The sequence below is a fragment of the Rhinopithecus roxellana genome, chromosome 20 (assembly GCF_007565055.1).
Source record: "Rhinopithecus roxellana isolate Shanxi Qingling chromosome 20, ASM756505v1, whole genome shotgun sequence".
Classification (NCBI taxonomy): domain Eukaryota; kingdom Metazoa; phylum Chordata; class Mammalia; order Primates; family Cercopithecidae; genus Rhinopithecus; species Rhinopithecus roxellana.
The window spans coordinates 23,856,451-24,124,935 of NC_044568.1; the positions used below are offsets into that span (position 1 = coordinate 23,856,451).

Here is a 268,485-nt window from a genome sequence, read left to right on the forward strand (position 1 = left end):
TGTCCTTATCTGATTGGATGCAGTCTTTATTTGTTTATTTATTTATTGAGATGGAGTCTTGTTCTGTCGCCCAGGCTGGAGTGCAGTGGTGTGATTTCGGCTCACTGCAACCTATGCCTCCTGGGTTCAAGCGATTCTTGTGCCTCAGCCTCCCGCGTAGCTGAGATTACAGGCATGTGCCACCACGCCCAGCTAATTTTTGTATTTATAGTAGAGATGAGGTTTCACTGTATTGGCCAGGCTGGTCTCGAACTCCTGACCTCGTGATCCACCCACCTCAGCCTCCCAACGTGCTGGGATTACAGGCATGAGCCACAGCACCTGACCTTCTATTTTTTATTAAACAAAACATCTTGTCCTTGTTGGCAAAGCACCCTATGAAATATAAAATGAAGTCTTTTTCTAAGATGGAGTTAGTTATATCAAGGGTGCGCAGTAATGTGCTATAAGCTCTCTCCCGACTGCTGAGAGAGAAAACCTAAAGGCCTCTTAAAGACACCATCACAGCAGTTCAGCAGGTAGCGGGCAGGAATGGTTTCCAATCTAGTGTTGGTGAGAAGTGGACAGAGATCAGAGAAAGCTATAGGAGGTGAAAGTGGGAGGACCTTGGTTACCGACTGCCAGTGAGGAGGGACAAGGACAACCAGCAGGTCTCCGCTAGTCGGGTGGAAGGAAAGGAGGGGGCAGTGCCCTTCACAGAGGCACAGGAAGCTGGGTCTTGATCACGCTGAACTCCAGACACTCTCCAGACGTGCACGCATGAGTGTGGAGCGCGCGCGCGCGTGTGTGTGTGTGTATGTGAGAGAGAGAGAGAGAGAGATGTGTTGGGGTTGGGGGACTGCAGGTCAGGAAGTCCTGCAGATGTGCGTGCCTGTGTGTGTGTGCGTGTGTGTGTCTGTGTGTGTGCCTGGAGCTGCGCTTGCAGGTCTGAGAGTCCTCCAAGAATGGGTTGGGGGAGGCGGGTGCAGGACCGAGGCCTGGAACAGCCAACAAAGAGGCCCTGGAGGAGGGTGGGGCTGGCCGAGGACTGGAGGGGTGGTCAAGGAAGTCGCAAGAAAACTCCGGCCCCCAAGAAAGAGAGAGGACATGGGGTGCGGAGCTGACATCACGGCCGGGGTCTTTGCTGTTTAGACGCCTGGGTTCCCGGATTCCAGACACGCGCGCACGGGCAGGAAGTTAGACCAGAGACAGCGAGTATAGACAGCCCTTGTGGATAGGGGCAGACGGGTGGGAGCTACGAATGGGTGCTGCGGCGGTGATCGTGAGGCCTCCAGCGGCCCGAACCAGGATGAGGGAGAAGGCGGAGTCTGCGGAGGCCCCAGACCCAGGCGCGGGGGGGTCGGACCCAGCATCCCCCGCCGCTGGGGTCCGAGGGGGAGGGGCGGGCCGGAGGAGCGGGTGGGGGCGGGGCGGGGCGGGGCGGCGGGGGATGCGCCCCTGCGCTAGGCAGTGTCGCCTACCCTCCTTCCGCACAGCCCGGGTTTCCGCTTCCCTCCGGGCGTGAGAAGAGGGGTGCCAGGCCGAGCCCCGGCCGTGCCGCCGCCGCTGCCATGTGGCCCCCAGACCCCGACCCCGACCCGGACCCCGAGCCCGCCGGCGGCTCCCGTCCCGGCCCCGCTGTCCCCGGGCTCCGCGCCCTGCTGCCGGCGCGCGCTTTCCTCTGCTCTCTCAAAGGCCGCCTCCTGCTGGCGGAGTCGGTGAGTGCGGCGGGACCCTCGGCCGCCCGGCTTAGACTGCGGGGCTCCTTTCGGAGGAGGACGTCGGGGCGCGGGTGGGGTCCGGGGGCGGCCGCTGTGCTCCGATACACCCCTCCCCGCGCCGCCTCGGCCGACTTCTCTCGGGCGCCCGGCGAAGTTGGGCCGAGGTCCCCAAACTTTGGACGGCGGGGCGGGCCCAGAGCCCAGGCCATCTGCGGTGCCGTCCCCGCGAATCCAGAGCTGGGGGCCGTGGGAAGCGGGCGGGGCCCGGGTAGGTGGGTCCCGCTGTGTGACCCGGGCGCCCCCGCCCTCTCTGGGCCCCGGGGACTCGGGCCGCTCGGACCTCCTGGACTCCCGGGCCGCGGCGGGGTCCGCTTTCCTGCGCGCGGGGAGGGCGGGCCGGGGCCTGGACATGCGGGGCGGAGGCGGGGCCGAGTGGGCGGGGGCCGTGCGGAGCGGGAGGGACCCCCCCACCCCTGGGACTGGGTGAGGTGGCCCCGCGGTGACTTCATCGCCCTCCTCCCCTCTGCGGCCGGGCTCCTTCCTACTCCGCGCTCGTCCCTACCCTGGCCGGTGGGGATTCTTTGTCCTCTGGACACCGTAGGCGCCCGCACTGTTCTCCGTGGGGTGGTGGTGGCGCTGGGCCGCCGGGGTAGGTGAGGGAGAGGCCGGACCAGAGGCAGGGGGATGCGCACGGCGGCGGCCACTTGTTGCTTAGATCCCAGCGACTTGGCCCTTCCTCCCCTCGTCCCCACTTTACAGATGAGAGCGCTCAGGTGCCTAATTTGACAGGTAGCTCAACTGAGGGGCCCAGTGAGAGCGGCTGGGAGAGTGGGGGCAGGAAGAAGGGGGATTCTGCTCCGGAACCTCTCTCTGGTCGCTCAGGGCAGAGGGCAGAAGGTGGTCCTGAGCCTCTCCCGCGGTCAGCCCAGAGGCCACCTGCCCAGCGCCCGAGACACCAAGTCCACACTCCGAGCCCACACTCCCAGCCCCACCCAGGAGACCACTGGGAGCCACTTGAGGGGAGAAGCCTCGAATCCACCGTCCCCTGAGGGACTTGAACCGCCCCCCATCCCCACCCAGGACCACCTCATGGGGGGAGGCATATGCCCAGCAGGAGCATAGAGGCCACCCTGGGCCCAGCAGATGTCAGGAATCCAGGTCAGGGAGGATAAGGAAGGGTGAATGGTCGGCACTCAGGGTTCACAGGAGCTGCTGAGGGCACTCCTGCCTCCCTAGTCCTCTCACTTCCACCCCCAGGCCAAGCAAGTGCAGAGGCTGACATGGACAGAAACAGAGAGAGGAAGTGGCCCCAGAAATCGTGGGATGAGAAAACAGGAATTGAGAGGGGAATCCCCAGAATTAGGCTTTGGGGCCTGGGCATAGGAGACAGGAAGGGGAGGGCCAGGGCTGGGTCGGTCCCACGGAAGGCCTTTCTGGGAGGCCCCAGCAGCCTCCCAGCCCTTGTCTATGCCTTAGTCTATCTGTCCAAAGGGGGCTCAGCTGCATCCGAGGCCATCTGCAGAGCGAATGGGGGTGCCCTGGGAACCCCCTGGGATCCCTGCAGTTTGTCTGAAGCAGCCACAGTGCTTCCTGTGAGGCATCTGGGTGTCCCCATGGGGCCTCCTGCACCCACTAGAAGCTACTCAGCCATGGACGTGTTCAAACGCAGCCACAGTGACAGAAACCAGGACAGATGGCCTCCCCAACACCCACAGGGCCAAGTTGCTTAAGAACTCTGTCTGGGACGGGTGCGGTGGCTCACGCCTGTAATCCCGACACTTTAGGAGGCCGAGGTGGGTGGATCACCTGAGGTCAGGAATTCGAGACCAGCCTGGCTAGCATGGTGAAACCCTGTCTCTACTAAAAATACAAAAATTAGCTGGGTATGGTGGCGGTCGCCTGTAATCCCAGCTACTCCGGAAGGCTGAGGCAGAAGAATCGCTTAAACCCAGGAGGTGGAGGTTGCAGTGAACTGAGATTATGCCACTGCACTCCAGCCTGGGAGACAGAGGAAGACTCCATCTTGAGGGCAGTGGGAGGTGGGTAAGAGAACTCTATCTGGGGGGTCAGCCAGCCCTGGGTTCAAATTCTAGTAGCCTCTGATTAGCCATGTAACAGAGTCTTCTCATCTGTAAAGTGGGGCTGTGCTCATGGGTGGATGTGAGGGTCAGAGGAGACGCCCGTGAGCCTCAGGGCACCAGGCAGTGTGGAGCCCCAGGCTGGCCAAGAGGTCACCTTGGCCTGCTCTGCAGTGCACCTAAGCTGCAGGACTTACCAGGGCTTGACATCCTCCTGCATCAGCTCTTCGCACCTACAGAGTTGTGGGCAAGACCGCAGTGAACATTTATTGATTCTTATAGTTCAAGTACAGCCGGCCCTGTGTGAATAAGGCAGCAGGGCCTGAGGTCAGTGCCAACGCACCCTCTCTTGGATGTTCCTTTCTTATTATTATGAAAATCTGCAAATACATTAAAATGCTAAAAGATTTTTTTGCTTTATCTGTCCATCAATCCATTTTATCTTTTAACACAAAATAAATTGCAGACATCAGGACATTTCAACTCTGAACACTTCAGCATGCATATCATTAACTAAGGTTCAAGATTTGTTTTTTGTTTTCAAGGTGAAATTTACATTCAGTGACAAGCCCACGTCTTCGGTGTTGGGTGTTACTTTTTGGAAACTGGTTCCTAACTTTGATTTCCCTCCACAGGGCAGAGTGGAGTGGATGTGCTTGGGAGGCTGGAGCTTTCTGACTCGGTCCTGGCAGGGAGCTGGGGTGGGGTGAGGTGAGGACTTAGGGCCATGCCCAGGACTGGGAGGCAGCATAGGTGTGGGCCTGGGCCATGCTGGGGTTCTTTTTTTTCAGCAGGGGTGGCGGACAGGGTCTCTCACTCTCTCACCCAGGATGGAGTGCAGTGGCCTGATCACAGTTCACTGCAGCCTTGACCTCCCTGGGCTCAGGTGATGCTCCCACCTCAACCTCCCCAGTAGCTGGTATTACAGGCACACACCACCACGCCCAGCTAATTTTTGTATATTTTGCAGAGATGAGGTTTTGCCATGTTACCCAAGTGGGGGTCAAATTTCTGGGCTCAAGCAATCCACCTGCCTTGGCCTCCCAAAGTGCTGAGATTACAGGCGTGAGCCACTGCGCTTGGCCTGGGATTCTAATCTGGCTCTGCCACTTCCCAGCTGTGGGACTGTGAGCAGTTGGCTTCCCCTGCTGGAGCCTCCTCTATCCTGACCACAGGGCCTGGCTCAGAGGAGCACTGGACAAGGAGCATGAAAAGGCTCTGACTTCACCTCAAACTCCTTCCCTGCAGGGTCTCTCGTTCATCACTTTTATCTGCTATGTGGCATCCTCAGCATCTGCCTTCCTCACAGCACCTCTACTGGAGTTCCTGCTGGCCTTGTTCTTCCTCTTTGCTGATGCCATGCAGCTGAATGACAAGTGGCAGGGCTTGTGCTGGCCCATGATGGTGAGGACAGGGGCCCCAGGAGGGAGGGGTACCCTGCACAGAGCGGCCAAATGAGGAGTCTGGAGTCGTGCACTTGGGCCCTTATCCTTTCTCCAGTGTGCTGAAGTTTGCAATTGGTTAGAACTGGATGGAGAGACCAAGCTTCAGATCATCCCAGCTCCACTCCTCAGCAGCCCTGTGATCTGAAGTGGGCTGTGGTGCTTCTAGAGCAGGTCTTTGAGACAGGGAACCCGGAGAGGGGTCTCTGGCCACCAGGTGGCGCTAGTGCTCCCCATGGGTCTTGCAGGAATGAGCTGCCACCACAGGAATTCAAGCCATTTCCACGCGGGCAGGACAGGTTAACTGAGGACTTGCAGGGCTTACCCAGACCTCAGCCATTGGCAACCCTCACCTCGTTTTAGCACCTGTGAGGGCCCAGACCCCAGTGGACTTCGCTGAAGAGAAAGGGCAGCAAAGGCTGGACTTTAACCCTTGTCTCTTGACTTCATATCCAGCATCTGCTGCCTCAGGAGGGCTGCACCTCCCAAGTGTCCCCATCTTAGGGACAGGTCAGCAGAAACTGTGATCCATAAATGGATCGGCCACAAGAGTGTGGCAAAGCCGAGGCGCAGAAACAGATCTCCCCATTGGAGAACAGGAAGGGAGCAGGTGGGGGTGTTTCCAACTTCTGCTTCTACCACGTCACAGGGCAGGCTGCAGCCTGATCCACAGTTTTTTGTCCACAGCTTAGGACAGCAGCCCCGCTGGACCTGGGATAGGGCAGTGTCAGCTGCTGGCAGGGCAGCAGAGGCACCTGGGGGGTGGGACAAGGGCCTAGGCACGTGGGTAGGGCCAGGATGGGGTAGGAGCCCTCAGGTGCTAGGCCTGGGGCTGGGAACAAGAACAGGCTGCCAGGCCTCCTCCCCATGCTGTGCTCAGCTCCAGGGGCTCAAGGCAGCATGATGGTGTCCCTCTCTCCCCAGGACTTCCTGCGCTGTGTCACCGCAGCCCTCATCTACTTTGCCATCTCCATCACGGCCGTCGCCAAGTACTCGGATGGGGCTTCCAAAGCCGCTGGGGTGAGCAGCCGCCCTACCCCTCCGGAAACTGCAGATGACACTCTAGCTGCTCACTTAGGGTGGGACCTGGGGCAGAGGCTTTCCCTGCTGGGGCCCCCCTGGGGTCTCATGTGGGTCCCGATGATGATTCCAAAGTCCTCTCATTAGAGATTGACTCTACCCAGAGTTTTGAAAGGCTGTTTGTCAAACCAAGTTCACAGCTCATTTTCCCACTTCTGTTACTCAGAGGGGTCTGTGCCTGTCACTTGGGCTGTCTGTCCAAGCAGGTCTGAAATGGGCCACAAGGCTGGGGCAGCCCTCCCGGAGCAGGGAGTCAGCCCTGTGATACGTCCCATCCACCCTGTCCACAGGTGTTTGGCTTCTTTGCTACCATCGTGTTTGCAATTGATTTCTACCTGATCTTTAACGACGTGGCCAAATTCCTCAAACAAGGGGACTCTGCAGATGAGACCACAGCCCACAAGACAGAAGGTGAGCGGCCGGCCTGAACACCCCAGCAGTGCTGCAACAGGGGCCTGTCCTCCCTTGGGGATGGCCGGCTAGTTTGAGGCTGGGGTGGGATCATTTCCTCTCTCCCCATGGCAGTGTTTTTACAGCCCATTCTCACCTACTCTCATGCAGCACTGATCCAAAGCCAGTTTCATTCCCCTTGTGCCCCCTCACCCCAGCCTTTTTAGGAAGGGCAAGCAGTGGGCATGGCTGAGCCAAGTCTCCCTGGACGACCCCCCTGGGCAGCCAGTCATTCTCAGGGCAGCCAGTCATTCTCAGGGCACCTGTCCACCTGGGATCCAGAGTGGCCACCCCCCCAACCCAGCCCCTCTGCTGTCTTACCCATCCAAGCCTGTCCTGGGGAGCTCCGAGGCCAGAGAGCAGTCAGACCCAGAAACCATGGCAAGGGACACATGATGTGTCCCATACCAGGGGAGGGGCCAGATGCGACAGCAATGACAACAGTAAAAGAAGGGCCGATAGAGGTAGGGATACAGTAGCTGAAAGCAGGCCCACACTGAGTGCCAGCCAGCCCGAGGCTCCAGAGGGGCCGCTAGAGCTGGGCCTTGATGGATGGTGGTAGAGGAGTACGCAGGCAGAAGAGAGCAGGCTGGTGCGGGAAGAAGACTGAGGGCAGGGACAGCAGGCGCTTCTGCCCGGGAGATGCTTCTCTGGACCAGGCAGATGTGCCCCTGGGCTGGCAGTGCCTGTGGCTGGGCAGGTAGACAAGGGCAGCTCTGGAAGGGCCTGCAGGCCCCACCCTGTGGTTGGGATCTTCCCCAGGCAGAACCAGGCTTAAGAGACACTAGTTTCCTAATAGCCAGGTGCTGGGGCCATGGGGATTTGTGAATCCCAGAAACTGTCCTTTTGCTCAAAATGAATGCCACTCATCCCATTCCGTCCCTTGGCAAATACTAGGTTAGAGCTCCCAGGCGGTTTCCTCAGGCTCTGCAGCCTGCTCCCAGCACAGCAAGTGATCCCAGCCAGCCAGCCCAGGGAACAATTAGTAAACGTCAGTGGAAACTTGGGAGGTTTTCGTTTTTTTTTTTCTTTTTTTACTATTTGAAGAGTTTCACATATGTAACAATTATTTTGCTGTAAAATTATTCCTGACTTATATGTTAGAATTGAATGTAGCGGCCAAGCACAGTGGCTCACGCCTGTAATCTCAACACTTTGGGAGGCCGAGGGGGGTGGATCACTTGAGGTCAGGAGTTTGAGACCAGCCTGGCCAACATGGTGAAACCCCATCTCTACTAAAAATACAAAAATTAGCCGGGCATGGTGGCGCCCACCTGTAATCCCAGCTACTTGGGAGGTTGAGGCAGGATAATTGCCTGATTTTGGGAGGCGGAGGTTGCAGTGACTTGAGATCACAACATTGCACTCCAGCCTGGGCAACACAGCGAGACTCCGTCTCGGGGGGAAAACAAAAAATTGAATATAGCAAAACCCACAAAATCTGAGGAGTGCAGCCCAGGAAGAGGAGTAAGGGGCAGAGCTGGGGTTTAGGGACTAGGCTGCCCACACCCAAGCCCTGGGCCCGGCCATGAGCCAGCGACAGTGCGGGGACTGACTGGGGTTCTGAGAGACAGAGGCTGGCCAGGGAGGGGATGAGCATCAGGAAGAAGCAACCAGCACTGGGGCAGAGTAGGGGGTTAGTGACTCTGGTGCTTTTCCTTCTGGGGTGGAGGTTCCAGAAGGTTCTACAGAGCTCCCTTCAGTATTGGGATTTCAGGAACCCTCGAGGCACACCTCATAGGCCGGCCCTTACCATTATAAAATTGTTTCTGATTACAATATTAAACAAGGATTGGGAAAGGGGATTGAAGATATAAAATGGCTAAAAAGAGGCTTGCTGATTTTCCAGTATATTTTAGTTTGGGGGACAAGAAAATGGTCATCCTTACCTTGTCCTGCTGAACCTGGGGGTGGGGATAGAGCTGGGATGCAGAGGTACAGCCCTGACCCGCCCAGCTGAGAACAGCCCAGGGAGACTTGGGAGGGGCTGCGCCTGAGGAAGGGGCACCTGGGCTTCAGTCTTGGGCTGGAAACACCCCCACCTGCACCCGTACCCACACCCTGGAGGTGCAAGTGGCTGCTGTGGCTAGGCGCGGTGGCTCACGCCTGTTACCCCAGCACTTTGGGAGGCCAAGGCAGATAGATCACCTGAGTTCAGGAGGTCAAGACCAGCCTGACCAATATGGTGAAACCCCATCTCTACTAAAAATACAAAAATTAGCCGGGCATGGTGGCACACGCTTATAATCCCAGCTACCAGAGGCTGAAGCAGGAGAATCGCTTGAACCCGGGACGGTAGAAGTTGCAGTGAGCCGAGATCGCGCCATTGCACTCCAGCCTGGGTGCTGAGTGAGACTCCATCTCAAAAAAAAAAAAAAAAAAAAAAAAAAAAAAAAAAAAAAAAAAAAAAAAAAAACAAGAGAAAGTGGCTGCTGCCTCAGGAAAGCCTCAGGCCTGGGGCCTACCCTGATGCCAGCGATCACTGCGAAGGGTAGCGTCAGCTGTGAGTGCCCTGCACCCAGGCTCCTGCCAGCAACCCAGCTGTGCTTCCCCAGAGACCATTCCCGGGCACCACTGCCCTGAGCCTCCTGCCAAGCATCCTCTCTGCTTTCCTTTCAGAAGAGAATTCCGACTCGGACTCTGACTGAAGGCCTGGCGGGTGCCCTGGCAACCTGAGCCACACAGGCCTCCACTCCTGCGCCTCACAGGGGACGCTGGTGTTGGAGGGGAAGCCTGGACTTCTGAGTTGCAGAGGGGGCTGCGGACACAGCAGGCCCCCCACAGCTTCAGGTTCTGCCTGAGCCCAGCCTACCAGGCTTGCCCCTCAGCTCAGCACTGTTGACCATGCTGCGTGTGAGGGCATCTTGGGTGTCCCACCCCTTCTCCCCATTTCTGTCCCACAGGCCTTCAGCCCTTTAACCTCTCTGCCAAAAACCAGCACAAGGAGACAAAGCAGAGCCTTGTCTCCACCTGGGCAGCAGGCGTTCCATGCTGCTAGGTGGTGGGGGTTGGGGGTCTTCTGTTTCACTAACAGGAACAAAGACAGAAACCGTGACAGGGCTGCCCCGCCAGGCCCCGCTGGGTTTGTCTGCACTTGGTGCTCCTGCCCACGCCAGGCACTTTGGTGACAATGACCCTTCCAAGAATCTTTGGTTCAAGGAGCACTAGTTCCCTCTTCATTCCTGAAGCAGGGAGAAACTGACCTTTGCCTTGTCGCTCAGGAGAGTGGGGCTCGGCACCCATAACCGACACCTCCCACCCTTGGAAACCATGTTTTCTGAGGGTGAGATGACCATTCTGGGTCTAAGACTGTTTCAAAGAAGAGCTCATAGACTGAACTGGTCCAGAAGACAGAGGTTACAACAGTGACGTCACAGTGACAGTGTCACGGGGAGCTGGGCGGGCCCAGCCAAACCCTTCTTATTCCTAGAGCCCAGGCAGCAGGCAGGAGTTCCTGGACCCTCAGGACAGTGAACTTCCAGACCCCAGGGCAGGTCTATGGGCCACTGCGGGAGATGAGACTAGCCTTCTGTGTTCACCTAACGACTTATACTGTGTATCTGTCTTTGATGGAATTTTGTAACTTTTTATATATTTTTTTTATACAAAAGCAGCTTCTTAACAGATGGCATTTTCTGTGACTCTAGGCCTCACAAAAGAGCCAGAGTTCTGGACCCATGTTTGGAGCATCTGTAGCCTTATTCTCTTGCATGTGAATCTCTTACCCTGAAAAAAAGCCATAATGAATTAAGCCAGACTGACCACTTGCTTGGAGTGTGTGTTTGAAAAAACTGGAGCAATACTGTTGGGTATCATGTCAGGCTTCAGTACAAGCTGGTAACGCCAGTGTGGATCCTGTCAGCTTTCAGTTTTAGCAAAAATATACATGAAATCTGACTACCATTTAATCCTTTATTTCAGTGGTCCCTAACCTTTTTGGCACCAGGGACCAGTTTTGTGGAAGACAGTTTTTCCACGGACTGGGGATTGGCGGGGGTAGGTTGGGGTGAGGGTGGGAGGGGATGGTTTCAGGATCAAACGGTTCCATCTCACATCATCAGGCATTAGATGCTCATAAGGAGCACACAACCCTAGATCCACAGCATGCAGAGTTTACAATAGGATTCGTGTTCCTATGAGAACCTAATCCCACTGCCGAGCTGACAGGAGGTGGAACTCAGTTGCTTGCCACTCACCTCCTGCTGTGCGGCCTGGCTCCTAACAGGCCCCATGGTACCAGTCCACTGCCCAGGGGTTGGGGACCCTGGCTCTAGTTCTCACACTATCCTGTTTTACAAACAAAAAAACTAAGACAAAGGTCGGGTAAGTGGCCCAGGGCCCTCTCACTTACACCTCAGGATAGTGTCTCACAGCAGCCTCAGGCAGTGGGAACCCTGGGGCTCTCTAACAGCCCAGAGAACTGCAGCCCTGGAGGACCCAGGTCCCTGTTCTCGTCCAGGCTGATGGGAAAAGACAAGACGTTCCACCCAAACTGTCACACACCACATGTGCTGAAAACACATATGAAAGCTGGGTGTGCAGGAGCGGAGAGGCCCCTGGTGGAATTTAGTTCCACCTTGTCAGCCCTGGCAAAGCGGCAAAGCTGGTGTCACAGAGGCCTTGTTCCACTGAGGATCATGGCTCTGTTCAACTTCCACACAGCAGCCCTGTTTCAGGAACTGGATCCGTAACCTTTAAGGGGCAGAGGAGGCCAGTCAGAGTGAGGAGAGACAACGACATCCTTACACGTCCATTTATTAAACAAGAGTTCCTTCATGACGATTTAATACAATAGTTATTAACGATTAGTGTTGAGAAAATTATTTTCCTCTACATACAAAAATACAGATTTGAACACTATGAAAAAGATCAAGACAAGTACCGTGAAAAATTGGTCCTTCAAATGAAAGGGGGAAAATTGAGGGCAATGTGAGGCTTTGCCTGCTGTCAGGGACAAATCAATAGCAGCAAAGCTTTGGGGCCCCAACCCACTCCAGACATACAGACTTGAACCCGAGAGCCAGGCCAGCCAGGGGGCACCCACCCAGGGCTTCCGTGTCAGCTGAAAAACCAAACACATAAACCTAAGTTTGCCCAATAGGCATTGCCTCAGAAAGCCCACAGTTGTGTCTTTAAACTGCCTAAATGAAAGAGACTTAACAAGTAAAATGTGATAGTTGTTAATATTGCCCCCCAAAAGTGCCACCAGGTGAAGTACCACGGATAAATCATATTGGAAAGTTACTACTTAGCCATCTGGCTTGACTTCCTTGGTTATCAAATAATTACATATTCTTACCCTTCAGAAGGACATCAAAAGCTACGATTTTATGTTTCAATCCATCTGTACCTTCATTTGCAATGGCTCAGCTAGTTTATTCAAGGGTTTTGGGACCAGCCATAACTCACGCCCTGCAGGAAGGAGAGGCGAAAGGAGCTGCTGAAGAGTATGTGTCTGTGTCTTGGTGTCATCTAGCTCCTCACAGCAAACAGCCTGGTTTGTTCAGGCCTGAAGCCTGGAATATGCCGCCGAGCCTAGCCAGAGCATCCACAACGAACCAATACGAGATCCGAGTGGAAGGTGAGAGCTCCGGAGCTGGCTGAGTTCCCCCGGGAAGCTTCCCACTCTGCAGTGGCAGGAAGGCCGCACCTCTGCAGGACGCCCGCACTGATCCTGGAAGGGGCCCAGGCCAGAGAATACACTTGGGCTCAGTTCACCAGCCCAAACCACAGGGGAAGGAGCCAGACACTGGCCTCTCACCATTTTACACCCAAAGACAGGAGGTCAGGGCTCTGATGCTACTCTCGTTTGTAAAATATGGAACCACTTTCTTTGTACTGTTTGAGGTGAGCAGTGGCTCCAAACTGAGCAAGTGGTTAAAAAATGCCAAATGCAATTATACTGACATAATTATTTCACAGAAATATACTCTTACTCTCAGACTATTTAAATAAGCAGGAACAAGATGTGGGAGAAGCAGCAGCAGAGAGGAAAGAGGAATAGCCAGGGAATTTTTTTGTTTTTTTCTTCTTTAAAATACATACGAAGTGTAAAGAGAAAATGGCCAAAACCTCAAAACTACCATTGTTGAAAACAATATTAAAAGGACACAATCTAAAATCATGCTACAAAAATAGTGTTATCTGGCTTAACTAAATGTACATCTTTTTTTCCAATTCCATGATTGACAAGAGTGCTTATGCGACGCATGGAAGGCACCAGAGGTGAAGTGATTATTTGCCTTAAAATATAGAAAGACAGAATTGCCTACTTTGAAAAAAAGAATAGTCATACTTGTAAATAAATAGTTTAGTGTTTCTGCCATGGGATCCTGAACCCCTACAAATTTCAACATATACAAATAGTTTCAATTCCTAGCATTCTCTTAGAGGGAACCATGTCAAACAAAATCAAGTTAGGAAAAGCACTGATTTTATCCAAGTAGGTCAATTTGAGGCAAGATACAAAAACTCATTTTAAAATGGGTTACAGAGTGAAAGAGTTGGGAGCAGGCAGCCCCCTTTGGGCCTGGGCCAGCCTACAAGTCCATCATAGGTGTCCTGCCCTCGCATCTGCCAGCCCTCGGGCCAGCCAGGTCTCCCTTCAAACCCTGAGTATTTGCCTTCCTCACTTCTGCAAAGAGGGGAACAGAGTCTTGAAACCTGCAAAATTGATTCTGGAAAAAGCAGGCAAGCAAAGCAGGGCCTGTGGGGGGAAGCAGCGTGAGTCAGGCCTCACCCTGGTGCAAGGGCACCAAGTCTCCCTTCTCTCCCCTCGTCTCCTCACCATCCCTTCGCATGACTGACTTTCCTGATAAAAATGGGGTACTTCCTACTGGGTGTCTGCACTGTCATCCTAAGGCAACTCAAGACATGATAGTTTTAGACTATGATCAAATCTCACACGAACCATTATCAGAATCTTGTTTCACACCATCTCTCTTTTCAGGAACAGTTAGGAAAAGAAACTCTGGCCTGGCCCTAAATCCCATTAGCAAAGCTGACTAAGGTGGTTTGAGATATGTTCTTACTCCTAAACTCAAACTTTAAAAGTTTCGATAGCTCCCTGGGGTCCAAGCCAAAGGCTCCCTGGCCTTTCTGTATTATGCATCCCAAAGAAAACACGCCACCCCAGGTGTCTAGATAGCAAGTCACCTGAATTAAAGCCTCAGCATAAAAAAACATAGACAACAAACTTACCCTATGAAATAGGTACACCATTCAAGGACCCGTCATCTAAACTTTTCTAGGCAAGTTGCCAGTGATTCAAACTCAGCGGGCTCGTGGGTGATTTTTTCCCTTACTGTTACGTTTGTGGATAGGAAAAACGAGAAAGGAAAAAAAAATCCCAAAGGTTGAAAAACTGTATCCAAATGGAAAAAGAATATATCCCAGACAAAAGAAGAGAAAATATAATAGGACCTATTCCGCTTCAAGCTGAAGAGTGTACAAATGCTACTCACTCACATGAAGAAGAATTAAACAGAACATTCACTTTCAGAAGAACATTCTTCTAGACGTAATAGATATTGAAGGTATTTTCTCTCACGGTTTCTAAATAAAAGAAACATAAAAGGTCAAATATTTTAAATTACTTTCTCAACCAGACAGTTCTTGTGATTTGAATGACATCTGCTGAGAAGAGAAGAAACACAAGATTCTGTAAAGCGCCAGGGAAGTTTACAAAGCTGAAAGCTGAGGGTGTCAGGCCTGCATCCTGTCTGAGATGGCAGCCAAGCCAGCTTCAGAGTCACCTGCTGGACCCACATGTTCCTGAGCCAGATGCCAGGAGCTCACCCATAGCACGGGGAAGACCTGTCCCCAGCATCCCACTCTTGACCTCAAGCTGACTGTGGAACATGAGACAGCTTTCAAAGACAAGAGGACAGGAAGGCAGTTAACCAAGTACACATTTCCAAGATAGCCTGAGCTGTCTAGTGCTGATGGAAGACAGGCGGGGTGTTCCAGGCCACCGCTTCCTCCTTCATCTCCCAGACCTGACTGTGTGTGGACCTCACCAGCCTACCAAGCTGTTGGGCCTGGACATGGGTGCTGATAAAATAAGACAAACCTGGAAAAACCCTGGATTCTGCAACTTCACTGGGAACTAACAAGGCACCTAGAGACCTCACAAGCTAATGGCAGTCCCTGGAGTAGGAAGCAACTTGTTATTCTGCTCAAGAGAATCCACAGTAGCTCTTGGCCTAGAAACTTTTTCCCCCTTTCTGATACCTGTTTAACGTCATTATTTCTCTGTAAACAAGATCTGGAGAAGATGACAGTCAGGCAGTGGCACAAAGACTTCATGATTGCTTTGTTTTGAACACAGATGAGACAATGGGAACCCTTAAATCATCACTGCCTTGCAGAATCACTAAATTGGTCAGGTGTCTCCACACTCTATTCATCTCCTAGGTGCTAAGACCAACCCACAGAAAATCTGGCGATTTACCTCGTCAGAGAGGGATTAGACCTCAGTCCACCTCTTAGAGCACATGGATAGGTGAGGTTTTCTCATGTGAATCTACAAGAAAATGTACGCCTGGGCCACACGCAGGACATGACAGACACTAGGGTTGTTCAGGGCTCATTCACTGCAAGCAAGAATTCACATACATGAGTGCGCAAAGGTGTTGGAGCTTGGTCTCCTCAGGCTTAACCCAACGCTGACTCACTAGGACAGCTTCCCAGAACCACAGATGAAACTGCAAACTTGAAGAGCGTCAAAATGTTTTCAACTGAGTCACGAAGCTCTCCCAGAAGCACCCGACATAGGGTGGAGGTCAGACACATTCCGTGGCTGCCCACAGGCGTGAGCCTTCCCGCCAGGGGACAGTAACAGGACCCAAAGGGCTGCGGGTGCTGCCGGCTTCCCAGGGCCAAGCCCTCAGAGCTGGGCTGGCCTTGCCCATGCTGGCTTTAGCTCACGTTGCCAAGGAAGATGTGTATCGGGGCTGTGCAGGCTGCCACATTCTTGCTTTTTCTGTAGACAAAAGTCACCTCCCTCGGATGGCTGTTCACTTCAAATCGAACTTACCTGACACGATTTTAATCTGTAACTGCATCTGCTCTTCCCAGCTTTATGTGGGGCCAACAAGTATCTTCAACCTTTCATGACTGTAATCCCTCTTTAAGGCAGGGAAAACGTATTTCCCTCCCATGCCTTCAGCAGTGTGAAGGAAGGATATCAAAGAGAAATCAGAGGGAAAAAATACCAAATCCACCCAATCAGTGCCAAAATAAACTTTCTCTGAGGACGTCAGTGTTTGCATCCATCTAAAACCACCAGAGGTTCCACCAAATGCTTGAGGGTTTCAGCTGTACAGTGTCCAGGAACAAATCCAAATGCACATAGCAACTGCAGTTTCTTCAAGTTTTGCTTGAAATGTGAAAACCTATATCATCCCACCAGAACAGTGAGAAAAACTAAGGTCACTCAGCCTTTAAATGCCCCAAACCAAACTGATATTGGTCCCTATTCAAACTATTAAATGCAAAACACTTCCTTCAATTTGCCAAGAGGTCATTTTAAGGCTCCCAGATATAGATTGTCTTCTGTTTGCACAGAGGCAATATAAGAAAAATATAGGCGTCTTCACATTCACCGTGGACAACCCTATTCCCTCCATAACTTTCGTCACCACATGGTCTATACATGATGACATGTGCAACCACACATTACATCAAACAGGAAGTGTCCATGGCACCACTTCCGGTCCTAGTGAGAGTTAAATACAAGGAGAACATTTACAAAACCATGGGGGAGCCTCATGGCACAAAGGATATTAAATAGTTACAGGGACATAAATAATTCTGAAGACTCTATCACGAAGATGCAAATTGACTCCTAAGTCGCTCTGTGGCGTGTCATCCTTTTTGGTCATTCACCTGCATTTAGTTTCAGTGACTTCAGAACTATTTCTTGCAGCTGACAACATATCCTCGGGAGGCCGACCACCTGCTCCCACTTTCACCAGATGATCAAGTGGTTTTACTGAAGTGACCTGGGAAAACTTGGGCAACAAGCCCACCTGAATGGTGTTTTTCTTTTTAATCTCACTTCAAAGGTGGTCTTTTTTGGGGGCCAAGTAACATGATTCCCAGCAGAAGATTTCTGATAAAGCTCAGGGTGGTCCTTCCAAGTGGGCCCCATTTAATGCAAGGCTAAGCCTTTGTGGCCTTATTTTAAAAGGGACTCTCAAAGGGAGATAAGCCCAGTTTTGACTTTGCAAACACACTCAACAGACCTGCCAGGCAGCACACCCAGCTGTGAGCCGGCCTGGCTGCCCTCTCTGTGGGAGCAGAGGGGAGACAGTTGTTAACAGGCTAGCAGGGTCAGCCCGAGGCAGACATGGTGCTCAGCCACATAGCCTGGGCCACTGCTCCGAACTCAGATCGTACTCAAGGTGTTGGTGCAGGGAGCTAACCCCAGCTCCGACCCCCAGCCCAGCAGTGTTGCCTGATCAACACTGTGAGATCAGATGCTATCCTTTCCCGGGGAATGAGACGCCACATGTGCATAAGGGGACGCTTTCTCACAAAGAACCCCGCCACCCCCTCGGAGTTATTTATTACACAGTACACTGCTAAAGCTGTCAACATTTGTCAGCACTTGATCTTGGGGATTTCTCCACATTACTGCAAAATCTTCCTACCACAGTAAGTGCTTTTTGGTAAGGGCTAAACACAAAATGTTAGAGCTAGAGTGAGGTTTGTAAACATTAAAAACAGTTCAAAGAGTGAAAACCTGACAAACTAAACCAACTTTTTTCCATAAAAGATATAATTAATCTCTAATTAAAAAACAAAACAAAACTACTGCATCATGGGGACTCACTGAACTCATTCACCACACACAATAATCTTCACTTTATCAATAATCAATCAGAAACCTTAAGCAGCTAGGATTTTTTACCCCAACAACTCCCAAGAATGATGTCTGTAGTTATGATACTGAGGAGCCCAAAGCAACAGTTAGTGCCTTTTGAAACATGGGTGGAAGGGTGTGTTCTGGTGCAAATTCAAGTATTTTCAAATCCTAGACGAATCTGCTCAGAATCACGTTAGAACTCTTTGCAGGCATTTAGAAAATTAGCACACACCCCTAAAATAGAGGGGCGTGTGTGTGTGTGCGCATGCGCATGTGCATGCTGTTTTTTAACACAACCACATACCTCCCACCTGTGGTCCATGAAGCCAGCAAATGGGCAAGTGCTTTGGCTGGTGGAATAGGCTTGTTTCTTTCATGGCTTTTACCTGAGAAGGTAAAATGACTAAAAATCTGCAGTTCAGCCTCAAAGTACTTAGGGTAGGCAGGAAACTGGAAAACAAGATGGTCCCCATATTCCTGGAGAAGAATCTGGGGTTCAGGAAGCTGATTCATTTAAGGAAGAATCAAGTGATTTCTCATCAGAGTAGGAAACAAAAGGTAACCCTCCCATGAGTCACAGGTCCCTAGGAGCCATCCTAATAGGACATCAGCTTTCCCCAACCCTGTGGCCTTTGGGCTGGTGCTGGCTGCCTGGGGGCCCTGGCATGGAAGACGAGGAGTGGGTTGGATCCTGGCAGCCAGACTCAACACTGACTTGGAGCAGGTGGTGCCTAAAGCTGCCTGAGAACCACTGCCGACTGACCGTTCCAATGCTGTCCCTTCACTCATATTTCCCCCACTTTTAGCAGCCCCATTTAATCCAAAGTCGTCTTGTTACAAATACACATGACAGGGTGGCTCAGAGTCAAAGGAAGCCTGTGCTTCAGGGCAGGTAAGACCTCAAGTGGACCTGGGCAGTGACATGGCTGCTCCACAGCCCCAAACACCAAGGAACATGGGCCTCCTGACTCCACCGCGGACCCGCCCACTGGGCCACTCGGGAAACCCTTTCCCAAAATGAACTTTTACCAAAGAGGACAAAATTCAACTGAATCACATGGAAATCTGACACAACAAGGGAAAGAAAACTTGACTGAGAGACGGGCACAAGGACGGGAGGGAGGAGGATCCAGGCAGGTCCTCACGTGTCCAGGCGCTGGATCTCAGGGCGACTGTCCACATCCCTGGACTCTGTGCGGGCTCGGATGTAGTCATTGGTGCTCTGCTGGCGGACGCTGACTCTCCATTTCTGCACTGCCAGGAATGTGTTCACTGCATATGCCGCAGTCGCCAAGAAGCCAAATATCTAAAACACACCAGCACAGTTAGTCCTCGGGCACGTGGCCTAGCCCCCCCAAGGCTTCCGTGGTGACCCAAGCCACGTGCAGCCCCTTCCTCCTCTGCCAACTGACCACTACAACCCTGTGCCTTCATTCTTTGATCTCTTTCCCCTCTCAGCATCCCCATTTAATCTAAAGTCTTGTTTCAAATACATATGACAGGGTGGCTCAGAGTCAAAGGAAAGCCTGTGCCCAGCCCTGCTGGATGTGTGGCTGTCACACCACGGCTGAGTCTCTAGTCATGTGACACACAGAAAATCTTGCCTGACCTAAAGACAGCCTAAGGTTTCCTTTGAAGTATTGTGGACCTATAACAAAAAAAATCACAAAAGGACCTCTTTTACTGCACCTTCAGGGCCTCTGGTCCCAGATAAGAAAATACAGTGGCCGGGCGCGGTGGCTCACGCCTGTAATCCCAGCACTTTGGGAGGCCGAGGCGGGCGGATCACAAGGTCAGGAAATCGAGACCACAGTGAAACCCTGTCTCTACTAAAAATACAAAAAATTAGCCGGGCGCGGTGGCAGGCGCCTGTAGTCCCAGCTACTCGGGAGGCTGAGGCAGGAGAATGGCGTGAACCCGGGAGGCGGAGCTTGCAGTGAGTCGAGATCGCGCCACTGCACTCCAGCCTGGGCAACAGAGCGAGACTCCGTCTCAAAAAAAAAAAAAAAAGAAAATACAGTGCAGACAAAATGTAACGTAGACAGAAAATCAGGGTTTTGCATGTGGGTCCCAAATCAAGCCACAGGGCCAAATGTTCCACATCACAGCCCCCATCCCACACCTGCCTCTCACTGGGCAGCTCCAAGTAAGCAGCTCCAGAGTGAGAAGCACAGAGTTTTAATTATTAAGACTGACAAATCTCCTGAGTGGCACCTGAGAAAACAGCTAGTTTAATCATTTATAAACCTTTTAATCCCCCCATTACAAAAAGGATATGTTCCTCATAAACTGAGAGCAATACAGAAATGCAGGGCATGCAGACGGAAAGTCCTACATTATCTGGTCCCTACCCGCCATGGCATTTCCACCTTGAAATGTCATGTGACTGCTAAATGGTGTCATGACTGCATTCAAGAACCCTCCCTTCCCCAGGCAGGTAAGGCTCTTTATTTATTTATTTATTTATTTTTTTTTTTAGACAGAGTCTCGCTGTGTCGCCCAGGCTGAAGTTCAGTGGTGCGATCTCAGCTCACTGCAAGCTCCGCCTGCCGGGTTCACGCCATTCCCCTGCCTCAGCCTCCTGAGTAGCTGGGACTACAGGCACCTGCCACCACACCCAGCTAATTTTTTTGTATTTTTAGTAGAGACGGGGTTTCATCGTGGTCTCGATCTCCTGACCTCGTGATCCGCCCGCCTCAGCCTTCCAAAGTGCTGGGATTATAGGCGTGAGCCACCACGCCCGGCCAGGTAAGGCTCTTAAACAACATCACTGACAATCATCAAGGACTATGTTGGAAATGAACCAAAGCAGGGGTTCTTGAACTTGAGTATGCATCTGTATCATCCAGAGGGTTCATTCAAATACATTTCTGACTCAGTAGCTCTGGAGTGGAGCCTAAGGATGTCTAACAGACGCTGAGATTGCTGTTCTGGGGCCCATACTTTGAGAACCACAGCACTGAAGGGACTGGGACCCCCGCTGGCCCAGTAACATCATCTTTAGCAAAGGAAAAGCCACAGGAGGGGGAGCAGGACAAATGCCAGGGACAGGCGAGCAGGTCACAGGAGGTCCCCAGATCAGCCTGCTTTAACCATTTGAGTTTGCTTACCACGGCAGCAATTTCTGCTCCGGCTCTGTGGTTTAAAGTAGCCAGTACGATTGAAGCAATAAAGAAAAGGAAAGTGCTGAGTCCAGTGTTGACCAAATCCTAGAGAGAGAGAAACAAAATAAAACAAGTGAGAAGAACCATTCCATCTTTGCTCTAAAAGCAACTGAAGAACTTTCAAAATAAGACCTACAATACCCAGCCTCCCTGGTGGTCCATATTTCAGTCTCAGTGTCACAGGGTTACTGGTCACACAAAAGAAGGCAAAGTTTATGAGACTACATGATAAATCATCACCACAAAATCTGCATTTTCACCAACCCCACTACCCTTTCTGAAGAAATACTAACCAAAATTGGTAACAGTAATTGCCATTTAGAGGTCTGGTGCCATCTTTTAAAAACCACACTCAAATCATCTTGCTATGGACAAAGCTCTCCAGGGGTCCAAATGTACTAAAACTGGTGAAAATCCCTCCAGCATTCCCCGCACTCACATGGGACATTCAAAACAAACTTTCACACATAGAAAGCACACAGCCAGACCTCACGCTCTTTCTCAAGCAGTCTTTCAAGCCTCTATGTCACTAAAGCCTGGAGAATTTTCTCCTAAGTTTCTTGCACAGCACACATCCACCATTTCATAGATTTAACTCCTGTCTTATTTGTAGAAGGGAACATAGCACGGTAATGAAAGGTCACAGCCTGAGCAGGGTCCAAACCACCCATATGACTTTGGACAAGCTACTTTGTTTCTGTGCTTTATGTGAGAATGTACCCCATTCCTCCCAGAGTTGTTGAAGGAATTAAATGGAACCATACAGGTGAAGAGCCCAGCATGGTGCCTGGCCCATAGCTATGGTTGCTTACACATTTACTGTCCCTTCTATTATCACCACTTTGGCATGAGGCCCCCAGTAGCCTGGGTCATAACAGAGTACCTCTAAAACCTCTATAGGAAAAAAAAATTCAGGAAAAAGCCCAAACTGCCTGAGTGCCAGGCTGATTACACTATAAACACCTGATGGGTCCTCTGGTCTGGCCTGGCTCCAAGGTCGATTTCTCTTTTCGAAGATGTAAAGATGGCTGGTGCGGTGGCTCATGCCTGTAATCCCAGCACTTTGGGAGGCTGAGGCGGATGGATCACTAGAGGTCAGGTGTTCGAGACCGGCCTGGTGAACATGGTGAAACCCCATCTCTACAAAAAATACAAAAATTAGCTGGGCATGGTGGTGCACACCTGTAATCCCAGCTACTTGGGCAGCTGAAGCATGAGAATCACTTGAACCAGGGAGGTAGAGGTTTCAGTGAGCTAAGATTGCGCCACTGCACTCCAGCCCGGGTGACAGAGCGAGACTCTGTCTCAAAATAATAAAATAAAATCTAAAGAGACAATGCTGGCATCGTAACAGTGCTGAGCCTTGCAGCAGACACCCAACCTGCTCCTGGCTCACGGAAAGCTCTGCTCAGATACATCTGCCAGCAGGATGGGTTTCAGCTATGACCTGCATAAGCCAGGGCAAATTTTTCACAAATTCAAACCAGAAAGCATTTAGTTACACTCAGCTCTGGTAAGATGCTATAGGGGTAAAAAGAGAATATAAAATATACTTCCCAAAGCAAAGACTATTCAGAAACAAGGGGAAAATATAATACACTGTGAGGTCAAACATCAAATAAAACAGTATCGACATTAACAGTGACTATATAAAAATAGAGATGCAGCAAAGGGCTAGAAAACAAACAGGCCAGGCACGGTGGCTCATGCCTGTAATCCCAGCACTTTGGGAGGCCGAGGCGGGCGGATCAGCTGAGGTTGGGAGTTCGAGACCAGCCTGACCGACATGGAAAAACCCCGTCTCTAATAAAAATACAAAATTAGCTGGGTGTGGTGGCGCATGCCTGTAATCCCAGCTACTCAGGAGGCTGAGGCAGGAGAATCACTGGAACCCAGGAGGTGGAGGTTGCCATGAGCTGAGACTGCGCCGTTGCACTCCAGCCTAGGCAACAAGAGCGAAACTCCATCTCACAAAAAAAAGAAAGAAAAAGAAAAGAGAAAACAGTCAAAAATGTTAAAGTTGTAGGAGTATCCATAGTTTTAAATTTGTGTTAGCAATGATCATTAACAATAGTGAATGGAGAATGAGATGATGAATGGGATCAGTGAATACAGGGAAAAAAATTTCAAAAAGCCTATTTTAAAAAGATACAAAATAATCTTCCAATATGATCTGAGGCTAAGGGACCAGATTAAACCAGGGGAAAAAAATGCCAGCAACTGCCAATAAGAGCATAACATATCTGCCTCCTCAAATCCCACTGAATTATATTTAAATACTGAAGCACTTGCTTAAAAGATGAATCTAAATATAATTGAGCTTCTAGGGCTGTGCTGTCCAACAGGGCAAACACTAGCCATGTGTGACTAAAGTTAAACTAATTCATATAAGATTAAAAAATTCCACTCTTCAATCACACTAGCCACAATTCAAGTGCTCAGTAGCCACACGTGACAAGTGGCTGCCTCAAGGGCAGAGCAGATCAGAAAACATTTCCATTATCAGAGCAGCTGCTATGGCACCACATTGCCCTCAGACCAATGACTAGGTCACAGAGATGGGGAAAGAAGGACATGTGAAACACTACCATGAGGGTGCACGCAGCCAACTCAACTGCAGGACCTTCTACAGGATAAATGACTCAGTTTTTCTAACAAGTCAACAGAATAAAAAGAAAAAGAGGGGCCAGGTATGGTGGCTCACGCCTATAATCCCAGCACTTTGGGAGGCCGAGGTGGGTGGATCACCTGAGGTCAGGAGATCGAGACCAGCCTGGCAAACATGGTAAAACCCTGTCTCTACTAAAAATACAAAAATTAGCTGGACCCCATCTCTACTAAAAATACAAAATTAGCCATGGCCAGGTGTGGTGGCTCACACCTGTAATCCCAGCACTTTGGGAGGCTGAGGTGGGTGGACTGCCTGAGCTCAGGAGCTCGAGACCACCCTAGGCAACATGGCAAAACCCCATTTCTACTAAAACACAAAAAATTAGCCAGGCACAGTGGCATGCACCTGTAGTCCCAGTTACTCGGCAGGCTGAGGCAAGAGAATCGCTAGAGGCCAGGAGGCGGAGGTTGCAATGAGCCAAGATCTCACCACTGCACTCCAGCCTGGGCGACAGAGTGAGACTCCCTCTCAAAAAAAAAAAAAAAAAAAAAAATTAGCTGGGCATAGTAGCATGCGCCTGTAGTCCCAGCTACTCGGGAGGCTGAGGCAGGAGACCTGCTTGAACCCGGGAGGCAGAGGTTGCAGTGAGCCCAGAATGCGGCACTGCACTCCTCTGAGCAACAGAGAGAGACTCTGTCTCAACAACAACAACAAAAGCGCAGGGCTGGGGGAATGGAGCTGTTTGCGGGGACCTTGTGTGCATCAAGATTTGAACAAAACAAATGTTGGCCAGGCGCGGTGGCTCACGCCTATAATCCCAGCATTTTGGGAGGCCGAGGTGGGCGTATCACGACATCAGGAGATCGAGACCATCCTGGCTAACATGGTGAAACCCTTTCTCTACCAAAAAATACAACAAAAATTAGCCACGCCTGGTAGTGTGCACCTGTAGTCCCAGCTACTGGGGAAGCTGAGGCAGGAGAATGATGTGAACCCGGGAGACACAGCTTGTAGTTTGCCGAGATCGCGCCACTGCACTCCAGCCTGGGCGACAGAGCGAGGCTCCGTCTCAAAAACAAATAAAAAAAAAGTAAAAAGACATTGTGGGCCGGGCGCGGTGGCTCAAGCCTGTAATCCCAACACTTTGGGAGGCTGAGATGGGCGGATCACGAGGTCAGGAGATCGAGACCATCCTGGCTAACACGGTGAAACCCTGTCTCTACTAAAAAATACAAAAAACTAGCTGGGCGAGGTGGCGGGCGCCTGTAGTCCCACCTACTCGGGAGGCTGAGGCAGGAGAATGGTGTAAACCTGGGAGGCAGAGCTTGCAGTGAGCTGAGATCCGGCCACTGCACTCCAGCCTGGGTGACAGAGCGAGACTCCATCTCAAAAAAAAAAAAAAAAAAAGACATTGTGAGACAAAGGGGAAATCTGAATATGAACTGGATATTAAATAAAATTAAATATTGCTAATTCTGTTGGGTATGACAATGGAATAGTGCCATTTAAAACACAGCGCTGTATTTTAAAAAGAAAGGTAGTGAGGAAACAAATGACAATGTTAAGCAACTATTGAACAAATACTTTTAAAAATGTGTATTCCTACCTAACACCTTAAAACAAAATAAATCAAACAGAATAAAAATTACGTTTAAAAAGCAAAACCACAAAAGTATGTGTGTGTGTTTAAATAACCCTGGTCAAGAAGAACTTTCTAAGCATTATACCAAATGCAGAAACCTTCAAGTATAATCTTGACAAATATTAAACCTTAAATAACCATTTGACAAAATGGTCAACATTGGCCAGGCACAGTGGCTCACGTCTGTAATCCCAGCACTTTGGGTGGCCGAGGTAGGTGGATCACTTGAGGTCAGGAGTTCAAGACAAAACTGGCCAACATGGTGAAATCCCATCTCTACTAAAATACAAAAATTAGCCACGCGTGATGGCAGGTGCCTGTAATCCCAGCTACTTGAGAGGCTGAGGCAGGAGAATTGCTTGAACCCGGGAGACGGTGGTTGCAGTGAGCCAAGATCACGCCACTGCACTCCAGCCTGGGTGGCTGAGTGACACTCCGTCTCAAAAACCAAAAAACAAAAACAAAAAAAGCTCAATATCTTTAATTTATAAATAGCTCTTGCAAATTAATGAGAAAAAGTAACAAAGTGAGAAAAGGACATATATAAGCAATTTGAAAAAGAATACTACTGGGTAATAAGCAGGAACAAATATTCAAATTTACTTATAGCCAAAGAAATGAAAATTAAATTGGCAGTCATATACTACTATTCACCTGTGGGACTAACAGACTATACACCTGGGGTAAGCGTGTGTGTTGGAGAGAGTGAGAAGACCAACAAGAAGGGCTTCAATGACACAACTTCCTGGAAAACCACTGCCAATAGGTATCAAGGGTTTTAAAGAGGTTCATGTCATTTTCCTATGAATCCTACAGTTGGAAATCCATCTTAAATATCATAGTGGAGGCTGGGAGTGGTGGCTCATGCCTGTAATCCCAGCACTTTGGGAGGCCGAGGCAGGCGAATCACCTGAGATCAGGAATTCTAGACCTGCCTGGCCAACATGGCGAGACCATGTCTCTACTAAACAAATACAAAAATTAGCTGGGTGTGGTGGCACATGCCTGTAACCCAGTTACTCGGGAGGCTGAGGTAGAGGAAACACTTGAACCTGGGAAGCAAAGGTCGCAGTGAGCTGAGATCGCGCCACTGCACTCCAGCCTGAGACACAGAGCGAGACTCCAACTCGGAAAAAAAAAAAAAAATCATATTAGGGGCCAGGCACGGTGGCTCCTGTCTGTAATCCCAATATTTGGGAGGCTGAAGTGGGTGGATTGTTCGAGACCAGCCTGGGCAACACGGCAAAACCCTGTCTCTACAAAAAATTCAAAATAATTAGCCAGGCATGGTAGTGCATTCCTGTAGTCCCAGCTACTTGGGAGGCTGAGGTGGGAGGATTGCTTGAGCCCAGGAGGTCGAGGCTGCAGTGAACGGAGACTGCGCCTCTGCACTGCAGCCTGGGGGACAGGATGAGACTCTGTCTCCAAAAAAGTAAATAAATAAATGATTTAAGGCAAAAAGGTCTAAGTATAAGGAAGCAAGCAAAGTGCTCAACAGGGGAGTTGTTCAATAAAATGGGATTTCCATAATGGAACACTATGCAGTCATTAAAAATAATGATGTTGTATATTTAACATGGAAGGTACAATAATTTAAATGAAAATTTAAATGGTTCTATTTTTCTGCACTCACATATCACAACACAATGCATAGGCGAAAAACAGTCTAGAGAGAACAGTTTAGGATTCATACTCAAGTGTTTTAAGTGGTTACCCTTCAGTGGGTCATATCACGTATTTTTAAACAGCTTTATTGAGATATAATTCACATACCATAACATACACCCAATTAAAGTATACAATTCAATCACAATGTAATTTTAGAACGTTTTTAGCACTCCAAAAACAGCCTTGTACGCATTAGCAGTTATTCCTCATTCCTCCCCCAACCCTAGGCAACCACCAATCTGCTTTCTGTCTCTATGGATTTGCCTATTCTGGACACTGTGTGTGTGTGTGTGTGTGTGTGTGTGTGTGTGTGTGTGTGTGTGCGTGTGTGTGTGTGTGCGTGTGCGTGTGCATGTGTGTGCGTGTGTGTGAACTCTGCCACAAATATACAAATATTCTGGACATTTCATACAAATAGAATGATATAACATGTCTTTCGTGCCTGGCCTCTTCCATTTAGTATAATGGTTCTAAGGTTTATTCATGTAGCATGTATCAGTACTCATTCCTTTTTATTACTGAATAATAGTCCATTGTATAGATACACCACATGTTATTTATCCTTCATCAGTTGATGGACATTTATTTCTACTTTTTGGTTATTACAGATAATGTAGCTGTGAACCTACAAGCTTCTGTGTGGACAAGTTTTCATTTCAGTCATCAGATGATTTTTTTTAAATTACCTATTCTCTTCTAGTTTTGGGGGGTTTTTTGGTTTATTTTTTGTTTTGTTTTGTTTTGTTTACAATAAGCACTTATTATTCACACAATTTGAAAGGCTCAATACTGGAATACTGCAAATCTTAGTCAGCATCAAGCACTTGAGTTCCTGGGCCATGAAACAAATCAAGGCTGAACTGATAACAGATGAAATATTTGTACACAGAATCAGCCTGGGGCTGTCACTGCAGTCCTGGTTGGCCCTCAAACCAATATGCTGTGTGGCTGGCTCTAGCCTCTGTCCTACACATCCAGGAGACAAGAACGTTTGCAAGCACTCGGCCCACGCTTTGCACTCACTTGTGCTTGAACGGCCCCAGGATCAAAGGGACAATTATAATGTTGATGACAGTAGCAGCTACTATCTATGGAGTCACTGTACCAATCACATCACTCCCAGTGAATTCTAACTTAATTATGATCCAAAATGAACAAATTTTGTTCTACTTTCATAGATGAGGAAACTGAGTCCCAGAAAGAATGAGTGCGCTATAATGAAAAATATTTAATCAAATCCTTGAATCTCGTGAGTGATATGAGCGTCTTTTGTTATTCATAATGAGTCCCTTTCAATCATACCCAAGTTTACGCTAATGAAGTGACTTTTGTGGGAACAGGGTGGTAGACAACTTCAGGATAAGGACAGGTCACCAGAAAAGCCAGCCAGGTGATTAGAGAGTGGGAATTTTCAGCCCCATCCCCTGGACCTCCAGGGAAGTTAGAGGAGCTGGATATTGAGTTCAATCACCAAATGGCCAATGAGTCATGCCTACCTAGTGAAATCTCCAGAAAAAATACCTAAACGATGGGGTCTGGGGAGCTTCTGAGTGGAGCTCATTCTGACTCCATAAGGACGGAGGCTCCTGCATCTGACAGCCTCACTCTATGGATCTCTCCCATGTGGCTGTTCCTGAGTTGTATCCTTTAAAACGTATCAAGTGATTGTTTAAGTAAAGCACCTTCCTGAGTCCTGTGAGTCACTGCAGAAAATGACTGAACCTGAGGAGGGGCGGTGGAAACCATTGAATCTGTACTCAGCCAGACAGAAGTGCCTGGGTGCCCCTTTTGCAGCTGGTGTCTAAAGGGGGGCCATCTTGTGGGACTGGGCACTCATCTGTGGGATCTGTGCTAACTCTGAGAGTTAGTGTCAGAATTGAATGGAACTTCTGAAAACCCAGTCAGTGTCAAAGAATTACAGGACAGCTTGGTGTGGAAAATGTATTTGTTATCAGAAAAAAAAAACAAAACACAAGGGCTCAGGGCTCAGCCAGTGGACCCTATGGGTGATTGCCAACTGTTCTCAACCCACCACAGCACCCGGCCTAGGTTCTGAGATAGAGGCCTAAGAGGTCTCCGGGGCCACAGACCCCACTAAGAAAAGGCGACCAAAGCGGAAGAAGAAAAACAGGACAGTGTGGGGGGTGCGAGATGAGAGAGTATGGCAGGAGGGACAGAGTGCCCCATAGCAGACACTGCCAGGATGCTGGGTAGGGTGAGAACCTAAGAGCAACCAGAGGATCCAGGAACACGGAGGCCCCATCCCAGGCTCTTGACCAGGGGACTTTCAATGCTGCCAGACTGGAGTGGGCTGAAGATGAATTGGGCAAGACCACCACATAGTCAGGATGGTGGACTGGGGGAAGGGGCAGGAGGTGTGTTTGGCTGGAAAGTACACATGAGAAGCTTCTGGGGTGTTGACAATCTCCTATTTGTTGACCCAGGTGGTGACTGTATATTAAACTCCATATTTACTTTCATAATTATTTCAGAATTTGACAATAAGAGATTAGAAAAGAGAGATTAGGAGAGGGGGAAGTAGAGAAGGCAGGTGCAGAGCTCCTCTTCAGGGAAGTCTGGCTGAGCTGGCCCTGGGCTCTAGGGCCAGTTGAGTAGGAGCCACTGGCAGGCTTTTGGGATGGGGGAGGATCAGACATGACTTTTAGATAGCACCACATCCCAGAAGGGAAGGGGAGGAAAGGAGGAGCCCTGTGGCACTAATCAAAGTAAACAGGGGTGGAATATGTGAGTGTGTGAGCTCCTAGGACACAGAGCAAAACAAATATCACCAGGTGTGGTGGCTCACGCCTGTAATCCCAGCACTTTGGGAGGCTGAGGCGGGCAGATCACCTGAGGTTGGGAGTCCAAGGCCAGTCTGATCAACATGGAGGAAACCCCCACTCTACTAAAAATACAAAAAAATTAGCCGGTCATGGTGGTGCATGCCTGTAATCCCAGCTACTCGGGAGGCTGAGGCAAGAGAATCATTTGAACCCAGAAGGTGGAGGTTGTGGTAAGCCAAGATTGCACCATTGCACTCCAGCCTGGGCAAGAAGAGTGAAACTCCGTCTCAAAAAATAAAAAAGTATATATATATACATATATATATATATACACACACACACACACTTTTTTGATATATATATATATATATCAAAGAACAAGTCCCACAATCCATCCAAAAAAGAAAAAATAACCCAAACCAAAAACTTGACATTAAGAGAATCTTTCAAATTCCATCAAATTATGCTTGCAGAAAATTATGCATTGTCCTCCTTATTTATCATTTCTCATCCATATTTATGTCAACCTGGGCTCCTGGAATGACCTGTGTTTTTAAATCCATACCAATCATACCCTATTTTAACCATCAGGCTGGCTCTGCTGGAGACGAAAATACTCCCAATACTCCCACCACCTTGTTATAGAAACACAACACAGCCAAGGCTAACCCTTCTGTAAGCGAGTTGATGAGCTAAGATGGGCCCTGAGGAGCTCACTTTTTCACCCCTCTCAGAGAACACTGGACACGAGCTGCCTTTAATAGGTACCATCTTGGCTGGACGCAGTGGCTCACACCTGTAACTTCAGAACTTTGGGAGGCCGAGGTGGGCAGATCACCTAAGGTCAGGAGTTGGAGACCAGCCTGGCCAATGTAGCGAAACCTCGTCTCTACTAAAAATACAAAAATTAGCTGGGCATGGTGGCGCACGCCTGTAATACCAGCTACTCACTGAGACATGAGAATCACTTGAACCCAGGAGGCCAAGGTTGCAGTGAGCCGAGATCACACCATTGCACTCCAGCCTAGGCGACAGAGCAAGACTCCATCTCAAAAAAAAAAAAAAAGGTACCATCTCCTCAAGTTCATGTAATATATATGGCCTTTTGTTGGGCAAACACACAGCTTTTATCTGCTCCAAAAGAGTAGAAAGCCTGGAATGGATCCCAACGAACAGCATGGTGTTCTCAAGTGATCACATCACCACCCAGCCCCAGACCCAGGCCACCACCACTCAGAGAAAAGAAGGAGTATCAACTTCCCAAGGGAAGAGATGCACCTCAACATGACCGGTGACATAGTAGTGTGGTAGTTAACAAGTAGAAAATCTTTCATGATTAAAACAGAAAAAGCAGAACTCCAGAAAGCTCACTAAATAGGTATTTCTGGGCCGGGCATGGTGGCTCACGCCTGTAATCCCAGCACTTTGGGAGGCCAAGGTGGGTGGATGACCTAAGGTCAGGTGTTTGAAACCAGCCTGGCCAACATGGTGAAACCCCATCTCTACTAAAAATACAAAAATTAGCTGGGCGTGGTGGTGCATGCCCATAATCTCAGCTATTAGGGAGGCTGAGGCAGGAGAGTCACTTGAACCCAGGAGGTGTGGGTTGCAGTGAGCCGAGATCATGCCACTGCACTCCAGCCTGGGCAACAGAGCAAGACTCTGTCTCAAAAAAACAAAACACAAACAACAACAACAAAAAGTAGGTATTTCTGAGGATAAATGCTGGCATAAATTAGTAAGAACTCTGAAGTGTGAAGTCTTTTAACAGATTAATGGCTGTCAGATAAACTGACAAAACAGAATTAAGGGGATCAAGTCAAACCTGGTGGAAGTAAACAGGGGAACAGTGTGGATAACATAATAGCAGCGTGCCAGGACACCTCTTACTCAGGTGAGATTAACATCGTGGCACTGGCTGCAGCACCCACTGGTTTGAGGCCTTACCAGGTGCCTTTACACACATTACCTCATCTTATACTTAAAAAAAAAACCCTGTAAAAAAAAATTATCTCCACTTTACCAGTGCTGACACTTCACCAATGTAGGGCTCTCAGTGACTAGCCGAGGGTCATGCACAGCCCGTTTTAGCAGCCACCTTGGACTTGAACCCAGCCCGGTCTGTTTGATTCAATGCCTACAGTCTTAACCTTTCCAGCAGCTGCCTCTTTGTCAAATAGGTCCTCCCGCAGGGTTTCACAGCCCAGCCTCTTACTCAACAAATATTTATTGACAGGCTTCAGGAACACCAGGCAAGTACGATAACAATGAACAAGATGCTGACCTTGACCTTGACCCTGCATCCATGGTATGAGCATTTTAACTGCGGGAGGTTTGCAAAGTTCCCTTAAACTGTCTACTACATGCTCTGTAAGCATTTTCTTATGGATAACATAAACCTCATTTTAAAAATAGTTGAGACATTACAACCTGTCACAAAAACTCAGACAAAATGCTTCTAGTTATCTTGAGGTTTTAGAGCTTAAATTTAAAATACCACCACACGTTTTTCTCAGCTTTCAGTGCTAAGACAAAAAACAGCTAAGTTTTTAACTGACATCTACTTTTCTAGATCAGCAGCTCTCCTTTTATTTTTCCTCCTTTAGGAGTCTGTGCTGGGTAGGACAACCCAGAGAGCACCTGTAAGGAGGACCTTCCCCACCTAGGGCACACCGGGAGAGCAGCCCTGCCAAGGAGGTGGCAGCTCCAGCCTCCTCCTTGGGGCCCACACTTTCTCACGGGCCCAGCAGCAGCCAAACACAGAGCCATGTGTGGCTTCTGTGTGGCTCCTGATCTCAGGCAAGGGTAGCTGGTCTGAGGCACTCTCCTCCTGCTTCCCCCTCAGCAGCTGAGGTTTCCACGGCATTTTCATCCCACAGGCACAGCAGGGTGAGGCAGCCAACTGTGCTTACGTGGATTTCCCTGACTGACTCCCTTTAAGCTCTTGCACATGCTAATTTGCAAATAAATATCAAGAAAACCAAATGATATTAAAATCCCTTTCTCATTTAGCACAGTAAGGACACAGTCTAGGAAAGGGAGTCTAGGACTGACCAGCTCTGTGCTTCCCGTCTGATTAACAAGGGTGGCCAAACAGGGCTAAGAACCCAAACCATGGGGAGAAAAGGGCACGTTTCCACTCAAGATTTTCTGATCAAACCACCAAACCCCCCAGGTCCTCCTAGTTGGTTTGAATTTAATAATATTCCTAGGCTCAGGTTGGGCGCGTGGCTCACGCCTGTAATCCCAGCACTTTGGGAGACTGAGGCAAGTCTCCTGACCTCAATCACGAGGTCAGGAGACTGAGACCATCCTGGCTAACACGGTGAAACCCTGTCTCTACTAAAAAAATACAAAAAAATTAGCCGGGCATGGTGGCAGGCACCTGTAGTCCCAGCTACTCAGGAGGCTGAGGTAGGAGAATGGCGTGAACCTGGGAGGCGGACCTTGCAGTGAGCCGAGATCGTGCCACTGCACTCCAGCCTGGGTGACAGAGCAAGATTCCACCTCGAAAAAAAAAAAAAAATTCCTAGGCTCTGTAAGTTATTGGCATTTTCATTCACATTTTCAATTCTTCCAGAATCAATATTTTTATAAATGGCTTTTAGGTCTAGTCTGAAAAATATGTAAATGTCTACACCATATTATTTTATTTCCCATATTCTCCAAATATCAACATGACCAGTCTTCTCAGACGATCGCAAAACTGAAATGACATATTTAAAGTGGCCAAAATAATTGTTACGATGTTTCTCCCATTAGTTAAGATTCAGCTTATTTTGTATTTTTACTCAACCCAGTAAAGAAATTTAAAATTTCACAGTTGAATTAAAATGGAATATTTAAGGATCAAAATGAACTAGAACCAAACACGACCTGGAGAGATTCCAACTTTTCCTTGGAGCCAACCGGCGCGTGATCCTTTCGTGGCCAGAGTGGCCACTTGTACTCACTGTCAGGTTCCAGTTGATCTGGGGGATCCTCATGTGCAGGTTGAGACTGAACATAATCAGCAAGACGCCAGTCACCACAAACGCACTGCAGCTCACAAACTCAAAAAAGTAGAGGCCTTCACACGGGGAGCACGCCATGATGGTCTCTATGCAGATGAATGCAATCAGGGCCAAGATCTAGGAAGAAAATTGGAAACATATATGTATGTATATATTTAGTATACATCTGTGGACATACATACCTGCCATGCTTAAATAACACTGAACAACAACAATATATTGCCCCAATATACTGGGGATAGCATTGTAACTGTTGGAAATCAGACCTGCTTCAATTCTTACATAAAGAATAGGTATAGGGGTCTTAATGAAAGGATCAAATTACTAATGTAAACAGTGAAGGCCCACCACATACACTAAAATCAATCTGGTGTGATATGGCCCGCGGGTGTAAACTGCTGGCCCTTGGGAGGAAGCAGAAACATCTCTACGATGTTTCTAGGTCTTCCCCTGCCACCAATAAGTAAGTGGGTATTGCCTATGTGTGTTTCTCATTCATGGTCTCCACCACAATTATCCCAAACACTGCAAGAGCAGAATTCTGATGGTGTCCAACTTAGGCCATCTGCAGTTATCTTGGTGGCTCCTGCTAAAGTCACACAGGTTAACTGAGACTCCTGACAGCTTTAAAATGATGATTGGTATAATCTCCTCTTCCCCCAATTAGGCGGGAACAAGAGGCCCACCTCATTAATTCATATGGTTTTAAAAAATATATTTTTTGAACTTGATCACAAGAAGATGGCAGCTTATTAAAAAACATTAAGAAATCTACCAATAATAGAATAAATTTCTAGGCTGGGCACTGTGGCTCAAGCCTGTAATCCCAGTACTTTGGGAGGCCAAGGTGGATGGATCACCAGAGGTCGGGAGTTGGAGACCAGCCTGAATAACATGGAGAAACCCCATCTCTACTAAAAATACAAAATTCGCTGGGCATGGTGGCGGATGTCTGTAATCCCAGCTACTCAGGAGGCTGAGGCAGGAGAATCGCATGAACCTGGGAGGTGGAGGTTGCAGTGAGCTGAGATCACGCCATTGCACTCCAGCCTGGGCAACAAGAACGAAATTCCGTCTCAAAAAAAGAAAAAAGAATAAATATTTTTTTCTTTTCTTTTCTTTTTTTTTTTTTTTTTTGAGACGGAGTCTCGCTCTGTCGCCCAGGCTGGAGTGCAGTGGCGCGATCTCGGCTCACTGCAAGCTCCGCCTCCCCGGTTCACGCCATTCTCCTGCCTCAGCCTCCGGAGTAGCTGGGACTACAGGCGCCCGCCACCGCGCCCGGCTAATTTTTTGTATTTTTAGTAGAGACGGGGTTTCACCATGGTCTCGATCTCCTGACCTTGTGATCCGCCCGTCTCGGCCTCCCAAAGTGCTGGGATTACAGGCGTGAGCCACCGCGCCCGGCCAAATATTTTTTTCTGAAGGAAGTAACATTCTGGCAATATGTCCTAAGAGTTCACAGATCATAAAATCAAATAGATATCGATGGAAATTACCAAGTGAACTTTTAAAAGGGGATTTCAGGAGAAGAAGGAGGCCCAAAGGCAGAGTTAATGGCCCTGTGATCAAAGAAAGGTTTCGAGCACCTAAAGCCAGATCAGTCTTGGGCTCCCGCTCCGCTCAGTTCAGTGGCATCTGAAGCCTGTGCCGCTGCTTCCAGGCTGGCCTCCACTTCACAGGACAAGGAAGCAAAGGCAGGCAGCTCTGTGGTCCTCTAGAGACTTGTCCTTTAGAGCTTGTGAGAAATGTAGAATCTCTGCTTCCTCCCCTTGAACTATAGAATCAGAACCTGCTTTCTGATGAGACCTTCAGATGATTAAAGTGCCAGCAGCACCCAAGGCACAGGCTGTTCTGGGGCCTTTCTCCACCTGCTGAAGTCCTACTGGTGCTTTCCAGTGCTCCACTTGATGCTGCCACCACCTCTTCCCCATGTCTTCCCTGACTGCTTCTCCCTGCCAGACATCAGCTTATCCTACTCTCTACCAGGAAAGCTGGTTCGCCTGTGATTGCATTCTATCTTTACCATCTTGCAGCCTCTGCCTCCTGAGCTTTTAGGGGGTAGGGCAGTCCATCCCCATCTACTCCCAAGACACCAAGCACAATAACTTGCACATAGCCAGCAGATGGGGGCTGAATGAGCCATTAGAAAACCCACATCTACAATTCCTGGCTGCCTGGTCAGTGTCTCCAGGTGAATGGAGGAGTGGTTATGCCTTTCCCATTGTCAATTGTCTTCTACATAGAACCTCTTTCCTAACAATATGTGGTCTTTTCTAAGTCAACACATTAAAGATGCCAGTCTTCTTAGTCAAAGGATACAAAATTTCAGTTAGACAGGAAGCATAAGTTCAAGAGATCTATTGGACAATATGGTGACTTAGTCAACAACAATGTATTGCATTGTATTGTTAAGAGTGGATTTTAGATATGGTAAGAGTAAAGGCAAAAATTTCTGAACATAAAAGTTGTAGTATAGTTACTAAAAGTGTTTCTCCACCATGCGTGGTGGCTCACACCGGTAATCCCAGCAGTTTCGGAGGCAGAGGCAGGTGGATCACCTGAGGTCAGGAGTTCGAGACCAGCCTGATAAACATGGTGAAACCCCATCTCTACTAAAAATACAAAAATTAAGGCCAGGCGTGGTGGCTCAAGCCTGTAATCCCAGTACTTTGGGAGGCCGAGACGGGCGGATCACGAGGTCAGGAGGTCGAGACCATCCTGGCTAACACGGTGAAACCCCGTCTCTACTAAAAAATACAAAAAACTAGCCGGGCGAGGTGGCGGGCGCCTGTAGTTCCAGCTACTCCGGAGGCTGAGGCAGGAGAATGGTGTGAACCCGGGAGGCGGAGCTTGCAGTGAGCTGAGATGTGGCCACTGCACTCCAGCCTGGGCGACAGAGCGAGACTCCGTCTCAAAAAAAAAAAAAAATACAAAAATTAGATGGACATGGTGGTGGGCGCCTGTAATCCTAGCTACTTGGGAGGCTGAGGCAGGAAAATGGCTTGAAACCCGGGAGGTGGAGGTTGTGGTGAGCCAAGATCGCGCCACTGCACTCTAGCCTGGGCGACAGAGTGAGACTCCATCTCAAAAAAACAAAAACAAAACAAAGAGAAAGAGTAGATTTTAAGTGTTCTCAACCCCCACCAAAAAAAAAAAAAAAAAAAAAGGTAAGTATGTGAGATAATGCACGTTACCTCGCTGGATTAAGCCATTCCACATTGCATACACATTTAGAAACATCATGCTGTACACAGTAAATATAGAAATTTTTACTTGTCGATAACACAAAAGATATGGGTCATTAAATATACATACTGTGCTCCTCCTAATGGCTCTCCTTATAATTCTCTATGGCACCATAGACTTTAATTTTCCATCTGAATTACATGCCTAACTTGCAATCAATTCGCAAAAGAAATAGTTCACATAAGGGAAACTCCTAAACTTTCTCCTTTTTTCACCCCAGTAATCAGATCTAGTAATCCTGGGCAAGAAATAACACACTGTACTGATGAGTTACAAATGCTTCTGGTATGCTAACTTCAACCATATTTGTGTGGGGAGGTAACACCTACATTCTTAAATATTAACATAAAAATGGCTTCATGGATATGCAAATCTAATAGACCATTCGTTGTGGCAGTGAACAAAATGGACAAAAATTCCTGCTCTTAGCTAACAGTCTAATAAAGGAGGTTTTTGGTTTTTTTTTTAATTACATTTAAAAACAGAGTGAGTGAGACAGTGATAAGAACGAAGGAGAAAAATGGAAGCAGGAAAGCTGAATAAAGCATAGCTGGGGCAAAGGTGTTTGAAAGTTTAGACGCAGAGACCAGGAAGAGTGGCTCACGCCTGTAATCCCTTTGGGATTACAGCACTTCAGGAGGTTGAGGCGGGTGGATTGCTTGAGGCCAGGAGTTCCATACCAGCTTGGCCAACATAGCGAAATCCTGTCTCTACTAAAAATACAAAAATTAGCTGGGCATGGTAGCACATGCCTGTAATCCCAGCACTTCAAAAGGCTGAGGTGGATGGACAGCTTGAGGCCAGGAGTTCCAGACCAGCATGGCCAACATGACAAAACTTTGTCTCTACTAAAAATACAAAAATTAGCCGGACGTGGTACTGCACACCTGTAATCCCAGCTACTAGGGAGGCTAATGCATGAGAATCTCTTGAACCTGGAAAGCAGAGGTTGCAGTGAGTGGAGACTGTGCCACTGCACTCCAGCTTGGGTGACAGAGTGAGACTCTGTCTAAAAGAAATTTAATATAAAACAAAATAAAGTTTAAGGCGGGCGCAGTGGCTCACGCCTGTAATCCCAGCAATATGGGAGGCAGAGGCGGGTGGATCACATGAGGTCAGGAGTTCGAGATCAGCCTGGCCAACATGGTGAAACCACATCTCTACTAAAAATACGAAAATTAGCTGGGCATGGTGGCACATGCCTGTAATCCCAGCTACTCAGGAGGCTGAAACAAGAGAACTGCTTGAGCCTGGGGGCAGAGGTTGCAGTGAGCTGAGATCGCACCACTGCACTGCACTCCAGCCTAGGCAATAGAGTGAGACCCTGCCTCAAAAAATAATAATAAAAATAAATAAAGTTTAGACAGAGTGTCCCTGGAGGGTGCTATTTGAGACAGAGTTGCCAAATGTAAGGGACAGCTGTCTGGAGAAAGAGCACTGGAGGCAGAAGGAGGAGTGAGGTGAGATCCCTGGGAAGGGGGTCAGGTGGCCCCTGGGGAGAATCACAGGAGGGAGGTCAGACCTAAAGAGCCCTTGGATGCAGTGAGATCTGCGGCTCCCACTGTGAGTGTGGTGGAAGCACCAGAGAGTGGCAGCATCTCCTTTGGGTCTTAAAAGGCCACCAGCTACTTCGTGGAGAACAGACTACAGTGAGGACGAGGGCAGAAACTGGGAGGAGAGTGAGAAGACCCTTGTGACAATGAACAGGGCTGACTTATTACCTTGCAGAAATGACTTCACAGGTGTGGGACTGCACAGGCTGAGTCAGAAAAGTTAGCATGGTTCCTGCCTTGCTCTCTCTTGGATCACTCATGATGGGGAAAAACCAGTTGCCATGTCTTGAGGGCACTCAAGCAGCCCTATGGAGAGGTGTAAGTGCCAAGACCTAAAGCCTCCTGCCAACAGCCATGTTGAACAAGCCATCTTAGACATGGGTCCTCCAGCCCCAGGCAAGCCTTCAGATGACACAGCCCTAGACGAAAGCTTGACTGCAACCTCCTGAGAGAACCAGAGCAAAGCCACCCCCCAAATTCCTGACACACAGAAATGAAAAGAAAATAAAGATCTGATTTTTGTTTGTTTGCTTTTTTAAGACAGGGTCTTCCTCTGTCACCTAGGCTGCAGTGCAGTGATGCAATCATAGCTCACTGCAACCTTGAACTCCTAGACTCAAGTGACCCTCCCACCTCAAACTCTTGAGTAGCTAGAACTACAGGTGCACACCACCATGCCCAGATATTTCTTTATTTTGTGGAGACAGGGTGGTCTCAAACTCCTGGCCTCAAGCGATCCTCCCGCCTCAGCCTCCCAAAGCACTGGGATTACTGGTCTGAACCACTGTGAACCACCTAAGATGTCTTGTTTTAAGTCACAAAGTTTTACGGTAATTAGTTATGCAGCAACAAATAATATATCAGGGAGGGAAAACTCTTGTTATAAAACATTAATATTCTACTCATTACTCACTGATTACAAGTACCTACAAATCCAACACCTGATAGGCACTTCTTGTTTTTTTATCATTTGGTTCCCCAGCACAACCTTATGAGGTAGATATTAGCCCCATTTTACAGATAAGGAAATTAAGGTTCTGTGACACATAGATAGCAAAGAAGCAGTGCCAGGATGTAATAGCCAAGATTTGATTCTCAGTCTCTCCAGTTCTTACTGCCTCACTATGTTACTTCCCTATTAGCTTCTCACCCATAAAATGATACCTGCCTCCTCTCCAAATCTCAATAGTCACTGTGTTCAAAACCCAAGCAAAAATATATGCAAAAGGATCTACGAATGATAAAATGCTATATACCAAATAAGGAAATAACATGTTATAACACCTATTTAAACCATAAAATACATATTATACATCTTGTTTTCTAGCCCACTTTTTCTGCTAAATAGTGTATCCACAGGTATTTCCACATATAGATGTTATTTTTAATAATTACATAGTATTCACATGTAGTTACATAAATACACACATATACACCTCTATACACATACCACAATTTAATTGATCCCCTCTTGATAGGCATTTAGATGGTTTCTAATACTCCGCTGTTACAAGCAAAACATTTTTTTGTCTGACATTAGACAAAGCAAAATGTTAACATTTTCTCTAGCACAGTGAAATCTACTCACTGCTGAAATAAAAACTACCTGCTGGGCCGGGCGCGGTGGCTCAAGCCTGTAATCCCAGCAGTTTGGGAGGCCGAGACGGGCGGATCACGAGGTCAGGAGATCGAGACCATCCTGGCTAACCCGGTGAAACCCCGTCTCTACTAAAAAAATACAAAAAACTAGCCAGGCGAGGTGGTGGGCACCTGTAGTCCCAGCTACTCGGGAGGCTGAGGCAGGAGAATGGCGTAAACCCAGGAGGCGGAGCTTGCAGTGAGCTGAGATCCAGCCACTGCACTCCAGGCTGGGCGACAGAGCGACACTCCGTCTCAAAAAAAAAAAAAAAAAAAAAAAAACAACTACCTGTTGACCAACAAGAAGGGCTCAGATAAAGTGATACTAGAAGCCATCAACTTCAAGGGAACCAGAGTCAAAAATAGTTTAACTTATAACAACCTTGAAGTGAGCAAATGTCACGTGTACAAATTATACGGAGATGTCCAAGAAGATGTATATAAGAAAAAACTTTTTTGTTTGCTAATCATGAGATTATGGATGCCCTTGGAGAGTACTTTCCAGGTGGCACCAGCAAACTGACCAGAGTAAATATTTTCATATTTGGTAAGCAAACCGGGCCGGGCACAGTGGCTCACACCTGTAATCCCAGCACTTTGGGAGGCCAAGGCAGTCGGATCACTAGAGGCCAGGAATTCCAGACCAGCCTGACCAACAGAGTGAAACCCTGTCTCTACTAAAAATACAAAAATTAGCTGGGTGTGGTGGCACATGCCTGTAATCTCAGCTAGGCAGGAGGCTGAGGCATGAAAATTGCTTGAACCCTGGAGGTAGTTTGCAGTGAGCCGAGATCGCGCCACTGCACTCCAGCCTGGGTGACGAAGGGAGACTTCATCACCAAAACAAACAAACAAAACCAGAATTGATATTAACAGGTTGTCAGATTTCCACAATTGAGGCAAATTATGATTGGCAGCATCAAAAAGCAGGAAGAGAAGCAGAGAGGACTGGTTGATGAAGTTACCAAAATAGTCGCCCTTATACTCCAACTTTCGGTCACGACTTCTTGTGCCAGGCGATAATGAAACAGCAATGGCCATTTCTGGTTTTGTTTTGTTTTGTTTGTTGCCACAGTTTCTGTCACCCAGGCTGGAGTACAGCGGTAAGATATTGGCTCACTGCAATCTCCGCCTCCCATGTTTAAGTGATTCTCCTGCTTCAGCCTCCCGAGTAGTTGGGATTACAGGCGCCCGCCACCACAGCTGGCTAATTTTTGTACTTTTAGTAGAGACAGGGTTTCGTCATGTTGGCCAGGCTGGTCTTGAACTCCTGACCTCAAATGATCCACCCACCTCGGCCCTGCAAAGTACTAGGATTACAGGCATGAGCCACTGCACCCGGCCACAATGGGCATTTTTGGCATTCAGCTAACTGGAAGTCGAGTGAAGGATACATTAAATTTGGGTTTAGCTGCTGGTTGTACATGTGGTTAAGCTACCATAGCACTCCCAGTGGAGGAATGGCTTTCATATATGTTCTGACACCAATACACAGGCTCATCTGACATTATGACAACGGAACAGATCCCAAACTTCATGAGATAAACTGTCCTACGATGACCAACTAGAAATAAGTGGGTAGTGGAGGAGAAACAGGGTTTGAAACATATGGAGCCAGAAGCTTGTCTGTGGGAAATTCTTCAGATCATCAAATGCATAAAATTGTAAGTAGAGAATTCTATTGTCACCAGTGCCGAAATGGGAGTTGTGTCTTATCAGGAAAATACTCAATAACGTAGTGTATGCAACTATAAATGCACTACACATTTTCTCCCTTTTTTTGATGGGAACACATGAAATAGAATTTATCAGAATTCCAGGTGTGTAGGGCACAAAACTATGGCAGTACTATAAACAGCAAGTACTTCTTATTTTTATTATTATTTTTTTTGAGATGGAGTTTCACTCTTATAGCCCAGGCTGGAGTCCAATGGCATGATCTTGGCTCACTGCAACCTCTGCCTTCCGGGTTCAAGCGATTCTCCTGTCTTAGCCTCCCGAGTAGCTGGGATTACAGGCACCCACCACCACGCCCAGCTAGCTTTTGTATTTTTAGTAGAGACAGGGTTTCATCATGTTGGCCAGGCTGGTCTCAAACTCCTGACCTCAGGTGATCCACCCGCCTCAGCCTCCCAAAGTGCTGGGATTACAGGTGTGGGCCACCACCCCCAGCCAACAGTCAAGTACTTCTGTGCAGGAGTTTGGAGTTTTATGTATCCCAGTGTACCAGATCGCATCTTGATACTGCTGACAAATTTTAAATTGACAAAGTCTGACAATCCCAAATAAAATGGCACACAAAATTGCTTCCAACTCACTGAAACAGCATGAAGAAATAAGTGTTCAGTGACAAACTCCTAAACATGTTCATCAATAAATCAGTGAATGGAGCCTCAGAACATACTGATTATATAATGACGTGATGTTGGTCGAAACAATGCAGTGGCAACCTAAAATCTGAACTGTACTTGTGTACACCGAAATGTCAGGAAGACTTGGTATACTTTTTCAGAATTACTGATCATACTGAAGTTCAAATCTATGAAGGATCTATTGCAACAGAGGCCAAAACAAAAACAGAAAGAAAATGCTTTTTAAATTTGTAATTTATTGTTTCCTGTTGGGTGTCAAATGAAGGCCTCCCCCCAAAAATTTGTCATTTAGTATGTTTCTTATTTTAAAACAATATTCACCTGTTTTGTGTTTTTAATTGTCTTTCTTTTTCCAAAATCATGAGTCTTGAGCTCCTCAAAACCTGGACCAACTGCTAGGTTTGGGCAATGAAGTGTGAGTTGGGGAGACACCTGTGGTGACCCTTGGCAGCAGCCTTTTGGAACTACGGACAGTTCCACCATGTTCCTTCCCTGCCACAGCAGCCTGCAATGTTCCAGACCCAGACCAGGGGAGGGGAATGACCAATAAACATATAAACAGATGCTCAGCAACAAGAGCAATGCAGATTGAGGCACCCTTTTCATCTACCCGATTCATAAAAATTATAAAGTGATATCCCATGCTGGTGAGAGAATGCCAAATCAGGCCATTTTCCATACTGATGGTGAGGGTACAGACTGGCCTGGTATGCAGACAGTGATCTCCCAATCCTTGTCAAAATTGGCCAGGCACAGTGGCTCACACCTGTAATCCCAGCACTTTGGGAGGCCAAGGTGGGCTGATCACCTGAGGTGAGGAGTTCGAGACCAGACTACCAACATGATGAAACCCTGTCTCTACTAAAAATACAAAAATTAGCCGGGCATGGTGGCAGGCACCTGTAATCCCAACTACTCGGGAGGCTGAGGCAAGAGAATCACTTGAACCTGGGAGGCGGAGGTTGCAGTGAGCTGAGATTGCATCACTGCACTCCAGCCTAGGCAACAAGAGCAAAACTCCGTCTCAAAGAAAAAACAAGGCCAGGCGCAGTGGCTCACGCTTGTAATCCCAACACTTTGGGAGGCCAAGGCGGCAGATCATGAGGTCAGGAGTTTAAGATCAGCCTGGCCAAGACGGTGAAACCCCATCTCTACTAAAAATACAAAAATTAGCCAGGCATGGTGGCGGGCGCCTATAATCCCAGCTACTCGGGAGGCTGAGGCAGTGAACTGCTTAAACCCGGGAGGCAGAGGTTGCAGTGAGCCAAGATCGTGCCACTGCCACTTCAGCCTGGGCGACAGAGACTCCGTCTCAAAAACAAAAAACAAAAAATCTGTAACCGTGCACACCTTTAGACCCAGAAATTCTAGGACTATGTCCCCTGTGAATAAATGTACATGTACAATGCCACACTGTGTGTCATATTAAAAGGCATCCAGGCCGGCCGTGGTGACTCATGCCTGTAATCCCAGCACTTTGGGAGGCTGAGGCGGGTGGATCACCTGAGGTCAGGAGTTCAGGACCATCCTGGCCAACATAGTGAAACTCTGTCTCTACTAAAAATACAAAAATTAGCCGAGTATGGTGGTGCGTACCTGTAATCCCAGCTACTCAGGAGGCTGAGGCAGGAGAATCACTTGAACCCGGGAAGTGGAGGTTGCAGTGAGCTGAGATTGCACCACTGCACTCCAGCCTAGGCGACAGAGCGAGACTCTGTCTCGAAAACAAACAAACAAACAAACAAAAAGTGTCCAGCAGGAAAGCCATGGTGAATAAATGACGACACATCTACATACAGTAAGAAACACAAGGCAGAGAGATGGGGGATTCCATGGACTGGAGGGGAAAGGGTCCAAGGGATACTTAGAGAAAGAACAGAGTACAGAACACAAGGCATAAAGTGACCCCATTTTTGGTGAAGAACAAAAAACAAGTATATTTGTGTTTACAAACACATTTATGTGCACTGAAGGATCTAACCTAACCAGTAAAAAATCACTATCTCTCTACGGATTAGGATTGGGTGGGGAACAGGGGAATCACGGAGATTTTTCCTTTTTTAATTAACACTTCTGTAGTGTTTGAATATGTAAGAAATATGCATGCTTATATGTATATGTATTTATAATCCATGCATATAGTATATACACATATATGTACACATTGCATATAACTATGCATGTATGTAAATATACCACATGTACATATTAATAGATTCAGGAACAATCTATAGTAAAATATTGATAGTGAACCCATCTATATGGCAGAAATGTGGATAGGTTTATTTTCATTGAGCCTGCTTTCATTTTCCAAAATTTCTACAAAGAGTATATGTGTTCTCAATTAGAAAAAAAAATTAAATGCCCTATGTGTGGACACTTTTTTGAAACACCCAAGTTATGAGTTAAATTTTAGTGACCTCTAAGAACCAATCCTTACTTGTTTTGAAATCATTCATAAATTTTTTTTTTTTTTTTGAGACAAGAGTCTCGCTGTGTTACCCAGGCTGGAGTGCAATGGCGCGATCTCAGCTCACTGCAACCTCCGCCTCCTGGGTTCAAATGATTCTCCTACCTCAGCCTCCTGAGTAGCTGGGATTACAGGCGTGTGCCACCACACCTGGCTAATTTTTGTATTTTTAGTAGAGACGGGGCTTCACCATGTTGGCCAGAATGGTCTCGGACTCCTGACCTCAGGTGATCTACCCGCTTTGGCCTCCCAAAGTGCTGGGATTCCAGGCGTGATCCACCACACCCAGCCCGGTCAGGACTTTTTAAAAGTCCTTTTGGCTGGGTGCGGTGGCTCACACCTGTAAACCCAACACTTTGGGAGGCCAAGGCGGGCAGATTAAGAGTTCAGGAGATCGAGACCATCCTGGCTAACATGGTGAAACCCCATCTCTACTTAAAAAAAAAAAAAAAAGGCCGGGCGCGGTGGCTCAAGCCTGTAATCCCAGCACTTTGGGAGGCCAAGACGGGCGGATCACAAGGTCAGGAGATCGAGACCACCCTGGCTAACACAGTGAAACCCCCTCTCTACTAAAAAAAAAAAAAATACAAAAAACTAGCCGGGCGAGGTGGCGGGCGCCTGTAGCCCCAGCTACTCAGGAGGCTGAGGCAGGAGAATGGCGTAAACCCGGGAGGCGGAGCTTGCAGTGAGCTGAGATTCGGTCACTGCATTCCAGCCTGGGCGACAAAGCGAGACTCTGTCTCAAAAAAAAAAAAAAAAAAAAAGATTAGTCAGGTGTGGTGGCAGGTGCCTGTAGTCCCAGCTACTCAGGAGGCTGAGGCAGGAGAATTGCTTGAAACGGGGAGGCGGAGGTTACAGTGAGCCGAGATCGTGCCACTGTACTCCAGCCTGGATGACAGTGCGAGACTCTGTCTCCAAAAAAAAAAAAAAGTCCTTTTAAAAAGTACACAGGCACCACAATTATAGCCTGTTTTCATAAAAGAAAGTTCTCTTTTTAGTCCAGATTTAATCTTGTCAGTCGTCTGAGAAGTCAAAAACGTATCCTGTTTTTCCATCTAAAAAAGCAATCTATGACATCACTTAGAAATACGTGAGCATCGCTTCTGATACACTGTGGGGGGTAAGGAAGGTGTGCGCAGGGCCAACTGTAAGGAGACTGGGAAAGAAGTTGGACAAAAGGGCAAGTGAGGAATGTGAACATACGTCTCTCTGAGTGCTACTCAGAGAAGTTCAGGATCCAGCCTTAATCACCCACACAAAACACCAGAGAACCTAACTTCAAACTATTGTTCTTTCTTTTTTTTTAAGAGATGAGTCTCACTATGTTGCCCAGGCTGGACTCAAACTCCTGGCTCAAGAGATCCTCCCACCTCAGCCTCCTGAGTAGCTGGGATTACAGGTGCAGGCCACCACACCCAGCTTTACTGTTCTTTGATTACTCATTAGACATCTGTGTGAGAGAAACTGTGAAATCATTTGATAAAAGTGGTATTTTTATTTACAGTGATGGTGACCCACTGCTTTAAATGCACTTTCTATTCACTTGAATAAAAGCAACTCTCATCCTATAAAAGACAGTCTGTCATTAGGGTTGTAGGAGTCACTAATGCCGGCTGCCAAATATTTGTGGTTCTCCACCATCCAGCACCTTCCCTACATCCTTTGAATTTGTGTGGGGCCACAAGACTACTTCTGGCTAATGAGGTGCCACGTGCATCACTTTCAGGTGGAAGACTTTGTTGCCAGTGTGAGATGTTCCAGAGACCTCCCTTCACCATGATGCCCAGCAAGTTCTGAAATGTAGCCAGTCTACCAGCAGTGAGGACACACCGGCTAGACAGAGTAAGCACGAAAACGAACCTTGGTTGTTACTACTTAGTATTCTTGCTTATCCCAACTGCTACGAGGATGGTGCCTTCATCTCTTTGGGAATGAAAATATTTTTCCTGGATCTGGGTTTTTCCTCATCATTAATATCTTAAGAAAATCTTAGCACTTTGGGAGGCCGAGGCTGGTGAATCACGTGAGGTCAGGAGTTCAAGACCAGCCTGACCAACATGTTAAAACCCTGCTAAATATACAAAAATAAAATACAAAAATGTATTTTTAGTCTCTGCTAAAAATACAAAATTAGCTGGGCCTGGTGGCACATGCCTATAATAGCTACTCGGGAGGCTGAGGCAGAAGAATCACCTGAACCCAGGAGGCAGAAGTTGCAGTGAGCCGAGATCACGCCATTGTACTCTGGCCTGGGCAACAAGAGTGAAACTCCATCTCAAGAAGAAAAAAAAAAAAGAAAGAAAAGAAATTTTAGCCCCCAGGCTGGGCACAGTAGCTCACGCCTGTAATCCCAACATTTTGGGAGGCTGAAGCAGGCTAATCACCTGAGGTCAGGAGTCCAAAACCAGCCTGGCCAACATGGTGAAGCCCCATCTCTACTAAAAATACAAAAATTAGCCGGGTGTGGTAGCACAGGCCTGTAATCCCAGCTACTGAGGAGGCTGAGGCAGGAGAATCGCTTGAACCCAAAAGGCAGAGGTTACAGTGAGCCAAGATCGTTCCACTGCACTCCAGCCTGGCTGACATGGCAAGACTCTGTCTCGAGAAGAAAAGAAGAGAAGAGAAGAGGAGAAGAGACCTTAGCCCCCAGACACTATGTCCTAAAGAGTGACTGAGGTTGCTGGGCACAGTGGTGCACACCTGTATTCCTAGCTACCCAGGAGGCCTAGGCGGGAGGATTACCTGTGCCCAGGAGTTTGAGGCTGCCTGCCGTGAGCTATGCTCATGTCTGTGTAATAGCCACTGCACTCCAGCCTGGGCAACAGTGCGAGACCCTGTCTCTTAAAAAAAGAAAAAGTTGGCCGGGCGCGGTGGCTCAAGCCTGTAATCCCAGCACTTTGGGAGGCCGAGACGGGCGGATCACGAGGTCAGGAGATCGAGACCATCCTGGCTAACATGGTGAAACCCCGTCTCTACTAAAAATACAAAAAACTAGCCGGGCGAGGTGGCGGGCGCCTGTAGTCCCAGCTACTCGGGAGGCTGAGGCAGGAGAATGGCGTGAACCCGGGAGGCGGAGCTTGCAGTGAGCCGAGATCCGGCCACTGCACTCCAGCCTGGGCGACAGAGCGAGACTCCGCCTCAAAAAAAAAAAAAAAAAAAAAAAAAAAAAAAAGAAAAAGTTACTGAGGTGGGTGTGGATATTTGCCTTTAGGTTTTAAAAGTCCATTTTTAAAAAAACTAATATTTAGGCAAGTACCATCCCTTCATTCAGCTAAAATTAACTGAGGATCTACTATGTGCCAGGCACAATCCTAACTCTAGGGATGCAATGGTGAACAAGCTCCTTAGGGAGCAAATGCTCCTGATTTTTTTCTTCCTGATATATGCATTATTTCCATGACAAGTCATTTCAAATCTATTGAAGAGTATATCCCAATTTAATCACGACGTATATTACCTGGTGTCCTGCAAACTCCACAGTGGGAAGGGGTACGGTCCGTCCTCAGCAGCCCTACCTCCCACTCCTCAAGCCTGGGCTCAACCTCAGCCTTGCACTGGGTTCACACCCTCCTATGAACACCAGTCAGGTCCGGAGCCTGACTCCCTCCTCATGGGGGGGCAGGGGCAGTGCTCTCACTGGCACTCGTCTGCTGCCCTCCTCTCCCGAGTATGGCTTCTTTCAGGGCCCCAATCCCTGTACATGTCAGGATCACAGATATGTACGAGAAGGGTCATGCCCCAGGCAAACAGGGTGAGGCCAAACAACTTCTCCCTCAACCCTGATCATTCTGTGGCACTTGGAGACTCTCTGTGCTTAAGGTCTCAGTTCCTAGCTAACACACGCCATTATACACAAAAAAGAACTAATCAGGTGCCTGGCTCAGTGCTCAGGTATCGAGAGGTATCGAAACAAAAAGTGCAGCTGGGGTTTGGAAGAGGGAGGGTCAACGAGGGCTTGGGGAGCAGCAGAGGCTTTAGGAGGCTTCACAGTCAACACCTAACTCAGGTGGTCTTAGAGGAAAAGCGGTAGAGAACATTTGTGTGAGATAGTGCCTAGCTTTCAAGATGTGTTCCTTGGTTGGCTGGAGGTGGGTGGAAGGTTGGGACAGAACCTAGTTCTTCACCAAAGTGCCTCTGTTTTATGTTTATATTCCCATTAGCAGTGGTTCGTAAAGTTTTCTGGCCAAAGAACAGAACACCTGTTAATAGCCTTCTCCTAAACTAATGTTCCAAGGAGACTAGTTTGCAAACCATTGTTCGGGTTTATACATTGGGAAAGTATTTCTGTCGCGCTTTTTAAAAAATTTTTTTAAGGCTGAAACTACAGATGCAGTCTGGCCCTTTCCCTCACGGAGGAGCAGCCCCAAATTGACACAAGTGTGCACAGTGGTGGGCCCGGCAGACATACAGCTTTGGGTCTTCTCATACTAAGCCCCATGCTGTTCCCACCTTAACTATATCCCTGGTCTTAGGGTATCAGGCACACCAGCATCTTAACAGTTCTGAAAAGCCTCACGGTAAAACCTGTTTACCTTTACTTGATATATGGATGTTACATGAGCACAGATTTCTTCCCCCAGCACACCTCTTAACACTTTGCACAGCCATGTCTGGAGGGAAACTAGTTTGGGAAACACAAAAGGCATGTGCTGGTCAACACTCAGCTTTGTCATGTCATGCACAATTTACAGAGTAAAAACATGGAAGCTCAATTACCCAGCAGAGGAGCAACTATTAAGGACCCTGTTAACTTAGTGAAGACCTACGAAGCTGAGTGGTGACCACACGCGCACACACGGCAGGGTTCAAAGTGTCTTCAGAATCAGACAGAACTCTAATCAACTCCAGCACATTCGAAATCAAAATGTCTCTATTCCTGCCAATACTGCAAAAATATCTGAAAGACGAGACAGGGCTTGTATTTAGCCACAGTCGAAAAAGTCTACTTGTTAAGGCTGCTGAAGACCTCAGGATGTGCACAACGGAGAATCCAGAGGGGGCAGTAGAGGGTAAGGCAGAGACTCCAATTCCGAAGCCAGCTCCACTGTTAGCAACCAACAGGGGATATTATGATGGGCTCCTGGAGCCAGAACTACAGAATAGGCACCAGGCCTCTCCCCACCATCTTTCACAGTGTTGAGATCGGGGGTTTTAAGCCACTCTTCATACACACGCTAAACAACAGATCACCTTAAAATATAAGTTCCCAGGCCAGAAGCCATTTATATGGTCTGCAAAGGGGGACAAATTGCTATGCACCTCATCTCTCCCTTTCATAGCACCTCGGGATAACAATGGTTTCCACTGAAGGAGCATCAATAATGTAAGGAAGCTACAGGGCTCTGCACCAGGCACAGTCCAAACATCTCTGATCCTCACATCCCGACTCAGGAAGCAGGCAGCACCTCCATCGTGTGGCCAGGTTTGTCCAAGGTCCCAAAGCTAGTTCCTCCCCTACCTCATTCTCCTAGATAAGATGCCTAACATATGACTTATCCAGAGTCTTCCCACCCCTTTTACCATGGAAAAATCACCATGTATGATTTCTCTTCAAGGAAAGCAATACAAGACCTGGGGTAGCCAGTAGTGAGAGTGTGACAAAGCCCACAACGTGACTGCTCATTCTCAAAAGAATCTAGCTGTAGTAGCATCTTAATTTTTCTAAGAAAAATAATCCATGAGGTTTTTTTCCCCTCCCAAGGGAGGCCATCCCATGAGGAAGATAAATTTAAAATATCACCCTCCTCTCCCTTGAGACAATCAGGCAATGAGCAAATAATGTTTGGTTCTGAAACAAAGGAGCTAATTGCAGGTATAAATTATTTAATCTGCAACCAAGGTGTTTGCATGTGATCTCTGGTTTCATTGCTTTTCTCTAGCAGTGCCCAAGCTAGGACCTGAGGGTAGCAAAGAAGTAATAGAAAACTACCTGCTCTGGAAGGGCAGAGACGGCCCTCGGGAGCTAAAGCCACCTAGGCTGACCAGAAGGACTAATTAGTCAACCGTGATTAGTTGAGCAAAGGAGCCAAGGGGTGGAGGCAAGTAAGTTCCTCATTGTTGACAAGAAAGGGAAAGATGAGGTCAAAGGCAGAGGCTTCCAAGGACTCAGGATGGTCAAAAGAAAACAGAGTGCAGGCAAGGCCGGGATGCAGCAGAGGGCAGCAAGGTGTGTACCCCCAAAGGAAGCCCGCCGGCCTCAGCAGCCACACTCCACTCTAAGTCGTGCTTACCGCAGACCCCTGAAGGCACCGTTTTCCACCGAGGACAGAAGCATTGGGTTGTTGATGCCCCAGAAAGCTTGGTTGGGTCTGGGTGTGGCCTGTGTCACTAAGGCCTATTCAATCAGTGTCCCTGACAGATGTTTCAAGTGGGTTCTCTGTGTAAACAATTTTGCTATTTTGGAATTCTAAAGCCATAAATAAGAGTTGAACTTTGGACATTGCATTCAATTTCCATTTTCCGCAAGATTCTCACCTTCAACGTAAATTTTCATACTTACAAGCATGCTCTAACACATACATTAAACCCGCAGGTTACCCATCAACAACGGCTGGACACAGTGTATCACAGTGTGATACAGCTCCAATTAAAATAGGTTTCTTTTTTGATATCTAACTACTTAAAGCACACAAACAGGGTTATCCAATAAAGTGCAAAACATTTTCTTATTTTTAAAAGAAAATCCAGAAATCCTTATTATGTGGTTTGATGATATAACTGCACATGATTTCAGAAAACCACAGGACGGTCAGCATCTTTCTTGCCAAGAGAATGCCCACGGAATTCTACTGCGAATGCTACCCTGCTCAAAAAGCCAAATTTTCAGACCATTTAAATTAGTAATGGGGCAAAAACAAAGCACATGTAGAGGACAGAGGAAACAAACTGCCTTTAAACCATAAACATCTGAAGCTGTTTAACTACACTGCTGCCATTAGGATCTTGTCCCCTTCCTTTCTCATGGTCCTAGCTTCATGGATGAGGCTGAAATCCCAGAAAGCAATGCTGCATCCCCACAATTCAAAAGCAAAATCTCCCCCTTTCCTTCCTCTTCCTGCTTTACTTCCTGGGTACTTCCCCAACCTAACAACTCTGGCCAACCACCTTAACTGAGAGCAAGGGCACAGTATTTCTCATTGAACGAGAAACGAGCAGGCTGGGAGAAGCTTTTTGCTCAAGATTGATTTCAGCCAAAATAGTGAACCGCGTATCATAGGAGGCCAGGTGGAAGTCCGATGGGAAAACCCAGCTCAGTCGTGAGACCCACTACCCTGGCAACCCCCAGGACCTCTGCACCATCCAGAGAGAGAGGTCTTGGGACCAGTCTCTGGGATAGGGAGATGCAGCGAGCTAAGGGTTAGCAGTACAAGCCCAAACCTATGACTCCCAGGGCCGCCATCCTTACCCCACAGGTCAGGGACTACTGCTCAGCATGGTGTTTATAATGATGTCCCCAGCTCCAGACACAGTGAGAACAGTGGAACCTAGAATGTGTGACACTGTGGCCTTCTTAAAAAGTCTACGTTTGCTAAGCCCTTCTACTATGAGTCAAATACAATGCTGGGCACTTCTATAAGCATTCTACCCTTTAATTTAAAATTCATTCCATCCTGATAGAAACATGGTTGGTTGGTTTTCGTCTATTTAAGACAGAGTCTTGCTCTGTTGCCCAGGCTGGAGTGCAGTGGCGTGATCTCGGCTCACTGTAACCTCCGCCTCCCGCGTTCAAGCAATTCTCCCTGCCTCAGCCTCTCAAGTAGCTGGGATTAGAGGCATGTGCCACCATGCCTGGCTAATTTTTATGTATTTTTTAGTAGAGACAGGGTTTGCCATGTTGGCCAGGCTGGTCTCAAACTCCTGGCCTCAAGCGATCCACCTGCCTCAGCCTCCGAAAGTGCTGGGATTAAAGGCGTGAGCCACAGCACCCAACCAGTTTTTAATTAAGATATAATTCACACACCATAAAATTCACTCTCTAAAATATACAATTCAGTGGCTTTTAGTATATTCAAAGTTGTGCAACCATCACTATTATGCAGTTACAAAACATTTTCATCACCTCAGGAAGAACATGATTTTTAATCACCATCCTATTGATAAGTGAAGCAAAGTTGTTAAGCAACCCAGCCAAGATAAGTCTTGTTAACAGCAGAGTTGGGGTTCAAATCAGGACCCCAGAACTCTCTACAGCACTAGACACTGGTGACCACCCTCCACCTGCACTGGACTTCCACTGCTCCCCCTTCCCATCCTGCCTCCCGTCACATGAAGCGTGATCTCCAGGGCCTGGCCCCTGCTGCCTTCTCATGAAACACACACTTACCAACAAATTCCCTCCTCTGGACTCACACTTCCAAATCCATCCTTCCAGTCTGAATGTCTATCTAAGCCCCAGACCCAGGCCATAACTGTTCCCCCACAAACTGGGCACCTCTATGTAATATCACCAGGCACCCACAAATGTGAGTGCAAAAATTCCCTTGCCGTTAGCACAGCCTGTTGCACAGTAGTTAAGGTGTGGGGCTCTGGAGGCTCACGGCCCTGCGCCCTGATCCCAGTTCTGCCACTCATTAGCTCTGTGACCCTGGGCATATTTACTTCTCTTCTCCGAGCCTCTCTTTATAAATCATAAAATGGGTTTTCTTTTATTTATTCAACTGTAAAATTCTGATGCTACAGGATTGCTGTGAGGATTAAATGTAAAATACTTTGCTCCATGCCCAACAGTGAGTATTCAGCTAAATGGCAGCCACTGTCCTTACTATGTGAAAGGGCCAACAGAGCCCTCAGACATATTTCCTGTCTTCACCAAGCTCCAGTCCAGTAAAGAAATGTGAACATGTAGCATGTATCAGAATTTCCTTTTTTTGGGGGGGGTTTGGGGGTTTTTTTTTGAGACAGTCTCACCCTGTCACCCAGGCTAGAGTGTTGTGCTCACTGAAACCTCCACCACCCAGGCTCAAGCCAACCTCCCACCTCAGCCTCCTGAGCAGCTGGTACCACACAGGCACAAACCACCACACCCGGCTAATTTTTCTAATTTTTGTAGAGACAGGGTTTCGCCATGTTGCCAAGGCTGGGACTCAAGCAATCCACCTGCCTCCCAAAGTGCTGAGATTACAAGTGTGAGGTACTGCGCCCAGCTGAACTTACTTCTTTTTAAAAAATAGCTATTATCGGCCAAAAAGACCTAGAAGTAATAACTCAGTGACAATGAGCACCCCAAGTACCCAGATTGAGGTCTCTAAATAATATTTCCTACTAAAAGTAACAAAGGTTTCTTAGAGAAATGGCTAATTCAGGTCTGGGACAGGACATCCACAGGATAAATATTAATTCCCACTAAAGGAACAGGGATTCCTTGGTAAAATGCCTAACTGAGGTCTAGGGCAGAAACGTGTGTGTGTGTGTGTGTGTGTGTGTGTGTTTATATATGTGTATATATGTATTACATACATATACACGAGATATTAAGATCCAAATCTTAGTTTCTAAATACTACCATTTCTCACTTAAAGGAAGTAGGGCTCCCTGGAAAATCCAGGGCTGGGGTAGAGAGTCAAAGATGAGCATGAAACATCTTGTGCTCAGAGAATGAAGGGAATATGTCTAAAGGACACTGGAACCAGTGTAGAGGGGCTCCCACTGGCCAAATCGGAGACATCTTGAGCATCAAAATAAATAATTATAGTTTGGCCAGGTGCAGTGGTTCATGCCTGTAATCTCAGTGCTTTAGGAGGCTAAGGCATGAGGATCACTTGAGCCTAGAAGTTGGAGACCAGCCTGGGCAACATAGTGAGACACCATCTCTACAAAAATAAAAAAAATTAGTCGGGAATGGTGGCCCACACCTGTGGTCCCAGCTGCTCAGGAGGCTGAGTTGGGAGGATCTCTTGAGCCCAGGAGGTCAAGACTCCAGTGAGCTATGATCATGCCAATGCATTCTAGCCTGGGCAACAGAGCATAGTCTCTGGGAGACAGAGTATTTGTCTCCAAAAACAAACAAAAATAATAATTATTAAGTATTAAAATCAATGAAAAAAATCCAAACTCATGAGTTCACACAAATATAAATGAAGAATGGAGAAGGAAAAACTCTTTCCTACAGTTGAAAATCCAACCAACAAATATAGAAGGAATAGTGGATTTAAAAAACTGCCATTTGGCAGCTATCATAATAATTCTTGATTCAGGCAAGAGTCATCAACGGACATTAAAACTAATGAATGAGGCCGGGCGCGGTGGCTCAAGCCTGTAATCCCAGCACTTTGGGAGGCCGAGACGGGCGGATCACGAGGTCAGGAGATCGAGACCATCCTGGCTAACACGGTGAAACCCCGTCTCTACTAAAAAATACAAAAAAAAAACTAGCCGGGCGAGGTGGCGGGCGCCTGTAGTCCCAGCTACTCTGGAGGCTGAGGCAGGAGAATAGCGTGAACCCGGGCGGCGGAGCTTGCAGTGAGCTGAGATCCGGCCACTGCACTCCAGCCAGGGTGCCAGAGCGAGACTCCGTCTCAAAAAAAAAAAAAAAAAAAAAAAAAAAAAACTAATGAATGAAAGGGTTTTTTGTTGTTGTCATTGTTGTTTCTTTTGAGACAGAGTCTTACTCTGTTGTCCAACCTGGAGTATAGCGGCGCGATCTTGGCTCACTGCAACCTCTGCCTCCCAGTCTTCCCACCTCAGCCTCCCGAGTAGCTGGGACTATAGGCATGCCCCACAGAGCCCAGCTAGCTTTTGTATTTTCTGTAGTTTCACCATGTTGCCCAGGCTGTGAAAGGTTGAGAAGTTATAGGATATTTACATTGTCTGAAAGTATCTTCCCACACACACAAAAAATACTTATTAACTACACAGGAAAAAAAAAAAAAAAGTAACTCAACAGTGGAGAATCTGGGCAGACATCCCCTTAACCAGGTTAAGATCTTCAATAATGGGTCAAATCTGCATCATCTGCCTCTGATATGGCGTACTGAAAGGACACATTGTCACTTCTGTGGTGTTGCCGACACTACCACAAAATAACCAGAATCCAAACAAGAGACAGCATCAGACAAACCCAAATTAAGGGATGGTCTACAAAATAACTCGCCTGTATTCTTCAAATGTCAATGACATGAAACAAAGCTAAAGAACTATCCCAGACTCAAGGAAATTAAAGAGACATGACAACTAAATGACAACATGATCTAGGATTTTCATTTATTAAACAGATTTTTGAGACAAAGAGGGAAGCATGAATACTATAGATTAGCTAAGCGTACTGAATCAGTATTAATTTCCTGAAAAAATTTTTTTTTTTTCAGATGGAGTCTCACTCTGTCACCCCAGCTGGAGTGCAATGGTGTGATCTCGGCTCACTGCAACCTCCACCTCCCAGATTCATGCTGTTCTCCTGCCTCAGCCTCCTGAGTAGCTTGGGCTACAGGTGCCCGCCACCACGTCTGGCTAATTTTTGTATTTTTAGTACAGACAGGGTTTCACCATGTTGGCCAGGCTGGTCTCAAACTCCTGACCTCAGGTGATCTGCCTGCCTCGGTCTCCCAAAATGCTGGGATTATAGGCATGAGCCACCGCAGCCAGCCCTAATTTCCTGATTTTGATAACTATAGTGTGGTTATGTAAGAAAGTAATCTTGTTTTTAGGACACTGAAGTTTTTAGAGATAAAAGAGACATCAAGTCTGTACTCTCAAAAGACTTAAAATATTCTGTAAATATACATATACAGATATATAAACACAGAGAGAGAATAAAGGAAACATAAAGCTAATATGGTAAAAGTTAACATTTGGAGAATCTAGGTGAAAGTATATATTGTTTTATACTACTCTTGCAACCTTTTAGTCTGTAATTATTTCAAAATAAAGGCTTTTTAAATGACATATATCAAATCTGTAAAAATCCACGAGTTTGGAGAAAAAAATCCATTGTTCACCTTTAGAGGTTGCTAAAGCATTAACTTGTTACTAGGAAAATTAATGAAGGAAAAGAATCAAAAGAATCAAGCATTTACCTTGCCTTTCCTGTACAAACCGTATTTCAGGACAACGAAATGGATGGTGAGGAAAAGATCTTTACAAAATTCCAGTTAATAAATGCAAAAGGAATGATCGAATTAGAAAATCATCAGCCAGGCGCCATAACCCATGCCTATAATCCCCGCACTTTGGGAGGCCAAGGTGGAAAGACCACTTGAGGCCTAGAGTTCGAGACCAACCTAGGCAACATACTAAGACTCCATCTCTACAAAAAATATTGAAAAACTAGCTGGACGTTGTGATGCATGCCTGTAGTCCCAGCTGCTCAAAGGGGTGAGGTGGGAGGATCACTTGAGCTCAGGAGGTCTAGGCTGCAGTGAGTTATGATTCCAAGAAAGCAAAGAAAGAGAAAGAAGAAAGGAAGGGAGGGAGGGAAGGAGGAGGGAGGGAAGGAGGGAGAGAGGGAGGGAAGGAGGGAGGGAAGGAGGGAGAGAGGGAGGGAAGGAGGGAGGGAGGAAGGGAGTAAACCATCATTCTGAAATGATCTGGACCCGGATTCTCAATCCATCTGAAAACCAGGAGTTAGAGGGCATTAATTGCTGAACTCAACCAAAAACTATTCTTTTTCTGCCTGTTCATTTATCAAAGTCATATTCCTAACTCCCATTCGAGTCGCACTTCCTCCACCAAAGCTTTCTGTAGCTCTTTCTTCAGCCCAAACCAGTTTTATCGCTCTGTGATTTCCTGTGGCCCTTGATCTATGCCAGTGGTTCATATACTTGGTTCATCCGGGGGTCCTTTCAAAATCCCAATACCCACATTGGGCTCTAAAATAAGGTTTCTCAAACTCAGCACTATTGGCATCTAGGACCAGATCACTAATCGTTGTGAGGAGCTGTCCTGTGCATTGTAGGATGTTTAGCAGCATCCCTGGCCTCCACGCCACTAGGTGCCAGTACTCCTCCCACCCCCAAGTGGAGAAAACCGAAAATGTCTCCAGATACTGTCAAATATTCCCTGGGGGGCAAACTCTCCTCCCACAGGGAGGAAGAATGGCTGATCTAGCTTGTGAGCATCAGTAGCTATTAAAGCCACAGATGAGGAATTTCAAACAGATGGATCAAGCACCCACCAATCAATCTTGGCTTCACTAAAAGCAAGACAATCAGCTGCTCCGCCTGCTAGTGTGGATGCAATAGGATGAAGCCAGCAGACCTGAGACAGCTTTTCATCCCACCCCCAACCCCATCCCACAGTCAAGCTATATAGAGTAACCAGGTTACAGGAAATAGAGAAGTTGAAGGAGCACGATAAAATCACACTAGAGGCTGGGCGTGGTGACTCACACCTGTAATCCCAGCATTTTGGGAGGCCGAGGCAGGCAGATCACTCGAGGTCAGGAGTTTGAGACCAGCCTGGCCAACACTGCGCCATCTCTACTAAAAATACAAAAATTAGCTGGGCATGGCGGTGTGCACCTGTAGTCCCAGCTACTTGGGAGGCTGATGCACAAGAATCACTTGAACCTGAGAGGCAGAGGTTACAGTGAGCTGAGATAGTGCCACTGTACTGCAGCCTGGGCGACAGAGTGAGACTCTGCCTCAAAAAAAAAAAAAAAAATCACGCTAGAGAAAGCCACCAGTCGAGGCCAAAATGTGGGAAATCTATATAACACATTACCCCATTTCATCAGCAAACACATGACATAAAGGGAGATGAGGGCTGTTGTAAGATTAAGACAGACTGGCCGGGCGCGGTGGCTCAAGCCTGTAATCCCAGCACTCTGGGAGGCCGAGACGGGCGGATCACAAGGTCAGGAGATCGAGACCATCCTGGCTAACCCGGTGAAACCCCATCTCTACTAAAAAAATATAAAAAACTAGCTGGGCGAGGTGGCGGGCGCTTGTAGTCCCAGCTACTCGGGAGGCTGAGGCAGGAGAATGGCGTAAACCCGGGAGGCGGAGCTTGCAGTGAGCTGAGATCCGGCCACTGCACTCCAGCCTGGGCGACAGAGCGAGACTCCGTCTCAAAAAAAAAAAAAAAAAAAAGATTAAGCCAGACTTCAGACACAGCAAGCAAATGCAATCATGTATGGATCTTGTTTAGACCCTAATTGAAACAAACCAAAAGGGCATTTTGGAGATCACTGGGGAAAAGTGAATATAGGATAGTCAATGACATTAAGCAATAATTACATGTTATTTTGAAGTAATACTGATATTGTGGATGTATCATTTAACATAAAGTTCGTAACTGATAGAGATGCATACTTCATATTTATAGTTGAAATGCCATGATATTGAAGACTTGTTTTAAAATATTACAACAAAAAAGGAGGGGAGTGTTGACTACACAAAAATGCAAAATAGTGGCTGGGCGCAGGGGCTCATGCCTGTAATCCCAGCACTTTGGGACGCCGAGGCGGGCGGATCACAAGGTCGGGAGATCGAGACCATCCTGGCTAACATGGTGAAACCCTGTCTCTACTAAAAAAAAAAAAAAAAATACAAAATATTAGCTGGGCATGGTGGCGGGTACCTGTAGTCCCAGCTACTCGGGAGGTTGAGGCAGAAGAATGGTGTGAAGCTGGGAGGCGGAGCTTGCAGTGAGCCGAGATCGTGCCACTGCACTCCAGCCTGGGCGACAGAGTGAGACCCCATCTCAAAAAAAAAAAAAAAATGGTAACTGTAAAAGCTGGATAAAAAGTATGTGGGGACTTGTTGTACTATATATATATATATATATATATATATATATATATATATATATATCTTTACTAGTATATGTTTCAAAGTTTCCATAATAAAAATTTAAACTTTTTTAAAATGTTGAAGAACTTATATCCAGAACATACAAAAAACTCAAATCTCCACAATAAGAAACAACCCAATTAAAAAGTGGGTAAAGGCCGGGCGCGGTGGCTCAAGCCTGTAATCCCAGCACTTTGGGAGGCCGAGACGGGCGAATCACGAGGTCAGGAGTTCGAGACCATCCTGGCTAACACGGTGAAACCCCGTCTCTACTAAAAAATACAAAAAGCTAGCCGGGCGAGGTGGCTGGCACCTGTAGTCCCAGCTACTTGGGAGGCTAAGGCAGGAGAATGGCGTAAACCCGGGAGGCGAACCTTGCAGTGAGCTGAGATCCGGCCACTGCACTCCAGGCCGGGCGACAGAGCGAGACTCCGTCTCAAAAAAAAAAAAAAAAAAAAAAAAAAAAAAAAAAAAAAAAAAAAAATGGGTAAAAGATATGAGCACATTACGAAAGAAGATACATAGATGGCAAACGAGCACACGGAAAGATCCTTAACATCACTAGCTATTAGGAAAATGCAAATTAAAACTACAAGGCAGAGCATGGTGGCTCATGCCTGTAATCCCAGCACTTTGGGAGGCTAAGGCAGGAGGAGCACTTGAGCCTAGGAGTTGGAGACCAGACTGGGCAATCTAGTGAGACTCCATCTCTACAAAAAAAGAAAAAATTAGCCAAGCGTGGTGGTACATCTGTGGTCCCAGTTACTTGGAAGGCAGAGGTAGGAGGATTGCTTGAGCCTGGGAGGCAGATGCTGTAGCGAGCCCTGATTATGCCACTGCACTCCAGCCTGGACAACAGGGCGAGATCCTGTCTCAAAAAAAAAACACACACACACACACACACACACACAAACTCCACCATAAAAAGTGAAATTTATTGCATGTAAATTAAAAAGAAAAATTTTAAATGTTGTGAAGTCTATTGATAAGGAGAAACATGCATAAAACAGTCACGTTACAAAGCAATCTGTACTTGTAAATATATACAGACATATATGTGAACAAATATATATGGAGACAAAAGTATTACACACAATGTGACTAGTGTTCATCTCTGATGAGTAAGACACCAGGACATGTGGTTTTTTTTCTTTTAACTTACAGGTATTTTCTAATTTTTCTTAAATTGGTATTACTTGTGTGATTTCTTTAAGAAGTAATTTCAAAACAAGCAGATAAAAAAATAACCGCAAGCTGCTCTGGGAAGCCTTTCCTTATCCCTCCACAATAAGCCTCTCCCTCTGCAGGCTTCCTGCTGTCTCCTGGAATCTCCTAACACTTGGCTGCCCTGTCCCCACAGTCAGCTCTTCCCTCTCCTGCTCGCTGTGCTGAGTGAGGAAGTGCAGTTTACCGCATGGTGGGGCCTGTCTCCGGAATAGTGTCTAGCTGGCTCCCCGCTCTATCCCTCCCGAACAGACACTCAGGAAAATAGCTGAAAACAAAAAAAAAAAAAAAAAAAGAAAATAGCTGAGCAATGACTTACCAACAGGGCATGAACAGGCATCTAAGAAACAGTCATTAAACCATGTCCACAGGCAACTGGACACTATCCAAAGGTTGATAATTAATGTTCCATGTCAGCCTAAAACATGGGCTCAGGTGAAGGGCCCCTTAAGTTTCTAGAAATTATTTGGGAGAAAACATACAAAGCTGATTTATCACTTGCCACATCTGTGAATAACAGACTTCAGATTGCTAATATGTAAGATGATAAGCTTCAAAATTATCCCAACATCAGCCAGACTGGTGCTGCAGATGGACTCTAACCCGTATAAATTTCAGGTTCAAAGATCCAGCTACAGGAATATAGAGTAGGAAAAAAAGACTTGATAAATGCAGCCAAGTGAAAACAGATCTGGTGATTTTAGCTGACATCAATCACACTGAGACTAAATGCTTGTCAGTTAAGGATGAAGTAAAAAACCGTCATTTTTGGTGGGAAGTAGAGCTGAGCAGTCCCAAATCTTTTCTATAACGCTCTGTTTTCATATTCACAGGCAGAAAAGCCTGTTCATTAATATGAAAACATAGTAACATTAAGTCCAAATTTTATTAAAATGGATCCTTTCATATGATTCCTCACACATGCCAGGAATATCCCAGTGTAATATTTAAAACATTTCCTTACTACAGGCCGGGCGTGGTGGCTCACATTTGTAATCCCAGCACTTTGGGAGGCCAAGGTGGGTGGATCACCTGAGATCAGAAGTTCAAGACCAGCCTGGCCAACATGGTGAAACCCCGTCTCTACTAAAACAACAAAAAAATTAGCCGGGCATGGTGGTGCATGCCTGTAATTCCAGCTACTCAGGAGGCTGAAACAGGAGAATTGCGTGAACCCAGGAGGCAGAGACTGCAGTGAGCCGAGATCGCACCACTGCACTCCAGCCTGGGCAACAGAGCAAGACTCTGTCTCAAAAAATAAATAAAATAAAAATAAAACATTTCCTTACTACAAAAACAAACAAAAAACCAAAACACTATGCCACCCCGATTCATCTCTACGCAAGCCAGGGCCCCAGCAGCCTGCAAGCCAGGAGCCTCTTTGGCTATCAGACAATAAAAACAGACAACAAAAACAAATTAGAAGGCTTCCAAGTATCACAAATTTGGAATTCCAGTTCAGTTAATGAAGTAGGTACACTCCTGCCTGTCTGTCCCACTGAATACTGCTATCAAACTGAAAACAATGCACGGAGCAGCTATTTCGGGATGCTGGAAAACAAATCCAAGTAGGCAGATGGGGAAGATGACCAGAGTTCAACGCATCACAGAACCAACAGTCAGGTTCCTATTTTTCCTCCAGTGTTCCCCAGCTTAGACTCAAAGGAGCCTCAAACCCAGAAAAGGGAGTCTGGTATAGATAGGGAGACCAGGACAATCCTCTAGTTCTGGCCAGAAAAGTGGACGGGGGGGTTTCCTAACACTCATAGACACTGAGGACAATCCTGGGTTTTATTTTCCTTTTAACTTTTTTTCCTCCATTCTCACTTAGATTTCAGACCCCAGACAATCCTGAAGTGGCAGAGGCAATGCAGCAGCAGGAGGCTACAGATGCCCACATCAGAGGAGCTGACTCAGAGGAACTCGAGTTTTTACGGCATGAGCAAACCCCATGGCTTTCCCCTTCCCCTGTCCCCCCACCATATGGCCTAGGACATGGACACAGTTGTGGAAACTGTTCAACAGAATAGGGTAACTAAAGGACCAGCTTTTGGGACACAGACCCTAAAGAGGAGTTGTAGGGGCTAGAAAAGGCCAAGGAATTAGCAGAAAGAGGAAGCAAACCCATAAAGTTCCATAAACTCCTGTTTATAAATCAAAAAACCAAGCCCATAAAGCTTATAAACTCCTGGGCTCACCCCAAGTTCTATACATGTGAATCCGACCCTAAACAGTGCAGTAAAGACGCTGAGAATGAACTATGGGATAGGTCACCACCTAGGTCCCAGACTGGCCACTGGGTGGCATATACCAAGCAAAGGTTCAAATAGCATCACAAAGGCTTTGAAACGGAATTGATATTGGACCTTCAACACACAGAAGGCTGACCCGAACTTCTCACTGGAACCCAGCCAGGTTGATTGCTTTCTAAAATAAAACAAAAACCAACCCTCTTCATAGGGTTTAAACAAGACCAGAGTCCCATAACACAATAAACAAATGTCCATGATATAATTCTAAATTACTTGGCGTAGGAAGAACCAGGAAAATCTCCATTTATACGGAAAAAGGCAATCAACAGATGCCAATGTCAAGATGACACAGTTGTTGGAATTATCAGATTGTAAAGCAGCTATAATAAAATAACCCAAGATTAGCCAGGCATGGTGGTATACCCCTGCAGTCCCAGCTAATCAGGAGGCTGAAGGGGGAGGATTGCTTAAGCCCAGGAGTTCAAGGTTACAGTGAGTGATGAGCTACATTCTGCTATTCAGCCCATCCATTTTTATTTTGGATACTATGTTCTTTTTTTTTTTTTTTTTTTTTTTTTTGAGATAGAGTCTAGCTCTGTTGTCAGGCGGCTGGAGTGCAGTGGTGCGATCTCAGCTCACTATAACTTTCGCCTCCCAAATTCAAGCGATTCTCCTGCCTCAGCCTCCCAAGTAGCTAGGATTATAGGCATATGCCGCCACACCCAGCTAAGTTTTGTATTTTTAGTAGAGACAGGGATTCACCATGTTGGCCAGGATGGTCTCAATCTCCTGACCTTGTGATCCATCCACCTCAGCCTCCCAAAATGCTGGGATTACAGGTGTGAACCACTGCACCTGGCCCATTTGCTTCTTTATATCTTCTATTTCTTAGCTGAGACTTTCTGTCTTTTCATTTGTTTAAAGAGTATGCATCCCTACTTCTTGGATTGTTTTATACAAAGCTTAGAACAGGCCAGGTGCAGTGGCAAACGCCTGTAATCCCATTACTTTGGGAGGCTAAGGTGGGCAGATCACCTGAGCTCAGGAGTTTGAGACCAGCCTGGCCAACATGGTGAAACCCTGTCTCTACTAAAAATACAAAAATTAGCTGGGCATGGTGGCACGCACCTGTAGTCCCAGCTACTCTGGAGGCTAAGGCAGGAGAACTGCTTGAACCTGGGAGGCAGAGGTTGCAGTGAGCCAGTATGGCACCACTGCACTCCAGCCTGGGTGACAGAGCGAGTCTCCATTTCAAAAAAAAATTCAGATAAAGGAAAATGAAAAGAACTCATAGCCAACAAACCTGCTCTAAATGAAACGCTATGAGTTTCTTCATGGAGAACAGAAATGATACCAGAGGGAAACTTGGAACATCAGTAGTGAAAGAAAAGCAACAGAAACGGTAAAAACCTCAGTAAACAGAACAACAATTCTTCTCAAGTTATTTAAAGTATGCACGATGGTTAAGAGCAAAACCTATAACAATGTTGGGATTTCAACGTATTTGACAACGAAAACAAAGTAGGAGGGTAAAGGGACCTATGTACTTGCAAGGTTTCTGTATTTCATTCTAAGTAATGAAATATTAATTATAAGTAAGTTGCAAAATATTAATGTTATAATTATGGGTATGTATAATGTAATTCCTAGACCAAGCACTTAAAAAAAAACTATATAAAGAGATACTAGTCAAAACTCAATAAATCAATTATAATGAAATACTAACAAATATTCAAAGACTCCAAAAGAAAAGAGGAAAGGGAAAACTGGAACAAAACAGAGGGAACAAACAGAAAATAAATAACAAAATGGTAGGTTTAAATTTAAGCATACTAGTAATTACATTAAATATAGCCAGGACATGGTGGCTCACACCTGTAATCCCAGCACTTTGGGAGGCCAAAGCGGGAGGACTGCCTTGATGCCAGGAGTTCCAGACCAGCCTGGGTAACAGAGCAAAACCCTGTTTCTCTGAAAGAGAGTCTTGCGCTGTAGCCCTGGAGTGCAGTAGTGCAATCACGGCTCAGTAGTGCAATCACGGCTCAGTGCAGCCTTGACTTACCAGCTCAAGTATCCTTCCACCGCAGCCTCCCTAGCAGCTAGGATTACAGGCACATGCCACCATGCCCAGCTAATTGTTTTGGTCAGGCATGGTGGCTCATGCCTGTAATCCTAGCACTTTGGGAGTCTGAGGTGGATGGATTGCTTGAGGTCAGGAGTTTGAGACCAGCCTGGACATCGTGGCAAAACCCTGTCTCTACTAAACACACACAAAAAAATAGCAGGGCATTGTGGCACACAGCTGTAATCTCAGCTACTTGGGAGGCTGAGGCAGGAGAATGGCTTCAACCCAGGAAGCGGAGGTTGCAGTGAGCGGAGATTGCGCCACTGAACTCCAGCCTGGGCAACAGAGTGAGAGGAAAGGAGGGAGGGAGGGGGAGAGGGAGGAAAGGAGGGAGGAAGGGGGGGAGGGAGGGAGGAAAGGAGGGAGGGGGGGAGGGAGGGAGGAAAGGAGGGAGGGAGGGGGGGAGGGAGGGAGGAAGGAAAGAAGGAAAAGAAACTTGTTCTGCAAAGGAAATTGTTAAGAAAATAAGAAGACAAGCCACACACAGAGTTAAAACATTTGCAAGTCACGTATCTGACAAAAGTCTCATATCCAAAGTATATAAAGAATTCTCAAAATTCAATAGTAAGAAAACAAACTGCCCAATAAAAGTTACTCGAATAGGTTCTTGACCTAAGAGATGGCAAATAAGCACAAGATGCTTGACATCATTAGCATTAGCCATTTTAGGGAAATGCAAAATAAAGCTACTATGAGATGCCACTACACACCAATTAGAATGTTACAATGGCAGTCATAAAAAAGAATGAGATCATGCCTTTTGCAGCAAAATGGATGGAGCTGGAGGCCATAATCCTAAGTAAATTAACACAGGAACAGAAAAGCAAATACCACATGTTTTCACTTAAAATAGGACCTAAACATTAAGCTCCTGTGGACATAAACATGAGAACAATAGACACCTCAGATTACTTGGAGGAAGGGAGGGAGTGAGGAATGGGTGGAAAAACTACCTAGCAGGTACTATGTTCACTACCTGGGTGCAATATACCCATGTAACAAACCTGCACATGTACCCCCGTATCTAAAATAAAAGTTGGGGCCGGGAGCAGTGGCTCATGCCTGTAATCCTAACACTTTGGGAGGCCGAGGCGGGCGGATCACCTGAGGTCGGGAGGTCAAGACCAGCCTGGCCAACATGGCAAAATCCGATCTCTGCTAAAAATACAAAAATTAGCCAGGTGTGCTGACACATGCCTGTAATCCCAGCTACCCGGGAGGCTAAGGAAGGAGAATCGCTGGAACCTGGGAGGTGGAGGCTACAGTGAGCTGGGATGGTGCCACAACACTCCAGCCTGGGCACCGGAGCGAGACTCCATCTCAAAAAAAAAAAAAAATTAAATTAAAAATAAAGAAATAAAACTTGTAAAATAAAATAACAACAAATGTGAAGGTTCTATAAAGCAATGAACTGGGGACCTGTTATGTACCACGTTTCAGGTTGTGATATTAAATAACTACATTTTCTTTGTAGAAATGTGTCTTGTCATATGTAGCATCACACCTACATATGTAAGATGCATTTACACACAGTTCAAAAGGCGTATCAGCTTCCCTTACATTCCCTTTTGATATTAACATACAAACTTTACAAAGTTTAAAAAAGAAAAAAGGGCCGAGCGCGGTGGCTCATGCCTGTAACTCCAGCCCTTTGGGAGGCCGAGGCAGGCGGATCACGAGGTCAGAAGTTCAAGACCAGCCTGGCTAACATGGTGAAACCCCGTCTCTATTAAAGATACAAAACATTAGCCAGGTGTGGTGGTGGGTGCCTGTAATCCCAGCTATTCAGGAGGCTGAGGCAGGAAAATCGCTTGCACCAGGAGGCGGAGGTTGCAGTGAGCCGTGATCGTGTCACTGCACTCCAACCTGGCCAACAGGGCGAGACTCCGTCTCAATAAAAAAAAAAAAAAAAAAAAAACGTAGTTACCATCTTTGGAAATAGTATTTCTTCTGTTTTCTTTGCTTTATATGAACCAAAACTTTTCCCTGTTTTTTTTTTTTTTGTTGTTCTTTTTTTTTTTTGCTTTTGGTTTTTGAGAGACAGGGTCTCACTGTTGCCCAAGTTGGAGTACAGTGGCAGAATTATTGCTCACTGAACCTCCAACTGCTCATCTCAAGGGTCCTCCCACCTCAGTCTCCTGAGTAGCTAGGACTACAGGTCATGCCACCAACACAGCTTTTTTTTTTTTTTTAATTTTGTGTAAAGACAGAGTTTCACTATGTTGCCCAGGCTGGTCTCAAATTCCTGGACTCAAGTGATCCTCCCATCTCAGCCCCGCTAAGTGCTGGGATTACAGGCATGAGCCACCACGCCCAGCCCCCTTTTTCTAGTTGGTTTATATGCTTGATTCTATACAAACTAAGCTCTGCTTACGGCCATTCTGATGCCTTGCTGGTATTCTGTAGAGCTGCTATGACCACAGAACTTACGGATTGTTTTCGGAAATATCTGCCCATGTTTTTGCTTTTTCTTTACTATTCTTAGAATATACTAAAATTTTTTGTTGATCCTAAAGTAAATATACATAATTTGATTTAACTCCTCATTTTTGGCATTTGAAATGTAATAAACTCTGGATAACTTTAAAGTGTCATAATATTATGAGTTAGATTTGAATTGTTGAACTTGGAAATCTAGAATGTCATATATTTTAGGATCTCTGAGAAAAACAGATGATAACACTTCATTGTCCCTAAATAAGCTTTTGACTATTACCTTAAAATCACCAAGTTTTGAAGAGTTGAGAAACTTGCCAGTATTTATTTCTTTACATTATTCCTAATAAAATTAATTTCTCATCTGCTTCAACAAAAAGAATATTACAACAGCTTTAAAAAAAAAAAAAAGACCACGAAGTGCTAGCCAAGAGGCAGAGCGACTGGAACTCCCATGAACTGCTGGGAAGAATACAAAATGGTATAGCCATGCTGGAAAACTGTTTAACTGTTTCCTGTACAGTGAAACACCTACTCTATTACCCAGCAATTTCACTCCTGGGTATTAACCCCAGTGAGATAAAAGCCTACGTTCGCACAAAAAACGGTATGAATATTTATAGCAACTCCATTCATAATCACCAAAAGTTGCAAATAACTCAAATGTCCTTCAACGGGTGAATATAGAAACTGTGGGACATGCCTACAATGGAAAACTACTCAGCAATAAAAAGGAATGACTATTCATAAAATACAACATGAATAAATATCAAATGCATTACACTGAATGAAAGACAGTCTTGAAAGTACATACTTATGATTCCATCTCTGTGACATTCTGGAAATGACAAAACTATACTGATGAGAAACAGATGAGGTTGCCAAGAATTGGATGTGACTACAAAGAAAGGGAACGAGGAAGTTTTGTGGCTTGAGGAAACTGTTCTGTATCCTCATTATGGTAGTGGCTACACGAATATATGCATATGCTAAAACTCATAGTACTGTACACCAAAAAAAGTAAATTTACTACATATTAAAAAAAAAAAAAAAACAGAGCACGTGAAGACCACCAACATCCTTGGCATGTACCCAAACCTCTACAGCTCAAACATTTGTTGGACTTTTTTTTTTTTTGAGACAGAGTCTCACTCTGTTACCCAGGCTAGAGTGCAGTGGCGTGATCTCAGCTCACTGCAAGCTCCACCTCCCGGGTTCACACCATTCTCCTGGCTTAGCCTCCCAAGTAGCTGAGACTACAGGCGCCTGCTACCATGCCAGGCTAACTTTTTTTTTGTATGTTTAGTACAGACCAGGTTTCACCGTGTTAGCCAGGATGGTCTCGATCTCCTAATCTTGTGATCCATCCACCTCGGCCTCCCAAAGTGCTGGGATTACAGGCATGAGCCACCACACCGAGCCATTTGCTGGATTTTTTAATGCTCTCAGAAAGAAGATGGTGCACGCTTCTTTATTAGGTTTAATTGAAACCCATATGACAAATTCTAAATTAGCTTTAATTATTTGTTTTAGATTCAAAAGAGAGAATAAAGCCTTCAATTTTGCCACTTAATCATGAAACAAAAATAATGTAAAGAAGGAAACAAAGCAATTTTCAAAATGGCAACCAAAATAAAAGCAAGAGAGAATCTACTAGATGGAGTCAACCAGAGAGAGGCTAAAGCATAACAAAGCATCCTATTCTGACCTTAGCTGTGTATTTAAAATTCAAGCACTTCGGCCTGGCGCAGTGACTCACGCCTGTAATCCCAGCACTTTGGGATGCCAAGGCAGGCAGCCCACCTGAGGTCAGGAGTTCGAGACCAGCCTGGTCAACATGGTGAAACTCTGTCTCTATCAAAAAAAACTACAAAATTAGCCAGGCGTGGTGGTGTGCGCCTGTAATCCCAGCTACTCAGGAGGCTGAGGCAGGAGAATCACTGGAACCCGGGAGGCAGAGGCTGCAGTGAGCTGAGATCCAGTCTGGGCGACAGAGCAAGACTCTCTAAAAAAAAAAAAAAAAATCGTGCACTTCTCTATATGTATATTGCACTTCCATAAAAAGTTCTTAAAAGTAATAATGTAGCCGGGTGTGGTGGCTCATGTCTGTAATCCCAGCACTTTGGGAGGCCAAGGTGAGCAGATCACGAGGTCAAGAGATCGAGACCATCCTGGCCAACATGGTGAAACCCTGCCTCTACTAAAAATACAAAAATTAGCTGGGCGTAGTGGTGCGCGCCTGTAGTCCCAGCTACTCGGGAGGCTGAGGCAGGAAAATCGCCTGAACCCAGGAGGTGGAGGTTGCAGTGAGCCGAGATCAGGTCACTGCACTCCAGCCTGGAGACAGAGCAAGACTCTGTCTAAAAAAAAAAAAAAAAAAAAGTAATAATGTAAATCTGTAATTCCAAAAACTACTCTGTACCCCAAAGCAAACTGTGGTATGTGTAATAACCCATTTTTACATGTGCATGGGAACAAAGTCTAGAACAATGTAGACCTAACTGTTAATGGGAGTCCTCTCTAGCTGAGGAGAACACCAGTATTTTTACTTTTTTCTCTACTTTTCTACATCAGTCTTTTTTTTTTTTTTTTTTTTTTTTGAGAGGGAGTCTCGCTCTGTCGCCCAGGCTGGAGTGCAGTGGCCGGATCTCGGCTCACTGCAAGCTCCGCCTCCTGGGTTTAGGCCATTCTCCTGCCTCAGCCTCCCGAGTAGCTGGGAGTATAGGCGCCCGCCACCTCGCCCGGCTATTTTTTTTTTTTTTTTTTGTATTTTTTAGTAGAGACGGGGTTTCACCATGTTAGCCAGGATGGTCTCGAGCTCCTGACCTCGTGATCCGCCCGTCTCGGCCTCCCAAAGTGCTGGGATTACAGGCTTGAGCCACCGTGCCCGGCCTCCAGTCTGACTTTTTAAAACAAGGGACACAAACTCTTTTGTAAACAGAAAATAATTTTTTGCCATTTTGGAAAATAGTATTCAAGATTAAAAAACTGATATTTATATTACAGACAATTTATGTATGACTTGACTGTAAGCTCCTCGACATAAAGCAGCTTTGTAAGCCTCATATAGTACCAGATTCTCAAGACACTTCACCAGATGACCGGCTAAAGAATGAAGAATAGAAACAGGGAAGCCTTCTCAAAGAAAAGGGCTAACTTCAGCATTCTTCAAATAGAGGGGAAGGAATCAGGCAAGCAGCACAGGTGGCTGGATGGAAGGAGACCTGTGAGTGACGGTGAAGAGGCCAAAGGCCTCCTGAGATGGAACAAAGACAGGGAAGTGGGCCCAGGGTAGACAGAAAATTTGGAAGAGGTGTGAAGGAAAGGGTAGCACCCAGCAAAGAGTTGTGATGAAGAGGCCAACAATGGTTTCATAGGAAAACATCAGCGGGCTCACTGATCCCTTCTAGAACTAACCATTCCGTTCTCCTCCCTTATCTTTTCCTCCTCTCCCCTGAACCTCCAAGGAAAGTGACTCTAGCCTGTTGCTTACACAGCTTGTCATGCTCAGGATCCTTTAGCGGCCAAGAGGAGTGGGCACCCGACCCAGGGGCACCAACCCACAGGCTCGCCAGGCACCTACAACTTGGCCTAACTAGGAAAACTCTCTACCCAAATAGACCATCAGATGCTCTCTGGCATTCAACTGAAGTTAGCATCATGATGAAAGAACAGACAGACTAGTAATGAATATTTCAAATATATAATCTCCAGCCTGGGCAACACAGGGAAACCTGGTCTTTATAAAAAATATTAAAAAAAAAAAAAAATTAGCCAGGAGTGGTGTGGTGACACACACCTGTGGTCCCAGCTACTCGGGAGACTTACAGAGGATCACTTGGGCCTGGCAGGTCAAGGCTGCGGTGAACCATGATCATGACTGCACTCCAGCCTGGGCAACACAGTGAGACCCTGCCTCAAAATACACACACACATGTATATATAATCTATCAGGATATATTTATAACATATTATAACATATATGTTGGTGCAAAAGTAATCGTAGTTTTTGTCATTAAAAGTAATGACCAGGCCGGGCACAGTGCCTCATGCCTGTAATCTCAGCACTTTGGGAGGCTGAGGCGGGTGGGTAACTTGAAACCAGCCTGGCCAAAATGGTGAAACACTGTCTCTACTAAAAACATACACACAAAAAATTAGCTGGGTGTGGCAACGCACGCCTGAAATCCCAGCTTCTCAGGAGGCTGAAACAGGAGAATCACTTAAACCCAGGAGGCAGAGGCTGTAATAAGCCGAGATTGAGCCATTGCACTGCAGCCTGGGAGACAGATGGGAGACAGAGCAAGACTACCTCTCAAAAGAAAAAACCTAATGACCAGAACCATAATTACTTTTGCAACAACTTATATATATAATATGAATATATTATATATATAGGTTGATAATATAAGCTATGTAATATATAAGTTAGTAACATATCTCAGAAAATATAATAACTGCAACTCCACTAAACAATCTTTTATTATTCCTCCGATTCTTAAGGGTTACTTTTGAGTTATACTTTTTTTTTTTTTGAGACGGAGTCTCGCTCTGGCTCACTACAACCTCAGCCTCCCGGGTTCAAGCGATTCTCCTGCCTCAGCCTCCCAAGAAGCTGGGATTACAAGCACGTGCCACCACACCCAGCTACTTTTTTTTTTTTTTTTTTGTATTTTTAGTAGAGACAGTTTCGCATGTCAGCCAGGCTAGTCTTGAACTCCTGACCTCAAGTGATCCTCCCACCTCAGCCTCCCAAAGTGCTGGGATCACAGGTGTGAGCCACTGCACCCAGTCTTTTTTTTTTTTTTTTTTTTTTTTGAGACAGAGTCTCACTCTGCCATCCAGGCTGGAGTGCAGTGGCACAATCAGAGCTCACTGCAGCCTCAACCTCCCAAACTCAAGCAATCCTCCCATCTCAGCCTCCCAAGTAGCTCGGACTACAGGCTCACACCACCATACTCGGCTAATTTTTTTATTTTTTGTAGAGACAGGGTCTCCCTGTGATGCCCAGGCTGGTCTCGAACTCCTGGACGCAAGGGATCCACCCACCTCAGCCTCCCAAAGGGCTGGGATTAGGCATAAGCCACTGCACTAGGCTCAGGTTATACTATTATTAACAGAAAATGCCTAAGTGTGCACACTGCAGATTCTCAATGTTGTACTGTACTTTTGTGCAGCTACTTAACAGTGAAATGTGGTTTGTTACACAGGGCCTCTTAATATGGCATTCCTTAAAGCAAGAGATTGTGTTTCCCACCGCAAACAAGCCAGGCAGCAATGTATTTTACATACTTCTTGCAGTTTACTTACTTTAAAACACAGTATTTTCCTCAGCCAGTGTTCTCGTCTTGGCAGTAACCAAACAGGGAATTGATATTTTATTGAGAACACCACCTTCCTTTGCATGTTTGCACCTTCCGCTCAGGTCCTGAAATAGTTTTGGGTCGTGGGATTCTTTCAGGTCAATGGTGGCCAGTCCTTGGTTATCTGAAACAAAGTGCCATGTGCTGCCTTCCACAATGTGGCCATGGCCTCTGCACTCCACCAGCCAGTTTTTGCCCTCAAGTTCTCGGAGCAAGGCAGTCAGTGCTCATCAGCCCCTGCCAGACAAGCCTGGTGGACAGATCCCTCTCCATTCCCAGTTGGCAGAAGAGGAAGCTGTGGCTGGCTTTAGGCTAGTAAGGCTAGCAAGGAGCTAGGCAGAGCCAAGTTCTCTTTCAGATGCAGCTGGGTCACAATCTGGTCTGTGAAGGGAGGACATAGGCCTTTGCGACTCAGGGGCCACAGGCTGCTCTTGACCAGACAGATGGAAAAGCTGAGTCCCTTTGGGTTCATGAGTCCCCAAGATTCACGAGGCCCAGCTGCCTGCCCCTTCCAAGGCTCCTCAAAGGCCTGGCTTACTAGTGGGTCCTCCAGGAAACCCAAAGGAATCCAGGTATCTGCTCCTGGCAACTCAGGCCAACACTACAGAGACAGGGACGGACATGGCCCAGGAGCAGCCCAGATGGTCACAAAGGCCCCTCAGCGCACACACCCAGATAGGGACAACTACAGTGGAAATTCTAACAGGTTATCTGCATCAGTCTCTATTGCCCATCACACATCAACTGCTTGACAGATATCTTGATGGTAACTTAGGTTCTCAGTGGAAACTAATTTCCACTAGAATTAGGTTCAAGTGGAATTTCAACAAATGGATGCTCTCATCGAAATGAGTCAGCAAACTACCTTTGTATCTGTATTCATTCAGTCATTCGGTGTTGAATACGTCATCATCGACAGACCTCACAGAGGACCAAGTGCTGAAAAGTGTTACATATTCTTTTTTTTTTTTGAGATGAAGTTTTGCTCTTGTTGCCCAGGCTGGGGTGCACTGGCACAATCTCAGCTCACTGCAACCTCCACCTCCTGGGTTCAAGCAATTCTCCTGCCTCAACCTCCTGAGTAGCTGGGATTACAGGTGCCTCCCACCACACCCAGCTAATTTTTTGTATTTTTAGTAGAGACGGGGTTTCACCATGTTAGCCAGGCTGGTCTCAAACTTCTGACTGGTGATCCACCCGCCTAGGCCTCCCAAAGTGCTGGGATTACAGGTGCGAGACACCACGCCCGACCAACAGCCAGAATTTTAACAAAATTTTTTTCCTTTATTTTGATCTGAGACACAATGGTAGACTTTATTATTCATTAAAAAAAAAAAAAAAAAAAAAAAACTAACAGGCCACCTACAGAACTCTATAGAGGCAGAGACACAAAGGAGAAGTTCTGCAGACCCCTGGCCCTGTTGGGCTCCCTGAGACCTAGCAGTTAGTCATTTCTTGGGGGCTTCACTCATTTAACCAGCCTGGCAGTCCCTGGGCCCCCAACCCAAACCAACAGCTGAAGCTTTTCCAAAGCATCTAGTGAAGGTGAGACATGGGCATGCACAGTGACTCCTCAGCCACCTTTCAGCAAGACACTGCCAGTAACCACTCACTACCACCTCCACCAGTGCCACACACTGCAGGACCAAACAGCGTGCAAATTATTTACACATGACAATTGGGGGCCTATTTCCCCAGTTTCAGCTATAAAACCACACTATTTTTTTTAAATACTTATTTTATTTTTTTTAGATAGGACCTCACTCTGTCACCCAGGCTGGAATGCAGTGGTGCGATCATAGCTCATTGTAACCTCGTATTCCCAGTCTCCTCATACTCCTCCTGCCTCTGCCACCCAAGCAACTGGGACTATAAGAGCATGCCACCATGCCCAGCTAAAAAAAGTAAAAATAAATCACACTCTAACGGGAATTAAATAAATTTGCTTTCAAATTATCCTGTTCTCACTTTACTATCATAGAGAGTAAGGCAAAGTTATAACCAACACTAGGGTTTTGTTGGAATCCAAACTTTGGGGCTCTCAGTTAATTAATTGCCTGCCCCAGTATATTCACTTGGACAATTGCCTGAGTTGGTTAAATACTTGCTGTTTACACAGAACATCACTAAGAGTTGATGTGTCATATATAGTCTTTCCTAAACTATTCTAAAAAACGCCTAAATTTCTTCATAATTCATCTGTCTCTCCCCATAATCATATAATGGACAAGAAAGATGATGACAAATCACAGAACCGTCCCACATCTGGCCTCACAGAAAGGATCAAATCTCCACCCCTGTGGCAGCAACAGTAAAGCATGGGGAAAGAACGGGACCCTGAGGCTCAGGTCCTAGGGCCACCAACCAACGGGGTAGCTACAGGAAAGTCCCAACTTCTCTAGGGGTCAGATTCCTCAACTATAAAACAAGGGAGGCGCACAATAGCTTCACGATCCCTCAGAGTCTAAAACTCTTGAGTTTCTGACTGTTTGGAGCCAGCCACCTTGACCCTTCGTTATTGATTTATACCATGCATTCACCTTCAACATGAATTAGTGTTTCTTTTCTTCCTTGATTTGGGACTTGTTCCAAACTTCCCAACACCATCAAACTGAACTTGGATGAGCCGGCAAATGCTTGCCAAGTGATCACCACTGTGAGCACTGTACTGAAAAAAACTGGGCCTCTGCCATGCGGATGTTTATGAACTTACTACAGTAGAACATAGTACTCCTTATTATCCAAATCTGTTCAGAAAGCCAGTGCCCAGAGAGTCAGGGACATATGTAATGTAAGATAGTGCTTCATCATAGGACACCAATCAGAGCAGAGAAAAATCAGTGACAGCCAGGCGTGGTGGGTCATGCCTGTAATCCCAGCACTTTGGGGGCCAGGGCAGCTTAAGCCCAGGAGTTCAAGAGCAGCTGAGGCAACATGTTAAGACCCCGTCTCTACAAAACACAAAATTAGCCAGGAGTGGTAGCACACCCGTAGTCCCAGCTACTCTAGAGGCTGAGGGTGTAGGACCACTTGGGACCAGGAAGCTGAGGCTGCAGTGAGCCCTGATTGTGCCATTGTACTCCAGCCTGGGAAACAGAACAAGACCCTGTCTCAAAAAAATATATAAAAAAGAAAAGAAAAACCAGTGAGGCCAGGCATGGCAGGACCAGAGGAAGACAGGTGGGGGCAGGGAAGTAGGGAAGGGGACACGAGGCCCTGCCTCGCCCTGGCCCACTGACTTCTGGGGCATCTGTAGGCTGGGCAAAGGGCAGCAGCGGCCTTGCAGCAACAGTGTGTTATTGTGGGGAACAAGAGCTTCCAGCCAGGCTGAGGCTGGCAGATTTACGTGGAGAGAATCTGAATGGGAAAGTGACTAGACCAAAACCTGGCTAAATGAAGTGCCCATGGACATTTTAACAATAAAAACACTCATCAAATGTTTCCCACGGCCACCTCATACCAACCCTATGGTGACAGGTAGTGTTATCTGTACTCCTACTCCTAATTATTCTAGCCTGACTCAGGCCCTTAAAGACCAAGCTGAGGCGTAAAGGACATGGTCCTAAGTGTAGGTGGTCAAGATAGATAGATAGATAGATAGATAGATAGATAGATAGATAGATAGATAGATAGATAGATAGATAGATAGATAGATAATATTTTTTTAGACAGAATCTCACTCTGTTGCCCAGGCTAGAGTGCAATGGCATGATCTCAGCTCACTGTAACCTCCACCTCTCAGGTTCAAGCAATTCTCCTATCTCAGCCTCCTGAGTAGCTGGGATTAAAGGCATGTGCCATGATTCTATGCTAAGTTTTATATTAGGAGTCTGGATTTCACCACGTTGGCCAGGCTGGTCTCAAACTGCTGACCTCAGGTGATTTGCCCACCTCAGCCTCCCAAAGTGCTGGAATTACAGGTATCAGCCACTGCGCCCAGCCTCAAGATCTATTTTTGTGAAGAAAAGTGACCAGGGTCAGGTGTGGTGGTATGTGCCTATAGTCCCAGCTACTCAGGAAACTGAAGCAGGAGGATCACTTGAGCCCAGGAATTCAAGTCTGCAGTGAGCCATGATCACACCACTGTACTCTAGCTTGGGAGACACAGTGAGGCCCCATCTCTAAAAACAAAAGAAATGAAAAGCAAAGCCATCAGGGGAAAAAGAGAAAAATGAAAATCCAGAGAGGGGAGCAGAAAGCCATAAAGAACGCTCCTCCAGCAACCCGTAGGTACAGGGCTCCCCTCTCAGGCTAGAGGAACAGAGGAAAGGGAGAGAAACAAACAAATGAAATCTGGAGGTTCTAACATGATGAGTTGGATAAAAAATCCAGTCCACCCAGCCCCCTCTCACCACACAGTCCCCATTTCAAGATAAATTGTGAATGCTTTTGAAATGAACCAAAAATATCAAGTATCTTCGATGGAAAACTAGGCCTTATTAGAACATAACTTTCCAAGTCATCTGATCCTATGGAATTTGCACCTTTCATTGTCCTTGAGCTATTTGTAACTCTGTTAAACTGTACATAACTGACAGCAATGCAAATGATCCTCATCTATAAATAGGCAAATTAATTCTGTCTGGTGGAGAGACAATTGATTCACCTCCAAGCCAGAGTTGCATGTATTTGAAATTGACTTCATGGAACGTGTGTGTGCATGTGTCTGCTCTTTGAATTTTCCTTTGAGCTGGTTGTAACGTCCTACTGGTTCCCTCATTCATTAATAAAATACTTTACATTTGTATGAGTCATGATTTTATCTTTAAAAAATTATTATTTGGCCAGGAACAGTGGGTCATACCTGTAATCCCAGCACTTTGGGAGGCTGAGGTGGATGGATCGCTTGAGTCCAGGAATTCAAGACCAGCCTGGGCAACATGGCGAAACTCCATCTCTACAAAATGTACAAAAATTAGTCAGGCATAGTGGTGCATGCCTGTGGTCCCAGCTACTTGGGGGGCTGAGGTGGGAGGATCGCTTAAGCCCAGGAGACACAGGTTGCAGTATGTCAAGATCATGCCACTGCACTCTAGCCTGGGTGACAGAGCAAGACTCTGTCTAAAAAAAAAAAAAAAAAATTATCCTTTAATATCTACAAACAAGTCAAAAGTCCAAAAACGGTGCCAATACTCTGTATTAGCTGTTCTCAGAAGTAAAGAAAAAGATTCCAGGTCAATAATTCATCCAACCCCAAACACTTTGAAGTCTGCTGGCAAGAAGGACAATCAAGTCTCAATTTTCACCTCTTTACCCTGCTCCATGGGAAAAGATGGCCTCCAGCTTCCTCATCACTTTTACTGGTTCTGATTTTAGCAATTCTTAAATTTTGTCAATAATCCAAGGAGAAAGAAGAACTGAGGGCCCCCCTTCTCCCCTGACTCTGACAGATGTGACCCCTGAATTATGCAAAAAGGGTTCTCTTGAGGCTGGAGACACCCCAGGAGCACAGCCAGCAGAGGGGAAAACAGAAATGGACCAAGTCACTGTAAGATGGGATCAATGAGGCCGGGCATGATGGCTCATGCCTGTAATCCCAGCAGTTTGGGAGGCCAAGGTGGGCAGATCACTTGAGGTCAGGAGTTCGAGACCAGCCTGGCCAACATGGTGAAACCCTGTCTCTATTAAAAATATAAAAATTAGCCGGAAGTGGTGGTAGGTGCCTGTAATTCCAGCTACTCGGGAGGCTGAGGCAGGAGAAACGCTTGAACCTGGGAGGCAGACGTTGTAGTGACCTGAGATCATGCCACTGCACTCCAGCCTGGGTGACAGAGTGAGACTCCATGTCAAGAAAAAAAAAAAAAAAAAAAATGAGACCGATGAGTGATGCTGGAGCAATGCTCACAATCCACCTAATGGTTACAGAAATAAACACACAGGGGCTCTGGCCTTGGAAGGTAGATTGCACAGCTCCCCACCAGCTAGCCAGTTATCAACCCCAACAGGCTTCTGTTTCTACATCTGTAAAATGGCAACATTAACAGTGTCTGCCTGATAGGCTTGCCATGAACATTAAATGAGGTAACACACATAAAACACTTAGCAATCTGGCACATAGCAATGCGCACTTCAGTGCTACCTTTAGTATCATTTATTGATTGAGAAATGAATTTAATGTACTGTAAACTAAAAGCAAGAAATACAATAAATCATAACTGCCGGCCAAGCATGGTGGCTCATGCCTATAATCTCAGCACTTTGGGAGGCCAAGGTGTATGGATCACTTGAGGCCAGGAGTTCCAGACCAGCCTCGCCAACATGGTGAAACTCTGTCTCTACTAAAAATACAAAACTTGGCCAGGCGTGGCGGTGGGTGCCTGTAATCTCAGCTACTCGGGAGGCTGAGGCCCGAGAATTGCTTGAACCCAGGAGGCAAAGGTTGCAGTGAGCTGAGATCATACCACTGCACTCCAGCCTGGGTGACAGAGTGAGATTCCATCTCAAAAAAAAAAAAAGATTTAATAGGGAAAAAAGTATGTCATCTATCATCAATAATTTTATACTGATTACACACTGAAGTAATATTTTTCGTTTGTTTTTCCTTTATAGAGACAGGATCTCACTATGTTGCCCAGGCTGGCCTCGAACTCCTGGCTTCAAGTGATCCTTCTGCCTCAGCCTCCCAAAGTACTAGGACTGCAGGCGTGAGCCACTTTGCCTGGTCAATATTTTGGATATATTGGATTAAATAAAATATACTATCCAAATTCTACTTTTTTACTTTTTAAAACATGGCTATTAGAAAATTTTCAGTTGCATGTGTGGCTTACGTATTTCTGTTGGATATCTCCAGGTTAGACGGTGTGTGCAATGGCTTTGAGAAGGGTAAGATTATTGCAGCAGAGCCTGGTCAGAGACTTTGAGTAGATCCAGTGAGAAAAGAAGGCTTAACTAACTGGTCTTTTGGCAGTGGAGATGGAAAGGACATAGCTAAATGAGAGAGAGTTAAGAGGTGGCCACTACGTGTTTTTTTTTTTTTTTTTTTTTTTTTTTTTTTGAGATGGAATCTTGCTCTGTTGCCCACGCTGGAGTGCACTGGCACGATCTTGGCTCACTGCAAGCTCTGCCTCCCTGGTTCACGCCATTCTCCTGCCTCAGCCTCCCAAGTAGCTGGGACTACAGGTGCCTGCCACCACGCCTGGCTAATTTTTGTATTTTTAGTAGAGACGGGGTTTCTCCATGTTGGTCAGGCTGGTCTCAAACTCCTGATCTCAAGTGATACACCCACCTTGGCCTCCCAAAGTGCTGCGATTACAGATGTGAGCCACCATGCCCGGCCTTCCCTGTTAAATCTTCAAAATCCAGGGTGTATTTTGTATTTATGCATATCTCAATTTGTACCAGCCACATTTCAAGCGCTCAATGGCCACAGTTATAACTGTTCCCCATGTCGTTTACAAAAATCCAAATTCATCAGTCTAACAAACCAGCCCCTCCCCAGCCTGGGTCCCCCTCACCCTGCCCCATTTGTCGAATCACTTGCTCTTCCCTTCCATACCTTTGCCTGGTGAACCACACTTGACTCACTTCCTACCACCCCTTTCTGGGCTGGACCCCAGCACCTGGGATATTCCTCTGCCACAGGCACACCCTCCTTATTCCAGGCATTGGCCATTCAGCATCTTACAGCAATGTGCCCCTTTCCCAAATGGCCACAAGTGCTTCCTGCCAAGCCCACTATTCCCAGATCTTTATCACAGCCTCTGGCTCAGATGGTCCAATGGTTTGGGTACTTCTGTCTGCCCCATTCCAAACCCTTACTCCCAAGAGCTCTGGGAGCTCTTCAGAGGCAGAGATTTTTGTCTTATTTATGTCTGTCTAATAGTACCTGGCCCACCCTAGGCACTCAAGTGTATATAAAGTATGGATTTTTTTAAAAGGGGTGAATGATAGCATTTTTACCAACATCTAGTTACTGATCTTGATCTAACTTTCAAGTTATTTAGCCAACTCTTAATCTCAAGTTATACGCATTTCTAGGGCTTGGCCTGAAAATGGGTGAAAGAAAGTAGACAAGCTGAGGAAGCAACTACCACTGGAAGACTCATTGTTTCTGGGTTGTTTTTTTTTTTTACTGGCACAAAAATCTTTTAGCCTTAAACTGTTTTTCACAGTGGTGCTGGAATAAACGGGAAACCACAAAAATGAAGGCTTCCACTGCACCAGTCATCAAATCGCAGTGGCAGCAAAGAAAACATCCAGAACTATCCACATCTGATTAAACTCTGAACATTTTAAGTATTTACTAACTCATTTAATTCTCAGACTTAACCATTCATTTGAAATTGTCAGCAACAAAATTCTGGCTTAACAGTATTTCCTATAGCCTTCTTTAGCCTTCACTGAAGATTGCCAGTCTCCCTTTGCAGGCCTCATGGAACGGCTGTTCTTTTATTTTAATCAGAAAGCTTTATAAAAATAATCACTATGACCCTCAGCTTCAATCCCAGTTGGGACTTTTTCTTTGCCTGAAAAGTGTCTCTTGAAAGATACTGGCTTGACAGATACAAGCCTCTCTCTTTCTGAACGTGTTAATCAGAAAGCAGACAACTTCAATAATAATTACAGAATCCTGGTTTTCATTTTACACTGTTCTAGGCAAAAAGATTGGCAAAGCCTCTTATGGTTTCCCCAAGTTTTACAAAAATCTGTCTCCTAAGCAAAAGCTTCTGTTTCCTAGTAGCAATAGATAGTCTACTTAAAGTTAAAAAAAGAAAAAGTAATTACAATGGCATTTTATTTCCATACTTTCTCTCCAATAGTTTCCACCTCAAATAGTCTAGTTGTGTGTGTGTGTGTGTGTATAAATTTTCCCCATGGATTCCATGTTTTCAAAAACTTGACCTTACAAACTACATTAATAACCCATTTTTTTTTTTTTTTTTTTTGAGACGGAGTCTTGCTCTGTCGCCCAGGCTGGAGTGCAGTGGCGCGATCTCGGCTCACTGCAAGCTCCGCCTCTCAGGTTCACACCATTCTCCTGCCTCAGCCTCCCGAGTAGCTGGGACTACAGGCGCCCGCCACCACGCCCAGCTAATTTTTTGTATTTTCAATAGAGATGGGGTTTCACCGTGTTAGCCAGGATGGTCTTGATCTCCTGACCTCGTGATCCGCCCGCCTCAGCCTCCCAAAGTGCTGGGATTACAGGCATGAGCCAACACGGCCGGCCCATTTTTTTCTTTTATTAAACAAATACGTACATTCAAATGTGTGCCAGACCCTGGTTTAGACATGGGACACGGCAGAGAACTTGAAAGCCAAGTCTTTGCTCCTGTGGAGCTGACCCTCCAGCTGGATGGTCAATGCTCTGGAGAAGAATCAAGCAGGGTGAGAGGGGTCAACAGTGTCAATTGTAAGGCAGAGTGGGGTGGGGGAGTGTTCTATTCCAGATGCAGGGGATAGGGAAGGTCTCTTTTGAGCAGGAACCAGAAGAACAGAGCCAAGTGGAAATCTCTTTGAGCCTATTCTGGTGCAGGAGGCTGCCTAATTTAAAAAATAAAAATAGCTAAGTGGGCATTTTCAGGAAGGGGGTGAGGGATGAGAGAATAAACCCTGAGTGCAAAGATGAAGACAGGTGCATATTAATCAAAGGCTTACTGAAAGCTCCTGATCAATCTGAAGTAATCAGTATTATAAAATTCCAGTCAGAGGTAAGAAATTTTACCTCATTCTGCTTAATGTAAGCAGAAATCTGCCTTATTCTGCTTACTATCCTTTAGAGTATAGACTTTTTGAAATATAATTAGTACCCAGGCCCTCTTTTTTGTTTGTTTTTGAGATAAGAGTCTCCCTCTGTCGCCCAGGCTGGAGAGCAGTGGCACGATCTCGGCTTACTGAAACCTCCACCTCCCGGGGTTCAAGCGATTCTCCTTCCTCATCCTCCCGAGTAGCTCACAAGCACCCACCACCAAGCCCAGCTAATTTTTTTTTTTTTTTTTTTTTGCATTTGTAGTAGATACTGGATTTTACCATGTTGGTCAGGCTGGTCTCGAACTCCTGACCTCAAGTGATCTGCCTGTCTTGGCCTCCCAAAGTGCTGGGATTACAGGCATGAGCCACTGCACCCCCCCAGCCCTCATTCTAACTCTCAATCCCCCATTACTACCTTAATAAACTCTAGTGATCCCAGGACCCCACTCTGAAAACCAGTGATAGCCAGCATCAGGAGAAAAGGCCACACACAAGAGGCATTGCAATGAAGCCTGAACACCTCCACCCACCCACTGCTTTAAGTTGAGAATTTTTCACAAAAATCCTCCCCCATCAAGAAGTTAAACTGTTTAAAAATAGGATAGTTTCCAAATACTTAAACAAGCAGTATCTTCTCCCCCCGGGAGGTGTCACTTTCTGAGCTTGAGCCCTTCTACTTATCAGCCTCTTCTCCAGCCTGCTGCAGCCCTGCTCTAGAGCCACGCTCTTGAGGTCAAAGCTTAAGTCAGCTGACAGGCCGAAGTCATCCCCCTGAGTAGGGATTCCTGCTCTCTTCCTCTCCACCTCTCCCAGTCTATATCCTTCCTCCTTCCTGGAGCCCTGAGGCCCCACCTTGCTAATGAGCCCAAATCCCATCTCATCTCCCCTTGCTTGTTACTTCTCTTGTACACACGCCTGTTCTCCAGGAATCACCTTATTTTCCAAATAAAAATATCAGGGTATATTGTGAGCACATGGGTACTGTTACATGAATTGCTATAATTTCAACACTTAGAATACTTTGCAATTTATAGTAAAATAAGTATTTAAAATTTAGGATTATACTTATATATGGTCTGATGAGGCAGCACAGGAAATTGAGACTGTCTGGGAAAATTTATTATCTGTGATCACTTCTGCTCTATTCTCTAATAAGTTATTTTCCAAAGGAAACCCATGTCATCCTGCAAAAGCGTTTGGGGTTACTTCCAGAAATAAGGATGTGGGAGTCAGTGATAGCAGCTATAGGTTGAAGACCCCATGCTGGTATTTCCAGGCTATTTCAATGGCTCAGGGAAGACCGTTGTGGGGGAAGAAAAAAAAAAAAATCAACCCCAGCTTCCATACATATCTCAGTCCTTAATGGGGTAGGCCACACGTGTGGTGCTGCTCAAGTCTGTATAGCATTACTTTAGGCTGGAAAGAGCTCTCTCCCAGGCACCCAGGTATGCATTCATTCTACCGAGAGAGAAGCATCCTGACACACAGCCCTATCCTTACCTCTAAGCATCCTTTGGAGTGCCATAACCTGGGAAAGATTCTTACTGATTTCCTTTTTGTTTGTTTTTTGAGGCAGGGTCTCACTCTATCGCCCAGGCTGGAGTGCAGTGGTGCAATTTTGGCTCACTGCAACCTCCGCCTCCCAGGTTCAAGCGATTCTTGTGCCTCAGCCTCCTGAGTAGCTGGGACTACAGGCATGCACCGGACAATTTTTTGTATTTTTAGTAGAGATGGTGTTTCACCATGTTACCCAGGCTGGTCTCAAACTCCTGAGCTCAGGCTATCTGTCCACCTTGGCCTCCCAAAGTGCTAGGATTACAGGGACGAGCCACCGTGCCTGGCGTAATTTCTAATTAAGAACAAAGTTCCAGAGCCGGGCACGATGGCTCATGCCTGTAATCCCAGCATTTTGGGAGGCAGAGGCGGGCGGATCACGAGGTCAAGCGATCGAGACCATCCTGGCCAACATGGTGAAACCCCATCTGTACTAAAAATATAAAAGTTAGCTGGACGTGGTGGCACATGCCTGTAGTCCCAGCTACTCGGGGAGTCTGAGGCAGAAGAAACACTTGAATCCAGGAGGTGGAGGTTGCAGTGAGCCGAGATTGTGCCACTGCACTCCAGCCTGGGTGAGAGTGAGACTCTGTCTCAAAAAAAAAAGAACAAAGTTCCTCCAAAGTTGTGCAGAAAGAATTAATTTAGCCCTGTAGTCCAGAGGAGCCATTAAGACTTACAGAGGTCACCATTTCCCAGTTGTCTGTACTTGTGGGTAAGCACACTGGGAAACCTGGAATAAACTGAGACCTTCAGATATGTTGTGGGGGAAAATGTCAACCAAGTCTGTATGTTTTTTTTTTTTTTTTGGAATGTTCAGAAATGTGGTGGTCTTGTCCTCTGATGTAGTAAAAGCAATTTACTGAAATTTAACCAAAAATAATAATTCGAAAGAAGAATCCAGGCTACACTCATGAGGACATTTATTGACGCATCTTCCTAATAGCAAAAAACTAGAAACCGTAATCACCAGACTTTGCCACAGGGGATCATATGTAGCCTTTAGAAAGGAACAAAATCCCAAGTTCTTTTCATCTGAGTCTGTCCTAATACGATGATTATTTTTCTAATTTCTAATTTTCTTTAATGTTACAACATTTTCACTAACAAAATGAGGATAAATTTCTTTCAAATGGAAGAAGTTTTCTATTAGCATCAACAAATTTATTAAGCACCCACTACTGTGTAGAATGCTTGTTTTTTTACAGAAAAGTGCATTTTAAAACAATTTAAGCTTCAAGTTTGTCCAAGTGGTCTGTATTATTTAAATCATTCTTCCCAAGGGCCTCCAAATTACAAAGAAAGTCATGAAAAGTTAAAGATTACAGTCAGTATATGAGCTTTAAGGCTATACTAAGGTAGAGCTAGTAACATCTACTATTTTAGTAATTTTTGAATAGAAGGTACTTGCATGTGGTATAAAATTCAAGGGCTGGGAGCAGTGGCTCACGCCTATAAACCTAGGAATTTGCGAGCTGAAGGCAAGAGGATCGCTTGAGCCCAGGAGTTTGTGACCAGCCTAGGCAACATAGCGAGACCCTGTCTCAAAAATAAAATAAAATAAAATACAAAAGGTACAAATAGTTATACAGCAGAAAATGTCTCCCTGCTACCCTGGCCCTCAGCCACCCAGTTCCCCATCTTGTATCATTCCAGAGATATTCTGTATCACCATCAGTCTGTTCAGGTTGCTATAACCAAATACCGTAAAATAGGTAATTTATAAACAGAAATTTATTGCTCATAGTTCTGGAGACTAGAAAGTACAAGATCCAGGTGCCAGCAGATTCAGTATCTGAGTGAGGGCCCATTCTTCACAGATGGCACTTTCTATGTGTCCTCACATGGCAGAATGAGCAAGGATCCTCCCTTCAACCTCTTTTAAAAGGGCACTAACCCCATTGACAAGGGCTAAGCCCTCATGACTTAATTACTTCCCAAAAAGCTCCACCTCTTAATACTATCACACTGGGTGTTAGGTTACAACATCTGAATTTTGGGGAAATACCAACATTCAGACCATAGCAACCTCCAACAGGCTTTGATGATGTGGTGTCTTGAGACGCTGAGCTAGGGAGCATGGTGGGTTCACCAGCACCGTAGTACTACCATTATCCCCAACTTAAAATCCCCAAGTGAGAGACCTGCAGGAGATCTGCTTGTTGCCTGAGTGAACAAGTAACTTGCCAAAAGTCTCAAGGCCAATAAGAGATACAAAGTCCATCATCCTCTCAGAAACACTCCCCTCAACACACACACACACACACACACACATTCTACCCTAAACAAGGGTGACTTCATGTCCTGTTGTTCTCTCTCCCTGGAACATACCTCCATCAACCACCACTAGCCCTTTGCCTGGCTAACTTGACTTTCCATATAAAGTTTAGAATCAGCATTCTTCTATCTACAAAAAAACCTTGCTAGGATTTTGGGATTGTATTAAACCTATAGATCATTTGTGGAGAACTAATATTTTAACTATATTGAGTTTTCCAATCCCAATGAACACAGAATGCCTGTCCACTTATTTTGGTCATCTTTGATTTCTTTCTTCAGTGTTTTGTAGTTTTCACTGAGCAGATCCTATACGTGTTTTGTGAGATTTATATCTAAGAATTTCATTCTTTTCGGTGCTGTTATAACTGATGCTGGTTTTTTGTTTTAATTTCCAATGATTTATTGCTAGGATGTAAAAATACTACTGATTATTGTATGTTGACCTTATATCCTGTAACCTTGCTAACTCACTTAGTTCTAGGAGGTTTTTTATATATTTCCATGTGATTATTTACCTAATCACGCCATATGCAAATAGGAACAGCTTTATTTATTTCCATTCTGTATGCCTCCTATGAATTTTTTTGCAATGGCTAGGACTCCAGTATCATCTTGAATATGAGTGATGACAGCAGACGTCATTGCCTGCTTCCCATTGTAGGGGGGAAGCATTCATTATTTCCCCACTAAGTATAATGTTACCTGTAGTTTTTTTTGTAGATGCCCTTTTTCAGGTTGAAGAAGTTCCTTTCTCTTCCAAGTTTGCTGACAACATTTATTATGGAAAAGTACTGAATTTTGTCAAAAGTTTTTCTTTCTGCACCAAATGATATAATCATGTGGCTTTGCGTTTTGTTTTGTTTTTGAGAAAGGGTCTCACTCTGTTGCCCAGGCTGGAGTGTAGTGGTACAATCATGGCTCACCGCAGCCTTGACCTCCTGGGCTCAAGCAATTCTCCCACCTTATCCTATAGCTGGGACTACAGGCATGCACAAGCATGCCATGCTAATTTTTGTATTTTTTGTAGAGAAGCGGCTTCACCATGTTACCCAGGCTGGTCTTGAACTCCTGGGCTCAAGCAATCCACCTGCCTCAGCCTCCCAAAGTGCTGGGACTACAGACATAAGCTACTGTGCCTGGCCTGTTATTTTAAGCTGTTAATAGGATGTACACCTATAACATTTACTTTCAAAAACTACACCAACCTTTTGTTCCTGGGATAAATCACAATTGGTTTGGTGTATTACTCTTTCTACATTATGTTGGGTTTTATTTTCTATATGGTATTTTGTTGAGGATTTCTGTGTCTGTGTTCATATGAGGAATATTGGTCTGTAGTATCATTTTCTTGAACAGTCTTTGTGTGGTTTTGTAAAACACATGTATACTCTATACTTAACTTCCTTTAAGGTTGTGGATTATAATTTCACTATTTTTAATCATCAAAAAAACTTAAGAGTAATTGTAACTTTGCTTTTCTGCTAGAACTTATTTGACTCCAAGTCCTTGATCAGGAAGACAACTCCGAAAGATAACAATCTTCCTAAAGGAAAATGGGACTGTTTTACAAGAAGCCACAGAATGGTGGATCTGAGAATCCAACATAGAGAAACCCACTGCTTCATCTACCATTATGCGCTTGTACATGCATGACTTCAGGGCTAAATGGGAGCCAGGAGTACAAAGCAATCTTCAGTAGTAAACAAAACGCAGAACCCTTCAGGGTTTGACCAGGGTCATTGTGTTTCTGCCTGGTCATTTGACCAGCTCTTATTAATCAGGAACCCAGCTGAACCTCAATTGAACCAGCCCCTCCAACAGAACTGAGGGGATGTGGGGCTGATAAACTCAGTGCTATGTCTACAGCCAGTCATTTCTCAAAGTTGCAGCTTTGTAAATGTGGCTATATTTGTGTTGTAGATGACTTCTATAATGTATTACTGCCCCACCCCTGCACATCCTCCAGAGAACAGCAACCAGCCAGGGATTCTGCTGACTGGCTTGAGATTAAAAAAACTAACAAGGTTTCCATCAAATAAAAGATATGCCATTACCCACCCCTGAAGTGCAAATACTCACATCTGTTTTTGAGTTACATAGGAAAGCAACTATCAAACATTAATCTCTTAATTCTTACAATTCTTAAAATGCTCAATCAGTCATTACCACCCATACTGTACAATTGAGGAACCCAGCTGTGATGAGACCAAGAGGCATCAAAATCAGCAGAGCTAAAATTTGCATTTAAACATTTCCAGGTCAGGCGCAGTCGCTCACACCTGTAATCCCAGCACTTTGGGAGACCAAAACAGTAGGATTGCTTGAGCCCAGGAGTTCGAGATTAGCCTATAGTTTGAGGCAACATAGCAAGACCTCGTCTCTACAAAAATAAAAAAATTAGCAGCGCATAGTGGCGCATGCCTGTAGTCCTGGCTATTCAGGAAGCTGACGCAGGAGGCTCCCTTGAGCCCAGAAGTTCGAGGTTACAGTGAGCTATGATCATGCCACTGCATTCCAGCCTGGGTGACAGAACAAAAATCTGTCTTAAAAAAAAAATTCCTAAGCGGCCCGGCGCGGTGGCTCAAGCCTGTAATCCCAGCACTTTGGGAGGCCGAGACGGGTGGATCACGAGGTCAGGAGATCAAGACCATCCTGGCTAACACGGTGAAACCCCGTCTCTACTAAAAATACAAAAACTAGCCGGGCGAGGTGGCGGGCGCCTGTAGTCCCAGCTACTCGGGAGGCTGAGGCAGGAGAATGGCGTAAACCCGGGAGGCGGAGCTTGCAGTGAGCTGAGATCCGGCCACTGCACTCCAGCCTGGGCGACAGAGCCAGACTCCGTCTCAAAAAAAAAAAAAAAAAAGGCCTACACAAATACATAGTCAGAAAGTCATCTAGGCATGGGAAGGGCTCAAGAAAGGGATGTGGATCACGTGTGGTGGCTCACGCCTGTAATCCCAGTTTGCGACCAACCTGGGCAACATATAATGAGATTCTGTCTTTATTCATTTTAAAAAAAAAAAAAGGAATTCACACAAGGAGGAAGATAATTTAAATCAGTTCATTCTCCCCAACTAAGAGATACGTACAGGTTTCATTTTGAAAAGATATAGGACGAGGTAAGTGACTCATGCCTGTAATCTCAGCACTTTGAGAAGCTGAAGAGGGAGGGCTGCTTGAGCTCACGAGTTCGAAACCAACCTCAGCAACATAGGGAGACCCTGTCGCTACAAAAAATTTTAAAATGAGCCAGGCATAGTGGCACACACCTGTAGTCCCAGCTAGTTGGAGGGCTGAGGTGGAAGGATCGCTTGAGCCCAGGAGGTCGAGGTTGCATTAAGCTATGATTGTACCACTGCACTCCAGCCTGGGCACAGAGCAGGACCTTGTCTCAAAAAGAAAAAGAAAAAAAAGAATCTATGCAACTGCACAGTTTAATTTTTTTGTAATGTTTCAGATTAGCTTTACTATCAAATCACATTCCATTAAAAATACCAATTTAACTTAAATAATAAGGAATTAAACTATCTTTAATTCAAATATATAATTATGTTTTTTGGTGATATTTTCACAAAGTTTCTTTAGAGACAGGCATTGTTAGCACTATGACAGCTAACATTTATTGAACATCAATTAGATGCCTGATACGGTAGGTACTAACTTACACATATTATTTCATTTTCTTAATCCTTTGAGGGATGTATTGGCAGGCTCATTTTACAGAAAAATCTCAGCCTTAAGGTTGACTATTTATCGAAAGCTGGTTGCTAGCACCTGTGTGAGGTTTGTTTTTTGTTTTTTGTTTTTGAGATGGAGTCTTGCTCTGTCACTCAGGCTGGAGTACAATGACATGATCTCAGCTCACTGCAACCTTTGCCTCCCAGGTTCAAGCTCTTCTCCTGCCTCAGCCTCTGGAGTACCTGGGATTACAGGCACCCGCTACTATGCCCGGCTAATATTTTTGTATTTTTGGAGAGACTGGGTTTCACCGTAGTGTCCAAGCTAGTCTTGAACTCCTGACCTCAAGTGATCCAGCCACCTCGGAATCCCAAAGTGCTGAGATTACAGGTGTGAGCCCGGCCTGTTGCAAGGTTTTTTAACACTGAAAGGATATAGAAAGGTAAGTCTCAAACTTTAATGTACACATGGATCACCTGGGGAATCTTGTTTAAATGCAGGTGACTCGGAAGTTCTGGGGTGAGGCCACTGATTCTGCACTTCTAACAAGCCCTGAGGTGAGGGCAATGCTGCTGGCTGAAGGCCAAACTTGGAATAGCAAGGATCTACAGGTTGCAATAGGCCACAAAAAACACCACAAAAAAGTCTACAGCCCAACACGGGGGCTCACGCCTGTAACCCCAACACTTTGGGAGACCAAGGTGGGCAGATCACTTGAGGTTAGGAGTTCAAGACCAGCCTGGCCAATATGGGGAAACCCTGTCTCTACTAAAAATTACAAAACTTAGCTGGGCATTGATAGCAGGTGCCTGTAATCCCAGCTACCTGGGAGGCTGAGTCAGGAGAATCGCTTGAACCCAGGAGGTGGAGGCTGCAGTAAGCCAAGATCGTGCCACTGCACTGCAGCCTGGGCAACAGAGCAAGACCCCATCTGAAAAAAAAAAACTAAAAAAACTAAATTTATAGTCAGTTGCAGTGGCTCATGCCTATAATCCCAGCACTTTGGGAGGCTGAGGCAGGTGGATCACCTGAGATCAGAAGTTCGAGACCAGCCTGGCCAACATGGCGAAACCCCATCTCCACTAAAAATACAAAAATTAGCCAGGCATGGTGGCAGGCGCCAGTAATCCCAGCTACTAGGGAGGCTGAGGCTGGAGAACTGCTTGAACGCAGGAGGCGGAGGTTGCAGTGAGCTGAGATGGCGCCATTGCACTACAGCCTGGGCATCAAGAGCGAAAGTCCATCTCAAAGAAAAAAAAAAAAACGCATACACACAACTAAATTTATTCTTAGACATGGGATCTTGCTATGTTGCCCAAGCTGGAGCACAGTGACTACTCCCAGGCACCATAATGGTTCCCTGTGACCTTGAACTCTTAGGCTCAAGCAATCTCCCCACCTTAGCTTCCTGGGTTTTAAAAGTCAAATTTTTCTCAAAACCACAGAGTTAGAACTTACTCATATTTCTTGATGGATTCTGAGTTTTGTAACATCTCAGAAGTATCTTCATAATGACTTCTTATTTTCTTTTCCAGTTTAAATTTAGAGTCCAATTTCTTGGAGTTTTGTGGGATTTTTATCAAGGCTGGGAAGCCAACTACACCAAAACCATTTCAAGTTGCCATACCCTTCAAGCGGGTCCCTTTCCTTTACTCGCCCACACATATCCTCTCAGGGTTTAAGTTCTAGAGATTAACAACAGAGTTAGGTGAGATTTTGGGGGCTAGGCCCAAAAGTTCTTCCAGATGAAAAGTACAATTCTAGGCCGGGCATGGTGGCTCACATCTGTAATCCGGGCACACTGGGAGGCCGAGGCAGGCAAATCACCTAAGCTCAGGAGTTTAAGACTAGCCTGGGCAACATAGTGAAACCCCGTCTCTACCAAAGATACAAAAAATTAGCTGGGCATGGTGGTGTGCGTCTGTGGTCCCAGCTACTTGGGACGTTGAGATGGGTGGGTCTCTTGAGCCCAGGTGGCGGAGGTTGCAGTGAGCCAAGATTGTGCCACTGCACTCCAGCCTGGGTAACAGTTAGACCCAGTGTCAAAAAAAAAAAGGAAAGAAAGAAAAAGAAAGAGTGAGCAGAGAGAAAGAAAGAGAAAGGGAGAGAGAGAAGAGAAGAGAAGAGAAGAGAAGAGAAGAGAAGAGAAGGAAAGAAGAAAAGAACAACGCTACAACAAAACAATACCTTACCAAAAGGTAATGATAAATGCCACCGACTTCCATCCCTCGACTTAGGTGACAAAGTCCCAGCAATGCAGTAATAACTAACAGTCTACAAACTGGATTTCAGTTATTTTACTAGATTCTTTTAGGGGCAAGTTCTATTTACTTTCAAAATCCCACAGTGCAAACAAAGCAAGGTATTCGACCAAGCCCTGCTCTTTTCTTATTCGTTTCTAATTATCTGTACGGGCTATTGTGCCCATACTCAAAACACTGGCTAGCTGCCTCTTTTAAAAGGCAATTGTAGGCGGAGTGTGATGGCTCATGCTTGTAATCCCAGCACTTTGGGAGGCTGAGGTGGGTGGATCATGAGGTAAGGAGTTTGAGACCAGCCTGGCCAACACAGTGACCAGTAGACCTCATCTCTACTAAAATTACAAAAATTAGCTGGGCGTGGTGGTGGGCCCCTGTAATCCCAGCTACACGGGAGACTGAGGCAGGAGAATCGCTTGAACCCCGGAGGCGGAGGTTGCAGTGAACTGAGACTGTGCCACTGCACTCCAGCCTGGGCAATAGAGCTAGACTCCGTCTCAAAAAAAAAAAAAAAAAAGAAAAAAGGCAATTGCACACCTCCCTTCACCTCCTACATTCTCTTTGCTAACAGCAATGCCAAACTACAAAACCAATTCATCTTTGAAAACATTTCAGTTTACCAGATAAGATAAATTTAAAATTCTGAAGAGACAGATAATCTGATCCATTTTTCTTTCCATAAAGCCCTTCAAAAATACCCTCTGGCAGTCAGCAGAAGAAGCCTTTCACCCAAGAGAGACATAAAACAGCCTATGATTCTGTAATTTACAAACACCAGGACATTTATTTAAAGGGTATCCACACATTATATTATTCCCAAGGAATGCTTAGGCACTCAAGTAGGAACAGGAGGACCAGGCCTGGCGCGGTGGCTCATGCCTGTAATCCCAGCACTTTGGGAAACCAAGGAGGGGTGATCGCTTGAGTCCAGTAGTTGGAGACCAGTTTGGGCAACATGGTGAAACCCCATCTCTACCAAAAATACAAAAATTAACCGAGCATGGTGGAACGCGCTTGTAGTCCCAGCTACTCGGGAAGCTAAGGTGAGAAGATTGCTTGAGCCTGGAGGTCGAACCTGCAGTGAGCCACGATCGCACCACTGCACTCCACCCTGGGCGACAGAGACCCGGTCTCAAAAAAGAGAGAGAGAGCATGAACAAGAACAAGTGGCTTCTCTGGCTATGAGAAGTCTATAAAGTTTTGAGGCCGGTGGCCTCAGAAGAAGGCCTACCTGTGACAGGGAATGTTGGCGGGGCACACGGGTTTTTCTGAATTAGAGCATGCCCTGTCTACAACATAACTAAGCAACTGCCCGGAGAGGCATGTTACAAAACCACAAAGCAGGAACAGAGCTGAGAGGCCCCTGCCCAGAACACCCTGGAAGCCAAAACATAGGACCCTGAGAAATTAGCTCCAATACAGACAAGTCCAACAGAAAGTTCTCTGTTTCTGCTACCTCCAAAACTGGCTGCCCTCCCAGATTTAACTCTGGGTACCAATTGGGCAGTGCCAGCCACCGTGCTGGGCGGTGGATTCCGGGATGCCGAGTCTGTCTTCTTGGTTAGAAGGACAAAAACCTCTGCAGTGTAGAGAACTGTGGGCAGACCTAGGCTCCCCCACGGCATCAGGGCTACCTGCCTCCATCCAACAAATACTTACTAAGCGCCTACCATATACGCCTGGCACCCAGCTAGATATCAAGGGGGAACCAAGCCACAGTCCCTCGTCTCCTCAGGCAGAAACAGACGAGCACCTTCTGGAGGTTGTGCGGGCCGGGAAAACCTGCCACAGGTTGCTAAGACCAGCCGTACCCAGGAGACAGCAGGATTCCCAGCAGCACCCAGCCCAGTAACGCCACCGACTCCCGCGAGCGAGGGCGGAGCGGACAGGTAGGCCCGAGGGCAGGTGCTCAGGTAGGAGGCGCACACCTGAGGCTGCCGGCCTGGGAAGGACAGGCTCTGGACGAGGGCGGGGTCCCCAGAGGAGGCTGCAGAGTGGCCCCGGGACCCCGCGAGGGAGAGAGGGCGCGAGGAGCGGGCTCCGGCCCCGGCAAGCGGGTACGCGGCGGAGGCCCCGCAGCGGGGCGGGGAGGGAGGAGTGCGGCTAGGCCGCCCTCTGGCACCTGGGGCCCCGCCCGGCACCTACCACTTGGGCGACCTTGAGGCGGCCGAGCGCGCCGCGCAGGTAGTCGGGGTCGCAGCGCAGGCCGGCCAGCCCGCGGCGCTGGCTCACCGGCTCGGTGGTGGGCTGGTACGGGCTGCTGGCGCCCGAGATCATGGAGGTGCTCGAGGCCTCGCCCTCGAAGCCGTCCAGCTCCTCGCCGCTCCGCATGCTGCCGCCCGGCCCGGGCCGCCTCGCGCGGCAGGCTCCCGGCGCCAGGAGCGGGCGGGCTCAGCGGGGCCGCCGCATCGCCGCCGCCGCCGCCGCCTCCCGACTGACCGCCTGCGGCCCGCCCGCCGCCGCCGCCTCTCGCCCGCCGCCCGGCTGCGGCTGCGGCTCGGTCCGCTCGGGCTCGGCTCCCGCCGCCTCGGCAGCGGAAAGGGAGGGAGGCGGGAGCCAGGAGAGGGAAGGAGGCGGGAGCCGGCGCGCCGGGCCGGGAGGGGCGGAGCCAGGCCGCAGCCGGCGGCTCGGAGGAGCTCCGCGGCTCGGGCGAGGTGGAGGCGGCGGCGCCGCCGCGGGCCTCGGGGCGGGGCGGGGCGCCGACTCCTCAGGCCCCGCCCCGGCCCCGCCCCCACCTGCGCCTCGAGCCGGAGCCGGAGCCGCTGGTTGGCGCTGGCGATCCCGGCACGGGGGTTAATGGGGTTCAGGCAGCGGGGTCCTGGGGCTGAGGAAAGGGTCGAGGTGGACCTGGAGGCCATGGAGTTGCTTTCCCAGGCGCTGCCTCAGGTTCTCCTTTGGAGAAAGTGGGGTTCTCGAAGCATAGGGTGGGGAGCTTCCCAGTAAAGACCGAGACGGGCTGCGCCACCCGGGTGCCGGGAACAGTGCGTGGCCAGGGTGGGCCTGACTCGGACTGTTGGGCCGACGAGAGGTGGGTAAGTGCCTGGGCTCCCACGCCCGGCGCCTGCAACAAACCGGTTCCGAGGCCAGGGGCGGAGAGGGCAGGGTGAGGAGCCGTCCCATTGCAGGTTGTCCCCACCGGCCTGACCCAGGCGACCGACACGTTCCTTTCCTCTCAGCTGAAAAGCTTTGCTAGCTCTGTCTAGGCATCAAGTAAGGTTAAACACAGATTTTGCCCCGAAGGGCATTAATTAGGGACCAATTTACAATTAAAGTGTGAAGGCTAATTTTAAGCTAAGTAAAACACTGACTTTCTAAGAAGTGTCGCTTTTATATTGAACCCTTCCACAACCACAGATAACCCAGAGCTTGCCATGTTCTAGGCACCGAGCAAGGCGCTTGAAGAACGTATCGTTGTTATTGCTGTTTTACAGAAGAAGAGACTAAGGCTGCAGACTGGAAGTAGCTTGTCCAAGGTCACACAGTTCATTGGTGGGCAGAGCCCAGGTTCCTACCTTTTCTTTTTTTTTTAAAAAGTATTTATTATTATCATCATCATTATTTTTGTAGAGATAGGGCCTCACTGTGTTGCCCAGGCTGATCTCGAACTCCCGGGCTCAGGCGATCCTCCTGCCTCAGCCTGCCAAAGTGCTGGGATTACAGGTGTGAGTGACCTTGCCCAGCACTCAACTTTTTCAAAGATGGGAAGGACAGTGACTCTAATATTGTTGTCCTTCTGTATGGGGGCAGGAGAGGAAGCCTCTTTTCAGGACCCCCTCAAATACCAAAATCTGAAAATGCTTTCAAATCCTTTATATAAAATGGTGTAGTATTTACATATAACCTACACACATCCTCTCGTATACTTTAAATAATTGTTCTACTATATTACTTTTTATCTATATTTGTGTGTGTGTATGTGTTGTTTGGGGGTTTTTTGTGTGTTTATTTTCTGAGACAGAGTCTCGCTTGTCGCCCAGGCTGGAGTGCTGTGGTGAGATCTTGGCTCACGGCAACCTCCGCCTCCTGGGTTCAAGCGATTCTCCCACGTCAGCCTCCTGAGCAGCTGGGACCACAGGCACGTGCCACCACGCCCAGCTAATTTTGGTATTTTTAGTAGAGACAGGGTTTCACCATGTTGGCCAGGCAGGTCTCAAACTCCTGGCCTCAAGTTATCTACCCGCCTTAGCCTCCCAAAGGGTTGGGATTACAGGTGTGAGCCACTGTGCCCTGCCTGTTTGTTTGTTTTGTTTTTAAATAGACTTCACTCTGGCACCCAGGCTGGAGTAGTACAGTGGTACAATCATAGCTCACTGTAGCCTCAACCCCCTAGACTCAAGCAATCCTCCTGTCTCAGCCTCCTGAGTAACTGGGACTACAGGCATACCACCACCATGCCTGGCTAAGTTGTTTTTTCTTTCTTTTTTTTAGAGATAGGGTCTCATTTTGTTGCCCAGGCTGGTCTCAAACTTCTGATCTCAGCAGTCCTCCCACCTCAGCCTCCCAAAGTGCTGGGATTACAGGCATGAGCCACCACGTCCAGCTTATTTTTTATTTTTTCCAAATACTTTTTTTTTTGAGATGGAGTCTCATTCTGTCACCCAGTGACATGATCACAGTGCACTGCAACCTCCACCTCCCAGGTTCAAGCAATTCTTCATCCTTCAGCCTCCTGTGTAGCTGGGATTACAGGTACCCACTAACACACCTGGCTAATTTTTGTGATTTCAGTAGAGACAGGGTTTTGCCATGTTGGCCAGGCTGGTCTTGAGCTCCTGACCTCAAGTGATCTGCCCACCTTGGCCTCCCAAAGTGCTGTGATTACAGGCATGAGCCACGGCGCCCAGCCTGTTTTTTTCCAAATTTTTTTTTTATCAGCAGTTGGTTGAATCCATAGCTGCAGAACCCACAGATACAAAGGACTGACCCTAAATCAACAAATATTTATTGGGCACTTACTATGGGTTAAGCAATATACTAAGAATTTGGGATAGACAACCACCCGATGGTGACATTGAGTGGCTGGATGTAGAGTCTTGCCTCTGCTTTCTCCCAAAGTCCCAGTGAAATGACAGTTACAGGAATTTTTTTGAGGGGGTGAGGGTGGGCATTACACTGTTGAGATAAAGAATGGGAAAGGAGACCGGGCACTATGGCTCATGCCTGTAATCCTAGCACTTTGGGAGGCTGAGGTGGGAGTTCACTTGAGATCAAGAGTTCAAAACCAGCCTGACCAACATGTTGAAACCTTGTCTCTACTAAAAATACAAAAAAAAATTAGCCGTGCATGGTGGCGAGCGCCTGTAATCCCAGCTACTCGGGAGGCTGAGGCAGGAGAATTGCTTGAATCCGGGAGGCAGAGGTTGCAGTGAGCTGAGATCACCCCACTGTACTCCAGCCTGGGCCACCAAAAAAAAAAAAAAAAAAATAGAATGGGAAAGGAGACAATGGCAACAAAATGTTGGAAGCTGGGAAGCAAATGGGCAAGTGTAACTTAGCAGATCCAAGAAAGCCAAACCCTAAACTGGCAGGGGAAAGGCTGAAATATTATGCAGCAAGAGTAATAAACAAGAAGATCAAGTGAAAGTCTTTTAAAGAAGCAAGTGGATCCCTAGATCCCTTTTCACACCCATCCCCCAAGAATGGAGCTTTGTTCTCTGGAGAGGGTGAAACAGAAAGCCTCTTAGTTAGAGATCACTAGGCACAGTTCAGGGAAGGAATAGTGTACTGAAAACAGGGGGAATAAGTGAAAGTTTGCTTGCTGAATGAGACCCCACAGACATCCTTCCCTAGATCATGGTAGCCAAGACCTCACATTCTCTCTGGAAAACATGATTAGCACAAGAAAAAAGACCTAAAGATCCTGACAATGGAAGCCCAGCCAGATCACCCAACACTGAATCCCACAGCTGAGACTTCTCACCTATAGGCACAGAGCTTCCAATGAGCTTTTGGGGACTCTACTTTGAAATATAAATGACAACTAAGAGTCACCAAACATTTGAGGAAAGCCTATAACATAACAGAGGTCAAAACCAAGAAACAGATATATATCATTAAATGTTTCCAATGCTATATATATGTGTGTGTATATATACCATTTTATACACGTATATATCAGTATTCTCAGGTAAACTGAGAAGATACTGTAACCATAAAAAGTTTAGAATAAGGCTGGGCATGGTGGCCCATTCCTGTAATCCCAGCACTTTGGGAAGCCAAGGCGTGTGGATCATTTACAGTCAGGAGTTGGAGACCAGCCTGGCCAACATGATGAAATTCTGTCTCTACTACAAAAAAAAAAAAAAAAAAAGAAAGAAAAGAAAGAAATTAGCCGAGAGTGGTGGTGCATGTCTGTAGTCCCAGCTACTCAGGAGGCTGAAGCAGGAGAATCACTTAAGCCCGGGAGGCAGAGGCTGCAGTGAGCCAAGATCGCACCACTGTACTCCAGCCTGGGTGACAGAGCAAGACTCTGTCTCAAAAAAAGTTTAGAATAAGGCTGAGTGCAGTAGCTCACGCCTGTAATCCCAGCGTTTTGGGAGGTTGAGATGGGCAGATGACTTGAGCCTGGGAGCTCGAGACCAGCCTGAGCAACACAGCAAGACCCCATCTCTATAAAATTAAAAAAAAAAAAAAAGTTTAGAATAAGATGTTACCAAAAAGGAATATTCAGAGAAAAAAAAAAAACCTTTTAGACAAGCACATGAAAATATGCTCAGTGTTATTAGTTGAAGGAAATTAGGGAAATGCAAATCAAAACCACTTCATAACTACTAGGATGGCTATAATAAGAACAACAGGAAATTACAAGTGTTGGTGAGGATGTGGAGAAACTGGAACCCTTATACATTGCTGGTAAGAATGTAAATGGTGTAACTGCTGGGTTCAAAGTTTGGCAGTGCTTCAAACAGTTACATAGAATTACTATATGACCCAGTAATTCCACTCCTGCGTATATACCCAAAAGAACTGATAATGGGTGGCCGGGCATAGTGGCTTATGCCTGTTATCCCAGCACTTTGGGAGGTCAAGACAGGTAGATTACTTAAGTCCAGGAATTCAAGACCAGCCTGGGCAATATGGCAAGACCCCATCTCTACAAAAAATACAAAAAACTAGCCGGGTGTGGTGGCACGTGCCTGTAGTTCCAGCTGCTTGGGAGGCTCAGGTGGAAGGATTGCTTGAACCTGGGAGAGGAAGGTTGCAGTGAGCTGAGATTGTACCGCCACACTCCAGCCTGGGTGACAGAGTGATACCCTTTCTCAAAATAAAAAAGAAAAAATAAAATAAAGAAAAACATTAATAATAGGTGCTGAAACAAAAACTTGTACAAGATATGCCAGGCTCCATGATGCATGCCTGTAGTCCTAGCTACTCAGAAGCCTGAGGCAGGAAGAACACTTGAGCCCAGGAATTCAAGGCTGTAGTTTGCTATGATTGCACCTGTGCGTACTACAAACTCCAGCCTGGCAACACGGCAAGACACCATCTAAACAAACAAAACCTTATTTTTATGCTCTTATTTAAAAAGAAACACAAAAAAAACCTTCTTCATGAATGTTCATAGCAGCACTATTCACAGTAGCCGAAAAGCAGGCACAAGCCAAGTGTCTTCCATTACCCCATGAAACAGGAGTTTGAGACCAGCCTGGCCAACATGGTGAAAACCCATCTCTACTAAAAATACAAAAATTAGCCGGGCGTGGTGGCATGTGCCTGTAATCCCAGCTACTCGGGAGGCTGAGGCAGGAGAATTGCTTAAACCCGGGAGGCAGAGGTTGCAGTGAGCCAAGATCATGCCACGGCACTGCAGCCTAGGTAACAGAGTGAGACGCTGTCTCCAAAAAAAAAAGAAAAGAAAAAAAGAATGTTTGAGGGCCAGGTGGGTTACTCATGCCTGTAATCTCAGCACTTTAGGAGGCCAACGTGGGTGGATCACCTGAGGTCAGGAGTTTGAGACCAGCCTGGCCAATGTGGCCAAACCCCATCTCTACTAAAAATACAAAAAGTAGTTGGGCATGGCAGTATGCGCCTGTAGTCCCAGCTACTCAGGAGGCTGAGACAGGAGAGTTGCTTGAACCTGGGAGGCGGAGGTTACAGTGAGCTGAGATCGTGCTAACCTGGGTGACAGAGCGAGACTCCATCTCAAAAAAAAAAAAGTGAGGCCCAGTGTGGTGCCTCACGCCTATAATCCCAACATTTTGGGAGAAGCCAAGAAGGTGGGCGAATCACTTGAACTCAGGAGTTCAAGAACAGCCTGGGCAACATGGTGAGACCCTGTCTCTACAAAAAAATGAGTCGTGTATAGTGGCGCACCCCTGTAGTCCCAGCTACTTGGGAGGCTGAGGTAGGAGAATCACCTGAGCTCCAGAAGTCGAGACTGCAGTGAGCCATGATCATACCACGGCACTTCAACCTGGCCAACAGAGTGAGACCCTGTCTCAAAAAAAAAAAAAAAAGAGAGATTTTTAAAAAAACAAACTTGGCATTTGGTAGGATGGATAGTCCCTGCCAGTGGGGACATGGAGAGCCAGTATTGAAACTAGTAAATGCAACAGAATATGTGCTGAGTGTTGTTGGAAGGAGAGTGTTCCTGATGGTAGGGACATTTCCAGCAAAAAGACATTGAGTCTGTGGGTCAGAATTTCAGCTGAGATCTGAAATACAAACACGAGTTATCCAAGCAAAAGGGTTAGGGGAAAATATTGCAGGCAGAGGGAACAACATGTGCCAAGGCCCAGAGGCAAGCACCAGCAAGGCGCACTGAAGAGAATGGAGTGCAGAATTCAAGATTGGGGGAACTGGCAGAGGAGACCTGAAGCTGAAAGGCAGCCGCAGACCAGTCCCCTGTGGGACCTCATGGTCCATAGAAGAGGGTAGGTTCTAAACAGGAGAGGGCTAAGCCTGAGAGTGGTCCAACAAGTCCTGCCTTGAAGGATGCTCTCTCTGTCTTCAGTGCAGCAATGGATTGAACAGAGGCAAGAGTGGAGGCTGTCCTCCAGTACTTATTAAACTGTTTCCTGTTCCTGGACACTAGCCTAAGTTTATTTTTAGTGCTAGGGACAGACTCAAAATTTTCACTTCTGGTTTTTAAAAGAAGTTTGCAGACTTCCAAAGGGTGTTGTTGGGAATCCCACACGGATCCTTAAATAGTAGACAAAACCTGGTATTGTGGTGCCTTCCTTGGGATTAGATTGTAATACATCATGAGTCCCTGGGTGTAGCTGTGCCTCTGGGTGTCTACGGGTGCTGAAGACAAAATGAAGATGACACAGAAGCAGACAGCCCTTGGCCAGGTCCCTGGGTTCCAGGGTCTAGTCGCCATATCCAAGCTGACTCAGGACAACCAGACTCAGAAGAGACTGATGAATAAGCCAGATGCTACTTTGTTAATTACTGCTGGAGGATAGACTCTGCCAGAATGCTGATTCTTATCTTAGACCGTTATGCTGGAAGAGCTGCTCAGGGCAGCCAGCTGATGTGGAAGGACGTGCCTGGGCCTCAGAAGGCTTAAGCTGCTGCCCAGGGTCTTGTGTTACAACAGCATCTTTCTCACCCAAGGCAGTGCTTAGGCACTAGCAAGTTCCTTATCATTGACCCTTTTCTCTACACAGTCAGCACCTGTCTGTTTAGAACATGCTCACGTTTAGCATCTTTAGATAGGGGCTAGTCCCCAGGATACCTTGGTTCACCTGGATCAGGTTTGTCCCTCAGTGTCTCATTTAGTCCTGGGCTTGGCTCCCTCCAAGGGCAACTATCTCCAAGTCTGGAGACCACTAAGCGTACCCTCCTTTTGTACACACACACACTCTCACACTCTGACTTCCCTGAGCATCAGGACTCATGGAGAGTCCTAACCTCAAAAGCATTGGTCTAGGCCGGGTGCAGTGACTCATGCCTATAATCCCAACTCTTTGTGGGGCAGAGACAGGAGGATCACTTGAGGCCAGGAGTTCAAGACCAGCCTGGGCAACATAGCAAGACTCTATCTTTATGAAAAGTAAGAAAAGGAGAAAAAAAAAAGCATTGGTCCTACGAAGACCTTAGATTCTAAATTTCATGAAGGGCGAGGAGCAAAACACCTTCCCAAACTGTGGTCCCTGCATGTTCTGTGTCTGGAGTCAGTGCCTAATCATGGGGAGGAGAGATGGGTTTTCAGTTCATTTTGTCTCTCACTGAGGCCCCTCCTCAGTGCATCTTACAAATGTAGGGGAATGGGGATAGCTTGTCCTGTAACTTCTGTTAAGCAATAGAGTTGATCTACTACATTTCATACACTCAGTAATTAGCAGGAGCCCAGCTGGGCACGGTGGCTCAGGCCTGTAATCTCAGCACTTTGGGAGGCTGAGGTGGGCAGATCACAAGGTCAGGAGTTCGAGACCAGCCTGGCCAACATGATGAAACCCCATCTCTACTAAAAATACAAAAATTAGCCGGGAGTGGTGGCACATGCCTGTAGTCCCAACTACTTGGGAGGCTGAGGCAGGAGAATTGCTTGAACCCAGGAGGTGGAGGTTGCAGTGAGCCGAGATTGGACCACTGCACTCCAGCCCGGGCGATAGAGCAAAACTCTGTCTCGGGGAAAAAAAAAAAAAATTAGCAGGAGCCCTTAAAAACTTCTACCTCAAACAGAAAAATACAGACAGGGGCAGTAAGCAGAAGATTTCAAGCATACGGCATATAGTAGGAAAACTGATTAAGTTCATCATTAATGATTATCAGTGTTAAAAGCATGAACCAAAATCACAAGAACATTTTTAATTTAGTGCTTCAAGACTAACAACTTGGTATGAAATGATTCTGTTGCTAAAAGGCCTTTTAAAGAAAGTACCAGGCTGGGCGCAGTGCCTTACGCCTGTAAATTCCAGCACTGTGGGAGGCTGAGACAGGCAGATCACTTGAATTCAGGAGTTCGAGACCACCCTGGGCAACATGGTGAAACCCTGTCTTTACAAAAAATACAAAAATTAGCCAATCATGTTAAGTGTGCACCTGTAATCCCAGCTCCTTGGGGGACTGAGGCAGGAGGATCGGATCCATTGAGTATAGAAGGTCGAGACTGCAGTGAGTCGTGATCGTGAAGAAGGTGAGGCTGCACTCCAGCCTGGGCAACAGAGCAAGATTCTGTCTCAAAAAATAAATAAAAATTTTAAAAAACAAAGGTGTCAGTATAAGTCTTCATGTCTGAAGGATTAGACTCAAAGATGTAAAAATAAAAACCCATTGTTTTGTGTTTGAAAGAAGCTGATGTCCCTGTCCCTCTCCTTGGTGGCAGGGCCCTGACCAGACTCCTTCAGCAATGTTCCATGCCTGGAGGGAGGGGCCAGAGCCTGGGCGAGTTCCAGGAAGGAGTGGTTCAGGGGGGAGAGTTAACTGCTGTTTCTGAAGGAACTCGTCCCTTCAGCTGGAAAAATGCTCTCTGAGTCTCTAAAAATAGTGCTCGTTGGGATTTTCCAGTTTGACATTCCTTTGGTTACAATGACCAAAGACAATCCAAGCCAGTCCACCCTGGGCCGCTAACCAGAGCCTCCGGGGAATCCCAGCTTCTGCGGGACCCCCGTTTGTGGTTCCTGCTGCTTCCAAAATGTAATGATTTGGGGAGGATTCACCTGCTCAGCAGCTGCCTCGCTTCTCCCTGGCTGCCCTCCACCTTCTCTCTCCATGGCAGAGGAAGGGGCATGGGTTTCTGGGGAAGAAGGCTGAGAGTGTGGCCACAAGGAAATGTGGGACCTGGCTTCACTTACCCTCCAGGACTGGTGTCCATGCTGGGCCTGGCTCAACTAGCCATGTGAACCCCAGGGAGATGCTGAGGTAACCAGGAGGCAACAGACACCTCGTCAGGCATTTGCGGCTGCCTCACCCTCCGGGGCCAGGCACTGGGCCACATCCTGGGCCTTCACATAGAAGAACTGCGGTGGGAGGGAGTTGTAAACCAAAAGTATCTGAGACAAGTCTCAATCAATTCAGAAGTTTATTTTGCCAAGGTTGAGGATCCACCCAGGGGACAGGTCTGTGCCTTTCTCTGAAGATGATTTTGAGGACTTCATTATTTAATAACTTTTTGAGACAGACTCTCACTGTCGCCGAGGCCAGAGGGCAATGGTGCCACCTCAGCTCACTGTAACCTCCGCCTCCTGGGTTCAAGTGATTCTGCTGCCTTAGCCTCTCGAGTAGCTGGGATTACAGGCGCCTGCCACTGGCCAACAAGGCGAAACCCCATCTCTACTAAAAATACAAAAATTAGCCAGGTGTGGTGGCGTGCACCTTTAATCCCAGCCACTCAGGAGGCTGAGGCAGGAGAGTCGCTTGAACCTGGAAGGCAGAGATTGCAGTGAGCCAAGATCCAGATCACACCACTGAACTCCAGCCTGGGTGACAGAGTGAGACTCCGTCTCAAAAAAAAAAACAAAAACAAAAAAAAACAAAAAAGGCCCCAGGGTTCAGAAAGAGGTGAGTGGTCTGGGTTCTTTCGCAAATATGGGCAGGGTCTAGAAGGTATGTGAAGGGCAGGGGCAGAGACAGAGGGACAGGAAGGTTGGGAACTGATTGTGAAGACGCCTACAGTCCGGAGAGCCATGAGAGCTGTATTTTGCTCCTTAAGCAGGGGACTGACATGATCAGATTTGGACAAAACAAAAAGCACTGATGAATAATTCAAAGCCTTATCTCCGGATGTCAAATGGGTAGTAGAGACACTGTTGCCGTGAATAATGTATAGAGCCCTTTTAAGGGGAAAATGGTCTCAGGGACCCCAAGAGAACATCTGCAGGCATCCAGGGCTCCCCAGACCCATTTGGGGAAACCCTGGAGCAGCCAGAATTGCCCCAAGAGTTCAAGCAGCCAGATTCATGAGCCCCTGAGCAAAGCCTCGAAGGTCGGACTGGCCTCAGTGAGCTATCAGAGTGGGCAGGCAAGCATAATGGGAGGAGGATACAGCAAGGGCAGAGGCCAGGAGGCTGGGAGGCTGGGGGAGGAGAAGTGAAAGGGTGGCTGGAAAAACACTCTTATTTTATTTTTATTTTTTCATATTTGAGATGGAGTCCCACTCTATTGCCCTGGAGGGGCGTGACTGCAACCTCAGCCTCCCTGGTTCAAGTGGTTCTCCTGCCCAGCCTCTCAAGTAGCTGGGATTACAGGTGCCCGCCACCATGCTTGGCTAATTTTTGTATTTTTAGTAGAGATGGGGTTTCGCCATGTTGGCCAGGCTGGTCTTGAACTCCTGACCTCAAGTGATCCATCTGCGTTGGCCTCCCAAAGTGCTGGGATTACAGGCGTGAGCCACTGCACTCAGCCAGGAACACACTTCGTAAAGTAGTGAGGTTAGAGAGGTGTTAGGGGCCACTGTGAAAGGCCTGAATATCATACCACTTTGACTCTTAGCATGCACACATGGGCCGGTTAATTAATTAAATGTATGTATTTGAAAACAATCTTAAAATTACAAAACAAACAAACAAAAACGGTAAGTACAGTATAAAGAATGCTTTTCCCTGAATCATTTGAGAGTACATTACCAACCTAACACCCCATCACCCTCAAATACTTTAGTATTTTCTACCAAGGACATTCTCTGCTTTTACCAGAATATGCATCAAAATCAGAAAATTAATTTTTATTTTATTTATTTTATTAGAGACCGAGTCTTGCTCTGTCGCCTGGGCTGGAGTGCAGTGGCGTGATCTCAGCTCACTGCAACCTGTCTCCTGAATTCAAGCAATTCTCATGCCTCAGCCTCCCGGGTAGCTGGGACTACAGGCGCGCAGCTCCACGCCCAACTAATTTTTGTATTTTTAGTAGAGATGAGGTTTCACCATGTTGGCCAGCCTCATCTCAAACTCCTGATCTCAACTGATCCGCCTGCCTTGGCCTCCCAAAGTGGGATTACAGGCATGAGCCACCACACCTGGCCAGGAAATTATTTTTGATACATTCCTACCATCTAACCCTCACATTCCAATCAAGTTTTGCCAAATGTCCCTATAATGTCTCTATAGCAAAATGAAGCCATTAAGGGTCATGTGTTGCTCTTCTTGTTGTCATGTCGCCAGTTTCCTTCAGACTAGAACAGTTCCTCAGACCCTCCTTGTCTTTTATGACCTTAACACCTTCAAAGATGTAGTGCACCAAGTTATTTTGTACCATGTCCCTCAATCTGGGTTTGTCTGACGTTTCTTTGTGATTAGATCCTGGTTATACATTTTTGGCAGAAATCCCCCAGCAGTGACATTGTGTTCTCTGCGCAGCCTATCAGGAGGCATGCGACTGCTATGCATCCCATTATTAATGATGTTCACTTCCATCAGGTGATTGAGCTTGTGGCCGCCAGGCTTTTCCACTGTAACATGCTGGTTCCCCCTTGTAATGAATAAATCTGACACTTTGTGCATCAAAATAAATACTGATAGTAATGGATTATAACCCATTGAATAAATCATGTAAATTTGAAGTTTTGATGAGGAATGGAATGCTGTTTCACACTGAACTTTCAATTTGCTAATTTATTTATATAGCCTCATGACTTCCTATTTTATTCAATGAGTTATAATCCATTATGATCATTTTTTTTTCCTTTTTTTGATGTTCAAATTGTTCCTGGCCAGTGGCCTTCTCTCGGTCTCTCTCTAAGAGACAGGGTCTTGCCCAGGCACAGTGGCTCACGTCTGTAATCCTAACACTTTAGGAGGCCAAGGTGGGCGAATCACTTGAGGTCAGGATTTCGAAACCAGTCTGGCCAACATGGTGAAACCCCGTCTCTACTAAAAATAAATTTTAAAAAAATTAGCCAGACATGGTGTCAGGTGCCTGTAATCCCAGCTACTCAGGAGGCTGAGGCAGGAGAATCACTTGAACCCAGGAGGCGAGGTTGCAGTGAGCCGATACTGCACCACTGCACTCTAGCCTGGGCAACAGAGTAAGACTCTGTCTCAGAAATAAATAAATAAACATAATAATTGGCTCATGCCTGTAATCACAGCACATTGGGAGGCCGAGGTGGGCAGATCACCTGAGGTCAGGAGTTCGAGACCAGCCTGGCTAACATGGTGAAACTCCATCTACTAAAAATACAAAACTACAAAAATTAGCTGGATGTGGTGGCAGCCACCTGTAATCCCAGCTACTCGGGAAGCTGAGCCAGGAGAATCACTTGAACCTGGGAGGCAGAGGTTGCAGTGAGCCAAGATCACGCCATTGTACTCCAGCCTGGGTGACAAGAGCGAAACTCCATCTCAAAAATAAAATAAAATAAAATAAATAACATCCACATAGTGAAACCCCATCTCTACTAAAAATACAAAAAATTAGCCGGGTGTGGTGGTGGCGGGTGCCTGTAATCCTAGCTACTCAGGAGGCTGAGGCAGGAGAATCGCTTGAACCTGGGATGTGGAGGTTGTAGAGGTTGTAGCAAGCCGAGATTGTGTCACTGCACACCAGCTGGGGTGACAGTGGGAGACTCCGTCTCAAAAAAATAAATTAAATTAAAATTGAAAAAAGAGACACATCTTGCTGTTGCCCAGGTTGGAGTGCAGTGGCTACTCAAAGGCACCATCATAGCTCACTGCAGCCTCAAAACTCCTGGTCTCAAGAAATCCTCCCACGTCAGCCTCCTGAGTAGCAGAGTTGACAGGCATGCACTACCATGCCCAGCTCCTTTCTTTAAATTTTTTTTCATGCCTTTATGCGTACAGCTCCTGTCTTTTGACATGTATCTATGGTTCTTTGAGCCCTTTCTTACTTTCTGGCACAGATGTTCTAAGCTCATCTTACACTTTTCCTGTCTCAGCCCTGGAATCAGCCATTTCCCCGAGAAACCCCAGGTTTTTTATTATCATCATTTTTTTTCCTTGCTTCCTCATCCTCTGCCTCTCAGCCCCTATTATTTATTTATTTTGAGACGGAGTCTCGCTCTGTCGCCCAGGCTGGAGTGCAGTGGCGGGATCTTGATTCACAACCTCTGCCTCCCGGGTTCAAGGGATTCTCCTGCCTCAGCCTCCCAAGTAGCTGGAACTACAGAGTGTGCCACTATGCCTGGCTAATTTTTGTATTTTTAGTAGAGACCAGGTTTCGCCATGCTGGCCAGGCTGGTTTCGAACCCCTGACCTTGTGATCTACCCATCTCGGCCTCCCAAAGTGCTGGGATTACAGGTGTGAGCCACCACACCCGGCCCCATTTATTTTTAAGACAGAGTCTTTCATTGTGGCCCAGGCTGGAGTATAGTGGCACGATCTCAGCTCACTGCAACCTCTACCTCCCAGGTTTAAGCGATTCTTCTGCCTCAATTTCCTGAGCATCTGGGATTACAGGTGCACACCACCACCCAGCTAATTTTTGTATTTTTGGTAGAGACAGGGTTTCACAATGTTGGCCAGGCTGGTCTTGAACTCCCAACCTCAGGTGCTCGACCTGCCTTGGCCTACCAAAGTGTTGGGATTACAGGTGTGAGCTACCGTGCCCAGCTTATTTACTGATTTACTTATTGAGATGGAGTCTCGCATCACTTCTTGGCCTTTTGGCTAAGATCAAGTGAGATGGAGTCTCGCTCTGTTGCCCAGGCTGGAGTGCAGTGGCACAATCCTGGCTCACTGCAACCTCTACCTTCTGGGGTTTAAGCAGTTCTCTTGCCTCAGACTCCCAAGAAGCTGAGACTACAGGTGTGCGCCACCCTGCTGGCTAATTTTTGTATTTTTAGTAGAGACAGGGTTTTGCCATATTGGCCAGGCTGGTCTCAAACTTCTGGGTTCAAGCGATCTGCCCACCTCGGCCTCCTAAAGTGCTTGGATCACAGGCATAAGCCATCACACCTGGCCCCCGATTTATTTTATGAGAGAACGGTATTTAGAAACCAAGATCATGGCATAAGGTGTGCTCATTGCTATTGGGCTGTTGCTGCTCCCAGGCCCTCTCAGGGCAAAAAGCTAAGGGATACATGTGTGCAAACACATACACATATGTGCACACCTCTACATCTACAGGGTCTCACTCCATCACCCAGGCTGGAGTGCAGTGGCCCAGTCATGGCTCACCACAGCCTTGGCTTCCCAGGCTTCAGCAATACCCCAGCCTCAGCCTCAAGACTAGCTGGGATTACAGGTGCATGCCACCACACCTGGCTTATTTTTATATTTTTTGTAGAGATGGGGTTTCACTATGTTGTCCAGGCTGGTCTTGAACTCCCAGGCTCAAGCAATGTGCCCACCCTGGCCTCCCAAAATGCTGGGCTTTGCAGGCGTGAGCCACTGAACCTGGCCTTTTGAAAATTTGTATGCATGAGTGTATTGAAGACCATGGGCTGGGCATGGTGGCTCACACCTGTAATCTTAACACTTTGGGAGGCCAAGGAGGCAGGATTGCGTGAGCCTGGGAGTTCAAGACCAGTCTGAACAACATGCCAAAACCCCATCTCTACAAAAAGACAAAAAAATTAGCTGGGTGTGGTGGTGCACACCTGTAGTTCTGGCTACTCAGGAGGTTGAGGCAGAAGGACTGCTTGAGCCTGGGAGGCAGAGGTTGTGGTGAGCTGTGATCATGCCACTACACTCCAGCCTGGGCAACAGAGTGAGACCCTGCCTCAAAAAAAAAAAAAAAAAAAAAGACACCCAAACCACGCATTCACACTGATGCCTCCAACTCCAATATAACGCCATATACATTTAACTTATTTGACCTCTTATAAGAGGGCCTATATGCAGTCCCTCTTCCATCACCTCCATCCATGCACAGATGCCCTCCTTACCACATGACCCTGCCCTTGGCCACCCCACTCAGACACCCCATGCCTGCTCTACTCTTTGTAGACACCCTCTCCTCTCCACTAGGGGAGGCTACCCATGGGTTTGCTCTCACTCACTCAGTCTCTGACTCTCTGCACTCCTGCCCCATCCCCAAATAAGTATATCCTCTCCACCCTGCTTGGGCTAATACTCTATGCCAGGCCATTCATCCATTCCTACTCATGGGGACGGACACTCTCCACCCTGCTCAGGTTCCAAACCCTCCTTTGGGTCTCCACAATTCCCCACTCCACCCCCAGGCAGACACCTGCTATGCTCTGCCCACCTAAAGGCTTCAGGGCTTAATTGTTGGGGGAGAAGAGGTTGACAAAGATTTTGGTTTTTATTTTGAGCAGAGAAAAGCTGACTGTGGCATTCAAGACAGCAGTTAACTTGTCTGTTGTTCCCAGAATACCAGCCCGGTAGGGGGAGGGCCTACCTTGTTCACATCCCGTCACTTGTATTTTGAGTGTCACCAACCCATGCCCACAGTTCCCTGGAAGATGGCTATGGTTACTGAGCAGAAGCAGGGAGGAGGCCCCAAGAGGCCACATACCTCAAACACATGTTTGGATGCCCACACATGCAGATGGCAGAAAGCTGCCTTGCCCAAGAAATCAGGCAGTTGCCAGGTGATGGAATTTATGGTGTGCTGAAAGCTTGTCTGCCCTAAAATAGCTCTCTTACTCAGTCTCAACTAGCAATTTATTTCTTCAGATTTAAGACCTGGCGTTTAGCACTGCCTGGGCTACCAGCTGACTAGCTAGGGAAAGGTATGCAGACTGGGTAAAGGAAGGCTGCAAGACAGCAGCAATACTTCATTTCTTATTCCCAACTCTGTTCCTGACTTTGTGTAACCTTGGCAAATAATTTCTAAGGCCTTTTCTTTTCGAGATGGAGTTTTTGCTCTTTTCACCCAGGCTGGAGTGCAATGGTGCAATCTCGGCTCACTGCAACCTCTGCCTCCCGGGTTCAAGTGATTCTCCTGCCTCAGCCTCCCAAGGATCTGGGATTACAGGCGCCCGCCACCACACCCAGCTAATTTTTGTATTTTTAGTAGACACAGAATTTCACCACATTGTCCAGGTTAGTCTTGAATTCCTGACCTCAGGTGATCCACCTGCCTTGGCCTCCCAAAGTGCTGGGATTACAGGCATGAGTCACTGTGCCCGGCCTTTTTTTTTTTTTTTTGAGTTAAGGTCTCACTGTCACCCAGGAGTGCAGTGGCTCACTGCAGCCTTGGCCTGGGCTCAAGCAATTCTCAGCACCTCAGCCTCCAGGGTAGCTGGGACCACAGGCACGTGCCACCATGCCTGACTCATTATTTATTTATTTATTTATTTTTTGTAGAGACAGAGTCTCACTGTGCTGCCCAGGCTGGTCTCAAACTCCTGGGCCCAAGTGATCCTCCAGCCTCAGCCTCTCAAAGTGCTGGGATTATAGGCATAAGCCACATGCCTGGTCTCTAAAGCCTTTTCAAGAACTGAGGCCTGTCACACAATTTATTCAGGGCTGGTTCTATTTGGGGACACTGTCTGCAAGCCAGGCACTGTGCTAGGCACACATCCAGCATCCCTATGAGGGAGGTGAGAATCTCCTCACTGGATGCTGAGATTCAGAGGTTAGCTGACTTCTCCATGACTACACAACTGTGAAGTTCTGGGGCCACAACTCAAACCCCAGTCGACCTGAAACAAGTTCCCAGCTGAGACAGCCCGGGTGTCGGGCCTGGGGCTATAGGTTACAGGTTTTCTTTTATGTCAGAGCAGTTCTGATTCGGCTCAATGCCAGAAATATTTACGGTTCCAAGTGTGAGAGCCATCTGGCAGAGTGGCCGGTTTGAAGCTGTTCTTGGTGATGATTCCCATGAGGACTCAGCACCAGCAGCAGGCGATGTTTGCTGAACTCCCCTTTGTGACTAGGACTGTACTATCTATTCATAGGCATCAGGGAGAAACCCGCTCCTAGGGAGCAAAAACTCCCAGCATTGTCGTAGTTATGACAAATTCACCAATTCACAAGTGCGTATTTCCTCTGGGGCAGGGATTGTGAGGGGGAAGAGAAGGTGGGGCAGGAGAGATAAAACAGAGGATGAAAGGTACTATCACCAGAGTCCAAATTCCAAGGCTCATAAAAACATGGACCTTTACCAAGCCTCGGAAACCCGGCATGTGAATGTTCTCAAAGGGCGTTCTGTGGGACCTGGAAGATGCCCACAGTCAAAGACGTGTCAGACCTACCAGTCACCCATAAAACAAATCAAAACCAAAATCTCTCTAATGGAGTGGTTACCAGACTGGGAAAGGGATGGGGGAAGAAAGGATGAGGAAGGCTGGTCGATGAGCATAGTGACAATTAGATAGGAGTAGTAAGTTCTAGTATTCTATCGCATAGTAGGATGACTATGTTTAACAGTAAGGTACTGGGCCAGGCGCAGTGGCTCACGCCTGTAATCCCAACGTTTTGGGAGGCCCAGACAGGTGAATTGCTGGAGTTCAGGAATTTGGGACCACCCTGGACAACATGGTGAACCTCATCTCTACAAAAAATACAAAAATTAGCCAGGCATGGTGACATGCACCTGTAGTCCCAGTTACTTGGGAGGTAAGGTGGAAGGATCACTTGAGCCCAGATTAAGGCTGCAGTCAGCCACGACTGCACCGCTGCACCCCAGCCTGGGTGGCAGAGCAAGACAGTCTCAACATAAATAAATAAAATAAAATACACCTTCTCGACACTCACATATTTTCTATATACAAAGCTTGAACAGTGACAGTGTTGTTTCCTATATACACAAAGTTGAATTCCAGGCTAGCATTTGTTCGATGATTTTGAATAGGTAAAAAACAGATTCACAAACTGTGCCAAATATTTTAAATATAAAGGGCAGATGTTAACAGGCCACAAGCTGCACCCCCACTCTTTAAAATAAATTATTGCCTTAAAAAGGCACATAAATTGTTGAACTCTTCCCAAAACAAAAACTTAAATGCTTCACATTGGGTTTGCTTTTTCTAGTAGAACTTTAAATAGTTCTTTAAAGATCATGCTTGGGTGAGATTTGTGGAGAGGCAGGGCAGGGAGGATGGAGGAGCTCGATGATCACTTAGGAATGTCAGTTAATTCAGTTCTACACAAGAAATAAGTTTGTTACAGAACATTACACATAAAAATATCTTAATATTGTCATTAAATGAATTTTTATATAGGAATGTATTTATTTTTTCTTTTTTTGAGACGAAGTTTCACTTTTTTTTTTTTTTTTTTTTTGAGATGGAGTCTCGCTCTGTCACCCAGGCTGGAGTGCAGTAGCCGGATCTCAGCTCACTGCAAGCTCCGCCTCCCGGGTTTACGCCATTCTCCTGCCTCAGCCTCCCGAGTAGCTGGGACTACAGGTGCCCGCCACCTCGCCTGGCTAGTTTTTTGTATTTTTTAGTAGAGACAGGGTTTCACCGTGTTAGCCAGGATGGTCTCGATCTCCTGACCTCGTGATCCGCCCGCCTCGGCCTCCCAAAGTGCTGGGATTACAGGCTTGAGCCACCGCGCCCGGCCGAGACGAAGTTTCACTCTTGTTGCCCAGGCTGGAGTGCAGTGGCTCAATCTCCGGTCACTGCACCTCCGCCTCCCGGGTTCAAGCAATTCTCCTGCCTCAGCCTCCTGAGTAGCCGGGATTACAGGTGCGCATCACCACGACCGGCTAATTTTTGTATTTTTAGTAGAGACAGAGTTTCACCATGTTGGTCAGGCTGGTCTCCAACTCCTGACGACCTTGTAATCCGTCCACTTCGGCCTCCCAAAGTGCTGGGATTACAGGCGTGAGCCACTACGCCTAGCCAATAATTTGTATTTTTAGTAGAGATGGGGTTTCATCATGTTGGCAAGGCTGGTCTCGAACTCTTGACCTCAGGCAATCCACCCCCATTGGCCTCCCAAAGTGCTAGGATTACAGGCATGAGCCACCATGCCCGGCAATTTTTTTTTTTTTTTTTTTTTTTGGTGAGACAGAGTCCCACTCCATAACCCAGGCTGGAGTGCAGTGGCACAATCGCAGCTCACTACAACCTCCACCTCCCGGGCTCAAGTGATTCTCCTCCCTCAGCCTCCCTAGTAGCTGGGATTATAGGCACTCACCACCACACCCAGGTAATTTTTGTGTTTTTAGTAGAGACAGGGTTTTACCATGTTGGAAAGGCTGGACCTGAACTCCTGACCTCAGGTGATCCACCCACCTCGGCCTCCCAAAGTGCTGGGATTACAGGCATGAGCCACTGCGCCAGCCAAATTTTCACATAGTAATTTCGTAACAAGGTTAGGTACATTTGAAAAGCTAGGCTTGTCCCATTTGAAATACTGCCCAAGGTTGGGGAAAGGAATTCTTGACCCACACAGAATCCACCCCCAATTCCTGGCCTCAAACCCCTGCTGTCTCCTCTCCTTTCAGGCTGAGTCCCTCAGCATCAAGCCCAGGAAGATACTTCTGTGAGCCAGCAGGGTGTGCTGTTCATCTCCAGTGGGAGTTTCAGCTGCTTCCTTCCTTGGGCCCTCACCACCACTGCTACCGACCTGTCACTTCTGCCTCCTGGTCGGAACACACCCTCTCTCCCTTGTCAATCACAGACAGCATCAAGACAGCACTTGGCATCCTTTCAGCTATCTGGAAGCCTTGCAGGGTAAGGAATACAATACTAAATACCTCAGAACCCAGGGCTCTGTTGTGGCATCCTGTAGGAGCTGCACCAGGGACCACCACAGTGAACAATCACGGGATATCCATGCCTCTATGCTCTGTTCTCTTTAGAGATGATATTTATATTACAAACTGAAATGCCACAACCAAAAAGGGTAGGAGCCAAGAATGAGGTTGCTGGATCAGTGTTAGAGATGACATCCTAGAAATGTTTTCAGGGTCGTCAATCACACCAAAGACCTACCACATGCCAGGCACATGTGTACCTCCTCTAATGTCCACAATGACTAGAAAGAAATTTTATCCCTACTTTACAAAGATGGGAAAAGGAGGCCTAAGAGGGGTGAAGCTCCCCAGTTTTGGTTGTTTTCCTGTTTTGCTTCTTGATCAATTTCTCATCCATTTGAACTGCACTTGCTTGATTCAAAAGTCACCACAGAATGAACTAGGACTGGAATCCATTAGTGCCCATGCCCTCCCCAACACTCCAACTGCCTCCCTCCACAGGTTGCTCCCAAGCCCAAGGTGGCAGAAGAGAATTCAAGAGGTTAGTGGTGTGTGTGAGGGCCCCTAAGGCAGGTCTACAGGCAGGCCAGCCTGCCAGCCTCACAGGCACACCTAGGAACATTTGTACTGGTGAAAGTCTGTCTCAAGGCCTGCCAAGGGTACCTGCCGCAGGCAACACCTAAAGCTCTTTATACCTTAAGAGAAAGTAAATTCCAAGATATGAGTGGAAGACACCTCAACTTGCATTTCCCAGCAAGACACCTGTGAGTGCAGTCCCTTCTCCCTTTGTAGAGGGTATTGGGTACTTTCTGTCTCTGCCATTTCTCTCCACCTAGCAAGAGTGACTCTTCCATTCATTACCGCAAGAGGAAAAGGTTGAATAGTAGCACACAGCTGCTTATGACCACAGATGAAAACACTCTTGATGGATACATTTTCCCCATCTGCTTTATTATTTTTTTGAGACACAGTCTCACTCTGTCACCCAGGCTGTAGTGTAGTGGCACGATCTTGGCTCGCTGCAACCTCTGCCTCCCAGGATCAAGTGATTCTCCTGTCTCAGCCTCCTGAATAACTGGGACTACAGGCATGGCCACCTGCCTGGCTAATTTTTGTATTTTTAGCAGAGACAGGGTTTCACCATGTTGGCCAGGCTGGTCTCGAACTCCTGACCTTGTGATCCGCCCACTTCAGCTTCCCAAAGTGCTGGGATTACAGATGTGAGCCACCATGCATGGGCCCCCGATTGCTTTAAATGAGCACAGAGTATCAGCATACCACCATGATTAGTTCAAACTCAGAAGCTAGACTGCCTGCGTTCAAATTCTGGGACCTTAGCAGCTACTTACTTATCCATGTCTTAATTTCCTCATCTGGAAACTAAGATGGATATTAGCGGAGTTGTTGTGAAGTTTAAATCAGTTTGTATAAACCACTAGAAGAGTGACTGGTGGCTGGGTGCCATGGTTCACACCTGTAATCCTAGCACTCTGGGAGGCTGAGGCGGGCGGATCACCTGAGGTCAGGAGTTCGAGACAAGTCTGTCCAATATAGTGAAACCCTGTCTCTACTAAAAATACAAAAATTAGCCGGGCGTAGTGGTGCGCGCCTTTAGTCCCAGCTACTTGGGAGGCTGAGGTGGGAGAATCACTTGAACCCAGGAGGTGGAGGTTGCAGTGAGCCAAGATTGTGCCACTGCACTCCAGCCTGGGCGACAGAGCAAGACTGCATCTCAAAAATAAAATAAAATAAAATAAAATAAAAATAAAAATAGAAGAGGGACTGGAATATAGCAATCTCCAATGTAAGCATTTGCTATTACAATGTTAATGCCCATATCATCAAATAAAATAATCCCCAACACATTTATTCACCAAACTTCCTAACTTAATTTTAAGACAAAATATAACAATGAATTAATAATCTGTACAAGTGCTGACAGGCAGGCAGATTGGTGTGACCTCTATGGAAGGGATTTTGATATCTAACAACCACAGATGCGCTTTTACCTTTTGAGTAGGTAGGTCCACTGCTAGGAATTTACCCTGAAGACACATCTCCAAAATAAAACACAAGATATGCAGAAGGTTACTCACTGCAGCATTAGATATAATAATACAAGACTGCAAACATCCTAAATGCCCATCTACAGGAGACCAGATGAATAAACAAGGTACGTTATACAATTGAATACGATGTAGCCATAAACAAGAATAAACATCTCCAAGAACTAATATAAACCAATTTACAGGCAATGTTAAGTGAAAAAGTATGGTGTGTCCACCAAAAGGCCTACAAGTAGTAACACTCAATAAAATTAAGTATGCCTATCGTCCAGATCTTGGTTTCCAGAAACCAATCTCCCACTAAAAGAAACCAGGGCGCTAAGCCGGGCATGATGGCTCACACCTGTAATCCCAGCACTTGGGGAGGCTGAAGGCGGATCACCTGAGGTCGGAGTTTGAGACCAGCCTGGCCAACATGGTGAAACCCATCTCTACTAAAAATATAAAACTTAGCCAGGCGTGGTGGCGCATGCCTGTAATCCTGGCTACTTGGGAGGCTGAAGCAGGAGAATCACTTGAATTCGGGAGGTGGAGGTTACAGTGAGCTGAGATTGTGCCACTGCACTCCAGCCTGGGCAACAGAGCGAGACTCTGTCTCAAAAAAAAAAAGAAAAAGAAAAAAAGAAACCAGGAACCAGGACTCTTTGGAAAAATGGCTGATTCCAGGTCAAAGTCAGGGAAAATGCAAGGTGAGCCTGGAACACCTTTTTGTGCCAGAAAGTAAGCAAATGCTCAGAGATGAAGGGGAGCATATCAAAAGGACTGAGTTATATCTGTTAAGAGTGTAGTATCCAGAATAGATAAAGAACTCTTACAACCCAATGATAAAAAGTCAAATAGGCTGGATGCAGTGGCTCATGTCTGTAATCCCAGCACTTTGGGAGGCTGAGGCAGGAAGATCACTTGAGTCTGGGAGGTCAAGGCTACAATAAGCTGTAACCAAGCCACTGCACTCCAGCCTGGGCCACAAAGCAAGACCCTGTCTCAAAAACAAACAAAAAAAAAACACAAAAGGCAAATAACCTAATTTAAAAATGAGCAAAGAATCTGAATAGACATTTCTCCAAAGATACATAAATGGCCAATACACACATCAAAAGATGCTCCTTAACGTTGTTAGTCACTGAGATACCTACCACCTTCATACTCACGAGGATGGTTGTAATTTTTAAAAACCAAAAAAACCAGGCTGGGTTTGGTGGCTCACACCTGTAACTCCAGCGCTTTGGGAGGCCAAGGTGGGAGAGCCATTGGAGGTCAGGAGTTCAAGACCAGCCTTGACAACCCCACCTCTAAAAAATAGGATAAAATAAATATGGCTTTACAATGTTATTCTTTCCAGAATTTCTGACAATTTCAAGTGAGAGAGGTAAACATTTTTAGTTACGTGATCAGATACCCCATATGATTAGCAGACAATTCAATATATCTCCAGTGGGACGATTTACCACAAAGAAAGCCACCAAAAATTGTAAGCAGTCTGGATTCGTGTTTATTGAAGCCAGTAATTAGAGACATCTTCTTTTTTTCCCAGGACTAGAAAGCAAGGTTCCACATGACTGCATACTGCACCCGGACAGAGCCACACCCCTGGACTAAGGCTGGTGGGGGATAATCTGCAGTCTTAATTTTAAGTTAGAAACACCAATAAATTTAGTATACAGACAACAGTGAACTTTCACTTACAGCATTAACATTGTTAAGGTCATGATGTACAGAGCAGTCACTTTCAACTTTGTTAAATTAATAAAACACGACAATGCCTTCAGTTTACCGATTTTAAAATGCCAATCAAAAAAAGTGCAAACAAAATAACAATCTAGCAGCATATCTATTGCATTTTTAGGAAAGACCAATTCCTGGCCGTTATCTCAGCCACGTATTCAAAGTTGGGCTTTTCTTTGATTTTTTTTTTTTATTTTAAAGACAAACAGCAGATGTAACCATTACAATGTGCATAAATAGTCATAATAGTCATAAAATTGTCTTTAACAGTCTACCATACAAGTGTACTCTGCAAATAAAATGAATTTTACTTTAAAAACTAAAGGCTGTTTATTATTTGGCCTTTGGTTCCAATGCTTGAAAACCCCAAAATAACAAAACTCATCTCCCTTCCTCCCACCTCCCAAAAAGAACCCTGCAGCTCCCCAAAGTTGGTAGACTTTGGCAACCACTGAGCACATGACACTATGTATCAGCTTCTTCTGATACTAGGAGCATCCACTTGTCACGTGTAAATAAAAGTGGTCTCCAAGAAACCTTCCTTCACAAGACATGTCTTAGCATTTCATCAGTTTTAGTATATTTTATATTGACACAAAAAGTGCTTATCAGTTCAAATGATAGAAAAAAAAGACAAATTAAAATTTTGCATTAAAATTTAAAATTATACCATATCCCTCTTCGGCATGTGCCTTTCCAGGAATTCTTGTTTCTGAGGTCACTCATTTTACTCCCAGGGACTAAGCGACCCCACCTTTAGTGCGGCCACAAGCTGTTTGACATCTATTGGTCACTATACCACAATTATCATTCTACAGTCAGTTTACTGTCATTACCTAGACAACCTGGTAATTGGAAGCCACAATACATTTGTTTTTTTAAAAAACTGAATTAAAAAAGGAAAAAAATAGTATATTTCAACAATAAAACTGGCACAAGAAACGTTTCTATCTGAAAGGCAAGTTGATACTCAGCTTTCTCTTTAACAGTGTTCAGACCTTTAAGCAAGCAATTCAAGAAAGTCTTAAAAGACTCTTGACACAACATAGAATATTAAGTTATCCCCAGTACTTCATTAGTGGTCAGTCAAATCTGGTATGTAAAAGTAATGACATTAGGGAAGTTATGCTTAGACACAGTACAACAAACATTCATATAAAAAAAGTAAACTCCACATGGTGAACTGTGGTTTTTTCCCTTGGTTTGACAACATTTTATACATGAAATTCATGGTAGTGTTTGCATTTAAATGCTGTCATATATAAAATTAAAAGTGCAATTTCAAATCCACAGAAATCATTTCCAGAATGGTGGTATGACATGACAATGTGCGTGAATTTGCCCTAGGTGGGGAGACACCTGAAACTCTTTATTCCGTAAGAAAAAAAATGCTACATTTTATGAAAACACGTAACAAGAGAAATGTATCATTTCCATTTTCGGTATAAAACATTCATGCTTACTGTCCATCTGATAGCACTGATCAGACCGGGAAGCTAGGAAAAGACCCTTTTGCATCAGTGGACTCCTTGAAGCTTTCCACAAATCATAAGGCAGGACTTGGTACGAGCCAATTAACCAGAGTGCAATTACATTAAAAAACTCCCCCAAACTTTCTGTGGCACATTGCATTATGGTAAAACCAGAGGTTGATCACCCATTTTCTGTTAGTTAGGCCAGCCTGTGGTAGTAAAAACAAAAAATTTAATTTAAAAAACAAAGCAGGAGCTATTTAGACAACAAAATTCAAAGTAAACGAATTCTGTAACTGCTGACTTTGAAGACATCCCACAGTGACTGTCTGCCCCACAACACATATCCATGGAGCCCAGCACCTCTCAAGAGGACATAGCCTGAGCCAAGCACATGGGTCCCAGGCAGCTGCCATCATTCCCACCCCTGGGTCAGCTCCACCTGACTCAGGCACCCCCACAATTAATACATCTTTCATAAGTTAAAGATGCATTCGAAATAAGCCTAATTTCCATTTTGCTTAGTGTTTTGTTTGGAAATGCTTCTAACAATGATTCTCCAACTTCTACTGAATGCACAGTATTTACTGACACTGCTCATCTCCTCCTTCCTCCACCTCCCTCAACATTCAGCTTCCCCACCATCACTTCTCTCATTACTCCTTCTGGTCTTTCTTTCCTGGACTTTCTGCCACTTAATCTGCTTCCCAAGAACAAGTGAATTTGCTAACATGAAACTGGTCAGACTAACCATCATCTTACCAATGATTTCTTGGTCTCATTTGCTCCACCCTGATAGAAAGCGGGCCCTCCTTCTTTCACTCTACCTTCCCCTCCACAAGAAGCCCAGACGTGCTTGCCTCCCACAAAAGAGCCACATGCCCGAGAGTCCAAGGGTTATCCTTAACAAAGGGTCTGACATGTAACCTTCCTAAATGTGCATTTCATACTCGGACAAGCCAATGAAGTTTTTTTTTTTTTTAAGTTCATCTCCCCTGCCCCAAAAAACTGATAGCATGTGCCATATCAGAAAAATCCTGGTCTTAGCAGATCAATATACATAGTTATTTGGTCATTCGACATATGCACTTTTTAAGGAGGTTCAGGCTTCATTTTCTGTTGAAGAGTTTGTTACCATAGAGTCTGGCTTTCGAGTCATTCTATCCAGTTCTTCCTGAACATTTGACAACACTGTCTTTTGTCCTGAAAAAAGGCAAAAAAGCAAAGTAATGATGTGAGAAGAGGAAACAATTTTTTTTAAAGGAGCATTTAAAATTATACAGCCTTCTATAATCACTTGATGACAGTAATCTCAGTAAGAATGAGGAAAGCCTTTTTCCACTGCTGTGGAGAGGAGACCCCAACTCAGCACATCTTAATCCCAAAAGTCACAGCCCAGTGCTTCCTCCAACTCCAAGTGGGTGACCTGACTGCTCCCTGGCAGGGGGTGCCTTTGTGCCAAATACAAGAACCTTTCTGAAAACTTTCTCACCACCCAACCCTGACCCCTGTGCACTCTCACCACCACCTTCCTAGAAGTAGTATCTGAATTTCAGCAATGGAGGAAACTATTTTCTTCGCCCCAGATAGGTGTTTAGGTTTTGTTTACAATTATAACATTCTAGACTGACTCACATGGATAGCCTGAAAACATTGTTTCAATAACAATATAAGACTATAGCCAGATAATTCAATCCTGCACCAAGTCTGTACTCGTGTTTTTCTGCTGTCAGAAACTAACGGGCCTAGAAATAGACACCTATTTCCCAGTAGGGAATACTACCACCCCAGAGTCTGGGTCACTAGACCAGACTCTGAGTTTCTTAGAATATGGAAGCCACTGAAGGCCCAGGCTGCCCCAAGAATGGAGTGATTTCCTGAGGGTCTCCTCTGCCCTGAAGACATCAATTAGGGAAACACTGTATAAACATACCTTATAGCCAATGGAAAATGGAAAGCAAAGACCCCTTAAAATGTCCTCCAGCACGCCAGGTGCGGTGGCTCACGCCTGTCATCCCAGCACTTTGGGAGGCTGAGGCAGGGGGATCACAAGGTCACAAGTTCAAGACCAGCCTGGTCAATATGGTGAAACCCTATCTCTATTAAAAATAGAAAAAAATTAGCCGGGCATGGTGGCGGGCACCTGTAACCCCAAGCTATTCGGGAGGCTAAGACAGGAGAACTGCTCGAACCCGGGAAGCAGAGGCTGCTGTGAGCCAAGATCATGCCACAGCACTCCAGCCTGGGCGACAGAGTAAGGCTCCAATCTCAAAAAAAAAAAAAAAAAAAAAAAAAAAAAAATGTCCTGCAGCTTCCTGGGAAAATGTGTAATTCCCAAGGAACATGTTTTGTTTCGTTTCAGAGATCTCCAAGACACAGACCTGCCCTACCTACCTACATGGAAGAACAGATGGTGGCTGCCACAGAGGTGTGTATGTGATAAGTGGGGAGCTTCAGGGAGGAGGAGGAGGCCCTGACTCTGCAGTGAGACAGTGAGGGTTCACAGGTTCTAATTCACAGCAAAACTGGGGGCAGTGGAGTAAACCAAAATCCTTACAAAGCGTCACAGAAAAAAAAAAAAAGAACAAATAAAACATCACTGGTTCAGAACAACTAAGGCTTTAGTATAATTAAAAAAAATTAAAAGTATGCCGGGTGCAGTGGCTCACGTCTCTAATCCCAGCACTTTGCCAAGACAGGCGGATCGCCTGAGGTCAGGAGTTCGAGAACAGCCTGGCCAACACAGTGAAACACCATCTCTACTAAAAATACAAAAAAATTAGCCAGATGTGGTGGCGCGTGCCTGTAGTCCCAGCTACTCGGGAGGCTGAGGCAAGAAAATTGCTTGAACCCAGGTGGCGGAGGTTGGCAGTGAGTTGAGATCACGCCACTGCACTCTAGCCTGGGCGACACAGCAAGACTCCGTCTCTATTAAAACAAAACAAAACAAAAATTGTCAGCCAGGGGCGGTGGCTCACACCTAATCCCAGCACTTTGGGAGGCTGAGGTGGAGCGATCACCTGAGGTCAGGAGTTCAAGACCAGCCTGGCCAATATGATGAAACCACATCTCTACTAAAAATACAAAAAATTAGCTGGGCGTGGTGGCAGGGCGCCTGTAATCCCAGATACTCGGGAGGCTGAGGCAGGAGAATCGCTTGAACCTGGGAGGCGGAGGTTGCGGTGAGGTGAGATCCTGCCATTGCACTCCAGCCTGGGCAACAAGAGCAAAACTCCATCTTGGAAAAAGGAAAAAAAAAAAAAAAGAAAGTCACTGGTACACCCTCCATGGACCATGACTTCTACTGAAGAGGTTCTACAACAGGGCCACATATGTAATTTAGGCTATATCTCAACTCACCCAACACCCAGTTCCCGAGAACCCTAATGTACATAAATCCCACTCTCAATGTGCCAAGAAAACCTGCATGGTAGTACGGCAATCCCACTGAAAGCATGGCACACTGCTCAGTAGGAAGTGAAAACCTGCTTCCTTGCTTGGCTATTCAGGACCCTGCGGGGTCGGCAGGGCAGGTGTCCTCCTCTCCATCCTTGCAAGACTGCTCAACCACAAGAGTCACAGGTCTCCAAGGCCCTTCTGTACCTGACTTCTTGGCTGTGCTCTGCACCCCACCAGCACCAGGACTTCCAGGAGAGCCTGTCTTTTTACTCAACAGACTGTTGAAGAAGCTGGCCAACACCCCTTCACTTGCAGCATTATCTAAGGAAAATTAAAGGGGAAAAAAAAGCATCATATAAACTGGAAGACTTAAAATTAAACACCCTAGTTCTCAGCTTGGCATTAGCCATTTGTGGCTATCAGCTTCCTAGGATATTGATAACATTCATTTGCTACGATGCCTTTACACTGCTACCGCTGAGGCTACTTAGCATGATTACTAAGTGGAACCATGTTTACATTTCCCACTTGTTTGGGGGCAGAATAGATAACCTGTGCTCCACACCACCCTCCCCGTCCATGAGACAGTGTTTTTCAAAGTCGCATGAGCACTTAACATTCCAAACTTGCTGTGAAAAGCTCACATCCTGAATAGAACACACCCATCAAACATGCAAGCATTAAATAAAACTGTTTTTTAATGGTTTCATTGCAGGCAGTATCTCTGAGTATCACTAAGTTACTGGGATAAAAGCTACTTAATCTGAAAAGTAGTTGAGCTTGACAAGAGAAGTGAAGGAGGAAAAAATCCCCACAATTCATAAATAGTAATAATATAAACATAATGAGAAACAAGGCTAAGGATTCAAAATACACACTTTAAAGTGACTTCCTCAACCAGGTGTGGTGGCTCACGCCTGTAATCCCATCACTTGGGGAGACCAAGCAGGTAGGACTGCTTGAGGCTAGGAGCTTGAGACCAGCCTCGGCAATATAAGTGAGACCCCCACCTCTACAAAAAATTTTTTTGTGTTTTTTTGAGATGGAGTCTTGCTCTGTTGCCCAGGTTGGAGTGCAGTGGCACAATCTTGGCTCACTGCAACCTCACCCTCCCGGGTTCAAGCCATTCTCCTGCCTCTACCTCCCAGGTAGCTAGGATTACAGGTACCCACCATCACGCCTGGCTCCTTTATGTTTTTTAGTAGACAGAAGGTTTCACCACGTTGGCCAGGCTGGTCTCAAACTCCTGACCCCAAGTGATCTGCCCGCCTCAGCCTCCCAAGGTGCTGAGATTACAGGATTACAGGCGTGAGTCACCACACCCGGCCTTTTTTTTTTTTTTTGAAAGAGTCTCACTCTGTCACCCTGGCTGGAGTGCGGTGGCATAATCACAGCTCACTGCAGCCTCAATGCCCTGGGCTCAAGCAATCCTACCGCTTCATCCACTTGAGTAGCTGGGACTAGAGGCAAGCACAATCATGCCCAGCTAATTTTGAAATTTTCTGTAGAGGCGAGGTCTCACTATTTGGCCCAGGCTGGTCTCCAACTCTTGAGCTCAAGCGATCCTCCCACCTTGGCCTCCCAAAGTACTAGGATTATAGGCATGAGGCACTGCATCTGGTCTACAACGAAAATTTAAAAAATTAGCTGGGCATAGTGGCACACGCCTGTAGTCCCAGCTACTCAGGAGTTGACATGGGAGGATCGCTTAAGCCCAGGAGTTTGAGGCTGCAGTGCGCTATGATCACATGACTGTGCCACAGGCTGGGTGACAGACTGAGACCCTGTCTCTAGAAAAATAAAATAGTTACTATTTTGCATTCCTCTCTGAAGGAATGTGCAGGGCCTAAGTGAGGTCTCACACAGAGCCAGGTGCATGGGCTACCAATTCCAACAAAGGAACAGGCCCTGGTCTCTGTCTACCACAGACCTTCTTCCTCTGGAATGGGGGAAATGGAAAGTAGTCCTTATTGAGGAAGAGAATAGCCTGGCTTCCATGAGTCTCCACCTTATAGACTCAGCCACGCAGCCCCTGTAGGGCTCAGGTCTGAAACTACTACTCTCCAAAGAGACATACTTTTGAGGAATACATACTTTTGATGTTTGGGTCCGGCTTTTTTACTGACGTGCCCGGGGAGGAGCTAGGTACACTGGCTGGCCCTCCCCGACCCTGAGTCCTTGGAGAGCCAGAGGGTCCTCTTGCAGGAGATTCCTAAGTTCAAAAGCAGCTAAGGTCACACACAGGCATAACAATAACAAAAAATACATATGCCACAAACGGAGACATGCTTCTGCAGGATATTTTTCATAGGCTATGGTACAGGACTGGCAGTATGCTCTCAACTCAAGCCCTTTCTGGATCTGGTTCTCCTGAAAGACATCCAGGTAACAAAGCCAGCTCACTCTAATTCCCAGAGTTGCATTCTTTCACCAGAAACATCTTGAGTTTCTTTTATGTTTCTGGTCACGGGTCTTTAGGGAAACCAAATTCCCACTGAAAATACAAAACCCACACAAATATAAGCTCTCACAAATAATGGTATAAAGTTTGATGACACCTGCAACACTAGGCCTTGACCCTCTGTTTAGTGTAAGGTACTCACAGAAGCTCTCGTGGGCGTGGCTGGCTGCTTGGCAAGGAGTGACTGCAAAGAGAGGTACAAACTGGTCATTAACCAAGGCCTAGAGAAAAACTTACTCCAAGTACTCCACTAGAGGGCACTATTAACAACAACTAAGTCCCATGTTTTATACTACAAATGCAAAAAATTTTAATTGAGCAGTTTGGTGCATGGTGAAAAAAAATACTCCAAGTAACCAGTTTTGAAGCTCAGGAAGCAAGCAAGGGACAGAAAGGAAAAGGTTGGAAGAAGAAGGAAACAGTTGGAAAAAGAACCATCAAAACCTCCTGCTGACCTGCCTGTACCATTGGGCAGACAATAGGTGGACCCAGGACAAATCTAACAATAATCTAGGTTAGAGAAATGTGAAGTTTGCATTCTAAACCGTCAGCCTGGGGAAGTTACTCTCCTCACCTGCAAAATGGGCATTACCTGCCTTTATGTACAGGGCTGTGTGAGGCTACATGAAATAATGGATGGGTGCAGCACACTAACATGGCACATGTATACATATGTAACAAACCTGCATGTTGTGCACATGTACCCTAGAACTTAAATTAAAAATAAATAAATAAAAAGAAAGAAATAATGGAGTGTAGTCAGGTTACTTGGTAAACTGTCAACATAGGAAGAATTATGCCAGAAAACCGTATTTCTAAAGAAAGCACTTAAAAGACACGAATCCTACTATTCCTGTAGGAGTCTGCAAGGCAGGCAGGTGATCTGCTAAGGGAGGTGGTCCATCCCCAACTAATCCTAGAAATAGGAGGGAATGAGACCTGGTCCCAACCCCTCTACCACTGCAAGCTCTCTGTGAATTCCCACATGCAGACACCCCCAATCCCACCCTAGGAACTGGCATTTCATACATGAGAAGGCCTCTGTTCTAACCTCACTGGTCTTCCTACCTGTTGCTTCATTAGGAACACCTGCTCATCTTCTGCTGCCAACTCTTTGTCGTGGACCAGCTGTGAAGAAACATACACGTTTGTGGCCACAGGCCAAGAATACTCCCAACCACTGTCAAACTTCATGCTGAAAGGAGAGTCTGAGGCTCAGGCTTTGACACAGGTCTGGGGGATCCCTGCTGAGACTGCAGAGTAACATTTTTCTAGCCTGGCACAGACCTCTCCCAAAACCAGCTGTGGCACGTAGCCAACTGGCGTTTTTAAGTCTCGCAAGTTCTAAACACCTCAGGGTCTGCAGGACATCACATGAGGGGATCCAGTAACAGTAATCCAGAGGCAACAGCAGCACTGGCAGGACTTAATGGGAAACACCACCAACTCCAGGTGGGCATTCCATCACTCCTGCCCACCAGCCCCGAGCCATTTACATAACACCAGACCTCATTTAAAGATCAACAAGGCCAGGGGCGGTGGCTCAAGCCTGTAATCCCAGCACTTTGGGAGGCGGATCACGAGGTCAGGAGATCGAGACCATCCTAGCTAACACGGTGAAACCCCGTCTCTACTAAAAAAGACAAAAAAAAAAATAGCCGGGCAAGGTGGCGAGCACTTGTAGTCCCAGTTACTCAGGAAGCTGAGGCAGGAGAATGGCGTAAACCCAGGAGGCGGAGCTTGCAGTGAGCCGAGATCTGGCCACTGCACTCCAGCCTGGGTGACAGAGCGAGACTCTGTCTCAAAAAAAAAAAAAAAAAAAAATCAACAAAAGGCCCTGGGACTTAATACTCCCCACTACCCCCTACAAACTACACAACATGTAAGACCTGTTTCTTTATAGTTTTTTGTTTTGTTTTGTTTTTGAGACAGTCTCGCCCTTGTCACCCATGTTGGAGGAGTACAGTGGCATGATCTCGGCTTACTGCAACCTCCGCCTCCAGGGTTCAAGCAATTCTCCTGCCTCAGCCTCCCAAACTGCTGGTATTACACGAATGAGCCACCACGCCCCATCTTTATAGGTTTCTTTTTGCATTAAAAAACACCTAAACCCTTTTTCTTTTTTTTTGATATGGAGTCTCGCTCTGTTGCCAGGTTGGAGTGCAGTCATGCAATCTGGGCTCACTGCAACCTCTGCCTCCCAGGTTCAAGCGATTCTCATGCCTCAGTCTCCCAAGTAGCTGGGATTACAGGCGCCCGCCACCATACCTGGCTAATTTTTGTATTTTTGGTGGAGACAGGGTTTCGCCACATCGGCCAGGCTGTCTCAAACTCCTGACCTCATGTGATCTGCCCGCTTGGCCTCCCAAAGTGCTGGGATTACAGGTGTGAGCCACCGCGCCCAGCCCTAGGCCCTTAAAGCAATTGTCTTTGACTACCTTTCTCACGGGAGGTTTCACAATAAAGTCTTCATATGCATCTTCTGGCTTCACGGTTGTAAAATTTTCGTGTAAAATAGCTATTTTCTTTTCATTGTCCCAGCCTGCAGGTCTAAAGGCAAAGAGAGAGGAACTGAATTGCTTTTTCTGGGGTTGCCTTAGAGCATACTCAGATCACATTCAGGACTCCTCGGTAGGACTCTTCCCATAAGATACAGTGTGTAGTTGTTGGGGGCTGTTTGTAGCTTTTGGCAGATGTGCCAAAATACACTGTGGATATAATCCATCAGAACAACATCGCAGGTCCTGCTCCACACTGAGTTCACGGGCCCAAGGTCTAAGGAGCTAGTACGAGATCTGACTCCACAGGCTGCCCCACTCAAAGCATTTAGCACTTTCCCACAACTCCGCCTAGAAGAGCAAGGACACAGTGGGATCCTGTTCTGACAGAGAATAGGATGCAGAGAGCAGCACAGAAGGCAGAGCTCAGGATGGGATGGTTTTCTTGGGCTCTGTCATGGCTCCTCTCCTGCAGGTTGTTTCTCTAAGAATTCTTTCTACAGTTATCTTGTGGACTGGTTCATTAACTTTGCTTGCATGGGAAGATGTGCCCTAGAACCAAGTGGCATGCAGGGCCTGTGTTTATCCTAGGCCCCAAACCAGAGGAGCACAGTCCTTGAGGTTCCTACACCAGTGCTAGGCAGCTCAACATCACAGGTAGGATGGCACCCAAGTTCCATTAAGTGAAGCCACAGCCTAGGGTTCCCACCTGAATCCCTTAAAGGTAGCAATGGTAAAATGTCCTGTATGACACACTTTTGAACTCAAGCAGCTCTGAAAGATGGCAAATGACTGATTGTTCTCACAGGCCTTTCATTCTCCATCTGACTTCTACTCCATAGCTCTATAATCAAGAGGGTACTTAGCCAGGGTGCTCCACCCCAATATCCTTGCTGACTTTGCCAGTCACCAGAGAAGTAACCAACAGGACCAAATGTGCAAAGGGGTAGGGCATGACTGAGATACTGCCGTGGGCCATGCAGCCTTCGTAAGCTCAGAGATGCTTCTTCATTCCAGACCAGCCCCAAAATCAACTGGTCTCCTTGCTCCTAGGGATGACATGTGATTTGGATACCAAGTGATTCCAAAAACACACCTCTCACTGGGCTTGTGCCTTTGGCACCTGCCTGACTGCTCTGAACAAGTCTCTAAAATCAGCCCAAGCCTGTAGGTATGCCACCTAGGATTAGCCTGAGTGACACTCTCCCTGACTATGCAGGAGGCAACCCAGTTCCCTGATAGCTCCTGGCTTTCGCATTTCCAGCCTCTCACAGACTGCACTCCCCGGCTTCCCCTATTGCAATTCTTTCCAGTCCGCCTGGGATCTACCACTTGTCTTCCAGCATCACCCTCCCACCTTCCCTGCCATACTTCCTCCATAACCCCATCACTGCCCTTCCCTTCTTCAGCTGTGTATGTCCCCTCTACAGTGCCATGTGCAAGGAACACGTATCATTCATTTCTGTGTCCCTTGCAGAGAACCTGAGCACCTAGTGGGTGCTAAGTAAGGTTTCCTGAATGAATAATGTAATTGTTTTTTAAGTCAGGAGGATACTGAAGCCTGAACATCAATCTGCTCACACAATTCCTGTCAGAGACCACAGCTTCACATGTATGCATCCAGCAACACTATGATTCTCCAGTGAGAGAAAGACACCAGGTTGGGAAAACAGGTCTCCAAGTCTCTATCGAGGACAATCAACTCCAGTGGCTCCCAAAATGTGAAATGCCAGAAACACAGTAAGCACTTAGTATAGCCAAAGCCTGTGCTGACAGAGATGCTGAGAGGATGTTTGCAATCATCCCTGCCAACACACAGACAAAGCAGGCGCTTTAACAGAAGACATTCAGGATCCCCCAAGCACAATTCCCTATATTCCCTCCCCAGCCAGTATCTTACCAGAGTTGACAGTGAGTGCCAAAAATGGCTAGCTTAGGTTTTGGCAACTTGCTCTCAATGAAGAAAGGCAGCACCCCTGACCACACCACCCACTTCCCTCAGGCAAATGCCTCATAATCCGGAAAGGAGCAGAAAGAGAAGGTGCAGTGAGAGAGCTGGCTGTAGAAGACACAGACAGAAGGCACTTTCCTTGAAGGGGTAAAATGTAAAAAGCAAATGTACTTGTAAAAAGAAGAGTTTCCAAGCATCATCTCAAAATAACTCACATAAAAACGGCATCCTTTTCCACAACTAAGGCAGGTGTGGTGAAGTGGAAACCGTATGTTTTATGAACAATATACTTATACAACAAGTCGAGGTTTTTCTCTTCTTTCACTGATGTGTAAATCAAGGCAGCTCCATCTAATCAATCTGCTTAAGAAAAATCAATTCACTGCAGGAGGAGACAAAATCAAACACATACAACCTCAAAGTACTATTCATAGGTTGATCAGTTTTTGATCAATACATGAGTAACAGAAAGCATTACAATTTTAAAAACTAAAACGCTTATAGTATTACATATGCATATTGCAAACTGGTAAAATAAATAAATAAATAAATAAATAAGTAAAAAGGTCATAGTAGCAGATGAACCAAGTCAAAAGCATAAAGCTATGTTGATGCTAGTGGGCTGTGCAGTTTATTTTTTAACACGTAAATTGTTGTCTTGATCTCACAAATTACTCCCTGAGAAGTCAAGTACTGGCTCTGAGGTTAGCCCAGGAAAATACTCTCAGAATATCAAGGTACACAGATTCCTTCCCAGGCAGATGCCTACCTGTGACCAAATTTATCACTAAACCCATTTTTTGAGGGATGGGTGCCAACAGGCTAATGGGCCATCCCAAAAAAGGTGGCAGGAACTCATCTCTCACCTCCACCCCAGGGTGTGGAACCATGGCACCAGCTGCTATTGGCCTTTTACAGTAACAGGACTCAAAAGACTGCAGACACCACCACCTCTCTATCATGCACAGCATGAAACATAAACATATGGGGAAACACCAATGGCCTATAAAACAATACCCTGTTTGGTAACTGACCTTTTCTACATAAAAGCAAAGTTTAAAAATATTTCTGCCATACGCGGTGGCTCACGCCTGTAATCCCAACACTCTGGTAGGCCGAGACGGGTGGATCACAAGGTCAGAAGATCGAGACCATCCTGGCTAACACAGTAAAACCCCGTCTCTACTAAAAATTTTAAAAAAACTATCTGGGCAAGGTGGCGGGCGCCTGTAGTCCCAGCTACTCAGGAGGCTGAGGCAGGAGAATGGCATGAACCCAGGAGGCGGAGCTTGCAGTGAGCCGAGATCATGCCACTGCACTCCAGCCTGGGCGACAGAGCAAGACTTCGTCTCAAAACAAAAAAATATTTCTAAGACAGTATGATAAAAGTAATTTGATGATAAAATGATCACATTAAATTCTTAACATGAAAGCTTATCAAATGCATAGCATTAATAAAATTGGGCGGACGCTGTGGCTCACGCCTGTAATCCCAGCACTTTGGGAGGCCGAGGCGGGCAGATCACTTGAGGTCAGGAATTCGAGAACAGCTTGGCCAACATGCTAAAACCCTGTCTCTACTAAAAATACAAAAATTATCCAGATGGCCGGGCATGGTGGCTCAAGCCTGTAATCCCAGCACTTTGAGGGGACCGAGGTGGGTGGATCACATGAAGTCAGGAGTTCGAGACTAGCCTGGCCAACATGGTGAAACCCCATCTCTACTAAAAGTACAAAAATTAGTCAGGTGTGGTGGCTCATACCTGTAATCCCAGCTACTCGGGAGGCTGAGGCAGGAGAATCGCTTGAACCTAGGAGATGGAGGTTGCAGTGAGCTGAGATCATGCCATTGCACTCCAGCCTGGATGACAAGAGTGAAGCTCTGTCTCAAAACAAACAAAAAATCTGGATGTGGTGGCACACAACTGTAGTCCCAGGTACTCAAGAGGCTGAGGCAGGAGGATTGCTTGAACCCAGGAGCACAAGGCTGCAGAGAGCTAAGATTGCACTACTGCACTCCCGCCTGGGTGACAGCGCAGACTCCGTCATAAAAAACAATTAAAAAATATGCCAAGCGCAGTGGCTAACAGCTATAATCCCAGCACTTTGGGAGACTGAGGTGGGTGGATCACTTGAGGTCAGGAATTTGAGACTAGCCTGGCCAAAGTGGTGAAACACTGCCTACAAACAAACAAACAAACAAACAAACAAACAAACAAACAAACAAACGCATGATCAAAGGTAGACACAAGTTAATAAAACTAAAACTCCAACACAGTAAAACATAAACCTACTAAAAAGATATATACAAAATTCTCTCTGGCAGAACACTATTTTGAGTTCGGGAGGTGCTTTATCTCTTTGAAGATGCCCCATTTGGAAGAAAGCCTGTGACTCAGGCCCCACACAGCGCCCAAAGGATACACTGAAGGCAGAACCTCCGCAGGTGTGACTGGATAAAGTCCAAATGCTCATCCCTGTAATCGTGCTCCTTCTCCAAGACACTCACCGCATCACACTGCAGGGAAGACAGACAGAGTCATCTTTTTGCCTCATTGCCTGCTGATGATGGGAACACCGCATTCTTCAAATATAAAGTATTGTGGCTCCAAAGAAGAAAGCCATAGCTCATAGGTCCAAGCATTAATTAGAGAAGAGTAAAAAAGAACTGGAGATTTTTCTCATTCATATTGGGCCTCAGTTTTTTTTTTATCCATAGAGTGAAGATGTAATAGGCCTGATCACCTAATAGTTTGTTCTAAACATCAAACAAGCTCCCACCAGGAGACAGGCCCAGTGCACACAGTTGTGCACTCCACTCCACTCCACAGGGCTCCATTCTCAAGAACAGGATGAGAATGGCACACTATAATTGGGTAACATGATGGCTCTGACTGGAAATAAAGTACTTTTAAAACCCCAAATGTGGCCAGGCGTGGTGGCTTATGCTTGTAATCCCAGCACTCTGGGAGGTCAAGGCAGGCAGATCACCTGAGGTTGGGAGTTTGAGACCAGCCTGACCAACATGGAGAAACCCCTATCTCTAATAAAAATACAAAATTAGCCGGGCGTGGTGGCAGGCACCTGTAATCCCAGCTACTCAGGAGGCTGAGGCAGGAGAATCACCTGAACTGGGAAGGCAGAGGTTGCAGTGAGCCGAGATGGCACCATTGCACTCCAGCCTGGGCAACAAGAGTGAAACTCCATCTCAAAAAAAAAAAAAAGTTTTAAAACCTATTGTTTTTCCTCATATAAGAGATACAACTTTATTTCTCTATGACTGAACTTAGTTTTTTTTTTTCTTTTTGTTTTGTTTTTTTGAGACATAGTCTCACTCTGTCGCCCAGGATGGAGTGCAGTGGCGCCACCTCAGCTCACTGTAACCTCAGCCTCCCAGCTCAAGCAATTCTCCTGCCTCAGCCCGAGTAGCTGCAATTTATAGGCGCCTGCCACCATGCCCGGCTAATTTTTGTATTTTAGTAGAGACAGGGTTTCACCATGTTGGCCAGACTAGTCTTGAACGCCTGACCTCAAATGATCCACCCACCTGAGCCTCCCAAAATGCTGGGATTACATGAGCCACCATGCCTGGCATGACTGAACTTAATTTCTATTCCTACCTCATCATTCTATTTTTCCACCATCAGTTTGGACCACATCAACTGATTTAAACAGACTTAAGAAAACTGCTGTGAGTTCTTTTTTTTAAATTTATTTTTTTTGAGACGGAGTCTCGCTCTATCACCCAGGCTGGAGTGCGGTGGCGTGACCTCAGCTCACTGCAAGCTCCGCCTCCTGCGTTCACGCCATTCTCCTGCCTCAGCCTCCCAAGTAGCTAGGACTACAGGCGCCCACCACCACGCCTGGCTAATTTTTTGTATTTTTAGTAGAGATGGGGTTTCACTGTGTTAGCCAGGATGGTCTCCATCTCCTGACCTCGTGATCTGCCCCCTCAGCCTCCCAAAGTGCTGAGATTACTGCAACTGGCCAACTGCTGTGAATTCTAAGTTTGAAAGTCAATAGTGCTTCAGAGACATTAACCCTAGGCCATGAGTAAACTGACTAGTCATGTTTCCTGCATTTAAATTTTCAATTTACATGATAATTTTTTCTGTCTTGACATATTCAATGTACCTTAACGAATCCCAAATAGGCCCAACTCTCCCCTGGGAAAAAAATGTCAATAGTTTCTCAAACTTTCTTGCAGATGGTGACTGTTCACTACCTGAACCCAGCCAAGCCAATAACCCCCTGGCACGCACCTTTGTGCACACCACCAACACCGGGATCCCCAGGTTATGAGTCAGCACATTGTCACCCAGAGGCAGGGCAACGTTTTCTTCATCGGAGCCTGAGGTCAGAGGTCCTCTCCTCTGTGGTGAACCTTGACAACCTTCTTCAGGTTCCATATAGTCTTGAAAATCTTTCACAACTGGGGGAAAAAGGGAAAAGAAATTACATGCACATAAATAAAAATACATGTTAGCTTTAGAACACTGAAAAGAAGGCAGTAACAAGCACAAAACACACATGCAGTTGTGTGTGACAAACTTCCTAGTCACATCCAACTGCAAAATCAAGGATTTGGGGATGGTGATACAAAATGCTGATTCTGACATATTCAGTGTGAGCTTTGTAACATTAGGGCAGCAAAGACATTCCCCTGGGCATCTTTAATCGCACCAAACTCCTGAACAGGTTTTTTTTCTTCTTTTTTGAGACAAAGTCTGGCTCTGTTGCCCAGGCTGAAGTGCAGTGTGGAGAGATACCACCATCTTGTGAGCTCAAGTGATGTTCCCACTTCAGCTTCCCAAGTAGCTGGGACTAACGGTATGTGCCACCACACCCAGCTAATTTTTAAATTTTCGTAGAGGTGGGATCTTTCTATGTTGCCAGGTTGGTCTCAAACTCTTGGGTTCCAGAGATCCTGCTATCTCGGCTTTCCAAAGTGCTGGAATTATGGGATTACAGGCTTGAGCCACCATGTCTGGCCCTTAAACACGTTTTTAAAAAATTCTTGCCGGGCGCGGTGGCTCAAGCCTGTAATCCCAGCACTTTGGGAGGCCGAGACGGGAGGATCACGAGGTCAGGAGATCGAGACCATCCTGGCTAATACGGTGAAACCCCGTCTCTACTAAAAAATACAAAAAACTAGCCGGGCGAGGTGGCGGGCACCGGTAGTCCCAGCTACTCGGGAGGCTGAGGCAGGAGAATGGCGTAAACCCGGGAGGCGGAGCTTGCAGTGAGCTGAGATCTGGCCACTGCTCTCCAGCCTGGGTGACAGAGCGAGATTCCGTCTCAAAAAAAAAAAAAAAAAAATCTAATGTTTCAATAGTTCTTACCATGAAGAAAGCCACTTTTCTTTTTTATTTTTTTTGAGACGGAGTCTCGCTGTGTCTCCCAGACTGGAATGCAGTGGCACGATCTCGGCTCACTGCAAGCTCCACCTCCCAGGTTCACGCCATTCTCCTGCCTCAGCCTCCCGAGTAGCTGGGACTACAGGTGCCCGCCACCATGCCCGGCTAATTTTTTGTATTTTTAGTAGAGCGGGGTTTCACCGTGTTAGCCAGGATGGTCTCGATCTCCTGACCTCGTGATCCACCTGCCTCGGCCTCCCAAAGTGCTGCGATTACAGGCGTGAGCCACCATGCCCGGCCATCCACTTTTCTTATGTATCTTACATTTTCAAAATACCAGAAGAGTTGAACTGTGTTACTTCAACATAGGCAACCATTAGAAACAGCTATAACTTACAATACTCATCACAGTCCATTAGAAACACTTAAACTGGGCACAGTGGCTCATGCCTGTAATCCCAGCACTTTGGGAGGCCGAGGTGGGTGGTTCACCTGAGGTCAGGAGTTCGAGACTAGCCTGGCCAACATGGCAAAAGCCCATCTGTACTAAAAATACAAAAATTAGCTGGGGGTGATGGTGCACCTGTAGTCCCAACTACTTGGGGACTCGTGCTAAGGCACGAGAATAGCCTAAACCTGGGAGGTGGAGATTGCTCTTGCGTCACTGTACTCCAGTCTGGGCAACAAAGTAAGACTATATCTAAAAAAAAAAAAAAAAAAAAGCTTCCATCCTGGCCAACAGGGTGAAACCCCATCTCTGCTAAAAATACAAAAATTAGCTGGGTGTGGTAGTGCGTGCCTGTAATCCCAGCTACTCGGGAGGCTGAGGCAGGAGACTCATTTGAACTTGGGAGTCGGAGATTGCAGTGAGCCGAGATCACACCACTGCACTCCAGCCTGATGACACAGCGAGTCTCCGTCTCAAAAAAAAAAAAAAAAAGCTTAATGAAACAATTCGAATTTTATAAGAACATGCTGTTTCCACACAGCTATAGTCTGTCAGCACTAAGTAACCAGGCTGGTCTTGCCCAGCACCAGATGTAATTCCTTATTATCCTCACTCTTGTGAACTCAGTCTTATCTTCTGGGGATCCCAAGCCACTTGTGCAGTGTTCATGGCCTATTCCTGCCTAACACAAGAAAGGGTCAGTGGTACACCATCCACTTATTGGCATACAATGTTCACTAATCCAGCTAAGGAAGGCCATTAAGGTGACAATGGTCCAAGCCTCAGTTAACCCAAGTGACCACAAAGTCCACAGCTCTGCACCTTTATGTGAGCACTTCAAGACTCTCATGTTGGGCCAGAGAACAAAAAATGCAACAGTTAAAGCTACCTTGAGCCAGAGAAGAAAACAGGCAGCTCTACCCTTCTAAGTCCAGTTAGACTGAAGGATCAAAAGCCTTGTACTCTCACCAACATGCTAAGTAAATTAAAATAACAGGACTGAAGTGGACCTAGAGAAAGGTCCTATCTACTCCTCTTTACCCACAAAACAGGTTTCAAACATGTCCCCTGCTGTGAAATACTATCTCACCATCTGGAGAGAAATTGTTAACACTGCAGTGTGTGTATACCCAAGAAAAAATGCACGTTTTACTATCCAACTTACATCGTCCTTTCTCTTTTTAATACTGCCTTTTCACTCATGTTATGTACATTTGCTCTGCCTTCTAAATTGCTTTCTAAAATGCTAAGTTGGCCAGGCGCAGTGGCTCAATGCCTATAACCCCAGCAGTTTGGGAAGCTGAAGTGGGCCAGTTGGTTGAGCCCAAGAGTTCGAGACCAGCCTGGGCAACATGGCGAAACCTCGTCTGTACAAAAAATTAGCCAGTCATGGTGGTGCATGCCTATAGTCCCAGCTACTCAGAGGCAGACAAATTGAGTGAGCCCAGCAGGTCAAGGCTGCAGTGAGCCATGATGGTGCCACTGTCCTGCAGCCTGGGCAACAGAGCCAAGACCCTGTCTCAAAAAAAAATTAAATAAAATAAAATGTTAAGTTATTTAAAAATATGAATTTCCTACTGTTGTTGGGCAGCCACAATTAAGTCATTCCTCTAGAGTGTGAATAATCTAACCTAGGGCTTCTGAACTATTTGCTCCTCATGGCACAGGTAAAGTACAGCAGAAAAGTTTACAGTGCACGAGGTAATGGGGTGGAGGTTTGTAGAGCCAGCTGTCTGAGCTGCCTGCCTCCACCTTCCCACCATAGCTTAGCTCACCTGTGAGCCTTTCCATGCTCTGTGCTGCTCACTGTCTGGAAAGCCCTAGTTGAGTGCCTCATGAGATCTTGGGGCATTAGATCTTGCCCAGTTAAGCCATTGTATATTTTATTGATTTGAAGATTTGTTAAGTGCTTTTAGAGAGAAAAATGTGAGAATATTTGATTCTTTTAAAGACCCTTCAACAACCACGTTGAGTTCTTCTCTGTTTTTGTCCAAAATGGAGTAAAGGTCACTTGACTAGATTATTTATATTGACAGTGAAGTGTTTGTGTGTGTGTGTGTGTGTGTGTGTGTGTGTGTTTTGAGACAGAGTCTCACTGTCACCCAGCCTAGAGTGCAATGGCACGATTTTGGCTCACTGCAGCCTCCTCCTCCTGGTTTCAAGTGATTCTCCTGCCTCACCCTCCCAAGTAGCTGGGATTACAGGTTCCTGCCACCATGCCTGGCTAATTTTTGTATTTTTAGTAGAGACAAAGTTTCACCATGTTGGCCAGGCTGGTCTTGAACTCCTGACCTCATGATCCACCCACCTCAGCCTGCCAAAGTGCTGGGATTACAGACATAAGCCACCATGCTCGGCCTGACAGTGAAGTTATATGAATGAGCTTAATTAAAGAGATGCTGTAGAGATGAAATATCATATCTGCACTGTAGGGCTTAATCGGTTAGTTTTCAGTTTGCTCACTATGATATGAAAGACAAAGCTCTCAGATAATTTCAGAAGCTCATATAATAGTAACCTCAAATCTTTGTAAATAAAAACTCACGGTTTCGCCATGTTGCCCAGGCTGGTCTCGAACTCTTGGGCTCAACCAACTGGCCCACTTCAGCTTCCCAAACTGCTGGGGTTATAGGCATTGAGCCACTGCGCCTGGCCAACTTAGCATTTTAGAAAGCAATTTAGAAGGCAGAGCAAATGTACATAACATGAGTGAAAAGGCAGTATTAAAAAGAGGAAGGACGATGTAAGTTGGATAGTAAAACGTGCATTTTTTCTTGGGTATACACACACTGCAGTGTTAACAATTTCTCTCCAGATGGTGAGATGGTATTTCACAGCAGGGGACATCAGCCCACCTGGGGCTTCCCTTTGCAATCAGATGGGAGTGGGTACAAGAAGATCAAAGAGTATCTTCACTGCTGCTGCTGCTTCTCTCTCAACTTTTCCCTCCTACCTCATTTATTGGTTCCAGAGTCCTGAGAAGACTCCATAGTCCTACATAAGCACAAGAAAAGCCACAGATATAAGACAAGAAGACTAAAGTACAAAAAAGCGCCACCTTCTGGTGGCTATTCCCTCTCACTCAGATGATCCCTGCAGCCAAACAGCTGCCACACACACAAAACCACAGGGAAACTAACCCTAAAAGAGAGTGGCCAGCCATGGAGCCGCTTTCCAAAATCAAAGACTGGAGACTGGTGTTGGACTGGAAACTAGGTTGAATAACAGCATTCCATACAATATCTAGAGTCCAATTAATCTGGAAAGGAAGAGTTCTCTGGGCAAGAGGATAGCCAACTGCTTTATTAAAATGTAACCTAAACCCAGTACTAACTAACAAAGCCTCCTCCAACATACAACACAAAGACGTGGCTACCATTCCAAACATCTGAGAAGGTGTGGTGACAGCAGAGAGGCCAATGGAAAGCCAACCAGAGTCATGAGACATGGTTCCAGCAATTGCTAGCTGCCGTACAGTGTCCTCTCTCCTCTTCCTCCTTATAACCAAACTGAACTGATATTTAGAACACATGGCAACCCAAAGTAAAGATTACACATCCCAGCCTCCTTAAAAGGCAGTAGCCCCTGCAGCCCTGCATTCCTCTTCCTCTATCCTGCTGACTGGAACACGGATGTGAAGGCTAGAGCTCTGTCAGGAGGAAGAGAACCACACCCCAGAAATGACAAAGCAGTAAGCACAAAGGAGCAAGGTCCTCCAGCTGTCTTCCCAGGACTACTTTCCAGTCCTCAACTACCTACAACTCTAGATTTCATTTACAAGAGAGAATAGCCCTCAGTCTTGTTTAAGCCATTATGTTAGCTCAGGTTTTATGTCACATGCAGCTGAATCTAATTCTAAGTAACAGCCATCAATGACTAAACCACAAAATAAATTCAGTGTTTTAAGGAAATTTAAGCTCCCCAGGGGCAGGTATTTTATTTACTGTGTCTCCAGCACCTAGAACAGTACCCGGTATCTGGTACAGTATAGGGCAGATGCTTTCCCTATCTGGGAAAAAACAATATCCTTGGCTCAATCTCTCTCTTTTCTGTCTTAACAAATCTCTACAAGGTTATCACTCTAAGAAAACAGCTTCAGAGAACTGAAGTCGCCAGTGCATTAGCCCACTCATCTGGGTACAAAGCTGTCTGTGCAGTGGATGAAAGCAGGTCTTCAGACTCAGAACTATTCAGAGAAGTTGTCCTTAAGGGCTCTATTTCAGAGAAAAAGACGCATTATCTAGAAAGGTCAGTGGCTGAAGACACATGAGCTGAGCTGCATAACAATCACAGTAGTACACATGCGGGTGACTAGGGAAATATACACATGCACAACAAGCCGAAGAATGAGATGTTAAACTCATTGTTTTAGCCAACGTGGGACAGAAGCAAGATGAAGGACAGGATAGAAAACACACTGTGAGAAATTTGATTTAAAAAGCACATCAAAATTTCTGAACCATTCCGCCAGTTAAGTGTGAAGATCCTGAGTGCCATACCCCAGAAGCCCTCATTAATTCACTAGAGGGGTGATGTCATCCTGTGGAAATATGCCAGGCTGGGTCAAGCTTGCCCTGGCCAGGACGGCTGCTGCTGCTGCTGCTGCCATGGCTCTAGCCCCTGCCCCTCCCATTTCCCTGGCAAGTGGACAGAAGATGATGTAACTGCACAGAAGCAAGGGAAAGGAAAAACAAGCTTCTGAACCACATTAAGGAAAAAAAAAAAAAAAAACCAAACAAACTTCCTTTAATTTGAAAGTTATTTGCTGTCAAAAGGGCTTGGATGTCCTTAGTCCAAAATAACTTTTCATGTTAACTACCAAAAAAAAAAAAAAAAAAAAAAAAAAGACCCTCCTATTTCTAATTAAAATGATATTTTGCTGGATTCCAAAATGAACTAAGGAGCTGAAAGCTTTGTCTTTTTTAGGACTTCCTCCAAGCCTGCCAACATGAGGGTCCATAGAGCCTTAATGGAATTCCAGGGTAGTGAACTCAAGCTGCACAGACCACAGCAAACCCTCACATCCTCTGATGTTAACTCTGCAGACACAGCATAACAGAAAAGCTCAGAGATCCACAGAACTTAACACATTTTGGGAAGTGAGGGAAGAACTCTTATTTGAAATGGAAACCAATGAAGATAATGAATGTTTATTTGTTTTCTTCAACTTGTGACACTTGAGTTACAGACTGCTTTGAATACTTTTGACTACTAAGTTTACAAGAGGAACTCTTAAATAAATGGTGCAAACAAAACAAAACCACGAAGCAAGGGAAGCCTCTAGGATTGGGAAAAGGAAGGTGATTCAAACCATCTAAAGAGACTAGTGAATTTCCCAATTAAGAAAATTATATTTTACTCACACTTCCGTTCCAGCTCCCTCATTTTTTCTGGTGGAATTTTCATTTTATCAATGTGCTCACGTAAAACACTAGCCCATTTCTGCAGAGATTCCATCACAGTCCAAGGTCTAGACATGTCTGCAACAAAAATGACGAGGGTCTCTGGCAAGGATTCAGCAGAAACTGCAAATTTCAGCAGGCCTTTGTGGTACAAGTCTCCATCCAGAATCCACACATTGCAGCGCGTGTGATCTGAGAAAAGAAGTGAATGAAGCTAGTTACCATCTCACAACGACCATCAGCACAGCTGTAGAAACAGACATATCAGGAAGATCTTGAAGGTGACAGCTATGAATTCTAAATAGAATGCAAAATTTAGTAATCCAAACTAAAAAGTGCCCAAATGCTCAGTAGACAGCAATCCTTGGTCCTAGTGCCTTTAAAACTACAGTAATATAATAGGGTCCAGGCATGGTGGCTCACACCTGTAATCCCAACACTTTGAGAGGCTGAGGCAGGCGGATCACTTGAGGTCAGGGGTTCGAGACCAGCCTGGCCAACATGGTGAAACCCCATCTCTACTAAAAGTACAAAACAAATTAGCCAGGCGTCGTGACACTCGCCTGTAATCCCAGCTACTTGGAAGGCTGAGGCAGGAGAATCGCATGAACCCCAGGAAGTAGAGGTGGCAATGCGGTGAGATTGTGCCAACGCACTCCCGCCTGGGTGACAGAATGAGAGTCCCTCTCAAAAAAAACTACAGTAATATAGGAAGTGTTCACACCTAAAAAGGTTTCCAAAATGTCTATGTAGTAAAGAGTAAGGGTATCGGACCGGGCATGGTGGCTCATGCCTGTAATCCCAGCACTTAGGGAAGCCAAGGCAGGCGGATCATGAGGTCAGGAGTTCAAGACCGGCCTGGCCAGCATGGTGAAACCCCGTCTCTATTAAAAATACAAAAATTAGCTGGGCGTGGTGGCGGGTGCCTGTAATCCCAGCTACTTGGGAGGCTAAGGTAGGAGAATCACTTGAACCCGGGAGGCAGAGGTTGCCGAGAGTCGAGATTGTGCCACACTGCACTCCAGCCTGGATGACACAGTGAGACTCTGTCTCAAAAAAAAAAGAGTGAGGGTATCTTAGCTTTCAATAAGAATCAAAAGATACTAATGTTCACTGGTCAACTGTGCCACAATCTAAATAATCCATCATTCTAAGATAACAGCAATCAGTGAAGCAGTGAGCTGTGCTGAAGAGCCTATGTTTAAACAAGCCTTTCTTATGTTGGTCACACTAAACAATGCGTTCACATACTATAAAGGATGCCAAAGAGACAGAAACTTTGTATTTAAATGTGAAGATAAAATCATCACTTACATAAATTGAGATATGAATTACCAGATGCCTGATTATATTAGGAAATTAGTAATTTTTTGTTATAATAATAGTTATGTTTTTTTTGTTTTTGTTTTTGTTTTTTTTGAGGCAGAGTCTCGCTCTGTCGCCCAGACTGGAGTGCAGTGGCCAGATCTCAGCTCACTGCAAGCTCCGCCTCCCGGGTTTACGCCATTCTCCTGCCTCAGCCTCCTGAGTAGCTGGGACTACAGGCGCCCGCCACCTCGCCCGGCTAGTTTTTGTATTTTTAGTAGAGACGGGGTTTCACCGTGTTAGCCAGGATGGTCTCGATCTCCTGACCTCGTGATCCGCCCGTCTCGGCCTCCCAAAGTGCTGGGATTACAGGCTTGAGCCACCACGCCCGGCCTTTTTTTTTTTTTTTTTGAGACAGAGTCTCGCTCTGTCGCCCAGGCTGGAGTGCAGTGGCCGGATCTCAGCTCACTGCAAGCTCCGCCTCCCGGGTTTAAGCCATTCTCCTGCCTCAGCCTCCCGAGTAGCTGGGGCTACAGGCGCCCGCCACCTCGCCCGGCTAGTTTTTTTTTTTTTGGTATTTTTTAGTAGAGACGAGGTTTCACCGTGTTAGCCAGGAGGGTCTCGATCTCCTGACCTCGTGATCCGCCCGTCTCGGCCTCCCAAAGTGCTGGGATTACAGGCTTGAGCCACCGCGCCCGGCCATAATAATAGTTATGTTTTTAAAAAATTCTTATCTTAGACATCTTTATGGCAGTGTACATAGATAAAATTTAATGTTTGAAATCTGCTTCAAAATCATCTAGTGAGAAGTAAACAAAGCAAAGAGTAAAAGTACAGCTGAAATAAAACTGATAAAGAATTGATATGTGTGTATGTATGTATTTATTTATTTTTGAGACAGGGTCTGAGACACCCAGGCTGGAGTGCAGTGGCAACTGCAGCCTCAATTTCCCGGGCTAGTGATCCGCCCACTTCAGCCTTCCAAGTAGCTGGGACCACAGGCACAAGCCACCACTCCCAGCTAATTTTTTAATTTTTTTGTAGAGATAGGGATTCCCAATGTTGCCCAAGCTTCTAGGCTCAAGCAATGATCCTGCCTTGGCCTTCTAAAGTGCTGGGATTACAGGCCTGAGCCAGTGCGCCCATTTAGAACTGGTAATTGTTGAAGCAAGGTGACAAGTACACTGTGGCTCATGATACCACTCTCTACTTTGTATGTATTTTTTGTTTTCTATTAAAATATATTCACACAAACGTGCAAGTGCTAAGATTTAATCAAACATGGTTGCAAACAAATACCAGGATGATCTAACTGCCGAAGACAATTATCCAAATTTATTCATTTATTTGAAACAGAGTCTCACTCTATCACCCAGGCTGGACTGCAGTGGCACGATCTTGGCTCACTGCAACTGCTGCCACTCCTCTCCCGCCACCCAGGTTCAAGTGATTCTCCTGCCTCAGCCTCCCAAGAAGCTGGGACTACAGGCACGTGCCACTACGCCTGGCTAATTTTTGTATTTTCAGTAGAGATGGGGTTTCACCACATTGGCCAGGCTGGTCTCAAACTCCTGACCTCAAGTCATCCGCCTGCCTCAGCCTCGCAAAGTGCTGGGATTACAGGTGTGAATCACCACACCCGGACAATTTTATAACATATTTTTAGAAATTTTCAGTTATCTTTGAGAACTTTTTTTTTTTTTTTTTTGAGATGGAGTCTCCCTCTGTCACTCAGGCTGGACTGCAGTGGTGCAAGCTCAACTCATTGCAATCTCCTAGAGCTCCGAGGCTTCAATTCTCCTGCCTCAGCTTCTGAGTAGCTGGGATTACAGGAGTGCACCACTATGCCCAACTAATTTTTGTATTTTTAGTACAGACGGGGTTTCACCATGTTGGCCGGGCTAGTCTTAAACTCCTGACCTGTGATCGCCCACCTCAGCCTTGTTGGGATTACAGGCATGAGCCACCATGCCCGGCAGAACTATTTTTTATAAAAGTACCTTGAGAACTATCATCAAAAATATTTTATTAACTATTAATACTTTTTCTTTTTGCGATCAAGTTTCGCTTTGTTGCCTAGACTGGAGTGTAGTGGTGTGCCCAAACTGGTGTAGCTCACTGCAGCCCACACCTCCCAGGTTCAGGCGATCCTCATGCTTCAGCCTCTGGAGTGGCTGGGATTACAGGTGTGTGCCACCATGACTGGCTGATTTTTGTATTTTTAGTAGAAATGGGGTTTCACCATGTTGTCCAGGCTGGTCCCGAACTCCTGGGCTCAAGGGATCCGCCTGCCTCAGCCTCACAAAGTGCTGGGATTACAGGCATGAGCCACTGCACCTGGCCTATTAGCTTCTTTTTCAACAAATACTGTAAAACCAGTCAGGCGTGGTGGCTCACGCCTGTAATCCCAGCACTTTGGGAGGCCGAGGAGGGTGGATTACTAGAGGTCAGGAGTTCGTGACCAACCTGGGCAACATGGCAAAACCCCGTCTCTACAAAAAATACAAAAATTAGCCAGGCTTGGTGGTATGTACCTGTAGTCACAGCTACTCAGGAGGCTGAGGAGAGAGGATTGCTTGAGTTCGGGAGGTGGAGGTTGCAGTGAGCCGAGATGGCACCACTGCACTCCAGACTGGATGACAGAGCCAGACCCTGTCTCAAAAAAAAGAAAAAAAGAAAGAAAAAAAAACAAAAAAATCCAATCTTCCTCTTTTAGAAAAATATACTTAAAAAAACCCCTATCTTCTATTAATTACCTTTTTTGTATAAGCAATTAATTAATATGCTATAAAAAATTTATATTCATGACTTTGTGTCAACAGTACAAAGTATCTAAATCTAGCTATACTTTCAGACTCTATTTTAGTGGCTTTAGTTTGGGTTCTGTGAATGTCTTCAAAAATACTGCTCTGTACCCAAAGTCTGTGGGTTTTAATGCCCACCCATCCACAGGCATGGTTCCTTTTTTCAGCCTCTCTCCCCACTGCCCACTACACGTAACTCACCCATGTGCTTGGAGATCACTCCATGTGTAGCATTAAACAGATGCCTGCAAAGCTGGAGGCAGGGGTCCTTTGACATGTCACATTCTACCACAAACTAGGTACAAGCCAGAGACTATTTTCTCTACCTGGGTCTGTGAAGTGTATATTTATAACTCAATCACACCACACAATAAAAAAGACTAGGGCTGGAAAATGTATAATTAACAACAGATAAGGGCAATTCTTCCATCTAACAGGAACTTGCAAGTGGGTGGCCTAAAAAAATCTAATAAATGCAGAGACCAAGAAGTTTTTAAGGTAACCTTAAAAAAATCTGTATAGAAGTTAAAATACACTTAAAGGCAAATAAATGTGGTCAGCACGATGCTCTGGCATGAAATATGCTTATGGTATCTTGAAACAGAAGAGGCTATAGAGATTCATAGATTATCTACATCATGTTTTACACTTTCAAAAGAAACAAAAGGGTACTAGAGTTATCACCATGTCTCAAGCACTGTTACACCTGATATACCCTGTCTCATTTGTATAGGCACCATTAGCCCATTCTACAAATGAGGAAACTCAAGTACAGAGTGGTTAAGTCAGTTACCCAAAGCCACACAACTACTGGCTACAGGCATGGCATTCTGAACCAGTTCTGTCTGGCTCCAAAGCCACAGCTCTTTCCACAGCAACCACACTGTCCAAAAAAGACAGGAAGCAAAAGACTGAACACATGCAAGATCCTCTGGCCAGGCTCAGCAGCCCTGTATGTACAGACTCCAGTGGGCTTAGATGGGTACCCAAATGCCTCTGTCCTTACATAAGAGACTCTACCCATACCCTCAATTTTTTTTTTTTTGAGACAGAGTCTCACTCTGTTGCCCAGGTTCGAGTGCAATGGCACAATCTCGGCTCACTGCAACCTCCGCCTACCAGGTTCAAGTGATTCGCCTGCCTCAGCCTCCTGGGTAGCTGGGATTACAAGCGTGTGCCACCATGCCTGGCTAATTTTTGTATTTTTAGTAGAAATGGGGTTTCACCATGTTGGCCAGGCTGGTCTTGAATTAACCTCAGGTGATCCGCCTGCCTCAGCCTCCCAAGTGCTCGGATTACAGGCGTGAGCCACTGCGCCCAGTCACCCATGCCCTCTACTAAACAGCTCTTGGAGATGGTAGAATCACGGTGCTGGAAAGGACCTTGGTTCAACTTTGTCATTTTAGCAATAAGGAAATGGGGGACTAGGTGGTAGGATCAGCCCTCGTTATATAATTGCCCATACATTGTAATCTCTACTGTTTAAATGAGTAAAGGCAAATATAAAGAACGTAATTTTTTTTTTTTGAGATGGAGTCTCACTTTATCACCCAGGCTGGAGTGCAGTGGTGCAATCTCGGCTCACTGCAACCTCCACCTCCTGGGTTCAAGAAATTTTCATGCCTCAGCCTCCAGAGTAGCTGGGGCTACAGGCATGTACCACCACGCCTGGCTAATGTTTTGTATTTTTAGTAGAGATGGGGGTTCACCAAGTTGACCAGGCTGGTCTTGAACTCCTGACCCCAAGTGATCCACCCGCCTCAGGTTCCCAAAGTGCTAGGATTATAGACGTGAGCCACCGTGCCCACCCTAAAGAAAGTAATTTAGTGACTACATTTTATCTTTAGGTTATACAGATAACTTTCCTACCAAAAAAACAAACCAACCAACCTAGGTACCAATGATTATTTATTTTCGAGTCACTGAAAAGATTTAACATAGGCTGGGCACAGTGGTTCTTGCCTGTAATCCCAGCACTTTGAGAGGTTGAGGCGAGCAGACTGCTTGAGCTCAGGAGTTCAAGATCAGCCTGAACAACATAGTGAAATCCCATCTGTACGAAAATTACAAAAATTAGCCGGATGTGGTGGCACACACCTATAGTCCCAGCTACTTAGGAGGCTGAAGTGGAAGGATGACCTGAGGCTGGGAGGCAGAGGTTGAAATGAGCCAAGACTGAGCCACTGCACTCCAGCCTGGGTGACAGAGTAAAACCCTGTCTCAAAAAAAAAAAAAAAAAAAAGAAAAGAAAAAAGATCTAACGTAAAATCAAAAGATTATAAAGGAGGCATTACTGAGCAGTTGTAACCCAAAACCATTACTCCAACTCACAATTACAAGAAAAAATTTTTAAATTATATGTAATCCTTATAAGAGTGTTTATCATGTGCTTTTTTTTTTTTTTTTTTTTTTTGAGACGGAGTCTCGCTCTGTCGCCCAGGCTGGAGTGCAGTGGCCGGATCTCAGCTCACTGCAAGCTCCGCCTCCCGGGTTTATGCCATTCTCCTGCCTCAGCCTCCCGAGTAGCTGGGACTACAGGCGCCCGCCACCACACCCGGCTAGTTTTTTGTATTTTTTTAGTAGAGACGGGGTTTCACCGTGTTAGCCAGGATGGTCTCGATCTCCTGACCTTGTGATCCGCCCGTCTCGGCCTCCCAAAGTGCTGGGATTACAGGCTTGAGCCACCGCGCCCGGCCTATCATGTGCTTTTAATCATTCTAAGCAGAAACTATTACTACTCACATTTTAAAGATGAGGAATTAAAGAACATTCCCACCTCTGAGAATCTATTCCTCTACCAGAAGAAACACAGAAAATGAGCATTTCTTTCATTCTTTCTTTTTTAAAAAACAGAGACGGTCTCGCTCTGTCACCCAGGCTTGAGTGGATTGATACGGACATAGCTCACTGCAGCCCCCAACTCCTGGCCTCAAGTGATCCTCCCACCTCAGCCTCCTGAGTAGCTGTGATTACGGCAGGAGTCATCAAATTCGGCAGAAATTACCATTTCTAAACTGTCACAAAGAGACTCAGGAAACTCTCCTATGAACATACGTTAAATTGTTACACTATAAACCACACCAATTTCAGATTCTCTACTAGAACCAGGCAGAGTAACAATGGTCCCCAGGACAGTCAAGCATTTCTCTCATTCAAAACTCCAAAGCTTTAAAAAATCTTTCTTACCACCTTTATGGGTAAGTGAAAATTTACCTTCAGTATCTCTTTTTAAGAGCAGGCTAGCCAGAGCAACAGCTAAGTGTCCCATTCTCCAGTTTTGCTAACATACTCTATAAAGGAAAGTGGGTTAAGTCCTGCAAAAGACATATACTTCATCTATTCTCTGTGATTACCTCTCTGAGAACCAAACAGAAAACTGAGAATGTCTGGCCATGTTGCAAGAACTGCACCCAAGGAAGCAGTCAGAGTCCTGCATACACCCCCTTACCATGGGATTAATGCTTCACTCACCATCTCGGTCCTCATCATGGACGCTGAGGTAGAGATATTCTAGGCCTCTTCCTTTTTTGCCATGCTCAGCTCCTTGTAGTTTAGTCATGAGGGTTGTTTTACCAGAACCATCTTCACCTACAAAGGATGTTTGCAAGACAAAGGTGTACTGTTTATTCTGGGCAAGGATGGGGAGGCATGACACTCAAATGACATGGAACAACTAAGAATTTCATGCAAAGTCTGCTGTTGAGGTCTCACCTGCTTTCATAAACAAAGGACTTTCCTGGAATAGTGGTTGGGAGGGTGGGGAGGAGAGGGTGGTAAAGGCAGCAAATCCCCAAATCTAAAATGACATTCTACTGCGTTATCCTTACTTCACAAGGGAAATAATGAGGCAGGTCCACAGGCCCTATCTATAATTTATAAGACATACATTTGGAGAAGTGAAAGTAAAAGGTAGGGTTAGTTTCTCACAAGATAAACTTTCACCACAAGAAAAACAAGAAATCTTTTATGATATAATTAACCTAAAAGTCCAGGTACGGTAAACTAAAAAAAGTCTGATCCTACTTCACAATGGTGAAGAATGGAAGTTATTCACTTTTGATTTTAGTACATCTCCTTCACAAGCATTCTGAAGACTAAGAAACTGACGAAAATAATTATAGACCTAGCAAAACTCTTTAGTACAATCTCAGTTAATTAATAAGCACTTCTTCATCTCCCTCCACCCTAACAACACCCCCTCCCCAGATCCTTAAACATCAAGGAGAACCATCGCCAAACATTACTAGGCACTTCTGGCATTTAATAATATGGAATTACAGAACATGAGAATTGAAAGGCAGTCAGTACACAGATCAAAGACCTCCTCTGGGTCTCCAATGCCTCTACCTTATTCAGGCCCTCTGCATACAGACCATGGTGAGTACCTATCAGTCTGACTTCAGTACCTACTCATTTTGAGCTACTGTCCCTCTGCAGGCAGTGTTCTTTCTAAAACTCAGATCTGGTGATCTTGATCCCCCACTTCTTGAAGCTCTCTAAGGGTCCAGTATTACCGACCACAGTCATTTCCTGAGGAAGGTCACACATTCTCGTCAGTAACAGTAGGAAAACTACCAAGGCAGTGATTCCCATGAGAATTGGGGGATGGAGGTGAGATAACAGGCCTTTGAGAATCAGAGAACTTCAGGAAACAGCACTAACTCTTCAGCCTTCCCACGATCTGCCCCCAACTTACCTTAGCAGCCACCAACCACAAGGCGCTTCGAGCAGTTTCCAAACCCCACACCCTCTTGTCATCTGTGTCCCTGCATACTGACACTTTTCTGCAAAATACTCAACCCCCAAATCATCCTCCTTCAACAGCTCCAAGCTGTGTGATGCTTCCACAATAATTGGCATGGATCTGTCTTCCACCGGACTGAGATTCTTGTATGGTGTTTAAGAGACGTCTATGCTGAGCCAGTGCCCAGCCCACAGGTCCCAAGCAACAAATGGACTTGCTGTGTGAATGTACCCAAACTCCCTCACTTGAGGATAGTAAGGCCAGAGGGATTAAGAGACTTGACTCAGGTAACCTAGCAGTGAGGGCTGGAGCAATGCAGGAAACGTCCCCAGTGCTGACTCTCTGTCCTCTGCAAAGTCCCTAAAACCTCGGACTATGAGGCTCAAAGAGGGCTCCCATGGCCATTTCCCCACAGCTCCAAGCCCAGGTCACCTAGTTCTCCCATCTTTTCCACCTAACCTCGTTTACTAGCTCCCCTCTCCACGATCTCAATTTGGTCCACTAGGCTCTCTAAAGACGGCAGCATCCTACCCTCGGGCGCGGGAGGTTTGGCCACACTCCAGCTGCCCGGCCAGGGCCGACGGTCCCTTTCCCGCCAGGCTGCGGGCAGGCGGCTGGCAAGGGGAAGGCGGGGATCTGTGGGAGGGGCGCCCGTCTCGCCCACCCCAGCGCCCCGGGGCAACGCCCCGCTGCCGATGCTCACCGAAGACCAGGATGTTCTTGCCGGACGGCAGCTTCGACCTGGCACGGGTGGACACTTCGCTCAGAATGGAGGACCTGCGGCGACAATGGTGAGAGTGGTCAGCCCCAGGCCAGACTGGGATGGCCCGGCTCGCGACGGCCCCTCAGTGTGTCCGACGGTCCGGCCCAGAGGCCGCGGCCTCCCCGGCCCGGCCCGACCGCCCGCGACCTCACCATAGGCTCTGGCCTTCCTCCTCCTCACTGGTCAGGTCGCCGGCGGCCGCCACCGCGGGCCCGTTGGGACCCAGCAGCAGCTTCTTCTCCACCCCCACCGGCGCCATCTTGCCAACTGCAGCCACAAAGAGGGCCCTCCCCCGGGCCCGCCGAGGACCCGCGAGGACCCCGGCCGGGCCGCCCCCCGCTCGCCGACCCCCGCGCCGCGCCGCCCGCCTACCTTGCCGCGGCGACTGCGCCACCCAGTGTGCCCTCTAGGTCTGCGATGGCCACGGGCTCCCACGGGTTGCGAGGCCGCCGAGGTGGCGCGCGACGGTCAGGCAGCCGCCGGGGCAGCCATGCGCGGGGAGGCGGTGGCAGGGGCGGACACCGTCTGGACCGAGGGCGCTCTGGCGGCCTCTGCCGGTTGAGGGGCGCAGCGCAGCGCCCCGCCAAGCTCGCGGATTCCGCTGTGCCCTCGGGGGTCGGGCAGCCGCATGACCCTAAAGCCTAGGCTTTGGGAATGAGACTGATGCACACAAAAGCGCAATTTATCTGGAGCTCACTATGTGCCAGAGTCACACATTAGCTCACTGAATTTTATCTAACCCTTTCACAGATGAGGAACCTGAAGCTCAAAATTTAAGAAACCCACCTAAGGACCCAAGGCTAGAAAATAACATTCGATACTTCTAATTTATTCGCCAACCCTGGACTATTATATCATCAACTTGGCCTAACCCTACTCAAACCCTGCATTGAAAGACCAGCCTTAAGCAAGACGCCAGAATCCTCGTAAATATCCTGCTTTTCCCCTTCCTCCTCGGAAGACTAAAGACTGTGAGTTAGTGCTCTTGACCGCAGTGCATAAATACACTTGGCTTTGCTTTATTAACATGCTTTTTAAAATGTTTTCAGGGAGCCAGCATTTCACACCAGAAGAGGAGCCCTTAATTTCCTTGGGGGCCAGGTGGCAGGTGCAGAGTGGGGAGGAAAACAAAAGGAAAGGGGATGGAAAAGGGAAAGAGCGGAGAGTAACCGAAAGAAAAACATACATTCCATTATCAAGCTTAATTTTAGGTGTGGCCTCTACTTGAGGGCTCTTGCCATTCTCTATGGAAACAGGCTAAGAAGACATTTCTAAATATCACAAGGAAGTGGAATATGGCAGAAAAGCACCACCTGAGTGGGTTTCATATGAGTAGGATTGTGATCCTGACGCCAAAAATCTGGCAGCATGAATTACGGGATAAAACAAATGGGCATATCATCTGCCAAACTGGATGTAAGGTTTAAACAAGACAATGAGAGTGAAAACCCACTGAGTTCCTCCCTTGAAAATCTGGGAAAATCAGGCAAAGTGCCAGAAGTCCTAAAAGGGCAAGCAGTGCTGAATTTTCACAGGACAGAAGATGGAGTTGAAAATTACAGTCCAGTGAGCTTAATCAGCACTAAGTGAAATTTTGTGATTAGACACTAAAGGAAAAGAGAGTACCAGATTTACACAGTATCTTTCTTTTTTGCAGGAGTACCAGGTAGGCGGATGCTGCAGATACAGCAAATGCAGATTTCAACAGGGCATTTGACAATTCACATCTTAGATGCGAAAGTGAAATCAATGCCGGATGATAGCATTGAGGCTTATTAAAGACTAGCCCAGAGGTGCCTGATGAAGAGGAGGGACCAGCAGAAGAGTCTGCTAGGGGCCTGCCCAAACCTCCTGCCCTGGCCAGCCAATTCAGGGTGCCATCAGTGACTTGGATAAGAATACAGCAGCAGTAATGGAAGTTGTGGATGACCTGAAGCAGGAAGGGTTGCCTTATCTACTGCTTGACAAACTGAGCAGAGACTAAATCTAAAAAGATGAAATTTAGTAGGAACTTTTTTTTTTTTTTTTTTTTTTTTTTTTTTTTTTTTTTTTTTTTTGAGACAGAGTCTCGCTCTGTCGCCCAGGCTGGAGTGCAGTGGCCAGATCTCAGCTCACTGCAAGCTCCGCCTCCCGGGTTCCCGCCATTCTCCTGCCTCAGCCTCCCGAGTAGCTGGGACTACAGGCGCCTGCCACCTCGCCCGGCTAGGTTTTTTTTTTGTATTTTTTTAGTAGAGACGGGGTTTCACCGTGTTAGCCAGGATGGTCTCGATCTGCTGACCTCGTGATCCGCCCGTCTCGGCCTCCCAAAGTGCTGGGAGTACAGGCTTGAGCCACCGCGCCCGGCCTAGTAGGAACTATTAAAGTCCTGTGGAAAGGTTTAACAAAAAAGCATAGGAAGGCCAGGTGCAGTGGCTCACACCTGTAATCCTGGCACTTTGAGAGGCCGAGGCTGGCGAATCACTTGAGGTCAGGAGTTCCAGACCAGCCTGGCCAACATGGCAAAACCCCATCTCTACTAAAAATACAAAAAAAAAAAAAAAAAAAAAAGCCAGGAATGGTGGTATGCACCTTTAATCCCAGCTACTTGGGAGGCTGAAGCACGATAATTGCTTGAACCCAGGAGACAGAGGCTCCAGTGAGCTGAGACTGCACCACTGCACTCTAGCCTGGGCAAGAGAGTAAGACTCTGTCAAATAAAGTAAAATTAAATTTAAAAATGCATAGGAATAGGATAGGAAATTATTTAAAATAAAAATTATAATCTAAACGTCATTCAGTAACTATAATCTAAGAGTTGGTCATGTAGAATGACAAGAAGCATCTTAGGGTAGAACCCATAAAACCTCACTGATGCTAATAAAGAAGCTAGCCCCCCATGCAAGTCAGGCTGGATTTCTTACGGTGACATTTCTGGACACATTTTGCAAAGACAGAGTTATCCAGTGTCAGTGACTAAACTCCTAAGGGGATAAGACATTGTTCTGCTGCAACATGAAGTAACTAGGGCTCATCAATATGAAGGATAAAGACATAGAGTGAGAAGAAGGGAAAGTGTAGACACTTCTGAAAAGCTAAAGCAAATAAACATACACTACAAAGAAGTGAACCTGACTATACAATGTGGAAGTATTCAAAGCACTGCATAATTAGTCTTTAGAAGAAGAAATTTTTTTTCTCTCTAGGATACTACAGTAAACAATAGAAGAGGTAACTTTTTTTTTTTTTTTTTTTTTTTGAGACGGAGTCTCGCTCTGTCGCCCAGGCTGGAGTGCAGTGGCCAGATCTCAGCTCACTGCAAGCTCCGCCTCCCAGGTTCACGCCATTTTCCTGCCTCAGCCTCCGGAGTAGCTGGGACTACAGGCGCCCACCACCTCGCCCGGCTAGTTTTTTGTATTTTTTAGTAGAGACGGGGTTTCACCGTGTTAGCCAGGATGGTCTCGATCTGCTGACCTCGTGATCCGCCCGTCTCGGCCTCCCAAAGTGCTGGGATTACAGGCTTGAGCCACCGCGCCCGGCCAGAAGAGGTAACTTTTTTAAGAGACAGGGTCTAGTTCTCTAGTCCAGGCTAGAGTACGGTGGAACACTCATAGCTAACTACAACCTCGAACTCCTGGGCTCAAGTGATCCTCCCACCTCAGCCTCTCAAGTAGCTAGGACCACAGGGGCATGCCATCGCATCCAGCTAATTTTTAAATTTTTTGTAAAGAAGGGGGTCTCACTATGTTGCCCAGGCTGGTCTTAAACTCCTTGCCTCAAGTGATCCTCCCACACTGGCCTCCCAAAGTGGGAGATTACAAATATGAGCCACCACCACAGCCAAGGAAACGTTTTAATTAACAAAATGTCAAATATTGATTCAGTGTGTGGGAACCTTAAACAGCTTGGGGAACTATTCTTTCTGAATTCTAGGGAGGGACTTTTGTGCCGTATAAAAATACTAAAATCCAAATGTCTCACATAGTATTTAATGCAATGTCAAATAACGTTTAAAGGCTGGTAATTCTTTTCTCTATGTCATTTAAGCTTAAGGAAAAATAAAAGCATATTCCTAAACAAGTGTTTGATCTTACGAAGGAATTTTATCTTACTAATCTGTACACTGGAGATATATTTGCTTTATAAATCATTGTAATAACTTGATGAGTTTCAGCATCACAAAAACTGTTTAATGAAAACTGTATCCTCATTTCTACATTCCTTCTCATGAGAGTTTAGAAAAATACTTTAAATGTTGTATCTTTCAAGGCACTGTATTTTAAAAATCCAAACTAAAGTGACAGTCTTCTTCCAAAGAAGAAGCTGCACACATGGGGCTTTTGGTCAGCTTGCGGTATTTGTGAGCAAGGTCCACAGCCTTCCGTCCTTGCTGAAAGGGGAAAGACCACAAAATTGAATTCCAGTGATTTCCCATTTTCTTAACTCCATTGAAAAGGTAATTTACTTCTTCTTCAGTAAAGTTTTTGCGAACTCTTCTTTTTTCTGTAATTAGGATTGTAGAATATATTAGTATTTCCTGAACAAAGGTCCTGAGATGCAAATAGGTGCTTATTTGGATATGCTTACCTTATACCTAAGGATATAGAGAAATGCCAGGGCTTCTCATCATGTGGTAACCCACTTCAATTTTAAAAACCTGAGTGCCTAATATTAAGCTAGTTGCTATCACTGTGACTTCTGCAGTAATTATAACTTAATTGATAGTACTAATACAGTATCTTCCAATCAAGAAACAACAGTTTATAAACTTTTTTTTTTTTTTGAGGCGGAGTCTCGCTCTGTCGCCCAGGCTGGAGTGCAGTGGCCGGATCTCAGCTCACTGCAAGCTCCGCCTCCCGGATTTACGCCATTCTCCTGCCTCAGCCTCCCGAGTAGCTGGGACTACAGGCGCCCGCCACCTCGCCAGGCTAGTTTTTGTATTTTTTTAGTAGAGACGAGGTTTCACCGTGTCAGCCAGGATGGTCTCGATCTCCTGACCTCGTGATCCGCCCGTCTCAGCCTCCCAAAGTGCTGGGATTACAGGCTTGAGCCACCGCGCCCGGCCACATTTGATTGTTAATTCAACATTCCTGTGAGGACAGTTAACAAACATCTTACCGGCCAGGCACGGTGGCTCACACCTGTAATCCTAGCACTTTGGGAGGCTTAGGCAGGTGGATTACTTGAGGTCAGAAGTTCGAGACCAGCCTGGGTCAACATGGCAAAACCCTGTCTCTACCAAAAATACAAAAAGTAGCCAGGCATGGTGGCGCATGACTGTAGTCCCAGCTTCTCAGGAGGCTGAGGCACAAGAATTGCTTAAACCCAGGAGGCAGAGGTTGCAGTGAGCTGAGATCGTGCCACTGCATTCCAGCCTGGGTAACAGAGCAAGACTATCTCAAAATAAAAAAAGTAATAATAAAAAACAGCTTGCATATCTTACAGTCTTCCCAAAGGGCTCCATAACTTGATAGAATAGAAAAGAATATCAACACTTGTTACTTTAAATATTAAGTTTGATAATATTTTTAAGAATAAGGGTCTTTTGAAATTTGCTTTTAAAAACACATGGTCAGCTAGATCAAAACTCAAAATATAGGCTGCACAATGGGGAAGGAAGTTTTTAACTATCTGGTTTTTAAGGAATACTTTCTATAAAGAAAGAATATACAGTTGATATCTGTAAACAAATATTTTCTGGTGATGATTACTAGGAAATAGTTTTCTTTAAGCTTTTTCATTCATTATTATCCCATGTTATCATTGTAGGTAGATGCTAGTGAGGAGTTTTTTGTATTTCCACTTGAGGCTGTTATTTACTTTCGTAGTACTGGGTGCAGCTGTCCTGAGTCACCCTTAGAAAATCTTGTCCTTGCAGGCCAAGACAGCCATTTGTTTACCTATTCTAAGAGCCATAGCAGACCTTTTAAAACAGATGAGAAAAATCTTCCCAGCAGAAGGTTATCAGTGTAAACAATGTCTGATTATTGCTTAATAGTATTATTTAGAATGTAAGCTCCATGAGGGCAGCAATTTTAATCTATTTTATTCACCATTGTATCCCCAGTGCTTAGAATAGTATCTGACACACAGTAGTAGTCAATAAATACTTGTTGAGAGAACAAAATTATTGGTAAAACTATCTCAAAACTTATCAGTGAAATTACTCCTTCATTTTGGGTGTACTGGAAAACTGTGGCTATCCAAGAAATAGGTTTCAACTTCCCTTGTTAAATGATTTGAACTCATAATAATCAGGACTAGACTGGTTACTATAACTTTCAGGATATTGAGCCCGGGAGCTGATCATGTAAAGCCCCACTTTTCCATTGTGGCTGCCATCTCCCTGACTTTTATACTTACCATCTGTGCCCAAATCCTCAAAGATTCCTACAGCAGAGTACTAAGCAGCCTGGAAGAAGGAAGCAGCTCTCTACACACCAAGCTCCCCACTCTGTGACTTATTTAGTCTTAATATTAGGTATTAGGGAAGAGTAAGGGAAAATGGGCAAGAGGACTTAATTCTAAGGACTCTTTATTTTTCAAGCCCTCTCAAAACACCAATCCATCCTAAAATAGAGGCTTGGGGAAATCTATAAATGCTTAGTACAGTGGTCCCTTCTCAGAAGAATGGGCTCAAATTTGAGTATAAAGTACAATTAAATGAATAGTAGTGAGTGTCCTAAAAAAAGGTAAATTTATTAAGAGGGGAAAAAAATGGCAACACACCAAATATTCCTGGCCTACTTGTGAAAGAGATGTAAGAATCACTACTTTCTCAAGATTCCTTTCTAAATACTAAAAAGTAGGCCAGATTATTTGGTTTTAGCTAAAGCAAGTTTTACCTACCAAAAAAAAAGTATGTTTTTTTCTGAGCTCAATGTCACTTAATAGTATATAGGACCCCTGTATATAATCATTGTATAACCATTATGCACATTTCATGAAGTTCTGCAAATTATTTTACTATGCAAATAGATTATAGCATATTTTTTGTTGTTACATACTTGCTTTGAAGACATGTTGTTGAAAAACACCTATTATTAATTTGATGCCAAGCCCTTGTCAAGAACAAGGTCTCCAAGTGCATGATGTTTCTATGAAAAAAATACCCATTTTCTAATCATTACTACAGAAAACACTACTTCAGAAAGTGGGCTCCTCTGTAGTGGTACTATACTTAATTATAATTTGCATGCAGAACTTTTAATCTAGAAAAAGAATCAGATATAAAAAGCAAATTTGAAATTTCCTTGAAAGTTCTGGCAGTGAAAATAGCCAAATAAATATATGTGGCAAAATGCTTCCTGAATGTATCACGTTCAAATGTCTAAATAACTAAGTGGCTCTATAGATGTTACTAATTAATATATCCAACCTATTTTAGTCTGCAGGTATTAACTCCACATGAATAAAAGAAAATGATAATGTTATTTAAGCTTCTGATAAATCCGAAATGGTGATCAATGCGAAATGTTAACCCTATAGTTAAATTGAAATTCCCATAAATAAACTAATTGTTTAAGAGACATTTTTATTTTTTAAGCAGAGTTTTAAGGTTTATACTATTTGTCTCTTCAATTTTTATTGTTTCAAGCACTATAGTTATGAAAAAAACCTCCTGCAAAGTCTCTCTGAAGCACTTGTGCATAATAATTTTGTTCTTAAAATAAAAACGTGAGGATAGAATAAGGGCTTCTGGAGAATGACTTTTTGAATCTAAGTTCTGCTACTTACCAACTATTAATAATTATGCCTTACAATAGGAGCAAATTAGTATCTAACTTACAATATTACTATAGGAACTAAAGGAAATAATATCTATACACCATCTAACACCTAGCAGGTGCTTAATAAATGTTAGTATCCTCCTGCTCCTTCCCCTGCTGGCAGGCAATGAGTGAGCAAGCAACATGAAGGGAAGAGGAAAGTCTCTTTTATTAGGTCTGACCTTCATCAGAGGCAAGGTTTATCATTTAAGATCCGTTAATAATGAGACTGAGAACAACCACTCAGCTGTTCTCTTCTTTCTCAGGAATATATGAAATTTAAGTTCATTTAAAAATTAAATATATTCAGCCAGGTGCAATGGCTCATGCCTGTAATCTCAGCACGTTGGGAGGCCAAGGCGGGCGGATCACTTGAGGTCAGGAGTCTGAGACCAGCCTGGCCAACATGGTGAAACCCCATCTCTACTAAAAATACACAAACTAGCAGGGCGTGGTGGCACATGTCTGTAATCCCAGCTACTCAGGAGGCTGAGGCAGGAGAGTCACTTGAACCTGGGAGGCGGAGGCTGCAGTGAGCAGAGATTGCTCCGCTGCACTCCAGCCTGGGTGACAGAGCCAGACCCTGTCTCAAGAAGAAAAAAAAAAAAGAACTAAATTAAATATATTCACTTATTCTTCCAGGGGTAGTAGATTCATTTCTGAGTTGTTGTCTTCTACGTGGGGTCAGCAGAATTTCTGAAAAATATGGAAAACATTTAGGACACTTAGCATATCAATCTGAGTAATAGCATATCAATTCCATTAGTATATTTCCTTTATTCCCCCGTCTAGTGGGAATACTTAGATAGATTAGGAAGAATTTTTAAACTAACAGTCTAAGACTACTCCCTGGGTACATCTTGAATTACTGGTTGCTTAGAGACAGATTTTCTTTTTAAGATTATTTTACCCTCTAGTTTTTGATATATTTAATGCTTTAGATAATAGTTCAGAAGGTATAGCCATAATTACAGTTTTAAAGCTGCTGAATTAATTACTTTTGTTACAGATAAGTAATTTCCTTAGTTCACTTTTATATCTGTCTTCAGCTTCCACAATGACTTTGTGACGATCACATTGGTATGGGCAAGAGTGCAAGAGCTTGCTAAAGTTTCGGCTATTCAGGGATTTTTCTACTGCTATGCAACCTAAAAGAAAACAAATTCAAGTTATGTGTAGATGTCATAAAATATCTAGTAACAAATCTATGAAAGCAAATATCTATATGATGGTAACTGAAGTAAAATCAGGAACTATAAACACCTCAAAAAGCTCAAAATCATGTGAAGGAGTAAAGACAACAAATACAACAGAGTGAAATAAGTGCTGGGAGGGAGGTATGGACAGACAGTTATGATGCTTTAGAAAAAGAGCATCTAGGCTGGGCACGGTGGCTCACGCCTGTAATCCCAGCACTTTGGGAGGCCAAGGTGGGTGGATCACGAGGTCAGGAGTTCAAGACCAACCTGGCCAATATGGTGAAAGCCCGTCTCTACTAAAAATACAAAAATTAGCTGGGCATGGTGGCATGCACCTGTAGTCCCAGCTGCTTGGGAGGCTGGGGCAGGAGAATCACTTGAATCCAGGAGGTGGAGATTGCAGTGTGCCAAGACTGCACCACTGCACTCCAGCCTGGGCGACAGAGCAAGACTGTCTCAAAATAAAAATAAAAATAAAGAAAGACAAGAAAAGGAAAAGAGTATCTAGGCTGTGCGCAGTGGCTCACACCTGTAATCCCATCACTTTGGGAGACCGAGGTGGGCTGATCACAAGGTCAGGGGTTCAAGACCAGCCTGGCCAATATGGTGAAACCCTGTCTCTACTCAAAGTACAAAAAGTAGCCATGCATGATGGCAGGTGCCTGTAATCCCAGCTACTTGGGAGGCTGAGGTGGGAGAATCACTTGAACCTGGAAGGCAGAGGTTGCAGTGAGCCGAGATCATACCATTGCACTCGAGCCTGGGTGACAGAGCAAGACTCTCTCAAAAAAAAAAAGGAAAGGAAAAAGAAAAAGCATCTAGGGCTGAGAGTGGTGGCTTATGCCTGTAATCCCAGCACTTTGGGAGGCCAAGGTGGGAGGATCACTTGGGCTCAAGAGTTCAAGACCATCCTGGGCAACATAGTAAGACCCTGTCCCTACCAAAAAAAAAAACAAAAACAAAAACCAAAAACCAAAAAAATTAGCCGGGCGTGGTGGCACACATTTGTAGTCCTAGCTACTTAAGAGGTTGAGGCAGGAGAATCCCTTGAGACCTGGAGTTCAAGGCTGCAGTGAGCCACGATCACGCTATTACACAGAATAAGACCCTGTCTCTTAAAAAAAAAAAAAAAAGGTTGGGCTGGACGACCCATGCCTGTAATCCCAGCACTTTGGGAGACCTATGCAGGCAGATCATGAGGTCAGGAGATGGAGGCCATCCTGGCCAACATGGTGAAACCCGGTCTCTACTAAAAATACAAAAATTAACTGAGTGTATTAGTGCGCCCCTGTAACCCCAGCTACTAGGGAGGCTGAGGCAGGAGAATCGCTTGAACTCAGGAGGCAGAGATTGCAGTGAGCCGAGTTCACGCCACTGCACTCCAGCCTGGCGATAGAGTGAGACTGTCTCAAAAAAAAAAAAAGAAAAAGGAATCTATTTTGTCTGGTTTTGAGCAAGAGTCACTGTTAAGGGAAGATATCCAAAAGAAGTGATCCTTAAGCTCAGTCATCTTTTTTGTTTTTAACATTATGTAAAATTTCAAACACTGAACTCCCATGTATCCATCATCCAGCTTCAATAATTATTAACTCATGGCTAATCATGTTTTATTTATACCTCTACCTACTCAGCTCTGTCCCCATGTATACACTGGATTATGACACTTATAATTTACATTAAAGTATCATTTCATCTGTAAATACTTCACATGCATCCTTAACAGATAAGGATTTTTTTTTTTTTTTCCTGCGACAGGGTCTCCCTGTCACCCAGGCTAGAGTGCAGTGCTATGATCACAGCTCACTTTTAGCCCAGGCTGGAGTGCAGTGGTATGATCACAGCTCACTTTTAGCCCTGACCTCCACCACGCCTGGCTAATTTTTTATTTTTTGTAGACATAGGGTCTCCTTATATTCCCAGGGCTGGTCTCAAACTCCTGGGCTTAAGTAATCCTCTCACCTCGGCCTCCCAAAGTGCTGGGATTACAGGTGTGAGCCACTGCACCCAGCCAGGATGTTTTTTTCTGAGATTGTGTCTCACTCTGTCACCCAGGGTGGAATGCAGTGGCATGATCTCAGCTCACTACAACCTTAACCTCCTGGGCTCGAGCAATCCTCCCACCTCAGCCTCCCAAGTAGCTGGGACTACAGGCATGCAACACCACACTCAGCTAATTTTTGTATTTTTTTTTAGAGATGGGTTTCACTATGTTGCCCAGGCTATTCTCGAATTCCTGGGCTCAAATGATCCACCTGCCTCAGCCTACCAAAGTGCTGGGCTATAGGTATGAGCCATCACCACGCCTGGCCAGGACTCTTTTTTGTAAACACATAAAACTATTATGACACCTAAAAAATCATGCTTAATATAACCTAATATCTAGTGTTCAATTTTCCTCATCAATTCAAAAATTTCTTTTGAAAGTTAGTTGTTGGAATCATGATCCAAATAAGATCCACCATTACCTTTTTTTTTTTTTTTTGAGACAGGGTCTCACTATGTTGCTCAGGCTGGACTTGAACTCCTGGGCTCAAGCAATCCTCCCACCTCAGCCTCCCATGCAGCTGGAACTACAGACACACACACCACTGTGCCTGACTTACATTCGGTTAACATATGTCAAGGTGCTTTTAATCTATCAGTTCCCCTCTCTTCCTTGTCATTTACTTATTGAAGATACTAGGTCATTTGTACTATAGTTTCTCAAAGGCTAAGTTTTGCTGATTGCATCCTAGTCGTGTCCTTTAAAATGTTGTTGTGTGTCCTATAAACTAGTAATTAAATCTAAATGATTGGTCAGATTCAGGTTCAAGTGTTTTTACTAGAATTCCATGCAGGTAGTATTGTATGTTTCTTACTGTATCATATTAAGAGATATATATTGTCTGTCTCTCTTTTTTTTTTTATTTATATTTTTTAATTTTTTTTTGAGATGGAGTCTCGCTCTGTCACCCAGGCTGGAGTGCTGTGGCCGGATCTCAGCTCACTGCAAGCTCCGCCTCCCGGGTTCACGCCATTCTCCCGCCTCAGCCTCCCGAGTAGCTGGGACTACAGGCGCCCGCCACCACACCCGGCTAGTTTTTTGCAGTTTTTAGTAGAGACGGGGTTTCACCGTGTTAGCCAGGATGGTCTCGATCTCCTGACCTCGTGATCCGCCCGTCTCGGCCTCCCAAAGTGCTGGGATTACAGGCTTGAGCCACCGCGCCCAGCCTCTCTCTTTTTTTTTTTTTAAATTGTAATTGGGCAGCCTCTTGAGCCAATAGGGTTAGACAAACTTCTTCTTTTCTTAAATATTAAGAAAGATCAGCAGCAAACCACCATGGCACATGTTTACATATGTGACAAACCTTTACATCCTGCACATGTATCCCTGAACTTTTTTTTTGAGACGGAGTCTTGCTCTGTCACCCGGTCTGGAGTGCAGTGGCCGGATCTCAGCTCACTGCAAGCTCCGCCTCCCGGGTTCACGCTATTCTCCTACCTCAGCCTCCCGAGTAGCTGGGACTACAGGCGCCCACCACCTCGCCCGGCTAGTTTTTTGTATTTTTAGTAGAGATGGGGTTTCACCGTGTTAGCCAGGATGGTCTCGATCTCCTGACCTCGTGATCCGCCCGTCTCGGCCTCCCAAAGTGCTGGGATTACAGGCTTGAGCCACCGCGCCCGGCCTGGAAAAACATTTTTTAAAAAAAGATAGATTGGTAGGTTCAGGTAATGTCAGCCATGTCTGTCCATTATAAAATTCTCCATCAGTTTGTCACCTAATTGTATTAGTGGCTCATTCCTAAAGGACTAGAAGTTGGCCATGCAGATAGTTGGCTGAGATGAAGACATTTCAGTGCAATAAAGATGTGCAAAACCATTGAAGTGTGAAAAAGCATAGTGTTCAGAGAATCATGGACACTCTAATATGGCTAGAGTACAGAGAAGTGCAGGAGAAAAGGTGGGGCTGGGGAGGGTTGCAGGGAACCAGACCAAGAAGAATCTTGAAAGTCGTGCTAAGGAATTTTAACTCTCTTCAAGGCAACAGGGAGGAACATAGAAATAAAAGCAGGAAGATGACACAATTTCACTTGTCTTGTAGAAACGGCACCTGAAGGCAAGAGGATCAGTTGAGAGGTTACTTTAGTAGTCCAGAAAATAAATGAAGGGATTTTGAAACAAGGCATTTGCAGGGAGAATGGAGAGATTTCTGATGTAAAATTAGCAGGGTTTGATGAATAATGAGCTGTTGGGATAAGGGAAACAGTTTAGGATAACTCTCAAGAAATTCAGTACTTGCATAAATGGCAAAGTTTGAAATAACCATAGCACATTTCTAGCAGATTCAGAGTAAATGTACAGTAAATTTTAACAAGTGGAAGCAGGACAAAATTCCATACAACTTTGAAAGCCAGGCAGAGAGCTTGATTCAATGGGTTACAGAGAAGCACAGAGGGTTGTTTAGCATGATGACATGATAAAGCACATATTAAGAAGATAAGTTAACAGTGATATGCATATTATAGTTGGGAGTTGGAGATGCTTAAGACAAAGACTGCTAGATAAAATTGCTGTGATAATTTAGGCATGAAACGAAAAGGGCCTATGTGGCAAAAAAAAAACAAAATTTGATAGACTAGAAATAAGGGACGGAATGAGAGAACAGTCATGGATGATTCAAGGCTTAAAGTCTGGGAGACCAGACAAATAGTGGCAACACTGACAGAAATGCAGTGAGTGGGGAGGCCAATTTAAAAGGAAGAAAGATGCTGTGGATGTTGTGTTTAGGATACATTAAGCTTAAAGTAACAAGAAGATATTCAAGTGGGTATGTGCTGAGAACTACTGGAAATGAAAGAATAAGGCCCAGGTTAGCAGTCAAAAGTCAAGATACATATTTGAAAACCATCAATAAAATGATAGATGATGCTACAAAAGTAAATGTAGTGAAAGAACTGAGTAAGTGCTATAGACTAGGTCTTGAGGAGAATACATGTGGAAATCTGGCAGGAAGAGAAAGATAAAGGTGAAGACTGAGTTCTATTCATCTTAGATTCCAGTGCCAGCCAAGGACTAAGCACTCCATAATGTTTGTGGAATGAATGAATGGTAACTAGGGAAGAAAGGAACAAGGAAAGAACCATCGCATACAAACTAAGGGATGAAATGGGGTTAGCAGTTACAGAACATCCACTCTGCCACCTAGAATACTTTTGACCAGAGATTCCCAAACCTTCTAGGTTCATGGCACCTATAAGCCAAAAGAAATGCCTAATGATTCTGTCAGATCCAAAACAACTTAATAAGTATTTATGTTCTAACAACTTAGTAGCCTTTTAAAAAATAATACAATTAAATTGAAAGAAATATTTGTACTTTATTCTTATTAAATACATTTTCTTTTCTTTTTTTTTTTTTGGAGACAGAGTCTTGCTCTGTTGCCCAGGCTGGAGTGTAATGGCAGGATCTCAGGATCTCAGCTCACTGCAACCTCCACCTCCCAGGTTCAAGCAATTCTCCTGTCTCAGCCTCCTGAGTAGCTGGGATTACTGGCGCATACTGCCATGCCCAGCTAATTTTTTGAATTTTAGTAGAGATAGGGTTTCACTGTGTTGACGAGGCTGGTCTTGAACTCCTGAGCTCAGGTAATCCACCCGCCTCAGCCTCCCAAAGTGCTAGGATTACAGGCATGAGCCTCCGCACCCGGCCTATTACATTTACTTTCTAATGGCATATGTGCATCTGTTGGGAGGAGTGAATGAACACTTGAAAGGATAGCAAATCAAACAAACTATTGGGTATTTTTTTAAGATGAGGAGAAAAGAGCATAGTTCAAGGTGGAACAAAAAGAGTTAATGAATAGAATGGGAGTAAAGAGAAAGATTTTGCAATTAGTATTAAAATGTGGAGGAAAAAAAGATATGGGATTCAGCTTATGGCTACACATCAGTTTTAGAGGAATAGAGATAACCTCTTCATCCAAGAGGGAAGAACAATGACGTTCTGAGCCGAATACAGAGAACCTCAATTTCATCCATAGAGCAGAATACAACAGCAAGATGAACAAAGAGGAAATACTGGGGTGTGAAGGAGGAGGAGAAGGGATGGAATAAGTATTGTGGAATATTTACAAGACCCCTGCAGAAAAAATAAATAATGGACATGAAACACTAGAAATATTTACATATTATAAATATAAAAATAGGTATTTTAAAAACTTAATGCCTATGTTTACAGGATAATCCAGAACGCATACCTAGTAATAACTGGTTCTCTGAAAACATTAAAAAATGTTTACTCAGTAAGGTTAAATTTATAGATGGTATTATGACAAAAAGATAATAAAGTAATAAAAAGGTACTAACTGTGTTGATTCATACATACAAATATTGGAAGCTTAGCCTGATGCTGATAAAAGGTGTTTTGTTTTTTGTTTTGTTTTGTTTTAATTATAGAGACAAGGTCTCGCTGTGTTGACCATGCTGGTTTTTAACTCCTGGCCTCAAGAAATCCTCCAACCTTGGCTTTCCGAAGTGTTGAGATTACAGCTGCCTCACCTGGCCCAGATAGAAGATATTAATTTGAATGCTTTGATACACCATAATATTATTTCTCCAAAGGGAACAAAGTAAATCATATGTGTAGAACTATTATAAATTCTACTTAATTACAATAAGCGCAGTGGCTCATGTCTATAATCCCAGCACTTTGAGAAGCTGAGGTGGGCAGATCATTTGAGGTCAGGAGTTCAAGATCAGCTTGACCAACATGGTGAAACCCTGTCTCTACGAAAACAAACAAAAAAAAATTAGCCAGGTGTGGTGGCGAGCACCTGTAATCCCAGCTACTTGGGAGGCTGAGGCATGAGAATTGCTTGAACCTGGGAGATGGAGAGTGCAGAGAGCCAAGATCTTGCCACTGCACTCCAGCCTGGGTGACAGAGTGAGACTCCATATCAAAAAAAATAAAAAAATTGTAGTTAATATCATAAAAGGCTTTTACTGTGAAACAACTGCAATTAAAAAAATACTTACCTGAGCACCTATACGTCAACATTTTGGAACAACTGGGAGTTGCTAGAAAACTGACTACTTCTTTATTTATTATATCTGAACATAATGTAAATGGATCTGGAAAAAAATTGCAAAATGAAGGATTTTTGGATTAATGAAAAGAATCAGATATTTTAAGGATTTATTAAATATCAAGCTTTTCATAAACCTTAGCCTAGTACTATGCCTCTAGTCATGCTGGTGAAGAAACAGAAAGATTCTGGATCTTAATGGAAGGCATTTACAACAGAAAGAGTCAAAGGTGTGGCTTATACTTTAGAGGGCCAATATACCAATGGACTTTTTTTTTTTTTTGAGATGGAGTCTCACTCTGTCGCCCAGGTTGGAGTGCAGTGGTGTGATCTCACCTCACTGCAACCTCTGCCTCCTGGGTTCAAGCAGTTCTCCTGCCTCAGCCTCCCGGTAGCTGGGATTACAGGTGCCCACCACCACGCCTGGTTAATTTTTGTATTTTTAGTAGAGATGGGGGTTTCACCATGTTGACCAAACTGGTCTTGAACTCCTGATCTCAGGTGATCTGCCCACCTAGGCCTCCCAAAGTGCTGGGATTACAGGCCACTGCGCTCAGCCAATGTACATTTTTAGCTATATGGTTACCTAAATAACTGTTTTATGGAAAAACCAAAGAAACATTTTTAATCATACCTGTTACTGGTAACTGCTGCTTTATATTTTTGGCAATGTGAACTGGGTGTTTAAAAACATGGTCACTAAAAGAAAAGAGACACCAGATTACTAAAAGTAAACATACCGTTTGGTGTGTGGACCAATGTTTCTGTAAGCAGTGTTGTGATTTTCAGAGTTTTATGGGCAAAAGCAACTTGGAATCATGATCGACTAAAATCTACCAAATTCTGCCAAAGTAGGGCCTGCAACAATTAAAGCCTTGTTTCTAGAGCTAGAGTCAAATAAGACTCCAGAGGGCAATAGTATTGATGCCAGATGAAACTTGGAAGAAAAAGATTATAAAAAGAAGGAAGTAGGAGAGATGAAGGCAAAAAGGAGAGAACAAAATCAGTGGGAGCAAAAATGAACATGGGTACAGGATGGCAAAGTGCTAACAATAATCATTTAAAGACCTGAGTTTAAAAATCCTTCCTAACCCCCAAAACATTTGTGTGTTTGAACCCTGTAGTCCTTGATGAATAAATACAAGTTTTGATTATACTGTCACAATGATAATAGTACAGAAAAAGGCAAGAACTGTAGATCAGGTAGCAGGCATAGCAGTAGCTTTATAATTACAGCTATCTGTCCATGTACATATATTTGTAGGAGGAAAAAAGCATTTCAAAGAGATAAAAATATTAATAACTTGGCTGAGGTAGAAATATGGCTAACCCTAGCTGCGTGCAGTGGCTCACACCTGTAATCCCAGCATTTTGAGAGGCTGAGGCGGGCAGATCTTGAGGTCAGGAGTTTGAGAACAGACTGACCAACATGGAGAAACCCCATCTCTACTAAAAATACAAAAAATTAGCTGGGCGTGGTGGCATATGCCTGTAATCCCAGTTACTCAGGAGGCTGAGGCAGGAGAATCACCTGAACCTGGGAGGCGGAGGTTGTGGTGAGCTGAGATTGCGCCATTGTACTCCAGCCTGGGCAACGAGAGCGAAACACTCTCTCTCTCTCTCTCAAAACAAAACAAAACAAAAGGAAAGGAAATATGGCTAACCCTATAGAAGAAAGAAGGCTATGGGTATGGAAAGCTTGGGATGGAGGTCAAGCAGGCTGGCCCATGACCATATCTTACTGCTTCCCAATTCCCATACCTGAGAAATCAAGTTAAAATTAACATCAAGAATGGTCTTGAAACAGATAAAAGGGGTGGTACTGATATAACCCTTCTTCTTGGTACTTAGTTTACCCTTCAACCTGCCCAAAATGTAGCAGCATCCTCTTCATTTTTCCTAAGTACTGTAACCATCAGAAGAGCACAACCCAGTAAAGGGTTTAAGAAAAGCTACAATCCCGGGTCTAGCCCCACAAACTAACTGCAAGGGAAAAAGACTATGTTCTAGAGACAAAGTGCAGGGAACAAACAAAAGGGCAAACCCAAACCAAATTTTATTCACATCCTATTCCCTTTATCACATTCAATTTAAAAACTAGTTTTTGCTATACTGCTGATAGATTATCAACGCATGCATTGTTACTTCAAGTAAAGGGTTTCCGTTTAGGTTTTATTTTCTGAGTATCCTTTCTAAAATTCAAATATGTTACGCCACTTAATTTAAAATCCTCAATCACTCCCTATACCCTGGGAGTTAAACCCCAAAATCCAGAGTATGACATTGCAGGGCCCTAGATGAACTGGCCCATACCTCCCCGTCCAAACTCCTTTCCCAACACTTCCTACTTCAGGCTCTTCCCAAGACCATGTTTCATCATGTCGTTTTTTCTACATGCCCGTTATTTAACAGTGTGGCATACTGTAGTACACAATAAATACTCGCTGAATAAATAAAAGTTACACATAATTATTAAACTATACCTTGATTGAGAAATAAAATTCTTTTTAAAAGTAGTTTCTTCACGTAAGTTTTGATTGCAGCTTGACTTGGCTTTATATAAAGACTTATTTTGCTCACTCTCTCTACAACAAGTATGGACTGGATTTGCACTCTTCAATGGTGTCTTCATTTGGTCATCATTTGTACATGCTTTAGACATGGCTCCATGGGACTTATAACTCTGAAACTGTCTAGAATGGCTTTTATCCTCATCTTCTGCTTTGGTAGCTCGACCAATATGATCTGCATGGAGATGTTTCCATGTATTCTGAATATTCATGTTCATAGATGAAATATTATCCCGACAGTTTTCTCTTTGTATTTCTTCCTATAGTGTAAAAATGACAAGAAAATAATTTCAATATAATGCATTCCCTTTATAACCCAATTTATATTTCATTTAAATAATGAAGAATGAAGAAAAAGTTTATGATTACCAATAGAACATATATGATAAAAGTCAGTTTACATTAGGAAGAAAAGGGAGTTTATTCGTTAAACGATATTGGGACAATTGGGTAGCCATCTGGTGAAAAAATAAGGTGAATATCTTACAGCTTATACAAACATAAAGTCAAAATGAAACAAATATATTTAAATACAAAAACAAAGTCATACATGTTCTAAAAGGAATCATTATATTTTAATATTCTCAAGGGGTATAAGACCTTTCAAAGTATTACCCAAAATTAAATAATAAAAGAAAACTAATATACTCAACCACATAAAATTTTTTTTTTTAATTCTGCTAGAGATCAAAAACGTTACTCTGGGCAGGGATCTCAGGAATAAAGAACCAGAAGCAAAACCAAATTACAATCAAAACACCCAGAAATAATATGTATAAAGCATATCCTAAGCAACAGGATATATATATATATATATATATGGTTTTTTTGTTTGTTTGTTTGTTGTTTTTTTTGTTTTTGTTTTTTTTTTTTTTTTTTTTTTTGAGACGGAGTCTTGCTCTGCCGCCCAGGCTGGAGTGCAGTGGCCGGCTCTCAGCTCACTGCAAGCTCCGCCTCCCGGGTTCACGCCATTCTCCTGTCTCAGCCTCCCGAGTAGCTGGGACTACAGGCGCCCGCCTCGTCGCCCGGCTAGTTTTTTGTATTTTTTAGTAGAGACAGGGTTTCACCGCATTAGCCAGGATGGTCTCGATCTCCTGACCTCGTGATCCGCCCGCCTCGGCCTCCCAAAGTGCTGGGATTACAGGCTTGAGCTACCGCGCCCGGCCCTATGCTTTTTTTTTTTTGTGACAGGGTCTTGCTCTGTTACCCAGGCTGGAGTGCAGTGGCATGATCACAGCTCACTGCAGCCTCGACTTCCTGGGCTGAAGCAATCCTCCCACCTCAGTCTCCTGAGTAGCTGGGACCACAGGCATACACCATCATTCCGGGCTAATTGTGTATTTTTTGTAGACACAGGGTTTTGCCATGTTGCCCAAGCTGAAGGATAATTTTTAAAAATAACATTTATAAAAAGTTACTACAATGAAATATGAAAAAGATCAACGATAGCACGAAAAAGCAGGCAGAGAAGATGAACAGATAGTTTATAGGAAAGGAAATATAAATAGCTCTTTTTTTTTTTTTTTTTTTTTTTTTTTTTTTGAGACGGAGTCTCGCTCTGTCACCCAGGCTGGAGTGCAGTGGCCGGATCTCAGCTCACTGCAAGCTCCGCCTCCCGGGTTCACGCCATTCTCCTGCCTCAGCCTCCTGAGTAGCTGGGACTACAGGCGCCCGCCACCTCGCCCGGCTAGTTTTTTGTATTTTTAGTAGAGACGGGGTTTCACCATGTTAGCCAGGATGGTCTCGATCTCCTGACCTCGTGATCCGCCCGTCTCGGCCTCCCAAAGTGCTGGGATTACAGGGTTGAGCCACCACGCCCGGCCATAAATAGCTCTTAAACACAAGAAAAAAATGTTCCATCCCACTTGAGATAAATAAATACTAAAGCTACACTGAGATATTTTTCTTCATCTATTACACTGACAAAGATCAAAAGGCTGTGGCGAAATATGTACTCTTAAACATTACTACTGGGAGTGTAAGTTGATATAACTTCTATGGCGAAACAATTTGACAGTATCTTTCATAATAAAAACTACGTCTATCTAGATATCTGAGAGGTACTATTATTTTCTCCATTTATCAATGATGAAACTAAAGCACAAAGAGATTAAATAACTTGCCTAAACTTCCCCTAAAGTTCCCAGCATCCATGAAGTTGGGTATCCGTGGGAGGTCCTGGAACCAATTCCCCATAGATACCAAGGGTTGACTGTACTTTAAACGGGTGAACTGTATGGTTTGTGAATTATATATCATTAAAGCTGTTACAGAATACACACACACACACACATACACACACACACGGGTACATGTGTAGCAGGTATTTAGAGTTGTTTCCAATGGTAAAAATTTAAATATAACTTACATGTCCATCAATAAAGGACTGGTTAAATCAATTATGGCACATCTGCAATAGTGAATACTACTCAGACAATTAAAATAATAAAATCACGGCCGGGAGCGGTGGCTCAAGCCTGTAATCCCAGCACTTTGGGAGGCCGAGACGGGCGGATCACGAGGTCAGGAGATCGAGTCCATCCTGGCTAACATGGTGAAACCCTATCTCTACTAAAAACTACAAAAAACTAGCCGGGCGAGGTGGCGGGCGCCTGTAGTCCCAGCTACTCGGGAGGCTGAGGCAGGAGAATGGTGTAAACCCGGGAGGCGGAGCTTGCAGTGAGCTGAGATCCGGCCACTGCACTCCAGCCTGGGCGACAGAGCGAGACTCCGTCTCAAAAAAATAAAATAAAATAAAATAAAATCACTATATTATACTAACTTGGACACAGTTTTTATTTTTTTAATATATGCATATACAAAGACACAAAGCATGCATACATAAATATATTTATATAGAGAGGAAAGAGGTTATTAGATTATTACTACTTTTCTCTTTTTTGAACCCCAATTATTCAGATGTTAGATCTCTTGGCTCAATATTCCATGTTTCCTGTCTTTTCAGTCATCATTTCTACTTTTTAAAAATCTTTTTTTTGTTTTGTCAAAGCATGATTCTTCAAGTATTACTATGGAGTTTTCCATTTAAAACTTTAAAAAACAACTTGGGAAGAAAAAATTTTTTACCCTCCAATCTCTACTGTTAAAAAATATTGGCTGGGCATGGTGGCTCACGCCTGTATTCCCAACATTTTGGGAGGCTAAGGCAGGCAGATCACTTGAGGTCAAGAGTTCAAGACCAGCCTGGCCAACATGAGGAAACCCTGTCTCTACTAAAAATACAAAGAAATTAGCTGAGTGTGGTGGTGCACATCTCCTTGAAAGGCTGAGGCATGAGAATCACTTGAACTTGGGAGGCGGAGGTTGCAGTAAGCCAAGATCACGTCACTGCACTCCAGCCTGGGCAACAGAGCAAGACTCTGTCTCAAAAAAAATTTTTTTAAATGTATATGTCACTGTAGTATGGAGAAAAAAAGACATTTTTAAAATGTGAAAAAAGTTCTATATATTCTTTAAAACAAAGAATCCAACCTCATTTCCTTCTCTTTCAAGCTGCTCTATTCTGTGTAGAATTTCCTTTGCTTTCCTCCAGTGCTCTTCAAGATTCTTCTCTTTCACATTTATGTCCTTTAATTGCTGTGCTTCATTTTCACCAAAAGGATATTCTCCTAGACTTAGAGATAATTTCTCAGCTTTGTAATATGGGAAAAACACAATGAATGAAAGGTTAAACACTTTGTATGTAAGGACAACCTCATACCCCACTCTCTCCTTTCTCTAAATTTTTCCATCCAGACTATCTTAACAGCTTAATTGGTACTGAAAAGTAAGTGGAAGAGTACCTAGCAGAGGCCCAGAACTCAAACAGTCATAAATTAGACTTTACTCTTCAGAGTTACAGAAGAAAAAACATGCAAATACATTATGCCAGGCACATAAACGCTCTCAGGTACATGCATACTGGTTTTAAAGTAGTTAGCTTTTTAGGCCGGACACAGTGGCTCACACTTGTAATCCTAGCACTTTGGGACGCCGAGGCGGGAGGATCACTTGAGGTCAGGAACTCAAGGCCAGCCTGGCCAATATGGTGAAACTCAAAAAAAAAAAAAAAAAAAAAAAAAAAATTAGCCAGGCATCGTGGCACGCACCTGTAGTACCAGATACCAGATACTCCGGAGGCTGAGGCATAAGAATTCCTCGAACCCAGGAGGCAGAGGCTGCAGTGAACAGAGATTGCACCACTGCACTCTAGCCCCGGTGACAAAGTGAGACTTTGTCTCAGAAATAAAGTAGTTTTTTAAAAAAACAATGTTCGGCCGGGCGCGGTGGCTCAAGCCTGTAATCCCAGCACTTTGGGAGGCCGAGACGGGCGGATCACGAGGTCAGGAGATCAAGACCATCCTGGCTAACATGGTGAAACCCCGTCTCTACTAAAAATACAAAAAACTAGCCGGGCGACCTGGCGGGCGCCTGTAGTCCCAGCTATTCGGGAGGCTGAGGCAGGAGAATGGCGTGAACCCGGGAGGCGGAGCTTGCAGTGAGCTGAGATCCGGCCACTGCACTCCAGCCTGGGCGACAGAGCGAGACTCCGTCTCAAAAAAAAAAAAAAAAAAAAAATGTTCATAAATTGATTCCTTCCTATAATCTTTTTTTTTTTTTTTTTTTTTTTTTTTTTTTTTTTTTTAACATACTGTGTCTGCAGTTTTTCTTCCACAAAGATCAAAATTCTTATCATGGCCACTGCTCTCTGAGCTCAAGCTACACTGGCCATCAATTCCTTAAGTGCACCAGGTTCCTTCCCTCCTATCACAGGGCCTTTTTGCCTCACTGTTGCTTATGCCTGAGATGCTCACTGGTAACAAATTCCTTCTTTTCACCTAATTAACTCTAGACATTCAGTTCTCAGCTCCCAAAGCCTTTTCTGTTCCACGTCTAGAACAGATTTCTTTGTTATAGGCTCTTAAAGACCTGTGGTCTATCCCTTTATACTTGTTATGTCAATTTATAATAACACATAATCTCATTTTTTGAGTTACTGTCTATTTCTCTAGTTAAACTAAGCTCTCTGAACACACAGACTGTTTTTTCATCACTGTATCCCTGATGTCCCTGATGCCTAGCACACTGCCCAGCACATAACAGAAACTCACACTTTTTTTTTTTTTTGAGACGGAGTCTCGCTCTGTCGCCCAGGCTGGAGTGCAGTGGCACAATCTCGGCTTGCTGCAACCTCTGCCTCCGGGGTTCAAGTAATTCTTCTGCCTCAGCCTCCCGTGTAGCTGGGGCTACAGGCGTGTGCCACCATGCCTGGCTAATTTTTTTTGTATTTTTAGTAGAGATAGGGTTTCACCATGTTGGCCAGGCTGGTCTCCAACTCCTGACCTCATGATCCGCCTGCCTAGGCCTCTGAAAGTGCTGGGATTACAGGCGTGAGCCACCGCGCCCAGCCCAGACATTTAAAAATAAATAAATGTACTTACGATTTAACAGTAAATAACCCTTAGTCCACAAATTTAATTCCTGCAAACTAAATTTGTGCACATGGCATAAAATAGTGAATTATACTGCAGCTCTCTTCCACATGGGTTTGTATATGCTGAATATACCCTAGTTGTCATGTCCAAATTATACACTCTGACTTTTTTTTGAGACAGGGTCTCACTGTATGAGCCAGGCTGGAGGGCAGTGGTGCAAACACAGCTCATTGTAGCCTCAACCTGAGCACCTCCTGAGCTCAGATGATCCTTCTACCTCAGCTTCCCAAGTAGCTGGCAGGTGTGTGCCACCAGGCCAGATAATTTTTTCTTTCTTTTTTTTTTCTTTTTTTTTTTTTTTTTATAGAGACAGAGTTTCTCCATGTTGCCCAGACTGGTCTTGAACTCCTGGACTCAAGCAATCTGCCTGCCTTGGCCTCCCAAAGTGCTGGGATTACAGGCATGAGCCACTGTGCAGGGCCTACTCTGCTTTTCAAATGTGAGAAGAATCTGAGAGCTAAAAGGCGTTGGCTCATGAAAGCAGATATAAATTCCCCTTTATAAACTTTGGTTGGTATGTTCTTAAAGTAATAGTACACTTACTAATTTTTTTGCAGTTGTGAAGCACAAATGTGGCAGCTTTGTTCAGTTCCTCATTCTGAGATTCAGTTAAAGCTTGAATCATGAGTGGAAGCCCATTGTTTTTAAAAAGGTCATACTGATTTTCCTCTGGAAAACACACAGTTAAAGAGGACAATGATTTTATCATAAACTATCTATATGAGGTCGTAATTCTTCCTTGTGATAATTATGAACATAGTTCAAAATTTTAAAAATAGGCCAGGAACAGTGACTCACTCTTGTAATCCCAGCACTTTGGGAGGCTGAGATGGGTGGATCACTTGAGGTCAGGAGTCCAAGACCAGCCTAGCCAACACGGTGAAACCCGGTCTCTACAAAAAATGCAAAAAAATTAGCCAGGCATGGTGGCAGGCACTTGTAATCCCAACTTCTCAGGAAATTGAGGCACAAGAACTGCTTGAACCTGGGAGGTGGAGGCTGCAGTGAGCCAAGGTCCAGCCATTGCACTCCAGTCTGGGCAACACAGTGAGACTTTGTCTCAAAAAACAAAAACAAAACAACAACAACAAATTTTTAAAATAGAGAAACAGATAGTTTCAAAAGGATTTTTTTTTTTTTTTTGAGACGGAGTCTCGCTCTGTCACTCTGATTGGAGTGCAGTGGCGTGATCTCGGTTCACTGCAACGTCCGCCTGCTGGGTTCAAGCAATTCTCTTGCCTCAGCCTCCTGAGTAGCTGGGACTACAAGGGCGCACCACCGTGCCCAGCTAATTTTTTGTATTTTTAGTAGGACAGGGTTTCAACATGCTCGCCAAGCTGGTCTCGAACTCCTGACCTCGTGATCTGCCTATGTCAGCCTCCCAAAGTTCTGGAATTACAGGCATGAGCCACCACATCTAGCCTCCAAAAGGATTTTTAATACAGAAAATAATTCACTTAAGGCCGGGCTCAGTGACTCATGCCTGTAATCCCAGAACTTTGGGAGGCCGAGGCGGGCAGATGACCTGAGGTCGGGAGTTCGAGACCAGCCTGACCAACATGGAGAAACTTCATCTCTACTAAAAATACAAAATTAGCCAGGCGTGGTGGTGCATGCCTGTAATCCCAGCTACTTGGGAGGCTGAGACAGGAGAATTGCTTGAACCTGGGTGGCGGAGGTTGCAGTGAGCCAAGATTGTGCCATTGCACTCCAACTTGGGCAACAAGAGCAAAACTCTGTCTCAAAAAAAAAAAAAAAAAAATTCACTTACACAAAATACCTGTCTCATAAGTGATCTCTGAAATGCAGCCACAGAGTAGTATCATAACTCATAAGAGTAAAACTGCCCTCGCTTGGTTTGAAAAAGGGTATAATCAATCCTAAATTACACAGAAGTTAAGGGAAAGAATAGATAAACTAATGGAGGGAGTAGAAAGTGTAGGGGAAGGAAGAAAGAATGGGAGAAGCAAGAGAGAGCAAAGGGAGGAGAGTGGAAAAGTGAGAACTGAAAGAGCAGAGACAGGAGATTAGAAGAAGAGAGAGGGATAGAGAGGAAAGTGGAGAGAATTGGTAAGAAGAAGTAGATTGAACAGAGGGAGAATAAGAGGAAAGTAGAGAGGAAGAGGAAAGTAAAAGGGGGAGGGGAAAGAAAAGAGAGAGAAGACAGTAATAGGTAGAAAAAGAAAGAATCTTTGAAAGTTTTAACAAGAAGAACAGAATCAGATTTGTGCAGCAAGGTGCAGAGTGGACTAAAAAATGAAGATAGAAGGGAAAGAGCTTTCTCCCTGTGCTGCAGTGAGAAAACCATTGCAATAATATTGATGAAAGATGTGGGTTTGAGGGCCTACTGTGGAAGAGCAGCATTGGAACTGGACAGAAAGGGATCAAGAGGGGTAAACAGAAGTAGAACTACAGGTCTTAATGACTGACTTAATACAATGAGTGAAGGAGAATTAGAAGCTGAAATGATTAGTTTGAGGTCTGAATAACTAGGAGAAAAGCAATACTTTTAAGACCTTCACATGACTGGAAGAAAAAAAAAAACAGAAGTATATTTCCACTCTACTATTTTAATAACCACACTCAATAAATCCAATATTTACCACAATCCTCTGTGCAATGACCAAGAGTAAGCATGATGCTAAATTTTTCTCCTGAATCCAGACTTTCATGAAGCAGTAATGCCAGAAGTTTTGAAACAATGTGGTACTTGGAGAGTACTATCCCAAAAGTAGCTATTAGTATAAAATAGGAAAAAAAAGTACAAATTTAAAACTTATAAATGTATATATACATTTTTCAGCTTATTCAGGTAGAATGTTATATATCTATATAACATTAAATATACACATATAACATCTAATAAATATGTGTATATGTGAATATAAATAAAATATAAATTCATTGTAATAAGATGGTTGCTTATTACTATAACCCTCATTACTCTTTCTTCCCATACTAAAGACATATTACTAAAGCAAATTTTTTGAAGAATTTTTTTTCTTAATTGTTCTGCAGAATGCTGTGAAGATGAAGTACCACTAACTTCCTAAAAGCTGAGTATGCTTACTCTCCCCTTACCTACCTCTTCTTATCTAGATTGGATAGTAAAGACTTTCCTACATAATCAGTTCCTGCTGTCATTTAAAATACACTATTAACTGACCACAGTTTTGCTGACTTACAATGAAGCATATGCGAAGCTATGCTGAGATTGACAAAAGTCAAAAAGTCCTCCATTTTTTGGCCAGGCATGGTGGCTCACGCCTGCAATCCCTGCAGTTTGGGAGGCCGAGGCAGGTGGATCACGAGGTCAGGAGATCGAGACCATCCTGGCTAACATGGTGAAACCCTGTCTCTACTAAAAACACACACAAAAAATTAGCTGGGTGTGGTGGTGGGCACCTGTAGTACCAGCTACTCAGGAGGCTGAGGCAGGAGAATCGCTTAAACCCAGGAGGCGGAGCTTGCAGTGAGCCGAGATCACACCACTGCACTCCAGCCTGGGCAAGACAGCGAGACTCCGTCTCAAAAAAAAAAAAAAAAAAAGTTCACCATTTTAAGCTATATTTCTCCAAATGTGGCTTTTAACAGAATTCACCCAGAGTCTAACAACATTAATATCAACAAAAAAGTTGTGAATTCCTCAAGGGACTACATCTTAGTCATTTTTGTACTTGTAAAGCTCAGCACATAGCAGGCCCTCAATAACCACTTTTTTAAAAACCATCTATTTTTTGCCCCCTAGTTGTTTGTGAATACCAATAGAGTTTCTTACTCTTCAGTGTTTGCACATGTGAGAAGCAGCAGCCATGAGTTCAAGTACGGTTCTGCCACTCACTAGTAATGCTGTGTTGGGTAAGTCCAACCTCATACTTAGCAGAAAGAGATGTATTCTTCACATAAATTGGGTTTTCCATTCCTTAATCTCAAAAATATCCCTTGGTTTCTCATCTGAATATTATTATTATTTTTTTTTTTGAGAGATGGAGTCTTGCTATGTTGACCAAGCTGGTCTCAAACTCCTGGCTTCAAGCAATCCTCCCATCTTGGCCTCCCAAAGTGCTGGGATTACAGGTGTGAGCCACCATACACAGCCTGAAATATTTAATTTAATGTTGCCTTTTTTTTTCCAAACAGAGTTTTGCACTTGTCGCCCAGGCTGGAGTGCAGTGGTGTGATCTCAGCTCCCTCACTGCAACCTCCATCTACTGGATTCAAGTGATTCTCTTGCCTCAGCCTCCGAAGTAACCGGAATTACAGGCACCCACCACCACGTTCGGCTAATTTTTGTATTTTTAGTAGAGACGAAGTTTCACCATGTTGGCCACGCTGGTCTTGAACTCCCGACCTCAAGTGATCTGCCTGCCTCAGCCTCCCAAAGTGCTGGGATTACAGGCATGAGCCACTGCGCCTGGCCATGTTGGATAATTTCTAATACTCCCTTCCACTTGTGAGAAACTGTTAGTCTGAACCATGTTACTGTTCAATCTACTATTTCAACACTCTTCATGCTATATTCAAAGAAAATTCAATTTCAAAAAAACTAGTAAGCACTGTCACTCACGATTATCAGCAATGCATGCATCCACAGTCTTTGTCACAACCACTGCAAGTTTAGCACTGGAAAGAGTCTCATGTGAATCAGATTCCAGTTGCACGAGAACTTGAGACAATACATCCAGTCCACCCACAGATATGAAGTATTTCTGAACATATGCTTAAAGAATAAAGTAGCAAAACTATTAATATTTCAAACAAGACAGCTGAATGGTTTTATTCAATCAATTTGCACTAAATATAACATTAACTTGGTCTTTTCAAATACTTTCTAAAAATCCCAAAATTAAAGAATTAAAAATCCAATCTTTACCTGTGCATATACATAATCATAAAATAGATTATTTATTTACCTAAGTACCTTACTTTGACATAGTAAAATTATATGTATAGTAGAGTATTTCTTGTGTATTAGAAATCTTTTTTGTTTAATTTAGTAAGAACTGCTCTATTTTGTAAGAACAGCATTATTAAGCTGCCCTTTGGGCTGAGCATGGTGGCTCACACCTGTAATCCCAGCACTTTGGGAGGCCGAGATAGGCGGATCACAAGGTCAGGAGATAGAGACCATCCTGGCTAACATGGTGAAACCCCGCCTCTACTAAAAATACAAAAAATTAGATGGGCGTGGTGGTGGGCGCCTGTAGTCCCAGCTACTCGGGAGGCTGAGGCAGGAGAATGGCATGACCCCGGGAGGTGGAGCTTGCAGTGAGCCGAGATTGCACCACGGCACTCCAGCCTGGGCAACAGAGAGAAACTCCATCTCAAAAAAAAAAAATTTAAAAAATAAGCTGGTCGTGGTGGTACACACCTATAATCCCAGCTACTCAGGTGGCTGAGGCAGGAGGACCACTTGAATCCGGGAGGCAGAGGTTGCAATGAGCTGAGCTAACGCTACTGAGTGAGACTCTGTCTCAAAACACAAACAAAAACAAAACAAAACAAAAAACCAAAAAGAAACCTATCCCTCAACATTATTAAACAAGTATTTCAATAAAGTTATGAAGAATATATTCATTCATTTATCTTGGTAATTAGCAAGCTGCCTATTTTCTGCAATCCACCATAACTAATTCCTCAGATTGTTTGACTGACTCCTCAAGATGCAAAGTAATTTAACTGTTCTAAAAGAGCATACATCTCATCTGTCATATTTACACCTAATTCTTTTACTTCTTGGAGCATAAAATTATAACACATCCCTGAGAGTCATAACAACTATTCCAAGCAAAGATTCAATGACCGGCATCTATTTTTCTAAATCTGAAGTCTTTTGTTTCCTAGTTGAAAATAATTCTGGGCTGGGCATGGTGGCTCATGCCTTTAATGACTACAAACGTGCACCACCATGTCCAGGTAATTTTTGTATTTTTGGAAGAGACAGGGTTTCACCATGTTCCCCAGGCTGGTCTCGAACTCCTGAACTAAAGCAACCTGCCTGCCTCGGCCTCCCAAACTGTTAGGATTACAGGCGTGAGCCATGGCGCCAAGCCCAGAAACATTATTTAAGGGCAGGCAAACATTTTCAATATTATGGTGGCTCCAAAATAGACTTCTTTACTAGGAAGTATTTTCACTTTTTAAAAATCTTCAGAAAAGAGGCTGGGTGTGGTAGTAGCTCATGTCTGTAATCCTAGCATTTTTGAGAGGCTGAGGCAGGAGGATTGCTTGAATTCAGAAGTTCATTATCAGCTTGGGCAACATAGTGAGACTCCATCTCTAAAAAAAAAAGTAAAAATTAGCCAGGCTCAGTGGTGTGTGCGTGTAGTCCCAGCACCTCAGGAGGCTAAGGCAGGGGGATCGCTTAGGCCCAGAGGTTTGAGGCTGCAGTGACCCATGATTGTGCCACTGTACAATCATGACAGAGTGAATAAGACTCTGGGGTGACACACTGAATAAGACTCTAGCTCAAAAAAAAAAAAAATAAGCATTTGTTAATGCTTAGATGAAAATGGCAGTGTGTTACCACAGATTCTTAGTTATAGCCTACGTGACAAAAACTCAGGCATATAAGCAGAAGAACATCCTAGACCACATTTATTGTATACTGAATATTTTAGATTTTCTCTAATCTGTAGTTCACTGAAGGTAATGAAGTCCTATAACTATCACTCATTAAAGTTGGCTTTTAGAGATAAAGGGACTGTAAGGGTATCATGGAAATAGATTCCAATTTTTTTTTGAATTCTAGAGATATATCCTTTGCATGTGACACGAGTATTTGTTTCAAACACTTGAATATAGATATACATTAGCAATGTGTGAAAGTTCTAGTTGTTCCACATCCTTTGCCAATATTTAGCATGATCACTTTTTATTTTTAACATGCTAGTTGGTGTGTAGTAATATCTCTTTGGGATTTTAATTTGGATTTATCTGGTAACTAATTATTTCTTGAGCATTTTTTTTTTTTCCCTGAGACAGAGTCTTGCTCTGGCTCTGTCACCCAGGCTGGAGTGCAGTGGTGTGATCATAGCTTACTGTAAGCTTGAACTCCTGGACTCAAGTGATTCTCCCGCCTCAGCTTCCTGAGTAACTAGGACTACAGGTGCATGCCACCATATTTGGCTAATTTTTAAAATGTTTTTGTAGAGACAGGGTCTCACTACATTGCCCAGTCTGGTCTCAAACTCCGGGGCTCAAGCGATTCTCCCTTCTTGGCCTTCCAAAGCGCTGGGTTTACAGGCATAAGCCACCATGCCCAGCCAATCTTAAACATCTTTTCAAGTGCTTATTTAATATTCACATCTTCTTTGCTAAAGTATCTGTTCAAATCTTTTGCCCACTTTTTTAATCATCAGGTTGCTTTTGTCTTATCGATTTATAAGAGCTGTTTACAAGTTTCTGGGTACAAATTCTTAATTAGATAAATATTTCTCAAATATTTTCTTTCAGTCTAGCTTACCTTTCATCCTCATAGCAAGCTCTTCTGAAGAGCAAAATTATTTCAATGAAGTCCAATTTACCATTTTTTCTTTATTCATGCTTTTTGTGTCCTTAGAAACCTTTGCCTACCCCCAAGTTGTGAGAATTTTCTGCTTTTATCCACGTTTTATATTTTTCACTTACATTTAAGTCTATGAACTATTTCAAGTTAGGTTTTGTATACTGTATAAGGGTTCGGAGTCATATTTTGCATATAGATATCCACTTTTTCTAGCATTATTTGTTGAAAATATCTTTTCCTCCACAGAATTACAATGGCATCTTTGTAGACAATCAACAATGATATATGTATGAGTCTATTTCTGGGCTCTCACTTTTATTTCCTTAATAGGTAAGTCTACAAGGCCGGGTGTGGTGGCTCACGCCTGTAATCCTAGCACTTTGGGAGGCCAAGGTGGGAGGATCACCTGAGATCAGGAGTTCAAGACCAGCCTGGCCAACATGGTGAAACCCCATCTCTACTAAAAATACAAAACTTAGCCAGGCATGGTAGCGGGTGCTTGTAATCCCAGCTACTCAGGAGGCTGAGACAGGAGAATCACTTGAAACCGGGAGGTGGAGGTTGCACTGAGTCGAGACCATACCATTGCACTCCAGCCTGAGCAACAAGAGTGAAATTCTGTCTCCAAAAAAAAAAAAAAAAAAAAAAAAAGAATCTGTAAGTCTCTACCTACACCAGTGCCATGCTTTCTTGATTTCTGTATGAGTACTAAAATCAGGCAACATAGTCCTATGGTTTTATCCTTTTTTCCCCAAAAGTTTCAATTATTCTAGGCCCTTTGTATTCCATGTAAGTTTAGAATCAGCTTGTTAATTTCTAGAGAAATATCTCCTGGGATTTTGCTTGAGAATTCCATGAATCTAGAGATGAATTTGAAAGTGACATTCTTACAATGTTGAGTCTTACAATCCAGAGTATTATATATATCATCAATTTATTTTCTTTTTATTTCCGTTGTGTGTGTGTGTTACAGGATCTCCCTGTTGCCCAGGCTGGAGTGCAATAGCAGAATCATAACTCACTGCGGCCTTGACCTCCCAGGCTCAAGCAATCCTCTCAAGTAGCTGAGACTATAGGTGTAAATCATTACACCTGGCTAGTTTTTAAATTTTTTGTAGATACAGGGTCTTTCTATGTTGCCCAGGCTGGTCTTGAACTCCTAGATCCAAGTGGTCCTCCTGCCTTGGCCTCCCAAAGTGCTGGGATTATAGGCATGAGTCACTACACCTAGACTCTTATCTTTTTTCCAGTCTCAAGGGGAAAACATTAAGTCTTTTGCCATTAAGTGTGCTACTTGTAGTATTTTGTAGAGGTCCTATCACATTAAGGAAGTTTCCTTCTGTTCCTAGTTTACCATGAGTTTACAGATGTATGTTGAATTATGTCAAATGCTTTTCCTGCATCTATTGAAATTATCATATTGTTCTTCTTTTCTAGACTGTACATATGATGAATTTTCTAATGTTAAACCAATCTTGCATTCCCGGGATACATGCCACTTGGTCATAATGTATTATCTTTTCTATATGCTAAATTAGATTTGTTAATATTTTCTAATGCTAAATTAGATCTGTTAATATTTTGTTAAGGATTTTTACATCTATGTTCTAGAGCTATTAGCCAACAGTTTCTCTTAATGTTGTTTCTGGGTTCTGATATCGGTGTAATGCTGGCCTTATACGTTGGGAAGTGTTTATCTCACTTCTATTTCCTGGAATAATTTATGTGAAATTATTGGTTTGTCTCCTGAAATGTTTGGCAGAATTCGCCAATGAAACCATTAAGGCCTGGAATTTCCTAAGCTAAGGTTTTGTTTTGCGTCTTTGCATTGTTTTTTGTTTGTATGTTTGTTGTTGTTGTTGTTGTTGTTATTGTTTAAGAGGTGGGTTCTTGCTATGTTGCCCAGGCTGCAGTGACTATTCTCAGGTATGATAATAGCAGACTATACCCTTGAACTTCCAGGCTCAAGTGATCCTCCCAGCTCAGTCTCCCAATAGCTGGGACTACAGGCATGCGCAACCATGCCCAGGCTTGTGTTAAGCTTATAAACTACAAATTTGACTTATTTAACAGATATAGGAATATTCAGGTTACTAGTTCTTCTTGGGTGAGCTTTGTTTGGTAGTTTGTATCTTTCAAAGCATTTGTCCAACTCATCTAAGTTGTAAAATGTCATGACATAAAGCTGTTTCTACTATTCTTTCATTACTCTTAATATCTGTTAAGATCTATAGTGAAGTTATCATTCCTGGCACAGGTAATCTGAGCTTTCTCTCGTTACTTTGTGATCAGTCTGGCTAAAGGATCACTTATTGATCTTTTCAAAGAATTAGCTCATGTTTCAATTATTTTTCTCTATTCTGTGCTTTTCTCTATTTCACGATTTCTAATCTTCTCATTATTTCCTTGGTTATGCTTATTTTAACTTGCTTGGTTTGCTAATTTCTTAGGTAGAAGCTAATACGATTATTTATTTATTTATTTATTTTTGAGACAGAGTCTCTCTCTGTTGCTCAGGCTGGAGTGCAGTGGTATGATCTTGGCTCACTGTAACCTCTGCCTCCCAGGTTTAAGTGATTCTCCTGCCTCAGCCACCCGAGTAGCCGGGATTACATGTGCACACCACCACACCAGGCTAATGTTTTTGTATTTTTAGTAGAGACAAGGTTTCATCATGTTGGCCAGGCTGGTCTGGAACTCCTGACATCAAGTGATCCCCCACCTCAGACTCCCAAAGTGCTGGGATTACAGGTGTGAGCCACCACACCCAGGCAGAAGCTAGTATAATTGACTTGAGACCTTTCTTCTTTTCTTATACAAGCCTTAATACTATAAATTTCCCTCTTAACACTGTTTTGCAGAATCACACAGATTTCTTTTAATTTTTTTTTTTTTTTTTTGAGATGGAGTCTCACTCTGTCACCCAGGCTGGAGTGCAGTGGCGTGATCTCAGCTCACTGCAATCTCTATCTCCCAGGTTCAAGAGATTCTCCTGCCTCCGCCTCCTGAGTAGCTGGGATTACAGGCACCCATCTAATTTTTGTATTTTCAGTGGAGACAAGGTTTCACATGTTGGTCAGGCCAACATGTGGTCTCAAACTCCTGACCTCAAGTGATCCACCCGCCTCGGCCTCCCAAAGTACTGGTATTACAGGTGTGAGCCACTGTATCTGGCTTTTTTTTTTTTTTTTTTTTTTGAGACAGAGTATCATTCTGCTGTTGCCCAGGATGAAGTGTAATGGTACGATTGTAGCTCACTGCAACTTCTGTCTCCTGGGCTCACGCGATTCTCCTGCCTCAGCCTCCCAAGTAGCTTGGATTATAGGTGTCTGCCACCAGCCCAGCTAATTGTTGCCACCATGCCCAGCTAATTTCTGTATTTTTAGTAGAGATGGAGTTTCACCATGTTGCTCAGGCTGGTCTCGAACTCCTGACGTCAAGTGATCCGCCTGCCTCAGCCTTCCAAAGTGCTGGGATTACAGGCGTGAGCCACCATGCCCGGCCTAATGTTGTATTTTCATTATTATTCAGTTAGAAACATTTTATAATTTTCCTTATGATTTATGCATTGACTTATGGATTTCAGTACAAGTTGTTTAATTACCAGATATTTGGGGCTTTTCTAGATGTTTTGTTTTTATTCATTTCTAATTTAATTACCTTGTGATCAGAGAACACACTCTATGGGTATTTAGTCTTGCTATTTGGTTTATCCGTTTTATGAGAGTATCTGGAGAGATTAAGAAAACGATGCTGCTACCACCATCTTCCCAATATCCTCCTAAAAATATCCACTTTTAAGATTTTCTTATCTTTAAGAGTCTAAATACATCCAAAATAACCCAAATTACAAGGACTCAATTGATTCAATAATAAATTCAATAGTTTTTATTATGCTTGAAATGTTTCTTCAACTATGACCTAGAAAATAATGAATACTTACTGTTATTTGCAAGAGTGAGTCCAATAAATGAGCAAATAGGGCGAATTATCTCAGGTTTCATGCAATTTTTTAGCCATTCATTAGCATGTGGAAAAAGTGAACAGCAAAACATTTGATTCTCATCTGAAAGAACACAAAATCAATCATGATTTAATATGACAATTGGAAAACATCAGTTTTCATTTGTTTTTATCTTTATTTTTATATTTAAACATTACAGATAGTTACCATTTTGAGGATTGTTGACACAGACACACAGAGTACTACACACTGAAGACCACAACTGATAACTCTGGAAAACATTTTTATTTGACAAATCCAAATCATATTTTGAAATAACTGTCCTATTAGGTCAAAAAGAAAAGAAAGTAAATTAATACAAATGTGTTAAGGTCCTAAGTAATTAATAATTAACAAAAAGAAATTTGTATTTGTTTACCTGAATAACCGTGACAGAACCGTAATACAACCTGTTTCTCTCACAAGTGTTTGTCCGGTCCCTTAAAAAAATAGCCATATAAAAATATGAGTTTTATTTACAAATAGTCTTGCAGAAATGAATAACAGAAGTTTTATTTTAATAAATAAATAAGTTTTAAACAACTTTAAAGTATTACAAAGTATAACATAGAATTACTGTGGATAAAAATCTGTAATCAAGATTATTATGAAAAATATATCACTACTGCTTAGAGACTAATTGCATTCAAATTCCTCTAAAAATTACAAAACTCTTACTTTGCATCATGGTTCTGTGTTACAGTAGCAAGGTAAGTTCCAAAATGGAAAAATAAATAAATTTGACGTTTTCTAGTTTTTCCAAAATAAAACAAAATCTAGAAACATTTTTTTTTTAAGTGCACACCTAGCAAGAAGGCGACTCCTCAGGCCTCTCTGGCAAGAGGCTTAGCTGAATTGCCTGAGCCTGCTCAGACTACCATTGTGCCTGGGTCTGTGACCCACCCCATGGAAACAATAATAGCAGAGGACTAGAGGGGTGAGGGACCAGCCACTGCTAGCAGAAGAAGGTAAGGCTTGACTCCTCCACTTCAAAGGATACAACCTGATGCCTAGCTTCCCTGAGGCTGCCCCACCCCCACCCAACACCCTGGGGGTTTGGGCCTTGAGCTCTACAACCACCCAGACGTCCCCCTCTATTGATGCCCATACCATTTCCCCTCTAGCAGGAAGGGTGGCATGAGAGAGTCTGCTGGTACTGAATATGGTTGTTGTGCTGGGACCTGGGTGACACAGGAAAGGGGTTACACCGCCTTGGCCTCCCCAAGTGCTGGGGTTACAGATGTGACCCACCATGCCTACCTAGAAGCATTTCTTTTTTTTGAGACAGGGTCTCGCTCTGTCACTCAGGTTGGAGTGCAGTGGCTTGATCACAGCTCACTGCAGCCTCAACCTCCACAGCTCACTCAATTCTCCCACCTCAGCCTCCCAAGTAGCTGGTAGTACAGGTGTGTGCCACCACACCCAGTTAATTTTTCTTTTTCTTTTTTTTTTTTAATTTCTTTGTAGAGAGACAAGGTCTCACTGTGTTACCTAGGCTGGTTTCAAACTCCTGGGCTTAAGGTATCCTTGCACATGGCTGGGCGCGGTGGCTCAAGCCTGTAATCCCAGCACTTTGGGAGGCCGAGACGGGCGGATCACAAGGTCAGGAGATCGAGACCATCCTGGCTAACTCGGTGAAACCCTGTCTCTACTAAAAAAAATACAAAAAACTAGCCGGGCGAGGTGGTGGGCGCCTGTAGTCCCAGCTACTCGGGAGGCTGAGGCAGGAGAACGGCATAAACCCGGGAGGCGGAGCTTGCAGTGAGCTGAGATCTGGCCACTGCACTCCAGCCTGGGTGACAGAGCAAGACTCTGTCTCAAAAAAAAAAAAACAAAAACAAAAACAAAAAAAGGTATCCTCCCACCTTGGCCTCCCAAAATGCTGGGATTACAGGGATGATCTACCACACCAGGCCTAGAAACATTTTAAATGCTTACAAAATTTCTAATAATTTGAAGAATTAAAATTTTAAAAAGTTAAAAAATAACTGAGCAGTAAGTATATGGGAACATATTATCTTTGCAACTTTTCTGTAAATCTAAAATTATTCCAAAATAAAAACCATCACTGGTTTATACTGTAAACACTGTAACTAAATGGTCAATTCAACAGAAAATCAACTAAACTAATTCATTAAATGCCTCTCTTTTTCTCTTTAAACCTGTTACCTTTCAACGCTAAGCACTATAAATTACTTTATTATTTCTTAAAATTAATAAGTATTGAATGATTAAATACATGCTAATAACCCACTTTTCTTTAAACTAGTATTTCTCAGAGGTGAGGTTAAAAAAAGACACTGGGCCAGGAGCAGTGGCTCACACCTGTAATCCCAGCACTATTTGAGACCAGTCTGGCCAACATAGTGAAACCCCTGTCTCTACTAAAAAATCCAAAAATTAGCTGGGCATGATAGCATGTGCCTGTAATCCCAGCTACTCAGTAGGCTGAGGCAGAAGAATCACTTGAACCAGGTGGCGGAGGTTGCAGTGAGCCGAGATCATGCCACTGCACTCCAGCCTGGGTGCCAGAGCAAGACTCTGTTTCCAAAAAAAAAAAAAAAAAAAAAAGGATATAAGAACTCAAATAAAAAATTAATAATGGCTGTTCCAATTGATTAGTGTTTTCAAATATTCATAAGAGAATGTACTTACTATTATTTGAAACCAGAACCAAAATAACATAAACAGACATTCTTTTCAAATTTATGTTTGAATCATTAGATAAGAACCAAGTTAAGTCTTCAAGTAACTCTGAAGTACACAAAGTCTGCTGACAGTAAACTGAAATATAAAATATAATTTTAATTTCAATGCATTGTCACAAACATGCTTTAAAATATGCTGAACAAAATAAAAAATTACCTAACTGGGGATGGTTCTTAACCAAATCTCATGTAATTGATATTTATTAGTCATACAATAAAATTTCTGACAAACTGATATGTGCTTACTCAATTAGCAGACCAAAGAAGCAGTATATTAATCAAAAGTACTTAATCTAGGCTCCAAAACACATACTGAAATCCCCTAGAATTTACAATAAAAAACGTATCTGAATAAAAAATTAAATAAAATTTAGCAAAAAAAAAAAAAAAACACTTTAAAGGATGAGTAACAAAACATAGCAAGAAAAACAATTCAAGAAAATTCAGAAACTTGCTTTAGAAAACAGAGGGACAAACAATATTTGAGATATGTTTTGAGACTTTCCTAGAAATAAAAATCATTTCAAGAATCATACTACCTGATAGTTTTTTTTGTGTGTGTCCTAATGCAACAAGCAGAATTTTACAAAAATAATATAGACATAAAGATACAATAAACATTTCATCCAGTTCTTAGAACCAGCTATTAGACCCTATCTCAAAGGCAAGGACTAAGCCAGGCACAGAAAGACAAACACATTCTCACTTATTTGTGGGATCTAAAAATCAAAACAATTGAACTCATGGAGATAGATGATTATCAGAGGCTGGGAAGGGTAGTGGAAGGTGGTGGGTATGGTACCAAAAAAAAAAAAAAAAAGAAGAAAGAATGACTAAGACTTACTATTTGATAGCATAACAAAGTAACCATAGTCAATAATAATTTAATTGTACACTTTAAAATAACTAAACAGTATAATTGGATTGTTTGTGTAACACAAGGAATAAATGCTTGAGTGGATGGAAACCCCATTCTCCACGACGTGATTATGCACTGCATATCTGTATCAAAACATCTCATGTACCCTATAAATATATACACCTATTATATAGACACAAACATTAAAAATAAATTTTTAAAAAAAAATTCAAGGATTATATCTGACTTATCCCTGTATCCCCAATGCCTTGCACAAAGATTGCTTCCTAAAAGGTGATTTTTTTTTTTTTTTTTTTTTTTTTTGTGACAGGGTCTTACTCTGTGGTCTGTCGCCCAGGTTAGAGTGCAGTGGCATAATCTTGGCTCACTGCCACCTCCACCTCCCAGGCTCAAGTAATCTCTCACCTCGGCCTCCCAAGTAGTTGGGACCACAGGTGCATACTACCATGCCCGGCTGATTATTTGTATTTTTGGTAGAGATGGGGTATCACCATGTTGCCCAGGCTGGTCTCAAACTCCTGAGGTCAAGTGATCCACCTGCCTCAGCCTCCCAAAGTGCTGGGATTATAGGTGTGAGCCACCACGCGCCTGGCTGATGAAGAAATATTTAATAAATAAAAATATCAGAATATAAAGTTGGTCTGACAAACCAATGGTTTATATTCAACCTCATTTTAGATACACTGCAGAAAAGTGTTCTTGCCAATATGAATTTCTATACCCACACATTACATGGCTGTGGGTTATCTTCATCCTTTGATCTGGAAAGATGAAACAGAAAGGAAAGGACAGGGAAAAGGGAAGGGAAGGAAAAAAGGGAGGGGAGGGGAAGGAGAAAGAGGAAAGGAGGGGTGGAGAAGGAGAGGAGGGAGGGGAAGGGAAAAGAGAGAAAGAGAAAGAAGAAATGAAAGAAAAGAAAAGAAAGGAAAGGAATGAAATGAAAGGAAAGGAAAGGAAAGGAAAGGAAAGGAAGGAAAGGAAAAGAAAGAAAGAAAAGAAAAGAAAGGGAAGCAAGGAAGGAGAGAGAGAGAAAGAAAGGGAGAGGGGGGGAAGGCTGGATAAAAATTATCCAAACATGGCCGGGCGCGGTGGCTCAAGCCTGTAATCCCAGCACTTTGGGAGGCCGAGACGGGCGGATCACGAGGTCAGGAGGTCGAGACCATCCTGGCTAACCCGGTGAAACCCCGTCTCTACTAAAAAATACAAAAAATTAGCCGGGCGAGATGGCGGGCGCCTGTAGTCCCAGCTACTCGGGAGGCTGAGGCAGGAGAATGGCATAAACCCGGGAGGCGGAGCTTGCAGTGAGCCGAGATCGCGCCACTGCACTCCAGCCTGGGCGACAGAGCCAGACTCTGTCTCAAAAAAAAAAAAAAAGAAAAGAAAATTAGTTTTGAGTATACTGTTAAAATATAACACAATGCTTAAAGTATAATGAAATAAAGTTTTATATTTTACCATTTTTTTCTGCAATAGCTCCTAATGTATATAAGGCTGCTTCTTTTACCATGCTATGTTCACTTGACTTTGCAAGATTTTTTACAAACATCAAACCACCAATTTCCCGAAAATAAATACTTGCATTACCTGTAAGATGTGCAGAAAAAAAAAACAAAATAGAAATGATATTTATTTTCAGTATCCTTTCAGGGATAAAATAAATCACATGAAGACAGTAACATGATATGTAGAATAAATGAATGGAAGATAAAGAACTATGCTTATTTGATATATCATAGTACTAAAGAACTAGAATCACAGATAAAAATTCACTATTATATCTTACTGTTTTGTTGACAAATTGAATGAATAGTGACCAAAGCTTCCTTTTGTGAAAAAGCATTGTCCATTTGATACTTTAGACACTCCAATAATAAGTTCAGGTCAGTCTTCATTTCTAAAGAACAAAAATGTCATTATTTAAACCAAAAAGTTTATTTCAAAAACTAACCATTAAAATTTCACTTACTAAATACATATCTTTGGAATGGTCAACTTTTAAAGTAATAGGCATGTATTACTTTTTTTTTTTTTTTTTTAGACGGAGTCTTGCTCTGTCGCCCAGGCTAGAGTGCAGTGGCCGGATCTCAGCTCACTGCAAGCTCCGCCTCCCGGGTTCACGCCATTCTCCTGCCTCAGCCTCCCGAGTAGCTGGGACTACAGGCGCCCGCCACCTCGCCCGGCTAGTTTTTTTGTATTTTTTTAGTAGAGACAGGGTTTCACCATGTTAGCCAGGATGGTCTCGATCTCCTGACCTCATGATCCGCCCGTCTCGGCCTCCCAAAGTGCTGGGATTACAGGCTTGAGCCACCGCGCCCAGCCTGTATTACTTTTATAATCCAACAACCATGTATTTTTTTTTTTTTTTTTTTTTTTTTTGAGGCGGAGTCTCGCTCTGTCACCCGGACTGGAGTGCAGTGGCCAGATCTCAGCTCACTGCAAGCTCCGCCTCCCGGGTTGACGCCATTCTCCTGCCTCAGCCTCCCGAGTAGCTGGGACTACAGGCGCCCGCCACCTCGCCCGGCTAGTTTTTGTATTTTTAGTAGAGACGGGGTTTCACCGTGTTAGCCAGGATGGTCTCGATCTCCTGACCTCGTGATCCGCCCGTCTCGGCCTCCCAAAGTGCTGGGATTACAGGCTTGAGCCACCGCGCCCGGCCAACCATGTATTTTTTTAAAGATGTTCTTTTTATTTTTGAGTCGGAGTCTCACTCTGTCACCCAGGCTGGAGTGCAGTGGCGCCATCTCCACTCACTGCAAGCTCCGCCTCCCGAGTTCACGCCATTCTCCTGCCTCAGCCTCCTGTGTAGCTGGGACTACAGGCGCCCGCCATCGCGCCCGGCTAATTTTTTGTATTTTTAGTAGAGACGGGGTTCCACCGTGTTAGCCAGGATGGCCTTGATCTCCTGACCTCGTGATCCTCCCGTCTCGGCCTCCCAAAGTGCTGGGATTACAGGCGTGAGCCACTGTGCCCGGCCTAAAGATGTTCTTTAAATAAAAGAACTTAAAATGAACTTATAGTTCTTTGAGTTTCCCTTTTTATAAATATAGGAATAGAAAGTCAAAATATTGTTCTCTTTAAGTAAAGCTACACTGGTTTAAATATCTGTCATTTAGAAAAAAAGGTGGATAAAAATGAAAATACAACATATGAGAATTGTGGGATGCTATGAAAGCAGTATTTAGGATGAAAGGTCTCAGATCAACGACGTCAGCTACCACCTTAGGAAATTAGAAAAAGAACAAATTAAACCCAATATAAGTACAAGAAAGGAAATTATAAAGATCTAAGCTGAAACCAGTGAAACAGAAAACAAATACAGAGGAAGTTCTTTGAGAAGAGCAACAAAACTGATAAACTTCTAGCCAGATGAGTTAGGAAAAAAGGAGTAAAGACACAAATTACCAATATCAGAAATGAGAGAGATGGCATTACCACATTCCACAGATATTCAGAAGATATTAAGGGAGTACTATGTACAATTTCACACCTATGGATTCAACAACTTAGGTAAAATGACATCACCAAAACTCACCCAAGAGGAAAAAGACAACTTGAATAGTCCTATATCTATGAAAGAAGTTGAATTAAGAGTTAAAAACTTTTCCACAAAGAAAACCCTGGGTTCAGATGATTTCATTTGTAAATTCTACCAAACATTTAAGGAAAGAATAATATAAATTCTACTCAAATTTTTTCAAAAGTTTAAGAGAAGGAATACTTCCCAACTTATTCTGAGGCTAGTATTACCTTTACACCAAAACAGAAGCCATTAGCAAGAAAACTACAGACCAATTTCCCTCATGAACATACATGCAAAAAGTCTAAACAATTTTAGCAAATTGAATCCAACAATATATTAAAATAAAAAGACATCACGACTAAGTGGGTTTATCCCAGAAATACAAGATTGATTTATGATTTGAAAAAAAATCAATGTAACAAAACTAAACAGGAAAACCTTTGGTCATCTCAATGGATGTAAAAACAGCATCTGATAAAATCCCACATGCATTCCTGATTAAAGAAAAATATTTCGCAAATTTGAAATAGAAAGGAACTTCCTCAACCTGGCAAAGTGCATCTACAGTTGAAAACCCTACAGCAAACATCATACTTAACAGGGAAAGACTGAATATCTTCTCTCTAAAACCAGGTATAAGACAAAGATGTTTGCTCGTATCACCACTCCTATGTAACATTGTCCCAAAGAGTCTAGCCAGTGCCGTCAGGTAAGAAAAAAGAAATAAAAGGCACTCAAATTGGCAAAGAAGTATTTGAATTTGCATACAACATGATCTGCCACATAATTTGATGGAATCTACAGAAAGCTACTAGAATAAGTGAACTAAGTTTTCCAGATAACTCTTTAATACATAAAAATAGATTATACAGTCAAATGTTGCTTAATGATGGGGATACATTCTGAGAAAAGCATCATTAGGTGATTTCATCATTGTATTAACATCATAGACTTTACTTACACAAACCTAGATGGTAGAGCTTATTACACATCTAGGTTGTATGGTATAGCTATTGCTCCTAGGCTATAAACCTACACAGCATGTGACTATATTAAATAATATAGTCAATTGTAATACAATGGCAAATTTTTGTATATCTAAACATATCTAAACATAGAAAAGCTATAATACAGATTTTTTTTAAAGGTATATCCAGAAGCTGCTTTGGGTGCATCAGCGAGTGGTGAGTGAATGTGAAAGCCTAGGACATTATTGTACACTACTGTAGACTTCATAAACACCGTAAATTTAGACTACTCAATTTATTTTTAAAATATCTTCAATAGTAAAATAAATTTAGCTATTGTAACTTCACCACACCCAGCTAATTTTTTTTTTTTTACAGAGATGGGGGTCTCACTATGTTGCCCAGGCTGGTCTCAAACTCCTGGCCTCAAGCAATCCTCCCATCTTGGCCTCCCAAACCACTGGAATTATTTATAGGTGTGAGTCATCATGCCTGGCCTATCTTTATCTTTTAAAAAAACTTTATTAAAACTAAGACACAAACACACACATTAGCATAGGCCTACACAGAGTCAAGATCATCAATATGACTGTCCTTCACCTCTACATCTTGTCCCACTGGAAAGTCTTCAGGGCAATAACACACACGGAACTGCCATCTCTTATAACAATCCCTTCTTCTGGGATACCTCCTGAAGGACCTGCCTGAGGCTATTTTACAAAATTTTTGTTTATAAGTAGAAGTAGTGTATTCTAAAACAACAATAAATAGTGTAGTAAATACATAAACCAGTAACAGAGTCATTATCAGGTATTATGTACTACACATAACTGGATTTGCTATAGTTTTACACAACTGGCAGTATGGTAGGTTTGTTTACACCAGCATCACTGCAAACATGTGAGTAATGTGTTGCGCTTACTATATTACAATGTCACTACATGACAGGAATTTTTCAGTTCCATTATAATCTTGTAAGACCACTGTCCTATATGAGGTCTGTTGTTGACTGAAACATCATTATGCAGCACATGACTGTATTTCTATATACTAGCAATAAACAAATGGAAATTGAAATTTTAAAAACCACCCCATTTACAATATAGCATTGAAATACTTAGGGATAAATTGACAACAGAGGTGAGACATACACCAAAAACTAAAAAATACTGCTGAGAGAAATTAAAGATGACCAAAATAAATGCCATTATATGCCATGTTCATGAGTCAAAAGACTAAATATTGTTAAGATGTAAATTCTTCCCAAATTGGTCTATAGACTCAATGTAATCCCAGCAGGCTGTGTGTGCGTGCGCGCGTGCGCGCACATGTGTGTGCGTGTGTGTGTGTGTAAATTGACAAGCTGATGTCAAAATTCATATGGAAATGCAAAACCCTTACCATAGCCAGACAACACTGAAAGAGAAGTATAAAGCCAATGGGCTAACTCTACCATATTTCAAGACTTTAAAAACCTACAGTAGGCCAGGCACAGTGGCTCACGTCTGTAATTCCAGCACTTTGGGAGGCTGAGGCAGGCGGATCACTTGAGGTCAGGAGTTTGAGATCAGCCTGGCCAACACAGTGAAACCCCATTTCTACTAAAAAATACAAAAATTAGCTAGTTATGGTGGCACGTGCCTGTAATCCCAGCTATTCGGGAGGCTGAGGCAGGAGAATCGCTTGAACCTGGAAGGTGGAGGTTGCAGTGAGCCAAGATTGCACTGCTGCACTCCCTCCACTCTGGCAAATAGAGCGATACACTATCTAAAAACAAACAAACAAACAAAAACCCTACAGTAACAAAAACAGTGTGGCACTGCCATCAGCATAGACAAAAAGATCAATGAAACAGGACAGTACAGAAATAAACCTACACAAACCCATGAGTTTTTACAAAGTCATTGCTAACAAATAGTGTTAGAACAACTGAATATCCATACTCAAAACAACAGCAACAAAAACTCTTGAATTCATACTTCGAAACACATACAAAAATCAACTCAAAATGGAATGCAATCTAAACGTAAAATCTAAAACTATGAATTTTTTAAATTTTGTTTTTGAGAGGGAGTCTTGCTCTGTCGCCCAAGCTGGAATGCAGTGGCGTGATCTCATCTCACTGTAACCTCCACCTCCTGGGTTCAAGAGATTCTCCTGTCTCAGTCTCCTGAGACTGCGCCTGGCCAATTATGAAACTTTTAAAAGAAAACATGGGAGAAAATATTTGTAACCTTGGGTTAAGCAAAGATTTCCTAGATATTACAATAACAGCAAAACCCACAAAATAATAATGAACTAGGCTTCATAAAATTAAAAACTTCATTGTTTTAATAGTGTCTTCTAAAGCGTAGCAAAGACAAGCCACAAACTGGAAAATCTTTGCAAAGAACATATCTGATAAAGAACATGTAGCCATCTAGTGTACATTCTGTATGTCAATTAAAAAACAAAAAGAACATGGGGCCAGGCACAGTGGGTCACATCTGTAATCCCAGCACTTTGGGAGGATGAGGCAGTAGTATCTCTTGAGGCCAAAAGTTTGAGACCAGCCTGGACAACAATGTGAGATCTATCTATGCAAAAAAAAAAAAAAAAAAAAAAAAAACTTAAAATTAGCCTGGCATGGTGATATGTGCCTATAGTCCCATCTACTCAGGAAGCTGAGGTAGAAGACTGCTTGAGGCCAGAAGCACTGGCTCATGCCTGTAATCCCAGTATTTTGGGAGGCTGAGGTGGGCAGATCACCTGAGTCAGGAGTTTAAGATCAGCCTGGCCAACATGGTAAAACCCCATCTCTACTAAAAATATAAAAATTAGCTGAGTAGGGTGGTGGGTACCTATAATCCCCCCCTGCTTGGGAGGCTGAGGCAGGAGAACCACTTGAACCTGGGAGGCAGAGGTTGCAGTGAGCTGAGATCAGGCCACTGCACTCCAGCCTGGGCAACAAGAGTGAGACTCTGTCTCAACAACAACAAAAAAGTACTGCTTGAGCCAGGAGTTGGAGTCTGCAATGAGCTATGATTGTGCCACTGTACTTTAACTTGGGTGACAAAGTGAGACAGTCTCAAAAAAAACAACATATATCTAGAAAATATAAAGAACTATGAAAGCTCAGCAACAGAAAAACCAACAACCAGATAAAACAGCAAAAGATGTGAACACACTTTAACAAAAAAGATAAATAGATGGCAAATAAGAATATGAAAATATTCTCAATATCATTAGTCATTAGGGAAATGCAAATTAAAACCACAAGGAGATGCCATTACATGCCCACTGAACGACTAAAATCTATGACAGATCATTTCATATGTTAGCAAGGACATGAAGGAACTGGAACTCTCATATACTGCTGATGAATATGTAAAATGGTACAAAGATTTTGAAAGACAGATCAGCAGCTTCATAAACTGTTAACGTATACCTACCATTTGATTCAGCCATTTCACTCCTAAGTATTTACCCTAAAAAGGGGAGATACATGTCCATACAAATGTTCACAGCACCATTATATATAATAGCTAAGAAGTGTAAGCAATCAAAATGCCCATCAGCAGATGAATGGATAAGCAAATCATGGTATAACTATACAATGGAATACTTAGCAATAAAAAAAGAATTCTAGATGCATGCAACAACACGGATGAATCTCAAAATAATTATGCTGAGTGAAAGAGGCCACATAAAACAGAATTCATACTGTATGATTCTATGTACAGAAAAAATGCAAATAGTCTATAGTAACAGAAGGCAGATTAGTGAGTGCTTGGGGAAAAAGGCTCTAGGAAAGCACAGAAGGTAGGGATTACAAAGGAGCAGGAGGATAAATGCACTATCTTGATTTTGCTGATGGTTGCATGGCTGCATACATATACCAAGCTTTATCAAAATGTAAACATTTTGTTTATAACTAAACAGCAAACAACAGACAACTATTTTCCTATAAAATTCTTTAGTATAGTCTTAAAAACAATTTCTTCTCTTGATTTTAAGGATTTAAGTCAAATGGTATATAGATTTTGAAATAATGCTTGAAGTACATTTAGAGTAGTAGGTTGGACACAGTGGCTCACATCTATAATCCCAGCGCTTTGGGAAGCCGAGGCGGGCGGATCACCTGAGGTCAGGAGTTCGAGACCAGCCTGGACAACATGCTGAAACCCCGTCTCTACTAAAAATACAAAAATTAGCTGGGCGTGGTGGTGGGTGCCTGTAATCCCAGCTACTCCGGAGGCTGAGGCAGAAGAATCACTTGAACCTAGGAGGCAGAGGTTGCAGTGAGCCGAGATTGGGTCATTGCATTCCAGCCTGGGCAACAAGAGCAAGACTCTGTCTCAAAAAAAACAAAATGAAAAAAAGTTAGAGTTCTGAAAGATATAGGATGAAGGGTGGATATAATATAGAGGAGCACACTAAGAGAAATTAAGATGTATCATCCATCAATATAGTACTTAGTCTCACTCTTTGTTTTGAGGTTTGGTTGGTTTTTTGGTTTTTTTTTGAGATGGAGTCCCGCTTTCTCGCCCAGGCTGGAGTGCAGGGGAGCAATCTCGGCTCACTGCAACCACCGCCTCCTAGGTTCAAGTGATTCTCCTGCCTCAGATTCCGGAATAGCTGGGATTACAGGTGCCCACCACCATGCCCGGCTAATTTTTTGTATTTTTAGGAGAGATGGGATTTCACCATGTTGGCCAGGCTGGTCTCAAACTCCTGACCTCACATGATGCACCTGCTTTGGCCTCCCAAAATGCTGGGATTACAGGCATGAGCCACTGCACCCAGCCTGGTTTTTTTTTTTTTTTTTTGAGATGGAGTCTCACTCTGTCACCCAAGCTGGAGTGCAGTGGCACAATCTTGGCTCACTGCAACCTCTGCCTCCCAGGTTCAAGCAATTCTCCCACCTCAGCCTCCCAAGTAGCTGGGATTACAGGTGCGCACCACAACACCCGGCTAATTTTTTTGTATTTTAGTAGAGACAGGGTTTCACCATGTTGCCCAGGGTGGTTTCGAACTCCTGAGCTCAGGCAATCCACCTGCCTTGGCCTCCCAAAGCATTGGGATTATAGGCATGAGCTACTGCGCCTGGCCATAGTCTCACTCTTTTTTTTTTTTTTTGAGACGGAGTCTCGCCCTGTTGCCCAGGCAGGAGTGCAGTGGTACGATCTGGGCTCACTGCAAGCTCCACCTCCTGGGTTCATGCCATTCTCCTGCCTCAGCCTCCCAGTGGCTGGGATTACAGGCGCTCGCCACCACGCCCGGCTAATTTTTTGTATTTTTAGTAGAGACGGGGGTTTCACCGTATTAGCCAGGATGGTCTCGATCTCCTGACCTCGTGATCCGCCCACCTCGGTCTCCCAAAGTGCTGGAATTACAGGCGTGAGCCACCGCGCTCGGCCCATAGTCTCACTCTTGAAAGAAATTCAAATGTCAATTTGTTTCAATGAAATAATTCATGACAAAATTTGTTAGTGAAAACCACAGTACAAAGGTTATCACTAAGATGTTTTTAGCAATAGCAAATATTTATTTATCATTTTGTACACTAACAGACACCATAAGAAGGTAAGTTTGACTCTATGGATACCAATAAGCCACATCAACAACATGCTGAAAATCTGTGATGGAGCATAATGATTTTCAGTTCTAGGCACAATGCAGGTAGGATACAAGAGACTTTTATTTTCTTTTGAGACAGGGTCTTACTCTATTGCTCAGGCTGGAGTGAAGTGGTGCAACCACAGGGCACTGCAGCCTCAACCTCCTGGGCTCAAGGGATCCTCCCACCTCAGCCTCCTGAGTAGCCAGGAATACAAAATTAACCACGCCTGGCTAATTTTTGTAGTTTTTGTATAAACGGGGTTTTGCCATGTTGCCCAGGCTGGTTTCGAACTCATGAGCTCAAGCCATCCTCCCGCCTCGGCCTCCCGAAGTGCTGGGATTACAAGCGTGAGCCACCACGCCTGGTCTGCAAGAAACTTCTTTACATACTCCTCCATTCCCTTCTGTATGCCTTTCTCATACTTTTGATATCTCCTGTCATAACCCTTCCCTTCCCAGCCAAAGCATCTCCTGACATCACAACTATCATATTTCACCTTGGTTTTTATCTTCTCTAGGCAAAATAACCTAGTTCCTTCAGTAACTCCTGAATAAAATAAACAAGCAAATACTGAAGTGAATACAAAAAACACAAGCAATCAAAGAAAATTTGATAAACTGGACTTAAAATTGTAAACCTTTATACCTCGAAAGACACTATCGAGAACACAGAACAACAGCCCAGTCTAGAAAAAAAATATCTGAAAATCTGTTATCCAAATAAATAGGGGGCTTGTGTTCAGAACAGATAAAGAATTCTTAAAACGTAATACTAAAATCACAATCTAAAGTGCGGAATGGATTTAAATAGACATCTGTCCAAAGAAGATAGATTGCCAATAAGTATATGAAAAGATGCTCAACATTCACTGGTCATTAGGCAAATGCAAATCAAAACCACAATTAGATACCACTTCACCCTGTTGCTAAACAATTGACTGATGGGGCCGGGCGCGGTGGCTCAAGCCTGTAATCCCAGCACTTTGGGAGGCCGAGACGGGCGGATCACGAGGTCAGGAGATCGAGACCATCCTGGCTAACACGGTGAAACCCCGTCTCTACTAAAAAAATACAAAAAAATTAGCCGGGCGAGATGGCGGGCGCCTGTAGTCCCAGCTACTCGGGAGGCTGAGGCGAGAGAATGGCGTAAACCCGGGAGGCGGAGCTTGCAGTGAGCTGAGATCCGGCCACTGCACTCCAGCCTGGGCGACAGAGCGAGACTCCGTCTCAAAAAAAAAAAAAAAAAAAAAAAAACAATTGACTGATGGGAGCTGATAGATAAATACTCTTCACCCCTTGGCTGGGATGACTCTCAGGGACATGACTCTAAACTGGCTCACAGAGTTTCCCAGTGGGCTTAAGCTCCAGTTACCCATAATAATAACTTATTTGATAACATATTCTCTGTCTTCTTTCTCCTGTCTCATTTCCCCACTTTCCAGCTAGTGTTTCCTGGGATCACTTTCTGAAAAAAGGTACTTGCACTCAAATCTTTATCTCACAGTCTACTTCTGGGAGCAACCTAAAGACTTAAAATGGAAGAGAGTGAGATGTGGGACTGAAGTTAGAGGTTTTATAAATGGTTTGAGAGGGGAATCACCAACAGTTATCTCTTATCTCTCCAGTTTTCAACTTCTCCCTCTCCAGAATCTCCGTTCCCTCTTCAGAAATTCTCCTGTCTTTTATAACACTTTCTTGACATTACAACTTTCCTCTAGCTACTGCCGTATATCTTACTATTTATTTATTTATGAATGAATAAAAGGGTCTTGCTCTGTCACCAAGGCTTAAGTGCAGTGGTGCGATCATGGTTCACTGTAGCCTTGACCTCCCAGGCTGAAGTGATCCTCCCACCTCAGCCTCCCAAGTAGCTGGCACTACAAGTGTGTACCACCACGCCTAGTTAATTTTTAATTGTTTTTGTAGAGATGAGGTCTCACTGTGTTGCCCGGTTTGGACTCAAACTCCTGGGCTCAAGTGACCCCCACTTTGACCTCCCAAAGTGCTGGAATGATAGGAGTGAGCCACTACACCTGGCTGATCATATATCTTTAGTCAAGCTCTTAAAGAGTAAGCAATTCATACTGTGTGTCTTCAGATCTTAATTTTCCACTCAAATATAAACAGACTGCAATCTGGTTAAAATCTATTAAGTTTACCGTTAACATATCACATCCTAAATGCAAAATGCAGTGGAAAATTCAGTCCTCAGCTGTGACATTTGACATTTTAGGCTCTTAAGCAACCTCTTTCTCATGAAGCATTCTCTTAAGGTTCTATTTCAAAGATACCACACTCCTGACTCTCTTTCCACCTTTTTGAAATGTTTTTCTCAGACTTTTTTTAGGGGCTCTCTTCCTCAGCTAAAACCTTATATGACAGTGTGTATTAATGAACACTATTCTCCATCCTTTTCTCCCTGGTTAACCTCCTCCATGCCCATGGATTCAGTTTCCATCTTTCTGGGAACAATTCTGAAATCCGTACCTTCAGGCATCCTTTGATGGTGGTCCTCTCAGGTTCCCATTATTCTTGTATACACTGACATTAAATCAACTATCACGTGAAATTCTAATTGTCAATATGTCTTTTCCCATTAGAATGTCAGTTTCCTGAAGCCAGAAATTATGTGACAGGCACAAAGTAGTGCTCAATATTTATGTAAATGGCTGAATGATTCTTTCACTTCCTGAATCCTGTCAAATAATCTACAGTACATCCTACCAATACAAAACTAATTGCAGATATATGATTCATCAATTTCTCACCTTGTGTTTTCTTTGTGTCTTCACTTTCCATGCTTGTCTATATTCTTTTTCCTTATATTTCGTCTATAAGATAAAGGTATTTTCTCAACTTAAATCAATGTTTGAGAACAGCAAAGATATAAGCACAAATGGGTGGGAAAAATTGTTTTCCTGAAGCCAAAAGACCAGGGAATTACAACTTTTAAAATAATAATTAAATTTAATTAATTTAGTTAATAAGTTGAATCTGCAACTTATTAGATGTGTGCTATCAAGCAGGTTGATTAAATTCTTTGAGGCTCTGTATCCTCATCTGTAAAACAGAAATGATATTCCTATTTCACAGAGTTGTTACAATAATTACATTTAAAAACATAAACAAACATATCTGGCATTTTTAAGCACTATACGCATTCAAGAAATTTTATTAAGCAAATGAATGGGTGACTGGATCTAACTGGACCTCTTAACTGGTCCCATTCCCTTCTTTTTTTTTTTTTTTTGAGACAGCAGGGTCTCACTCTGACGCCCAGGCTGGAGTGCAGTGGCTTGATAACGATTTACTGCAGCCTTGACCTCCCAGGCTCAGGTGATCCTCCCACGTCAGCTTCCAGAGTAGCTGAAACTACAGGCACGTGCCACCACACTTGGCTAATTTTGTAGAGATGGGGTTTCGCCATGTTGCCCAGGCTAGTCACAAACTCCTGGTCTCAAGCAATCCACACATCTCAGCCTCCCAAAGTGCTGAGTTTACAGGTGTGAGCTCCCACACCCAGCCCCCACTTTCTTATTTTCTTCATGGAAATCTTCATCTCATAGTTTCAGATTAGGGACTCCTCTTACCTATGAGAGGTTTATAAAACACACACACATACACTTTAGATTGGCCTTTCTCTTCACAAGCTAAATACTAAATTAACAACCCATGTTTATTTTTGACATGGTATAGTGAGATGGCATCTCACTATGCTGTCCAGGCTGGTCTCCTGAACTCAAGCAATCCACCCACCTCAGTCTCTCAAAGTGCTGGGATTACACACTTGAGCCGCCATGCCCAGCCTAGAACCATTTTTAAAATAACTGGCAACTCTGGTATGACCTCTCACATACCCTACTTTAAAATGCTAAACTGATTAGTTAGAAAAAATGCCTCAGAGCCAAGTTAACTTAGAGCAACAAATCACGATTCACAGAACTCTAAAATTCTTATTTATTCCAACACTATGTTGTTAAAGAGAGATATCCAATTATCCATTTATAGAGCAAGGCCTTGTCTCAAAAAGAAAAAAAAAAATTCTTAAGCACAAAGAAATGTTTAAAGAAATAACAAATGTAAAAATCTTTTATAAAGTACTATACAAATGTACAGGTATATTATTTTTGCCTTTTTTTTTTTTTTTTTTTTAAGACAGGGTCTCAATCTGTCACCCAGGCTGTAGTGCAGTGGCATGATCTTGGCTCACTGCAGCTTCAAACTCCTAGGCTCAAGTGATCCTCCTGCCTCAGCATTCCGAGTAGGTGAGTCTACAGGCACACAACACCACACCCAGCTAATTTTTAAATATTTTTGTAGAGGCAGGGGTTTTGCTGTGTTGCCCAGTCTCGTCTTGAATTCCTGGCTTCAAGAGATCCTCCCGTCTTGGCCTCCCAAAGTGCTGAGATTAGAGGCATGAGTCACCATGCTTGGCCCATTTTTTAACCTAAATATTACATTAAAATAGAAGTAGGTATAAGTCCACAAGATAGGATATTATTACAAGAATATTCACATTTACTAGAAATGTTCAATAGCAAAGAAGAATGCTTATGTTACAAAGTTAACCAAAAATAGCAAGACTCAATTTAATCTACAGTATGATCCAAATTAGAGGTAAACATAAAATAAGACTGGCTAGAAAGATGACATATTAACACTTGTCTTTAGTTGGTGGTTCTATGGGTTTTATCCCACTATTTTCTATTTTTCACAATTTTTATAATAATAACAGCTTTTAAAATTCAGTAAATGCCTATTGAAGCTAGACTCTGTTCTTTACACCTTATGAATATTCTTTTTCGTCTCCATGATAACCTTATGAGGGAATTATAAGGATGAAGATACATGAGGAGAGGGCAAATAATTTGACTAACTTCAAATTGCTAGTAAGTGCCAGAGTTAAAACAGGAACCAAGAAAATCAGGCCAGGGCTTACACTCTTAACCACTCTTATACTGTCTCCTGTACATAAATACATATTGCTTTTCAACAAATGGGTTAAGATTTGGAAAAGATTACTAGATTTAAAAAAAATGAACTCTTCAGAAAATGGAAAACTGTTATCATATATGGATGTTTTTGTTTCATGGACAACTTTAAGGACTATATCCTTAATTTTAATTATCCAATCTATTCTGCTTTTAATATAATTTTTAAGAGGGGTATGTATAATTTTTTTTTTTTTTTTCCAGACAGAGTCTCACTCTGTTGCCCAGGCTGGAGTGCAGTGGTGTGATCTCAGCTCACTGCAACCTCCACCTCCCGGGTTCAAGCAATTCTCCTGTCTCTGCCTCCTGAGTGGCTGGAATTGCTGGAATTACAGGCACGCACCACCACGCCCGGCTAATTTTTGTAATTTTAGTAGAGACAGGGTTTCACGATGTTGGCCAGGCTGGTCTCGAACTCCTGACCTCAGGTGATCCACCCGCCTCAGCCTCCAAAAGTGTTGGGGTTACAGGCTGAGCCACCATGCCTGGCCTATGAGGCGTAATGTATAACTTTTAAACCTAAATGCTTTGAAATTAAAACTGACCACTCACACTCTTTTCTCCCTTTGTTTTTATACTTTCTTCTTATAAATGGTTACTTTGCATAAAAAGAGTTTGCCAAGTACTTGGTAGCATTAATACAAGTCATCTATTTACTTGAGAAGTGCTTACAAACACCCATAGCAAAGGATAAGTTATAACTTTCAAGGGATTGATAATCACAAAATTATATTTAAAATTATAAACAAGCATATTCTCAAGAACAAAAGCATCTGCCATATAAAGCAGATTATGAAGTGCTTTTAGTAATTTAGTGAATATATGTACTGTCACAAACAAGATTTCAAAATTCTTTACTGTATTCTCACAGGAAAAAAAGGATTTTTTTCTGGATGACAGAGAGAACCTCTCCCACTTACACGTTTCACTCAGCCCACTCCGCAAAACAGTAAACTCAAATCCAAATTGCAATAAGAAAAGTAGCTGAATATTACTCGTTTACTTGATTTACAAAATGTATACCAAAAGCTTTTGAGGGGCTGGGCGTGGTGGCTCGCGCCTGTAATCCCAGCAGTTTGGGAGGCCGAGGTGGGCGGAAGACTTCAGGCCAGGAGTTGGAGACCAGCCTGGCCAACATTGTAAAACCCCATCTCTACCAAGGAAAAGTACAAAAAGTAGCTGGGCGTGGTCACGCACCTGTAATCCCAGCTATTTGGGAGGCTGAAGTGGGATGATCCCTTGAGCCCAGGAGATGAAGGTTACAGTGAGCCGACATAATGCCACTGCACTCCAACCTGGATGATGGAGGGAGACCCTGTCTCTAAATAAATAAATAAAAAGAAAGAAAAAAAATTTTTTGAGACAGTCTGGCTGTGTCGCCCAGGCTGGAGTGCAGTGGCGCCATCTTGGCTCACTGCAACCTTCGCCTCCTGGGTTCAAGCGACTCTCCTGCCTCAGCCTCCCGAGTAGCTGGGATTACAGGCGACTGCCACCACACCAGGCCAAGAAACCTTTTTGAAATCGAAATATTATCCCAATATATCAGAAAGATAAATGGCATCTTTCTGTGTAAGGCTGGCAGAGCTGATAATCCCACCACTAAATTGTTGTCAGCTGATACCCAGCTTGTAATTATATACAGCGAAAATACCCTCTAAAGAAGACGCACGAGAGAAAGGGCAAATTTGTTTTCGATCGTTTAAACGGGTCAAGAGAACAGTCATTCAGGTCCCAGAAAACGCACTGTGGGTATCCGGAGTCAGCCGGCTCTGCAATAGGATCCCCCCGAGCCCAGAGCATAAATCCTCAAGGCCTCCTCCCGGGTTCCACAGGTAACAGACACGTAACCTTTCCAAGGCGGGAGCGCTCACCCCGTCCGGCTTCCTGCCCATTCAGCCCGCGGCCGACTCACCTACAGAGTTGGAGGAATTCCTTGTGCAGAGCTTAGGTGGCCCCTCCAGGCTCCTCTCTGACCACGGCTCGCGGGAGTCCTGCGCGGGAGCAGGGCACTGGTGAGCGGCGCGGGCCGCTCGAGAGCCATCAGCCCGCTCAGCAGGCCCTCCCCGCTCAGGTGCTGTGGGACATGCAGCCCGGCCCTGGCTCTGAGAAACGACCTCAACGGTGGGTCCCACCCTCTCCACACATCAAAGTCACCACGGGAGGCGCCTGGGGAGTCAGAAGTGAAATAGGGGCTAATACTGCCAGGCTCTACACGCCTCTAAATGGTTCGTGATAACTGTCTCTTCCCGCCAAAGGCTGTGGGGACAACAGCTGGGGCCTGGCACCTGCTCATAAAGGCCCCGTTCCCCCAACTCGACCCTTCTCCTCACGTGAGCTAAGAAGGGCCTGACGGGACGGTAAGACATCCTGGCCGGCCCAACCCGCCTTCTACAGGCGCCAACATACGGAGTTTCCAAGCGCAGTAAGGCAGGGCTGGGCCCAACACGCGGGAGCGGAGGCCTTGGCGAATACCCTCAAGCGGAGGCTTCCGCCCTTTCTTCATCACCGCCCACCTGCCACGACGCCCGCTAGGGTTTCCCGCCCAGCAGTCCCAGGCCCACGTCCGTGGGAGGGACTTCCGGCCGGCACGCCCACCGCCCCTGCACGGAGCCTTAACGCTTCCGCGGGTGCCCCAGGTTGCCTAGGGCAATAGGGTGGCCCCTGTCCAGGATGCAAGATTTTTAAGAAAGCTACAATTTGAAAGAGAAATGTAATCTTACCGCCCCCGGTTTTTAGGGTTTTTACCTCAGAGGAGCATTAGCCCCAAAATTAGGGGACTGTGCATGTGGTTGACGAGGCCTCGCTATGGGACAGTAAACGCGAGGCACGGGGCGGCGAAGCCCCCACCTCCCTTCCACCTGGCATCTGTGCTGTGCGCTGTGCGTCCTCCCTTTTGCTGGGCACCTCGCTAATGGTCACCGCAGCCCCACCAAGGCAGCCAGGCCGCCACCTCACCGGGGGACTTCCGGAGTTCAGTCCAGGTGGACTTATCTGCACTCGGACCAAAGGATCAGAGTGGGGCCGAGGCCTAGGCCTGTCCCTTGCCTCTTCCGCCGTAAAATGCAGCCCATGGGACTGCTAGGCGATGAAGGCGAGGGGAAGGTCCCCGATACAGTGAAGAACAGCCAAAGAATGGCTGACACATTAGGGTCTGGAAAACCAAGTCCCTGTGAGGTACCCTAGTATATCTAACAGGTTCTCAGGAGACGCTGGCCTCAGAGACTGCTGCAGCAGGTTAGTGGCCTTAGATATTAAGAGTCATGAACCACGGACCACGTTCCTCAGCCCTAAGTATTAATACATCAAGTCAAAAACCGGGCACTGCCCCTACTTCTGGATTCTGGATTTCCACTCCGTTTGCATCTACTACTTCCTTTTTTTGCCCTCTAAAATGCTGGTGAATGCTATTAGTCCCATGTGACTAAATTTCAGAGCATATATGAGTGGAATGACCCCACAAAATTTTTTTTTTTTTTTTTTTGAGACGGAGTCTCGCTCTGTCACCCAGGCTGGAGTGCAGTGACCGGATCTCAGCTCACTGCAAGCTCCGCCTCCCGGGTTGACGCCATTCTCCTGCCTCAGCCTCCCGAGTAGCTGGGCCTACAGGCGCCCGCCACCTCGCCTGGCTAGTTTTTTGTATTTTTTAGTAGAGACGGGGTTTCACCGTGTAGGCCAGGATGGTTTCGATCTCCTGACCTCGTGATCCCCTCGTCTCAGCCTCCCAAAGTGCTGGGATTATAAGCTTGAGCCACCGCGCCCGGCCGACCCCATAAAATTTCAAGAAGTAGGTTAGGCAGCCAAAACTTTAAGATAATACTACATACAAGGGGATGGTCTTGTTTTCTGGGAAAACTACATATCCAGAAATAATTTCTTTTTAAATTCTATTCGTTTTAACAAATGATGATGGTCCTAAAATGTCCATAGCTAACATCTGCACATGGCTTAAATTCATTATTGAAGATGGTAAGAAAAAAAATTTTTTTAACTATCTCTAATAAAACACAAGGATAATCTATGATAAGTAACTTTGAAATAGCAGGTCAGTATTGATGCTCAATGAGAAATGGATAGGATTCATTTTCTAGGAAAATGACTGTCTCCTTTCCCCTCCCCACAAAGCACAAGACTACATTATTACAAATGAGAAAAATGTTTATTAAGAAAACAATTTAGCAGCTCTCCTTTAGAATTTTACAGACTAAAGCACAACCCGAAGGCAATTACAGTTTCAATCATTAACACACCACCTAAGGTGCTTACTCTACAACTGGAAAGTTGCTGAAGTTTGTGACATGCCACTGTAAATGTAAGTATTATTAAAAATTACAAATTGTTTGGTGATTATTTTGATGACCTCTTGAGCAGCAGCTCCTGAAAGGAAAAAGGAGAAAAGCAAATTTCTGAAGAGAGTGAACTTCAAGAGTTATATAAAAATACTCAATTCTGTAAAGAAACCTTTCCTTTTCAAAAGCAAAGGTGTTTGAAAGTGACCCAAAACAGATGCATTTAGCTTACTGAGTCATATCAACATAAAAGCCTGTAATTCTTTTTGTTATTAAAGGAAATCTAAGCAGTAGTGTGGTTGACCAAACTTTAAAGAATACACACAGGCATAAAAGATTCTCAAAGGACACCCTACTGCTGCATTTGAATTTTACCTTGTATCTGTTTTATAATAAAAAAGGAGAAAGGTATATTTGTTCTGAATGCATTTGTAATTTAGGAAGGATCTATACTAAATATCGCCAGACTGCTATATTTACTCAAAACAAAAAAACTACTAAGAAAAAAAGTTGTGCATCTTCTATAACCTGAACATTCCTCTCTCCCAAATATTCATGGACTGGATAGAATTTTTCCTTTTTTTTTTTAGACGAGTCTCACTCTGTCGCCCAGGCTGGAGTGCAGTGGTGTGATCTTGGCTCACTGCAACCTCTTCCTCCCAGGTTCAAATGCTTCTCTTGCCTCAGCCTCCTGAGTAGCTGGGATTACAGGCACCTGCCACCACACCTGGCTATTTATTTTTGCATTTTTAGTAGAGATGGGGTTTCACCATGTTGGCCAGGCTGGTTTCGAACTCCTAACCTGAAGTGATGCGCCCACCTCAGCCTCCCAAAACGGAGGCCTTACAAGCATTAGCCACTGCACTCGGCCAACTGCATAGAATTTGAGACTACTGTGCACCAAATACTGTTCTAGGCAGTAGGGTTACAGTAAGAAAAAGACAGAAAGATCCACTTACCCTCATGCTACTTTTTAGCAGCAAGAGAGAGATAATTTACAAATAAATAGAATGTGTAGTATGTCAACTGACCATAGGTGCTAAGGAGAAAAAGCAAATAAGGGGGATATAAATACAAGAGGAGGGGTTCATCTTTTAAATAGGGGAGTCAGGGATGGCATCACAGAGAAGACAGCATTTGAATAAAACCTGAAGGAAGTGAAGGGATATAATGGCACTGTGCAAAATGATTACAGAATGCATAGAAGTAAAAAACAAAAACAAAAACACAAAAAACCTTCAATTTATACTTTTTTCTGCTATTGGCAAGTCATCCAGTCCATCTATCCGGCTATACCTCTTCTTAGATTCTGGACTGAATCTGAATAAATAATAATTTGCCCTTTTCTGTGAATTGGCAGTTAACTTTGCTATTTTGGCACAAGAGACTACTTGGTTTTAGTTTAAAATAAATTATTCTGAATCAAGCTTTATTTTGGATTTGCTTAGAAAATCGTTTTCTTAGGTCTATATGATTCATTCACATTTTGAACACTTCAAATATTAATCAAACCTAAGTCTGCCTTTAAAACATTCAACATCTAGAAGGAAAATGCCACAAGCTAATAGCTCAGTCTATAGGAGATCACAGACAGAAGAGTAATATTTTTTTGAGGGGTGTTACAGACTGAATGGTTCGTTTCCCCCTCAAATTCATGTTGAAATCCTAACCCCCAGTGTAATTGTATGAGGATAGGGCCTTTGGTAGGTGATTAGGTCAAGAGCGTAGAACCTTCATGAATATAGGTTTAGTGCCCTAATAAGAAACCCCAGAGACTTCTCTTGCCATTTTTTTTTTTTTTTCACTATGTGAGAATACAGAAGAGAGAGCTGTCTATGAACCAGGAAATGGGCACTCACCAGACCTGACCATGCTGGCACCCTGATCCCAGACTTCTAGCCTCCAGAACTCTGTGACAAATTTTTGTTGTTTATAAGTCTATGATATTCTGTTACTAAGCCCAAAGTGACTAAGACAAGGGGGAAGTAGAGTGAGGGAGGGAAGTAAGGGAGCTTCTATGAAAGACACGTCATTTTTGAGTTCGGTCTTGTGGAACATGTAGGTTTTGGACATGCAGAAAAACATATTTTTAAGGCAAATAGGTCCAGAGGAGCAAAGATCTAGGAGCAGGAAATCAAAGGGCATGCCTGCGGGGAAAGCAAGTAATATGATAAAATCAAGGCTAGAAAGGCTGAGTGGAACTAAAACACAGGGATTTTTAACATCAAGCCAAGGTCCCTGGACTTGCTTGAAGGACTGTCGTAGAGTGTGTGTGTATTGGTGGGGCAGACGGTTCGTAAAAGGACACAATCAGAGCTATGCTTTAGAAGGATTAATGACTCTTAAGGAGTTTAAGTTGGATGGCAGTGGGAGAGATGGAAGGCAGGGAGACCAGTATAGAGGCAACTGAATAAGTATCCTAACCTGGGCAACATAGTGGAGCCCTGTCTCTACAAAAAATTGAAAAATTAGCCAGACTCGCTGGCACATGCCTGTAGTCCCAGCTATTCAGGAGGCAGAGGCGAGAGATCACTTGAGCCCAGGAGTTGAGGTTGCAGCGAGCTATGATGGCATCAATACACTCCAACCTGGGCAAAACAGTGAGACTGTGTCTCAAAAAAAAAAAAGAAATATAACATCCTGCTTCACTGACCTCCCTAATTAAAATAGCTAGACGACACAATTTCGTATTAAAATAGTAACTGTACTATGTAACAACAGGTGAGCCTTCTCATATATGGAACTCACCCCCCAAGAACGCAGCAATGGTATGTGGCTCAGCAGCTCCATATCGGCAACTAGAGATCACAGAGACATGAATTTTGATTAGCCTTATGACAGGTGTGGAATCATCTCCTAGATACCCTAAAAAATACTCACAATTCATGGACATAATCATCTTTCACCATTACAGATAAACCATATTCCTGAAGGAAGCCAGTGAGACAAGACTTCAACTTTCCTGTATCTTCTTCAACTTGATAGTTAGATACCCCTAAAAATAAAAGTTAGTTTTCATTAAAATAAATGTGATCGAAAATTAATGGCCAACTCCTTTATTTAAAGGAAACAACTCCTAGTTTCAGATGTTCTAGTCAAAATATGTATGAAACTGAAGAACCAAAATAACAAAGTATGAGACCAATATTTGCAAATATCACAAACCTATAATCAGAGACCAACTAAAACCTAGTAAAAATTTGAATTTAATTAAATCTTTGTTAACTGCATCATACTCACTGTCTAGAAGAGCATCTGGCACACAGTGCTTAATAATTATTTGATAGAAGACCTTAATGAATGAGAAAGTAATGTCCTACTTATACCCTTTATAAAAGTTATTCTCCAATTCTAAAAGACTAAATGATAAATGACACTGAGGACATAAAGCTATTAATAATAGGTAACTTTTTTTTTCTTTTGAGAGAGAGTCTTGCTGTCACCTAGGCTAAAGTGCAGTGGTGCAGTCTCGGCTCACCGCACGCAACCTCTGCCTCCCGGGTTCAAATGATTCTCATGCCTCAGCTTCCCAAGAAGCTGGGACTACAGGAGTGCGCCACCACACACAGCTAATCTTTTCTATTTTTAGTTTCAGTGTTGGCTACACTGCTCTCGAACTCCTGGCCTCAAGTGATCCACCCACCTTGGCCTCCCAAAGTGCTGGGATTACAGGCATGAGCCACCATGCCTCGCCAATAATAGGTCACATTTATTGAGCATTAACAGATTCTGGACACTGTTCTAAGGACCTTATATATATATTAATTGAATTCTCAAAACAGTCCTATGAAGTAGGTATCGTTATCTCCATGCATAGAAGAGAAAACTAAGGCACAGAGAGATTAAGTTACTTAGCGCATAAGTGATGCTGTATGACTTCCAACCTAGGTCATAAAAAGCCCTGTAACTTCCAGCTTGGGTTTTTTGGAATGGTAACTGCAGAAGCCAACTGACATGCTAAAAGGAAGTCCAAGCTAGCCACCTGAAGAGAGATACCTGACCATCCCACTGTTCTGACTAAGGGGCTAGTTACATGAGTAAAAATGTCTTCTTGCATGTCTAACTCAGTCAGTTAAGCCTTCAGAATGACTCCACCCCCAGGCATCAAGCAACTGCATGCCTCCTCAAGGAGAACTGCCTGAGACCAGGCAATCCACAAAATCACGACACTATTTATTGTTTTAAACCACTAAGTTTTGAAGTGGTTTGTTATGCAATAGATAACTGAAATAAATTCTAATCAAATAATATAAATAAAGCAATACATATTTGGTGTTTATTCTTTTTTGTTTCTTCTAGTTAGCTTGCTCATTAGGGCTATAAACTCTGGGCCAGGCACAGTGGCTCATGCCTGTAATCCCTGCACTTTGGGAGGCCGAGGCAGGAGGATCACTTGAGGTCAGGAGTTCAAGACCAGCCTGGCTAACATGGTGAAACCCTGTCTCTACTAAAAATACAAAAATTAGCCAGGCGAGGTGGCGGGCGCCTATAATCCCAGCTACTCGGGAGGCTGAGGCAGGAAAATTGTTTAAACCCAGGAGGCGGAGGTTGCAGTGAGCTGAGATTCCATCACTGCACTCCAGCCTGGGCAACAGAGAGAGACTCCGTCTCAAAAAAAAAAAAAAAAAAAAAAAAAAAAGACTATTAACTCTGGAGACACACTGCATGAGATGGAGCAGCAGGTTTTATGATACTCCTAGAATGTGTTGCTATGCAATAATCCTGTACAATTAAAATTATCATCCCAAACAGAAATATTCTGAGCAACCTCAGATCTTTGAGATTATGCCAATTCTCCAATGACTACATTCACTGAAGAGAAAAAGTAGATACTAAACAAACAAATTCCTACATCTTCAGAGTTCTTGGGTTCAGAAATTACTAGCATACTTTTTTTTTTTTTGAGACAGAGTCTCACCACGGTCACCCAGGCTGGAGTGCAGTGGCACAATCACAACTCACTGTGGCCCCAACTTCCCAGGCTCAGGTGATCCTCCCACCTCACCCTCCCGAGTAGCTGAGTCTACAAGTGCACACCACCACGTCTGGCTAACTTTTTGTATCTTCAGTAGAGATGGGGTTCCACCATGTTGCCCATGCTGGTCTCCAATCTGCCTGAATTTTGGGCTCAAGCAATCTGCCTGAATCAGTCTCCCAAAGTGCTGGCATTACAGGTGTAAGCCACCATACTATGCCTGGCCAGCATATTTCTCGTGGCTTTCCTATTCCACTAAATTAAACTCAGTGAGAGTCTTAGTAGCAAACTATGGAAAATGACAGAAAAAAGCTTTCTTCTATATATATATTCAACCAACATCCCCCTATAATAGTTTAGAATTGAACACTATTTTGCAAATAGTTAAACTTAAAAAACAAAAGGTATTTTTCCTCACTGGGGAACGTTTGGGGTGTAATCTGTTTACAATGTGAAATTCAAGCAACACTATTATAAATACCCTGAGAACACTTTCAATTTAAATATTTTATTGAAGATTTATTATACCTGGTAATTCAATTGCTATTCTTACCTGGGTATCTACCATGTTGTTTATAAAATCTATCAACAGCCCGTAACATTAAGTACAATACTATTTCATTATCTGGATTGTCCATGCTAGAAACTGAAAGGAAAAAAATTTCAGTTTAATTTGATTAATTTGCAATATAATAAATAATAAAGGGCTGAATTTCCCATATACTTGAGTTTCAGGACTATTAGTTGGAGTCACACAATCTCTACTAAAGTAATAACATACTGACTTCAACTCATACATATCATACAATGGACTCTGTGACCTAAATATTACTTTATACATACATTAAGTTTCATATAATAATAAATTATAATTACTTAGATAAGCTTAGAATAAAATTAGAATATGAATATTTACATTCTCTTTTATATCATCATCATATACTCAACACTATTTTACGCAAAATATTTATATCTTTTAAATTAATTAAAATTAACCCAGAATCAGAAGGCTATTATACTTACTAATTTCATCCTTGTTAATTGTATCCAAACCATATTCTTCAGCTAAGGATCGACATCTTACCACTCGAAGAAATGCAGAATTGCTGCCTGAACAGAAGAAAGATATTCTGGAAGTAATGACTGTGACAGGTGAATATTATCAATCACAGGTGACTTTAAGAACAGAGAATTATGTGTATACCTTTCTCAGACATGAGAATGTGAAGAAATGTTTTCTCCTTGGCTCTAATAGCAGAGAAAGCACTAGAACACAAATCACCTTAAATTCATATCCCTGGCACTACAACCAGTTCAGAAGTGAGTAAGGTGATGGCCTCTCTGAACCTCAGTTTTCAAGCATAAAATGCGGATGATACTGTTTACCTTTGAGAATTGTTCTATGGATTAAATGTGACACCTTGTATAAAGTGCATCTCTAGCACAATGCCTGATATGGCTCTACAAATAATAGTTTTCATCATTATTATGGATAAGTAGTCCTAAAAGAGAGAGGTTTATGAATTGTACTCTTGATATATGTAATGACTTTTTTTAAGCTTTGTATTATTGAAATTTTCAAAAATGCCCCAAAGTAGAAGAGAATAATAAATGTTCAAGTACCTAGCATCAAACTTTCGATCTAGTAGTATATAATCTAATACAACAAATGCTAATTCAAGATTAGTCCAATAGAACAAACAAGGTGCAAGATTAGTTGTGGCGGAAAACATTAAAACTGAGCCTAAACAGACATTGTGGAGAAGTCATAAAATGGAAAGCTTGGATAAATCTATTTTAAGGATGGGGAGCATGCAAAATATAAACTTCCACAGGACGTAGGAGCAGCAGCTACAGGGAGAAATCTTCAGATGGCATGCACAACAGATTGAGTATTTTGAAACTGACTCTTAAATAAAAGAAAATGCTTTTGGCCTACTGAGGAGTTACTGAGAGACTCCTACGAACCTAACCACTCTGAAACTAGATGGCAAAATTCTTAACTCCATTACAGTCATTTAACACAGATCAAAATGAGTATTTAAACCAATATTGTCAATGTACGTGTGACTCAAGATTTCACATCCAAAGTCTTCAGACAAAAAAATTTCCTAAATTACTTAACATTTAAAAACTGAAAATACTGTATTAATGGCAATTTTCAATTAACTGACCATCATGCCTTTTTAGCATTGCCACAGATAAACATGCTCTACCTCTGATTCAGTCTTAAAATACTCTCCATTTATTATGGGAGGAAAAAAAAAACCTTACCCAATAATTATCTATATCACTGAGGCCATGGAAAACTTAAAATTTCAACAATTCAAAATACCTGGGAACATTCCCTGTGGCACATTTCCATCAAGCAAAATAAGGAAATTAATTCAAGGGGACTTACAGAGTAATTTTAATTCTTTCTCTGAAATGGACTCTGGTGCCTGTAAAGAGATAAATACAGATTCTGTTCCAGTTTAAAAGAGAAGATTAACAAAGGGTGCGGCACAAAGCCAATCACTGTGAGATGGGGAGGCTTTCTCCAAGAGCTGGGAGAGCACTTTAAATATATCTTGTTTCCTTATCACAAGCTCTCCCATTAGGCAGGCAAATGAGAGCTCCCCATAAATAAGCAGAGCTAGTGCCACACCCTCTGTCTCTAAACCCTTTCTGGCTAGAGTTATGTGCTCAGGCCTGTATGGGCACAGTGTGCCCAGAAGCTTACCTGGCCAATGGACTGCAGCAATTTGGCAACATGACTACCCACAGCGGCAGCGTCTTTCTTTGCTTTTTCACGGTAACTGAAAAAGAACAAAAAACAATTATTAACAAATTTTTAAATTAGCAAAATTTAAATTGTTACCATGAACAAAAAATTTATTTCCTTTTCATGAAAAAACACAGGCCTATGCCAGGGAAATGCTATCAACAGCACCTATGAGTAGCTGGGAATCTTTCCAGTGTTAGTGACAGACTCTCAGTGCCCACTAAAACCCAGGGTCCCTCTAACAGCACCCAACTTAAAAACTGCCCTCCTAGAGGGATCTATGATTTAGGCTCTGTGACAGAGGACCTAAAAAATACGTTACTGAAGAACATGACTTACCTCCTGGAAGTCAAGTCCAAGGAAAGTTAAATACATTAAAACTGTTCATCTCCAATATAAAACTTTTGTTTTTGTTTTTTGAGACAGGATCTCGCTCTGCCGCCCAGGCTGGAGTGCAGTGGTGCAATCCTGGCTCAATGCAGCCTCAACTTCCCACACTCACATGATCCTCCCACCTCAGTCTCCCAAGTAGCTGGAAATTCAGGCACACGCTACCACGCCTGACTAATTTTTGTCTTTTTGTAGAGACGGAGTTTCACCACATTGCCCAGGCTGGTCTCGAACTCCTGTGTTCAAGTAATTTAAAAACTGAAAATACTGTATTAATGACAATTTTCAATTAACTGACCTTCATACCTTTTTAGCATTGCCACAGATAAACATGCTGTACCTCTGATTCAGTTTTAAAATACTCTCCATTTATTATGAGAGGAAAAAAAAAACCCTTATCCAATAATTATCTATACCACTGAGACCATGGAAAACGAAAATTTCAACCATTTAAAATACCTGTGAACATCCCCTGTGGCACATTTCACCACATGCTTTGGCCTCCCAAAGTGCTGGGAATACAGGTGTGAGCCACTGCACCCGGCCATAAAACTTCTTTAGTTCTATTTACCTTTCACCCTCTAAAAATCTTTAGTGTTCAGGCTGACTACCTCCCATGTAAGGTCATACTTCTTTCTACCCTCAATTGACCTTCCCCAAGTTTTAAGTAGTTGAACTCTTAGGCTAGGACAACAAACCAACATTCTTTCAATGGTGACATGATAAAGAGTGAAATCTGTCTGGGGAACAGAGATCATCTCTATGTGACATTACTTGGCCCCCAAAGAAACCAAGCCAGCAGACATGGATTCTTTGCACCATGCCCTAACTATATGAGGGTAATATTCATTGAGATCCATCCCTATGATAGTCTATCTGGGCTCAGGCTAGTGATACCTGGATAGCAAGGTGTCTAGTTATAGTCATAGACTATAAATTATGAAACATTAAGATAAAAAATTCATCAAACACTTCATGGTTTTAAGTTACAAACAGAAGGCAGTATAGGGCCATGGCTAAGAATACAGGCTCTGGTACTGGGTTTTCTGGGGTTCAAATCTTGGTTCTGCCATTTACCAGCTATCTGATCTTGTATAAGTAACCTTTTCAATACCTTAGTTTCTTCAAGTGTAAAATGGGGACAATAACAGTATCTCTCTCTCTCATAAGGTTGTTATAGCACAGAGTTAAGTGACCAAATATTAAGTTTATCATGAGGTATGAAAAAAAAACACTCTGCCTCCTAGGGATATGTGGTAATTCTGTATTTCCCATTCAATTTTGCTTTGAGCCTAAAAAGAATCACCCCTAAGTTGTTTTTTGTTTTTTTTTTTGAGGTGGAATTTTGCTGTTGCCAGGCTGGAGTGCAGTGGCGTGATCTCGGCTCACTGCAACCTCCACCTCCTGGGTTCAAGCGATTCCCCTGCCTTAGCCTCCCGAATAGCTGGGACTATAGGCATGCACCACCATGCCTGGCTAATTTTTTGTATTTTTTTTTTTAGTAGAGACAGGGTTTCACCATGTTGGCCAGGATGGTCTTGATCTCCTGACCTCGTGATCCGCCCGCCCACCCTAAGTTTTTTTTTTTTTTTTTTTTTTTTTTTTTGAGACAGAGTCTTACTTTGTCGCCCAGGCTGGAGTGCAGTGACATGATCTCGGCTCACTGCAAGCTCCACCTCCCGGGTTCATGCTATTCTCCTGCCTCAGCCTCCCAAGTAGCTGGGACTACAGGCGCCCACCACCACTCCCAGCTAATTTTTTTGGATTTTTAGTAGAGACGGGTTTTCCGGTATTAGCCAAGATAGTCTTAATCTCCTGACCTTGTGATCTGCCCACCTCAGCCTCCCAAAGTGCTGGGATTACAGGCATGAGGCACTGCACCCGGCCTGGCCTAAGTTCTTTAGCTTATTTTTACTTATTTATTTATTTGAAACAGGGTCTTCCTCTGTCACCCAGGCTGAAGTGAAATGGCATGATCATGGCTCACTGCAGCCTCAAACTCCTGAGCTCAAGAGATCCTTCTGCCTCAGCCTCCCAAGTAGTTGAAATTAAAGGCACATGCTACCATGCCCACCTAATTTTTCAATTTGTAGAGACGGAAGTCTCACTGTTGCCCAGGACGGTCTCAAACTCCTGGACTCAAGCAATTCTCCCACCTTGGCCTCCCAAAGTGTTGGGATTACAGGCATGAGCCACTGCAGCTGGCCTAGTTTATTTATAAGCAATGAGGTTATAATAAACTTTCATTTGATTTCTCATAGGATGATAAAATATTTATCTCTAATATAATCAGACTTTGCGTACTACATAGTTTGAAAACAGTGACATACACGTTTTGCAGTTTTATATATTTGCCTGAATCTGCAATCATATCAGGGATTGTGCCTCGAACAGGTAAATTTCCTTGACCCTCTTTGGCCACAAATTCCTTTAAGGCACGAGCTAAAATCCAAAATGATGAAGTCTAAAAGAATAAGAAAAAATTAACATTAAGCGGCGTTTTACTTTGACCCAAAGGTTTAGACAGCAATGTTTTTACTTTTGTTGTTGTTACCTGTTTGGTGATATTTATGCAGCGATCATCATTAAATATATCTTCAATACTGCTTGGGATCTAACAAAGGAACATGAAACATTTACTTACACAGTATTAAGAATTTGCCCATCTTTATTTTCAGTGCTATTTCTTCAGATATATTCTTTGAATTCTCAAATTGTAATCAAATACAAACTTCTGATTTGTTTATAATTTTATTTAGAATCAGTACCATATGAAGATTTGATGGGGAAAGAAAGAATGGAAGAAAGACCTCTCCTGCCCACTGTTGCTAGCATTTAATACCTATTCTCTTATACCATAAATGGGGTAAAGAAGGGGCCCCAGTAAATGATTTTATATAGTTAAATCTGAAGACAAAACAGATTATAGACTTGTAGTATTCCATGATTTTCCATCTTGTCAAAAATTGGAAACCCTTGCACCCTAATTAGTGACCATTGAGACAACCACTCTGAAAAAAACTAAAACTATAAAGTAATTTTATTGCTAGCAAGATCTTCATACATTAATCAAGAGTATAAAGCCGAGCACGATGGCTCACACCTATAATCCCAGCATTTAGGAGGCCAAGGTGGGAGGGTCAGTTGAGCCCAGGAGTTCGAGATCAGCCTGAACAAAACAGGAAGACCCTGCCTATACAAAATGTAAAAGTAAATTAGCTGGGCGTGGTGGCATATGCTTGTGGTCCCAGCTACTTGGGAGGCTGAGGTGGGAGGATCACCTGAACCCAGGAGGTCAAGGCTGCAGTGAGCAGTGACTGCATCACTGCACTCTACCCTGGGCAACAATGTGAGACCCTGTCTCAAAAAAAAAAAAAAAAAAAAAAAAAGGTATACAAATCATAGGCTTTAATTCTACTGTTGCGTGGAAAAATGAAATGTCTCAGTGGTACCTCCTAACTGGTCTCTCTGCTTCCACTGCCAGTCCCCTCAATTCTGTTCTCCTCACCAAAGCCAGAATGGTCTTTTCGAATATAAAGCAGCTCACTCCACTTCCCTGATCGAAATGCTTAAATAGCCTGCAAGGCCTTTATGATCTGATCCTTTCTGCCTCTCCAAACTCAAATCCTTCCTACCACTTTCCCCCCTTTTTCACTTCACTCCAATCACACTGACTTGCTTACTGATGCTTGAACAAAAGTCAAGCTTCCTCCCACTTCTTTGCACATGTGCTTCCTCCAACTGAAAAGCTCTTCCCCGAGACCTCTGCATGTCACTTCACTCAGGCTTCTACTTAAACAACTCTTGGAAAGTCTCCCTGGCTCCCTATCTAAAATTGTCTCTCAACCCCAGATTCCCTTGTCCCCAACATGCTCTCTGCCCCTTTGTTCTGCTGTAATTTTGTTCATAGCACCTGGTGCATTTTTATCTGTTTATTTAGCTTACTGTCCCCCAACTATTAGAACCTTTTCTTTTCAACTGTGGTTTTATAGTCAGTGAAATACAGAGATTTTAAATGTACAATTCAATGCATTTTGATAACTATATACACATATTTTTAACCATAACCCCAATTAAAACAGAAAATTTTCATCACCCCAGAGAAGTGATTCACAAAGCACATACTTTTATTTTTTGGACACAGGGTCTCATATCATTGCCTAGGCTGCAATGCAGTGGCACAATCATGGCTCACTGCAGCCTCAACCTCCAGGGCTCAAGCAATCCTCCCACCACCTTAGGGTTCAGAGTAGCTGAGACTATAGGTGCATACCACCACACCCATCTAATTTTTAAATTTTTTGTATAGACCGGATCTCCCTATGTTGTTCAGGCTGGTCTTGAACTGGGCTCAAGCAATTTTTCTGCCCTGGCCTCCCAAACTGTTGGGATTACAGGTGTGGGCCACCACACCTGGCCAGCAAACACTTTTTTTTTTTTTTTTTGAGACAGAGTCTCACTCCTGTCACCCAGGCTGGAGTACACTGGGAAGATCTCAGCTCACTGCAACCTCTGCCTCCCAAGTAGCTGGGATTACAGGTACCCACCACCATGCCCAGCTAATTTTTTGTATTTTTAGTAGATATGGGGTTTCATCATGTTGGCCAGGCTGGTCTTGGACTCCTGACCTCATGTGATCTGCCCTCCTTGGCCTCCCAAACGTGTTGGGATTACAAGTGTGAGCCACCGCGGCTGGCCCCAGCCAGCGCACACTTTTAATCACTAAGCAATGCTGCCTTGTTGTCTCCAAAAAGTTGGTAATAATATCTTATGTGCCTTCCTAATTTGAAAGGCAGCATATTTGCTGTTTTAAGTTGCAAGAAAATTCTAACTTACACTACCAGGTGTTATTCCAAAGCTCCCCAAAAACTTCAATGGTCATACTTCAACAACTAAGCCATAACAAAACCAAAGGCACCTGAGGCGGAGTCTTACTCTGTTACCCAGGCTGGAGTGCAGTGGTGTAATCTTGGCTCACTGTAACCTCTGCCTCCTGGGTTCAAGTGATTCTCCTGCCTCAGCCTCCCAAGTAGCTGGGATTACAGGTATGTTCCACTATGCCCAGCTAATTTTTGTATTTTTAGTAGAGACGCGGTTTCACTATGTTGGCCAGGCTCGTCTCGAACTCCTGATCTCAGGTGGTCCGCCCGCCTCAGCCTCCCAAAGTGCTAGGATGAGCCACCATGCCCAGCCTTGTATTTATTTCTAACTATACATTTAGAAAATATTAACTTAAATCATTGTAATCAACCATTTAATAGTGAAGGACTCTAGAAAACACCTTGTTCATGTGAATCCCTCAGCAACTCTTTCATTACCTGAGTTGTATTTAGTGCTGTGTTCACATTTTTAATAGCTTCTTCAAAATTCTCTTCATCTTCTGGAGCCCCATTTTCATTCTTTAGAATTCCTATTTTAATGGGAAATTGTTAGCAAACAACAGCCCTTTTCTTTTCACTCTTCTGTTCCCCCATTATAAAAATAACCTTGTCAGATTCTGCAGAATATTGAATCTTAAAAAGAAATATGGCTTATCATTAGTCCTTAAAACTATACAAAGCGTGGCTTCTTAACTTCTCCAGAGGGAAAGTGAAATAAAAGCTCATGATGATATCATCTGACAAAGGTGTCAACAGAAATCCAATAAGCACTTGCCTCTAGCAATTTGCTTTTCAAGCTTTATACAGTATTTAATCATATCCCATAATATTACCTTGTCTAATCAAATCTCTGAAGTCTTCTTTTTCTTTATATGTTTTAGGTATTCGTCCATTTGTCTAAATTGGTTAAAAATTTTAAAAATCTAGTTATTAAAAACTCAAAATACAGAAATTGAAAGTCTATAGTGTCCCCCATTCTCTACCTAAGATTTCATCAACAAATATATTTCTCTGTGAAATCAGAGGCTCACTTGATAGAAAACACTGTGACCATTTATCTACATTCATTCCCCCTGCCAGTTTCATAACAACAGTCATCAAATTTCATTTTGTTAATTAAAATTATCAGGATCAAAAGAGGAACTGCTGGATTTAAATTTAAAAGCATCCATTTGCTCTACCATACAAGCCCATAAGGAAAAAAATTAATTTCCCATTCCCCATCAAGGAAATCCTTTATAAGAAACTGAAAATACAGTTGCATATGAAATTTTTTTTTAAAAGGACATACTTCACTATACCACTGTGCTAAATATTTAGCTATGATCACAATCCATGGAGTATGGCTGTGGTCCTAAAAATGAGAGACAAATAAAAGAAAATATTGGTATTATTAATTCTTCACGGTACCATCTCGTTTTCAACAAATTCAACAATATTTATGATCTCCTAATATATGCAGAGTAATGAATAGAGGAAAATGAACTGAGTTAATAAAAACTGCTTTACAAATTCTTCTAGAGGTAGATAACTAGTATGTCACATATATACTATGATTGTCCCCATTATACCAGCAAAACAGTCTCAGACTGCCACCCAAAAACACAGCTCAAATCTCAATTTCAGACACCAATCCTAAAGAAAAGAGGATCTTTTCTGTTTTCTGATGAACCAAATAAACAACTGCATGTTAATTAATATGGAAGTAGGCAAAAATACATATACTCCTTAAATTATCTTGTTATGTCATTATTTCTATTTGTTTAGAAAAAGGCCATAAAGAGGACTTCTTGGAATTCTTTTGTTTCTGTTTTCTGTTTGAAAATTTTTTATTTTCAATTTTTGTAGGTACTTAGGTATATATATTTATGGGGTACATGCTTTGATACAGGCATGCAATGTGAAGCACATAATGGAGAGGGGTATCTGTATAGCATTTATCCCCTCAAGCGTTTATCCTTTATGTTACAAATAATCCAATTAAACTCTTAATTATTTTAAAATGTATAACTAAGTTGTCATTATTAACTATAGTCACCTTGTTGTGCTTTCAAGGAGTAAATCTTATTCATTCTTTCTAATTATTTTTTTGGTACCCATTAACCATCCCCATCTCCCCACCTGGAATAGGTTAATGTCTAATTTCTTGACCTGGGTAGTGATTACACAGATGTTCAGTATCCGTACTTTTCTTCAATAAAAAAGTTTTTCAATTTTGGAGAAAAATTAGTATGTTGAAAACAAGGTAAAATATTGTTATTGGGTAATCTGGATGACAGGTATATGGAGGATTTTCTCACTTTGGTGTAATTCAAAAACCTTAGGTTAAAAAAAAAAATGTTTTAGGTCTATCTGTAAATGTAAGGTCACACACACTACCAACCTTTTTTTCCATATGATCCAAATCATAGGACTGAAAATGTTCTCTCAGTTCAGGAAATGGCTTATCTAGTCGTAGATCTTCTAATGCATTATCTGGATGAGACTCTATTACTGTGAAACAAAGAATTCAAAAGATAAATTTAATACTTAAAAAAAAAAAGAGAGAGAGAGATAGGATCTTGCTGTATTACCCAGGCTGAAGTGCAGTGGCACAACCATAGCTCACTGCTGAAACTCCTGGGCTGAACGGATCCTCCCACCTCAGCCTCCTGAGAAGGTGGGACTACAGTCTCGTGTCACTGTGCCCAGCTAATTTTTTAATTTTTTTGTAGAGATGGGGTCTCACTATGTCACCCAGGCTAGTCTGAAATTCCTGGATTCAAGGGCTCCTTCTGCCTCGGCCTTCCAAAGTTCTTGGATTACAGGTGTGAGCCACCGTGCCCAGCTCAAAAGATAAACTTAATTCTTTGGCAATACTGATGACAATACACTGAATCATAGAAACTTACTATATCTTTAATTTTTAAATGGGCACAAGGCCCACGGGTTTTTTCACTGTTTTATTAAGGTATGATTTATACATAGTAAAATGCACAAATCTTAAGTCAACTATAAAGTTTTAGTAAAAGTAAAAGAAGATTCCTTTAGAACATAATTTGTTCTAACTGGAAAAGCTCAAAACTGACAAAACCTATGTACAGATAGCAACTAACAACCTATCCTCCCTCCTCTTGTGGTCTTCAATAGACAGCATCACCATTTACCTAGACTCTTCCCCAGAAACCTGATGGTCATCCTTCACTTCTTGCTTCCTTGGCCCCAATATCAGTAACTCCCCACTTCCTAATCTCACTCTGTACACTGCTGTCCACATGAGAGAGTACAGGAGAGTGTATAATTTCAGTGAGTGCTTAGAGGTAGGCCTAGTTTTGTCACTTGCTAACTATGTGACCTTAGGCAAATAATTTAATCTCTCATTGCCTCAGCATCATCTATAAAAAGCAGATATTAAAGTATATATAGGCTGTATATCTCTCTTATCCAAAATGCTTGGGACCATAAGTGTTTTGGATTTTGCTGAGATTTTGGTATATTTGCAAATACATATTAGATGAGCTCTCTAACCCAAAAATCTGAAGAAATGTTCCAATGAGTGTTTTCTTTGAATATCATATCAGTGCTCAAACAGTTTTGCATTTTGGAGCATTTCTGATTTTGGATTTTTGGATTAATGATGCTCAATCTGTACCTTATAAAGGTTTTGGAAAGAGTAAATGAAATAATTCTTATAAAGGCAGGCACACAACTAGCAATGCCGAACCTTCATTATTATCTACCGCCTCTTCTTCTCTTCCCTAAACTGGGAAAAAGAACACACTCTGTCTTACTTAGACCACTGGAAATTTCTAACAGCAATCCCTGCCTCCAATCTTTGCCCCTTTAAATCCATTTACTTTCTACTCAACTTCAGAGTGACCCATTTAAAATAAAATGTTTACACGGTCACTCTCCCACTTTCCACTCTTTTGTCCCCTCCCATCAGTTGACACCACTTTCAACTTTTAAATGGCTTACCACCAGCAGCCAGAGCTTATCCTGACAAGCACTCCCTAACTACCCACACAGATATTACTCCTCAGTGACGCTACCAATACCAATGGCTATCATCACATTAGCAGAGTGCTTGGCTCATAGTAAAAATGTTTTCTTGAGTAAATAAAGAGCATTGTATGAATACTGGATGAAAATTTTATGATGATTAAACTTTTTTTTTTTTTTTTTTTTTTGAGACAGAGTCTCGCTCTGTCGCCCAGGCTGGAGTGCAGTGGCCGGATCTCAGCTCACTGCAAGCTCCGCCTTCTGGGTTTACGCCATTCTCCTGCCTCAGCCTCCCGAGTAGCTGGGACTACAAGCGCCCGCCACCTCGCCCGGCTAGTTTTTTGTACTTTTTAGTAGAGACGGGGTTTCACCGTGTTAGCCAGGATGGTCTCGATCTCCTGATCTTGTGATCCGCCCGCCTCGGCCTCCCAAAGTGCTGGGATTACAGGCTTGAGCCACCGCGCCCGGCCGATGATTAAACTTTTATAAGTAAAGGGCTTATATCAACCCTCAGCTGATGGAGGTCTGCCTATAAACGACTTTGGTCTCCTACAATAGTTTCCCTGGGAACAGTAGTTATGTAAATGTCTTTGTTGTGTGAAATTGTACCTGAATTGAGAGAACCGAAAGCCTGCATGAGGATGAAATAAAAGATTGGAGGGGCATGGTGCAGTGGCTCACACCTGTAATAACAGCACTTTGGGAGGCCAAGGCGGGTGGATCACCTGAGGTCAGGAGTTCGAGATCAGCCTGGCCAACATGGTGAAATCCTGTCTCTACTAAAAATGCAAAAAATTAGCTGGGCATGGTGGCGGGCGCCTGTAACCCCAGTTGGGAGGCTGAGGCAGGAGAATCAGTTGAACCTGGGAGGTAGAGGCTGCAGTAAGCCAAGATTGTGCCATTGTACTCCAGCCTAGGCAACAAGAGCGAAACTCCGTCTTAAAAAAAAAAAAAAAAGACAGGAGAGGGGAAAGGTGGTGTAACTTCATGGGTCAGAGTGACCCACATTCCTTAGCTCTCCACAGCCATACATGCCTGATGTGGGCTGGGGGCAAAAGAAGCTGGGTACTTGCATAGTTGCTGGATCTCCTAATAAGATGAAGAAGCTGTACCTGTTGTATGTCCTGCTTTGTATCCAACAAGAGCGAAACTCCGTCTTAAAAAAAAAAAAAAAAGACAGGAGAGGGGAAAGGTGGTGTAACTTCATGGGTCAGAGTGACCCACATTCCTTAGCTCTCCACAGCCATACATGCCTGATGTGGGTTGGGGGCAAAAGAAGCTGGGTACTTGCATAGTTGCTGGATCTCCTAATAAGATGAAGAAGCTGTACCTGTTGTATGTCCTGCTTTGTATCCTTCTATAATGCTACATAAAGAGTAGATTGCAGCCTATTGAATCTGATTGCCACTTTGAATCTGCAACTAGAGATATGCTGCTACAAATTTACTTCGTAATTTAAAACTGACTTTCTAAATTGTCAAGTTTCTAAAATTATAGCTAAAGCAACCAATAGTAAGCCCATATGCTCAACAACTTTACCTGGATGTTCTTTTATAATGATCCTCATATAACCAACTAGTCCATATGTCCTACAGATCAAAAGAGGAATCTGGGAATTCCAAAGGACATCTGCTAAGCGTAGTAAAGTGCTGTTAAAAAAAAAAAAGCAAAATATGAACATAACCAAATGGAAATATGCCAAACATGGAAACATGCAAAACATGAAAATGTCTTAAAATAAAGCAACTTTCTTACTAAATAATAAATGCAAAAGTACATAACTGCGTTTACATAAGCAGGTCAAGAATACACTGAAAAGCAAGCATTTCCATAGGTTGCAGTCTCAATGAAAGAAAGTACATCTTTTGGACAAGAGGGATGTGAAACCTTAGTCTGTTATATTAAGGAGAAACGTTAAAGAAAGATAATTCTAAACATTTCCATGACAGAAAAAAAAATATAAAACCCACAAATACACCCCCAACAATTTCAATAACCAATTCTCTCTCTTTTCTTTTTTTTTTTTTTTTTGAGTCGGAGTCTCACTCTGTTGCCCAGGCTGGAGTGCAGTGGCTGGATCTCAGCTCACTGCAAGCTCTGCCTCCCGGGTTCAAGCCATTCTCCTGCCTCAGCCTCCCAAGTAGCTGGGACTACAGGCGCCCGCCACCTCGCCTGGCTAGTTTTTTTGTATTTTTTAGTAGAGACGGGGTTTCACCGTGTTAGCCAGGATGGTCTCGATCTCCTGACCTTGTGAGCCGCCCGTCTTGGCCTCCCAAAGTGCTGGGATTACAGGCTTGAGCCACCGCGCCCGGCCTTTTTTTTTTTTTAAGATAGGGTCTCACTCTGTTGCCCAGGCTGGAGTGCAGTGGCATGATCATGGCTCACTGCAGCCTTGACCTCCCGAGCTCAAGTGATTATCCCATCCCAGCCTTCTGAGTAGCTGGGACCACAGGCATGCACACCATCTGGCTAAATTTTGTATTTTTTGTAGACACAAGGTTTTGCCATGTTGCCCAGGGTGGTCTTAAACTCCTGCGCTCAAGTGATCCGAACCTGTCTCAGCCTCCCAAACTGCTGGAATTACAGGCATGAGTCACTGCACCCAGCCTTCAATAATCAATTCTAACTAGTTTTTAATCACTAAAACAAACAACAACAAAACAAACAAACAAACAAAAAAAGTTCAGTTTAACTGCTCTAAATATATTCCAAAAGTTTCACATCTAAGACCGGGCTTGGTGGCTCCATGCCTGTAATCCCAGGACTTTGGGAGGCTGAGGCGGGCAGATCACTTGAGGCCAGGAGTTTGAGATCAGCCTGGCCAACATGGTGAAACCTCGTCTCTACTAAAAATACAAAAATTAGCTGGGCATGGTGGCACTTGCCTATAATCCCAGCTATTTGGGAGACTGAGGCACAAGAATTACTTGAACCCAGGAGGCGGAGGTTGCAGTGAGCTAAGATTGTGCCACTGCACTCCAGCCTGAGCAACAGAGCAAGACTCTGTCTAAAGAATAATAATTTTTAAAAAAGTTTCAGTATTTTTATCTTCCTCATCTTTTCAATGTTGAGAGATTTCTAACAATTTTTTTAAAATTTTATTTATTTATTTATTTTTGAGACAGAGTCTCACTCTGTCACCAGGACTGGAGTGCAGTGGCACGGTCTCCGATCACTGCAAGTTCCGCCTCCTTGATTCAAGTGATTCTCCTGCCTCAGCTTCCCAAGTAGCTGGGACTACAGGCGTGCGCCACCACGCCCAGCTAATTTTTGTATTTTTAGTAGAGATGGGGTTTCACCATGTTGGCCAGGATGGTCTCGATCTCTTGACCTCGTGATCTGCCCGCCTTGGCCTCCCAATTAAATTTATTTTTTTTGAGAGCAGGTCTCGCCTCATCACCTAGGCTGAGTAGAGTGGCATGATCATGGCTTACTGCAGCCTTGACTCCCCGGGCTCCAGCAATCCTGCCATCTCAGCCTCCAGAGTAGCTGGGACCACAGACATGCACCACCACTCCCAGCTAATTTTTGTATTTTTTGTTGAGATAGGGTTTTGCCGTATTGCCCAGGCTAGTCTCAAATTCCTGAGCTCAAGCAATCCACCCTCCTCAGCCTCCCAAAGTGTTGGGATTACAGGTGTGAGCCACCATGCCTGGTCAAGAGTTTCAAATTTATGGCTGGGCACAGTGGCTCACGCCTATAATCCCAGCACTTTAGGAGGCCGAGGCGGGCAGATCATGAGGTCAGGAGATCGAGAACATCCTGGCTAACACAATGAAACCCTGTCTCTAATAAAAATACAAAAAAGTAGCCGGGAGTGGTGGCAGGCGCCTGTAGTCCCAGCTACTCAGGAGGCTAAGGCAGGAGAATGGTGTGAACTCGGGAGGCGGAGCTTGCAGTGAGCCAAGATCATGCCACTGTACTCCAGCCTGGGCGACAGAGTGAGACTCCATCTCAAAAAAAAAAAAAAGTTTCATATTTAAAGTTTCTGTAGAATTTAAGAATTTTAAAAACCGTATCATCATACACTGTGCAAAGAAAATAAAACAATGCAAATCTAATAAGATTAAAATAAAAACATATTAACAAAAAAATTTACCTTTCAGGAAGCTGAGTTGCAACCACAACAGTAAACCTACAGAAAAATGAAGGATCGTTGTCTAGAAGGTTTTCTGGACTCTAAATAGGACAGCAAAGAAAAAAAAAATTCACAATTATATTAAACATGGCAGAGACAGTTAAGCTATTTTACAATAAATGAGGCAACAAATCCAATTCAACTAATTATAAAAGACACAAAGATTCAAAATTCTGGCCGGGCGCAGTGGCTCAAGCCTGTAATCCCAGAACTTTGGGAGGCCAAGACGGGCGGATCACAAGGTCAGGAGATGGAGACCATCCTGGCTAACACAGTGAAACCCCGTCTCTACTAAAAAATGCACAAAAACTAGCCAGGCGAGTTGGCGGGCGCCTGTAGTCCCAGCTACTCGGGAGGCTGAGTTAGGCGAATGGGGAAAACCTGGGAGGCGGAGCTTGCAGTGAGCTGAGATCCAGCCACTGCACTCCAGCCTGGGTGACAGAGCGAGACTCTGTCTCAAAAAAAAAAAAAAGATTCAAAATTCTAAATTTCTAGGGCTTTAAATTATTTAAAAAATTGTATTTCAGCACAGACATAATGTGTATACATATATACCTCTTCCACAAAACTTCCAGAGACATCACTATTTAATTCTTGTAAGAATTCCATGGCAGCTTCAGCTCGGTTCTTTTTAAAAACAAAGCATTTAACTTGAATTAGAAAAAACTTGGTCACAATATAATCCCCCAATTTATGGAACAGGCAAACATACTGTAAAACTATCCAAATTTCATGCATAAGTATGACAACTCTGTTTCCCTTCTTTTTTCTTTTTAGAGACAGGTTTTTGTTCTGTTGCCCAGTTTGGAGCATAGTGGCCTGATCATAGCTCACTGCAGCCTTGACTCCTAGGCTTAAGCAACCCTCCTACCTCAGCCTCCCAAGTAGGCGGGACTACAGGCATATGCTACCATGCCCAGCTAATTTTTTTTTTTTTTTTTTTTTTTGATATTTTGTAGAGACAGGGTCTTGACATGTTGTTGCCCAGGCTGGTCTTGAACTCCTGGCCTCAAGCAATCCTCTTGCCTTGACCTCCCAAAGTGCTGAGATTACAGGCGTGAGCCACTGCTCCCAGCCAATTCTGCTTCCCCTAGTGTTTAAGACTCAACAGAATATTACTTAAAACAAAGCAAAACCATCATCATCCAGAGTTCTCAAATGACATTATCTGTACTCTACTTTTTTGATTAGGCAAATGACCAAAAAACTCTGGGTAGCAGGCAGGGATATCCTGGATCAAGTTCAGACTCACTCTAACCCCCCACATCTATAATCCTGTACAAGAGTGGTTAATCACCACGCTAACGGTCATTTCACTAAGTTGACTAATATGGTTTGGTAAGTTTTTTTAGGCCGGGTGTGGTGGCTCACGCTTGTAATCCCAGCACTTTGGGAGGCTGAAGCAGGCGTATCACGAGGTCAGGAGATCGAGCCCATCCTGGCTAACATGGTGAAACCCCATCTCTACTAAAAATACAAAAAATTAGCCAGGCGTGTTGGTGGGCGCCTGCAGTCCCAGCTACTCAGGAGACTAAGGCAGGAGAATGGCGTGAATCCAGGAGGCAGAGCTTGCAGTGAGCTGAGATTGCGCCACTGCACTCCAGCCTGGGTGACTGACAGAGCGAGACTCTGTCTCAAAAAAAAAAAAAAAAAAAAAGGCCGGGTGCGGTGGCTCAAGCCTGTAATCCCAGCACTTTGGGAGGCCAAGATGGGTGGATCACGAGGTCAGGAGATCGAGACCATCCTGGCTAACACGGTGAAACCCCATCTCTACTAAAAAATACAAAAAACTAGCCGGGCGAGGTGGTGGGCGCCTGTAGGCCCAGCTACTTGGGAGGCTGAGCAGGAGAATGGCGTGAACCTGGGAGGTGGAGCTTGCAGTGAGCTGAGATCCGGCCCCTGCACTCCAGCCTGGGCGACAGAGCGAGACTCCGTCTCAAAAAAAAATAAAAATAAAAATTTGTTAACCAGAATCCATCCTCTGAATATTAACATTACTCAAGATTTAGCTTTAATACAGGATACAATGTATAAACACAGACAGTACTTCTAAGTTTTTAAACTACCAAACATACGAAGATTTACAAGATGAGAAAAATTAGTTAACTTTTTTTTCAGATAAATAATACACATTTTTAAACTCAAAGCTTTTCAAGCAATCAAAACATAGTGGCATCGTTAGATGCTCACGTGCAACTATATTCTCTAAAAAATTGTTTACCTTGCCGATACTGCTTCTTTGAAGGAAGAAACTAAAGTGAACAAAACAAAGGGAAAAAAAGTAAAGTTTACTGACTATAAAGGAAAAGTTGTTATTGTAATAGCATGTATATTTCATTCATAGTATAAAACAAACTATATTGTGATTACAGATTATAATGGCCTTCCTGGAGGAAGAAAATCAGATGAAACTTATAAAGAAAGATAGGCTAATAAATCAATGTTTCTTTCCCAAAGTGTGTACCACAGAATGTGAATTTCACAAGATCCTCTGAGAGAAAAGGGTTCCTTGGCTAAAAAACATTTGGGAAACACTGGCGGGTGCAGTGGCTCACGCCTGTAATCCCAGCACTTTGGGAGGCCGAGGCGGGCAGATCATGAAGTCAGGAGATCAAGACCATCCTGGCTAACATGGTGAAACCCCCGTCTCTATTAAAAATAGAAAACATTAGCCCAGCGTGGTGGCGGGCGCCTGTAGTCCCAGCTACTCAGAAGGCTGAGGTAGGAGAATGGTGTGAACCCAGGAGGTGGAGCTTGCAGTGAGCCGAGATCACGCCACTGCACTCCAGCCTGGGTGACAGAGCAAGGCTCTGTCTCCAAAAAAAAAAAAAAAACAGTTTGGGAAACACCATATACTATTATTTCCCTCTTGGAAATTCATAATACACACAATACATGTGATACGAAAATCTTATGGTAAAGAAATTTTAACTTCATTTGATCCATTTCCCAAACTAATTTGACCGTGGAACCCATTGGCCCATTGAACAGCTCTTAACGTTCCCTAGAACCAGTGTTCCATAGACCACTCTCGGTGTATTGAACCATTTGTTTTTGCACGTAACTGTAACAGACTTGTTCAGACTTCCTCCCACACATACCCTTGATGTGTCTCAAGGCCCAGATATGAGGCTGCTGATCAGAGTCAGGATGCCACTTTTCGGTATAAGCTCACTGGCTCCATAAGGAGAAACCTTATTTTTATCATATTCTACTCTAACCAACCAAGTAAGCAAAGACAACAAGACTTCTTTGTATGTATCAATAAAAAAGCTGTGCTGTGCCTAGCAGAAACTGGCACTACCATCCAAAGAAAAAGCATCAAAAACTAAATATGAACTAATTGCTGGTTTTCCTTATATTTACTCACTGTTGTTACTGACAAATACAACGAGAGATACCAGACTTCAAGTCCCTGAAAAGGTGAGCTTTAAATCCAAATTTGGGCATGCTCTGAAAGTCTAAATATAATCTTTAAAGAATACACAGGCCATCTTTAAAACAGCATTTTTGTAGACACAGTGTAAAGAGAGATACACCTAGACTAAGCCTAGAAGACATCACAAACAACAGGTATTATTGTTAATCATATGCTAACACCTATGAATCAATGCAAGAGCTTAGGAAGTGCCCATATTCCATGAATAAAGGAATAATGACTACTCCTTTATATTAATAACAATAAAGACAGTAATGATGGGTACCATTTATTAATGCCCTATTTGCCAGATGCTATACTAGCACTTCACATATATTATCTCACTTCCTCCTCACCATAATCCCAAACATAAGGATGATTTGCACTGAGAGTCGAGTCACCCTGACTGAGGAGGTGAAGCTAAGATTCAGGCCTTGCCTTCCTTAACATGTATATATTTGAAAAGAATAGAACATACTTGTTTCCAGCATCTTCTCCGCTGACCTGATTTCCATCAATAATTGTAAACGAACCAATACCTGACAGCCAAAACAGAGTCAGTCAGGAATATATAGTTCTAGGTCATAATCTTAAAGAAGTATATTTAGAACACAACCACAAAACTGCATTACCTGGTAGTACCAAGTTTTTAAGAATTTCAGTTCCTGTGGCCGTTGCATTTATTAGGCAAACATGAGCAGATTCTAAAGCCTCTTGCCCATGATCACCCCACAACCTACAAAACAGACACAAATTTGACGTTTTTAAAACTTTCATGAAAATACAGCTTTATTTGAATGGTGATCTTTAAACTTTAAACTGTCCTTGTATAGACTGATGTGATAACCACAGAAAACAGGTAAGACAGGAACAGATATTAGTATAGTGATTATACAGTAATCTAGAACTCAGGTTGATGCCTTGAATAGTTCGGGGGAAAGAGGGAGAGGGTCGAATCAGAAACAGAAACTTGGTCTTCCAGCTCCTTATCAGCCTGGGCACAAGAGTGACACTGTGTCTCAAAACAAACAAACAAACATTTAAAAAGTGTCTTTGGACTTAAAACCTCATCTGTTTTCTATTTCATTTATTCTTTTTTTTTTTTGAGATAGAGTCTTGCTCTGTCACCCAGGCTGGAGTGTAGTGGCGTGATCTCGGCTCACTTGGCCTCCCAAAGTGCTGGGATTACAGGTATGAGCCACCATGCCCAGCCCTATTTCATTTATTCTTAAATTATGTTAGATGCGCCAGGCACAGTGGCTCACACCTGTAATCCCAGCAGTTTGGGAGGCCAAGGCGGGCGGATCACAAGGTCAGGAGATTGAGAGACCATCCTGACTTAACATGGTGAAACCCCGTCTCTACTAAAAAATAGAAAAAATTAGCCGGGTGTGGTGGCAGGAACCTGTAGTCCCAGCTACTCGGGAGGCTGAGGCAGGAGAATGGTGTGAACCCGGGAGGTGGAGCTTGCAGTGAGCCGAGATCACACCACTGCACTCCAGCCTGGGCAACAGAGCAAGACTCCATCTCAAAAAAAAAAAAAAAATTATGTTAGATGCATTTAAGATCTCGATACAGGGCTTATTACTGTGACTTCTGCAAAAGCTTTACCAAGGAAACTGAATTACCATCTGAAAAGCCTCACATCAACTTCTACAGGAGTACTTTAAAGTATATTACCCAGTGTAGAATGATTAATGTGCCTTCCCTGTTACCTGATCTAAAGCAGATTATCCCTTATTATGTAGCCAGTATGTCCTCCAGAGCATATGTCAAGCAACTGTTATTTTTTTTTTGTTTTTGATACAGGGTCTTACTATGTTGTTCAGACTGGTCTTGAACTCCTGAGTTCAAGCATTCCTCTCGCCTCAGCCTCTAGAGTTGCTGGGACTACAGGCACAAGCTACTGCACCTGGCTTCATTTGTTTTTGTTTGCTGAGCATCCATCTTTCCACTCCCAGAAAGCTGTCAAATGTATGGAGGAATCGTCTAGAAGAATCAGATGGACTGTAAACGCCTGTTTTCTCCATCAAAGTATGGCATGTAGAAGACACCTGACATACATGGTTGACAGATGCTTGGATCATTGGAGAGTAAATTTAAGAATACTGGTGCATCTTGGCTGGGCGCGGTGGCTCACGCCTGTAATCTCAGCACTTTGGGAGGCCGAGGCAGGCGTATCACCTGAAGTCAGGAGTTTGAGACCAGGCTGGCCAACATGGTGAAACCCCGTCTCTACTAAAAATACAAAAATTAGCCAGGCACAGTGGCGCGCACCTGTAATCCCAGCTACTCGGGAGGCTGAGGCATGAGAATCGCATGAACGCAGGAGGCAGAGATTGCAGTGAGCCAAGACCACGCCACTGCACTCCAGCCTGCGCGACAGAGTGAGACTCCGTCTCAAGAAAAAAAACACTGGTGCATCTCAAGCAGGGTGAGACAGTGTGTGCCTGTAATCCCAGCTGCTTGGGAGACTGATGCAGGAGGATCACTCCAGCCCATGAGATCAAGGCTGTGGTGTGCCAATAATCAGACCTGCGAACAGCCACTGCACTCCAGCCTGGGTAACATACTGAGACCCACCTCAAAAATAAAACAAAAAGAATACTGAGGCCAGGCACTGTGGCTCATGCCTATAATCCTAGCACTTTGGGAGGCTGAGGCAGGAGGATCACTTGAGTGCAGGGGTTCGAGACCAGCCTGGGCAAACCCCCATCTCTAAAAAAGTTAGCCAAGCATGGTGGCACATGCCTGTAGTCCCAGCTACTGAAGAGGCTGAGGCGGGAGGATCATTAGAGCCCAGGAAATTGAGGCTGCAGTGAACAGTGTTCTTGCCACTGCACTCTAGCCATTGTACTCTAGCCTGGGTCAAAGAGTGAGACCTTGCCCGTGGAAAAAAAAAAAAAGAATCCTGGTGTGTCTGTAAGTAACATGTTTCAAGAAGAGGCCAAGTGCATCAGTCCTCTCTACTATCTTGCTGGCCCAACTATGGTGAAGTCAGGAGGAGCTTATTGACTGCTGCATTTTGCCTCTAACTGCTTCCCTTTGACACTTCCAAACCAGTTCTCACAATGAAAGGTAAAGTTTGGGACTTAAATGGAATGCCCTCAGCAAAAATCCTCTTTTGTTAGAGTTGCCTAGTAACCTCAACTATCTTCTCAGCTCTGTCATGTACAGTTATACCTGCATTAGAAACACAAGAACTCCAAGAATTTATAAGAAAACGTAAGTTGGTTATAAAGACTGTTACCTTGTTTCTTTTCCTAAAAGCCTGGAAGCAGGATGTAACTGAGTACCTCCAAAAAAGCCAGAAGAGCCTGAGTTTACGACCTGGCTCAAAGATATGGGGAATTCTGGGCAAGTTACCTAACTTCTCCAAGACTCAGTTTCTCCAACCGTAAAGCACAGGAAATGGTTGCTTTCAAGGGTGCTCTCAGAATTAAGTGCCCAAAGCCTCTAATACAGCACTAGGCTAGTGGCGCAAATAGAAGCTCCAGTCCTTGGGGACATACAACTTCTGTTGTCTCAGAGGCTCCAGGAAGGAGGAAAGCCAAGCAGCTTTATCTCCACAGCCTCAAGACATAGAAGACGCTCAATAAACAAGGAATGGGGAATGCAAGGAGAAAAGGGAAGGGTGGGGAAGTACCAAAGGACCCTTCTGATGACTTAGACCTGCACTGTCCATTAAGGTAGCTGCTAGCCACATGTACTACTGAGCACAAGCAGCAAGGCTAGTGTTAACTGAGATGTGCTGTTAAGTGTAAAATACAGTATTTCTAAGAGTTTTTGGGGGGCTTTTTTTTTGACGGAGTCTCGCTCTGTCACCCAGGCTGGAGTGCAGTGGCACGATCTCGGCTCACTGAAACCTACACCTCCCGGATTCAAGCGATTCTCCGGTTTCAGCTTCCAGAGTAACTAGGATTACAGGCGCGCACCACCACGCCCAGCTAATTTTTGAATTTTTAAGTAGAAACAGGGTTTCACCATGTTGCCCAGGCTGGTCTTGAACTCCTGACCTCAGGTGATCAGCCTGCCTCAGCCTCCCAAAGTGCTGATTACAGGTATGAGTCACCCTGCCGGTCCTCTAAGACAGTTTTAAAAAGTAAAATACCCATGACCAGCTTGGGCAAGGTGGCGAAAACCTCGTTCCTACAAAAAAAAAAAAAAATTGAAATAAAAATAAAAATTTAAGTAAAATATCTCAAAAACTTTTTATATTGATTGTGTTGAAACAGTAATGTTTTGGATATATTGGATTAAACTGTATTTAAAAATCAATTTCACCTGTTTCATTTTACCTTTAGTGCGGTTACTAGAAAATTTATGATCACATTTGCGGCTCACATGAGACTAGCATTTTATTTCCATTGGACAGCCCTGGCTGAGAACAAAACCTAACCCTCCGTGCCGCCCTCGCGGCCGGGATGGGGTGCGCTCCGGGCCTCCCCATTCGGAAAACGAGGAGCCCGGGCGCAGCGAGGCGGGGCCGGCAGCCGCCTTAGCGACCCGGCTGGCGCTGGGGACCGCGCCCCCCCGAACCGCACACCGCGTGGCGGGGGAAGGGGTCCCAGCCTTCGCGGAGGACCTCTGGCCCAGGGTGGGAGCCCCGAGCGCCGGCTTCCCGCGCCCCGCACAGCCCGGCCCAGCCTGGAAGAAGGCCTGAGGGAGGCCCGACCACGCCGCCCGCGCCCTCAGGCCCGGCCCGGCCGCTGGGAAGCCCGCCGGCCCACCCTCGGCTCGGTGAGCCTCGGCTCACCTCAGCTGCCGGTCGTACTTCTGCTCCTTGAGCAGCTTCCCCGCCTGCGCCATAGCCGCGCCCGCAGCGCGGAGAACAGCGGAGCCCCAGCGGAGCGCCGCCACCAGCTCCACAAGCGCGCAGGCGCACTGAGCGCCTCTCCGCCGCTACCGCCCCCTGCGCGCTGCCTGCAGGGGGCGCCGCACTGCACTGCGCACGCGTCACCGGTATGGTGGGGCGTAGGCGGCCCCGGTACCCGAGGGTGTGGGGCTCACGGTCCACGTCGGCCGGAAGGGCAGCCCAGCTAGCTTGCCAGTTCGCCCTCTGTCCGTGCAGTAATTGGGGGCAACTGGGGCCTTGGAATCAGGCATACTCGTATTTTGACCACTTAACTGGTTGTGAGATCTACTCTTTACCTCTCAAATCCTCAGTTTGCTCACCTGTGCAGTGGGGATAAATGGGTCCCAAGTGTCTTTTGACCTTAAACGAGATTTTGAATACAGGAGACCAGACTCCCCCCAAATCTTGCATGAATAATAACTTTCATTATGATGATCATTATTTTTCACCCATTTCTTCCTCTCATGAAAAGCCCACAAGCCTGTTTTGAATCACAAAGCTAGGGGCTCCCTTCTGCAGATGCAGACAAGTCCAGGGCTCTGTTCTTGGAGAGTTTAGTCTCATGAAGGAAGAGAGACGGTAAACAAGCGCTTACCAGACAATGTGGCCTTTCTCCAGATATAGGGAAGCAGGGTGCCCAGGGGTGGACAGAAGAACCTCCCCACTCCCCCTCTCCAAGAATGTTTCATGTGGTGGGGAGATGGAGGAGTGTTTTGTTTTGTTTTCGCGCTATTGCTCAGGCTGGAATTCAGTGGTGTGATCTCAATTCACTGCAGCCTCAACCTCCCGGGCAGCAATCCTCCCACTTCAGCCTCCCAAGTAGCTGGGACTACAGGCATGCACCGCCACACCCAGCTAATTTTTGTACTTTTTTTGTAGAGATGGGGTTTCGCCATGGCCCAAGCTGGTCTCAAACTCCTGGGCTCAAGCGATCTGCCTACCTTGACCTCCCAATGTGCTGAAATTACAGGCATGAGCCACCATGCCCAGCTGGAAGGGTGTTTTAAGCGTAAAGAACAGCAGGTACCATCTCTAGGAAGCCAAGAAGGCATAATGAGCTGTAGGTGCTAGAGTAAGTTTGGTCAGGAGAAGGATAGGGAGTGGTTGAGAAGGTTTGAGAGACAGTTGGGATGGGCTGGGTTCTGAGGACTGTGAACCTAGATCCAAGGAGGAATTTAAAGTCCTCCACTTCCTGAAAAGACCCTCCTTTCAGTAAGAGAATGGCTGTCCTGTGGGGATGGGAGGCCAAGGAAGGAGGTTATCCCATGAGGACAATTGAGAGGGGGTGGTGGTGCTGAAGACAAGGTGATCATCTGTGAGGGAGATGAAGACTCCTTCCCTTCTATCTCGCAGACCCTACAGGCAACTTGAGATTAATAACTGCCTGAAATAAGGTTAACATGAGCACAGATCCCCACCCCCAATCCCCTAGGATGGGGACCAGAGAGGTGGCACAGTTTGATGGTAATGATGCAGTGATGATGGATTGCACTTTCCCCTGGGCACGGTCTCCTGAACCAGGGTGAAAGTACACCCTCCCATACCTTCCCTTGCCCTTACCCAGCTCCCATGGAACACACTGGTGGGAAACAGAGGCATGAGGCTTTCCCAGCTCATCAAGTGTTTGTGCTGTCACATTTCCTTCTCCAAGTGGACAGGTAAAATATAAGGGATAATAAAATACACTACGGGAAAGTAGGAAGGTCAAAAGGCAGCAGATGAGAGTTCACTGCTTAGTTTCTCATGTCCATGGACTTCATCAAAGGAAACATCCTCAAATTTGGTAGAAGGCGAGTCATAGTGCCCGTGAAGAAGTAAATGATTTTGAAAAGGTTTGTGTTGGTGTTGTCTGTAAAATGATACTTCAGGGTATCAGTTTCCTAGGAATGTCATAACAAAGAACCACAAACTAGGTGACTTAAAATAAGAGAAATTTATTGTCTCACGGTTCTGGAGGCTGGAAGTCTGCAATCGAAGCATGGGCGTGACTATGCTCCTTCTGAAACCTGTAGGGGAGAATCCGTCCTTGCTTCTTCTTGGCTTCTGGGGGTTTGCTGGCAATCTTTGGCTAGCAGCCACAGAACTTCAATCTCTGCCTCCATCGCCACATGGCATTCTACCCTCATGTCTCTGTGTCTCCTCTCTTGAGGACACAAGTCACATTGGATCGGGGCTCACGCTGATGACTTCATCTTAATTGGATTACACTTGCAGAGACTCTGTTTCCAAATAAGATCACCTTCACAGGTACTGGCAGGTTAGGACTTCAGTAACTTTTGGAGAGGACATAATTCAGCCCATACCCAGAAGCTTTGTATTAATATTATCATTATTTTTTAGAGGTGGAGTCTCACTCTATTGCCCAGACTTGTCTCAAACTCCTGGGTTCAAGCAGTCCTCCTACCTCAGCCCCTCAAAATTAAAAACCCATTTTTAATAGAGTTATTTGGTTTATTGTTATTGAGTGGTCTGAGTTTGTATATTTTGGATATTAGTCCCTGATCTAATGTATATTTTGTAAATATTTTTTCTCAATCTGTGGGTTGTCTCTTTACTCTGTCATTTCCTTTGCCATGCAGAAGCTTTTTAATCTGGTATAAACCCATTTGTCTTATTTTTGCTTTTGTTGCCTATGCTTTTGGAGTCCGGTTACTATTTTTGGAGGGAGTGGGGGACAGGATCTCATTCTTTCACCTGGGCTGGAGTGCAGTGGTATAATCATGACTCACTGTAGCCTTGACCTCCTAGGTTCAAGCAATCCTCCCACTTCAGCCTTCTGAGCAGCTGAGACTACAGGTACCCACCACCACGCCTGGCTAATTTTTAGATTATTTTCTGTAGAGATGAAAGTGAAAATAATAATAATAATTCAACCCATAAAACCATGTAAAGGTGTCTACGCTGGAGCAGAGAAGGCTGATCAGACACAGTTCTTTTGATGGCCCTGCATGAAAGAACTCAGGGCCCGCTGGTGAGTTCTCCCTGTTGTGGAGGGTGGAAACCAGATATATCAGACCAGGAAGCCATGGTATAATTTATTTAAGCAATTGGTTTTCAAAGTGTGGTCCTGGACCAGCAGCATCAACATCACTTTGGAAACTTGTTAGAAAGGCAAATTCTTGGCTGGGTACAGTGACTCATGCCTGTAATTCCAGCACTTTGGAAAGCTAAGGCAGGAGGATTCCTTGAGGCCAGGAGTTCGAGACTAGCCTGGGCAACATAGCAAGACCCTGTCTCTACAAAAAGAAAAAAAAAATTTAAAAATTAGCCAGGCATGGTGGTGTATGCTGGTAGTCCCAGCTACTTGGGAAGCTAAGGTGGAAGGATCACTTGAGCCCAAGAGTTTGGGGTTGCAGTGAGCTATTATCTTGCCACTGCACTCCAACCTGGGCAACAGAGTGAGATATCCCTATCTTAAAAAAAAAAAAATTAAGTATGAAAAAAAAAAGAAGGCCAGGTAAGGTGACTCACTCTGGTAATTCCAACACTTAGGAGGCTGAGGCAGGAGGATTGTTTGAGCCCAGGAGCTCGAAACCAGGCTGGGTGACATGGCGAGACCTTGTCTCTGAAAAAAAAGAAGTACAAATTCTTGGACCTTATCCATACTTGCTGAATCAGAAACTGTAGAGTGAGGCTCAGGAAACAAGTCATCCAGGTGATTCTGATACATGCTTGATTCTATCCTGGCTTTCTCAGCACTTACTATGATGCCAGGCAGGCCCCTGACATGCATCACCTCATGAGCTCACAACCACCCAATGCAATAGATATTGCTGCTAACCCTGATTTACAGACAGAGGGCAGATGTTTGGAGAGAAGAGTGAAGTAACAAAGAATAAGAGGTGGTGCAGGGGTTAGAAACAAATACCCCAGTCTGGTGCGGTGGCTCACACCTGTAATCACACCTGTAATCCCACACCTGTAGTACTTTGGGAGGCCAAGGCAGGAGGATCACTTGAGGCCAGGAGTTTGAGACCAGCCTGGGCAACATTACAAGACTCCGTCTCTACAAAAAATAAAAAATGTCATCGGGTGCGGTGGCTCACATCTGTAATCCCAGCACTTTGGGAGGCCGAGGTGGGCAGATCACAAGGTCAGAAGTTCAAGACCAGCCTGGCCAATATGGTGAAACCTTGTCTCTGTTAAAAATGCAAAAATTTGCCTGGCGTGGTGGTGGGCGCCTGTAATCCCAGCTACTCGGGAGGCTGAGGCAAGAGAATCACTTGAAACCGGAAGGCAGAGGTTGCAGTGAGCCAAGATCATGCCACTGCACTTCAGCATGGGTGAAAGAGCGAAACTCTATCTCAAAAAAAAAAAAAACTCTATCTCAAAAAAAAACAAAAAAAATTAGCCAGGCATAGTGGCACACCTGTAGTCCCAGCTACTTGGTGGGAGGATCACTTGAACCCAGGAGTTGGAGGCTGCAGTGAGCTATGACTGTACCACTGTACTCTAGTCTGGGTGACAGAGTGAGACCTTATCTCAAACAGAAAGAAACAAATGCCCCCAACAGATCTGACCAGACCCCAGCGCAAGTCTGTCATTTTATCAGTCCAGTTGGTCTCAATGAGGGCAGACTGGATCTTTGGACTGTCAGGAAGTTGGGGGCTAGCTCTGTGCTGGCAGAGATTATAGTCTGTGGGAGACCAGCCAGGAAGAATGAGTCATAAGCCAGGACATCCTCCCGGGCCACTAGCCCTCCCTGCCTGTCCTTGTGCATCCTATCCCTTCTCACCCTAGTCCTCATTGGCTGATCTCTTGCCTCTCTCCCCAACCCCATAAGCTCCCTGAGGCAGCTATGAGTCTATAATGTTCACAGTTGTATCACCTGTGCCTGGCCCAGCAGTTGACATCTAATAAGTCTTCAGTAAATGTTTATTGAATTAAAGAATAAATTTCTGAAACTATTGCCATCATACTTTATACATTTTAAAATATGTTCCTAGCAATATATCATTTGACTTGATTATTCTGCCTCTATCAATTTATTCCAAGGAAATCATCAGACACATATAAAGATGTATAAGTAAGGAGACCAGGCACATTGGTTCACACCTGTAATCCCAGTACTTTGGGAGACTGACGTGGAAGTATTGCTCGAGGCCAGGAATTTGAGATAGATCAGCCTGAACAACACAGTGAGACCCTTTTTTTTTTTTTTTGAGACGGAGTTTGACTCTGTTGCCCAGGCTGGAGTGCAGTGGCACGATCTTGGCTCACTGCAAGCTCCGCCTCCCGGTTCACGCCATTCTTCTGCCTCAGCCTCCCGAATAGCTGGGACTACAGGCACCCGCCACCACGCCTGGCTAACTTTTTTTTTTGTATTTTTAGTAGAGATGGGGTTTCACCATGTTAGCCAGGATGGTCTTGATCTCCTGAATTCATGATCCACCCGCCTCCCAAAGTGCCGGGATTACAATCGTGAGCCACCGCACCCGGCCGACCCCATCTCTTAAAAAAAAAAAAAAAATACTAAAAAAAAAAAAAAAAAAAAAATCATACTGGCTCTCAAAAAAAAAAAATACTAAAGATGTACAAGTAAGGATGTTCACTGCAGTGATATTTGCAACACTGAAAACTAGAAATAACAAAATCACAGCAGTGTGTGAATGAATATTATGTGTCAAGTTCTCCAAGGCCAATCAAGCAAGGAAACATTTACCATAGGGCACTGGATGGGAAAAAACTGGTCACAAAGCCATCCTATGATCCTGATTGCTCAATGGTTTTCCTTTTTTTTTTTTTTTTTTTTAAAGATGGGGTCTCTCTATGTTACCCAGCCTGGAAAGCAGTGGCTATTCATACATGTGATTATAGCATACTACAGTCTCAAACCCCTGGTCTTGAGGGATCCTCCCACCTCAGCCTCCTGAGTAGCTGGGATTATAGGCACACCACCACACCTGGCCTTGACTATTTATGTACTACTAATACACAGTGAGACCCCTGTCTCTATATAATCTTTAAGAAAAAGAAAAAGAAAAAAGGAAGTGAAAGTTGGAGGCCAAGGTCGTTGGATGACTGAGGCTTGGCTTTACAGGCTGCTCATGCCCTCCTCCCCCAGGCCTCCATCACAGCCCTCACATCCCCCATTTTCCCCTCCCATATAAATAGCAAAAACCAGGAGCCACTGACACCAGTGAGACCAAAGAGAAAACTCTCAAGCAGAGAAATCAACTCTCAAGCATATAATTGAGACTGGAGGCACCTGAATGGAGGCACAGGCTCCCCAAAGTTGACCTGAGTGGGCTGCTTGGGCAACTGGCACTTCACCTTAGAAGGGCAGCCTCCACTGGCTCCTCTCACCTGCCTGAGTTCCCAGTACCCAGAGAAAATGCTGAAGATAGGCTGCAGGAAGGAAAGAACTGAATCAACTTTTATTTGGTTGTTAAAGAGGTAATACATGCTTTAATTCATTCAAAAGATACAAAGGAGTACCAGTAAACAGTGTCCTTCCCACGCCATACCACACCCTTCCACAACCTCCCACAACCTTCCAGCATCCAGTCTCCTCCCTGTAGGTAAACACTCTTCCTAGCTTCTCTTAAGTCCTTTTGGAGAAACTTGGGACTTGCATATACACACAAATGAGAGTCAAATTTAAAATCCGCTTCCTCCCTTTCCAGTGATTTTGGACAATATTGAATAAGTGACCCAGCAGCCCTGGGTTTTCATCTTTGTTCAGTCACTCACTGCACATCTTTGAGCCCATCACTCATCTCTGAGTCTTGCTTTTCTCATCTGTAAAATGGGGTAAAAATCCCCCCAGGGTTACTATGTAGATTAAGTTGGATGAAAAACTATATGAAGAATTCCAATTGTAAATTTTTTTTTTTTTGACACAGAATCTCACTCTGTAGCCCAAGCTGGAGTGCCGTGATGTGATCTTGGCTCACTGCAACCTCTGCCTCCTGGACTCAAGCAATTCTCATGCCTCATCCTCCTGAGGAGCTGCGACTACAGGCACCTACTACCATGCCTGGCTAATTTTTTGTACTTTAGTGGAGACAGGGTGTCACCATGTTGCCCAGGATGGTCTTGAACTCCTGAGCTCAGGTAATCCACCCACCTCAGCCTCCCAAAGTGCTGGGATTATAGGCGTGAGCTACTGTGCCTGGCCCAATTGTATCTTTTAAGAACTACAAATAAATATGAAAAAGACCTGAGTTCCTCTGAAGAGGAAATGGGCCAATGGAGTTTGGGCTATCCCCAGAGCTCTCTCCCAGGTAAAGGGTGTTGGCAGCTCTCCCAGGTAAAGGATGGCTGGCTTCTCTGGGAGATAGAAGGTCCAAGCCTCATCCAGAAGCATGCCTTTGTCTTCTTGATCTGTAGGTGCCATTTCTGGCTTGGAGACCTGGGGCCTTAACAATGGTGGATTCTCTGTCACATCTGGTCTTGGGGGCTACTTGTCTCTGTCATAAGTCCCCTGCCCCACCTTAGGGTCATATTTATATTAAGTATCCCTTCCTGCTCCTGGATCAGAGCGGGGCATCTTTGCAGGCCTGGGCAGTCACTGACATCGGCCCAGCCAACCAGTTGTCAATTAATCTCCATAGCTCTATCTGAGGATCTGGGGTCAGGGCCTGGGAGAGGGAAACTGAGACAGACACAGAGATGTAGGGGAGTCAGGCAGACAAGATGGCAGATTCCTGCACAAGGTCAGCCAAGAGCGGGGCCTGAAAGAGTGTCTCCGTTCAAGATCTGGCCAGTAGACATTGTACTAGTGGCTGTTCAACTCTGCTGAGTACAGGACCCTGGGTGGGATCATTTGTCTGTCCTTCCATCCACCCATCTGTTAGTCTTTCCAAAACTGCCTACTGAGGACTAGCCAGAGACAAGCCCTATCCCTGGCACAAGGCCACATCCTAAGATGAATCAGATTGGGCTGGCTGGAGCCAGTGGGTGGAAGATAGAGGACGCACCAGGTGGAGGGCACCACAAGGACCACGGCTTGTGGGTGGGAAAATCCTGGGCCAAGGCAGGCGCTGGGGTTGAGCGCAGGGTGGAGGGTCTGAGCTCCCAGTGGGTGTACTGAAGGTTATGGGGAGGTCAGGAGAGGAGGGACAAACAGCAGGCTATGGAGGGACAAGTAGAGTCCCTGAAGAAAGGAGGAAGCAGCAGAGAAAATAACAGGGATGGTGGAAGTCAGAGCCTCAGACTTAGCTCCATGGGGAAGCCATCTGGTGTCTGCCTGTCCTCAGGCCCATTGGTTGACGCCACTCCTCCTCACTCCCCCTTGGAGCTCTGGTTCTACCTGGGCCAAGGGTTCAGATTGCCAGTCCTGTCCCTGCATCTACCCCAGGGTTCCTGGACCCCCACACTCACAGCACACCCTTGTACCCAGCACCAAGGAGAAATGGTAAAGACCCCAGTGTCAGGCCAGGAGTGGTGGCTCACGCCTGTAATCCCAACACTTTGGGAGGCCAAGGCGGGTGGATTACTTGAGGCTAGAAGTTCAAGACCAGCCTAGACAACATGGTGAAACCCCATCTCTACAAAAAATACAAAAATTAGCTGGGTGTGGTGGCCCACACCTGTAATCCCAGATACTTGGAAGGCTGAGGCAGAAGAATCACTTGAACCAAGGAGGTGGAGGTTGCAGTGAGCTGAGATAGCGCCAGCCTGGGTGACAGAGCAAGACTCTGTCTAAAAACAAACAAGCAAACAAACAAAAAATCCCATAAAACTCCGAGTGTCTGGAGTAAGAACCCCAGGGAATGAACCCCTTACCCCCTGGCTAGATGACCTTGGGCAAGTCACTTCACTTCTCCGGGCCTCAGTCCCCTCCTCTGTCAGACAGGGCTAATGGAAACACCCAACCTTGTAGGGTAACTGAGAGGGTTATACTGTAGGAAAGACCCAAAGCTTGGCCCAGCACCTGCAACAGCCTCTGGCAAACAGTGCAAGTTCCAATTCTGGACACTTGATGGTCAGTGTAGTTTGCAGTTTAAAGGGGACTTTCCAACCCCAAAGGATTCAGGACCCAGAGCTCAGGTCCCTGGTGGTGGTATTTGCAGGTCTGGGACAAGCCTGGGGAAGGGACGACATGTGCGGCATGGGCATCTAGTGTCCCAGAGTCCGCACAGGTTGCCGGGGGAAAAAGAGAGAGAGTAGCCCAGCCAGGGCAGGGGTGGGAGTTGTGGGGAGAGGGTTACTTCCTCCTACCCTGAATCTCTGCTCCGGGTTCAACTGGCTCGCCGGCGGGCGAGGGCGGGGCAGGCCGGCCCCTCTGGCCCTGCTGGGGGGTGGGGGGCGGGTCCCCCGGGAACTGCTCCTCCCGCCAGCCGCTGCTTTAAGAGGCTGCTCCGCGGTAGCGAGCCGGGCCGGAGCCGCAGCCGGAACCAGCGGACCGAGCCGACCGGGCAGGTGCACGGCTGCGGGCACGGCAGCGGCATGACCGGCCACCACGGCTGGGGCTACGGCCAGGACGACGGTAGGCGCAGACCTCCCGCACCGCCCCCGGCTCGGACCCCGACCCAACTGCACTCGCCCCAACCCTCTTGCCCAGCTGGTTTCCCGGACCGGCAAGCTCCCACTCTCCAGGCTGGGCCAGGACCCCTCTTCCCATCCCGGCCCCCGAACTCGGCCCAAGCCTTGGTCCCCTGCGCCAGACGCAAAGTCCGCGCTGCGCCTCGGGTGGCCCCCGCCGCCAGCTAGCGACCCGGTGGCTGTGTTCTGCCGCCTCCTCCGCGAAGCCCCTGACTGCCCAGCCCGCTCAGACCCAGGCCCCGACTCTCACTCACTCGCCTGGGGCGTGCGCAGCGCGTGGGGGTGGCCCAGGGCAGCGGGCGGCGGGCGCGGCGGAGCGCTGTGCGCGGGTGTCTGTGCGGGGAGCGCGCACGGCAAGTGTGCGGGGACCTTGGGGGATCGGGGCTCCGCGTGGCAAGGGCGCAGTGTCCCCCGCAGAGAGTTTCCCCGCAGAAGTGGCCGAGCTGCCTTCTCGGCTGGTATGTGAGGGAAGGGGGCACTTGGGGGCGCAAGCATGTGTCTGGGTGTCTACACTGAGCAGGGTGTTTGTGCATGTCCGGGTGTGAGTCGTGGGAGCTCGTGGCCCACACCAGCCTCCTGGGCTGACGCGGAAGAGAGCTCCTTCATCCTGCCTCAGTTTCCTTAGGACTCAGAGAAAGGGAGAAGAGGCAGAAGATGAGAGCCAGACGGCTGGAGTGTGGGTCTGGGGCAGTCAATTCCTTTTGGGGCCATTTCTTACCAAGCAGGGGTGGAGGTGTGGGGTAAGGGGTTCCCTGTTTCGCTGGAGAACCAGGGCAGGACAGGTGGGGTGCGGAGAAGCAAAAGTAGTGGTGGGAGGAACATCCCCCAGCCCCACTCCTGTGCGGAGAGGCAGTCACTTCTTGAGGTTGGGTGGGGGACTACAATCTGGGAAGCCAGAAAGTTGCAGCAGACCAGAGGGAGTCTCTGGCCCCCTCTGGGGCTCCAAGAACAAAGGAGCATATTTTGGAAGAGAACCCCCCAGATCTGGGTATGCAAGAGCTGGAAAGAGACATTCAGAAAAAGATGATATAGACAAGCAGAGAGGGAGAGACAGGCAGACATGGGGCAGACGGACAGGACACATAGACATCATCTTCTCCCAGCACCTGCCCTGAGCCACCTTTTGGGTACTTCCCCCAGAGCCAGAGTCCCCTGCCTCCAGCCCTTCTTGTTAGTCATGCCCACCATCTCTGAGCACCCAGTGTCCTGTGTAGCCTGCTCCATGGGCCTGCTCCTCCTAGGCAGCCACCCCATCACCCAGGCAGAGCTGGATTGTCCAGTCAAGGAAGAGAAGTACAGAGGACAGAGGTGCCGGCATGCGGCAGTGTTCACAGAGCTTCAAAAATAACCCAGAGGGGCCGGGCCACGATTCTGAGTCATCCATTGGGGACACGGCTCTGTCGGCACCTGCTGCTGTTTTCTCAGGAAAACTTAAGAAGCCAAAAAGGGGGAGAAGCACCAGCCGGCAGTAACTCTAAAAATAGGCTGCATCTCAGGATGTTCCCCAGGGAGATGCTGAGCCTCTCGGCTGCAGATGGATCCTCTGGGAGGCAGGTGGTGGGCGCCTGTGGGTGTGTATGCAGGTGTGTGTGTGTGTGCGTGTGTGTGCGCGCATGGGCATGTGTTTTGCTGTGGTCCCTTTATGCAAACTTGGGTCTCCAACAGAGGGGTTTGTGTGTGAGACAGCATATGCGTGTGTCAGATGTAGTCTGCAGGGCTGTGTGTTTGTACACATGAATATTCTGGGCCTGGATGCTCTGAGCCTACACAGCCCAGGTCATTGTGCATATGTGTGTACAATGGAAGATCATAGAAAGATTAATGTGTTCATAGGAAGATCTCTATGGACTCATAGGCACACATGTGGGGAGGGCAGCTGGGGGCAGTGCATGCACATGTTGTATATTTATATTAATACTTATTCATGCACAAATGTGTGAGTGGCCCTCAGTTCCCTCATCTATGAAATGGGGATCTTGCTGGTTTCTACTTCACAAGGTGATTGTGAGAGGCAAATACATGTTACAGAGTCAAAGCTAGGTTGATGTGAGTTTTTGTTGTTATTTATCACAAACACCAACACCAAATTGCCCAAGGCGCAGAAAGAGGTGAGATGCTGATGGGGTCGGGTCAGAGACTTCAGATGCCTGGAGATCTCCCTGCTGGGGAGACTTATTACTCTGAGCCACCCCTGAGCCTGTAGCTGTTATGTTCCCTTTCATACAGTACTTCTCTGGGCCTCCTATCAGCGCTGGAAGGTGAGTTTTAGTGAGACCATTTCACAGACAAAGAAATGGAGGCTGAAAGGGGAAATGGAAAAGCTGGCATTGGAACTCCAAGCCGTGCAGGTCCAATGCAGGGGCCCACCTCTGAAGGGATGCTGAAGAGACCATCCCCCATGGGTGTCCTCAGCCTAAAGCCCAGAGATCCTGGCTGGTCTGAGTCCTTGCCCTCCTCCCCACCTGCAGGCCCCTCGCATTGGCACAAACTGTATCCCATTGCCCAGGGAGATCGCCAATCACCCATCAATATCATCTCCAGCCAGGCTGTGTACTCGCCCAGCCTGCAACCACTGGAGCTTTCTTATGAGGCCTGCATGTCCCTCAGCATCACCAACAATGGCCACTCTGTCCAGGTAGACTTCAATGACAGTGATGACCGAACCGGTAAGTGGCCCCTGCCAAAGCCTGGTACCTGGCCCCTGGCCCCTTAGGGTCCTAATCTTGTGTTGGGCAGTCTCAGGAAGCATGCTATGGTGGGTAAGAAAGGCTCCTCCACTCACCAGCTGTGAAGCCTTGGGCTGATCTTCAGTCTCCTTATGCATAAAATGGGAGCAATAAGACCTACCATCTTAGGTCATAGAGGGGGAAAAAATGAAAAAAACCAAGTATGGTCGATAGAGCTGGCATACAGCAGATGCTCAAGAAATGCTAATTTCTTTCTTTCCCTTCCTTCCCTTCCGTGTGGTGCTACAGATCAGGTTTGTTTTCACTCTCTGCCCCATCACTGACCTGCCAAGCCCTCCTCCCTGTGTGATCTGGCCAAGCCCAGCAGGGAGAGAGAAGGGAGCTAAAATTTATGTGTGCCAAGCCCCCTGCTAAGGTCGCAAGTCACTCATTTATTCTTTTCAAGAACCCACTCTCAGATGGGCAAATAGAGGCTTGATGAGCTGCGGAGGGCTAGAAGCAGCCTGGTCCAGCCCAAAGGTCTCTCTCTCTCTCCAGTTCATCTACGACTTCAAGGTCCAACCATCTTGGGCCAGAAAGAGGCCAGTGGGAACTCGTGGCAGCTCCTTCCAAGGCCTCTTTGCCCTGGGATTAGAGTCCAGGTTATTTCACGATAAATTCCTAGGCAGAGGCCTCAGGAGTGCTGTTCATTGAAGGGATTTTCATCCTTATGACTGGGCCTGTGGGGGGTAGGGTGGTGGAATGGGGCAAGGAAGAAATCTGCTAGAGTTTATTGTGTAAAGAAGTATTAATAACTGCTTCCTTCCCCCTTCTTCTCCCCTCCCCACAAATACAATAGAAGCCCTCAAAGGAACTTAAGTTTCAAATAGAAAATTAAAAGGCAAAGAAGATGAAGGAAGCCAGACCTTTCACCGGAAGAATGATCTTACTTAGTTCTGAGCTGCCTGGTAGGCTAGGAAAAAACAGAAAGATTGGTTATAGTTCTTGCTGCCAAAAGAAAGGGAGTCTAGCAGATCCTCAGGAGAAAGACAAAGCATTTATTTTCTCATACTGAATTCTAAGAAAACCCTCTTACTCAGAGCTGTGGGGAGGGGACATGGGGCTCTAGCTGACCCTAGATAATAGCTTGGCAAGAAACAGTTTTCACATGACTGTCCCTTCTAATAGCCTTCAGAGGGCACTGGGGGCTCAACTAAGAAATCAGTAGCTCAGTGAAGTCCACTGGGGTGGGAGAAGACACGGGGGACATGCCTGTGGATCACTGATCTAGGCTGTTGCCTTCAGTCCTGGCTGGGGCTCCCTCCCCTGCCCAGAATGCCCAGGCCTGAGGGTGCAGGAAGCCAGGGAAAAGAGGAATGAGATGGTGGGGCTCTGCCACTCACCCACTGTGGGTCAGTCGGGAGGTCAGATGGGTTGATGCCAGCAGAGTGCCAAACACACATTGAGTGCCCCATGAATGTGCTAAACACACATTGAGTGCTTCGTGAATGGTAGCACATTCTGTGTGTGAACTGGGGGAGGAGGCTAAGGGGTCCAAGGTCAAGGGGTGTTAGGGAGGGAGCTCCCTCTCCAGGAGCCCATACTATGGGGTCCCAGGTGAGGCATGCTTGGAGGGTGGCGTCTGCAGACCTATCCGATTGCTCAGCCTGCGGGCTCAGCCGCTCCTGCTTCCAGGGATTGGGCAGCCTGATTGAAGCCCCACCCACAGCTACCACCCCCAGACTCCTAACCAGTGCCCAGGACAGGTCTGGCCTCTTTGATAAGACCAGGCAAGAAGGAAGGACTTCTGGACTGTCCTGTCCTCTTGCTTGTGGAGGCCACAGGGCCAAAGCCCTACCCTGCTCACCCATCATGGAGGGGCCTAGTGGAACTCTGAGCCTGGGGTGTTATCTGATCCAGGAGTTCACATTCAAGCCTAGCTGGGGCTCCTTCCACCTCCAGATCCCTTTCAGCTAGAAATTCTATCAGTCCCAGGAGGCCACGTGCATGGCCCCAGCTCACCGGGTATCAAGGCAAGAAAGTCACAAAACCAGCACAAGTGGGGCCCTCAGAAGAGTCCATTTCTGGGGGAGATGGCACTGGGGGCACCTGGGCCTGTCCAGGAAGGTAAAGACCCTCAGGAGCTACCCTCCTCTTCTGGAAAAGCACAAAGTTTAAAGAAGGCTCAAGGTTTTAGGGAGGCAGTGTTGCCTGGTGATTAGTGGCTTGGGCTTTGGACATAAGAGATACAAGTTCATACCCTAGTTCAATGCCTTGCTGTGTGACCCTGAGCAACTGCCTTGCCATCACTGTGCCTCAGCTTCCCCCTTTATAGAATATGGATAATAGTAAGTTCTGTCCCTCATGGGCTACTATGCAGACTAAACAAAATCGTCTTTTCAACCTAGCTCTGGATCAGGGTTTTAGACATGGGAGGCCTAATTGTTAGTGGTAATGGGGGTCTTGGGAGGCAGGGTCCCACCCTCCGTGGGAAATCGGGCAGGGGTAGGGAGGACAGCTAGATAGAGAGCTGTCCTCTGTCAGTCCCAGACTCCTCTGTCACCTGTGGGCTGTCAGGATTTCTGCCTTGGCCCAGCTCAAGGGACAGGGGTCTAGAGAGCAGTGGGGACCAACCCAAGCCCAGTCAGCCCAGTGAATTTTCCAAATGAAAAATGTGTCCCACACTTTGGAAGGCCGAGGTGGGCAGATTACCTAAGGTCAGGAGTTCGAGGCCAGCCTGGCCAACATAGTGAAACCCCTTTTCTACTAAAAATACAAAAAGTTAGCCGGACGTGGTGGCGGGTGCCTGTAATCCCAGATACTTGGGAGGCTGAGGCAGGAGAAATGCTTGAACCTGGGAGGTAGAGGTTGCAGTGAGCCAAGATTGTACCACCACTTTACTCCAGCCTGGGCGACAGAGTGAGACTCCATCTCAAAACAAACAAACAAGCAAACAAAAACACACACACACACAAAAGTAAAAATGTATCTCAGCTGGCACAGTGGCTCACGCCTGTAATCCCAGCATTTTGGGAGGCCAAGGCAGGAGGATTGCTTGAGCCCATGAGTTCAAGACAAGCCTGGCCAACATAGAGAGACCCCATCTCTACAAAAAATAAAAAAAATTAGCTGGGCGTGGTTCCACATGCCTATAGTCCCAGCTACTTGGGAGACCAAGGCAGAAGGATGGCTTGAGGCCAGGAGGTTGAGGCTATAATAAGCCATGGCATTCCAGCCTGGATGACAGAGTGAGACCCTGACTCAAAAAAAAAAAAAAAAAAAAATATATATATATATATATATATATATATATATATATATATATATGTCCCTTCCTGGGCTGCTGCCTTGGCCCTGGCACTGGGCTGTTGGTCCTCTCCTACTCATTGCCACTCGCCCCACTTCTACCCACAGTGGTGACTGGGGGCCCCCTGGAAGGGCCCTACCGCCTCAAGCAGTTTCACTTCCACTGGGGCAAGAAGCACGATGTGGGTTCTGAGCACACGGTGGATGGCAAGTCCTTCCCCAGCGAGGTACGGGCCCCCCTCCACTTGAATCCCTCTGCTACATGGGAAGGAACGCAGGCCTGGGTAGTCAGGGGCTTAAGGATGCCTGGGGTGGGGCCTTGGAGAGGGGGAAGAGGAGCACCCGGGGCCTTTGGGAGAGATACTTTCTACCCACCCCCAGCACAGGGTCTTCCATCTGAACCTGCCCACTGCTGTCCTTTCTGGTCTGTACATCCTGGAGTTTTCTGAAGGGCTATTCAGTCCCACTGCAGCCTTGCTGACAGCCCTTCAAGGGTTGAGCCCAGGATTCAAGGCTGTGCATGAGCTAACCCTGCCTGGCCTCATCTTTCCCCTCATCTCTTCATACACTGAGCTGCATGACGAATCCCTTGTCCCTGACCACACCTGGCTCCTTCATACCACCAAGCTTTGCCTGTGCTGTTCTCTCTGCCTGGAATGCCTTTCCCCAAGGCTTCCCTCTGATAACCCCCCGCTTATTCTCTGGACTCAGCTGTAGGCACCACCTCCTCAAGGAGGTGTCACGCTGGATGTTCATGATCGATTTCACAGCTCGTTCCCTGCAAGGCAGGGCCTGGGCCAGATTCCTCTTTGGGTCCCCTGGAGTTCAGAAAAGAATTGGGCCCAGAGCTGGGTGGATGCTACCTGTGACCCTCTGGGGCTCCCCTGGGCCCCCAGCATCCTAATGCTTGGAGGCTTGACAGCTTCCCTTTCCTGCAAAGAGGCCAGGAGTCTGGTGGGAGTGAGGGGAGCCTGGCTCAGAGTTCCCATTGCCCCTGGGAGGCACAAAGCATTGTCCTGTTGTTGCCCCATAGCTTCATCTGGTTCACTGGAATGCCAAGAAGTACAGCACTTTTGGGGAGGCAGCCTCAGCGCCTGATGGCCTGGCTGTGGTTGGTGTTTTCTTGGAGGTGAGTGGTGGTTTGCTGGGGCCAGGAGGAGCATGGGAGGCCTGGCACTGCCCCTAGTTCTGGAACACAGTGGGTGCTGGGCTCATACTACCCTCTCCCTGACAGACAGGAGACGAGCACCCCAGCATGAATCGTCTGACAGATGCGCTCTACATGGTCCGGTTCAAGGTAAAGTCCATGCCCCTGACCGGAGCAGCTGATGGGGAGAGACGAAGAGTCTGGCTCACAAGTTGGACCCATCCATTCCTTCATTCTGGGAGTAAACCCTTGCTGAGACCAAGGAGGAGGGCAGCACCAGCAGGGCCCTGCACCTGATTCCTCATTGGGGTCAGCAGCCCCCTTGGGTGCCCAGCATGAAGCCTGGCTGGGTATAGAATTGATAAGATGCTTGTCACATTAATGGTGGTCTAATAGGCAATGTCACTGAGAGCAGCTGAAGGCAAGGGAGGGAACATCGTGGCCAAATACCTCCAGGAGCCACAGCTTTTACACACAAGCAAACAGATGGAGAGGGCCCAGCTCAAGCTGGAAGATGGTATCTGGGATTACAGACATTTGCCCACAATTTGCATCAATGGACATAGAGAGGCCTAAATTCTGCTGATAGAAATGGGTGAAGGCCGGGCATGGTGGCTCATGCCTGTAATCCCAGCACTTTGGGAGGCCGAGGCGGGCGGATCCCTTGAGGTCAGGAGTTCAAGACCAGCCTGGCTAACATGTTTGTGAAACCCTGTCTCTACTAAACATACAAAAATTAGCTGGGCGTGGTGGTGCATGCCTATAATCTCAGCTACTCGGGAGGCTGAGAGAGGGGAATTGCTTGAACCCAAGAAGCAGAGGTTGCAGTGAGCCGAGATTGTGCCACTGTACTCCAGCCTGGGCAACAGAGTGAGACTCTGCCTCAAAAAAAAAAAAAGAAAAAGAAAAAGAAAGAGAGAGAGAGGAAGGAAGAAAGGAAGGAAAGAGAGAGAGAGAAAAGGAAGGAAGGAAGGAAGGAAGGAAGGACAGAAGGAAGGAAGGAAGGAAGGAAGGAAGGAAGGAAGGAAGGAAGGAAGGAAGGAAGGAAGGAAGGAAAGAAGGAAGGAAGGAAAAAAGAAAGAAAAAGAGAAAGAGAAAGAAAGAAATGTGTGGAGAAGTTGCTGGTTTGGTCCCAGTGGGAGGTCTGTGCTGATTCCCGGGTTCCCCCACCTTGCTCCAGGGCACCAAAGCCCAGTTCAGCTGCTTCAACCCCAAGTGCCTCCTGCCTGCCAGCCGGCACTACTGGACCTACCCAGGCTCTCTGACGACTCCCCCGCTCAGCGAGAGTGTCACCTGGATTGTGCTCCGGGAGCCCATCTGCATCTCTGAAAGGCAGGTGAGTCGTCACAGAGGGCCAGATGGAGGGACGTGGCACTCAGGGCTCACCCCAGGCAGTGTGACTCTCCAACTAGCACCCCACAGCCTGTGATCCCACCTTCAAAGTTCCTTCCCATTTTTTACTAATAAATGTATAGATTCTTGGTTGGGAGTTAGCTTGATTGTTAATCACCAGAACCTAGACACTGGCTGGGGGGGGGCGGATACCTGGATCCTGGGACCCGCCCCCCGGCTACTGTGTTGTTATCTGAATGCTACATTTGCTGATAAGTCTTAGCTAGATGGGCTTGGAACTAGAACTAGGTGAAGCAGAGCCCAGGCTCTTTAGTGAGTAAGTAAATGAGGGTCCCACAGAGAAGAATGAGTGGGGAAGAATAGAGACAGACCCTAAGGGAAGGAGGAGGGAAGGGTACAGCTGGCTGGGCAGGTATGCCAGATGATGCATCTGGGGTCATAGAGGTCCACAGCACCCCCAATCTGCCCTGAGCATCCCTTCTGCTTCCTCAAGATGGGGAAGTTCCGGAGCCTGCTTTTTACCTCAGAGGATGATGAGAGGATCCACATGGTGAACAACTTCCGGCCACCACAGCCACTGAAGGGCCGCGTGGTGAAGGCCTCCTTCCGGGCCTGAGCTGCCCACCTGCCTAGCTGGCCACTAGGGCACCATCTTCCCAAGGGCTTCCACGTCAGCAGACACCAAACCATCTGAGGCTCCCTCCCTGGGGGGTGCTGGGGACCCTCCTTCAGCCAGTTTGCTCCTTGGTCACCTTGGAGGCTTCTGGATGGGACCCTTGAGTCTGGGGCACCCTTCAGCTGCCCTGGGGACAGGAAAGACAGGAGCTAAGCAGGGTCCAAGCCTGGGGCTGCCTCTGCTCTCCAAGACCCAAAGACCCCTGGGAACCTCCTCTGGTCTTCCCCACTGGCAGTGGCGGCAGCCCCACCTGGAGCACACACTGTGATGGAGGAGACTGAGCTCCCTGGGGCAGGTAGCTGACACTACCAGAGAGACTCAAGCAATAATTAGAGGTGGGCAGAGCTGCCCTCTCGGCATTACCTCTTCTGCAGGCTCTGCCATGCACGCACCTCACTGCCAGGCCATTAAAATCAGCACCCAGCATGCTGGAGGTGATGTGGCCTTCTCCCTCCAGCCACCTGCTGCCACGGGCAGGCCCTGGCTATAGCTTATATAGTATCTCCCCTTGTCCCCACCCAGTCACCAAAGCCACCTACATGACAATCCATCCCTGTTGAATTAATAAATTCATGTATCCATGCAACAAATACCAATTCAGTGCTTGTGTTGTCTCTAGTACCGTCCTAGGCTTTGGGGAGCAATGGTGGTGAGTTAAGCACTACGTGTTGGGAGGGATATGGGTGGTGAACAGGTGAGAGTTACACAAAGGGCAGGGAAGGGGCTATGGGAGCAGAGGAGAGGGGGAGACCATCTCACTCAGCAAGGAAATGAAATTCTGGCCAGGCACAGTGGCTCACGCCCACAGTCCCAGAACTTTGGAAAGCCAAAGAAGGTGGATCACTTGAGCTCAGGAGTTTGAGACCAGCCTGGCCAACATGGTGAAACCCCGTCTCCACTAAAAATACAAAAATTAGCTGGGTGGTAGTGGTGCGCACCTGTAATCCCAGCTACTCAGGAGGCTGGGGCAGGAGAATCGCTTGAACCCAGGAGGCAGAGGTTGCAGCCAAAGTCTCACCACTATACCCCAGGCTGGGCGACAGAGCAAGACCCTCTCAAAAAGAAAGAAAGGAAGAAATGAAATTCCAACCAGTATTCCAAATCAGATAGAAGGGAACAGCATGTTTGAGTTCAAAGGAAGGGCAAGTGTGCAGGCTCAGAGGTGAGAGAGAGCCCAGTGTGGTTGTGGGGCTCAAAGGGCTCAGAGGGGCTAGAGCCCTGGGGCAAACCTGTGACCCTGCCCCCAGGCTGACAGGGAGCTACCAAGGGCTTGAGTAGAGGAGGGGCAGGGCCAGGCCTGCAAATGGGGAAGATCCCTGAGGAATGCAGATGGGCAGGTAGGAATGGTGGCAGGGAGCAAGGGGTGGCCTGTGTCCAGGAGGGAGGTGGCAGGGTGGAGGGAGGTAGAAGACACAGGAGTGGATGAGAGAGATTTAGGAGGTGGTGCCCAAAATATAGTGTTTGGCTGTCCAGGAAAGACAGGAGTCCAGGGCATATCCCTGAGCAGAAAGTGGAGCCTTCACTTGCTTTGGGAACACTATAGGGAAGCTAGCCACATTGGACATGCAGCATTGTGGGGTCCTGGAAGGAAAATCTAAGGGGGCATGTGCCTTCAGGCCCAGGCCCTGCACACACACAACTCCAAGAGGGGTTTGTTTATTTATTATTTATTTATTTATTTATTTATTTTTGAGATGGAGTCTTGCTCTGTAGCCCAGGCTGGAGTGAGTGGCATGATCTCGGCTCACTGCAACCTCTGCCTTCCAGGTTCAAGCAATTCTCCTGCCTCAGCCTCCGAGTAACTGGGATTATAGGTGTGTGCCACCACACCCAGCCATTTTTTTTTTTTGAGACGGAGTCTCTCTCTGTCGCCCAGGCTGGAGTGCAGTGGCGTGATCTCCGCTCACTGCAAGCTCCGCCTTCCAGGTTCACGCCATTCTCCTGCCTCAGCCTCCCGAGTAGCTGGGACTATGAGCGCCCACCACCACGCCTGGCTAATTTTTTGTATTTTTTAGTAGAGATGGGGTTTCACTGTGTTAGCCAGGATGGTCTTGATCTCCTGCCCTCGTGATCCACCCACCTCGGCCTCCCAAAGTGCTGGGATTACAGGTGTGAGCCACCGCGCCCGGCCCTGCAGTGCTTTTTTAAATGTGCATCCTCACCTTAGTCCCTAGTCCAAGTCCAGAGAGTGCCCAAAGGCAAGTTCACAGTTGGGCCTAGAGACCAAGTGTTGATCGTGACCCAGATGAGACAGGGGCAGGAGTAGGAGGCAGACACTGGGGTTGCTAAGGAGTGAGGGGAGGTGAGAAACTGGGACCTCACATGTACAAGTTTAGTCAGGAAGGGGGAGAAAGGGACAGTGGGGCAGGCTGTGGGGAGATGGGAACATCCGAACACCCTTGGGAAAGAGGCCCCACTGCAGGGCCAGGAGGGGCTGGCGATGCATGTCATCTGCTCACTTTGTCCACAGTCCTGTCACTGTCACTATACCAGAAGGGAACTCCCAGGCCACAGGGCACTTTTGGGTCTTAGATTTCTAACTTCGACCTCAGTGATGTGAGGAAGAGAGAGGCTTGCTCTGTGGAGCTCCCTCCCACTCCCATGCTTAGGGCAAACCTGTCTCCAGAGTGGAGAGGAGTGGGGTGTACAGGAGGAGCGGGCCAAATAGAGAGTTACCCTGCAAGCACCCCGGTCTGATCTAGGTAGGGGCCATTTTCTCCCTCCACTTTTGAGGAGATGGTGAGGAGGGAGAAAGAGGTGTCTGGAGGACAGCATTTTCTCAGCTGGGAGGCAGGCAGCTGTGGCAACTGGGAAGCAACGCCAGTAATGTTCCTGTTAAAGCAGGCAAAGGGCCTAAGGCAGATGTCCAGCTCTCCCTGTGATCCAAGAACTGTTGTTACACCCATTTTACAGATGAGGATGATGAGGCTCAGGGAGGTTAGGTAGGCAGGTCACAGAGCAGGATTTGAACCAGGATCTGTCCAGTAACTCTTCTTCTCTATACTAGAGCAACTGGGCTCAAAGGAGGGTGGGATGGGTATGGTGGTGGCCATCTGGAGGTGGCATAATAGCCCCAATGCTGCTAACTGTGCCAGGGACCCTGTCCAGCCTCTCCCAGGGATGGTGGCAACACAGGCCTGGCGCTGCAGAGGACTTGGAAAATGGGAGCTGGTTTTATAATAATTATCCCGAGGCTGCCAAGAATCCTCACTCCCTAAGTCCTTTCCCTTAATTCACTTTTTAAATTTAAAACTATTTTAAAGCTGAAAGTGGCCTCCTTATGTTATAATTACAGCCCCAGATTTGACCCTATTATATCCAAATGGGCTGTCCCAGCTGGATCCCAGCACACCTGGCCTCAGGGGACCCAGGACTGGGTCCTAAGTCCTCATCCAGGACAAGATTTTCTCCTGGAGGTGATGCTGGGGACATTTTGGACACCCAAGACAAGATGAGCTCTACTTGCTCCCAGGACCCCAGAGGGGCCCTCCCTGGGCAGCCAGGGGTGGCCCTTGGATGGATCCAGGCAGGGCTGTGGGCCTGCCAACAGCCACAGCCTGCGGAGTCTGTGCCCAGGCGAGGGTCACAGTCTTCCCTCCAGTGCAGGCTGTGGGCCCCAGAGCAGGTCACTTCTATGGGGTGGGCCTCAGGACAGGGGATGGCTGTGAAGATCTAATCCCCCTGAAGCTATTTCTGCAGAGGGCTGTCTTCCAACCCCATGGTCACCCTATAGCTGCTGCTGCTGCAGAGGCTTGGGAGTGTCCCCTCACGGCTAGCCCTGGACACACATCCACTGGCGTGCTCATCTGTGGGAAGAGTGATCTGTGACCTGAGCAACAGCTGGAGACAGGGACAGAAATAGGTCTGAGGTGGAGGTTGCAAGATAACCTGACAGTTGATGCCTGGGAGGGAGCCACAGCTGATGTCCGAGCTAAGAGGGATTGGAGCAGGGCAGAAGGCTTTCGGATGCAGTTGGAGCTGGCCTGGGATTGGGAAGAGAGGTCAGATAATGGCCTGAGCATCTTGGGGATCCTCTCACGTCCATGGGTCACAACACCAACTCTGAGGCCACCCTCAAAGGCCAAAGGCCAACTGCTGGTTGGTCAAGACTCGGGGGAGGAGAAGATGTGACTCTTTGAACACAAAATGTTCTGGCATTTGTCCCCTAGCCAGAGGCAAGACCTGGGGAATGTATATCGTTTGAAGTCTTATCTGCTCACAAATCCAAGGGCCCACTTACCCAGGTCATACCTGGGTTTTGCACCACATGTCACTCAAACCCTCTGAAGCTTATTTCCTCCTCTGTAAAATGGAAATGACATGTGAGCCATATCTGTAATTTAAAATTTTCTAATAATGATATCAAATGTATAGAAAGAGACATAAGACTGGGTGCAGTGGCTCACATCTGTAATCCTAGCACTTTGGGAGGCCAAGGCAGGAGAATCACTTGAGCCTAGGAGTTCCAGACCATCCTGGGCAACATAGCAAGACCCTGTCTCAAAAAGAAAAATGTAGCCAGGCACCGTGGCTCACGTGTGTAACCCCAGCACTTTGGGAGGCTGAGGTGGGAGGATCACCTGAGGTCAGAAGTTCGAGACCACTCTGGCCAACATGCCCATCTCTACTAAAAATACAAAAATTAGCTGGGCGTGGTGGTGTGTACCTGTAATCCCAGGTACCCCGGAAGCTGAGACAGGAGAATCGCTTGAACCCAGGAGGCAGAGGTTGCAGTGAGCCAAGATTGTGCCACTGCACTCTAGCACGGGTGACAGAGCAAGACTCTGTCTCAAAAAAAGAAAAGAAAAGAAAAGAAAAATGGAAAAAGAAACAAGTCATTTAAATAATGTACTTAATTTAACCCAACTATATCCAAAATATATACATTTTAATCTGTCACTAATATTAATAGAAAAAACTAATGAAATATTTTACATTCTTTTTTTGTGCTAAGTCTTTGAAAGCTAGTGTGTGTTTTATGCTTACAGTACATTTCTGTGGAGGACAGCCCCATTTCATATGCTCAAAGCCTTATTTGTCAGTATATAGTTACACATCTTTTTTTTCTTTTACTTTTTTTTTTTTTTTTGAGACAGAGTTTCGCTCTTGTTGCCCAGGCTGGAGTGCAATGGTGCTATCTCGGCTCACTGCAACCTCTGCCTCCCAGGTTTAAGCAATTCTCCTGCCTCAGCTTCTGGAGTAGCTGGGATTACAGATGCCCACCACCACGCCCGGTTAATTTTTTGTATTTTTAGTAGAGACGTGGTTTCACTATATTGGCCAGGATGGTCTTGAACTCCTGACCTCAGGTGAACCACCTGCTTTAGCCTCCCAAAGTGCTGGGATTGCAGGCATGAGCCACTGCGCCTGGCCTGCACATCTTAAAACAAAACATAAAAAATAAAAAAAAGAAAGAAAAAAAGAAAAAAGCCATATGTGGCTCAGTACGGTGGCACGTGCCTGTAGTCCCAGCTATTCAGGAGGCTGAGGCAAGAGGATTACTTGAGGCCAGAAGTTCAAGGGTATATTGCATGATGATCACTTCTGTGCATAATCACTGCACTCCAACCTGGGCAACACAGTAAGACTCCATTGCTAATTTTAAAAAATAAGAAAAAGGAAAAAAAGCCATATGTGGCCATTGGCTACCAAATTAAACAGTACAGTCCTAAATGGATGTCACTCTGCTGGACAGGTGTCTGAGAAAGCCCTCTGGCTGGGAGTGCAGCCAGGCAAAGTGGCAGGAATGAGTCAGATCTGCTCCCAGCCTCTGTCCTCCACAAGAACAGCCTCAGAACATTTGATGCCAAGTTGGCTCCCTCTGCCAGGGCCTTCCTCCCCCAGGAAACCTCTTTAACCTCACTTCACTCCAGCCTGGCTGGCTCTGCCCCAGGCCACCCTGAAGGGCCTTTCTTGTTCCACTGAGAGAAAGGCCAAGACCCTCAGCAAGGAACTAACTGCAGTGGAGTGTTGGGAGTCAGGGGAGGTGGTAGTCCTGGCTTGATTGAGATTTGATTAGTCTGGGAGAGTTTCCTGCAGGAGGGGCCCAGAGCAAAGAAGCTGGCATCCCAGGAGAGGGGCGGAAGCCTCAGCTGCAGAGAGCATTTATAGACAGAAAAAGAAGGCCTGGCTCTTGCCCAGCCTGTATCAACACAAAGAAGAAGTGGGGCTGAGGAGACAGGGGCTCCCAAGCTGCAGAGATTTCGAATGCCAGGCAGAGGTTTACCCTAACATCCACAGGCCATGGGGGTCATTGAGGTCTAAAACAGGGACTGAGGACCTCCTGGGCTGGAGGAAGAGGACTCTTGCTGAGGCTTAGAGAGCACCAGGCATCACTTGGTTTGAATTCACCTTCTAACCCAGGGCTTGAGTGCAAATTCTGGCAAGTGCAATTCATCAACTTCTGCTGCTGCCTCTCCTCAGCCCTGCGGGATGGAATCATGCCTGGACCCTGGCAGTTTCCAGTTTGGCAGTCTGTGAGTGTAACCTACACTCCTCCAGCTGCAACTCAAGTACTTTTGTCTTCTGGGACATAGGAGGGTGAGCACATGGTTCCTTTATTCCTACCAAGAGGCCCTCTTAGACTGGCACTGCGAGAAAGGCATGGGGGCACGTGAGGCCCTGGGGTCACCTGGGCTCCCAGGTGTCCCTCAGGTTTTTGGGAAAAACTTGAATCTCTTTTTCCTCGTCCTCTCTCAGCTCCTGCTCTCAGCATGGATGTCCAGACACAGGAAGCACCAGAGGGCACACAGCCCTGTCTCTCCAGTTACCTAGGCCCCCCAGGGACCTGGAGAGTAGTCCCTTGCTACTACTGATCTTGAGTGTTTAGGAGCAGGGTTTGGAGGTACAACTTCTTCAGCCAGAGGGAGCCATGATAGGGTCAGTATGCCATCTAGGAGCTGGGTGTGGTGGCTCACACCTGTAATCCCAGCACTTTGGGAGGCCAAGACAGGCAGATTCCTTGAGCCCAGGAGTTCAAGATTAGCTTGGGGATTGAAGAGCAAGGCAATAGCAACGACTCTATAAAAAATACCAAAAAATTAGCCAGGCATGGTGACTTGTCCCTGTAGTCCCAGCTCCTCAGGAGGCTGAGGCAGGAGGATTGCTTGAGTCTGGGAGGTCGAGGCTACAGTGAACTATGATCCTGTCACTGTACTCCAGCCTGGGCAACAGAGCAAGACCCTGTCTCAAACAACAACAAAAACAACAACACACAAGCCACCTAGGGAATCCTAGGGCATCTGAGCTAATCCCCTTATATAGATACAATAGCTGAGGCCCAAAGAGGAAACAGAATCTGTTAAAGTCAGTTGGCAGGACAGCCAAGATTTATGACTCTTCACTCTATCCACAGAGCATTATGTAACAGAAAGACCCCTACCATTTGGCCAGGCTCAGTGGCTCACACTGGTAATCCCAGTGCTTTGGGAGGCCAGGGTGGGAGGATCACTTACACCCAGGAATTCAAGACCAGCCTGGCAACATAGCAAGACTCTGTCCCTACCAAAATATAAATAAATAAATTAAATTAAAATTAGCTGATGGTAGCTGTCCATGCATCTGGTCTTAGCTACTCAAGAGGCTGAAGTGAGAGGATAGCTTGAGCTCAGGAGCTCTGAGCTCTGATCACACCATTTCATTCCAGCTTGGGTGACAGAACAAGATGAAAGAAAGAAAGAGAGAAAGAGAGAAAGAGAGAGAGAGGGAAGGAAGGAAGGAAGGAAGGAAGGAAGGAAGGAAGGAAGGAAGGAAGGAAGGAAGGAAGGAAGGAAGGAAGGAAGGAAAAAGAAAGAGAAAGAAAGAGAAGAAAGAGAAGAAAGAAAAAAAGAAAGAAAGAAAGAAAGAAAGAAGGAAAGAAAGAAAGGAAAGAAAGAGAGAAAGAAACACCCCCTCTCCAAATAACTCCCTGGAAAGAAAGACCCCCTCTCCAAATAACTCCCTGGCAGCCCGTCATAATGTCTGAAATCCTGCCATTGGCACTGCATTGCTCGCAGTTAAGGCATGGCTGCCTGATGAATGCAAGTGCCGCTGCAAAGGCCACAGTCAGTAACACCTTGTCGGGGAACGATGTTACCACCTCCTTTTCAGTCTGCTGTGTGATCGCTTTGCCAGGCCTCAGTTTCCCCATTTGTAAAATGTGTCCATGGGAGTCCTGGAAGGCCTCAGGTAGAACTTGAAGGAGGAGAGAAAGTGGATTCCCTCCCCAGAAGTAGAGTCAGACTTGTGGCCGAGCTGGGGGCAAAACGCACCAGATCTTAGGCTGTGGGTCACCCCATGTGCCTCCTAAACTGAAAGGGGCCATGTGGCTGGGGCAAAATCAGCAAGGGCTAATAACTGGAGGAGCCCCCAAGCTCAGGAGGTTGAGGCTGCACTGAGCCAAGACCGTACCATTGCACTCCAGCCTGGGTAACAGAGGGATACCTTGTCTCAAAAAAAAAGAAGGGGAGAGGAAGGGAGGGGACAGGAAGGGAGGGGAGGGGAGGGGATGGGAGGAGAGGAAAGGGAAGAGCTAGTTAGGTAGTAGGATATCCTCAAATTGGGTTTGTTTGATGTTTTCGCATGAAAAGATTGAGGTTATTTTGATGGAATATAATTTAAAATGATCCATTTTCAGTGTCATATCAATATCAGTAGGCACTTGATTTGTACCTTTTTTGGTGACGTAAATTTTGATTTTAATTTTTTTATTGAAATGTAATATATGTACAGAAAAGTACATACCCTCCTTCTTTATGGTGTTTTTTCTTTTTTTCTTTCTTTTTTTTTTTTTTTGAGACAGAGTTTCGCTCTTGTTGCCCAGGCTGGAGTGCAGTGGCGTGATCTTGGCTCACTGCAACCTCCATCTCCCAGGTTCAAGCAATTCTCCTGACTTAGCTTCCTGAGTAGCTGAGACTACAGGTGCCCACCACCACACCCAGCTTTTTTTTTTTTTTTTTTTTTTTTTTTTGAGACGGAGTCTCGCTCTGTCGCCCGGGCTGGAGTACAGTGGCCGGATCTCAGCTCACTGCAAGCTCCGCCTCCCGGGTTCCCGCCATTCTCCTGCCTCAGCCTCCTGAGTAACTGGGACTACAGGCGCCCGCCACCTCACCTGGCTAGTTTTTTTTTTTTGTAGTTTTTAGTAGAGACGGGGTTTCACTGTGTCAGCCAGGATGGTCTCGATTCCCTGACCTCGTGATCCGCCTGTCTCGGCCTCCCAAAGTGCTGGGATTACAGGCTTGAGCCACCGCGCCTGGCCGCCACGCCCAGCTAATTGTATTTTTAGTAGGGATGGGGTTTCACCATGTTGACCAGACTGGTCTCGAACTCCTGACCTCAAGTGATCCACCTGCCTTAGCCTCCCAAAGTGCTGGGATTTCAAGCATGAGCCACCGGGCCTGGCCAGTATATACCCTTGATGCACTTTCACAACCTGAACACATCTGTGTAAGTAGGATCCAGATCAACAAAAGTGTATTTCCTGCACCCCAAGCCCCACATGTCCCCACCGAGTTATTACCTCCTCAAAGTAACCATCATCTGGACTTCTAAGAGTATAAATGATATTTGCCTGACTTTGAACTTCCAGTAAATGAAGTCATTCTTTTCAGAAACTTCTTTTATTTCTGGATTTTTTGCTTATGTTTGTGAGATTCTCAGAACCTACTTGTATATTGATAAATTCAATGTCTCCCATTATGAGCCTGAAATGAAATTCAAACTAATCTATGCACACAATTTCAAAAAATCAATTCGATGCCTGAATTGTAATATAAAGGACAGTAATTTATAACATATAATAAAAAATATATATTTACCATCCTGGCTAACATGGTGAAACCCCGTCTCTACTAAAAATACAAAAAAACTAGCCGGGCGAGGTGGCGGGCGCCTGTAGTCCCAGCTACTCAGGAGGCTGAGGCAGGAGAATGGCGTGAACCCGGGAGGCGGAGCTTGCAGTGAGCGGAGATTGAGCCACTGCACTCCAGTCTGGGCGACAGAGCGAGACTCCGCCTCAAAAAAAAAAAAAAAAAAAAAAATATATATATATATATATATATATATTTAAATGTATATAACTAAAATTGTATTTATATATACAAATCATGTAATTTTTAATGAAAATAGTATTTATGTCAGTATGTAAATGGTGGGGCACAATGACACTAAAGATGTGATGAAGTCTTCTGATGTTTGTACCCATATTGTTTTTCTTCCTTTTTTTTTTTTTTTTTTTGAGACAGGGTCTCACTCTGTCATCCAGGCTGGAGTCTGGTGGTGCGATCATAGTTTACTGCAACCTTGACTTCCTGGGCTCAAGCGATCCTCCTGCCTCAGCCTCCCCAGTAGCTGAGGCTAAAGGTGTGCACTACCACGCCTGGCTAATTTTTGTATTTTTTTGTAGAGACAGGGTTTCACCATGTTGCTCAGGCTGGTCTTGAACTCCTGGCCTCAAGTAATTCTCCCACACTGGCCTCCCAAAGTGCTGAGATTACAGACATGAGCCACCACACGCAGCCTGTACCCATATTTTGAAGCTCCATAAAAAGCGGCTCCAGATGCATACCAGGCAGAAGAAAGTGAGTATCTTTGCCCCCATGCTGTGAGTTTCCTAGATGATAGTAACTCCTGGTAAAATTCTCAACACAAAGTACCATCTTCCCTCATTTCACATGATAATTGTATTCTTGGAAAATATTCTACATATTAAAACT

General features: G+C 45.1%; 6 protein-coding genes and 1 long non-coding RNA gene across 13 annotated transcripts; 3 read left to right on the forward strand and 4 right to left on the reverse strand.

Moving 5' to 3' along the window:
• The first annotated feature begins 742 nt into the window (after positions 1–742).
• Positions 743–10,647, forward strand: CMTM3 (CKLF like MARVEL transmembrane domain containing 3). 2 transcript variants are annotated; one of them, XM_030925127.1, is made up of 5 exons: positions 743–1,697; positions 5,027–5,182; positions 6,145–6,240; positions 6,591–6,711; positions 9,370–10,647. In XM_030925127.1, the coding sequence occupies exons 1-5, from the start codon at positions 1,551–1,553 to the stop codon at positions 9,396–9,398; spliced, it is 549 nt and encodes a 182-aa protein (XP_030780987.1). In that variant the 5' UTR covers positions 743–1,550; the 3' UTR covers positions 9,399–10,647. The 2 variants fall into 2 exon arrangements, with proteins under 2 accessions (XP_030780987.1, XP_030780988.1); XM_030925128.1 differs by lacking the exon at positions 9,370–10,647 and adding an exon at positions 7,648–7,757.
• Positions 10,648–11,489: 842 nt separating this feature from the next.
• CMTM4 (CKLF like MARVEL transmembrane domain containing 4) lies at positions 11,490–95,043 on the reverse strand. Its single transcript, XM_030925357.1, has 4 exons — positions 94,512–95,043; positions 33,442–33,618; positions 20,731–20,829; positions 11,490–18,926 (listed from the first exon to the last, which is right to left on the reverse strand). The coding sequence occupies exons 1-4, from the start codon at positions 94,695–94,697 to the stop codon at positions 18,762–18,764; spliced, it is 627 nt and encodes a 208-aa protein (XP_030781217.1). The 5' UTR covers positions 94,698–95,043; the 3' UTR covers positions 11,490–18,761.
• A 23,317-nt stretch (positions 95,044–118,360) lies between these two features.
• DYNC1LI2 (dynein cytoplasmic 1 light intermediate chain 2) lies at positions 118,361–151,716 on the reverse strand. Of its 2 annotated transcripts, XM_010355166.2 has the most exons (14): positions 151,373–151,716; positions 151,161–151,234; positions 149,185–149,301; positions 141,566–141,796; positions 134,660–134,829; positions 132,822–132,915; positions 130,613–130,748; positions 128,387–128,498; positions 127,017–127,076; positions 126,091–126,132; positions 125,582–125,699; positions 123,692–123,808; positions 121,224–121,291; positions 118,361–120,297 (listed from the first exon to the last, which is right to left on the reverse strand). In XM_010355166.2, the coding sequence occupies exons 1-14, from the start codon at positions 151,477–151,479 to the stop codon at positions 120,211–120,213; spliced, it is 1,533 nt and encodes a 510-aa protein (XP_010353468.1). In that variant the 5' UTR covers positions 151,480–151,716; the 3' UTR covers positions 118,361–120,210. The 2 variants fall into 2 exon arrangements, with proteins under 2 accessions (XP_010353468.1, XP_010353469.1); XM_010355167.2 differs by having other exon boundaries at positions 118,361–121,291.
• LOC115895202 lies at positions 151,140–153,219 on the forward strand. Its single transcript, XR_004055352.1, has 3 exons — positions 151,140–151,248; positions 151,971–152,191; positions 152,878–153,219. It is a non-coding gene; the product is annotated as an uncharacterized LOC115895202 (long non-coding RNA).
• A 1,952-nt stretch (positions 153,220–155,171) lies between these two features.
• Positions 155,172–208,034, reverse strand: TERB1 (telomere repeat binding bouquet formation protein 1). Of its 2 annotated transcripts, none has more exons than XM_030924529.1 (18): positions 207,801–207,970; positions 207,383–207,461; positions 192,174–192,284; positions 191,846–191,974; positions 189,458–189,586; positions 187,182–187,242; positions 186,971–187,086; positions 186,743–186,865; positions 179,860–180,012; positions 177,896–178,027; positions 175,836–175,961; positions 173,290–173,450; positions 169,711–170,057; positions 167,862–167,926; positions 167,178–167,273; positions 159,964–160,113; positions 159,596–159,661; positions 155,172–155,699 (listed from the first exon to the last, which is right to left on the reverse strand). In XM_030924529.1, the coding sequence occupies exons 1-18, from the start codon at positions 207,834–207,836 to the stop codon at positions 155,476–155,478; spliced, it is 2,304 nt and encodes a 767-aa protein (XP_030780389.1). In that variant the 5' UTR covers positions 207,837–207,970; the 3' UTR covers positions 155,172–155,475. The 2 variants fall into 2 exon arrangements, with proteins under 2 accessions (XP_030780389.1, XP_030780388.1); XM_030924528.1 differs by lacking the exon at positions 155,172–155,699 and adding an exon at positions 203,248–203,310 and having other exon boundaries at positions 159,488–159,661; positions 207,877–208,034.
• A 1,573-nt stretch (positions 208,035–209,607) lies between these two features.
• NAE1 (NEDD8 activating enzyme E1 subunit 1) lies at positions 209,608–239,213 on the reverse strand. Of its 3 annotated transcripts, XM_010355162.2 has the most exons (20): positions 239,059–239,213; positions 234,935–235,038; positions 234,781–234,841; positions 233,106–233,136; positions 231,440–231,511; positions 230,846–230,925; positions 228,286–228,395; positions 225,149–225,258; positions 224,057–224,119; positions 223,599–223,662; positions 223,204–223,295; positions 220,440–220,499; positions 220,216–220,349; positions 217,454–217,529; positions 217,133–217,172; positions 215,755–215,841; positions 215,285–215,377; positions 212,637–212,751; positions 212,505–212,554; positions 209,608–209,844 (listed from the first exon to the last, which is right to left on the reverse strand). In XM_010355162.2, exons 1-20 carry the CDS (start codon positions 239,109–239,111, stop codon positions 209,735–209,737), a joined length of 1,605 nt encoding a protein of 534 aa, XP_010353464.1. In that variant the 5' UTR covers positions 239,112–239,213; the 3' UTR covers positions 209,608–209,734. The 3 variants fall into 3 exon arrangements, with proteins under 3 accessions (XP_010353464.1, XP_010353466.1, XP_010353467.1); XM_010355164.2 differs by lacking the exon at positions 231,440–231,511; XM_010355165.2 differs by lacking the exons at positions 234,781–234,841; positions 234,935–235,038 and having other exon boundaries at positions 239,059–239,185.
• Positions 239,214–248,447: 9,234 nt separating this feature from the next.
• CA7 (carbonic anhydrase 7) lies at positions 248,448–258,384 on the forward strand. 2 transcript variants are annotated; one of them, XM_010355161.1, is made up of 7 exons: positions 248,448–248,590; positions 251,115–251,312; positions 254,727–254,845; positions 255,652–255,747; positions 255,853–255,915; positions 256,946–257,101; positions 257,612–258,384. In XM_010355161.1, the coding sequence occupies exons 1-7, from the start codon at positions 248,551–248,553 to the stop codon at positions 257,732–257,734; spliced, it is 795 nt and encodes a 264-aa protein (XP_010353463.1). In that variant the 5' UTR covers positions 248,448–248,550; the 3' UTR covers positions 257,735–258,384. The 2 variants fall into 2 exon arrangements, with proteins under 2 accessions (XP_010353463.1, XP_030780981.1); XM_030925121.1 differs by lacking the exon at positions 248,448–248,590 and adding an exon at positions 249,001–249,104.
• Positions 258,385–268,485: the final 10,101 nt, after the last annotated feature.

Bases quoted from the DNA above. Each gene is read 5' to 3' on its own strand.
- NAE1 (XM_010355162.2), bottom strand. From the start codon at position 239,111: ATGGCGCAGGCGGGGAAGCTGCTCAAGGAGCAGAAGTACGACCGGCAG. The intron at 228,396-230,845 runs GTAAATTTTTTT...TTTTTTTAACAG, and splicing joins GCAACTCAGCTTCCTGAAAG to CACTTTACTACGCTTAGCAG. The intron at 215,842-217,132 runs GTAAGTCCCCTT...TCTTCTGTTCAG, and splicing joins GAAAGAATTAAAATTACTCT to GCAGCAATTCTGCATTTCTT.
- CMTM3 (XM_030925127.1), top strand. From the start codon at position 1,551: ATGTGGCCCCCAGACCCCGACCCCGACCCGGACCCCGAGCCCGCCGGC. The intron at 1,698-5,026 runs GTGAGTGCGGCG...CCTTCCCTGCAG, and splicing joins GCCTCCTGCTGGCGGAGTCG to GGTCTCTCGTTCATCACTTT. The intron at 6,241-6,590 runs GTGAGCAGCCGC...CCCTGTCCACAG, and splicing joins GGGCTTCCAAAGCCGCTGGG to GTGTTTGGCTTCTTTGCTAC.
- CMTM4 (XM_030925357.1), bottom strand. From the start codon at position 94,697: ATGCGGAGCGGCGAGGAGCTGGACGGCTTCGAGGGCGAGGCCTCGAGC. The intron at 33,619-94,511 runs GTAGGTGCCGGG...TTTTCTTCCTAG, and splicing joins GCCTCAAGGTCGCCCAAGTG to ATCTTGGCCCTGATTGCATT. The intron at 20,830-33,441 runs GTGAGTACAAGT...CTCTCTCTCTAG, and splicing joins AGATCAACTGGAACCTGACA to GATTTGGTCAACACTGGACT.
- TERB1 (XM_030924529.1), bottom strand. From the start codon at position 207,836: ATGTCTTACCGTCCCGTCAGGCCCTTCTTAGCTCAC. The intron at 167,927-169,710 runs GTATAGTTTAAT...CTTTTCTTTTAG, and splicing joins AATTTTATTTCTCAATCAAG to TGACCATGTTTTTAAACACC. The intron at 160,114-167,177 runs GTAAGTATTTTT...GTTTTCTTTTAG, and splicing joins GTTGACGTATAGGTGCTCAG to GTTGCATAGCAGTAGAAAAA.
- DYNC1LI2 (XM_010355166.2), bottom strand. From the start codon at position 151,479: ATGGCGCCGGTGGGGGTGGAGAAGAAGCTGCTGCTGGGTCCCAACGGG. The intron at 149,302-151,160 runs GTGAGCATCGGC...CATCCTTTGTAG, and splicing joins CAAGAACATCCTGGTCTTCG to GTGAAGATGGTTCTGGTAAA. The intron at 127,077-128,386 runs GTAGTCAAAGAC...GTTTCTTCACAG, and splicing joins TGAAACCTCCCGTGAGAAAG to CTGGTCCACGACAAAGAGTT.
- CA7 (XM_010355161.1), top strand. From the start codon at position 248,551: ATGACCGGCCACCACGGCTGGGGCTACGGCCAGGACGACG. The intron at 254,846-255,651 runs GTACGGGCCCCC...GTTGCCCCATAG, and splicing joins GCAAGTCCTTCCCCAGCGAG to CTTCATCTGGTTCACTGGAA. The intron at 255,748-255,852 runs GTGAGTGGTGGT...TCTCCCTGACAG, and splicing joins TGGTTGGTGTTTTCTTGGAG to ACAGGAGACGAGCACCCCAG.